The sequence below is a fragment of the Desmodus rotundus genome, chromosome 1 (genome assembly GCF_022682495.2).
Source record: "Desmodus rotundus isolate HL8 chromosome 1, HLdesRot8A.1, whole genome shotgun sequence".
Lineage (NCBI taxonomy): Eukaryota > Metazoa > Chordata > Mammalia > Chiroptera > Phyllostomidae > Desmodus > Desmodus rotundus.
This window is the reverse complement of record NC_071387.1, coordinates 193,416,396-193,704,753: the sequence shown is the minus strand read 5'-3', so window position 1 is coordinate 193,704,753 and position 288,358 is coordinate 193,416,396. Positions and strand designations below refer to the sequence as shown.

The 288,358-nt window shown below is 35.4% G+C and overlaps 1 protein-coding gene across 1 annotated transcript; it reads left to right on the top strand.

The window, feature by feature from the left end:
- The first annotated feature begins 47,527 nt into the window (after positions 1-47,527).
- CDH10 (cadherin 10) lies at positions 47,528-182,151 on the top strand. Its single transcript, XM_024578482.3, has 12 exons — positions 47,528-47,788; positions 107,301-107,656; positions 140,947-141,241; positions 142,515-142,634; positions 143,063-143,230; positions 161,220-161,407; positions 162,713-162,966; positions 167,912-168,048; positions 173,066-173,187; positions 175,904-176,012; positions 179,137-179,388; positions 181,181-182,151. Exons 2-12 carry the CDS (start codon positions 107,426-107,428, stop codon positions 181,666-181,668), a joined length of 2,364 nt encoding a protein of 787 aa, XP_024434250.2. The 5' UTR covers positions 47,528-47,788; positions 107,301-107,425; the 3' UTR covers positions 181,669-182,151.
- The last annotated feature ends 106,207 nt before the right edge of the window (positions 182,152-288,358 follow it).

Sequence of the window (288,358 nt, the reverse complement as noted above, 5' to 3'; positions counted from 1 at the left end):
TTCTTGTATTATTATTTGTTAATGATTGTATTACATTTAGTATTATAACTGTAAACCTTTCAGCCTCCAGTATATTGAAAAAAATAATGATGGAATACTATGAAATCTTAATATTATGAAATCTACTCTGAAATTCTAAGGCAGTAAATTAGAAACTTAGAAGCAATGACTGGATTTCTTTACTACACAAATTATCAAAATTGACTCTAGAAGGGTAAATCAGAATAGTTCTGCCTTTATTAAAAATTAAATTCATAATAAAACATTTTTCTACTTCTGTTGAAAAACAATGTGGCTGTCTAGAGATGGCTATTTCTGGTGAATTCTTTCAAAGATTTAGAGAAGAAATACTAAAAGTCCTACGCAAACATTTTGAGAAACTGGAGAAGGAGAGAAGACTTCCAAGTCAATTTTAGGGGGACAACATTACTGTGATATCAAAACCAAATAAAGATGAAAGGGGAAAAATTCACATGAATTTTAGAAAAAATGTCTTATATGGACAAATGTGGGTGGCTGTGATATGGAAATAATTGGACTGAAAATATGAAATAATGGAGATAAAAACAATTAAATAAAAGTTGAGTGCCTACCTGCCACCCACCCCTCCCCCTCACACACACAGATTTTGAAGATAGTCCTCTTTGGGAGGGAGAATGCATAAACTCTGTTCAAACAAGTTTGGAAAATGGTTAATCAAAGATGTAGTCAATGCAGATTTCCTCATCAAAAGGGGAATAGGAGAGATGAAGTTTAAAGTTGAAACTCTTACAATATGACAATTAAAAAAAATACAACCCTATATTGTGAGGAGATGAACCTCTTTCATCCAATATAAAATCTATCTAATTATGTATTTGATTAAAGAACATTTCAAATAATAATAATGATTAAATTTAATAATTCAGGAGTAATCTATATAACATTTATAAGGAATTATAACACACTGTTTAATTCATTTCCTTCTGGAGAGTATTGTTGTTTGTGGACTAAGAACTTTGAACTATTTTTAAGTCATCCTAAAATAGTTATCTCTTTTGATTTAAAAAGTGCATATATAATTTTTAAATTAAGAAAAATATAGTGAAATCAGATACCAGTAAAACTGAAAAAAAAAGCTAGATACAAATACTGGGAGATATATCAATCAGCCAACCAATCAATCAATCTTAAAGTAACAGCTATCCTTCACTTAGAAGAGAGTACAAAAGTTATGTAGTGTTGAAGAATTATTTATTGAAGGAGCCTTCAACCGAACCCAGGAGGACATATACCTATAGATATACAAATGCATACAAGTATATCCTCAGAAATGGCACACAAGCTAAATGTACTTTCTCACCTGCCTAAGCATATCTTACCTGGAACAGAATCAGAGGTGTTATCACAGCTTATGTCTGTGATCTCCTCTATGCTGAAAGAGAACAAAAAATATTCTCTTCAACAATGGTATATTTTAAATTATACATCTTAATATTCATTTACATTTAAAATATTTAAATACAAACATTTAAGTTACTATAAGTGATAATTTTTAAGATATTCCTGAAAATATTAGCTTTTCAAGTGTCAAAAATCTTCAAATAAAAGGCATTTTGATTATGCCCCTCAACCTAGCCAACTGCGCTAAATGGTATTAATAAAAAGAGAGTTCTGGTTAGACCAGTGTTCTCATGGTTTATTTTATTTTTAAAGAAATCTCAGTGAGGACATGAGCAGATGCCCCGCAAATCCCAGGCAACCTCCCACACCACACGGCTGCTTTTACAGCGATGCTCCCGAAAGTGAAAGAGCAACTGAGCCTTACACAGAAACCAGTAAGTGTTCCGCCAGCCAACACAGGAATCAAAGGGAAAAATACAAGAGAGAATTCACCTTTGTCCCCAAAACATTAGTGGCTCCATTAGAGCCATTAGAGTGGTTTCTGACAGTTTTCCTTATTCCTATTGTTTTGGATTTAATACAAAGCATTTCATAAAAATGAGGACTATACGTTGTCCATGACTGCTTATCTTGGAACTGCGGGATTAGCCCAGCAGCACTTCTGTCTGCTGAGCCTCCTCGAGTCATCTTTCAGGCCAGTTCACATCGTCACACCATTTCCATTCAGTGCCTCCTGGTGGCATTCAAGTTCGTACTTGTCATATGGCTCCAAGTACCTCATGATCTCGTCTCTCTCTTGCTCCTTGCCTTTCACATACATTCTTTCTTCTGTCTAGGAGTTCTCTGACTCCTCACTCCTAAAACTGACAACTTTTCTAGCTCTTCATATGAGCTGGATTAAACCTTCAAAGCTGTTCTGGATTGGAGATTGGTATGAATGCTGGCTCAGACCCAGCAAAATTGTGCTCTGTATGTTTTAGCAAACACCAAACAATGAGGTGCACAAATGATGAAGGAAACAAGGATGCAAAGTAGGAGAAAATCAAAGATCTCCAGACATTTATTTGGTGGTTATGAAAATTCCACTAAAGAAAGGAAAAAGGTTTTGTTTGAAAAGCCCAAACAACTTTTGTAGGATCCATTAAAAAATATTTTATCTACTTCCACAAAGAGAACTTTATTGAATCCTTAAACAATTGAAACTTAGTATTTCTTATATTCCTTATTATAATTGAATGTTTAACTGCCCACTTACTTTACCATATTCTAAACTTAATAAGCAGGGGTGTAAGGATGCCTGTATTTTATCTAGCAGAGTATGTAGCATTAGCAGGCAATCTATATTCATTCATAGATCCTGAATATTTCTCATGTGTCTACTACAATCATAATGTGTTATTGGACATGAACAGAGAGTTAGAGAGGTAATATCTTTGTAAAACTCTGTCTTCACAAATTTAAAAAAATAGTCTTCCACACACTAACAACTGATTACAAATAAGAAAGAATTTTTTAAACTGGACTTCTTACATTCAATAATAGAAGGTGGAAAACAAATACAAAATATAGACTGCTGAGGGGTGCAAACTGTGTTTCAACTAGCATACCCCAAGCCAAAGTACTAAACATGTCAAGCAAAAGGCATTTTTGAATGACCACAAACATTAAAAGAATGTACCTGTAGGTCTCTTTCTTCAGATAATCCTCAAAGAAATGTCGGCAATGGAAATCCAGTTCAGCTGAGAATGTGGAGCTAACCAGGAAAGATAAGGGGAACAGGAGGCGGTGGTGGTGGTCACTGAGTCCTGAGATGCATCTAGGGAACTGGAAATGTATGGGTGTGCAATATGAGTAGAGCTAGAATTCTTGTAATGAAAAAAACAAAACACAGAGAAGAAAAGCTAGTAAATACCCTGAAGCAAAAATAATCTGTCCCAGCGTAAAATAGGAAATTGGAGGAAGGTGGATATAATTGTTAAAGCTAAGTTTCTCTAAAGACATTATCTAGTTTCATAGCATTGCCCCAATAACGTTGCTCCTTATCTGTTACCTATGTTCTTCACTGCTCAGTATGTGAGCAGAGTATTTTTTTTTGTACAGACAATAAAACGAAACAATACCCACAACTTCTGCTGCTGCAAGTTGTCAGATGATAGTGGGAAAAGCACATTTTTAAATAGAGAATATAAAAAATGCTCAGGAAACTGTGACCTTTAGAAGTGACTTTATGCATGCAAATGGGAAGACCAAGAAGACAGATGTTTTCTGGAAAGGGATGAGTATAAAGGGGGGAGGGGTAGTAATTTGTTCATAGGATTGAGTTGATTGTTTTAGGTTAAGTCTTAGTTCCCTGCAGTTTCCTGGAAGCCTGGCCATCATAGAAGCACTACCAGCTGCCACCACAGACTCCTGAAGCAACTGTGGAATAGCAAATAGCTAGACTGTCCCTGAAAAAGTGCCAGTTTGCTTCTCTCTCCCCAATCTCCTACACACACTGCAGATTTACTTTCACTGCATTTTTGGATTAGAAGGATGCAAATGTGTTTTTTCCTACTGTATCAAAATGTAATATGGATCTGCATGAGAAGGAAAGAATCCTCTCTTCAGAGAGGTAAACTGGACCCATCCCTGCATCACAGAGACGATTTAGATCTCAGTGCCCTGCTGCAAACCATCATTAGAATACAAGGATAATTAAGCAGTTTTCAAACCCAATGGGAAAGAATGGGATCAAATGTACCCCCAGCTGGCATGGGGAACTAGGAACTGGCATCTGTGGCTTATAATTCCAACCCTTATGTTGTAAGAAAAAATGGTCATACTCTATTAGGGTCTATTTTCAATTGATCATTGTCTCTTTTCAGCCATTTCATTTACAAGCCTTGTAATTAACCTTCACCTAGAGGTTTCATTTGCAGAAATGGATGGCATATTTTTGGCAGTGTCGTTTGAGGAGTAGAATGAGATCAATATAATCAATAAGATTTAAATAGAATGTATTCAAATTGTTCAAGGCAATTGGACACATTTGACATATCTTGGCATGTTAAAGATGAGATTGAGGAAATCAGTTGATTCCAATTTATAATAATAATGAAAGAGCACACTAAATGAAAAACAAGCTTCCCAAGGGGGGAAAGAAAAAACATCTTGCAGAGCTGCCCTTTGCCTCACTAAATTGAGGTGACAACTGTGCAGGGAATTCCAGTCCTCTTGTTATCACTGCCATCACTATCACCGGGTCACCTTGTCATACAGCACACTCGTCACACACATTTCTGTAGAAACTGCAATCATCAGGTTTCACCGCCACGTTCTCCAAAATGTTCATTGACAAAATGGAAGTAATTCAATGTATCAGCAAGGATTAGAACTTTCAGAGTTCAATCAATAATTTTTAAAAAGACACATGATGCTTCTGAACAAGTATAAGTTTAAGAAATAACAATAGAAGTGACTACTAATAATTAATATGATAGAACTAATAAATGTAAACACATTATGTGTTCAATTGGTCTTCTTAGGTGGTGGATGTGAGGTTGGAAGGAGCGGGCCAATTATTTCACCCGTGAAGAAAAAAGAAGCTTACTGACTGACTATTCACATCTGTGGACACGTCCTACTTTGGATGCATTTGGATGTAAGGACAAAATCACTTATCTGTTGCCCTTGCTTATTCTTTTCTCTCTATCAGTCGATGACTTTCATGAAACAAATCATTAATTTTGCAAAATATTCTTTCATTTGCAATTTGTATGGCAGCATTAAGGATGATGCATGGGAGAGACAAAAAGGAGGTGATATAAATGGGGTAAAACGATGTATGGAGAAAGTAGTTCGAGATGTAATTTGCAATGAGCCAGCTCCAGATAAAGGAAGAATTTTCATACAAATCATCATTTGTTAAAACATACCATTTCTCCTCATTTCTGCAATAGTCCTACAGATGCGTAAAAACGCAAAGTGAAAAAGGAAAGAATAAAACCTGGAATGTGCTCGTATTTGCCTGGTATTAGAGTGAACCCGGTTTGTGTTATTCACAGACCTAGACACCTCTCACTAGTATCACTCCCATGTCACAACGTGTTGACACATTACGTGTTTGCTGACACATTTGGAATGCGAGGTTTCCATAGTGAATCTCAGCATCTCAGAGGATGAAAACAAAATCTAAACACTGTCAGAAACATCCAAATCTCCTCTAATGTAGAGACTCAATGGATTATCCATTGCCTTGAGATATTTGTTATTTGAGAAGTAAACCTTTTTTAAAGTTTTTACTTATTTAATTATTTAACTTTCATTTGTGGCATAGCGGTATTAGGTTACTTAGATCACATTACCAACATAAATATCCGGAAATGGGAAAGTTTAACAAATAGAAAAATTACAAAGAAACAGTTAAATTAGGTTATAAAATATTACATTAACAACTGCTAATAGTTTTTGTGAAATTCCCTCTATTATTATCTCTCTGTACATACATATATAGAGAAAATGAATATACCTATATGTCATTTAACATTTCTTAAGTACCTGATTTTCAATTTAGATTTCATAAATCCTTACAGTTAAATATTTGCATCATTTCTATCATTTATAGCCATGGCTGCCACATTTATGAATCAAAAATACTTCCTCCATTTATTATTATTTCTTAGTAGAGGTTTATGTACCAAAGTTTGCTTTAGATGCAGAGATGGCAAGTGTAAAGGACATGAAACTCCAAGAGTATGGGATTTCACCAGTTACATTGTATAAGAGCCCTGTCAACTTTGGAAATTTACTTAAACTATTTGAACTTTGGTTTCTTTTTCCAGTCTTGCGTACAATGAATTCTCAATAAATATTTGCTACTTCATTATTTTAATACTGCCATGTTCAACTTCCACCCACATAAGACTACATTTTATTTTCTAAATATAAAATAAGTCTTTGGAATGACCTCGTCATGAAAAATGTATTTATTTTTATTTGTCTTTGGTTACTGTTGTGTTGAGTACTTTGATTCTTATTCTTGGACTTGACTAACACTATATATTTTTATCTAGGTGATAATAATTGAAAATGTTTGTATACCCATGATTTTAACCCTTTGCTTTTTATATTTTCTTGCAATTATTTTCTTGTTCCATATATTAACTTTGTTGATTTCATTGTTGTTGATATATATCCTTTTAATAATTAAATCCAATAATTATCCTTTTTATTGCAGGTAAGTGGAAGTTTGTTGATATTCAACTGAGAAAAAATATACTTATTTTTAATAGAGGTCAAAACATTATAATTTGTCATTTCATTGGCTGCATTTAATTTTTTATTCTAGTGATCATTTATGCAAATTATTAATTTGATACTGCGTGCTTTGTACTGAATGTTTGTCTCCCAAATATTCTTATGTTGAATCCATAATCCCCATTTGGAAGTGGGACCTTTGGGAAGTAACTTATTCATGAGGGGGGAGCCATTATGATACAATTAATGTTCTTACAAGAAAAGACCAAGGAATAAGGATCTCTCTCTCCAGCATGTGTGGATACAGCAATAAGGTGTCCACTGCAAACTAGGAAGAAGGTTCTGCTAGAAGTTAAGTTGGCAGGCACTTTGATCATGAACTTACCAGCCTCCAGAACTGTTAGAGATAATATTTACTGTTTGAGCCATTCAGTCTGTGGTGTTTGTTACAGCAACTTGAGCTGACTAAGACACTTGGGAAAGCTTAATGTAAAATTTATATCACAAAGAGTCAATTTAACAAGAGTCATTTTAAGTAGTTATCTTTTCCTCATTTATTTAATGTTTCTAAATTATATCAGCCTATGTATTTCATTCCCCTGACTCCTCATAACTATTTTTAACAATGCAACACTTTTGATTCTGTGGCTTCTGTATTTTTATCCTACAGAGGACAAATCTCGTAATTTGTTTTTCTATTCTGAAACATTTTAGCTATTATACTTATTTTTACAAGACTTTAGAAATACATAGGTATGTGCATATTAAAATACAGTAACTTTTAATTGCATTTTTAATATCTATTTGTGTCTTTTGATGCAATGACATCTGTATTATTTTTAGTCAATTTGAAGAAGAGGGCACCAAAATATTTTTATTGGGAAAATTAAAATATTTATTACGCTTCCACAGAATGAATATATATATTAATATGAGGGGAACCCCAAAATTGAATTTATTTGTTAAAATATGTATTTATCTTACATGTTTAAACTTCAGTCATACCTATTAAGACATTGTTACTGCTGCTCAAAACATTTTTTGAACTCGATGATTTTGATGCCTTTTAGTGCTTTTGCCATTTTTTCATTTCTTCCACACCATCAAAATATTTCCCTTTGAGGGTTTTTTTTTTTTTCAACCAGGGAAATAAAAAACATTTGCTTGGGGCAAGATTAAGTGAATAGAAAAGGTGGGGCATGGGGGTCATGCAGTTTTTGAAAACTCAGCTCAGTGTGGGCATATGTGCTTGTAAATCACACACATCATGAACTGGGCACATGAATTGAGTTTTTTAAAAAATTTCACTGAAGTCAAATGCAGCCTCTCACAACAATACCAGCTGGCACACTGATGCAGATGGGTTCTTAGAACACTCACCTAGAAGGGGAAAGTGTGTACTACAAGGGGCCTGCCCTCCAAAAGATTATTCCAGGGATTTTTTTTTGTCCTCCTGTGTGTGTATATAATGTATACAATTACTGGATTACTGGTTATTTGATTTTTGTGTAACTCTCAATTTTAGGATGTATGAATGTATATATTCAGAGAACAAAGCATAGTAATTTGTACATTTTGAACATTAATGTGAAAGATCCTATTTCAGGAGTCCCCAACCTCCAGGCCAAGGATTGATATGGGTCTGGGCCTGTTAGGAACCAGGCTACACAGCAGGAGGTGAGCTTGAATGTAATGCACTTGAATCTTCCCGAAACTATCACCCCCGCCCTGGTCCATGAAAAAATTATCTTCCACAAAACTGGTCCCTGGTGCCAAAAAGTTTGGGGACTGCTGCCTTATTGGATTCTATTTGATGTATAAAAGTTTTAAAGTCCTATATACCATTTATCCAACTAGGAAGATTAGTAACTCTCTTAATTAGCCTAAGCAGAAATGATCAAAATATAAAGAAAACATCAAATTTAGTTACTCTTGGAATAAAAGGAGTACAGGAGTTTTGGCAAAAGCACATAGTATCTGAGTTCTCCTGATATCATCGATGGCAAGTATTTTAATGATCTCAAAATCTCAGTAATTGTTACTTATCCAAATAGTTTAGCTAGGAAGAAACATATGCCAGAGCAATGTATCGGATATATTTTAAGGCTATTCTTGGATCATCTATTTATAATGTTTTAAAAAACATAATCAACAGATAAGACTTTTACTGCAGTTAGTACTAACTCCTCACTAAGGAGATATATAAAACAATTATCTCTCTAATATCACTACTTTTATCGGCAACCATTCCACGTGTGGGAAATGAAGCCCACCCCCACTTGGAAAAGTCAGTGGGGTGTGAGGTCCAACACACAGGACCCACGCCCATGGATAGGTTCTCCCATGGGGAATCAGGCCTGCTTTGTAACTAGGCTGCTATGAGACTTGCTTTTGCTAAAACTCCCTCACCCTGCATTAAGGCAGCAAATGTTTACCGAGTATCTTTAACTTCCTAAAGTCTGTGCTAAACCTCCCAAGTATGGAGTGTAACCAGTTCAACCACTTTCTGCCTTGATCTGTAACATCCTTCTCTTTGAAGTAATTAGCAACATTCTTTCCTTTGTTGTCTGTAAAAGGTCATCACCTACAGTGAACCTGTGCATAGTAAATGAGGGCCATCCTCGATGTAATGTGCCCAGAAAAAGCAATAAAAGCCTGTCTGGGCAGAGGTTGGGATCTCTGGCCCTCTCTCCCTCTCCAACTCAGAGAGTGGCCATCCCTTTTCTCCACAGGATTTCTGTAGTCCCTGTGGATTTGCCCATTGCAGCCACAACACAGGGATCCCGCGGGCTGGGATCTGCATCAACTTTAATACATGATAATATTTAATGAGAAGAGTATATTCACTTAACACTTATGAAACAGCAATATTCTTTTAATAATAATGAATGCATCTTCAAATACATTAACAGTGGAGATATTCAACTTTCTTATTTGTGTTATTTCAAAATAAGTATATGATATCTATATCTATACCTGTCTTTCTCTTTGTGTGTGTGTATACATAATATATATACATATCTATGCAATAATACATTAAATACATATAATAATATACACATACATATCTATCTAGTACTAACTTAAGAACAAACATCATGCCATTATCTATAAATAAAATAGGTTAATCTAGAAGTGAAGTAAGTTTCCTTTTAGAAGTAAAAAATACATATTTTTATTCACAAAATAAATTTTTTTAATTTTAATTTTATCAAGGTTTAAGAAAAACTGAAGCCTATTTAACTTTGTACATAAAAATTTATTTCAGCTAACTGGTGATCACTCATCTGGAAAAATTAAATTTTAAATGAACATATTCCAAAGTTTTCTGTTTACTTTCTTTTCTTATCAGGCTTATAAGTCTGTTATTTTAGAAATAATTTTTAATTCTATGTTTAATTATCTTTCTTAAAGATCATATTTATTTATTTTTAAAGAGAGAGGACAGGAAGGAGAAAGAGAAGGAGAGAAACATTGATTGGTTGCCTCTCATTCATGCCCTTTCTGGGGACAATACCCACAACCCAGGCATTTGCCCTGACTGAGAATCAAACAGATGACCTTTTGCATTGCCGGATATACCCAAACAACTGAGCCACACCAGCCAGTGATGTTCAGTGTTCTCACATATGAAGCTTACTTCTTATTGATTTCAGAAATAGCTGTATTTACACATCCCTGGGCTCTAAGACCACATGTTGAAGAAAACTCCAAAATCTACACCATGTTAATTTTAATCAATAACCTAAGATTTACAAGAGAAAGAACTTAATGAGTTCAACTATAACAAAGATATTTCCATAATCCATAATCAGAATTTAACCATAAATCAGAACACGGGACTGCTGTTTCATGTCTCCTGACCTTCGAAAGCAGACAATAGAGAGTAAAAGGAAGGTTTGACTGTGTAATAAAAATCAACAATTTCACTTTTTAAAGCACGGTAGCAAAACAAGGCTCCTAACACAGGTATGGGTGAGAAACACTTCCTGAGAAGTGAAGAGGAAAAGCGGCTGCTTATCACTCCCTAGGATGTGAATTATTTGAGGCTCTTAAAAACAGTGAGGATTGAGACAAAGCACCATCACTGCATGGAGACTGACTCTGCAGCGTCCATTTTCACCAGTGCTCCCAAGCTGCTCGTGCACTGGTGGGAACAGCAGCTGGTTGAAGTCAGTGCCAAAACTTCTGGACAGAGAAAGTAAACCACAGGGAGGTAGAGATGCAAAAGGGAAAATTAATTTTATCTAAAATGAGTCACAACCACAAAAACATGAATAAATACAATGCCATGAAAAAAAAAATGAGTTGATATAATTTACTCCATTAAATTAAGTAACCACACAGAACTGGTTTTTATAAAGTATAAGTTCAGTCTTCCAAAGGGAATGGATGAATAATGTTGGGGAGTGAGATTAGGGGGTGGAGGGATCGAGCACAAAGGAAAAAGAACTCATGGACGTGGACAACAGCATGGACAACAATTGTGGAGGAGCAGGGGGTATAAGGAGAGTAAATGGTGATGAAAAAACTTTCAGAAACAAGAAAACAGGATGACAAGAATTCCTACAGAACAATTCAGCAATGGTAAACTGTTGTTTAGTATCAAAGACCTAAACATTTATCACAAAGGCAGTGTCAAATATTTACAAGTATTTAAAGTGATCAATACAGGTCCAAGTTTGCCAGTTATAATGGTCTTGTTTTCTTAAAAATGAGTGACTGAATTTTATATAAAGTGAATACTTATACATAAAGTGACTACTTTTGTATAAAGTTAGTGCTTGGAACTATGTTCTTATGACAAGTAGAAACAATGCCTTCAGTAGCATGTAGCTCATTTCATAATTGTGTTCCAGGAGAAATGGAGAATGTAAAGCAGCACACACACCAAGAAATAGTAAAGCAGAGTCTCAACAAAAATTGGATTATAAAACACAAACAGAAAGAAATTAAAGATATAGGTAGATAGATGATAGTGAATACAGAAAATTGAGGACTCTGAGATAAATGTAACAGGAATTTAAAAGACTGAGACAATGGGATTAGCAATATTTTAGCATAAGTCATTGCAACATTTTAGAATGAAAAAAATATGAGGCCTCAAATTTAAGGCACACTGTAGCTTATTCTAATGCACTCATATGCTATGAGTCCTAGACTGAGTCAATGGGAAAAGTTTAGAAATAGCAAACTAGTGAGACCCAGACAAATGTTCCAAGCTTTAAATTCTCATCTGTACCATAGAAGTGTCACTAGTAGACAGCTTGTACAGACCCTTGGGGAGGCTCACCCATGGGCCAATATGGTGGGAGGGGGAGGCTTCTAACACTAGTCATGCAGAAAGCTAGAAAAATCAACAGTAGGACCCCAGAGTGAAAAGCTATTGAGATAATTGGATAGAAAAAAGGATGTTCTCCCCTTTCCTGGTACCAGGTTGGGGTTGCAACCAGGTGAAGCAGCAGGCACATGCATACTAGAAGCCAAAATGGTGCAGGGGGAGGTGCTGAACCAAGGAGACCTGTCAGGCTAACCTGGGGAAAGAAGGGATTGGTTGGGAGATGGACCCTCCCAAAGCACACCAAAGTTTGGAAAGCTGATTGGTTATTTTAAGAAAGCACCTGGGCCATCCCACACCCAAACTTTGTTCCCATAGGAACAAAGAGCTTCTGCCTCAGGACCTGAACTCACATGGTGCACAGGCTTGTTCTTCCAAGGGGCCACATGGCCTCAGCAGCCATGTGGCCCCTGGCCTCCAGGAGGAAACCTCTTGCTCTCTTGCCCACCTGGTGATGCACTAGCCCATGCGTTCCCATGCTTTCTTGCCTGGGAGCACACAACCATGTAACTCTGGCAGAGGCACAGCCAGCGGCCGTGGAGGCTCCACACACAGGCTCCAGGAGGGAGCTTGAAATGAACAGCAGCCAGGAACAAGGTAAGGTACCTGGATCAGGACTGTGACTGCTTAGAAGCCACCTGAGGGCTCCAAAGGACTGTACTTTAAATCAGATCAGGAACCCTGGACACCAGCTCTTGTCTTGGTCTTGCTGAGGAGATGGGCTTTGAGACAGGGGTGCTCCATTTTCCCAGACCAGATAGCACCTGAATAAAACCTCTTTCCTTTTACACCTGCATCTGCCTCACAATTTTGGCTTTTGCGGCGACAGGCAACCAAACCTCCTGGGTTTTTTGTTGTTGTTTAGTTACATAAGTACATCAAATATCATAAAATATCAAGGCAACCTAGCTCGCTGTCTGCTTGGTTTCCATCTTCCCACATTCAGAACAGAGGTTCTGAATACATTAAACATTAGAATTCCATTTGTCAAAGACCATTGCATCTGACTAAAGTGAGACTATTAGTGGTCCTGCCAGTTGAAATTTATCCTGTTCAAAGAAGAGGAAAATGTAGTTGGAAAAAAAAGGAAAGGAAAAGTTTAATCAGCAAGAAGTGTTCATCATAATTTTTCCAGCCACATACTTCACATTCTAAAGTACTTATTTTTATAATTTAACAATTTAAGCACATTTCATGTTGCAAATATTTGATCACTATTTAGGATCATTGGAGAGATATTTGTAAAGAGAGCAGTAATAAACTAAAAATAAATATTGCCCATGTGGCCTCAAGGAGTCAATGTAACCTCCAAAGGAAATTAACTTCACAGAAGGCAATGCTTAAGTTTCAGAGCTTATGACTTCCCTGTCTATCTTGATAAGGGCCAAAAGACCCCATTAATGTTACTATTTACCTCATAATACAGCTAGTTTAGATCATTTTGTTTTGTACACAGAACATAGAAATTACCAAGTGACTATCTTAAAGCAATTTGTCTCAAACATTTAATAGGCATCTTATCTCTTTCTCTTCTTTGTTTGGATCCATCCCCTTTGAAGATGTATGGCCTCGATACTAAAATTAAATTGAAAAACAAATTAACATAAAGAACCGTAAGATCATACATTAGCCTTCTAACCAATTATGTTCAAGTGTGGGATGGTTAACTCACTGAGTAAGGAAAGGAGAATTTTTTTTGAGAAATCCACCGCTATGTTCTTTCTGATATTTAAAGTGCTGACAGGACCAAAAATATACCTGGGAACATTACAGTACAGCTGGCAAAAGTCCAGGGAACAGATATTTAAGTGGTAAACAGTAGAAGGTCACACACTAGTGATTGCACACACATATGCTGTAAACCAACGGGATCTCAGGGGGAAACATAAAGTTCAGCCAAGCTAATACAACAAAGAATCTATACACAAGCAGATCATTTAGTCTAGGTTATAAGGCAAAATACATCCTGGCCCTAGTCTTTAATAGGTTTGTCCTCATAAGCAGTGAAACAGAATGTAAAAAAAAAAAAATGGAATTTTCCCTGCTATATTATTCGAGTCCTCAAAAGTCACCTTACACTTACGGTGTACACTTTTAATTTATTCTATGTCATAGAAGGGTATTTTTTTCATTTATGTATTCATTTACATAATAATTGTGCTGTTTTATATTGATAAGCTTTCATCCTTTTTGGTTAACATGTAGAAGACACTGATTTTATGGGCTTTCCTATTATCTGATCAAATCTACACATGGAAAGAGATGGAGAATAAGGAGGAGAGCAGGCAGAATCAGAGCTGAGGAAACAGTTAAAAATGTTGCTGTGATGGTTCCCACTGTGGGGACAGAGTATAAGTCCAAAGAAAAGGCGCTCAACGGTCAGTGTTCTGGCAGCAGGGTGTGTTTTGATGCATATGTCAAGAGCATGAGTTCTTTGTTTTTACACAAAGTGTCTTATGTATTCAAATCTCACTTTATATTTTGTGTGTAAGATTCAGTATCTGCTGAGTGTATTACCTATTCTGCTTTGTAAAGTCATGCAACAAATAAGAATTATTCTAAACTAGTGGAATACATACCCGAGTTTATCCTGAAGCAGGACCATTATCGCTTCCTAGATCTGCACTTTACATTTATACTCCATCCTTGAGCAAAACCCTACTCTAGCTCATCTGAAGTAAATGGAAAGATCATTAAGCCACTGGCAATAGCTCCTACTAGGTACCTGGTTCCCTCCGAGCAAGCCACACTGGCCTCCATGACAAAACCGATGCTCCCAGTGAATGTGCTCTGCCATAACATTGCTCCTCCTGGTTGCTAAGGAGTATTTACTGCGTCAGCAGAGGAAGATCTAGGGCAGGTCTCTACTCAACTGTCGTGATTGTTACTGCTCTGCATACAAGCGTATGAGATCAACTGGCAATCTAGGAGTATCCCAGCTGATACAATCAAACTATGCTTTATCAGGGTTAAATGCATTATTAAGTTCAGTGCTTTTGAGTACCTGTTGAGTGACAAATGTTTAGTGAATACATTTGGGCCCCTTAGGTTCAGGATTAGGCTTTTTGCTGTACCTTGTGTTTTCTCATGCTTCTTGAATTTGGATTATGTTTGCTCCCTTTTGGTTTTGTTGTTGTTCTGTGTGTTTCCATATTTTCCTGACCAAACTTCATTTATTTTAAGCTGTAAATGATCTTTTCCAATAAATGAATCTGTAGTAATATATCAGAGATCATTGATGTGTCAGCAGAAACCACTGGTTTTTGTTACTCTCCTTTTCTACACATACATAATAGACATGTACTTCGTGGTAAATTTCTACGGCTTCACCCTTTGCTGTTCTATGCACTGACATACTTTAATGGCAGTGATATTAATTTAACTATTCATGGTGGAAGGTCTTTCTGGATGTGAGTTCTTGTGATACTCTTATCACCTCCTCCCATTCCAGGCCAGACTATACTATATTCATGGATGCATATTCTACTCCCACAAAAGAGTATTGGTTTTCATTGTCTGCCAAGCAACATATTACAAATATGCACAAAATACTTCTAGAACTAAGACTCCAAAAAAAGGAGAATGTTTATTATAAACAAACTTACTGATTCCTTAAAGTCTGAATCAGTTGGTAGCCTTGTTCCTTCCTTCCTTCATTCATTCAAATCATAAATGCATCTATTACCTACAAGGCATTAGTGTGATGCTCAGGATTAGATACCATTTAGTGAACAAATTCTTTATCATCTGTTAAGGGTGGTAGGGATCGAGAAAAAGCAGGGTCAAGCAAATCCAAAGAAAATTTTAATAGTGTGCAATTTCAGTGTCCTTAACTCAGTTAATATCTAATAAACCATATTGCACAGAATTCAAAATTACTTCTTCATGTGACCACATACAGAGATTCTACTTTAACATCTGTCTATACTATAACATGGGTTAGAAAGTTTAGAATAACCCTTTCTTCTGTACTTTCTACATGTGATTAAATCATAAACTATAATCAGGTCAACTTCTCTCTTCAAACTAAGTTTCTTTCAGGTACACTCAGCCAGGTACACTAGCTGAGGCTGTGGGTTCTACTGACTTCTGACTCTCCACTGTGAACAATCCTGTGACTAAGGAAAGAAGTGATACCAGTCATCCGCCCCTGCATTATCCAACCTGGGGAGGGCTTGTTCTTAATGAACAAGGTCATTTACAGTACAGTGGCTCTTGGCTCATCTGAAACTAGGGCCTCAGCATACATTTCCCCATTTACTTTTGTCTAAAGAGAATAAGAGTGATTCATTTAGGTCTTGCAATATTATATAAATTATAGGAGCTCAAACACATAAAAATTGGAGCAGAACAAACATTACTTTGTCTTGAAAAAGTGATTTATATCAGGGGCCAGAGTCCACATGTATTGATTGGTTCATTTTCTTCTAAGTCCCAATTATTGAAATTGGAATTGAATTATATGGGTGAAATTAGCAAATTATAATGTTTTATATGTGATATGTGTGTATGTGTGTATATATATATACATATATATATATGGAAGCATACTGTGTCATTCTTGATTTATTTTACATATTAAATTAAGGTATTCTTAATATTTTAATGTAACTTCACTAAAACAGGGGCTCCAAGAGGGCAGAGGATTAAAAAAAAAACAAGTCTGCTTACTTCTACATTCTTAATTGTCAGGCACATAATAGCTACTTAATAAATATGTGTTGGGTGAACAAATGCATCTAAGTATTTTCTTCTTCTGCCATGACAAACAGCATTCTGAAGCACAGATTTCCACTTTCTTTCATTTCTCCCATTTGCCTCAAAATGAGAAAATTAAGAACACTTTAGGAAACATGGGGTAAAATTACCACCACTATGGGTTTATAAAACCCAGAATGCTTAAGGACTCTTACAGCTGTCAGTAACAAAAATCCAACTCAAAAGACTTAAGCAACTAAATTATTGTTTCACAAAGCTAACAAAAACCCAATGAAATATTCTTCAGACATGACTGAATAGATGCTGGTATTATGTCCCCAGGGATCTGACTCATTTTTTTTCTCTTGGTAATGTGTTTCCTTTCACTGACTTTATTCTCAGGCAGACAGACCTCTGCAATGGATTCAAGATGCCAGTGGCATCTGCAGGCTCACATGGCATTGCTGTTTGAGTTTCCAGAGAAAGAGAAAGCATGTTTACTGATACATCACTCGGGTAAATGTCTGAGGAGAAATAAAGATGATCTCAATGTAGTTTATATATACATGCCTGAGCCAAAACTAGAGTGCTAAGTTTGGCACTCCTGCTGATGTCAGGGCTGAAGGCCCAAGAACTAGGTATACAAAAAAACATTGTCAACCACTCATAGCCCACAGGACACTGCAAAATCTCATCCTTGCTTTCTTCTCTGGTCACATCTCATCTTATTCTCTTTCTACTTCCTTCCTCTGGGTTCCAAATCAATTGACTTTATTTTTTCCCTTTAAATTCATCGAAACATATTCACCTCTGAATGCTTTTACACATGCTGCTTTATCTGGAATATTTTTCCTCCTTCTCTCCTTTTTATTCTGACTAGCTCATACTTATCTCCCCTCCCTCAATTTAATGATTCCTTTCTCATGGAAGCAGTCGATGCTTTTCTAGTTTAAGCAGAGTCTCTTCACATATAATTTCTGTTAGAAATGCATATGCATATTTTCAGAACTTGTCTTTATTGTCATTACTTATTTGCAGAAAAGACTCGTTAACTTTGATCGCTTTACCTGCAGGAGGAAGGCGTTCTACACTGTCATCTTCCTCAGTGTTGCTCCAGCATGTGACACGCTGTCTGTCTAACACATGGCATGCACTAAAAATACTTGTTGAGTCAAAGAAAATGAGTCAAAGGGATGAGTGGATTAATTAAATGTTGAATAGTTGACTAGTGCAGTGGGAGAACAATTTTTTCAGTAAGGATATGGAGAGTAAATATTTTAGGCTTTTCAGCCACATACAGTTTCTTTTGCAAATTCTTCTTTGGATTTTGCTTCTTTGTTTGGTTTTGGTCTCTCTGCTTGCTTTTTTACAATCTTTTAAAAGATACAAAAAAACATTCCATACTAAACAAATCATAAGCCAGTTTGGCCTGTGGGTCATAGTTGCCCACCTTTGCATTAGTACACTGGCAGTTATGGTTCTGCCTGTAATTGCATAATAATAATGAGAGTCTAACTCCAACTCTTTTATCTTTTGCTTTGCTTTTGTTTGGAGAGGTGCACTCACATAAAGACCACTTCTTTTCTCAGCACCTAATCCAGGATCATATTGCTGTGCTCTCTTTTCAAACCTATTTTTTACCAACTTTTTCTCCCTATACCATGTCTGCGCATTTCTTCTAATCTCCTGCTGTCTGTGCCACACTGTGTATTTTTCATTCCGCGGCCAAGTGCACCTGCTGCCCTGGCTTCTTATTGCTGTTTCAAATTTTTATGCTGCATCATCATCCCTTCTGCTTTCTGCAGTAATACTCCAGGAGAAGGAGAAATATTTATTTAAAATAAACTGATAAAGCAGACATTCCTTGATTCTGACACCAGAGAAATAGCATGCCATCTGCCCTCCATAAGGAGCTCTTTGCCTAAGGGACGTAACCGTATCACCCAGGTAAGCCCTTACTAATGTGTAAATCGCACTGCATCCTACAAATTGTGGTTGTCGTTCTCGACCTCCTGCCCTTTCATTGCCCTCAGTTCTACAGTACGTTTTAACGCTTTTTTCCTGTTGCATATACTTTGGCATCTTTTCCCCTGGAATACAACCAACACTAGTCTTGTAAGTGGAAAACTTTCCGCCCATTGATTTCTTATGACTTTAGGTTCTCAATATAAATTGTAGGATTGTTTTAAAGAAAAAAAAAAACAGCAAATTTTAAGGACCACTGTTACATAATTAGAGGGTAATCAGGCAACACGTAAAACATGAATATGTAGGTATTTTTAATGAGTGAAAATAAGTTTGCATTACATAAGTGAAATGATAAAATAAGTGAACATGCCATGTCTTGCAAACATCAAAAAAAGAAATCTGTCATCAGTTTACTGTATTTTTTGGACTGTAAGATTCACCTGACCATAAGATGCATCTCTAGGTTTTAGAGGAGGAAAATAGGGGAAAATACTATCAGCACTGTGTCCTTCATAGTTATGGGGGCGCTGTAGCTGAGAACATCAGTGGATGATGCACTGTTATGGGGGGATCTGCTGCTGACACTGTTATGGGGGGATCCGCTGCTGACACTGTTATGGGGGGATCCGCTGCTGACACTGTTATGGGGAGATCTTCTGCTGACACTGTTATGGGGGGATCCGCTGCTGATATTGTTATGGGGGGATCCGCTGCTGACACTGTTATGGGGGATCCGCTGCTGACACTGTTATGGGGGGATCCGCTGCTGACACTGTTATGGGGGGATCTGCTGCTGACACTGTTATGGGGAGATCTTCTGCTGACACTGTTATGGGGGGATCTACTGCTGACACTGTTATGGGGAGATCTGCTGCTGACGCTGTTATGGGGGGATCTACTGCTGACACTGTTATGGGGAGATCTGCCGCTAGAGGGCCACAGGATGTGCAACACTCTTGTATGAGGACAGCAGTTTTGCACAACCTGTGTGGCTCTACAGCTGTAGCCAAATTACAGCTCCCATCATCCCAACCTGTCCAAGTATGATAGGAGTTGTAGTTTTGCAACAGCTGCAGGGCCACATTGATGGGTGACTCTGAAGTGGAATTTGCCTATGTTAATGTTAATGGGGGGCACACCAGTCACGTGATGGAGGCACATAAGGGGCGCCACAGGCTTTCTTCTCCTAATGTGCTTTCATCGCCTGTACCCTCCTCCCTAGCACTATAGTATGCCGCAGTGGGGCCTACCCTCCAGCTTCCCTTGCTTCACACCGCAGGGTCACCCCCTCCTCCCAGTCCAGGGCCCGCAGCATTGCCCCACTCCTGCTGCTACCAGCTTCCTACAGCAGAGACCCTGCTCCTGCCTCCTGTGACCCTGCTCCACTGCCGCTCCCCGAGCCCCCCCATGCCCGCCCCAGCGAGCCAAGTAAGCTACATTCGGACTATAAGAAGCACCCCCATTTCCTCCCAAATTTTAGGGGGGAAAGTGCATCTTGTAGTCCAAAAAATATGGTACTCAAAAAGAAAAAAATGGCAAAAATAAATTGTTTCTCAATATTTACCATAAATGTCTATAAACACCATATAGCTTAACAGCTCTTCATCCAATATGACAAGAGTTACAATTTGTGCATGCAATAATCTGCAAATAACTTAATTTGATGAGTTACTATAAATGCAAACACTTATGTGAGGATGAATACAATTAAGATAAAACATGTTTTCATCCTTCCAGAAAGTTTTTGTATACCTACTTCTAGTCAATCCCTGTCCACTCATAAAGAAACCCCAATATTATTTCTATCTCCACAGCATTAGTTCTGCTTTTCTCTGAACTTCATATAAATTGAGTCATAGAGTATGTAGTTTTTTTGCTGACTTTTTTATTCACCATAAAATTCTGAGATTTATCCACATATATTCTGTTCTAAAGGTTCATTCCTTTCATTGCAGAAGACTAATGCATTCTGTTAATAATAGGTCATGAATATAATACCCCAACTAGTTCATTCATTACCCTGTTGATGGAATTTTGACAATTAGTGTTTGTTCATTATAAATAAAGTTCCTGTGAACAGTCATGAATAAGGCTTTTGGGGGGACCTAGGTGTTCGCTTCACTTGGTGGAATACTTTGAAGTCTTCTGCATTACAAGGTAAGTGCACCTTCAACTTTGTAAGATGCTGTCAAACACGTTTTCAGAGCTGGTGCAGCATTTTACATTCTCATTATCAATGTTTGTGAGTTTCAGTAGCACCGTCTCTTGTATAAATTTAATGCTTACAGTATTTTTAATTTTACTCTTTTTTTAGGTGTCAATTTCACATGCATTTCTCTGATGACTATGGGTGTTGAGTGCTTATTCAACTGCTTATTGAAACTTCATATCATCTTTTGTCCTTTTATATTAGCTTCTTTGGCTTCTTGATCAATTTTAAGTTTTTATTGTTATTATTTATTTACAAGAAGTCTTGAAGTATCTAGAATATAAATATCCAGCATACATATCCTTGGCTTGCATATTCATTTACTTGAGTTTTGAAAAGCAATAAAACTATTTTAAATACTTTTTTTAAATTTTAGGACAATTTTAGATATACAGAAATATTGGAAAGATGACACAATATGTCCTGTAGACTCAGCACCGATTTTACCCTATTAAGAACATCTTACCTTATTATGAAATATTAGTCATAATTAATGAAGTTATATCAATGCACTATTATTAACTAAAGGATACCCTTTTTCATTTTCCTTTTTATTTTTTCTAAGATCCTTTTTTTTTTCTGTTTCAAGATCCCATCCAGGACACCACATCACATGTAGTAGCTATGTTCCTTAGACTCTTCTTGGTTGTGACAGTTTCTTGAGTATTATTGATGGCTGTGGGTTTTTTGAGAAGTCCCAGTCAAGGACATTGTAGAGTGCCTCTCATGTGGAATTGTCTAATATCTTTCTCACTATTACACTGAACTTACGTATATTTGGGAGAAAGACCATGAAGACAATGTGCCATTTTCATCACACCATAAGTTACATGCTGTCAATCTGACATATTGTTGGTGTTGATTTTGATGTTTTGGCTGCGGTAATATTTATCAGGTTTCTCAGTAAAGTTAATCACATACTTTTCTCTGCTCATTCCTTACAGTATGTTTTGGAAGAGACTCACCAAATCAGCCTAAACTTAAGGGGTAAAAAGTTATATGCCACCCTGAGGCTGTAGCCTTTTGCGTTCTGACCAGCAATGGCCGGGAATTTCTGTTGTTCCATATCCTTGACAGCATTTGGTGGTGTAAGTGTTTTCGATTTTAGTCATTCTAATACCTGTGTAGTGATATTTCATTATTGCTTTAATATGCAGTTGCTGAATGACAAATGATGTTGACCATCTTTTCAGATGTGTATATATGTATATATTTGAGCGCTCCCTTACTCTCTGGTACTATAAGATGTTTCAGGCTTACCTTATGTATACTCTGCCTCTGTCCTAGAATAAGTCATTTATTTTAGGGAACCTAAATCTGGGTTTTTGCATGCTTGTTACTAAAGAGGTGTCATTGTGTTTGATTCATCTCAGCCATCATAATAAGGACACTTATACAGACATAACCTGTGTAGATACACATAACTGTATTTATTGCTATATGCAAGCTTCTTTAGCTACATTAAGCTACGAATGAGTCCATAGTGATGTCTCCAACTCTAGTACCTGCTACATGGATCTCTCTACCCTCCTGCCCTTGCTTAACTCTAAATTCTCACTTCATCAGTATTACACCTGGCTCCTATAATTTCTCGGCAATATACTTTTTTATTCAACTACATTATTCCATATGGGGGTATCAGAATTAACTACTACCCCACGTGAAACAACTTTATCAGCTAGAGTACAAAGTTATACACAGTTGTCTTTGCCTTTATTCTTACACTCTTTCCAAAATGACTTGTCAGCACTTTTTCTCCGGAATCCCTGCAGTGAGGTTGTTTCACGTTAGTCATACAAATAAATTATTGGTCACATTCTAAATGTCACATTCTCAGCAGCCTGGTTCTTCTAAATAATATTTTTAATTTGCCTACATAAACATTTTATACTTTGTGCTGTGGGTTTTGACAAATGCATCATGTCATGTACCTGCCATTATAGTATCAGACAAAAGAGTTTCATTGCTTTAAAAAAATTTCTGTGCTTCACTTACTCAACCTTCCACTTTAAACTCCTAGAAACCTGTACTTTCTTTCTATCTCTATAATTTTGCTTTTTCCAAAATGTCACATATTTGGAATCATATAGGCTATACAATATTCTTTGCAGACTGATTTCTTTCACTTATCAAAAGGCATTTAAGATTCATCCAAGTCTTTCTGTGGTTTGATAGCTAATTTTTATTGCTATTTAATAATCCATTGTATGTATATACTGCAGTTTATTAAAAGAATCTGCATTCTGCTGATATTAGATGGAATATTCTATAAATTCCAATTAAATGCAGTTGGTTGGCTCTGGCTGGTGTGGCTCAGTAGACTGAGTGCCTGCCCATAAACCAAAGGGTCTCTGGTTCTATTCTCAGTCAGGGAATATGCTTGGGTTGCAGGCCAGGTCCCCAGGAGGGGGCATGCAAGAGGCAATCACACTTTAATGTTTCTCTCCCTCTCTTTCTCCTTCCCCTCCCTTCTGTCTAAAGATAAATACATAAAATCCTAAAAAAAATATTCAGTTGATTCGTGGTGCTGTTTGGGTCAAATATATTTTTACTGATACTCTCTCTACTTTATCTATCAACTACTGTCAGAAGGCAGTGGAAGTCTCTGATTATTTTGATGTTTCTTTATTTCTCACTCAGTTCTATCAGTTTTAGCCTTGTGCATTTTGATGTTCTGTTGTTAGTTGCATATGTTTAGGATTATTATGCCATCATGGAAAATGATCCTTTTATCATTGTATATTTTTTCATGTTTTTCTTTCATTCTTTTTTTTCCTTCTTATTGATTCTAAGAAGAGGTGAAAGGAGGAAAAAAGAGAGGGAGAGAAACATCATTGTGAGAGAGAAGCATTTAATGGTTACTTCTTTCACATGCCTCAACTAGGGACTGAACCCACAACCCAAGCATGTGCCCTTACTGGGAATCGAACTGGTGACTTCACGGTTTGCAGGATGATGCCCAACCAAGTGATCCAACTGGCCAGGGCTCATGTTTTCTTGATAATTTTCTTCTGAAGTCTGCTTTGTCTGAAAGCAATATAACCAATCAAGCTTTTTATTTATTAAAGTTAACATGGCATATTTTTCTCTGTCCCATTACTTTATCTTGTTTATGATTTTATATTGAAATTGAATTACATAAGGCAACAAGTGACTTGCTTTTTATTTTTATGTACTATGACAGTAGGCAATTCACATTTAAAATACTCATCGATATAGTTGGACTAATAGCTGTCATAACTATTTTTTCTATTTATTAGTTTTGTCCTATATATGTTGAACACCAGGCATGTTTAATGGGTTCTAGAATCTGAGGCAAATAGGTCTTTAATATTGAGATTCTTTTAAATCCTTACTCGAGGGTATGTTTATTGATTTTAGAGAGACAGGAATGGAGAGAGAGAGAGAGAGAGAGAGAGAGAGAGAGAGAGAAACAATGTTGTGAGAGAGATATCAGTTGGTTCCCTCCCATATGTGCCCTGACCAGGAATCAAACCCACAACCTAGGTTTTTTCCATGACCTGGGATCCAACCTGTAAGCTTTTGTGTACAGGGTGATGCTCCAACCAACTGAGCCACCTGACAAGGGCAATTTAGTACTAGGAATTGTGAGATATTCTGTCTAGGAGTTAAACATTTTAATGTTTGCCAAAAGCTTCAAATTCTAGTGTTTTGTTGTTGTTGTTGTTGTTATTGCATCTTAACACAGGCCTTTCCTTCATAGTCTTCCTCAGAGGAAATCTACTTCTTGGCCCTCTTTCAGTTTCCAGGTGCTGTTATTATGGTAGAACAGCAATTTTCAACCAGTGTGCCACAAGACTTTTTAAAGCAAGCAATACCTGACTATTTAGTCTGGAGCCCTGACCTAGTTTTCCTTGGATTGTCCAGTTAAAACATGACAACAGCCAATACAAAAATAACCATCCAGTGTGAATAAATCAAAATTATACCTATTTTTGTCAGATCAGCAAAATGTATATTTTTGGGTATGCCACGGAATTTTAGTAATTAGCTATTTTGTACCACGAGATAAGGAAGGTTGAAAATCATTGTACTAGCGCACTGGTGGTAGGATGGTCAGGTGTGGGGGAAAGGAAGCATTCTAACATGTTTCACCCCTTTACCTGAGACAGAATGTCTGCAGGAGGCGGAATTGGGGGAAAAGTCTTCTCTCACAAGGATGATGAGACTCTGGCAAAATATTTTTGCTCTGGAGAGTAAGGCTCTACAATGAAGATGCTATGGGCATATTTCACAGCAATCAATCTTTCCCACTGCCAGGGCTGAGGGGGAATCTTTGAGACCTGGTGAGTTTTCTGAAGGTGAAGTTCACAAACACGAAGAGACCGCCAAGGCTGTAGCTCCAGGAATTTCTCACTCTCTAGCTAGCTAGTCCACTTTCGAACTCCAAAAACTCATCAAAATGACCTTTAAATGTCTTTCAAGTTCATGGCTCGTGAGACTGTATTCCAGGTAGGCAGATCTCAGCTATAACTCTCTGAATTTGCCTGTCTTTACAGATATCAACATGAATGGCTTACTCTGCTACCTTGGTTCTCTGATGGGCCTCAGAAAAGAGGGTTTCAGTTTGATAATTTACTTTTGATGTAAATACAGATATCATGAGCTTCAAGCTCTTTACATCTTGAAACTGAAACACAAAGTCTAAATCTTTTAATTAAAAAAATTACAATATTTTTTTTGGTTTTTGGTTTGTTTTGTTCTGTTTTGTTTTTAATTCTAAGAAATCTTTGTGTATGATAAGGTCATAGGATTCTTTTCTACATTTTTTTGCAAGGATTTCATATTTTTAACATTTACATTTAGGTTTGCCATCTTTGTCAAATTAGTTGTGGTATGTGGAATTAGGCAATCAGATGATTAGGAATTAGATGATCCAGGATCATCTTTTTTCAACATTTATCTAATTGATGCAGTACCATTTGTTGAAAAGTCATTCTTTCATTCTGAACTTCTTGCACCTTTGGGGAAAAATCAATTGTCTATATAAATGTGGGCTATTTCTAGTTTCTGTCTTCAGCTTCATTGATCAAGTTTTCAAACTGAAGTCAATACTACAGTGTCTTATTACTGAATCTTTGAAATGTTTTAAAGTTTGCATTAAACAGCCATATATTTTTAAAAGTAACTTAAAAGAAAGAAAAGAGTATCTTTTATATTTCCCCACATATTTACTTTTGGGGGTGCCCTAATTTCATCCAATAATCCAAGTTTCTACCTTTAGAATTTCCCCTTTAATCTTAAGAATATTCTTTAGCATTGTTTATAGTTCAGGAATTCCCTCAAACATTTTTTAATTGTATTTACTTTATATTCATTTTAAAAGATATCTTCATCTTTGGATATTGAATTATGAAATGACAGTTACCTTTGTGTTTTGTTCTACTGTGCCCTGGTTTATTTCTGATTTTTAAAAACCTATTGTTTTTCCTATAATTGATTCCTCAACACAATGTGATTAAAAAAAAAACAAGTTCAAGAATCATCCCAGCTTCGGTGTTCAGTGGTTTGCTTATAAGGACCTTTCTCCATCCTATGTTAGTTTTACTGAGCTTCTTAGATTTCTTATATAATGTTTTCACCAAGTTTGCAAGACTTTCAGTTAATTATTTTTACAAATAAGTTTGCCGTTGTTTCTCATTCTTTTTCTCTTATTTGGTTACTCCAATTAGATATATGTTAATCCACTTTATAGTTCTCACAACTTATGAAGGTTCTGGTCCTTTTTATTTTCTAGTTCGATATTCTCTTTCTATTTTACAGATCTTCAAGTTTAGATTGTCAGTTTTGCCATCTCCAATCTCCTGATGAATTCATATGGTGTGGGTGGTTTTTCTTTAATTCAGATATTATAGATTGTATTTGTATAATTTTAACTTGATTATTTGGCGCTGTGTCTATCTCTTTTCTGAGATGGTCTGTGTGTTTGCGATGACCACATTTTCTCACCGAAGTGCATGGACTGTAATATTCATGATACCTGCTCTGTAGCACCTTCCTATCCCTCCATAACAAATCACCACAAAATTACCTGCTTAAAATAACACCAATGTATATTCTTACAGCTTTTCAGGTTATCAATCTGTATGTATTCCATTAGGGTTTACTAAATGCATAGGGTCTCTCAAGGCTGAAATCCAGGCGTCAGCTGCGCTGAGTTCTTATCTTATGGCTCTAGGAAAGAATCCACTTCCAAGTTTATTCTTGCTTTGAAATGAATAAATTTATTTGTGGATGTAGGACTGTGGTACTCATTGTCTTTCTAGCTCCTAGCCTAGGGCTCCTTCAGCTTTGAGACCCTTCTCACATCCTGAAAGCCACTCTTGTCTTGGCATGTGACCTCTCCATCTTAAAAGCCAGCATTATGTGTCAAATTCTTCCTGTGCTCCAAATCGAGTAGGTGGAAGATGATTTACTTTTAAAGGGTGACTTTGGTCTGAATAGGTTCAATCACTAGGAAATCTATATAGGTAGAGGAAGTGGCACCCACAATTACAGTTCAGTAATGTACTGTGGGCTGGTTATAGAGTGATGCTGTTTCTTTCTGAGAGCTGGTACCCTGGGGGACTCAGGAGAGCCACTGGTACAGATGAAGACTGAAAGCAGCCTGCCAGAGAATTCTTCCTTGGTCTGGAGGCCTGTCTTATCATTTTATTTAGGACTTCAGCGGATCATGGTAGTGGCCCACCCACTTTATGGAGACAGTCTGCTTCACTCAGAGTTCACAGATTTAAATCTCATCCAAACACACCCTCCAAGTGGACACATAAAATTAATCACCACAGGTAAGAACCTTAATTTTTATCTATTTTATTTCTTCTGCTACATTATGTAACATGACCATTGCCATGACATCTCCACATAATACAGGTCCAGGAACTCAGACAGAAAATCTTGGTGGGCCATGTTAGAATTCTTCTAGCACGTGTTTTAAGGTCTCAACTGTTCATGTTAAAACTCATGGCATCTCAAATTCTACTTCTGACTGCTTTTTCTCTTGATATCTAATCACATTTATTTCACATCTATGTTTACTATAAACTAGATAGTATGTATAATGTTGTATAGTAACTCTGAATTCTGTTATTTTCTTTAAAAAGTGTTTATTTTTGTTCTAGTGTAAAATTAAAATACTGTGTCACTTTAAATTTTTGGAATTTTAGTGTCATTAGTGTCATGCGTTATTTTCATTTGTTTTTCTAAGGAAATGCCTTAAATTCTGCAATCTAATTTTAATTTTCTGGTGTGACAACTCTAATTCTTAAGTGATAAATCTATAATGTTTGTCATATACCTTATAATATTTGGGGACTCATACTCCATACTTTGTCTCTGCTACAACTTACCCATTTTAGCTTTCCAATGTTAAGTTTCCGATGGGCTTTTTCATGTCTAGGTGAGGATTTATTCAAGAATCTATAGGGACTTATATACAAATGGTAGAATTGCCCTACTTTGGGTGACTTCCTTCTTTACAGAATCCCCTTTCTCAAATTCCAGCCAAACTGGCAACACAGAATTTTATTTTTCTAACACCCTAAATTAATAAGATTTCATCTTTCTGCTTGTTTTAGTCTCCTTGTATCTCCTGGACTGAGGATTTCACTTAGATTAAAGCATTATAAAAATTTCATAGTATATCTCCCTTTTTTTAAAGAGTTGCATTTATTAAAATTACTATTTGAACTTCTTTTTCCTTCTGGTTTCCTTCTAGTAAATTTTTTTCTATTTTTTTCCTTAAATTTAAGTTTTAATTGGTATAGTAACAAAATGTACCTCTTTCCTTAAAAAGAAAATAAAGACAATGTTTCTGTATTTAGCAACTTCAAATTAAAAGATGTTCTAACTCCTGTCAATTATTTTTTACATGGTTTTCAGAAATGAAAAAATAAATGATCAAAATCTAAATATCTCCTTGAAATTTTCACTTAGTTGTATTCTGAATCTTTGCAAATTATGTGTTTGATTACAGTTTCTCAGAATTAAAAACATGCTAATTTAAAAAATATATCCCATTATATCCCATTACAATAAACACAAGTGTGAATACATAAAATCCATTTTATTGTTTCATAATTGTCAAGATTTGGTCAACAATTTTTTCCAGATTTGGTTGCAGTGAGCAGAGAACTATGGTAAAATATAGGAGGATATTATGACAACACAACTAAATCAATTGATGTTTTAAACTTGTCATCTAAATCATAGGCCAAATGTAATATGGGGCTTGGACAAAGTAATTCATACTTTTCAGATGCTGGATAAGTCAGTGTCTAAGAATAAAGCATATCATATATGTTATAAGTTTATATACATAAACTTATATAAAGTGGTAAGCTAAATAAAGTGTACATATATTTATTTAGCTATGTGTGTGTGTATATGTGTGTGTGTATATATATAGCCTGATTTTATTCTTTCCTCCTGACCCTCAGGAAAATTTCTAAATTTTCAATGCTAAATTGTTTTGCTAAAAGACATGCATTTCATCCAGAGAGTTGAGACAAAGTAAAAAATCGATAAAGCCTGGGATCATTTCAAATCAAATTTAAAGTTTTAGAAATTCTGTTTCTCACCATCTTTCTCATTTCATATTGGAACATTTGGCCATGGTGCCGTATCCTATTTGGTGTTTTGTTCATGTCTTAAGTTAACTATGTAATCCTTATTGTTGATATCAGAGATATACATTTAAGAATATTATTCAAAATGTGTTAAATTTATTTGCTGAAAGTGTTGCAATAAATAGAAACACACAGATCCGATTAGCTTTGGTACTCCCAACACAGAAATAAGATAATAAAATGATCACTCAATCAGCAAAGATTATAGAAAAAAACAGTATATTTCAAACATTAATACATGCTTCTAGAAAAATAGTAATGAAGACTGATATACAATATACAAAACTCTCAAGTATATTTTTCAGAGGGAAAACTGAGGCCAGGAAGTTTGGAAAATGTGTCAAAGTCGCTCAGCCAACTGTGAGGTCAGAATTGCAACTTACATCTATTTGAGTATAGATCATAAGCTTTTTCAATTACACTATGAAACATTTAAAAATGAGCCTTTAACTTTGTACTTATCTTGAAGAATTTTGCTCTCAACTTGAGGTGGCATGAGTAATGTATATAACTAAAGGAGTGAAAAAACCAAGTCAGTATGAAAGGAGTGCTAAGTCATGTTTTAAATATCAGCGAGCGTTAACAGTCTTTGAAGAATTCTTTATTTGGCAGATAGAAATTGAATTAGATCTTAAAGGAATAAACAATTTGAACAGTTTAGGATGCAAGATTAGGCAAAGACCAGCTGTACTTATTCTGAATAGTGCAAATTAAATGGCATGTAATGATTTCAACACTTCCTCCAAGTGCAGTTGTCTGAAATTATAGTTCTACTAAAGATGAGTGTGTTTTTGTATATATTAATACACATGAAAGTATGTGTGTATAGTTTGCATACAAAATTTAATAAATTCACTATGATTTCACTAATATGTGGAATCTAATGAACAAACTGAACTGACAAACCAAACAGACAGATTCATAGATGGAGAACAGTGGGGGGCAGCTAGTGTTGCGGGGGATAAGGGGTGGAGGGACTGAGCAAAACTGAAAGAGGTCTCATGGACCTGGACAACAGTATGGTGATTGCAGGGTGGGGTTATAGCAGGACTAAACAGTAATGTGAAAAATACAATAAAGATTAAATCAAAATGAAAAATAATTAGAACATATGAAAAACTGAATTTCCAAATATAGGGACACACTACAATTAAGGAGTTATTATTACTATTATCATAATTAAATATTTGTTAGTGTTTTAAATATGATGTCAATAAGATGTTCTAATACAGTAATAGCAACAAAACCCAGTGTCAGCTGATGACAAACAAAACCTCTCACAGTGGGGAATTACAACCTGTGGACAAAACAGGAAGTTACACAAATGAGCAAACACTTAGCATGAGATCTATCCTCTTAAATTTTAAGTATGTAACAGATTATTGTTGACAGTATAGACAACATTGTACAACATATCTATAGAGTTTATCCATCTTGCATTGCTGAAACTTTGTGTCTGTTATCTTGAAACTCCCTGTTTTTCCTTTCCGTAGCTCCTGGCAACCACCAGTCCACATGTGAGACTATGCATGTGACTATTCTAGGCACTTCAAAGAAGTACTTGTCTTTATTTGGTTGGCTTATTTCACTTGTCATAGTGACCTCTGTGTTCATCTATGTTGTCACATATTGCAGATTTCCTGCTCTTTAGGGCAAAAATAGTGTTCCACTCTATGTATTGTACATGCATTTTTATACGCCACTCATCTGCAATAGACATTTGGGTTGTTTCCACATTTTGGCTACTTAGAATAGTGATGTAATGAATATGGGAATGTTGATATCTCTTCAATATCCTGATTTTAATTCTTTCAGATGTATACTTCAAAATGGAACTGTCGAATGATATGGTAGTTCTACTTTTAATTTTTTTAAGGAACTTCCATACTGTTTTCCATAGCAACTATGTTATTCTTAGTGTATAGTAATAGTATAAGTAATGTGAAAAGAGGTAGAGCATTTTTTTCCCATGTTATAGATGAGGAAACGAAGGTAGAGAGAGTTTAGGTCAGTTGTATAGTGTCACACGACCACTGAGTGACAGAGCCATAATACTAATCACACGTCTCTAATGTAAAGTAACGTGATGAAATATTTTACCTCTTTTCTCATTGACAAGATAAATTCTAATCACTACCATTATATTTCTACCCTTCACCCCAAGAGAAGAGAAAAAAGAAACATGAAAAAATCATACATAAGGCCCTGAATAATATACTTAGCTCTGCAAATATACTAAGATTAATATCTTACCTCCCAAACAAATATATCACAGTGTAGACATTATCGATTAAGCACCAAAGAAACATATAAATGCTTCATTTATAATAGACTTTTCTAAATGAAACCATGGTTATTCATCTGGATACACCTACTTAATGCATTAAATCAAAATTTGGTTAACTCAGAACTAAAAACCAGTGGGGTTTTTCCAAAAGCTGTCAAAAATATTATTTAACATGTTGAAAACAATTTCACTGCATTTTTAAAATGTTTCAAGTAGATGTATTGTTTTGTTGATACAGCTACAAAGATGAAAGCTGATATATTAAAACATCAAAGCGTGGCTGCATATTACATAACATTTTATATACACTGTGCTATTTTATTTGTTTTCGTTTTCTTCCTGGAAGAGTTGTTGAGTGAGTGAGTGAGTGAGTGAGTGAGTGAGTGAGCGAGTGTTGTTTGGCAGGTTTACATTTATAATTGACCAGTAATGAAAATGTAAATGAGAGCAAAAATATAAGATGTCAGATGGTAATAAATTTATATGACAAGTTTTTCATGTTGTGTTATATAATGGAAACAATATTTGGAAGAAATTATCTTAGAAGAAATTTGTCCTGAAGGCATGCATACGGAGCATTTTCCAAATAGCCGTCATTAAAATTTTATTGGAAACAAATTATTTGTTTTATTAATATTAACCCTTCAGTATAATGAGTAGTACTTTTATTATGATAATATTGAGTGCACAAACATCTAGAAATAACTATGCTTTGAAAATGGTTCTGCTATCAGATTATGATACCGAATAATAGTCGCATGTCAAGTTTCAAATTCTTAACTCTGTGTGGATTTTAAGACCTGAAACATAGGGAAAACAAACAAACAAACAAACATACCCAAACCTCTAAAGCTGGAGCTCTTCATTTCCCACAGGTCTTCATTAAAGTTTGACCTCTTTCAGTATCACACATTAGAAATTTTCAGAACCTAGATTTGGATGAGGTTTTTTAGGAAGGTTGTTAAAACAAAGGAACTGTGATAAAAAAATCTTCTGCTGCTTTTCAGTATACACATAAAAAATATAGATGTCTATCCTCATAATCTCTTCATTTGCTATTGTTATTTGTGTGTTCATATATTTTTAATTACCATAAGCTAGACTTAATAATTATTTTTGTTTCTTCATGGACCTATTTTTCTGTACTGTACTGCTCTTCTTTTTGTGGACAAGGAGGCAAAAATTTCTTTGGGGAATTAAAGCATAACCTGAACCAAAAATAATATTTTGAAACTCTATTTCAGGGAAGAATTATCATGATAAAATCTTCTTTCCAGTCTATATTGACCCATGGCCTTAACCCTGTCAAATAAGTTATAGCCTACAAAGCAGCAATAATTCTGCATAGTACATAAAAACTGGTTTTTCAGTTGGTGAAACAGTAAAAACAAACAGTAAATCAAAAAAAAATGAGGTGATTGGTTTCTTTTCCACTGTGTCATTAGTTCTACCCTTCAGTCATAGGTTGGTACTCTCACCTTGGATAATGAATTTAAAAATGTGAATATTTATTTACTTAACCTTTAGGAATGAGTTTAGACAGTGTAAATGGCAATATGCAAATAAATCACAATTTTTTCATTAAAGGAAAAAAGGTAAAACTGTAAAGTCTACAAATGGGATGATGAAGAGTATCACTCAAAGGACTCTACTTAAGTGAGAATTATTCGTACACACAGGTGTTCTTGCAGATTTAACCCTGAACTTCAAAATCACAACCCCAAGTTAGTAAGTGCCTTAGACCCCAAAGGACATGTGATCCGATGTGCCTCTAATACCGTGACACCGTGCACAAGAATGAGTAAGTGCTTAGGTGTCCTGTTGTCTGCAGGTCCCAAATTTTCTAGAACTCAGCATTTTAATATCAAGCAGGGATTAATATTGCTCTGACTCAGTTTACTCAACTCTTAAACATTGACTTTAGAGGCTTACTTACAAACTTTCAACCAGACCTAAAACTTCACGATTTAGTGAGTTAACTCTCAATGTGTTACAAAGAAGACCACCTATATAGTCACCAACCAAAAGAAGAAAATGTGATCATGCAGGCATCATAAAACACTATTAAATATCACAATTAGACTTTTCTCAAAGGTTTGCTCTAAGACATCAGAAATTTTGTTGAATTAAAGTGACAAATACTAAGATATGAAAAGTGGTGATTTAATTTATAACTAAAGGCTTTGTAACAAATGTACATATAAATTTAAATTAGTAACTTTATAATTTAATTTGGTGAGGAAAAATAAGACCTATTCTGAACTTCATTAATTAAATATTTGGAAATCAAAACAACATTTTTATCTTGGCATCACTAAATCTTATGTGCAGGAAAAAAAATGATGATTAATGATGATCTCAATATGGATAAAACTGTGGTCTCCATTGCATGGAAATGATCACATTTCACATTAATTTTTAAAAATAATGAGGTTAAGAGAAGCTATTCTGCATCAATAAATTTTAGATGACTTTAATAAATTACCAGAATAGTAATTTAGTACTATTATTTTCAAAATTCTGAATTTAGTACAATACCCACTTTATTGTGAAACATAATGAGGTATTACTTTTGGCATAAATGACATTTTATATTTAGACAAAATTAGCATATTTTATTATATTATTAATTCAGGGACTAGGTCATAGCTTAGCTGGTACTACTATTTATTATTAACTGTTTACTATTTCTGAGAACATCTTTTTTGGTATTGTTTTTCCCCCATCCATGCTGTGCTCCTCACACTGTGTATTTGCGAGATGTCACCCAGCTGGCCACGGCCGCACGACAGTATCCGAGGTCAGTGTTAACACAATGAATCTCGCAGGAACACAGAGTAGCCACAGAAAGCTCTCACGTTCAGGCAGGAAAGAATGTTATTTTCTTCTTTAATAATTTCTAAATTCTTAGTATTTCTCTAGATATTTGGTGATAATTCACAAAATATAAAGTAAAATTATATTAATTGTCATTATTAAAAATGATTACATGTGAAGTCCTAATTGACTTTATTAAGCAATTCATGAATTGGGCAGCATTCCCTCTAGCAACTAGAAGGTTAAAGCTTTTATAGGAAGAAAGGTGGGGCACAGGAGCTATTAACAAAGGAATAGAAAGGATTATTCTTGGGCCCAGACACCTTTTTCAGAGGGGAAGCACAAAAGAAGGGTTTTTACCGGGCGGAGTACCTCTGTTTTCTCTGGAGGATGGAGAAGGGCCATTTTCTTACTTGTGCTTGATCAGAAAGTCCCCATACTGATTATGTTTCTGTGAGGTATTGAAATGGCAATTAGATTAGGTATTCCACTAGGTTCGGTATTCTTGCTGGTGGAAGTAGGTTACTTCATGGGATTGCAAGGAAAGCATTCTGAGAGACCCATGCATGAAAGGTTGTAGTGTGATAAGATTTGTTTGGATGGAAATAGAAGGCTGTCCCCATGTTTCCAATGTTTCACCTCCCTCTGTCTTTCCATGGAAAAAGTTCAATCTTGTCTTCATCGGGCCCAGAAATAAGGGCAGTATTCAGACATTTTATGCTATAGGTTCAGTCTATTTCTTTGTCCCAATCTGTCTAGCTTAGTCTGTTCCTGACTGTGCTGTGCCTGGGGGGGCACTGCTGTATCCAATACCCAGGCTTGTCCTGGAGTCTGCTTGAAGTTTGTGTGGCTACTGGCTGAACAGCTGCTGGGGGTCACATGGCTGCTACAGAGGGAATGCACAAATAAATGTGGTGAGCACATGTTACCAAGGTGGGGGGAGGGGAGAGAAAGAGAGAGAGAGAGAGAGAGAGAGAGAGAGAGATTTTTTGTTAAAATGGGATTATATCAATTTGGGCTTGGAAGGGACCAAGCATTTTTTCAAACCAATCAGCTTCCCAAATTTTCATTGGCTGGTTCTGGATCCTCCCCCTAACTAATCCATTTCCTGATCCTCCATGGCTTCACACCCCCTATCCAATCTAATCCTTTTCCCACGTTAGACAGGCCTCTATGATCATCATCTTGCCTCTCATTGCATATACCTCATAGAAGCACCTCCCCCTTTGCATTTTGGCATCTTCTGCACATGTGCTTACCTTCCTTTGTTCCCCACTGCCCATAGGGAGAACAGCCATGTAGGGAGGTGGGCTGTTCCCTACATGGGGGAAGGGAAGCTGTTAATCCTCTTGGTGGGGCAATGATGCCATCCCCTGAGTGTGTGAACCTGCAGCCTCTTGGTTAAGCAGGCTAGTGCTCTCCAGTTGAATATGCTTAATAATGTTTAATTTCCTTGCCTCCCTTCCTTTATTAATACCTAGCAACCTACACTAACAGCATCATGGGCTTTCAGTACAAGTGACATTATTTGGGGCTTTTTTTTTAACACCATTAAATTTATTTTCTCAATAGATGATTTAAAGGGAGTTTATGCTGATTAGCAATTGTTTAAAAATACTACTTTGCTATACTAAGATATATACACATTTGAGTTACATTAAGCTAAATATTATTTTATATACCATTTAAAAATTTATATCTATATGTTTAAATACTTCCTATGGGTTTAGAGAGAGCCGATTATTCAAGATGACAATTCTTTCACATAGAAGTTCTTGCTTTATTAATCCTTTTATGAAAAAAATCACAACTAATAAAATCACTGAAGACTTTTCACTCCTCTTTGCCAGCACCAACACTGGCCATTACAGTGCTCCTAAATTTCTTTATTCAATTACTGTGATTCTTTCTTTCTCGGTTTTCTTGAGATCTTCTACTTCACATACTGGCCATGTCTTGCCAGACTATGCTTGGGTTCAGTTTTCTTTGGTAATCCGTGGAAGCATAAATCATGTCAAAGCCAGTTGTCCGGCCACTGCCAAAATGGATTCTCAATCCACACACAAGGGTGATGGTTGGTGTGGCTTATTACATTTTGGTTAATTTTTCCTGATTTCTGTCTCGGGCACTGTTTCCTTCCTAGGGCAAAGGGCATCAAGGACCATTTGTTTCTGTGAAGGTCATCTCAACTCGAGCGAAAAAGTTATAGTTTATAGGTCTTTAGGAAGATGGGGAAACAGAAAATGCTGAAAAGTTGAACTTCCAGCTAGCAGCACAGAAATGGCACATCAAATATGAAAAAAATGATGGTTCTTCTAAAACACTATTCTGAAAAGTTTAAGTTAACGAAAACAATAATAGTCATGTGTGATGTTGAAGGTAGTATAAAAGAAAGATAAATTCAACTTGCAAGGTGTGAAAAAGTAAAAAATTATTTAAAAAATTTTCAAAAAGGACATTTGCAAATATTTTGGTTGGCTGAAGACCTATTTTCTTTCCATCTCTGTATAGCAACTCTATTTTGCATTTGGAGTTACCCCACCCCTTTTCTTTTTTCAAACTCTAACATGTAATCTGTCAGCAAATACTATTATATTTATATTTAGAATATACCCAAAATATAACTATTCTTCACAACCCATCCATGATTTCATTCTTATATTTGAACAAGTTCCTTGATTGGTCTGCCAGCTTGACCACCCCTACTCTTGCCCATCTTACAGACTGTTCTTCATAAGGTGATCAAAACAACCCATTTAAAATCCAAATCAGATATTATTCTCCTGTGCCCCTAACCTGTAACAGCCCCATATCTCAGTCAGAATAAAATGCCATGATGTAACCAGCTCCAGCAGGTCTGGCTCATTGATGCCAGCACTCAACACATTACATCATCCTATAATCCTTGCTTTTTTTCAGTCCTGATGGTTTCCTTGCTTTTCTGCATCTGAGCACGTCACTGGCTCGGGGCATTTGCACTTGCTGTTTCCTCTGCCTGGAGAGTTCTTCCCACCTGTAGCAGATGGCTAGCTTTGTCACCCATTCAGCTCCGCTCAAGCATCACAACTCCAATGAGCCTTTCTTTAAGTGTTATGCAAAATGGTCCACACTGACCAGTGTCTCTGGATCTCTTGTGTTAGTTTTCTTTCACCACTCTAAAAAATTACCTCAAATGTTGTGGCTTAAACCAACACACAACTGTAATTGAACAACAATAAAATAAAAAAATTAAAAAATTTGTAATTATCTGATCTCTGGGTAAATTGCTGTAGGTATTTTAAAAACATTAATTTTCACTTTGATAGTTGCAAATACAGTCATTTATTACAAATGAATTTATCTTCTGTAAAAATATAGATCAATTTCCCTAAAATTACAAATAAATGCTCTGTAATTAAAAAAAAAAAAACAAAAAATACCTCAACACACATTCACTATCTTACAGTTCTGAGCATTCTGACTCCTCTCAGGTCTTGCTAGAATAAAAATCAAGGTGTCAGCAAGGGCACCAAAGAACCAAATATAATTGGTTCTTTGGTGAATCTGTTGCCTTGTATTTTTTTTCTCCTGCTTTTGGAGACTGACCACATCCATCATCTCATCCATCTTCAAAGTCAGTAAGTGTGAGCTGAATCCTGCCCATGCTGCCATCTCACTGGTTCTGTTCTTCTGTTTTCACACCTGTTTTTGAGCTGAAATTTTCTCTGCTTTTAAAGACTCACATAATTATATTCAGTCTGTGAGAATCGTGCAGGATAAACTCTTCATCTCAACCACATCTGCAAATTCCATGCAAAGTCCCTCTTGCTATGTAAGGTTAAAATATCCACAGGCTTTAACGATTGGGTGTGGAAATCTTTGGTTGCTTTTCTTCTGCCCGCCACACCTTATTATCCTGCTTTTCCCCCCAGTAACACTTATCACCATACGCAGTATCATATGCTTGTTTATTTGCTTTTATATTTTCCTTCTTAGCATAAGGAAAATTTCTTGAGAACAAAGGCTTCTTATATGTTCTTTACTGCTGTATCCCGGAAGCCTAGCATAGTCCCTGGAATATAGTAAGCATTAAAGAAATATTTGTTCAGTGAAAAAATGTTAGGTGTATTGAATAACTAAACTAAAATTGACATTTATGAGTAGGAATAGTAGATTCAATAATGAATTTAAGGACTTTTACTCAAAAAAATTGAATTCATTTGAATATAATAATAGAATTTACAGGTATAGTGATATAATATATGCCATATTTTAATTATAGCAATCTCTGTAAACCACAACATCTATGAGGCCCAGTCAAGGAATGATAGGTTAAATAAAGAAAAATAAGCAAATTCTGTATTACAAGCTTGTACTAGGTGAAACTTTTATTCTCTAAGAAAAACAAACCACACAATAGCATATTGGCTGTTAAACTATAACACCCTCCAAAGATTCTTAATTGTATATGTGTGGGTAGTTGGAGTCATCCTCTCCAAGAAAAAGCAAAGTCCAAATATTTCATACCAAAAGTATTGTACATCAGTGTCTCTTCTAACCGGAAAGTTGAACACTCATTTAAAACTGTATCATCTGAATTTATTCCATTTGCCATTGGTGAGAAATCTACTCTGACTGCATTCATTTAAGTTTTGATTATATTTTATTTTTATGGGATTGCATATAAACAACATTATATTTTTTAATAATTACATATAAATAAGCATACTTTTATTTCTATTGACTTGATAATGGCCATACTTTGCCTGCACTATAGACTGAAAGCTAATAAGAAGAACAGAAAGAATAAAAGATAATAATTTTACAATAAAGACTTTCAAAGCTCTAGTAAGTAATATCTTCAATGTACTTCCCTTTATGATATCCATAGCCATTTATCTGTAACTGTCTACTATGCTAATTTAAATACATTCACATATCACATATGGTTTACATAGTATTGTCAATACTGCTAATACATATTTTTAAACTTCTGATCTGAATGTTGTTACCAATTTCATACATTTTCAATGGCTTCTATTCATGCATGTATAATTTTATTCATTGAGAAAAAATATGAAAATCAATTGGCATTATACCGATCAGAGAGACAAAAAACCAAAAATGAATGTGGGACTTTATGAAAAATGCTGGGATAGTGAATCATAAACTCATATGTAAGCATAGCCCACTTTGTCCTTCCTCGTGTCTTATGGAGAGGAAACTGTCCATTGTCACCGTGACAACCACTTGCCCCAAGCCAGGACCAGAGCAGGGACCAGGCCAGACTTGGAGTCCTCACTATCCTGTGTTAAATCTTTCCCACTGCTTGGAATTTTATGTTTAGCATACTAATTTTGTTAAATGATGTTGTTTTCTTGATTGTATTAAACACTGTTCATTTTTTTTGGTTAGAGAAAGACTATTTCACTGTACTACAACGATGACAAATGACAAAAGTAAAGTTGATAATGAACACACTTAAAAAATCTCCACTCCTCAAGCGGTATTTATAGAAATCAACTCAGGAATTTCACAAATGATCATTTTCTTGACTTGATTTATGTTGTTTCTTAAATGTAAAACTAATATTTTAAACTAGGCAGTAATTGAACTGCTAATTATTTTTAAAAATTACTTAAAATTTGCTTTTGATTGTGTTTTTTTTGCAAATACTTTTAATCCATTTGCATTAGTTGAGTTAGAATAAGGAATGCAAAAATGCTAAGCAACTATATTTAGCTTGAGATCATGGATGTGGTTGAATAGTTACTACATCAATTAAATGATAAACTTCATGCGATATAAATCTTTATCTAAAAATAAAACTCTTCTAATCTGAGTGCATTTATCTTGACTTTTGTTTTAACTGAGGGCTAATTCATATTGAGTTAAAAAACTCTACTAATAAGTCTTGATTTTAAGCCAAACATTTTTTTTGATGATTGTGACTGTGATTAAAAAAGAAAACTTTACATAAAAATTAAACAATAGCATAGTGCACTATATTAATAAATACATTATTGCAATAGTTATTTTTCTCCATGAGTTTTTAAAAAATATGGTCTGATACCAAATAATTAACAAATGGTTCAATAGTTGCTGTTTTGCTTTATTTTTGTTTTGTTTGGTTTTGCTAGTGCTGAACAGTTTTTGAAAAGCTGGTAAAGTTTAACATTCACAGGGACTGGACAGATGTAACCTTTGATACACTGCAGCAGTCAAAGTGTGCTTTGCTTTATTTCAATGACCTACAGCATGAGCAAGATATTCTTAGTGCAACAAAGCACACACATGCATATGTGTCTCATATGTCTGTTACATTAGGAATCTGTTGTAGTTTTGGTTACAGGTACCTGCAATGATGGAACTGCTGGAACTACTGGAACTACCTTATCATTTGGTTGCTATGGGTACATAGTTTAAGTGTTACCATCACACTTAATCATTTTGTGGCAGCACACAAAATAATTTTTTGTGAAAGTCACTGAGTAAAAGAGCATTTCGTCATGTTTCTAATTTCACCTCAAGCATTACCTTATCCAGGAAATTTCCCTAACCCCCTTCCTAAACTCTCTCTTTACTTTCCCTCTTCCAGTCGGGTCAAGGCCCTTATAAGCTGCAATAGACTTGAGGTCCTTCCTTCAGAACACTTACCATGGTGAATGATAATATAACCATTTGTAACATTCAATAATTATTCTTTTCTCCTACTGGAAAGTGAGCTCTGTGTGGTTAAGAACTGAATGAGCTATTGATTACCATCCCATCCCCAGCGCTAAGCAAAATGTATGGCACATTAGCATCTCAATAAGTATCAGGGGAATAAATAACTGAATACCTGAATGAATAAAATTATAACTACTGATTTCATTGAGGCCTTATGCCAGTGTCTTCACACTGGAGATCAAATGTTTCAGAGTCAAGCCCAGCTTAACATAAGTCAAGTACACTTTATTGTCCTTGTTTACTAATGACAAATCAGGTTATTGATGTCTTTGTCTGCTAAATGTCAACATTGATTGTTGTCCAAACATTCACCTATGACAGGACCTTTCTAGTCCATGGATGACATCACACTTCATCACCATTTCCGGCCAGTTATTAAGCAGATCAGCTTACAAAATCATATGTCCCAATGCAAAGTGAAATATGGAGCTCCCTATTCAAAACTTATTTAAAAATTCAGAAGTGCATTAAACCAGGAACGTGCCCTTTCTAAGCATGGGATCCTATGTGACTACTCAGGGTTCACACCCATAAAGCAAGTCCCATCAGTAAGGAAAAAGACATTTTTTGTTTCCTTCAGTTCTGGAATCTGACTTTATAAAACTTCTCCTCTTCCTGCTTCCTCTCATTGTTTCATTTCACTTCCTAGTTCTCTCCCAGAATATCATATGAAGGATTGCAAAAGTGGGGATGTGTAATCATAAGAGGAACTGAGGTAAAGACAAATGTGTGTAGGCAAAGTAAAGTACAATCATCAATGGAGATTGTGAGAAAGGAGTTCAGAACTCCTCCTCCTTCTGGTCTGTTCTCTTGGCAACTCAGATGGGACTTTCTTTAATCAACATGCTGCTAGGTTGGAGCATCATGGCCAGGAATTTTCATTGCCCTCCTCCCCCCAGCACTCTGACTGCTGAAATGAAAAACCAAAGCTGACATTCATCGGAGTTGTAATTCTCTATTTTGAAACCTTGGGAGAAACTACTTCTACATTCATCACACTTGGCAAAATTCCCTTTTTTCTTCCCCTTCATTTACTTTTGTGTATCACTTGTCTTCATTACTGTCTTTCTCATTAGATGGTTAACTCCTTATTTAGCCAGGACTGTAGTTATAGCTCTCTCCCACGAGCGTATAAACAGCATAATGTTTTGCAGTGATTCTGCATATAATCTATATGAGCTAAAAATAATAAGTGATTGCATAAACAAATCTCTCATTTGTAAATCATGAGTTTTCAGTCAGGATTTCTTTCTTTTCTAGATTGCTTTAAATCGACTGTAGGCCAGTAATTCTCAAATCGTAGCTCTGGAAATCACTTTGAGACATAGGAAAACACAGAATGCTAATCACTTCCATAGTTCCTGATACAGTGGGTCTGAGACAGGACCTGAGAATCTGCATTTCTAACAAGGTCCCAGGTGATGCTAATGTTGTTGGTCCATAGACTACATTTCTCCGCCAGAGTAGAAGGATTTGCATACTGTACAAGAAAATAAAGATACTGTCTCCCTTTGGAGTGGAGTTCAGGTGGTTTTGTTCACAGTTCATTTCATGCCAAGCAGGGTTCCCTAAGCTTGGTGTCCCTCAGCTGTGATCCAAACCCTCTGCAGGTGCAGCATTCACCTGAGCCCATCCCAGTCATTGCCCGAATGAGATGAGGTGGGGGCTGTCAAAGAAAATTTACACAAATGATGGTCATGCTATTTCAGGGCCTTTGTCTCTGGCTTAAGAGTCTCATGTTTTCTGCCAGTATCCACAAAGCTAAGAAGCTAATTTGATAGCTTACACGTAGTATAGAATACCATAAAATTAACAGTTATTGACAAATGATAAAGGAAGGGAAGCAGGAGGAGGGATGAAATGATGTTTTAATTAAGAAGAAATAAAATATTAGTTATGATTTATCTAGTTTTTTAAAGATATTTAATCCATTTAAAATATTGCCTTTTCTTAAAAAGATTCTAGGAACTCTCAGAATGGCCTTTGGTGATGGTATTCATTAAAATGCTGCTTTTCTTACTCAGACCTAATCTCTGCATTGACAATAAAACTTAAGCATAAAAATAAAAGATTATATTTTTGTTCCTCTACTGCAATTGCAAGCACATTAGACTTATGGGTTATTGTTTTCCACTATTTTTTTTTTATTTGAAAGATTTTTCTTTCACTTTTTCAGCCCTAAAGTTAAATCACCACCAGACAATGGAAAATTCATTTCTGATTATTTTCACTTCAGCAATGTTTCAATATTTAAAATAGGCCACTAACCTCATTCGGGTATGGATGGAAACAGTCAGATTGAGTAAGAATTTACTTTTCAATCAACATGAGAATTATTCAATCTATTTTTTTCTGCCTCACTAAGAAGATAGAATTCAATTTACTTGGAAATCTTTGCATAGGTAATCAAAAATTTTTTACATTAAAAATTGTAGGGAAAAAAAAATCAAGCAGTTCGATTCAGGTCTGATTTAAGAAAGTTAAAAAAACCTGCCCTGACTTTTTTTTTCTCATTACCCCTCGATTGTTTTTCAAAATAATTACATTTTTGAAACATAACAGGCTATTTGATACTTTAATCTTTCCCTGGCTCAGTCTCCCCTAGCCCTACTGCCAAGTTACATGATCTAAGCAATGTTGAGATATCGCTAAAAAGTAACGATAACAGCGGTTGTCACAGAGGTTTCAGTAACGTTTAGTGGCAGATAACAGAAAACACTCTAGCTGCTTTAGGCAATAATAACAATATTGAATGGTAGATGGCCGCTTCCATGAATAGAAAGAGAGAGATAATGTGAATATCGAGAGCGCATCAGCCTCTAGAATGACACGTACATTGCTGTGGTCTCAACAGCTGTCAACACTGCCCCTGGTAAGGGTGACTGCAAACACAGGCTTCCTCAGCTGTGTGGCCACATCAGTGCCGTCTACCTTGCCTTTCTCCACGTTTAATGCAATTTCTAATTCAAGGACGATGAGGACATCTTAAAAATTGGAATATGAATCCCTTCCTACTCCCACCCTGAACATTCACTGCTAAGAGAATGCAGTTTTTAATTTTCCAGTCTCTACCATCCAATAAGGCAGGCTGGAAGAAGATTAGGGGGAAAAATGTTGCATTAAGCAAACTATGTCAAATTAATTTTCTGTCAATGTATTTGTGGAGAGTGAAGCAGTATATATTTCCTCTACTTTCCTCTTATAGTCATAGAGAGAAAATTATGTTTAACTTCTTATTATAGTAGAAATTGATATTATCTCTACTATCATTACAAAAAAAAAACAAACCTTCAGGAAAGTTTGGCTGGGAAGCTATTGTTTCAAAACAAGTATGCAGCCCTGGCTGGTGTGACTCAATGGTCTGTGCACCAGAGAGTCATTGGTTTGATTCCTAATCAGGGCACAGGCCTGGGTTAAGGGCCAGGTCCCCAGTTGGGGGCACGTGAGGAGCAACCACACATTAATGTTTCTCTTCCACTCTTTCTCCCTCCCTTCCCCTTTCTCTAAAAATAAACAAATAAAAGCTTAAAAACATAAAAATAAAACAAGTATGCAGGTATTTATTAAGTGACACCTTCAGGACTGATGCTTACTGTTTATCAACAGCATGGCATTTTTAGGCATATAATTCCACATGGAATAGGAGGTTGTTTTATTCATTGATTTTAACCGAATTTGCAATAAGGGACATCAGCCTTCAGAGGGCCCTGTATTCGAGTGATAGAACGCTCTTTATTTTCTTTTTTTTTTTTTTATTGTTATTCAATTACAGTTGTATGCCTTTTCTCCCCATCCCTCCACCCCACCCCAGGTGAACCCACCTCCCTCCCCCGCCTCCACCCTCCCCCTTGGTTTTGTCCATGTGTCCTTTATAGTAGTTCCTGTAATCCCCAGAACGCTCTTTATTTTCTTGAACGTTTTTATGAGCACAGTAAGGCATTTTCCGTACAATTTCATATTTAGTTTCAGAAGTGCAGCAATGCATTTTTTAAAGTTTTCGGCAGCTTTATTTGCGTATAACGTACATGCAGTCTCCGCACCCCGGGGCACTCGTGAGGTACTGACCCTACTCATCCAGATCCAACAGTCTGGTTTCCTGACTTTTCGTGGGCTACTATTTTCTCACATGGGTGACGACAGGGAAGTCTCATTTAGTTTGCGGGACTACTTTATGAAAAACTTCCAGAGAAAACCTGAAAGAAATAGAGAGAAATTTGCAGAATCCCGCATTTATCTGTGAAATAAAGAAGGAAATGAAAAAGGTATTTTTTTAAAAATTGAACAATACTCATCATGAGGTTTTACTTTTTAGCCAATGTTCTGTTTGTTCTTTATTTTAATTTTTATTAGTAAAGCTTATAATTAGTACGATAGCATTACGAGTTTCTTTTACAAGGAGGGCATTAGGGAAAATGGGATGTTTTAGCACATTCATTCTACCTTCTCTCTCTTTCTGCCTCCTCATGCCTATATCTTCATCTCCCGAACTTTGGAATACATAAATACCTGGATCTTTGTTTATCACTTAGTAAGGACATTATGTGATCATAAAACAGAAAATGAAATAACTGGAAATACCATTGCTTCATACTTCAATACTTAAAAATATTAAAATTATTTGCATGTATACCATTCTTTAAAATGATGACAAAATTTTACAAAAGAACAAAATTTTGTTTTTTCTCTGAAAAACCGTAAAATTTGCTATTATGTGATATAGGCAGGACAGCACTGTGGCTCTTTGTACCCATTTCTGTCATACCCTTTTCTAACAGTACCAAGGATTTTGGCTGGGCAAATAGCTCTCCAGAGCAAATCATAAATTTCCAAGCCTCCTTTGCAACAATTCCTAGCTGTCTCATTTCCAAACAATGAAATCTAAGCGGATTTAAATGGAAGGGATCATTCTTGCCATCTTCATTTTACTTCTCTTTCTAGAAAATAGATGAAAAGGTGATCGCTCTTGGATCATCTAAATGAGTTCAGTTCCATAAGAATTGAGATTCTTTCCCTTCCCATTATGCCGACTGTATGAGGCTCTACTGACCTTAAAAATAATCAAATACACACCCAGGAGACAGTATGCCTCACAGAAGCAGCACTAAATTGTAGTTATAAATATCTATTATGTATTTATAGAAATGTAAACTGTCATTATAGTTTTAAGTGTCACTAGTTTCCTTGCTTAAGCAAGTCATTTAAGATTTCTGAGCAGTATTATCCATTTTTTAGAGTTATACTTGATCAAGATTATCTTCATAATTCACCACCTAGGTTTAAAATTATTTTCTAGGATGCTATCATTTTATAGTATGTTTATATGATTTATGTACTTTAAAATGTTATCTACATGTAGCCAGAAAAATATAAGGATGCTAGTTATTTCGTGGAGCTATACTGACATCCTTTGGTAAGGTTTTGGTCGATTCCAACCTGATGTAGAGTGAGAGACAGAGAGGGCGGACTGTTAGATGGTCGATAAGTAAGTAGAACCACACACTCATTTGGGCATGAAAGTCAAATTTCTGAGGACAAAAAGTTAAAAGAAAAAAAGAGAAGGCGATTGTGTCAAGTCTAAAGTGTAAATGTTTTAATAGCATTAATTACACAATCAAATTGTGAATAAGATTTTTATCTGTAAAACCTAAAACAGCAAGGCAGATAAAATTAAGCAGACAAGACTGGCTACGAGACACGCCAAAACGACGAGCGAGGTATGCTCTCGTATGATAATAAGCAACAAAACATCAGGTATTTGGAGAACCAGTGAAGGAAAGTTCTATGAAAACAAAAATAAAAATGTTAAACCGGAACAGAAATCACTTTGGTAACGTGTCAGGTCTGCTTGCAATTTCACCTGGCACCCGTTAATACTTGTATTTCGGTAGTCCGGCGTAAGGATGGTGCAGGAATATCTGTCAGAAGAGGAAGTCTGTTTCAAAAGAATTGCAAGCAGCAGCCCGGTTCCGAGGATTGCATTACGGACACAGCCGGATTAGATTGGGCTGATTACCTTCGCCTTGAAACAGAGAGTCTTTCTGCCCTGCGGGGGAGGGGACGCCTTTCATCCAAAGCCCTCCTCTCGGATGCGCCCTCCCCTCGCATTCACTTGCAAATCGCTGTGTGCTAGCAAAAGCCAGCACTTCCCCAGTCTCCAACCTTCCCAGGGCGAGCGCTGCAGCTCTCTCAGCAGAACCTTTCTCTCCGTGTGAGGAAGGGCTTCCCCCCACCCCTTACCAGTTCTTTTTCCTCCCTTAATCAGGAGCACTGAATGAAAGCCAATCAGAGCGAGCTCGCCACCCCCCCAACCCGGTTTTCCTCTGTTCCCTGCCGTCCAGAGTTAAAAGTGATGCTGAGGGAAAGCTCGAGTTAGATTGAAGTAGAATCAGTGATAGGAAATAACAGCCGTAAACAAACAAAAAGGGGACATAGTGACAATTTCTCCAGGGTTATTTTGGCTGGAACCAACTTCCGTTATCCAGAAGCTGATAAAAAAAAAGGTAGGAAGACTTCATCTCTCTCTGTATTTTTAAAACTCCCTTAAGGTCTTTTTATTTCCTTTCCCTGGGGGGGAAATGTTTGTTTTTAAGTTGTATTTAGCAATTATTTCCAAATGATCATCTTTAGTGCATAACTAAATTAATAAGCATAAAACTATATATATATATTTATATATATGGGATTCTAGAAACAACTGCTTTGAATTCTATAGAGGTAATTTAAAACTGGATAAATTATATATCATGATCAACAGTGGGTCATGATATCAGAGTTTGTGAATTTATTCACTGTGAACAAATGCAAAGGATCCGTCATGGAGTGAAATTTGGCACGTTCGTACTTGTTCATATTTTGAAAATCAGTTGCAGAGACGACGACGTTGTGGCTGTGAACTCCAGCACCACCTAACATTACTTTGCATTCCATATGAATGGATTCACTCTTCACTTATTCATAATCATAGTTCATTGTACGTTTAAAATAAAGAGAAATGACAGGCAGAAGACAGATTCCTGGAAACAGTCAATGGTCACTAAGCAGGCACATAAATAAAATAGATTGACATTTATCAGAAGTGGAATAGGCACCATTCCCATATTCTCATTTTTATGTCTGAGTCAGAAGTATGGGGGGGTGAGATGAAAGAGGGGAGATTAAATGCATGCAGTCAGCAGTTGCAGCATTTATTGTCTCTGCTGCAATAAAATCCATATTTTATGTGGTGTTAAATTAATGCAGCACATTGCAAGTCTAAATGCATGTTCCCAACAAGTAACTATTGATAGCACTGGATGGAACTGTAAGTATGGGCAAAAGGAGTAGTCTGAAAGTGTTTTTATGTTCCTGCAATAAAAACCAACCATGTCCTTATCATTAAAAGGTGGGGGGGGGGGAGGTTTCTACAGGTGCAATCAAAGAAAAAACATCATTAAACACTGACATCTCATCTTTTGCTTCCAAAAAACCAGAGCTATTTCCTATAATTGTGGTTCTTCATTCCAGTAAAAGCTTCTGTTATCCAAAACTACACATCCATTACTCTTAGCTCTTAGGAGATGCATTAGTTTCTGTACCTTTCCTGTTTTCTTGAAGGACCTATATTAAAAATAATCTGTCCCTCTGACGCCGACAACTGTTATACTTCGATGCATATGTCAGTAGACTTTATCCCTCCACACCATCCCCCTCTCCCCATGCTTCCTTAAAATGTAGCTACAAGAGCGTCTCTGTGGTGAATAACACTTGGCAAGAGTGTGTTCATTTTTTAGGTCTGGTATGGTGAGGATTTTTAATTAGTAGAACTTTCTTGAAAGCATTATGTCATTGACAAGAGCTCCTGGTTCATTTTTAGTTAGAGTGGTGAAGAAAAAAAGAAGGTTGTGTCATAGAGAAATATGTAAAGGATAAGTTGCATAGATAATCTGCCGTGCTCCCCTTCCCTGCAGTGTAGTAATGAAACATGTCATGTATTCAATGTGTAATGTAGAAGGAAATAGTGGTTTATTGGGATGGGGAGGGTGAAGGGGTTGGAGAGTGCACATATATAGCAGAGTGTCTCTGTGGCTTAGGACATCAAATACAAACCCATTCTGATGATAAAAACATAAAGAAATGCTTCCTTCATTTGCTTTTTACTTTTTGTTTTTTTTCTGGCTGTGTTTTTAAAGTATGAGTCAATGTCTGCTTTCATTAAATCAGATACTTCTTTGGTTTCAATTACTTTCTGCTAACAAATTGACTTCCCTCGTGAATGCATATGCCTTCCCTGACCCCAATGAAAGAATAGAATTCCACATTCTCTAATGTTTTGGAAAAGAAAAAAAAGCAGAAAAATAGGGAAGCAGCCTGTAATCTGTATGATATTCACATGTATATGTATATGTATGAGGTCTGTAGTTAAATTTCCTGGTACCTGATCAATGCTTCGAGTGATATTCCTAGATGTTTATAAAAAATTAGCTGTTTATTGATAAGGACAGTGATATGTAGTTATTCAATTTAACACTATACTGTGAAATCTTTACCTATAGTCATATTATCTTTTTTAACATGAAAGAAGGGATAGAAAATTGATTTTCTATCTACAGAGATATACATTTTGCCACATTATTAAGAAAGTTAATGCCGTCTGAAAGGAGTGTGATCTTTTGTTGTTGTTGGAAAAGATAATATTTGAAACTGAAAAGGTTCATTTCAGATTATGTGAACCCTGTTTAGACTCTAGGGGCATTTCTTCATCTTCACTTAGTTTTCCATATACACATGTAACTGGGGCAGAGTGTATATTGTCTGTGGGATTTCTGAACATAGGACTTATGTCCTCTGTTTCTTAACCTACTTTGCAGCAAGTGATAACACCGCATCCTGGAATATGTCATTTTTATACCACATCATTCCACTAGGCTGCAGCACAGGAGCAGCCATCTCTCCGATGATGCTGATTCAGCAGCAAAGTGAACCGTATTTTTGTTGTGTTGTCACCAGTAATAGTGTTGCATAGTGAGCCTTTTTAGTACAAGTCACGAGGTATACCCTACTATCTCTGGGCTAGCCCTTGGGTTTCCAAAGCATTAGCCATAATAGAATTTTATTTTTACTATGCAAATTGCATTATGATACTGTTGCCACATTAGAAGTGCTTGTAAAACACCGAAACAAAGTAACAAAGTATAGGCAGAGAAATAAAAAAATATATTCATACCAATCATAAGTAATTTTGTGCATTTGACCTCCAAGTTTCAGGTCTATGTTTGAAAATTCTACTTTTGATTAAACTGAAGTATTATTTAGATGGGGTCTCAAAAAAGTCACTCCACTAACCATATTATATAACAGTTTTGTCTGAAATAGACTGGAGGTAAAAACCAAGTAGCAAGAAAGGTGCTGTCATTCTTGTTAGGCATATATGGAGCCTCGGTGACACCAATGAAATGTTCCACTGTGTATAGGGTCCCTATGATGAATGTTTCGAAAAAAGGAATCAGTCCAAGGAATAGCATTATGAACACATATTTGAGAAATGAAAGTTAACATAGGAAAACCTACTTTCCTTTTCTTGACACTTTATTCAGACTAATGAGTTGATATTCATAATTAGGAATAAAAATTCATTTTTATCATAATTATAATAACCTGAAATATGCAGATTAAAAAGTCTTGAATTTAAACATTTTAAAATCTGTCTTCTTTCCCCCAAAGCATTTAGATTAGGTCCAGAGAATACTAATATAACATTTCCTGCTTTTACTCCCAATAACTTTAACCCTCAAAATTACAGATTTCTTTTTCATGCTTAAAGATGAGGAAATTTCAGTCAACAAGGAGTGCCTGTTTTCTGAGATAACAATATCAGCTCAGAGTCACCTCTGTCCTTTTCTTCCTTCTTGCCCTACACACAGCATCCTCACCTTACTTGACATTTTGTATGAGACCTTCAGCCCTTTTAAAATCCATTTTTGTTGTCTTTTGTAAGGAGATCTAAAGCATAGGAGGCCATTTTTGCCTTAGCCACACTTTCTTTGAGTATTTCATACTCAATCCAACTTACTCAAGAGGCAGACAATGTAAAAAGTCACATCTATCATATTAGAGTTGTAGATTTCTGGGAATGCATTATCCTTAATGTAATGTTAGCATTGATCCCATTAAACTAATCAGATAATTAAAAAAAATGTTTCCAGATAACTTTTGCTTAACTCTGTATTATCAATGGAACTTCTCACAAAAAAGTAACCTGATTTTTTGAAAAAGAATAAATGTGCTTCATTTTCACCAATGTCTTTATATTTTTATTTCTCTCTTGAAACGTATATGATGCTCTCTAGAGAAACAGTACCATTTTGATGGTGGATTGAAGAAAGGGAAAGCTGAAAATTGAGTAAGAATGAATGAAATAAAATTACATTATACCTCATTTTGGGAAATAAATGTAGCATTCCTTGAAAATAATGACCGCCTGTGGGAGGTTGGAACGCCTTCATATACACAGCCCTCTGTGCTAGCCAGACACACGTCCTTGGGGAGTTTGCCAGTAACATCATAAAACACTTCACTGAATCATGTGATTTCAATTGTAAATCTCCTCCCCCCCCCTTTTTTTTTAGAAAATGGCCTTCATTATAAATACTCTGCGTGAGGCAGAAATATGATGTTAAATCACATTTCGAGTTTCAGAATAGAATTAAGCTACCCTGGCTGGTGTGGCTCAGTGGATTGAGTGCCAGCCTGCAGACCACAGGGTCACTGGTTCTATTCCCAGTCAGGGCACATGCCTGGGTTGTAGACTAGGTCCCAGTAGGGGATGAGCAAGAGGCAAGCACACATTGATGTTTCTCTCCTTCTCTTTCTCCTTTCCTTCCCCTCTCTCTAAAAATAGGCACTCAAGGATTCTTGAAATTATATCCTGTGAGGAAGGCATGCAATTTAAAAATTAAAATGGGTTCATTGGATGGTTTAGTCTTATTGCTCAGCAATATTAGCTTTTAAAATAAGAAAATGGGTCCCTGACTGGTGTAGCTCAGTGGTTGAGTGTCGGCCTGCCAATCGAAAGGTCACAGGTTCCATGTCTGGGTTGTAGGCCACGTCCCCAGTAGGGGGTGTTTGAGAGGCAACCACACATTGATGTTACTCTCCCTTTCTCCCTCCCTTCTCCTCTCTCTAAAAATAAATAAATAAAATCTTTTTTTGAAAAAGAAGCTATCATCTATAAAGTATATTACAACATTGCTTCACAATAGGAAATTCATCATTAAATAACATGTCTAAACACTTCAGAGTCCCGCTGATTTTTCTCTCTCTCCTCCCCTCCCAGTGCTTCCCTTCCTGACTCTTTCCTCCTTTCTTCACCCTCTATGACAGTTACAAAAGTCCTTGAATGAGTTTTCTATGCATTTTTTATATTGCCCTATATGAAATAACATTTCTGTAAATCTTGTGATTTTTATGGCCTGCATTGTATCCTCTGCTACATTATACATTGGGTTCATTACACTATTTTTTTTGCATTATAGCATAAAGTATATGATCGTTCAGTTGGCTAGAGCATGTCTTTTTAAAATGAAAGCAATTCTTATAGATATTATAACACCTAGGCTTTTAAGGACTTGAAATTGGCACCAGTACAGTTTATTGCACTAGCAAGCAATAATGGGAAATTCAGCATTTGTAATGAAATGACTTCTCCAAAGTATCAGGATGTAGAATGCATAGACATGAGTTATTATACTCAGTACATCAGTTATTGATTGGGAATCTTTGTTGATTTACTATAACAGAGAATATTGGAAGAGTTTGACAGAGCCCTGATTTTAAAAATAAACATAAATTGTATGTTTCCAAAAGCAGCCTTTGCTTGGGCATATTGATTTTTCTTTGTTATATGAATATTACCAGTTTGCAATCTAAACTTCAAACTGATGTATAATGAGCAAATGTCTTTTCTGGATCTTGTAGAGTACAAAAAAACTACCATTTCTCTCTTTCATTTCAAGTTGAACAATTGGGAAACAAACTGTAACTGTAATCAAGTTAAGCAGAATGTATGGGAAACTAAACTAATCAATAAACTGAATAAAGTTAATGTTTTAACTTGGGGGTATTCTGGTAATTCTCTGCAATGTTCACATAGTGCTTATATATACAAAACTTAAAGTTGAAATTTAACAATTACCTAAATAGATCAAAGGCAATCAACATATTTGCCTAGGCTAAGTACATTGTTGTATAATAGCATGCATTCTTAAAATGTGAAGATACTCCTTTTTCATGTAACTCTACTCCCAATAAAGTCAAGTTAAACTGACTTGATTTGAAAACCATGATAACTTCTGGGATTTTAAAAAGTCATGAATGTTTCTATAATTCTTAAATCAGACTTCTAATTTAGGTGAAGTACCATAAAGTTTGTGGATTATTTCACCTCTAAGTATCAGCTTTAAATTAATAGCTTCATATTTGGATAAACTTGAATATATTTGAACTGAAGGACTTTAATAGTTTTGTGTTTACCATATAAGTTTTCCACATGCAATATGTCTTCCATATATATATATATAAAGATTTTATTGATTTTTTAGAGAGGGGAAGGGAGGGAGAAAGTGAGGAAGAGAAACACCAATGCACTTTGCCCCTCGGCCCCCACTGGGGCCTGGGCCCACAACCCAGGCATGTGACCCGACTGGGAATCCAACAAGCGACCCTTTGGTTTGTAGGCTGGCTCTCAATCCACTGAGCCACATCTGCCAGGGAGTATATTAATGAATTATTTCACTTAAAATGTTTGCTTTAAATGAACTAAAAAATAAAATAAAATTTTACTACCTGTAATTCATTGGTTTAAATCTATTGATAATAAAATAAGGAATATAAATTGTGTCTTTAACAACAGTGTGGTATTTCTTTGTTTTTTCAATAACATAGAGGAAAGATACCATTGGAATCAAACAACCTACATGTCAACTTTGTAAATCAAATAAGCAGAAACTGAGTACATAATAACTAACCATTAGCCAAGTAAAACATTTTCTTCTCCTTCTTCTTTTTGTTTTGGGTTTTTTGTGAAGAATTATAAGTTGGGGCTTATCCCTGCTCTGTAGTCTTGAACCGCATTTTGTCAGCGGAGTGACTTTTGTATATGTTGTCTCTGGGAAGCGAAACCCACCAGCATGGACACTCGTGTTGTCTGCATCTAGCTTCCTACCCTTGAATCCAAGCCTTTACCCATGAAGAACCTATGGAAAGTATGTCTGTCTTTCTCCACTTCCTTCACCAAGGCTTCAGTTACTGTTTTGGGGGCAACTCTGGCCCACAGTGAATGCTAAGTACAGAATATGTGCTTGGAAGCCCTTGTCCCTCTTTCTCTTCTCTTTTTCCTCCTCTTCTTTCTTTTTCCTGCCAGAATAGAGAATGGTGGTTTTCTATAGAATTTCTGTACTAAATAAATGTTTCTTTTCCCCTACTGACATAGAGCTTTTTGGATCCATGCAATTTAAAGAGAGAGAGAGAGAGAGAGAGAGAGAGAGAGAGAGAGAGAGAGAGAACTCTACATTTGTCTAAGAATCTCTTTTAGCTACTGAGGCCTTTTTAAAACATATGCCCCAGTTTTTTCAACATTTAATAACTAGGTTGTTCTACATAATTTAAAAAAGTTAATTTGTAAAACTTCACTATCTTGGGAATAGATACAAGTATTTATTCTCAACAGTGAAAAAAAAATACTCAAGAAATTAAATATCCCTAAAATCTATGTTAAGAGAAATCATTTCTTTACTCAACTATTTTCTTGGAGTTGGATCCTCCATCACACCATATGGAATCTGAACGAAACAAGGGGAAACATATTTTATTTTTGGCACAAGGACTTGTCAGTGGTAGGTGTACAATCTCTTCTGAGTGTCCAGCCCTCTGGAGACATGAAGTTAAGAAGTGACAGCCATAATTTTGACTTCAGAGAGAAGACATTGATTCAACTCACTTTATTGGTAGGGGCTGGGTCCATAGGTCCAAGATGAAAATAATGTGGATGAGAAGAGCCTTGTTTTTTTATTTTTTTAAAGATATTATTTATTTATTTTTAGAGAGAGGGGGAGGGAGGGAGAAAGAGAGGGAGAGAAACATCATTTGGTTGCCTCTTGCACACCCCTAACCAGGGACCTGGCCAACATCCCAGGTATGTGCCCTGATGGGGAATCAAACCAGCATCCTCTCTGTTTGCAGGCCGTCACTTTTAATCCACTGAGCCACACCAGCCATGGTGAACCTTATTTTTTCTAAAGGGAAAACTAAGATGCATATAACTGACTGTCCTCAGAGAGCTTTATGGAAAATTACTAATAGTGCTAACAAGTTGTCTTCAATGATAAGGCAACATTTATAGTCATTACCTATATTTTGCTCTTTGGCTGTCATATGTAGCTCTTTATTCTTTTTCATGTGTCATGTATTTCTTTTGCAGAATTTTTCTTTATACATTTAAATAATCTCCTGAAATCTGAATAGTAACTTGCTCAATGTTTTCTCATCCTCTAAGTAATTTCATTTATTTGAGGGGAAGTTTGTATGAGCCATTCCTAGTGCCGCCCCCAAAGATGTGAAGATGTATCGAAAATAGATTTTGTGTTTGAAGAGAGAAGGTTATAATGTGAGATAATCACAAATATTATATGATATGATTTACAAGAAAAGATTAGTAGGTTTAAATGTTTTAATTTTCATAGAATAGTATTACATTAGATAGCAGAATATCAGTTAGCAGTCACCTAATTTCTCTAAATAACTCAGTCTTCATTTTTTATTTTCTATTATATAAACTACTGAAAAAGCCTCTCAGTATATTGTGTTATTCCTTCATTCCTTTGTTCCTTCATTCGTCATGCATTCTGCAAGGTCTATCGTAAGTCAGACATTGTGCAAACCGCCTGGGATGCACACATGGAGAGAGAGGAGAACAAGACCAGACCTCTGTCACGGTGAGGCCTTAAATGAATAACCCATGACTTACTGTACTTCTGTTTTGATAAATGCAAGAAGGATGAGTAGTAGGTACTTTTAGAATGAGTTAATATGCACTAATGTCACCTATATTTTACAGTGCATTATTTATTCAAAGCACATAACCTCTTTCAAAAAATATCAGAATAAGCTAGCAGATTAGTTCAAGATACATTTTCATGTGTCCTCAGATCCATTCATTGGATTCCTGAGAGTGAATTCTGCTTCAGGTCTGAGCAGCCATCGTAGAAGGTGATTTCCATTGTACTCCACATTTGCAATGGCCAGTTGTCATCTTGCAGTAAGGACTCAAATTTGAGACTAGTACTTCCACTCTGGAGAAGAAGCCTAAATAAAAAGTATACATCTGTAGACCAAGAAGACCCCAAAATTCTATTGCTGAAAATTCTTATGAATAGGAGCTTCCACATCCACACAAGCAATTAAAATATTTACTCCATAGAAGAAACCATTGAGTACCAACTTGGTCACTCTGAAAAAGTTTCTTCCATGCAATATTCTATTCTTGTGCGGACAACTGATGAAGGTCACATTAATACAGATACTATGAAGTGAGATTGCCTTTCTTATAATGGCAAGATTGACAAGCTTGCCTTTCTTAGAATTTTTTTGATGGATCAAAATATGGGCCATGGTACTAAGCTGTTTGTGTTTAAATCCTATGTCACTTATCCTATATTTAATATTAAATATGTTTACGATTTAATATTCCTGGCAGCTTTTCACCTGTAGAATGGGTTAATAACTGCACTGATGCGATAGTGTAATTGTCATGATAAGAAACCCTACACTGTACAGGGCTGATGATACCTGTCATAAAGTCGGCGTTGTAGCGCTACATGTTGTTATTGTTACCGATCATTTTATTACTATCATTACATATAAGTTGATGTGACCTGTGCTTTTTCATTAATGTCGAGTGTGTTTTCTATTTAAAAAAAATTTTCGTTGTTGTTCAATTATAGCTGTGCCCATTTTTCCACCATTACTCTCTCCCGCCCACCCACCCTCCACCTCCCACATTCAATCTTCCCCCCACTGTTGTAGAGTGAGCTTTTTAACCATAGTATATAAGATATGACTTTGCTACTACCCTTTAAAGTTTTTGAAAAATTGAACTTGTATTATGTAAAAAAATGTTGTGCTCGAGTTGAAATGAGAAATCCTTCTTGTTTGAAATCTGATCTTGTCACTGATTCTACTAATAACACATTTTTATTCATATATATATATATATATATTTGGTTAGTGAACATTGGAGTTTGAACCATGTGATTTCTAAGGACACAGTTGATTCATTTATTATCATTAGAACAGGCTCATACAACCTGTTGTAACTGCAAAGGGCTCAATATAACTGTTACAAATATATTTATTCCCTAATGATGATGGAAATGTCTGCTGTAAAATAACAGAATGTCACTTGAAAACTTATATTCTCAGACTCATGCATGAGCTAGGGAATAAGAATTTCAAAAATGATGTGAGAACCCAAAAAAGAGACAGCGGAGGGAGAAAGCGTTAGAAAGATGGAGACTAACTGTTGTGAGTTCCGTAAGCTGCATGAACTCACTCAGGTGAAACAGGAGCCATTCTGAGTATACTGCGGTAATGCTTCCGTTCACAGGTTCTCCGTCTTGAGGTCAGAGTAATGAGAATTAGAACAAGAATGATGAACAGAGGCAATGCATTACAGAAATAATCTCATTAAAGTCTGGGTACCAATAAATCTCCGGGATAATTCTGCAGTCTGTATTACAAGCTAAAAGGTCAGTGGGATCTTGCTTTCCTAGACGAGGTCCCAGGAACTGTCTGATGAAGACATATCTGCTGCACAATGGGAAAATTTTAACAGGTTTTATTTAGGTAGTTCATTCTTTTTATTCTTCACATTCAAGGTGATATGAAGATTAATTGAAAGTCACTGTTTCTGTTGTTTTCTTTCTTTCTTTTTTATGTCATAATTTAAAAGTAGCATCAGGAGTAAATTCTGCAGATTACATAAACATATAAACCAAAACATTAAGGCAATAAAATAGACATTTCTGTGAGTCTTTAAATACCTTTCTTTTTAAAACTTTATTTTTTAAATTGAGAATTGTATCATGGCATTCATTTTTTTCGGTCTTATTTATGATTCAGGACTAATTAATATATTTGTTTTAGAAGTTCACATGTTTAAAGAATATACTTAGCACTTTGTCTTTTCCACCCACCTGTGAAGGTGAGGTGAGTCATAATAGAGGCAAAACCTAGACAACAGGTATAATGTGGTAACATAGTAACAATAATTCTGATTTTTCCATCACTGTATATTTGCATTTTATCTATTTATTATTTATTTAATTAAAGTCACAATCTTCATATATCTTTATTAAATGTGATCATTTAAAATTTAATTTGTTTTGATGGCTTCACTGTAATATTTGGTTAAATGATTTAACAATCTATGACTGATTGCTGAGGATAGCTAATTTAAAATATTCTATTAATATTGTATACTTCAGTTTACTTGGTTTTCTAAAAGTAGGCAATTTTAGGATTAGTTCTCCTAAGGGCTAAAATTTAGACATGCTTTCTCTTTAGTTTTAAAATTCTTCAATTTTGTGAGAAAAAAAGTTCATTACTTTGCAGATATTTTCCTTTTGTGTAGCTGGAAATAAAATCGTGCAAAGTTAAAAGAGAAATTAATTTTAAAAACCAACAAAGAAATGTTAAATAAGGAATTATGCAGACTAAGTAAAATCCATCAGATTTCCTCAAGGTTGTCAAACGATATTGTTGTGAATGTTTACATTTTAAAATGATATAAATTATACTTAAAGCTTAATCAGAAGGTTGAAATAAGTTTATATTTTTTGCAGTATTGACCCATTTATAAAGGACATTGCTGTTAATATTTCTGGTAAAATTCTATTCACGTGTCTCGAGGTAAAATAACATTTAGGTGTTTGGAGCCACCTTGTGGCCACAGCAGAGTATATTAGGGAATGCTCTCAGGCTTCAGGAAACATTGAGACCAATGTGAACTGTTAAGGGCTATAAAATGACATTAAAGTGATTATGTTGATACTCAGTTTTTACATGTTTATATTAATTGTACAATATTGTTTTACAAAGATATAAGCAAAATATTTAAACACCTTGGAGGCAAGTTATGGTTTTTAAGCTAAAATATAATGTTACTGTGCAGCTGCAAGTCCACTCTAGTGATCCTTAAATGTTTAACTTTCTCCATACAAAATTCCTTCAGAAGCCTCTGATGTGCAGAAGGAGGAAACCAGCAGATTTGTTATTGTTATTTTTGCACTTTGGAAAATTTAAATGTAAATATGCAGCCTGCATGAAAAGCAAAGAACGGATACCAGCCACCTTGATTATTGAATGTGTTTTTCGGTGGAAGTTCAGAGAAACAAATTATATTGTTTCTGTTTTATTTTTGCTTTTATTTTTCCATGAATACTAGAAAAATTATAATTCGCTTGGTGTAATGCACATATTTACCCAACATCTTACTTGTGTGTGTGTGTGTGTGTGTGTGTGTGTGTTCCAGGAACAAACTTGAATGACAGCAGGGCCCATAGTTACTGCTTCTGTAAATTTTACAAGGAAGTAAACTTAAACAAAACAAAACAAAACAAAACAAAAACAATACAATTATTTCTTAGGAATCAGAAAAAAGCACTTCTTCAATTTAAAATCTGAAATAGCCATTAATTGCTCCTACGGTCTTACTTCTCATTGTTAATAAACAAATTTGATAGGAATGCATTTTCTTTGTAAATTGTCCATAGCAAAAGATGAGCAAAAAATATTTTATCTAATTCATTGCTGTGTCTATACCTATATCTGTAACTATCTCTTATCTATCTATTTAGCTATTCTATCTGGACACATTTCTATTACTATCCTAAAGTATTACTGTTCACCATTCTTATCATTGTCATCATCCTCATCCTCATCCTCCTCGTCCTCATCCTCATCTTCATCACCATCATCATTATCATGGAAACCTGAGTCATACTTCAATTCCAAGACTGGACATGGAATCCCTTAGTCACATGTGTGACCACAATGTGACCAGCTACTGAGCTGCCACTCTTTTGGGCACTGGGGTGATTAACTTTAATTAAAAGCATAGAGCTCACTAGGATCTAAGAACAGATTTATAAAATTACAAAAATCATCTTATGATAATTATCTCTATGTTTGTTACATGTTAAAGCCATAAGTTATCCATCTTTATAAAGCAGATTATTTTCTCTGTCTTTTTTGAACGCACCAGGCTGTCCTTTAATATAAAACAAAGTGTTCAGAGCAGGTCGCTTCTCATGCACAGCCTCGGTCTGACTGAAAACAAAGAATACTTTGCTTTCCATTAAACTATGTTCCCCCTGTCAACAAAAGTGCTTCTATTCTAAGAGATATTACTATTGATTTGTTTGTATTCTCAAAAGACCGCCAGGGTTTTTCTTTTTTCCTACGCAGTGCTGCACACTGTTTATTATTTCAAATAAATATATAAAATATTTATTTCAACTCTAAAAGGGAGATAAATTGAAATGGTGTATTTAGAAATTTTTAAAATATAGATGAAATCTGTGGATGATGTCATATTCACATTTAGTGCTATTGCTTAGGGGAAAGTTATTTTGCACAATGAATAGTGAGTGTATAATCATAGATACAGAAAGAAACATGAAACCACAACCCCTGGAGAGGAAAAAACAAAAACAAAAGCAACCCAAGACACTTTTAGCTAGAAATTTCTAGTTACTTCTCAATTTTAATCTAAAACATAGCATACCTATTTACCCAAGACAATTTAGCCTCAAGTGATAGGGGACATTTCCATCACTAACCAGCATCCTAGAACAATTTTTAAACTTCTTACTACTTTTTAAAGGACCTACAACTAAAAATCCATTGCCTATGAATCTTCATACTTTTCCCCCTGAAATGTGATTTGATAAATCCTTTAAATTAAAACTGTATAAAATCTATAAAATTGGCTCATTCCTTAATTCTAACTAGGTACTAGAGAAGAGGATGGGCTACTAGGGGGTCAGAGACGAGAGCAGGTGCCAGAGTTTGCGTCTGAGACAGGCCTTTTTCAGGGATGAGATTGAAACTAAAGCCTTAAAGCTGTGACTCTTTGTTTCACTCACTAGCTCCAGAAATTCCCTGCACAATTCCACTTTGAGAGATGCTCCTACACAGTGGTAAACTGCTGTCACTCTGGAGTCGGGCAGAGGCACCTAGGCTATTATTACCTCTGCCCCCAAGGAGCTTCTTGTCTGGAAGGTGGGATAATGTGGCTCCTGCTTATGTCTGCTGAAAATGAAGCTGCAATAGTAACACACACACACACACACACACACACACACAATTTGATAAAGTCCTAGTAAATATTACCAGCGTTATTACTGTTTACTGGATAAAACCCAAAACTCTAAGTTTTATCTGATCTAAACCTTCCTTTTTCTTCTAAATCATTGCAGATTCTTCTGCCTCCTCCTCTCAATTTGCTTCACAGAACAAATTGCCCTGCTCACAGTTCTAGGAGACTAATAATAACAATAATAATAATAATTATTATTATTTTAAATATCTCTAGCTTTGCTTGTACTGGTCACTGTACCCCCAGGCCCACCTGCTGAAACTCACAGCATTCAGGTAGGCCTCACATGCTACTTTTTCCTTAAGAACTTCTTTGAGTTCTGCGAGAAGGGCTCCTGACCTTTGGGGCACTGTTAACTTTTTAATTTATAGCTTTTTTTTACTGTGGGTTATAATCACCCTTGCATTATTTTTGGAATATGCCTTTTATGTATATTATTACTTTTCTTAAAACCAGAATCATTTAGATTTTTGTCTACAACCATAATATGACTCAGTAACTCCCACTTATAACAAATGTATAATAAAGAAATGCATGCATCAGATAAGTAGAACATGTTACGGTTTACATTTTACAGATAAATATGCTATGTAGATCAATATGCTACACTGAGAGATTAAATAACTCATTAAAAGGTGAGTTTTATCCCCCCCAATGGAAAATATTCTCTCTCTCTCATTAGTCAAAAGCGTTTTTACATTTTTGGGTATACAAACTCTAAAGCAGGTTATTTTAATCAATGGGAGTGTTTAATTGAAATATCGGAACTGGAGTCCATACCTTCTGGGCAAAAATATTACATTATGTTGAATTAATAAGTAAAATTAGATTTGTGTCCATTTTTTGTAGTTGGTCACAAAACATTGTTTTTGTAACTGTAGTTTATCTTTTATTTATTAACTTTTTAAAATTGAATTTATTGTGGTGACATTGGTTAATAAAATTATAGGTTTCTGGTGTACAAGTCTATAGTGTTTTTTCTACCTGATTTGCCTTACTCACTTAATATGCACAACTGGCCCTACTCAGACCTATGGTATCAGAAGTTTGGAGTTATGGAATGGCTGTATATTTTTAAAATTCTTACCAGGTGACTTGAATGTAAAAATCAGATAAATAATTGTAACTAGAAAATACGATGATGCTCTTATGTCTGAATCCATAAACTGATTCCAAATCAATTTCAAAAGGAAAAGTAACACATTAAAAATAACGAGTATTTATTCTTGAAACATAAGAGCATTGAAGAAGACATAACTCATTTTGAAATATAAAAATACTTACTTGTATTTTTAAATCGACTCTTGCTTTATAGCCATTAACTGTTTTACGCACAAATCACACGCAGAACTTGGTGTTACACACTGAGATGGGCATCCCGAACAAGTAGGAGACGCTGTGATACTGAGACACAAAGTGTCACCGGGCGTGCTTGGCAGGGTAAAATCAAGTGCTGAAATAATTCTACACCAGTCAGTACTAGCAATCGGCCGTGTCAGGTCTAAAGCTCAAGTAATGGGGCAGGTGAAATTGTTCCTTGACCTTGGCCTGGAGGATGTATAGAATGTATGTAAGGGCAGTTATTCCAGGATTTGCACCTCTGAGCAAAGACAGGAATGGACACTCAGTTTTGGTTGCTCTGTAAGAAAATATGCTGAGAAAACTATGTTTATGAAGAAACTTAAATACTGGTGTAAGGGGTTCAGACATGATAAAAACCTTTTTAAAAGAGGCACTATTTTGAAAGCTTATTCAAAAATATATTATTACTTTGCCCTAAACACATTGGGACAAATAAAGTTAAGGAAATAATCAATCATTATTTTGGGCATTTTATATGCCTCCAAGGATGGTGTTACTATAAATCCAAATGCTTCATTCAACTAAAAAAATATTCCGTTGTTTCCCCAAGGTAATTCAACCTGTAAGTGGAGTTATGCTAATACATAAATAATTCTGCACATTTTCTTTTTTTAAGATTTTATTTATTTATTCTCAGAGAGAAGGGAAGAGAGAGAGAAGGAGAGGAGAGAAACATCAATGTGTTGTTATGCTTTGCCGCCGCCCCCCCCCACTCCGGTTGGGGACCTGGCCCACAACCCAGACATGTGCCTTAGACTGGGAATCTAACTGGCGACCCTTTGGTTTGCAGAGTGGCACTCAATCCACACCAGCCAGGGCTAATTCTGCCCATTTTCTATCCCTGGCACTTTCCTCATATGTGCTCTGATATGCAGTTTCCTCAGAGATGCTCTGAGTTTTCATCTGATGTCTGAGATTTTCCTCTATTCTGTAATAGTTCATCACGGTTTGATTGGTGTTTAATGTCTTCTTCCACTGATTGAGGTGTAATTTTGTCTAGTCCATGTTTGTAGGTGGGTTCCAGTGTTTCAAAGCTATTAAAGCTGCTGATAGTAACACTAATGAGTTGTATCTTTGATGTGTCAGACCCTTTTGCTTAAATTTTATTTCAGTTTAGGCTCATTTGTGTAATCAGGGGTTATTTATGTCAAACTCTCGAATTATTTTTTCTTGAGAAAACAACTTGTCCTTAGTCTCATAACCAGTTATTGGCAAAATACAAAGTAACGCTTATGCCATAAAGCTCCCACCCCTGTGTTATTAGTACCATGCTGTACGAGTAGTCAGAGTCTTCCTCAATGTAAAATGAAAGCTCAGTATCGACTTCATGCATTTGTTTGCTTGTTATAAGTAACTGAGGTAACACATATAATATACTAGTGTCATATGGTATATAGTACATACTCTAAATACTATAGTTGAAGCTATCATTGTGCTTTCACTAATAGGGATTATTTATATATGCTTTGTTAATAGAAAGCTTTAAAGCAAATTATCAGTTAATACCCCTAGTAAAGATAAATATCTTTTATTGAGAACTTCCTAAGTGCTAGACACTATAGAGAGTAATGTACTAGTATTTCTTTTCATCATCATATAAAAGGAATTGGGTAATAATACTATATTTTACAAGTGAGAGAACAGGGACAAAGAGAGTTTAAATAGTTATTACAAATCATAAAGCTAGAAAGTGAGAGAGCCAGAATGCAAGCTCTGGTGATGGGTACCTGCCTTCTATTCTTAACCTCTACCCCAGAACAGGTGCTCAATAACTGTTGAATTGAAGAATGGTCTGTTGCCAAAGTAAAATAATGTTATATATATTCCTCATAGAAGAAAATTTATAATTGACTTTTCTACTCCTATTTTTAATAACATTTAACAACAATGTTTCTTTTTCAATGAGTGAAAATTGGCCTAAAATTAAGTAGGGTTTATCATATGAAAGTACAACAGTGCCATATTTTGTGCACTGTTTTAATAGTATGTACCACTGAGTAGTCAAAATTCATGAAAGAGGATGAGAAGATTTGCATTGTAGGTTGGAAAAGTTTCTAAAACAGCTAACTTGCAAAATTGCCATAAATTTCTCAGTGAACATTAAGGTTTTTTTTAGCATTTTATTATCATATTTTAATGCATGAAGTTAGGCAAATACGCCATATAGTGATATTTTTGGAAGTACATGTAATATTTTTAAAGTATGCCTAGGACAATGGTCACAATAGTTGCCTCTGGTTACAGGGTTAGGAAGTTCATGTGCCTATAGTCAGAGAACCATTTTCAATGTATACACAGACTTTTGTTAGAAAGTGCTATGAATATGGATTTTTCAGAAAAACCTAATACAAATGGCTCAATAATTATTATGTCATCTATTGAGCATAAGCAAAACGGAAGATCCCAGACTCGTAAACTCCTCTGTGTAAGGCGCGCCGACCCACTCAGGGGTATGCACACACAAACACACTACTCACCGAGTCTCCGTAAACGAAATAGTACCAGGAAAACATTCAACAATGCTTCTTCCCATGTGGCTCAAATCATAAGAGGATTTTATATATTTTTAAAAACTCATCAGGAGAAAACCTTGTTGAGGTTATGACGTGCACCTGGGTTTCAGAAACCGGATTCAGGTTATATGAATTTTGAAAAATGTGGGCTTTCATATGATGATATGAATATATTTAATGCATTCATGTATTTAATGTTAATAACTTTGTTGTAAAAATTAATCTTACTTCACTTTAGGACCCACTTTCCATTGTGATCCTTGTAGCTTTCGCACTTCCACTAGATTTTGGATAAAGAGCAGAGTTGGGATTATTGTATCTCTTATGGTTGTTTGCTAAGTGAGCTTCAAATGATTTTTCACTGAAGTGTGTGAATTAGTTGAAAGTTTTGACACATAGGGAAAGGTGTTTATATACTTTAATCTCTAACCCATTTCCACTTTAATGCTGGGTGCCATGTTTACGTTCATCAACCACTTAGTTTCTGTGAAACAAAAGAATCTGTATATAAAATTAATACTATTTGAGTTGTATCAGTTTTGTGTTTTGTTTGCAATTACTACTTTTTGTGTTGTATTTTAAGCACAGGTGTTGGTAATTTTACAAAACTGTATACCAGCTCCTATGCTTAGTTTATACATTTGCGAGTAACACTATTCCATGAGTCCTTTAGCTCTGTACAGCACCAGTATCACGGCATGAGAGCACGATGCTGCATAAAGGCCCATGACCAATCTGACACCATCGCTGAGGAACTTTAATAGATGATGATGATAATTGCCAGCTAAGGGTAACATTTTACAATGGGATGGACTTTAGAGGCCCATAACACCAAGAGACTAAGATTTCCATGTCCCAAAATCTAGAGTCGTATCTGGTAGAGAAGTAACAGTAGCCTTTGGTATGTTTTCCATGTTTGTGAATTTGCGATATATGTGAGTATGTGTGTGTATATACACACACATCTGTGTATATATGTATATAATATATATCTTACAAACATATTATATCAGGTATATACTGGTACATATCTGAAAGGTACTGCAGTTAAATGGAAGGATTTACTGAACCCCCGGAGAGAGCTCACTAAATCGAATCACATTTTCATGGTGGTCATTTGGAGAATTTAGCTCGGCTACAGGAAATTCATTCCCTCAGCGGCCACTGAGTACGTGCCGAGATAGAGTAGAGTGCCGCACCGCGTCAGCTCTTGCTACAGAGCCCACGTTACTAAGACACTTGGTTCTTCACTTTCAGTGTGAAGTGTTCAGCCTTGATCACTTTGAATTTAACTAAAGAGCAAGGAGAGCCCTGTACTTTGACGAAGATAAAAGCAGTATTAATGGTATATTGGGCCACTTCCTTTTAATAGTCTAGAATTGATTTATTGTATGTTTTTTATCTAAACCATTTATGAACCTATTATATTTTCTGCTCATGTTACTTCCATGAGCTCTACCTAATAAATCAAGTACTATGGCACTTCCCATTATTTATCCTAAATTCATCTCTTTTAAACTTCAAAGGGGGCCCTTAGACCTTGTGTAATTGAAGTTTGTGGAAAGCTTGGCTTTCCCACTACCCACCTTCTTCATGATTTAATAGATGTCAGAGCTTCCAGATTGAAGATTCTAATCTTTAAGGTCTTCCCATACAAAGGTCTTCTATTTCGTTAATGATAGTTTTGTTGTCTTTCTGTGAGCAGTTTCTAGCTTTATTATATTTCTTTGAGGTAATGCAGTCTGCATTGTGTGAGAACAGCGAGGCTCCTGGTTCATAGGCATTTACGATGGAAACACTGAGCATTTCAGAATATGAGTCCAATCTGGCCCTTTTCACCAAGGATCTTTAACTCAAGCCTAATACCTCTTGAGTTTATTTGGCTTTCATCAAAGATTGGACATTTAGAAGAAGAGATGACTTTTAAGTTCCTTTCCAGATCAGGATCTCAGAAATGAAATCACAAAATTATTTTTTTTAAAAAGAAGACTATTTTTTAATGTGGTTATTGAGAGACGAAATATAATGAAATGATTTAGAAAAACCTTTGTCTGGTCATTAATATGGAAATAGCCATGCCGTTTTACAGACTGACATTGAAACCTTCTCCAGCCTTCTTGACCACCATACCCAGTCTCTGTCACCTCATTACAGCTTTCTTTAACGTCTCAGAGAGAACTCAGTTTTCCTGCTTCTTTGTTTTTGGTGTTTACCCACAATCTGATGAAACAATTTTCTGCAATATTTGGTACTCTTTTTACTGATGCACTTAAATATTGATTGAGGTATTGGGGGAAAAATCCACCTATAAAAGAGATTAAAATCTAATGATATCATGGACTTCATATTCCAGAGTGGGAATTGGAAAATAAAAATCTAAATGACAAAAATATTTAATATAGCTGATTGTAATGATGCTATAAAGAAAACAACACGAAAGACCATTAAAAGATGTATCTCTCTCACAACAAGAGGCTGCTTGTTGATGGCTGGGGTTTTGTCCCTTACTAGACCTTGGAGCATCTAGTGAGTTCTCAAAAAATTGGTTGCTCTGTAAGTATTTTCCTTCAACCTGCTGTTACACTTTGATAGTGGAGAGACGTTACAGAAATGTATTTCTTAGGGGGAAAAAAAGGAGGGAGAGAACTTTCATTTCTCATTAGATAAGGTGCAGTTCAGAAAATGAAAAAAAAACCTAGTTTTGAGTGATACATTTTTCATTTTCATCACTGATATGGTTGACAGTTATGTGAAAAAAAAAGACATATGCCGTGAGACAAATCCCTAAAAACACATATGCGGCTATTTTAAAGTACAGCTCAGCCTGTAATTGTATTTGGATTTCAGCATTGCTTTCTGCTTGCTTTGTTTCTGATAGCTTTCCTTTTCTGCAAGGTAAGAGACACTCGGACCAGAGGACTGCTTCGTTTCATAAATGTTTTTGTTCAGATGATGCCTAGACACTATTGGAAAACTCCCACCCTATCTGAAAATCTGTGTTTGAAGTTTTCCTATTCTCTGTCTTGAACTTCATATCATTTTTCATTCATGGAGCTTTGAGGTGATTGAATAGAGATAATTTTTCTTACTGTTTAAATTATTTTTGATTTGAAAGAAATACGCTACAAGAAGAACTAACATTAAAATGACAGTTCCCTTTTTAAATTTGTTACGGAACTCCCACGCACGTGTGGTGTTGTATACTGTTATTACCTTTTTCCTCATTGGATGTCATATTTTATATGCAATCATCAGACACTTTCATGCTCAAGTGGTCATTAGCTCTGTGCTCTCCAGCTGTTCAGGGCTGTTAAATAAAACTAGCACCCGCCCTGGGAGTGGGCCTGACTGGCTTCCTGCATCTGCACGAACCGCTGCCTTAGAATTGCCAGAAAATGAGCACCGTGAGCCTGCCTGATCTAGTAACTCTGTTTCTGAGTCCTGTATCTTCTTTCTGTGTGACAGAAAGGACAGGTGACATAAAACACATTTCAGGCAGAGTCATACTATTTTTTCCAACTCCCTTCCACGCACTTAGCATGAGAAGCACAGCTCTCTTTGAAGCTCCCTTACAGTTTCATGTATACTAGACAATGCCAGAACTAAGGTCAAATTTGCAAGTCACATAACTTTATTTGGTCTCAGGATCTTATTGAAAATCAAGAATTGAGCTGGAGGATTCCTATCATTTATTTGAGTTTTACAAAATAGAATGATTCTAAGCAAATATTTTTAAAAATATGTGGGTACAATATAAATCTGACATTAGAGGGTTTTTTTTTTGTCCTAACAAACTATATCTTATGTCTTTGTGATTAAAATAGATGGCACAATATTTGGTGTCTCATAAATACTCAGGGCTGCCATACTACAGCCACCAAATGAATGCATCTTTTGTCCTAGAAGTTTTACATGCTGGGGACCTGAAGAGGAGCAAACCAGAGTTTGTGTCCAAAAGTTTACATTAGTGCATTTAAAGTGAATCATGATTATGAATGTCAAAACTAACAAGGATGTAGAATGTAGAACCTAGAGCGCTTTGGCTAAAGCATGTCTCTGATTCTGCATCTTCTCACCATCCCGATGCATTTCAAATTCTGCAGCCTACTACAACATATTCTTTAGTACCAGCAGAACTGCAGAATCTGATGTGGCTGGCTGTGAGAATGTCCCTACTTCCTTCATGCTCCTATCTTCCTCCTTGCAAATTCTTGGGTGTATTCTTTGTTCACAGACCGACAATCCACTGGGCCACACCAGCCAGGGCTTCTCGGGTGTATTCTTGATCAGCCAGGTGTAGCCTTGCCCACAGTATTCAGAAGCTAAGTTTTAGGTACCAGTCATTCACCACATTACGTGAATATACTCCATTGAAGGTCAGTTGTGATTCATAAGATTGGGTTTGTATTGACATTTTCTAGAGTCTTCGTCCTGACTGAAGCTTCATATGGGTCTCCTTGTTTCCCTGCCTGCCCTACCTCAACCTCTTCTTACCAGGTGATACTATGTCACTATTCTGTGCAATCATCTCACATTGTGTAAAAGCCAGAGACTTTCACAAGAGCTGCCAAAACCTCTCTTTGTTCCACATTCCCTCTCTAAACTCGTCTCTGTCCCAAGATTCATGATTTCAGCCGTACTGGTTTCTAGCTGATCATAAAACATTCTGCCATGCCCCTGCTCTGGGTGAGGTCTTTGCACTTTAATATCCCCTCCGAATGGAAAGATTTTCATATACACATAGACACATGTATATTTACATATATATTACATACACACAACTGCAAGGTCAAGCTCACCCTCCTTCCTTCAGGTCTTTAATCAAACATGACCCCTACAGGAAGACTTTTCTTGGCAAAGCCCTCTTTAAAATTGAAATTCTTTCACACTCCCTTTGCCATTTTCCAGTTTTGGTGTTCCCCAAACACCTCTCACACCAAACATGCTATATATTTTATGTATTCCATTAGTTTATTATTAGTATCTTCCTACGGAAATCAAGCTCTAGATGGCAGTGAATTTGCTTGTTTTGTTTGTGCTGTGTTACTTTTTTTTATTGGGTTTATTGTTTGGAGCTTCCGATGTAAGCTGTGTGCTGGCAAGAACACTTGACTTGTTTACCTTCCTGTCCTCTCAACTCACTTGTATTGTTTACATAAATCAATGGATGAATGTCGGGATTCTGTTAGGCTTCTAGATGTTGCCTGTCCTGGAGATTGCAAGGAAACTCCATCACTTCTTTGGTTTCCTTTCTCCCCACTACTACTCTGACACCCCTCAGTGTTGTGGGCCAGAGAGGAGGGACAACGGCACTTACAGACACTCTAAGGAACAGCCGCCCTGAACTGGCAGCTCTGACTGCCCTTCAGTAGACAGATGATGAAGGAGACTCCTTCCTGAATTAAACTGCATCGGAGCCACTGATATTTGCTGCATGCTGGCAGATATATCCCAGTTTCAGCCTCAGAATATAAAGTCAAATGCTGAAAGTTCCAAATGTCTCATATACTTGCTGGCAGCTAGACCTTGATGATAAGATGAAACTAAAAAGAGTTTTCCATAAACCTTCAAAAGTTGAAACAAACTGTCCAGAGCTAGTCAGTTAGCTAAATTGATTGCTGCTTTATAGGATTTGTATATTTTGCCTGGGCCTTTTCTGTCAACATTCTTTATGTCCAGTATGAATACTGACGAGCAGAGGCCCTACTTACAAAACTAGCAATGAAAGGAAGAAAACAAGCTGCTTTTCCACGAGTGGGGTGATTTGTAACTGGCGCACTCAGACCTGATTGCCTGGAGTCACTCTAAACAATACATAAAGGTCAGAAAAGCACAACTTTGACAAGTATATGTCCTCTCCTTACCATGCGCCCAGAGTAAGAGTTGGATTTATATGATGTTAAGTCAAGCGCAGTGTTTAATGTGCTTGTTCAATTTTAGAAAAATTCCCTTTATTCAAAGGTCAGATATTTGAGAAAACAAAGCTCACAATAACAGTTTATATGTCTTAAGCAAGTTTTTTTCTTATTTTAATTGATTCATAAATAAAGCATGTTCATTTCAGACAAAACAAAAGCTTTGCTTTTTAATACTCTGTCCAACTTGCCGTCAGGATACGTGGAAACTGTCCCAAGCTGCAGTGTGCTAAAATGTTTGTTTCTTTCTTTTTCTGAGGAGGTCGTTTCTAATGTTCAGTGAGGAGTCAGTCAATCCCTAATTATTTATTGAGTTTACATTCCATCCTAGATGTAGGGGTGGGATGTGGAAGTGGATAAAAAATAGATAAAAAATTTATATCTATACATTTTTAGATATAAAAATGAATTTATAATCTAGATAAGAATTTTAAAAAGCATGTGCTTATAAAATAATCTCTAAAATTTACATAATTGAGTGATGAATAGATGACTCAGAAGAGGAGGATTTAGAAATTTCTGAGAATATTCATTAGGGCATCGCGTCACTAGACCCAATTAACCACCTCGTCCAAGGTTTCTCCATCATAGAGTCCTACACTGTTGTAATAATAAAGGATCTGCTATAGACTACAAGTTTGTATCCCTCCAAACTCCATATTAAAACATAATCCCCAATATGAACTTATTTGTAGGTAGGACATTTGGGGAGGTGATTGGGTCCGGGGGGTAGAGCCCTTATGAATGGGATGTGTTCCTGAATCAGATGGACCCCAGAGAGCTCCCTTGCCTCTTACCATGTGAACACACAGTGAGAAAATGGGCATCTATGAACTAGGAAGTGGGCTCTCACCCACTGCTGAATCTGCTGGTGCCTCAGTCTTGCACTTACCAGCATCCACAGCTGTGAAAAGTAGATGCTTGTTGTTTAAGCCACCCAGTCTATAGTATTTTTGTTATAGCAGCCCAGAAGTGAGAAGACAGGATCTCAGCAACCAGTCTGTCTCCACCTACCCCCCCATCCCAACACATTTTATAAACCATTGTTAAAATGTTTTGTGATTTCTGTATTTTCTACAACTGCTAAAAGGTGGATTCCATCCCCAGTTGCTCATTATCCAACTTCAGTGTTTGTTTAAAGGAGTTTGGTATTTCCTCCCATTGTACATAGATCATGAAGGTGATTCTTCATCTGTTTGTTCAGGAGTGCATCTCAGAGCAAATGAACTATTACCTGAGCACAGTTTTGGATAACACTGGGTTTCAATAATTTAACATATTTACTTAATAACTTAAATATCACTATTGAAATACATGACTGTAAAATAATATGTTTGTGCACAAGTGATAAGTGAACAGGCATGAAACAATTTTCTTTATTGAACTTAATATTTTTATTTAAATTCTACATTTGTGTTAACTATATCTTTTAAACTCTGACCTCACCGTGGCCAGGTAGCTCGGCTGGTTGGAGCTTTGTTCAGATGGTCCAAGGTTATGGGGTCTGGGTGTGTAAAAGAAGTGTCCAATGGATGGGTGGATGGGTGGGACAGCAAATTGATGTCTCTTTCTCTCTCTCTCCCTTCATAAATCAATAAATTAAAAATAAATTTAAACTCTGCCCTTGTTTTATTCTGATAGTGATTTCAAGGACATACTAGTTCCATCTAACTGATAACCATTTAACTTATTAAACAAGTGGTTCATTAACTAGTGCTTGCCATTTTATAGAATCATGGAGGAGAAAAATGTTACGATGTATAGTTATCTAAGTAATGCTTGAGCATTACAACAGTTTGGTCAAGTTTATTCATAATCACAAGATGAAATATCTACGGAAACACTTCTTTTCTTTAAATGGTTTCCTTTATAGAGGTTATTTTATACTGAAGTTAAATGACATGTCAAGAAGTATATAGAGGCCTTGCATATTATCAGTAATTAATTTCCTATCTTCTTAATTATCCTCAATATGTGTCTGAGAAAATAATTATTTGATTACTTGATTTTGAATTATTTGCAAACTTCAATGTCCCGTCAAATTTTATTTTTTATAATTGTTATTCTTTATTGTTTTAGTCTGTTCTATAAGATTGTTCAATATATTCTTAAAGAGTCAAACAAAAATAACTCAAAATATGCATTTATTTTTGAATTGGTGAGATTATATACAATAATAATATGAATGTTCTAATCCTTAAATATGTATATCTGTTAACTTATGAGCATTAAATGGAAAAAGCAGGAACACAGCAAGGGAAACTCTAAGCACCCTTTACACATTTTAGAAAGGTGTGAATTAGACCCTCTTCCATGAAAGAATATAAATGGTGAGAGCATCTTAGTTTTAGGAAGAAAATGTAAGCCAAAGTATTTTAACTTAAAATACCTGACTTGATATACTAGAAATATGAATTGTATTAATTTTGTTTGTTAATACAATTCAAGCTGACAGTTGTCTTGGAGTTGCCTGGGGGAACAAAAAAGAAAACAAGAGAAAAATCTCACTGATGTCAGCAACAGTGTGGCGATTGCTGGGGGATGGGGAGCTGGGGGGAGGTGGAGGAGGGTGTGGGGGGTATAAATGGTGATGGGCAGAGACTGGACTTGGGTGGTGAACACACAGTGCAGTGTACAGATGATGTGCTGTAGAACTGTGCGCCTGAAACCTGTGTTGTTTTGTTAGCCCGTGTCACCCAAATACATTCAATAAAAAGAAATATGAATTGTATTAATGAAATTCTAGGTTTTAAACTATTCACTGGATTAAATTTGTGGTTTAGACTTAAGAGTCAAATAATGAAAGGTCTAAATCCTTATTTATGACCACTTAGACGTTATTTAAGAAAATTTCAAGTAACAGATAAAAACTATGACGCAATAGTTAAATAATTAAATAAATCTATTGATAAATTTTAAAACCCTCATGAAATGTCTTAGGGGTTCCAATGGGCAAGTTATGACTTGTATGAAAACACACGCTTAGGGATTAAAATGGCAAATTTCTGCAAAGTATAAATCTCATTGCAGTGACTACTAAATGTCTTCATAACAGGAAATTTATTTAGAAAGATCTCACAATTGCGAAGCAAGTAATGCTATCATGATGTTTTTCACACTTAATCCATTATGTTAAGATGTTATGTAAGCATGCTCCTTGCTTAATAAAAAATACTTAATCAAACAAAAGAATTAAACACTTGTGCTAGGAAATTTTTTCATAAGTAAAAATCACTATCTTATGTGTTATCGTATATGGCGCTAAACTAGCAAGTACTACTTTATTTTAAGTTGTACATACACAGCTTGTAGCAGGAAGTTAGGATGATTTTGTTTGCAGATTTTAGTGAACCTCCTGTTAGTGAATTGCATCAAATTTTAAAGAAAACCTATTGATTTAGTTGAGTAGAAGGCCAGAAATTGGTCAACCTTACAGTTGCCTGATATAGGGATTCTGTGCTGTTCGAGAACCCAGGTTTCTTCTGGCTCTTTCCTAGAATTCAATTTTTAATTCCTCCAGTGATGAGGTCTTGTGGGATTGTAAAGGTAGCCAGTAGTAATCTAGGTCACATGCTTTCTTGTTTATTACTAGGACGTGTGAAAGAGGTAGAAAGAGAGAGGGAGACAGAGATATTATTGATAACAACTGAAGAGATTCTCTTGGAAACCTGTCCTTGAATCAACCAGGAATTTGCAAATGTGGATGTGGTTATTAAGTCTACTCTTTGAGCAACGTAAACTGACAAGGTGGGACTAGAGTATAAAAATCTAAATAGGAGATTATTTACAGAAGAGAAAAAAGGAGTAAGTGATGGCTAGCTATTGGGTGTTTTCTTCCAGTTTCTTAGCTTATCTGTTCTAGTAATATGCCTAGAAACTGGATATATTGGTATTGAGTATGTTTGAAGCTTCACTGAGTTGATCTCAAGGTGAAATTAGATCAAGCATTCATTTCAACACTCATTTGTCTCCATCTGGTCAGTGAACCAGAAAATTTTGGGGGTCCTCTTAGGTATTTTCATTAGCTTGAAATTTATCAAAGTTCTTAAAATAGCTAGTTATGTCTGTCCTTCTGGTTCATGCTTAGCCCAGGAAATACCCACAGTCTTGTTTGGAAATATCACAGAGAAGATATTTGTGCTATTATGTTTATTGCTCAGGTGTACCCAAATACTTGATTACTAACTGGACTGTGAGTCTTTGAAGTAACTCAGGTCTGATGTAATTCAAACAACTTTGGCCGAAGAGCCAGATCTCTTTGTAGTTTCAGGGACAGTTTCCTGCCTGGCCAACCAAAAGGTTTTCCATTTACAGAATTAGTGTAGACCTTAGGGTGCTGTACATCTGTTTAAGTCCTAGAGACTCTATGATCAATTAGGGACTGAGAAGTGCTCTCTTGCACCACCACTCTTAATTACAGAAATTATATCCTGCATCTGATGTTTCATTAACATTATTTGGCCTTAACACCCAAGGATCTCATCATGACCATGGAAATAAGGGAGCCTATTTTAACTGCAAAATCTCGTATCAGCAAAATCCCTAGCTTACAGAAAACAATCTCTATAGTACTTCTGAAAGATATTGATATGCCATCATCCATGTATTTCTCAATGCCCAGGTTAGAAAACATTTTCTACCGTTTCTCGAGAGATGTAAGGAATAGGGTGAGTGAATTACACATGATAAAGTCATTCTAATTTCCCTAATTAAGTGAAACTTTTTTATACAGAAAATTTCAAAGAGTTTTAGGCATCTCAGAGTCTTTATTAAGTTCATATTTTAATTAGCTAAGCAAGCAGCAAAGCAAACTCCATTACCGTGTGCAGAGGTTAGTACACTCATTCTAAACTCTATGAGAAGGACGATTATGTTAATGTATGTTGCATTATAAAATTATGTTCTGCAACTCTTCATTTAGTATTTTCAAAATTTATCTTTATGCATATTTTCCAGATTTTGCTAACACAAATTCATAAATTCTTATGGTGTTTTCATGCTTAATCATCTCTTCTAGAATTTGAGTTTGTAATTGTCTCCCAGGGGCATGTTGAGTTCTGCCTCTAATTTAGATCAGGAGATAATTAGAAGTGGTGGAGGATGGGCATAATAAGAATAGTTTTCCCTTATAAGGTAACTCTCAGACGAGTTTGTAATTGGATTTTAAACAAAAGCAAAAAGGCCTTTCTTGGACTAATAGGGGAGGAAGGGCTGCTTCTGCAAACAGCAAAGACTCAGAGATGTTTGGGAGTTTGGGGACACTGAGCCATCTATGTTCTGTCACATTCCCTGCTCCCAAATAAGACACATACACACATATACAAGATCTTCCTTGTTCTCAGTCAAGTTTACCAGCTTTCACACTGTGGTAGTAATGAGACTACATATACAACCAAGTTTTACATTTTATAATTGGAAGGATCAAACTTTTGAGTTTAATGCTCTGCCTTAGGTAGGTCTACAGTTGTAGATGATACAAGATTATTTCATCAGTCATAAAATTCCTGTGGTTTCCTCTCTGGGCCTTGAGCCAAAATTTAGGGTGATGATCTTGTTATTTGTTTTCGTCAGGCTGTCAGTACTGTTTGATATAACCAATTTACCTTCACAGTTCACACATTCCTCATGCCATTTATATTGTTCTCTCAGAACAGCCACCTGGTCCCTCAAAGCTTCGTGTGCAGTGGGCATTTTATTCTAGGTTACCATCAGTCATAATTTAATTAGCTGTTTTGCTGCTGCAAACTGTGAGATGATGAAATTTCATTTTTAATTTCAGCTGGAGTTTTTTGGGGGAGCCATTTGCTCTACCAAGACGGATAATGAAGAGAACATTTCTCCTGTTGCCCTGAGGTTTTCGGTGGTTTCTGACAACCACTTCTACCAATTTATGTCATTTCAGATTTTGATGCATCAAGTTGGTGAGGCCCAATTCACATGTGGGTTTTCTACCTGCAAAGGAGGCTAAGAGATCTGTGCTTTGAAATTATTTCTTGGGATTCAGGAATTATCAAACAGGTCATTCAGTACATTGGAAATATATTTAAAACAAACTTGTCAGAAAAACTAATGACAAATATGTAGTATGGTGATTCTTATTTTTTCTTTGGGCATTACATAATCATTTTTGTCACTTTTTTTTAATGTGGTCTAATTTTTTTCTTAGTTTGTCAAAGCCCTTTGTCCCTTTGAGATTCTAATTATTAATCATATATGTTGCATCTGTTTTCCAAATATGCATGTTGTCCTTTAAAAGACTTCAAAGACTTTTGAAAGCATCATCATCTATTATTGTAGCATGAACTTTTATAAATCACCTTTTGATTAATTTTGTTTTATATTTCATTAGAATACTAAGTTGCTGTATTTTGTTTTCTCCGAGTGTGATTGTAAAAGTGCCCAAATCATCTTTTTCTTATTGATGTGAAATTAATGTATACTAGGAAATACAGGTAAAGTCTATATTTGTCAGGCATTTGGCTTTATGTTTTTGGGTAAACAAAATAAAAATCTTATCAGTCCTTTTGCCACTGAGTCTCCCAGTCAGTTGACCTAAACGAGTTGTGTGGCCAAGGTGAATGGCAGGGGAGTGACCATACAGGCACCGTTTACTCCACGAGGAGGCTTTTCTCCCCGGAGGCTCATGGTAAAGAGCACAGACCTACAGTGCTAACAGAGAGAGTGAGTGAAGACTTACAAGTGGTTGTTTACTTATTTGGTTGACTCTCTTCCATCAATTTATGGTAAAACTAGTTTTTATTTTAAGATCTGAAAATATTAAACAATAATCTCACTTTTATATTTACTCTTGTAGTGATTTATAATTTATGTTGACATACTAGACTATGAGGATCCAGTTCTCCAATAATCAACTAATTTCATAAGCAAATTGGGCTGAATATTTGTATTTTTCCATGTTTTAAATTAGTACCAACTGGTTTTTCTTTTTTTTTTTTTAATTTGGGAAAATACTATGAGTATTGAAAAAATAAAATAAGCCAAGATCACTAAGCCATCAAAAATACCACAAATACTATTTTATTGTCATTATTGCCTTCAAGCAGAAAATGAAGACATCCTTTCAAAAAGGTATATTGAGTTAGTGCATTCCAGTGAAAAAGCCAGACTCATGAGGCAGGTGCTGGTGCAGAAGGAGAGGTTTACTCAGGTGCAACACAACCAGGGAGAATGGTGGACTCCTGTCTCAAAGACCACCTCATCTTCCTGCTCAAGCCCACAGTTCTTACAGGGATAAGGAAGGAAGGACTCTTTTTCCTCTACAATTATCTTGTCAACTTTTGGCAAGTGCAGGCCCTATCCATTCATCTTTCTAGCTTTTGCTGCCTTCAGTGATAGAACCTCGCCCTGCTGCCATTCTGGCCATTGGGAGAGACTTCCCAGTGCTCTGAATGACTGTCTACCGCAATATTTCTTTCAAAAGGTGACTTTCTGAGCTCCTTTGAACCCAAATCTTCTTGCCTCTACCTTCTTCAGCACACTTCGAGTGCCAGTTTTTCCAGCAAATCTCTGGGGCAATTATTGCAGAATAGAACTTACCAAGCTTTATCAATTACACATTGTAGAATAAAGGAGATTTTCAGTATTTTTGAGTTTCAGTTCGGTGTGTTCCAGGATAGAGACTAAATGTATGCTTGAGAGTGTAGGATATTTTAGAGATCAGCTGGGACGTTTTAGAGAGTACATGAATTGTTTTAGGGAATTTGGTGTGTCCCTGAGTCTGGAATGTTTGGCTTTTGGATCAGCTAATGCCAGTATTAACCCTTGGGGAAATAATTTACCCTATGATGACTCATTTTTTGCATTTATACAATTACTGATTTGGATTAGATTAACTCTGAGGTCATTTTGAACTTTAAGCTTTTATGAAAATAGCTTAGAAATGAGAAACAAAATGGTATTCATGAAAACTTGGCTAGGTTGTAAGTTTGCATATGAATTAATTAGCAAACACATGCTTAAAGCCTACCTTTTTTCCAGGACTTTAGCCAGATCCTAATTTCAGTCTTCATTTTTTTCTTTAAACTGACACGTTTTTGTTTACAGTTTACTTTCCATGTTCATTTTTTAAAAATCTAAATATAAATAATTCCAGATTATGTTAGAGTTTTGTGGGTCTTGATTGAAAGCAGGTTTCCTCCTACTCCTCCAGGTAACCTTTGATAACAGGTGGAGACAGTTTTGTCTGTAAAGGTTGAGCACAGGGGAGGTACGGGTGCTGGCTGGAGAGAGGGCAGGGATGCTGTACATTCTCCTTGGAAGAGCCTGCACCCCCCAACAAAGAATTAGCTAGTCTAAAATGTCAATAGCGCTATTTTAAAAATCTCTGTTATAAATGTACTATGAGTATAACTTGATGCATTTGCCAGAGGCTAGATTTGCCATTTCTTTTTAGCAATAACTATGCAAAGAGTTTTGACTAAATGGGTATATGTTTTAAAAGGATGAGGCCTTAAATTTAATCAAATCATAATAAGGAGACATTTGTGTTATTTCTAAAATCACTATTTTGCTTCGATGTTCTTGGAAAAAATACGATACATTCACAAGATATTTGCTTCAGGAATGGTACTGCATGCACTGAGAGGGTCAGTGCTACCGATAGCAATCCGTCGAGTGTACTTAGCTGACTTGGAATTTGAGAAACACAGGATGTTGGCCTGAGTCCCAGGTTCTAATGGAGATATGAATTTGATACTCCTGTATATCTGGAATCAATGGAAACATGGGAATACCTACCAAAACGTTCTGAAGAATGAATATCATTTTGTTTCACATCTAATTTCTCACAGAAGAGGAAGGATTGCTTGTAAAATACTTAAAAAAATGGGAAATTAGTTATGTCCACATTTTCCTAAGTAATTGCAACCTAGTGATAGGTCCTACTTTGTACATTTATCAGTGTTACCATTTTTAAATACTTATTTTATCCTTTTTTTTTTGTCTTTCAACTTTAAGAAACCCCCAAGTATAGGACCCATATTCAGAGTTCTTCTTTAGAAACACACAAAAAATCTTGAAAATCATATACTAGCCATAATCCAAATTTATTGCTTAAAAAACAGTTTCCTGATTCTCATTAGCCTTGGGAAACAGAAAAAAAAACTTTTTAATGACTTAGCTAGTCAACATTTAAATGTTACTTGGTCTTTGTAGTATAAAAATGCAATAACTGAAGTCTAGTTTTTACTAAACCTGGATACCTATTAAAAATTATTGCACATGGACACCCTCTTCTTTTTCACTTGTTAAAAAGAACTAAATTCATTCAGTATGATGTAATACCTCCTTTTTTTTTTGACAGAGTATAACAGATAAAATAATTATAGGCAATGTTGCACAAAAATAGTATGATTCTCACTGATGTAAGTTGCAGTAATTAAAATGGAAGGCACACTAGCACCTTGGTAATGTGAAAGGATAAATGAAAAATGCTGTAGTCAAAGTCATTACCTCTAATTTCCCAGATATTCAGGTACTGAACCTCTGCTATGGCTGATCACAGTAGGAACCGCTTCATGCTGCAAGGCAGAATTTCCAAATGATATGGTGTGCTCAACCTGATCCCCTCACTGAGTCACATATGTGAATTAAATTCCATCAGTATAAAGAGTGTCATTCTAATGGGCAGGCTTGAAAGTGGGAATCCAAACTGTTCTTGGAAATAAAGTCAAACCAAGAGAAGCAGAGAAGTCTTTTACATTGTTTTGAGCATTCTAGTTACCAGAAGAAGCACCACCCATAATAAACACAAAAGGTTTTAAGGAAGCTCAGGAATCTCCCCAGTCTTAGAAGGGAGTGTAGTTACTCGTTCTTTGTCTCATTTGATTCATTGCTGACAGAACATTGACCCACAATGGGCTAAACATTGCTCCATTATTGTGGCTGCAACAAAGAACAACGAATATTAGTTTCTTCTATTGGCGTAGAATGTATTTCAGGGATAGATGATGAACAGTTAAACAATAGATAAAAATACCAATAAGACAACTGTGTGATAAAATCTGCGTGAAAGAAATGGGTGAGGTGAAGTGAGTGAGAATGTCTTTGAGGGCTAGCTTTAAGTGGGACAGTCAGACATTTCTGAGGAGACGATATTTGAGTTCAGACTTGAGAAAGTGAAATGTGAAACACATGAAATGTGATCAAAACTCTCCACACAGGAAATATGTTCTCACCCTCCTTCCCCCACGACCACCACCAACTCGCACACAAAACCCGGAAATGTTTGGGACTCAATGTGTACGTTACCGCCTTTTGTTGTGGTGATCATATCATGAGTATATGCATATGTCCACACTTGTATGTATACATTAAATATGTGCAGTTTATGTGTGTGTGTTTGTAACATGTCAATAAAGTTAATTTAAAATGAAGGAAAGCATATGCTAATAGTTTGGGAAGGTGGCCACACTCATCAGAACACCAGAATGCCTCCAGGTGCTTGACTTCTGGGGTTGAAAATGGCAGGATTGTTGAAGCCAGTGCCTGCACATCTTCCTCAGCCACCATTCTGGACAATAGGAAAGCATAGGGGTTCTATGGTAAAATAATAATAATAATAATAATCCCTATTCTCTTGGATTTCCTTAGAACAAGCGAGTGGCAAAATGAAGAATGAAAGCCAAGGTAAACATGGTATGCCCTAGATTAAACATGAACCCAGAATTTATACCCAAATATTACATGTTAGTCTAGTTGGCAGAGAGAATTACTGCCAACACCACTCACCTAATAGTTGTGCCTGATTCTCTCTTTACCTTGTCTGGAAAACAAAACTAAATGCTCCATCAGATGGTGGAACCGACAGTGAGAAGGTTATGGAAGGCAATGGCAAAGAAAATATGGTGAGATTGGTTTGATCCATTTTCTAGTCTTCTGACATGTCACGTTGGCTGCCTTGTCAAATACTTATCAATCTTCCATTATTTAGAATTAAAAACTTTGAAATGTGTATCCTTAACTATAGTCATACCAGCAAATACAGCTTCATGATTCTTACTTTTTTGTTTCAAATTAATATTGTCTAAATTCTGTACCATCTGACCAGGGGAAGTATTGCTACCATTTAAAGGGTTCAAGTTCTAGATTTAATTTCATGGCAATAGAGGTATTTTTCTATTTCTCTGTTGTTTTAGAAAGGGAATATATTGCATGGTATGTTAGCAAAGTTCAGTTATTCAAACATGCCTTTTGTCTGTGTTTGTTAGCATTTTCCTGTTATGTTTTGCATTTTCATTGCAGCGATGTGGTCTATGCTTAGATCTCAGATTTCGTCCTATCAATAGCAAGTAATTATTTTTAACACTTTCAGACCCACCATGTTTGTATTGTAACTATAGAGTAACATTGACTATACAATAGAACCAGAAAACAATCTTTTCTAAAGTATTATAAGACTAAGTTTCTGCCCTGGATGGTGTGGCTCAGTGTATTGAGTGCTGACTTGCAAACCTAAGAGTCATTGGTTCAATTTCCAGTCAGGGCACATGCCTGGGTTGTGGGCCAGGTATCCAGTGGGAGGCGCACAGAAGCAACCACACATTGATGTTTCTCTCCCTCCCTTCCACTTCTTAGCTGTCTGATCTGACTCTAGTCATACTCTTTTAGACTCCATATTTTTACCCACAAAACAATTTTATTTTTGCTCTTTAGATATCTGTCCAAATAGATAATTTCTTAGATTCAAAGTTGTTATTTGCCACTTTTCTATTAAACAAATGTTTTAATCAGCAAACCTCTATTGACTGAATAATTAAGTCAAGGTGTTTTCAGGAGAGGTGGGAGAAGAATAGAAACCCAATCCAAAAAGTTTCTGCTAGAAGTCTTTCTACTCAACACGTAGTGAAAATATTCATCTGTGCTATGGACTGTATCTTCCTAAGAGACTAATTCTTTAACCATCAATAAATTATTTGCCCCAAAACAGTTTATTTAAAACCTGAGACAATACCTGGGATGTTCTACGTAGCAACACTATCCCAGTCATACTGAGAATGCCTTCACCAGCCGCCCAAACACGTCCAAGGACATTCTTCCATTTTTATTGTAAGTGAAATCTGTCGTTTTCTCTTTTTTCCCCCCCTTTCAATAAAGGGGATGCTTGCAAGCCAAACAATGGAGCAAATAATACAATGAAAACAATGAACAAAATTTGGGAAGCTACTATACGGGAAAGAAAGAGAGCACATAGAAAAGAAAGATGATTTAATCTCTTTGCCAGGAAGGCAGTAAAAGTGAATCATACTGCTGTGAAAATGAGTCTTATCTAACCACCCAGTTATTTATACTTTCTTATAGATACATTAACAGCAAAAGGTACAAAGGTATTGATTTTTCCTTGAGTTTGTTTTTTTGAGGTAGTTTACTAGCCCCATCTATTGTCAAACTAAACTTGCAATAATAGCAGCTCAATGCTGATACTACTCTCCACTCTGCACACATTCTCTACTGCTGATTTGCACTTTAATTAGTATTCATTTTTAAGAACCAGATACCTCCAAAAAGGATAGAATAAAAACCATGACATTGCACCCTGGTTGGTGTGGCTGAGTGGATTGAGTGCAGACCCGCAGACCACAAGGCTGCCAGTTCCCTTCCCAACCAGGGCACATGCCTGGATGGTGGGCCAGGTCCCCAGTTGGGTGTGTGCAAGAGGAAACCCACTTGATGTGCTCATCATCTCTCTCCCTTTCTCCCCCCCCACAAAAAATGTTTTAGTAAACCTGTTATATTGCACTGTTTAACATTATTTTTCTCTATGGAAGTGCTCTAGGATAGTCCTAGATGATTACGGTGCTACTGACAGTCAGTTACTCGCAGTTTGTCTCAGAAACAGAAGACATGAGTCACCTCTCTTGGAGGAGTGTGTCCTCATGTTTTACAATAGGGTACTGCACACAATCATCCTTTGTGCAGGATGTATTGAATGTATTGATAAAGCAATACAATCATCCTTTAAAAAAGTCTCAAAAACTTAATAGTAATATTTCATCAGAGGCTGTCATTACCACATACATTTCTTGACGGATTAAAAAAAAACTACCCTACATTCCCAAACTTTAATATGTGTCATATCAGTTTCACTGTATTGATGAAATGGGACCACATCAATAAACTTGGACAAGTGAAAAAAATAACTTCTTAAGTTGCTGTATGAAATATGTGTATAGTTTTGTGGGTTCTATATTTTCTAGTTGATTTCAGAATTCCTAAGGACGACTGTGTTCAGAAACCTGTTTTTATTCAAATATCACAGAACAAAAAAACATAATAATGTATATCACTAACACACTTATAAATTATTGTGCTTCATCAGTTGTATGAGCACTATATTGTTATCAGCAAGAGAATAAACTTTGATTCACTCAACTATGTCATTGATGGAAAGATATTTTCTACATTCAGAGATGGTACAATGTGGAAAATTGAATTTTTGAATTGATGAGATAAGGTCTTAAGAAAAGGGGCTTATACCAAAAAGTGTTTTCCGTTATCGAAGGATATTATTATTATTTTTTAGGGAGAGGGGAAGAGAGGGAGAGGAAGAGGGGGAAAGAAACATCAACGTGAGAGAGAAACTTGCATGCACCCTGACTGTGAACCAAACCCTCAACCCAGGTGTGTGCCCTGACTGAGAATCGAACCCATGACCTTTTGGTTTATAGGACAATGCTCCAACCAACTGAGCTACATTGGCCAGGGCACAGAAAAAAAAAAAAAAATTAAGCTTTTTAAATATGTCCTTTTTGAAAAAAGTTTATTGCATTGAAAGCACATTAGTTATGGCATTTATAGTCATTAAAGAACTAGTCTCTTCCAGTGGGCCTCTTAGACACTCTGTTCTTTTTCTACCAGTATTTGCACGATACTAAGAAACTGATAGTTTTATCCTAGACTATTCTTTTATAAAATTAATGTTTGCATATTACATTAATTATATATTAATATGTAAGAAGTTTGAAAAGTTTAGCTTCCTAAAGCAACATGTATTTATTACCATAGAGGGGCTGTGGGTTATGAATCCAGACCTGCCTTAGCTGGGTCCACCGCTTTAGAACCTTTCACAGGTTACAGTCAAGGTGTCATAAGAGGGACTCAGTAGATGATTGTTGGCAGAATTCAGTTCCTTGTGGACTGTTGGACCAACAACCTGAATTTCTTGACGGTTCTGGGCCATGGGCCGGGGCAGTCCCTTTCCAAATGATCCCCTTCAACAGGACAGCGTGTTCCTGTGAACGTACACACAGAGTAGGCAATAGAGAGAGTCTGGAGTAAGATGTAATTCACAATCTTTGAAATTAATTAGTTTCCCTTAACCCTTTCTGTATTCTGTTGGTTAGAAACAAATCAATAGGCCAGACCAAATTCAAGAGGAATGGGTTACACGTGCATGTAAATGCCAGGAAAAAGTGATTACAGGGATCATTTTTATGTATACCTATCACAGCCATTAAGAAAAATCTACTCTGAAAAATAGGAGACAGGACTTTTGAAAAAGATTTCTAGTGCTCCTGTTTTATTTTCTGCCCTATAACTATGTTTTTTTGCTGTTTTAAAAGTTACGAAGAGTCTATTGTTAGAAGAGAATATAAATAAAGAGGACAGAGAAAGACTTAAAATCCTAGGCTAGTCACTTACTAGCTATATTGCCTCAGACATATTACTTCATACCTCAGCTTTGAAGGATTTATCAATTAAGTGGGATTAATGTGTAATGTGCTCTAGTTGTGGGTATCCCATGAGGGAGAAAGTCTTACTTTCCCAGAATTTATTGAATCACTAAATATACAAGGATGCATGCTAGATCTTAGGGATAAAAAAACTAAGTAATAAATAATCCTTTCCCAGAGCAGTAAATAATCTAAGATGAGAAACAACATTTGAACTCTATGGAAATACATCTGGCCTACATAATAGGTACTCAGCTAATGTTGGCTCTGAAGAGGTCTTTTTGTTTCTATTTTCTTTTACTATACATTGATTGCCCATCCCTTAACAACAAAAGAACAATTGTTGTACTAGTAGGACATCAATTAAAGGGCATCATCCCTTTTTTTCTTTAGAACTCTCTGCTGGTGGCTTGCATTTCTTTACCTCCTTATCATTTCCCATTGTTTTCTCCTGCCCTCTAAGAGCACAGAAACTAGAAACACTTAAAATCTTAAGTATTTCAACTAGGAAAATAAAAGACTAAGAATGAGAACATTGCCAGGAAATATTTATTAATGTTAGTATAAAAATTTCATCATAAATAAATTAAACAATATAATTTTTGTTCAAGGATCATAGTTCCTTTTGGTAGAAGTACTTATCATTGTCATTCAGAGAAAATGTAATGTTTTATTCATAGGTATTTTTTAAATATAGGCCATACATATATTTATAATATGAAAAACACATTAATATTTAAATATCTGTCTCTAAATTTAATCAAATACAATTAGCATAATGGAAGTAAAAATACAGATGACCCAAGTCAATACAAATTTTAAATAGATTATAAAACTACTGTTTATTGAAATTAAGATTAAAGAATCCAATTTACATTTAAGAAGCTATTTAATATGAAGCTATGTTCTGTAGCTTAACACATGCATCAGAAGGATTCTCTGTCTTATTTTTCCCATTTATTATATATGAGTAATGTAATTCATATTATTTTAAGAATTAATTTAACATTTGTGAAAGTACCTTGATCAGTGTTTGGCATATAATAATTGGTTATGTATGAAAGTTAATTTTCCAGAACTGTCTTAAGATAAAATTAGACTCTGCAATCCAGGTCAACTAGCTAAAACTGTTGAGCATGTGTGTATTGATGTGGAACATTTCTGGGTCCAGGACCTCCATAAAATATGCTGATAACTTTTACTGCCTTCCCCTCCATGCTCCTCTGCCTTGCACTCCTGACTTGCATTATAATGTTTCCTAGATATTATTGCTTGAATTGTGGGGCTGGTATGGAAAGTGAACAGACACCTGAAAGACAGGGAGCAGTATGAGCAGTAATTCTGATGGGTTCCTAACCATGGAGGCAGAGCAGGCTGACCGGAGAAATTAGGAGACAGTCTCCGGTTGTGAGGATGACTCAAGCCAGTTTTGGGATTGTGTTTGCAGGGCAGATCTAGCAGGGAGTCTTTGGGACCAAAAAACACTGTGGAGAAGCTCACATGGCCTAGTGGTAGAGGCCCCTGGTCTTTTCCATTCTTGCTGGTTTCTGTTGCAAAGTCGCTAACACTTAAAATCCTACATCACAGGCTTTTGAGGGATGATTGTTTTGGTGCATACCCTCAGGGTGGTGTTGGCCTCTGATGGAGTGTGGGTGGTTTAACGCTTTTGTTACTGGACTAAAGAGGTCTTTTTGCCTGCAGACATCAAAGCCTAATCAAATGGAAATAGGAGTTTGAGCCAAGATGGTTTATTATTTGAGGAAATGGCACCAAGCCCAGAGTAACAGGTGAGCTAGTGTCAAAGATATGGCCTTCTGATGGCTTCCATCGGAGGGGTTACATTGGGAAAACTTATTAAACATTGTGGACGTCTCTCCTCATTGGTTGGGGTCTAGGTAGGAAGTAGTTACCATATTTTGCCTTGTATAATGTGCACTTTTTTGCCCAAATTTTTGAAGGAATAATAAGGATGTGTGTTATACAGGGGTCATACCTGAAATACCTTCTATCTGTTCTTGTGTTTTGTAATTATTCATTACATAAAATTTCTTTTACCATAATATGTTAAAAAATAAATGCTAAAATTCCTTTATAATACAAAAACCCCCAAATAACTAAATATAAAAAAGTAAATAAAATTAAAAATTAAAATGAAATACTTTTTTCCTGAAAGTTTGGGCCAAAAACGTGGTTGTACATTATACATGGCAAAATATGGTTAACCATTGTATCGGGCCCTGATGTCAGCCCAGGCTCTGTTCTGATGGGTTTCATGAAGGTGCGGTCTGTATGTAGTGTGTTAGGGATTTCATGGGCCTGAGGCTGAAACACAACTGAGGTCAAGATGTTATCTTTCATATGACCAAAACTCCGTTTCTGTGTCCCACAGACCTGAGGCTTTGTTCTTAAGTCAGTGTGGTACTGAGAAGAATGTGCTGTCCTAACCCCTTCATGATAGAGAGAGTGGAAAGATAGAAAGGAGAAGGGGCCATTTAAAGAAACGGGGTTTCTGCGAGGGGGGTTACACTTTCTAGCAGTGTCCGTGGTATCTGCTGCTGAAATCTGTGGTCCCTTTTTCTGTTTTTTCCCCTCCCTCCCTTATGTTTGTTCTGGCTCACGGGTGGCTTCCTCAGGCATGCTCACTTGTATGGGGCCCTGTGAGGCTATCCTCCAACTCACTCACCCACACACATTCATCAGCCATTTCTGTCTACCACTCAGGTCTGTGCTTCTAACTGTCCCTCCCCACCCCTCAGCCAAGCCTCATGTATGTTGACTAGAGACATAGAGGAAAAAGAAAGTGCTAGAGGCCCAGAGATGTGGGCTCTTTGACCACTTGTCATTCTACCTCTCTTCCTGAGAGCCCTTGCTCAGAACTCACAGTGCCTTCCCCCTTTCCACAGGATGGGAATTCCACATTTTGCCCTTAGTTCTCTCCATACTGAGGTGCTTAGTAAAGCTTTACAAATTCAACAATTACTGGCTTATTTAGGCATTTATTCCACAAATATACTAGAGAAAATTTGAAACTCAGTGCTATATAATCACAGCTTTTTTGTATTTACACCTTTGGAGCCTAACACCCCAGACCTCCAGCCCAAACAATAATGTTAAATCAAACGGGGTGTAACAATGAGCACGTGGGCCAATGGAAATTTTTTAAATATATACAAATCTTAATATCTTTAAAACTGCTACTTATTCAGTTTATAATGTTAGTATTTCTCTCTGTTGAATTTTAAGCTTATGTAAAAGAGTGTTGTTGTACCTTTAAATCTTAAATTCTGTATCACAGTATCTGCTTTATAGGAAGCGTTAAATAGTTTTTCATTGAGTGGATTAAGTGATGGGATAATAGCAATTTTAATGCCTTATTATCACTGAAATATTGGGACAATATAATTTGCATCATTATATTCTATTATGAAATCTTTTGCTATAATATTCAAAACTTAAGTACAGTCATGCTTCCCTTAATCACTGGGGTGCATTATGATACAATGCATCCTTAGGTGATTCCCTCATTGTGTGGACATCAGAGAGTGCACTTTCACAAACCTAAATGGTATAGCCTGCTACACACCTAGGCTGTGTGGGATAACCTATTTATTGCTCCTAAACTACGAGCCTCTACAGTATGTTAGCACAGGAAAACATGAGATTAAATCAGACATAAGAGAAAATGATGCATTCAAGAGATGAAGTATATTGCCCTGGCTGGTGTGGCTCAGTAGAATGAGTGCCAGCCTGTGAACCAAAGGGTCCCCATTTCAATTCCCAGCCTAAGGCACATGCCTGGGTTGTGGGCCAGGTCCCCAGAAGGAGTCATGCAAGAGGCAACCACACATTGATGTTTCTCTCCCTCTCTTTCTCCCTCCCTTCTCCTCTCTAAAAATAAATAAAATATTTTTAAAAAGGGAGATGTCGTGTATAAGAGATGCATGAACTTGCTGCCAGTGTAACAAGGCATACTGTTGTACAGTAAACATTGTTTAATAGTGAGAAAGAGTACATTCTAAAATAACAATAAAGAGCATAGTATAGTACATGCATACACCAGTAACATAGTTGTTTTTTAACATTATCAAGTATTTTGTACTAACATAATGGTATGGGCTATACTTTAATATGACTGGCAGCAAGTGGTGTGTGTACACCAGCATCACCACAAACCTAATTCCTTGCTCTATGACACTATAAGGGCTATGACATCACCAAGAAATAGGAATACTTCAGCTTCACTATAATCTTCTGGGACACGGTCATACATAGGCTTTGTCATTGATCAAAATTCGCTGTGGAGCACCTGATTGTAAATTAAGCAACTGAAGACTCACATACATTGTGTTGACACAGAGAGCAAGAAAAGTCAACAGCGATGGCTCAGTTCCTCCCAGAATCCATTGCTGCTGCATGACTTTCCTCATTACCACTGATTTAAAATGTGATAATTCTCTTCGCTCTCTGTTAAATTTTGTAAGAGTATATCTATTCTATTTTTTTTAAATACAAAACATCGTCTCATATGCACTGTTTAGTGTCCTTTCTCTTAATACCAACATTTCTTGACAAGTTTATTTCAGTAGCAAACTGAGGTTTCAAAACCTTGTCAGACAGCTAAAACATCCAGGTTGATTTCTATCAAATAATAAAAACAGAGGGCTTGCTTTAAAATATAAAATTCCTTTAGGACAATACTGAGTTAACATTTTTTTTATCAACATATAATCTTTAATATTTAGGTCAAGCTGGAAGATAAAATATTTAAAGTTTAATAAAAATACTATGAAAATCACAGAATATTTGCTTTTGCTTAAACATGAACAAAACTTTAATTTGTAGGATCTCATGAAAAATTCTTCATTGCTCTGTGAATGGTACATAATTCAAGTCCTTTTTTGAGAAATTATTAATTTGACTTTTTTTACATATAATATTAAAAGGTATAAGGAATGCCTTAACTAGCATGGCTCAGTTGGTTGGGCATCGCCCTGTAAAGTGAAAGGTTGCTGGTTTGATTCCCCATCAAGGTTCATGCCTGGGTTGCAGGTTCGGTTCCTGGTCAGGGTGGGTGAAAGATGCCACCAAACTATGTTTCTCTCTTACATCCATGTTTCTCTCCCTCTCTTTTTCCCTCCCTTCCTTTCTCTCTGAATAAATAAATAAATAAATAAATAAATAAAATCTTTTCAAAAAATGATATAACTAATGGACATCACCAGACACAATATTCAGAATTGACTCATAGCTTTTTAATTTCTCTGTGATTTTTAAAAGGGATAATTAGAAAGCTTAGCATATACGAGTATGTCATAAAACATTATTTCTTTTTTGTAATTTTTGTTCGAAATCTTTGTGTGAATAAAGTGGGGACAAGAGAAGCCTGTTGGTGTCTTTCATAGCATATTCTTGTAAACAGTACAATTCTGTTGAGTTTGTTTCCCTAGTTGGCTTGCGAACCCTAAAGTGTACTCTTCCCTATTTGGTGCTGTTCCATCAAACACTTGTATGTCTAAATCCTTTGGAGAATAACTTTCCCACCTTTGTGTCTGTCTCCAAGGGATAATGTGATCTTTCTTCAGTCATCTAATTAGCAGCCGTCTGTGTGCTGCAGGCTTCCACATCAGCACAAGTGTGAAGAGCCAGCCCGCTGCCATCAATGAGCGCTATTAAATCACACACTCCCCTAAGCAGGCAGGGGCTTTCTGAGCCCTAATATTTTATGCACCATTGCACTGACTCCCTGTTTTCTAAACTGCAAGTGTCCAGGCCACACTGAGGATATAAAGTCCTTATGAGATTATGTAGATTTTTTTCAAAAAGATATCTGGCACATCATTAGGTGTTAGGTTCGGTCTGTTGTTTTGACAACTTAGAAGTAGCTAGAATTACAGAATAACTGGAGACAATACTGGGCTTATAACATAACACATGCTTTTCTTTGGAACACCAATGGCTCAGAGTAGAATAAAGAATCCATTGGTTTGAAAACAATTTCAAGATGATGAACCTTTTCTGCATTCTGCATATTTAGATTTATAAATAGTATGTGGTAGTTTTTGTTTCCTTAATAATTTATAGAAGTACACATTTTTATTTTTTATTTACTCAATAAATTATAAAAGCACACTTTTTTTTCTGCTTGGTAACACACCTATTTATTGCAATTTGATTTATAACAGCCAAGATTTATAGTCAGACTGAGGGCCCATCAGTACATGGGGGGGGGGGGAAAGCCTGAGGAATTCTTTTCAAGTTGTGCATCTTCACTTATTTTGTGTACAATTTTGGGTTTCCTCAACAAACATTTTTTTAAAAAACACACATTTAAAAAATGCTTTTAATAGTTCAAATATTTAATATTTGATAAAGTACAAGGATGGTCAATATTCTTTTTTTTTAAATGACATTTATCCTTCTATATAATTCAATCCTGACAGGTGTGAGGTGAGATCTCATTGTGATTTAGATTTGCATTTTCATTATGATTAGTGACCTTGAGAATCTTTTTATGTACCTGTAGGCCATGTGCATGAAGGTATAATCTACCTCCATGCATAGAGTAAATGCATCTTTTCTAGTGTAAAATTCTATGAATTTTGACAAATGTTTTGTCTTATAACCACAATAACACATAAAATAAAAAAACATATCCATCTCTCCCCAAACCTTGCTCATGTCACTTTGCAGTGGTTAGGCTCTGATCTGTTGTGTTTTGTAGCCGTAGACTTTTGCTTTTCTAAAGAATCTCATATAAATGGATACATACACTGTATATGATTTTTTGAGTATGGTTTTTTCTGCTTAGTGTAATGCATTTGAGATTCATCCATGGTACTGCGTATATCAATAGTTCTTAGGTTTGTATGAATAAAGAGCATGCCATTGTATGATTGTACCAAAGCTTGTTTGTACATTTACCCATTTGAGGACATTTGGGTTGTTTCCAGTTTGTGATTATAATGAATAATGTGGGTATAACCATTCACACAAGGTTTTATATGTACACATGTTTTTATTTCTCTTGGATAAATATCTAGGATTGGAATGTCATATCAAATAAGAGCATGCTTAACATTTCTACTAACTGCAATTTGTTTTCTAAAAGGCTGTACTATTTTGCATCCCCACATTCAAGGTATATAGCAGCTTCATTTGCTCTGCATTCTTGCTAACACTCCGTAATGTCTTTTTAAAATTAAATTTAAATGGCCTGCATGCCTCCTCTGCTACCTGCAAGCTCCTGCAGGCTCTTCACCTGCCCTCTTGGACCCACGCCCCTTACTTGATAAAGTAAGTCTCACTTTCCAGCTCAGTGAAATGGGGACATGGTAACTGCCATTCAGGCTTGCAGGGAGAATGGAATGACATGACCGATGTTAAAGGAGGTGCGAGTTGAGAAATGTGTAATGGGCTTTGGAGTCAAGACAGGCGGGATTTCAGTCCTGCCTGCCTCCCTTACTAACTGGGCCATCTTGGACAAGTCACTTGGGATGACTAAGTTTCAGCTTCATTTTAAAAAAATTAAATCAATTAATTTTTTTGGCAATTGCAGGAGACATACATTATTATATTAGTTTCAGCTCTACACCCCATTGATTAGACATTACATAATTTATCAATCATCCTGCAAAATCTCATACCTGACCCCAAATATAGCTATTAATTATTGACTGTATTCCCTGTGATGTACTGTACATCCCCATGACGATTCTGTAACTGCCCATCTGTGCTTCTCAATCCCTTCACCTTTTTCACCCATCTCTCCAAGTCCCCTCCCATCTGGTAATGTCTTTTTAAAATTTTATTTTAGCTGTTTTAATGGTACAGTGGTATATATTGCAGTTTTTTTAAAGATCTTATTTATTTACTTTTAGAGAGAAGGAAGGGAGGGAGAAAGAGAGGGAGAGAAACATCAATGTGTGGTGGCCTCTCACATGCCCCTGACTGGGGACCCGGCCCACAACCCAGGCCTGTGCCTTGGGATCGAACCTGTGAGCCTTCTCAGGCAGGAGCTCAGCCCACTGATCCAGAGCATATATTGCGGTGTTAATTTTCAGATTTTCATTTCATAATTGTGAGTGATGTTGAGCATCTTTTTATGTGCTTATTTGATGCTGTATGTTTTGGTAGTTGTTAAAATGTCTGGTAAAGTATTTTTTCCATGTTTATTTGGATTGTTTGTTTTTAATTATTGAGTTCTATGTTTCTTAATGTAATGTGAATACTTTCTTTACCAGATACGTATTTACAATTACTTTCTCCGAGTTTTGACTTCTTATTTTATTAATTATGTCTCTTATAAAAGACATGATATAATATAAAAGTATATCTACAAATACATACTGTTTATTTTAGGTCCTTGATTTGGGATTAACTTCTTTTAAAGAAAAGCTTAGACAATTGATTTGACATATTTCTCTTTACTGAAATTTGTCTTTAATGATGTACATTATTCTCTAGACACTTCTTTAGCTATATCTCATTAATTTTAAAATACATTTTTTTCTATTTGTATTCAATTCAGAATTTTTTGTGACTTATTGTCTTATGGACTACTTAAAAGTTTTCAAAATTTTCAAATATTTATGGATTTTCAGATCACTCTCTTATTAGTTATTAATATAAATCTGTTAGAGTTAGAAATGTATGATTTTAATGTTAAATGTACTACGACTTGTATCATAATGCAGAATATGTTCTCATATGTGTACTTGAAAACAATGTGCATTCTGACACATTGGGGAAGAATGCCGAAGATTCATACGGCAATTGTGTAATTTTTCAAAATTTCTCCTTTTAGTTCCATTAATTTTGATTAAGGCATTTTGAAGATCTTATATGCACTTATAACTGATACATTTTCTATGTAATTTGTCCCTTATTTATTATACAGGCTGGGACAAAAGACGTTTTACAGTTGTGTATACAAAGCAGCTTATTCTTGTATTATTCTTTCTTAATTATTGTATTATTTTCCATATGCACAACCTTAAACCTACTTTTCCCCCCACTCTGTACTATTCTTTTACTTTCAACTTATCTCTCTTTCTGCTCAGAATTAATTTCTTTTAAAAAGCATGTAGTCAGTTTGTACTTTGTTACCAATTCTTGTAGCCTGCAAACTAGGATACAGACCTTCCTAGTATTTGTAAGAATTTAACTATCCTAGTAATTAACTATAAAAATATAATATGATTTATTATAAGCTTATTATCATTTATCCCATTTTTATTATCTATTTTTTCTGAGGATAAATGTACCTAATCAAAATTAAATTCTTATTTTTATATTTATAGACCTTCTGCACAGACCTTGGCAACTGTAGGACCATGAAAAGTGTAATTATACTGCCTTTCTTTTGGTTAGTTAATTATTTTCAAATTGAACAATTTCTTTGCACTTGTGATTTTTTGCTCATTTTTTCTAATTACAAACTTAATATGCACAATTGCACTATGTACTAGACATACCCAATATTTGGGGGGGGGAAACTGGGAGGACCACTGTAAGCGTTTTGATCTTAAATGGCATTTTGTTTTTGTGTCTTATCATACAGTTTTATCATTCTTTTCCCACTGCTGTGCATTCTTGTTCTTCACAGCGTTAAGACAAATTCAGTATTAAAAGCATGAACACACTGCATTTGTGTGTGTAGATGTATAGATATACACATATTTCCTGCTTGATTTGCATTAGAATCCACAGACAAAAAGTACAAGCTGAACTGAAAAGTTTGTACAACTAAAGCTGAAGAGGGCAAAGCCCCATCCTTCCTTATGATGTTGTGTTCTCTGTTCCTACACCACAGATGTCTTATTTCTTCCCCAGTCGTCTTACTGCTCCTGTTTTTAAAAAATTGGTTAGGTTTTTGTGTTTCATTATCAGTTGAAACTGGCTGCAATACAAGATAAATTCTGGAAGTGATCAGTGGACTATGCTTAAAAGGGTGAATATATGTGTTTATAAAAGAAATCAAGAGAAATCTTGAATGCGTACAGGAGGCTTTCATTCTAGAAAATTATTAGCACTTGAGGCATATTGTTCATTGTGACTGTTTATTGTCATTCTGTAGCTGACCTACAGAAGAAGGAAAGTGAGAAAACTCAGTGTAAATATATTCTTAACTTTTTTTTTATATACCCCTCATCCCCTCCCCCACATGTATCAAGGATTCCATCTTGCTAGGTGGTAGCAGGAGGCACGAAAAAAGTTAAAATGCTCTCAAATGGAAATTCAAGTTATGTAATACTTTCTTTGATACACACACACACACACACACACACACACAGAGTAGTAAAAGGATGCCTTTCCCCAAGATTCAGGATGCACGTTTGAAAGAATGGTTAAGAGGTCAGGATATAACATCATGTTGTAAATGTCACCACGCAGGAATTTGGCATCATGTTTACATGGAGAGATTGTACCAGTCCAAGGGAGCTACCGAATACTGAGCAGGACTCTGCTTGAAATAGTAGTTTGCAGTTAATGGGGTGAATGGCATTTTATTGATTGTGTCTTAATCCAGATTTGTACCTTCCACTGATCCTAAACCATGACATTGTTATAAAATGATGCATTTTTCCACTTCCAATAGTGTTCATGACTGAATGCCAGTATGTAATTGTTTAGACACCACTGCATACTCTTCTTTAACGTCTGAACACTTACAAACCCCAATACCTCCAGAACTGTGGGTTTTTGTTTGTCTGTATGTATGATTGTACTACACCGGATTTGAGCACTAAGTGATTTAGGAAATCAGACTTATAATAAACTCTAGTACCTTCTTAAGTTTCAAAATAATTACAGGTCGTGATTTTCCCATTTGTGTCTGAACTACAAAAAATTGTCAGATACGCATACATGAAAACCAAAATTTTTTAAACCAGGTGGTTATAAAGTCTGCTGCACGAAAGAGTGAAGTTGCATGTCAGCGGGGCCCACCAGGTGTAGCAGGGGCCTGGCAGTGTTAGGGAGAGGACAGGGTGTGAAGTTAGTGTGAGGGCAGGGGGAAGAAACCACTTATTGCAAACATACCTTTGCAGGACATTTTAAAAATCCGTTTATATTAACTAATTCACAACCTTAACCACACCCAACTTTCTCTCCAAAGACACAGTTCTTTAAAAAAAAATTAGCTACCGAATCTTTGTTCTCAAGGGGACTTGCATAACAAATTCATACTTAAATTTCAACGTGTCAATGACATGTTTCAAGTCGGAAACTGGCTATAGCATTTACATGCCTAAACACATTTTCATTAATGTTTTTCATACTTTCTTTTTTCGTTCAAAACCTTACCATAGGTGTCCATATATGTCCGTAGTCTGAATTCAGATAATTCCCAGCTATCAGAAATATCCCACTTCCAATAGGTCCATCTTCCTTGTACTCAGCAAACTGGAAGCTAGCCAGGATCTTAGGTGAGAGCATTGAAGTGTAAGTTGGAGCAATACTAACTTTGATTCAGTATGAAATTATGCAGGGCATTTCAGAACAGTGCACGGGGAATCTGGTGACCTGGGCTATATTTCTGGTTATAACACTGAGACTGAGCACATCACCTAACATTACTTTTGAAACTGTTTTCTTCACTCTTAGGTTAAGTTATATGATACAAAGTTTGTTTCAGAAGCTCATTTTAAAAATACGTCATCATATGTTTGCTGCTAAGGTCAGGATCAATTTTTCCATTATGCAGAGTAGGCCCCGAGCTTAGTGCCCTCCATACTTTAAGGCAGGGGCCCATGAAAATATTTTAATATCCTTAAAAATCAGAAGAAATAAATGAGCTTTGAGGTCAAAGGTGATGCTTTAATATATAACGCTCACGTATTTGTATTTGTATGAATGCAGTTGCAAAATACATTTTCTGCTGTTTTATCAAGGAAAAAGCCCAAGAAGGCAAACTGTCTAGGGCCCGTGAAAGTCCTAACGCAGCTCTGGCTAAGACAGAACATTCTGGCTGAGGGATTGGATGCTTTGGACTCCACACGGCAGTGAGACTGGGCCTAAATTTAGGTTTGAGCTTAGTCTTCTTAGACTGTGTCATACAATCAAAGTAAATTTATTTTCCATTTGTGAGTGCATATGCTCTTTGTATCCCCCCTGAGCTTTGCACCTTCTTTTCCTAGTTGATGACACGTTACATGCTCATGGTCTATTACTCCAATTCATGGGCCGCAGTTCCATCCTAGTGTGTTGCCAGACCTCAGATTAACTCCTTTACTTCTTCACTTACTTGCATACAACACACACACGCAGACACAAAGTAGTAGTCTGCCTCCTCTTACCTGAAAGTTAACTAGCACGTGATTTCCCCCAAAACGATTTTCCAGACCACTCATGTTTGCATGAGGTGATCTGTTTACTGTTCACACTGTTAATGCTTAGAGGCTGAGAGTTCTTTGTTTTGTTCACATTTGAAAGCTTCCCTAGCTAAATGTATGGCACACAGACAGGGCCCGGTTCACTTTGCTGAGAGAACAGTGCTGAGCCTCAGTGACTGCATCCATAGTGAAAAGTCTAAAGGAACTCCACTGAAAAACTCACACACACTCAATCAACCGTGTACAAGGAGTTCGTATTGTGCTATAGCTTACTTCTCTTAGTATTTACAAAATTAATAGTATGTTGTAGAGCCAGGAGTCTAAACCTAGGTATTGATACCTTTAAAAATTAAAAAAAATATACATTAGACAGTAGTAAAAGAAAACCCTTGTATTGTCTTTTTATTTTAGGTGAAAACTGATGAAAAATTACTTAATATTGAGCCAAGGATTATGAAACGTAGAAAATAAATTACAATCTAGTCCCTTTCTGCCCTCAAGGACATGAAATTTAACTAACACAATACTATTCCAATTTTATTTTCAGCTGCAGACATATTTTAGGAATTAATCCTTTTTTAGGTAATGGGCCTTACATAGAGATAAGACGGCCATCTACAAATGGGCTTTTTAGTATTGTGTGAATATTGGAGCATAATTAGAATTAAAAATTAGTGCTGATAAAACTTTCTGCTTCTTGTACTTAAGCCTGACCATCGCGTCAATGCATGCCACAAAGGTGTGTGCTTATCCTTGTGTAATAACTATATTTATACTTCTAAATAGAGTTACAGTGACCGGTAATATATCCATATCTGTGCTTTTTCCCTTCTTCACATCCGAGTGTCATGCATATTTTAACCCTTTCAGGTATAACAGCAACAGCAAATTTTGCAATCCAGTTAATCCCAATTTAGTGCATACTCTACACATTAGATCACTCAAGAGTGTATAGTGATTGTTTACACGCTACTTAATAGTATATGCACAGAAGTTCTCCCTGCAAATAATTTGAATGGAAATAGTCTCTAACAAGTTCTTTTGACTATGGATATTTTTTCTTGACATTCTACTAATAATACATTAAGTGAGAAATGACACCCCATCCTGAGTAGGAGAACCTAATAAAACTGCCAAGCTCTGTCTTCCCAGTTCTTCATTCATTGGTTTCCAGAAGCAGTTCAAGTCCTGGATCATAGGAAATAGGTACCAGATGGCTTTCATTCTAACATCTTTAAGTTAGGAGACCATTCTTGCTGAGAGTATCCTCGCCACCAATTTCCACATAATGAAATAAATCCTGGCTACAGTAGCAGGAGACTTCCAGGAACAGCAGGTGTAATGTCACAGCTGTATTAGCACTGCTAACTTGATTGTGGATCAGGTTACATTTGGGACTGTGACACTCACTGCTGACATTTAAAAAGGCTGCTGAGAGAGGAGCAAGAACACTTGGGTGCCATTCTTTACCTTATTAGCAGAATCTTAGAGGAAATGGCCACACCGAGCTGTGTGTCTCACTCACTAATGCTTTTCTTTACCCTGCCATATGCTTTATCCACCCACCACCCCAAACTTATATGGGTTATATTTGGTTTTGCAAATTATCATGTTAAGATGTTAGCACAGAGAATAACTGCAGAAATATATTACTGCTTTGTGTGCAGGTCACATTTGTGGAGAATAAAATTAATTTCAAATGGTTTTGCTTGAAGGGGAATTTTAATCTGAAAAGAATAGCAAGGATCAGAGCTTTTGAGAATTCTCTCCATTGGTAATGACATTAGCAATATGTGATAACATCTGAAACTAGCAAACCTTAGTTTTGTGTGTTTTATTCAACAATGATGTATTGATACGAATTTGACTAATGCTTTGTGTGAGTTCTGTCATGTTACATATAAATAGGATTTAAGCATATAATAGGGTAAATGGTCCTTGACACATTGTGTGTTTTCTTAGGGAAATGAACCAAATTTCCTTCTAGTTGAAATATTTGAGAAAAATAACAATAGTTAACCAATTCAAAAAAATATTCATTGAATGCTAGGAGCAAATCCCAATATTAGCAATTTTGGATGGAAGACACAAGATCCAGCTTTAAACTCACAGGCTAAGCAGAGGTTCATATGCAAATGCATACTTAAAACAGTGATAAATATTAAACATAGAATTATATATTTGCTGTGAGATTAGAGCACAGTAGGTAATATGTAATGAACTCTTGGAAAATATAATCAGGCATATGGACTCACATTATTTGAGTCCTTAGTGGAATGCTTTGATTCAATTATGTCACATGGTGCTTTATACTGGATGCATAAAATGGTATCAGCGCATAAAAGAAAGTATTTAGTATGCATGGGCTCATTTTAATTGTATAAACACACCTGAAAAATGTACCTTTATTTCTCACAGTTGAAATTCATTAGGCTGTATTGGTGCTGTGAAACTCTAAAAGGATTAAAATTGTTCATCCACAGAAGCTTGGGTTTGGGCTCAGTAATCATTAGCATTTTCTGTTATTATTATAAATAGTAAAATTAAAGAAAAAAGCTGGCACATTAAGATCTTAATCAACATAATCAACTGACTGAAGAATGACTAATTCCTTTTATTAGCCAAGGGTGTATTGTAGCTTAATTGATCATCGGTGATGTGTGGAGACTTTATTAGTGAGTGAGATGTGTCAAAATGCCTATTATATTGTATCTGTGATCTACTGTCCTTGGCTTTTTATGTAATAAAATTAGTACATTACAGAAAAAATGGTAATGATAAGTATTTCAGAATATGAAATAAGTATTTCAGATAATGCAATCTCTGAGACTATAAAAATAAAAAAAAATTCAGTGAGACAAATGATTTATAATGTACACAGAAAGGAAATTACAGTCTGTAGTATAAGCAGTAGAATAACTGAGGTAGTGTGGGTTGACTTGAATCAGAAAGATTCTTCTGGTTAAAAAATTCTGGAAAAAACAGACTATTGACAAATAATGTTCTCATCTCCCACATCAGTCACCTAATATTTTATTTTCCTGTCGGTGCAATAAGCCACACACCTGACCTGTGAGGCACAAAACAGGAAAATGTTGTAAACAGACTCCAGCGATGTTTTAGTTTGGAGAGATCTACTCCCTGCCATTCAAAGTGTGTGGTCCAGACTCACGGGCATTACAGGGAAGCTCTCCGGAAATGCACAATTTTGGACCCCACCCCAGGCTTACTGAATGAGAACAGGGATGTTTAGCAACAGCCCCAGGAGATGGGAATATATATTAATGTTTGAAAAGCACTGGTCTTAAAGGAATTAAGGGAATGTAGAGTGCTAAGGGATGGTTTAATAATTGTTTGACTTCGTGTAATATTTGTATTGAATTATTTTTTAGACTAAAATAAGAACATGCGGTTTTGAAAGGATTTCTTGAAAAATAAATTTCCTTACCATGACATTATAGAATTGTATTAATTTTCTGCAGTTTTATCCTAGGAGATATTTTAACTATAGTCTCAACCCATTTGATTCTTTCTAATTACTACTCTGTTTTGCAATGTCAAACAAGTAATCTCCCTTATATAATATTTTCATACTCTAAAATTTAGCTTCTATTTCTTACCACAAGTAGTCAAACATATTTAGAACAATTCTTTTCTAAACATAATAATTATCTAATTCAAAGAAAGGTTTACTGACACCTGCATATGCGTAATAATGTGCTGTTCTCTAGTGAGGGAAGTTCCATGAACTATAATCACCTAGACGCGATTTGGAATTATATATTAATTTGAAGCAAGTTTGTACACATAACAAGTTACATGTCAGGCATGAAATGTAAAAAGGAAGTATGTAGAATATATTTTTTAAAAAATCATCTTGTTTCAGATGCAATGAACTGAAAATTCAGATGTAACTTCCCAGTAGTAGACATGTTCAAAATTTTTAATTGATTTGGTTTTGTTGAAGTGGGTTTTGAAAATTAATTTAGCTAACACCCTGTAGGATATATTTTAAATAAGAAAGATTGAGGTTAAGAACACCTGTTGGTAGATACCGTACACTCTTTTGCATGAAATGGTGATGATTTAAAGTAGTGTGGTAGGACATATCATAAAAAAAAAAAGAGCTGACAACCAAGAAGAAGAAGAAAAAAATACATGCAAGGGAATGGATTGACTAACAGTGTAATAGGTCTCCTTGGTTAAATGGAAGTATCAAAGACATTTTGTATTTTGAGTCGGGTAACTGGAAGAATTATTACTTGTGGTATTTATAATAAAGGCACATTGTTTTGAAAAGCTAACTAACAGGCTTCTAGCTACAGACCATACCAAGGAAGAATTAACATAGGGCAAATTAACTGTTGGTTTGTTGTACTGTTATCGTATTTTTCTTTCTTTTGTGTGTGTATGTGTGTGTTGATTAGTTTTTCGGGGTTTTTTATAGCAATTTTAGATTTTCAGGAAAACTGAGAAGGTGCAGAGATTTCCCGTATACCACTGTCCCAGCACATGCATAGTCTCTCTCTTTATCAACATTATTCATCAGAATGGTACTTTTTTTTTCATCAGTGAACATACATTGCTATATTATAATCACCCAAAGTCCCGAGTTTACCTTAGTGTCCAGTCTTGGTGTTGTACACTCTGTGGCTTTGGACTGATGTGTGAGGATGAATGTGTAGGATTTTGAGGATTCTACTGATATATTGTCTCACTCAGAGAGTCTCAGCCATGTCCAGTCTACTAATGAGTCTGTCATAGGCATTCTTCACATTGTTTTTTAACGCTGGCATTTGCTTTTAAGTCTTTCTTAGGATTTTCAACTCTCTGCTTACATTGTACATCTGTTCTTGCATGCTGTCTCTTCATCAGCATCCTCAGCGTGTTTCTCATAGTTGCTCTAAATTCCCAGTCTTGTAATTCCAGCATTCCTACTGTCTGATCTGATGCTTCCTCTTCCTTCTCAATTTGTGCATTTTGCCTTTTGGTTTACCTTGTAAATTTTTTTCCTGATAGCCAACATGATGGACTGGTAAATGGGACTGCTGTAATAGTTCTAAGTAATGTGAGAATTAGATGTGAGGAGAGAGGAAGCATTTTATAGCCTATGGCTAACACAACTGTCTTTTAGGGAGCCGATGTCTCTGGGCATGGAACTCACAAGTGTTGCTCAGTTTTTTTCCCTCCTTTCTTGGGATGGAATGGCTCTGGGAGCTGGCTGAAATAGATATTCCCCTTTCTCCAAGTCATTTAGGCTCTGATGATACTCCAGCAGATTAGGCCCAGGTACTGGTTTCTTCTAAGGGCAGTCCTCATTAAGAACAGAGTGATTTGCGGTATTTCAAAATGTTTTGTTTTCCCCTCTCCTTGTCAGGAGAAGCACAAGGGGATTTTCTTAGATGTTTACTGTGGAGACCAGGTCAAACTCCTGCCAGTAAATCTCGGTATTGAGCACCTCCTGCCCCCAACGGGGCCCTGTTGGAGTTACTACTTTTCAGAATTGCGTGTGCTGAGGCTTCAGCAATTTGTTATTTCAGTTCAGGTTTCCTACCCCCTTACTGGTTCCGGAGTGGTTTCTGCTCATGGGTCTCTGTGGTAAGCCATGTTTCTCCCCACTCGCCCGTCTGCCTCTCCAATCTTGGGAGCAGTAGTTTGTCCTGAGTCCTCCCATCTCCTGTGGCTCTAAAAATATCCCAGCAAGACCTGTCCACTGAAATCTATAAAACATTACTGAGAACTCAGTAATGCATGCAATCTCAATAAAAATCCTTACAGGTTTTATATATAAATTGCAAGGCAATTATAAAAATTAAATTGAAAATACAAAATACTTTCAAAAAGCATTAAAAAAAAATTATAGAAGTCCAAAGTTGGAGGAGTAACATTCGATTTCAAGATTTCTAAATTACAGTAATAAAGATTATGTGTTATTGGTATAAGTACAGGCGAATAGATGAATGAAAGGGACTAGAGAGTCCAAAAATAAGCCCATACCTATGTAGACAGCTGATTTTTGACAAAGGTGCAAAGGCAATTCAGTGGAGAAAGGATGGGCTTTTCAACAAATGGTGCTGGAGCAACTGGATATTCACAAGCAAGATAGGGACTTTCTGTTCCTGTCTGGTAACACATACCAACTCGGTTCAGAATGGGACATAAACCTAAGTATAAGAAATGGGACTGGAAACATTCTTAAAGAAAACAGAAGAAAAAATCTCTTTGAACCTAAATGAGGCCCAATCTATTAAAGAAAATAATCATAAGCCAAATTAATCAAAATTGAAACACTTTTTTGCTTTTCTTACCTTTATTTAATCTTGTCAGTGTTTGAAATGATTTTGTCAAATAATATTTATGTAAAATATACATTTATTTTAATGGTCCTGCAACAGTATTAATATATTTCAGTATAGACCCTTCAGGAAATTGATCATTAAATAATAGAAAAAGGAACAATAATAAAGAAAAGATTCCATGCATATATGGAGTACCTGCCAATTATTTACTAACAACTTTTACAAATAAAATTTCTACCAACTAATTTCTAAAGTATTGGTGCTTAAACTCCTAAAATAATAGGTAATGCTATAATTGTATTGAAAATTATCACAGATATGTAGTTCCTGGCAAATATTTTAAATGAAAAAAGAGCTGAAATAAGAACTGTTGCTTCAATAATTTTTAAAGGTTTTATAGAAGAGAGAAGATACCCTGAATTACACAAACTCTCCACTAACTCTTAGGAACAGTGTAAGTTTATAGTAAATAACATCTAAAGTGTCCTGAAAAGGCATGATAAAAGACAAACATCATTTTGGTAAATGTTCCTATTAAATAATAATAATTCAATTAGTCTGAGTTTCTATAAAGTCAGTGTGTCATGATGTAAAACTGTTTTATGCATCAGATTATTTCCATACCCAAGAATGGCACCACACGGTACAGTTTCATACTGTTGTCATCTGTCGTGGGCTTTGCTTCACACACTATGGAGACCTCCACTACCATTCAATACTTTCAAGAGAAATGCTGCTTCACCATTAATCTTATTTCTAGACCATGTTTACATTAATCTTTAAATCTTCTTAATAAAACAAAAAAAACTGACAGGCTGTTTACAAATCATTGCGGGTGAAAGCATAAACGTCAGTGCTGGAATAAGAATGCATTGTCATGTTAGAGAAGTAGAACTCAATTTTGTTGGCCCCCAACCACTTAATAGAACATATATTTTATCATATCCTGAAATAAAGTTCGTGCCTGACAGAAAACAAAACCAAATTGAACCCAAATTGAAAAATTTAAAATAAAAAATAACATTTGAATAATAATATAAATGAGCAATAAAATGAAGTAATTATAATTTTAAAATATGTATTTTTATACATAAATGTTGGGACATAACTACAAAAGGACGTGGGGCATTCAGATATTTGAATCAACTTATAATCAATTAATTAATTCATTCAATCAATCAAAGTGTTTATTGAGTACCTACTAGGTACAATATTCTGTTCTAGGCACTGTGAAAACTGTAGCAAAGTATAGAGCAAAACTCCCTTCCTTTATGGAATTATGCAGGTAGACAGAATATATAAACAATCATAAATAAAGCACAAACAGTATATGGGTATATATAACACATTTGTTATGGTTTCAAGAAATACCTGAAGGAACAAGGGGTCTACTGAAGTTGATATCTCTGGGGAAAAGGGACCAAGTAGAAGGGTCCTGGTTGAGGAGAGAAGCAGATGACATGTGTTTCAGGGTGAAGTGAAAAGAACACTTAGGCTGGAAAGGCCAAATTTTGGGGAGTAATGTGGAGGATTAAAATAAAACATGAGGTCAGAGAAGTGACCGGCACTAATGAAACCGAGGACAGAATTGTAGATCTTTGTCAGACCCTGGGTTTTAATCAAAATGAGATGAATAGTCATTGGAGTATTTTGTGCACAGAAGTGACACAGTCTGACTGACATTGTAACAAGCGTACCTGGGATATTTCATTGAGAAAATAAGCGCAAGAAGGAAGGCGGAGAGCAGTTAGGAGCATGGCAGAGTTCTAGACCTACCTGCACAGCAGCAGTGGGTGTGGTTAGAAGGGGACAAATTTCCCAAACATCTCGATGTGATTAAATTGTTCTAGACAGTAGTATTATTTATATTACAAATTGATTTGCTGTATAACGATTTAATTATCTGTTATAGGAAATGCTAGTAGTTTTACAGACCAAAATATGGGGAAGAGAGGAGAGGTCTTTAGCCAAAGGCACTCTAGCTTTGGTTTTGCTTTTTACTTGTTCTAGCAAAATTAAATTCCAAGAAATGGTGCCACTGTTTAAAAAACATTTCCGTGTAACATGGCATTGCACAACAGAGGCATCTTTCCCGTAGTTAATTTACATCACCATTTAGTTTTAATGTTTTAATTTGTTACATTACTCTGGAAAAATTGATATGCAAAATTGACTACATTTTTCCTCTATGTAGAGATCATAATTCTTGAAAAGTTAAAGTGCCAAAACATAAAAAAGAAATGAAAGCTTAATGTGTCCCTTTTTAAAAATGTGTTTGAAAGAAATTATTTACCATTATCTTTTCTTAAATTGAAGACATGTTACTAGACAAGTAATGGATCTCAAAATTAATCATTATTTTATATAAAAGAGGGAAAATAAATATTTTAGTTGCTATTACTCATTAATCTTTGTCACATTAAGTTTAAAGTGAAAGGTAACATTCATAATGTTGTCAACTGACATTTTTTATTTGTTTGTTTGTTTGAAGCTTTTGGAAACATGTCAAAAACATTGATGAAATGTTGGAAACCAGTTGAAACACAGTAAAATTCAACCCAATAAAATAGGACTACTTTCTCTTCATCTACGTTGGGAATTTTTGAGAAGTGAACTATGACAATATATCAATTTTTACTACCGTTTCTACTCTGGGTATGCCTGCCACATTTCTGTTCTCCAGAGATAATGTTCAGAAGGACTCCTGCGCCTCAGCAGAGAATTTTAGGTCCACGAGTACCTAGAAGTGATGGCAAAATTCTGCATCGTCAAAAACGTGGTTGGATGTGGAATCAATTTTTCTTACTGGAGGAATATACGGGATCTGATTATCAATATGTAGGCAAGGTAAGTCTATGTTGAAATGGCAAATATTTACATTCTTTCCTTGTGTGTTTTATTAAGGATAATTTGGAGGAAATCAGAACCATCACTCTTATAAATTTGATTCCTTCAATATTTTTACAATATTTTATTTACTTATTTTTAGAGGGGGAAGGGAGAGAGAAGAATGGGAGAGAAACATCAATGTGTTGTTATCTCTTGAGTCCCCTCCATCGTTGACCTGGCCTGCAACCCAGGCATGTGCCCTAGCTTGGGAATCGACTGGCAACTCTTTGGTTCGGAGGCCAGCACTCAGTCCAGAGCGCCAAACTAGCCAGGGCATGATTCTCTCAATATTTTAAAGGCAATTTTTGTTTACGGAATACATATTATAATTTGGAAAACTGTAGAATTAATGAATATAGAATGATAAATATAGGAATTCATTTACTAGAATTCTGTCCACTAATCAGGGATTAAAGAAGTATTAAAAATTGCAAATTTAGATTTTGTAGCTAGAAATCAATGATAGTGAGAAAACTATGACAGTGCATATATATACTATATATATACACACACATTATATATATATATATATATATATATATATATATATATATATAGTTTGCATTACTGTTGACTTTAGTAAAGAAGAAAAGATAGGTTTAAAAGTTGTTTAATGTGCTACAGAATGAGAAAGCAAATGTAAATATATGACCTAAGGCCCCAAAATTTCTTATTTATAGGAAAACATTTCCTGATGTGCGTGTTATTTATTTTGCTGAAGTCCCACAGTGGATACATTTATAAAAAGGGAAAATAAATAGGAGGACAACCAGGCAAAAATAGTTTATTATAATATGATGTATATAAAGATGAATTGTCATTCTATTTAATCATAAAAGTTAGAAAGGAAAATTGTTTATGGTTGGGAGTGATATGAGAAGTGTGGCATACAAGTGCTGTAACAATAAATGCTTCTATAAATGAGATTATATTAATTTCCAATTTTCTTTGTTGGCACTATCAGAATCTACTTGATGTTATATGATGTCTTAAGAAAGAAGTCACTTTAATAGTTAGGCTTATTATTTTTATGGACAGTCTATGAAAATATATCAAAGAAAGGAGAGAAGTTAAACACATCAACAAAAGGAAAACAGATTTAATCACACTAGCACTATAAAATGATGATAGATACATTATATCTTGGTGACTTCTGATTTAACCTAAACTTTAATAGCTTCATTCAAATAATTAAAACTGTGCTAAAAGTTTTTGTTGTAAGAAAAACTATTTTTGGAGGATAGAAGTTTATTGATTTTAAAATGCTTTGGTATATTTTTTCATGTTTCAATTATTTTAGTCTGTTTTAAGAGTCTAGGAATATGGGAAAAATGTCATTAAAGGTTAAATGTCATATTGACTACTAAGAGAAAAAAATAGACAGCAATATTATCAGAAATTACACAGGAGCAGGCATCACTGGTTTCATTTGATTGAATGACTAAGATCACAGGGTTAAAGTAAATTTTAGAGTTGCTGAAATAGGCAAGTTTTAATTTATGAAACCAACCACATGAAAATATAATAATAGAAACCTGAACCATAGAAACTAAAGAGTTTCCTTTGCTTCTTCTTGGACATAGCAATTATTTGCTTATTTGCATGTGCACCCAATTCTTAATGAGGGTTTAGTAAATGTTTGTAAATTGAATTATCATTACATTATATACAGTCTCACTATATTCAAGCTACTTCTTATGTACTTTCGTTTGTTGTCTCTCCAAGAATATGATCACCTTGAAATCAAGAACTTTGTTGCTCTTTGTCTCTAGCTGTCAGAGTAGAGCTCATTATTTAGCTGATTAAATTGACCTGATTTGTATTGAATTGAATTCCCAGGGTCATCTGAACCCACTTGGGTTTTGGTAGGGAAAACTAGTCTAGAATTCTAAATCACTATGGGCAACTAAAGCTGGTAAATACTTCATATTTATGCATCTGGATAATACAGCTCAATGTGTGTACTTTCTTACTCTGCTTTAGAAAGCAAATCAGAAAACTCCTTAATGATGGCAGGCATAAGGAATTTATGAAATGTGTTCACCAGTGTTTTTTCTATACAGTATATGCTAAACTATTAGGTTAACAGAAATATATTAGATGCTATAGCTTTAATATATACAGTATATATATCTAGCTTATATTTCAAGTTCATTTTTATTTCTATCACTTATTTGTCATGACCTTTGAAATAGTTATTTTAAAATTTCTCATCTATAGTATAGTATATACTTATATTACTTATTATTAAGTATTTACATTGCATTAATAATATACAATCCAAAGCCTTATTTTAGATATAAACATAAATTTGTATAAGCCAAAAAGGCAACATGAAATATATATTTTAATAAATATACATTGTAATGAATATAAGTTGAGGCTGACTATTTCTGCATGAAGTATAAAACATTTAAAATCCCCCAGATATTCTTTTCAACATTGCTTCTAATGAACTTATTACATTCATCCTCTTTTCAGGAATTTTCCTTCCAATTTTTACCTCTTTTAGTGTAGGCACGTACTGATGTAAGTGATTTAAAGTCTCGAGGTTAGGTTGGATGCAGGAGTGATGCACGCCCCGGTCGGTCGCTACATAGGAAGATGGCGACAGACACCCAACGAACTGAGAAGTGCCTGCTGGGCTCTGAGCAGGGCCAGTGGAGAGAATTACACTGGTGGACTGAGGGCAAGCCTGAGCGGCATATGCATGAGGGGGAAAATTTAAAAATACCAAACAATTAGCCAACAAGATCCTATACAGAATGAATGATATATAATTTCTCAGATAAAAACCCTTTTCTTCTTAAAGTGTTAAAGCAATAGACAAAACCCTTACTTCTCATTGGGTTAAAACAGAAAGAAAGTTACAAAAGGGATATAATGGCCAATCAGAAGACCTAAGATGTAACCTTGTTTCGCCACTAATTGTCCATCAGTAGTTATATCAACTATCTTCTTTTGTCCTTCATTTTCTCATCTATGAAATCAAAGTTCATTATTATATCAGTGGTTTAATATATATATATATTTATGTATATTCATTTATACATATTTAACCTACATTATGCATTTAATATATATTCTTAATGTATTCTTAATATATATTTTTAATATACATCATATGTACAGAGCATATGAATATTCAAAACCTATTTAGGAAAATAAAAGAAGTAAAGAGAGAGAGACACGCAAAGAGAAAGGAAGCCCAGGAGCTGGATTGTCACTCTGCCACAACTGTTACTAAGACACCACGCCAACCAGTAATGAGCTCAAAGCATTTCTTTGTTCAGCGTTCAGTGACCAAAAAGCAACTTATCTAAATTCCATGAAGTACATTTTAAGGCAATGTTCTAAATTATTATGGTTTTGGCAAGATAATCACGATATTGCTCTTTGAGAAATTTCTTACTGGGTATTACCTGCTCCCTGTTTTTCACCTTCCAAAGCAATGGGTTTAAAAGTTGAACTTCAAGTATCCTACTTTGCACTGTTGTTTTCAAATAGCAAACCTTATATAAACATATTCAAAATTCCCAATTTAAGATTTGAGGAACATTTTTATAAACTATTTTTAATTAGATTAATGTCTTTCTATATGTAGCTTGTAATCGCAGGTTCCCATCGCCTGATTCAGCTGTGCTGGACAGATAATTTAAAACTTTAGCCTTCCAAATAGATACATAAATATTCAAATAGATACATATGACATTCAGCTAGATGCTCTTGAGTTTACTGTTATCTGTAACAAATTTAAAGCTCTAAGTGAGTTACCAGTTGTATTTACTACACAAAATTTGTCTGCATTTTATATAATTATTTTCAAGGGGAGAAAAGCATGTTAAAAATAGATTTTAAATCAAAACCAGAGATTGAGAAAAAAACCCAAACACCCAAAAATTAATAATATAATTGGGCCACAATAAACCTGATTTGAGGTGGCACAGTACATTAATTTTCTCAAGAAAATAAACACATAATACATATTTTTAAATAACCAGGGTGACTGTCTATATTTGTTGATATAATGAAAACAGGCACCACCCAGAGACATGAAACATATTCATGGGGCCTCCGAGCCATTCACACCTAGTATTATCTCACTGATCTCACCCGAATACAGAATACACACGGCATATACATTCTTAACCCGTTGCTTGTAAGGCTTGCAGAGCTCTCAGTTGTTTAGCATTATTGGAAAGTCAAAACCATGTTTAACTATTTATTTAATTTCATATCCCTTTCATTGAAGAACTGATGGCTTCCAACAGCTGGATCGATCAAGATTGCTTTTTCTTTTAGCAGGTTAAGAACAGTGTAGGCATTTATAGCTCTCCTTTCCTCACATGATTACCTGAACTGCCCTTCTATCCAGGGGTACCTGGTCCCCCATGGTTTACAATGGCTTTGTCCCTCCATAATTTACATGTATAACCCAGGTGAAACTTCATGCTCTTTCTTGAGTAGCCAGTGGAAACTTTCTCACTGTTCCTGAAAACCTTCTTCTCTTCACAGATAACTACTTTTGTATGAATAGGCATCTTGCTGGTCAGTTGACTTTTAAATATTTCATTTTGTACTTTCTGACTCTAAACTGTCCCATTATTGAAAATGATAGAACGAGTCATTCATTTTCTGGTTTATCTCAAGACTATACCTTTAGTATCGTCATATTTGCCCACAAATCCCCGAAATGAGCAGGATGACCTCAGTCAAAATGCTGTAGATCAGTGGTTTTGCCCGAGGGTGATTTTGCCCCCCAGGGGACATCCATCTATGCCTGGAGACAGTTTTGGTTGTCCCAACCCGGAAAGCACCATGCTGCTGGCATCTTTGACAGAGGCCAGGGATGCTGTTAAAACCCCTACGATTCACAAAACAGATATTTCTATATAAAATCATCTGGTTCTAGATGTCAATAGTGCGAAGATTGACAAATCCTGCCCTAGACCTCCTGAGTTTGCTAGTGCCTTCTTCATTTTCCTCAAGAGCTTGCTTTTTCTTTTTCTTCTTTCAGCATTCTTCTAGATCTGCTCTCAATCATAATCATATTTCTTCCCGTCTGAGTTGCCGTTAGTGTTGGCTGTAGCTGGCACGGATTTCTGTCCAGCGCAGCTCTTCATGTTCTCTGTAATCCTTAGGACATGTATTTGGCCGCTTGAATCATCCTTTTGTGCACAATTTTGGGTCTCATATACCCACTGTTAATGAAGTATTTATTCATTCGCTCAATTAATATTTAAAGGACTTTCTAGGTACTGCTCTGGTATTATGTATGTAGTAGTGAAAATATAATTTCTCTGCCCACAAAGTGCCCGCCTTTAAGAGGAGAAAGAAAGAAATAAGGATAACAGGAAGTTATGGGGCTGTTTTTGTCCCAGCTGTAGCAGGCTCCAAAAACCAAGAGCAAAACAGTCAGTGCCGAATCTTCCATATTCTATCTCCGAGGCACTTGTGAGTAAGGTGTAAATGAAGTAGTTCTGGGATTTGCATTACATGAGTGAATGTTATTAAATGTTGAGATTGGAAGTTCAAGGTATAGGCTTTGATTTTTTTTTAATTTACTGTTCATTTCTTTGCAAGTGTTTGTAATTTAAATTTATTTTTCAATTACAGTTGGCATTCAATATCATTCTGTATGAGTTTCAGGTGTACAGTTTAATGGCTAGACAATCTTATACTTTAAAAAGTGATCCCCCAATATGTCAACCACCCACCAGCCGCCATACGTAGTTATTAGAATATTATTGGCTGTGTTCCCTGTGCTGCACTTTACACTCTCATGACTATTTGTAACTACCAATTTGTACTTCTTAATTCTTTCACCTCTTTCATCCAGTCTCTCGCCTGCCTCCTGTCTGGCAACTGTCACTCTATTCTTTGTATCCATGAGTCTATCTCAACTTTGTTTATTTATCTTGTTCTTCAGCTTTTACATATAAGTGAAGTTATATGGTGCTTGTCTTTCCCTGACTGACTTATTTCACTCAGCATAATATTATCAAGGCCCATCTGTGCTGTCACAATGGAAGATTTCATTCTTTTTTATGTCTGAGTAACATTCCATTCTATATACGTGCCAGTATTTTTTTTATCCATTTGTCAATTGATGGGCACTTGGGCTGCTTTCATGTCTCGGCTATTGTAAATTATGCTGCAATGAATATAGAGGTGCATGTATTCTTCTGGAATAGTGTTTTATGTTTTTTAAGATACATACCCAGAAGTGGAATGAGTGGGTCATAAAGCAGTTCCATTTTTAAGTTTTTGAATGACCTCCATACTGTTTTTCTTATGGGCTGCACCAATCTGCTTGTCCACCAACAAGTACACGAGGCTTCCCTTTTCCCCCATCATGGCCAATGTGTGTTTATTGATTTATTGATTTTAGCCATTCTGACAGATATGAAGTGATATCTCATTGTGGCTTTAATATACGCTTTTCTGATGATTAGTGATATTGCAAATCTTTTCATATGTCTATAGCAAAAGAGAACCACCCACAAAACAAAAAGGCAACCTACTGAATGAGAGAAGATATTTGCCAATAATACATCTGATAAGAGGTTAACATGCAAAATATATAGTGAACTCATACAACTCAATGCCAAAATTTAAAAAAAAACAATTAAAAATTGGCAGAGGAGCTGGAAGGGTTTTTTTTTTTTTTTTTTATGTGCAGTGCTTCATATAAAAGGGATCTTTGGAAATTTCTAGAAACACAATCTCCCAGAAAATGTGAAAACCTGATCTATGAGAGAATAACCCAACTTTAAACATTCACAAATCCCAGAAATACCAACTGTGCCAAATATATTAGAGTGTATCACTTCTGCTCTTAATAGACTCCCAGTCTAACCTGGCTACAGTGGGGTAAGGAGGAGCAATTGGAATGAGGATGGAGAGGAGAAGCTGTCCTGACCTCCCCACTGCAGTCTTCTTAGGGTGAACTAAGTCTCAAGTGGGCGTTGGAGAAACTTCATGTTATGAGACTTCAGAGAGAGGGAAGCATTCACTTGGATATTTTAAAAACTGTAACGTTGTTGAAACAAAAATTCTCAGGCAACTTACTTTAAACTCCCAACATGACCAAAAAACAAAATAAAATAACAAATCAATTTAGCTGCTCACACACAGACCTGAGTTTAATGGTGAAATTGGGGTAGGAGGCATGTTAGTATACCATTATTTTCTATTTCAAGCCTTAATTACAGTTATAAAAAGAATGGAGCATGGAGTAAAAACATAGTAGGTAATTTTAGTTAGAAAAAGTCCTGGAAGAAAATAATTAGGATGATTATAAAGACCTTCCTGATGAGAAGATGTTTAAACGTGGATGAATATGGACATTATTCACTGACAGGTAACGACCACAAAATACTGTGAACCTGCATGAGCATTTGCAGGGACTTTATACTAATCCACAAACAAGGGGTAATAACAGCATTTTAAAATAGAAGCATGCTTTGCAGAGCCCTGATGTTTTCTAGGCAGATCACCTCTTGGTTTTTGACTCTCAAAATGCACAACAATATTTATCTCTTTCCATACAATTTATTTCAGCCAGCAGGTATATAGAGAAAATATGCTTACATCCTTAATGCTTACTGTAGTATTCAGGGAGATTTTGAGTTGCATTCTAGATGCACTTGGTAGAACTTCAGAATCACCTACGGATGGTTTGAAGATAGCAAAGGCTGTCAGAGAGAACAGCCATTAAGTATTATAATCACTTCAAGAACCTATGCAAATTCCCATTAAGCTTTAAGCAATCAGTTAACACTGGTTTAAGTATTTTATATACCAACATATAGCAGGTTAATCATATGTAGAGCTTTTACTGTAGAGCTTTTTTAGGCAATTGGATATGAGTTTGGGTATAATGTACAAAAATTACATTTTTCCCATATAAAATTATGGGCAATAGGCTCCCTGTTAGTATTTTAAGCAAAATGTCAAATATTGACAATTAAGAAAATAATATAAAGGAAATGAAGTATGGATGCTCATAGAGAAATGATAACCACAATCATTCTTTTACTTCTAAGTTCTTATGTGTAGTAGTGATAACAAATATTCACTAAAGTCTGTGATGAAGTTATTTATGTACTATGTTATGCAATATCAAGATTATTCATGTGCACATGTGACAAGGTCACTTCAGTAATAATAACCAACAGTGATACATGCGCAGCACGCAAACCTGTAACCGTACTGCACTGGCCATACTGCACTGAGAGATTTGTGGGATGTCTGTTGAGCCTCCCGCTCTTCTGGCTCCTCCCTTGAAATACTAGCCCAAACATCTTGTGTTTTCATCTTTTCTTTCCCATCACAGCCTTATTTTGTAGATTTCTCTCTTCAAGTCACCCTTTTACTAATTCCTCCACCCAGAAGCCTCTTCATCTCTTGTTTCTGTTTCTTCAGTTTGTTATATAACTTCTTTTAAAATTCACCCTCTTATGGTATGCACCTTGAATTTTATTGGAGTATGTTTTTATAAGAAGTAATTATACATTTATTTTTAAGTAGCTATCATTTCTATAGTTATAGGCCAATGAATTCACAAAGACTAGTAATAATTGGAAGTAGATAGAAGGACTAAAAGCTGGAAGTAGATAGAAGGACTTGAAAATAATAGATAAATAATAATAAAAAAAAGACTCAAAGTTTTTTCTTTGCCAGCCCTGGCTGCTGTAGGTCAGTGGATTGAGTGGAAACTGCAAAGCAAAGGGTCGCCAGTTTGATTCCCAGTCAGAGCACATGCCTGGGTTGTGGACCAGGTCCCCAGTAGGGGGTGTGCAAGAGGCAACCACACATTGGTATTTCTCTCCCTCTCTTTCTCTTTCCCTTCCCCTCTCTCTAAAAATAAGTAAATAAATAAAAGTCTCTTCTTTGCCAAATACATATAGAAAAGTTTACCTATTATTTTTAAATAGTCGATTTCAAATAAAATTTTAATCTACAATTTTTAACCTATTGTTTTTCAAATACAGAACTTTTAGTAACTATAATTACTTTATAATGCATATTATGTGAAAATTGAGTAGATGTTTAGCAAAAACTCAAGCTAAGTCTCTATAGAATAAAATGTGTTAAATCACACATACATTTTCTCTGCAGAAAGTATCTCAATATAATTTCTCAGTAACAAATATGTGTTTAATGTCCATTAAGCATGGGAAATTATTATTATGGTATTATGAATTTCTACGAAAGCCCTCTTATTTTCTTTCTTAGAGACAATATATAATTACATATTGAATTAAATTTTGTCCTCATTGTACTGAAGAATAATGTTCTTTTCAGTAAAGAAAATGAAAAGATGAAATGTATGTTACTGTGTTTGCTCATTAATGTCTCACTTGGTATATGTTCATATTCCTAGTTGCTTCTTACGAAGGCATGGGTAGAAGAGGCGGGAGTGCTTTAATAAGTTTTCTGAAGTCAATTTTACACTACTCACAGTTAAATAACAGTTAAATTTGAACAACCATTTCATTAAGTAATATTATTTAATATTAATATTTTATTGTATTCTAATTATGTTGCCAGTTGGATAACTGCATTCTATTGTTCCTGGCTATTGTAACTAAAAGTTAAAAAGAAAATCAGGAAAGTTTCCAGGTTGATGAGCAAAATTTAGAAACAGAAGTGCTAATTTTGTTGGAATATAAAATACAAACCTTTGATTCTCTTCTTAGATCCCTAATTGGCAAAGGGCATTTTATATATATTTCAAATTCCCTCTACAGTACAATCATTTTACTAACTTCACATTTAAAACTATACTTTATGTATTTATATATTATATAAAACTATTAACTTTAAAATTGTAAATTAAGATGTTAAATCTCAGCCCAGAATCAACTTTATTTTACCACGTAAGAAATTGAGCAGTAAGAATGTGCGCCATGATAGAAATTTTGCTAGAGGAACACTTTCTGTTTTCGCTGTTGCTTAGCTTACATTGCATCGTTGGATATCTCTGTTCAGTGGTGTCTTTTCCAAATACCACCCCCCAAAAAAAATCTCCAAGACCTCTGAGTTTTTCAGCTTTTCTTGACACCTGTTTTATCACTATTTACAAGCCAGCATTCAAATCTAGTGCCGAATTTTGTCGTATGTGTTTGTTTATCCTGAGTCCAGCAGAGCAGAGGGGTGGAGTTGGGAGCCATGAATGAGCTTCTACCTCTGGGAAGGCTGAGCATTCTCTTCACTCTTCATTTCTGCTTGCATCTCAGAAATTTAATCAGGAATCACTTGCTTCTGTTATAAAATCAGTATCTATATTAGTATATGATGGCAATTTCATCTTCAGCTTTGTTTATCTGAAGGTATTTTTGGCACTATGTTAAAAATTTAATTTTTGTGGGTATTGAATTTAAGAACGGGAGGTAACCTCTCTCTCTCGTGGGCTTTTTAAAAACTGTTACTTCTGAGAAGTCAGCCTGTTTTTGTCTGACTTCTTTCAAGTTTTCTCTTTGGGTTCTCAGGTTTACTTATTTTAAATCTGGCTCAAAATATTCATGAGCTCCAGACTGTGTAGTCAGCTTCTTGTGGTCAGTTGTTTTTTTCTTTTTACCTTTAGTTTACTTAGGTGTTTTCTTTTATTTCTCTAGCTTTGCTCATAGTGAGGTAATTTTCTCTGTAGCTTGAGCAGCTGATTTTATCTTTGGTTGTGAATTGTGTACCTGTCACCCCAAGAGGACAGCAATGCTGAAAAGCAACTTTTTCACTATAAAGGTATTCTCCTAGAAGAAGCAGCTTTGCGATCTGTTGTTCCACTTAGTGATCTGGGTTTCTGCTTCTCACTAGGTTTTTTTCTGGCATCTTGCCTTTATTACTTTTATGGAATTTTTATTCACAGTCCTCCTTTTCATGGCTTCACAGATCATTCCCTTTTAGTGCTGAATGATATTCCATTGTCAGGATTCACCAGATTTAATATGTCCAGTCACTGAATACGGTTTTTGTCCCAGTCCAGTTTTGTCCTGTGCATACAGTGTGTTAAGTGGAGACAAAAGTGCAGGACAAGAATTCTCTAAATGTGTGAATATGACATGAATACGGTGTGAATAGAGGCAAGATTTCTGTTTGATTTTAATTCTTTGCAGCCTGCTCAAATTAGAGGGTCTAGGACAAATGAAAATGTAGATTTCTAATTTCTCTTCATCTCAGACTAGCATAGCGTGCTGCAAACAATGACTTTTCTGTGTGACTCACTCTACCCTGCCATGTGTGTGCCCAAACTGGTGCTCTCTTCTCCGGCTATCAGCCCACATAGCCGTTCCGTTTCCCTAAATAAGATGGTGTTGATTTTTTCTTGCCCTGTAACACTAAGTATTTTGCCAAATTGAACCCAGACAACTTTTTTTTTAGATCCTCATCTCCAGGTGTCCTCTCTTAGTGTCTTTTCCTCCTGCTCTTTTGAAAGTCAGGGCATGTGAGTAGCCTCAGGGTATCACTTGTTTTTTTCAAAGACTGGTGTTTCTTTCTCTTGATCTAAAATCCTTTGAGTCTTTTCAAGAAGAGGAAGAGGAAAACCTTCTCTATAGGTATAGTTATTTGTTAACCGAGAGTTGTAAGGCAAATTTCAGCATTGCAAGGCTCCTTTCTGGATGTCCACAGGATGGTGACTTCGTTCCTCTAACCTGCCACTTGGGTTTCTTAGATCCTTTTAGCTCAACATTAATTTTGATTCCTGGCCAAGCCAGCGCTCTAGGATAAAATCCTCAGTAGCCATGCAGACAATGTTTTGTTTTCTGAATACTAGTTTAGTAAAAATGTGAATTTTTGGACCAGAAAACATTGTATACATTTCAGTGAACCCTTTCCTGAATTTATGACTTTTTTGAGTGTCTTTATTTTTAAACTAGATGTAGCACTATGACACTGATGTAGCTTGGCGATGCCAGCTTGGAAACGCCTGGTGTTAATTTTTCAGGACGTTGGCATGCCAGCTGATGCCATGGTGACAGTTTTAAATTGAGTATGGTGTGATAGTTACACCACAGGAATTGGCAGGGACTGCGAATCAGGACTCTGCCTCTGAGAGCTAGTTGTTAATAATTTGCCAACTTACCACTGGATATTAAAAATTTTCCATGAAGATATTGCTAAAATCGAATATAATAATTTATGGACTAAATATGTTTTCTGGCATATTGTAAATACTCAATAAAAATTAGTAATCTCTTCCCCTTCTTGCCTTTCTGCTAATCTACTCTAACCAGTGTCTTAACTTCAGTTCTCATGGAATTCCTTACTTGTTTCTTTATTCTTACACTGACCTTGACTTAAAACAATAATAATGCTTTCTTGACTTAATTTATTTTCCTGTCCCACTTTTCTCGGTTTTATTTTTCTCTGAGGCATTTTCTTACGGCTGACCTCTGTGACTTGTAACATTAATCAGTCTCTTAGTTTACTGGAAGCAGTTCTTATTATTTTTACTTCCTGGGTTTTTTTTAACCTTCAACTTCTTAAAAATTTCCCCATTGCCTGTATAGTCTTCAAAGTCATCATGAATCTTACTATTAAACGCACAGAAGCATATCAGTTATTTAATAATATACCCCATATATACAATCCATAACTATTGAGATGCTGATTTTGGAGGGAGATGTCACAATACAGTGAGGGAGGATTGGTTCTCCCTCAGAACTTTTAAATTGGGTATTTACTGATGCAAATTTCCATTTTCAATAACATGAAACTTATAAAAGAAGAGATGAGTTAATGGACACTACTGCTTTTCTCTCTTCAGATCACATTAGGAAAAAGCTATTAGGTAACAAAACTTTAGTAGAATAAGTAATAAACCAGTAGAACTTCAAAAGCAGTAAATGCTGATGCATTGCTCATCTCACACTGCAGAGAGTCTAGTCAGGTCAAAACTGCATTTGGAAGCCAGAATAATTTCAAAGCATTCACAAATGTACCTTGTGCCTAACTGGTGACATTTAAATGGTGCTTATTTTTCTTTAAATTAGTACAGCTGTGATTGTATTTTTATTTACCAATTGCAACAGTTAAGATCTTCGGTATTATTTTTAAATGAAAATGATGTGAATGGAAAATCTTGTCTTGTTCTGACCTTACAGAGCAGTCATTATGCTTTCCTACAGATTTTAACCACAGAAATTATGTAGAGTAAGTAGAAAATGATGTTTTGAATTTGTTTATAATGAAAAAACACAGCTAATGCTAACCTTGGAACAGTATATTTTAAGATGTGCTGCATCCCATGCTCTGTCACAATGATCAGTATGATGATGGAAAAATCATTGAATCCCTTCAGTTTCTGGTTTCAATACAACTAAAAACATAGTAGTTGAGTAGATTGAATTTGAGACACCATCATATTCTTTACAGTTTGTATTTCTATATTGACATGGCTAATAAAAAGACAAGAAAAAAAATCTACACTCAGAAAAAAAGGGAAGATAACTCTTGGCTTTAACCTTTCTCTATAAATTTCTTCAAGAAAAGTTTTTTATTTATTTTTATTGTTTAGGTATAATTTACATAAAACGTTTCCTTCTAAAAATTGTGAATATAGTTATGTAAGTGTATATTTTTAAATTTACATGAAAGGTATTTTGCTAAAGTAATTTTATTTTTTATCTTTTTCTAATTGACACCATAGGTATTTTAAAGATTATTTCCACTCAGAAAGATTTTTGATTCAGTTGGTCAACAGTAAGAGGCAGACTTTTGTTTATTTTGGTACACATTGTGAATATATATGTGTGTGTGTATATATATATATATAGGCCTTTCCTAAAGTTCTGAATTTTTGTATTTAATTAATTACTATGGTCAGTGCCCATGACTTCTGTATAATATAAATTACACAGAGTCATTTAAAGGAAAAGAGGAATGCAGTAGGATTCTTTGAAGCTAATCACCAATTAACCTTACATTAAGAGTACACTTCCTGTAACACTGCTAGAAATGTATATAGTATTGTCTTTTTCTTCTTACCTCCAAAGTTTATTTTCATAAATTTCTTATAGAAATATTTGTTAATTGTTTATTTACTTATTTAATTCGAGACTTCATTTTTTTACAGCATTTTTAGGTTCACAGTAAAACTCAGGGGAAGGTACAGATATTTTCCATATCACCCGTACTCTGACAATGCATATTATCAACATTACTCAATACAGTGGTGCAGCTGGTAGAATAGATGAACCTACAATGAGGCATCATAATCACCCAGAGTCCAAGGTCACATTAGGGTTGACATTGGTTCACCAAAGGTATAAAACAGAGGTATAATGATATGCCCATCATTATGTTATCTGATAGAGTATTTTCACTGTCGTAAAAATCCTCTGCAGTTGATTATTAATCTCTTCCTCCTCCCCCTGTCCCTGACAATCATGACCTTTTTACATTTCCCAATAGTTTGTCTTTTCCAGAGTGTTACATAGTTAGAATTTAATACTATGTAGCTCTTTTCAGATTGGCTTCCTTTACTTAGTAATATGCATTTAAGGTTACTTCATGATTTTTTATGGCTTCCTATTTCATTTCTTTCTTAGTATTAAATAATATTTTATTGTCTGGATGCACCATTAACCATTCACTCATGGAAAGGTATCTTAGTTGCTTCCAGGCTTTGGCAGTTAGTTATAAATAAAGCTGCTATAAACATCCATGTGCAGCTTATTGTGTGGACTTTAGTTCTTTCAGCTCCTTTGGGTAAATACCTAGGAGCACCATTGCTGGATCATATGGTAAAAGTATGTTTAACTTTGTAAGAAACCTTCAAACTGTCCTCCAAGTGGCTATGCCAGTTTGCATCCCCGCTGGCCATGAATGAGGATTCTTATTGCTGCACAACTTTGCCAGCAAGGGTGCAGTTAGTGTTCCAGGCCTGGGGCATTTGAATAGGTGTGTAATGGTAACACACTGTTATTTGAATTTGCATTTTCCTGGTAACATTGATGGTAGAGGTTTTTTTTTTATGTGCTTATTTTCCATCTTCATATTTTAAGAGTCCTTGGTACATTTTGGATAACAGTCCTGAATCAGTGTCTTTACAAATATTTTCTATTTTGCAGCCTATATTCTCATTCTTTTTCTGTTGTCTTTGGCAAAGCAGGAGATTTTGACTTTAATGACGTCTAGTTTACCAATTCTTTCTTTTATGGATAATGCTTTTGATTTGTGTATGTCATTTGCATAACCAAGGTTTGCTCTAGGTTTTCTCCTGTGCTATCTCTCAGGAGTTTTTAGTTTTGCATTTGCTGTTTAAGTCTGTGATCCATTTGAGAAAATGCAAATCTGCACCTAATTAGTTAAGTAACTAATACATAACATGAAATTTTGTTAATCCCTGAAATTTCTATTTTCAAATCGATGTCTCCTGTTCCAGTTATGTTTTTGCCCATATATAAAGTAACATTTGCACTGTGTAAAAATGAAATATGTGTAACACTTTTAAACATTAAGTAATAAACGTAATATTAATGACCATTTATTGAGGGCATAGTGTGTGCCCGTTATTGCTAGACACTGGAGATGCTGTAATTTACACAACAATATTGCAATACAAAGATTGCCATTCCTACTTTACCAAGAGGAAGAAACTAAAACTTAGAGAAGGTAGTTGTTATATCTAGTTACTTAGCTCTTAAATTATTAAACAGCTAGGATTCAAATGTAGTACCAGGAAACTTTAATTATTTCACTATGGTATCCTAGCATATTAGTAAATAGATGTAAAACATCCCAGAGAAAGCATAACTTTTCTTTATTTTATTTTTGTGGGGAGTATTCTTATTGGGTACATAATCTATCAGCAATACATTTTGACCTGAAATTCCTTTACTCTTAAAATACTGACAACCATTTGTAAAGAACCTTAAATTTTAAACTTCTGTACATGTTAGCAGCCAAATTCTTTGAAACCATGATTTAATTGCTCAGTCTTAGTTTCCATATTTTTAAAGAAAATAATAACATCTATTCATGCAAGTTGTAATTTTGGAAATCAAAATTAGATGATGAATATGCAAACTGTTTAAAACCTATCAGGCCCCACCTAAATACACAGCAATATTACAGTTTGGGGCACACTTCAATGAAAAAATACAGTAGCTTCTAACAAAAGCATATTTAGTTCAATGCAGTTTTAACTATGTAAATGAAAAGAGGAATCTAAAGGAAACACTCAGAAATGGAAGTGGCTGCACAGGTAATAATTAAGTGTTGGCCATGTACTATGTTGATGGTTGGACTTCTTTATAAGCCTATCTTCCTGCTGACCTGTTTAATATGCCAGAATCTTGCAAGCAAAAGGAAATGCATAGAACATTCAAGCACACACATTCAAACACACGCATTTACTCATATAACACACACGGCATTGGAAATATTTCCAAATGAAACATCCTTACCTTATTGTAATTTAGTCAAGAGAAAGTAAAATCTTGCTTTTAGTTGGGCTTGGGAAGCTGGGATCATGGATTTACCTACTTAAAATCATCCAAAAAGTGTGAAGTTCAAGGCAAAACACAAATAATCAGATGTTCACAAATTTGGAGATAAAGTAATGAAAACTAATAAGTCATTTAAGAGCAATGACATGAAAATAGCAAAGTATAAAAAAAAATCACACTTTAAAATATGGCAAGTATGCTATACATTTAATTTGTCTCTGGCCAAAGAAGTGTACCGAGTGAAATCTGGCCTAAAATAAACTGATTTTTTTTTCATTTTAATCAGTTAAAGAGGTCTAAGTAAAAATTTTTATTCTCTATATTTTTGAATAGCAATTTCAAGTAGATTGTAATGTTTATTTTTCATGAAATTTGGACTTCGCTCTCAAATATTTATTTGAAACCTGTTTTTTTTTCCTTTAAACCTCATCAACTACTGTTTTAACCTGTTTTATTGTTAGGTGCCGCCACTTGTTATAATATTTAACTACAAATTTGCTTTTATTAAGAATATTGTTTTGTCTTTCCTAACCAGTATATGGTTTCAGTTAGACAGAAACCTTTTAAGTTTTCTCTGTCGATAAACACATTTTTTAAGTTAAAGAAAATACTGTAGTGTGAATTCATCCAATGGCGAGATGTCTAAAGGAAGCATTGTTCTGAAATTGATCGAGGATGAACATACGTATACTGCAGCTATGCATTAGGTTGTTTTGAAAAAAGTAATTTATTAAAAAAAAATATTTATGTCCCCAGACATACATTTGTATACAAAAATTGGGAGCCAAAAATGTCACAAACTAACAAATTTCAACTGATGTCTGTGCATTGCTCCTGTTGTCTGTGATACACAACCTGGCTGAAGAAGGTTGGTAGGACGATCTGCGTGATAAGTAAGGTGGTCACCGCCCATTTTCTTTACCTGTTTATTTCTACCAAACATGGGGGAATTAATTCTTTCGAAACCTGTTTCTTAATGGCATATTTATTTGTGTGAACTAATTAATAAAACAAACTAGAGAAACAGTGTTTGTATGTTTTATGGGAAGAATTGCCCTTGTAAAAAGGCTGGTTAAAACAAATAATTTATATGTGGCAGACCCTCTCTTCCAGACACCACGCCACCCAGGGTAAAAATGTTTGCTTTTAAAGAATATGATTTGTTTCAAAATCAATAAAACATTAAAATAAAATTGTTGAATGAGATAAGACTAAACTCATGAGAATATATGCTAGACTTTAAACCACACAGTCATAATATATTTCAGTAACTAATATGAAATATTACATTTCATATTGGCAGGTCACAGCAGGGTAAAAACAAAGACTTCTCCATCACTGAACACTTGATTTTGACACAGCATATGTGCTAAGTGCTTGTCGGACCAAACTGACATAAACTATAATAATCTGGATATCTTCTCTTACAATATTCTTTGATTTTTTTATTCTTTGTTCCTTTTCTCTTTCAGTTTTTATACTGTCATCTCATGTCTTGACTCTGACCTTTTTTTTCTTTTCATTTCAAAAGTATACCCTGAAAAAGGCCATGAATTTTAATATCTCTTAAAATATATACTTACTCCCTTTAGAATTGAATACAGTTTTCTATATGTCTGGTCATCTAAAATAATAATATAGTTTTCTAAATTAATCTCCTATACTAGTTATGGTTTTTCAAACTTCCATTCCAGTAAATTATTACTTCACTAATTTCTTATAATTATTTTGTCATAATGTCCTTGCTTCCTAAATATAAATAATAGTTTATAAGAATATTTGAAATTCTGAATGTTCTGTAAAATTCAGAATCCCAACCACAGCTTATAATAATGTACAGCTAAATAAATTTAATAATGTAAATTCTGTATGTAATTTCTGTAAAGCCAAATATTCTGAAATTATAAAATATAATAGCTTTGTATTAAACAACCTCAATTTTAAAAATTTTCCCTATAACTTAGGTAATCATCAACATTTACTTTCTGAAAATCTTACAGATTCTCAACACTTAAATGATCGTAGGTTTATAATATACTTACTTTATTACTCCCTGTTTAAAAACATTGTCTTTTCCTTTTTCTTATGGTTATTTTGCTTGGTATCACATAAAATTATAGTAGGCCCAGAGTATTTTTATACATTTGTCTTGTTTCTAAAAACTTGAATTTTAGGGGTGGGTACAGTTTCAAGCAAATATATAAAATTTCTGTAGTGATTTCTCAAAGGAGTTAGAAACAAATTCAATTAATGCCTGAGAAAACTGATATGCATCATTTGTTGCATCTTCAAACCATTCTATTCAACTTATTTTGTTTAGTGACTACGCCAAATTTTAAGTAACTGTTAAGTTTAGTGGGGATGTTTAGTTGAATTATCATCAGTGGCTGCAGAAACTAAGTATTTGTTCTCATAGACAGAAACAGTTAGCGACAACCTGTTTTTCTTTTTCCTAACTGAATGAAAATTCATCTCATTTTCTTCTCTCTTAACTTATGATTAAGGAATGCAATCAAACAACTTAGCTGAAAATCAAATTAAGCTATTGAATTTTAGTGGCGTATTGCCTTTGTATTTATGTAAAGAGAATCACTAATAAAATTAAGCATAAAATTATGTGGAAATACATTGAACTCTTATTTTCAACAGCAGGTGTTCTATTTTACTAAAAACAGAATGGATAAACATTTAAAAGGACCAAAAGGAAAATAAGTATAACTTTAAGGGTGTTAGAACAGGAGAAAAATATCAAGACTTTCATTGTTAACAATAAAGTCAAATCACAGGTAATGCAGAAAAAGCCAAAAACTTTCAACTTAAAAGATTGTTAAGGTAGTATCAGTAGTAAATAGGAAGCATCAGAATTGAAGTGTAAAAAGTAAATACAGAAAAAAAGGAATGGATTTTAATAACCCTACTTTTATCTGTTTTCAGATTGTAGAGTATAGTACTAACAGCAGTGAAAGCCATAGGCTCCCCCTCAGCATGTTACCACCCCATGTGCACATCAACAATTTTCACAGAATTCAGGCAATGGAAATGAGGTGGCTTGGGCAAATTTGAAGAGAGTACTTTTAAATATAATTTATAGTTATGATATTTTAAAATACTGAAAAGTCATGGGAATAATATTGATCAACTTTGTTTCAAAATCATTTTGAATATCTGAGTATGTATAAAATATTTTTGTGAATAACTCTAGAAAACAAGTAAATGTATAATAATTATCAATATGTAATAATAAAGAAAATGTTATGTTCAATTAATTTCCTTATACGCTGTCATATACACTGTCACACATTGGTCTGTATTATAAATATATTACCAGTAAATATTTATTTTAAATTACCTTTTCCAATTGTATAGCCATTACACTTAAAGAATCACCCAGGCAATTACCATTTAATGGTTAGTTAAAAATTCTTGTTTTCCCTGGCTGGTGTGGCTGAGTGGATTGAGTGCCAGACTGCAATTCAAAGGGTCACTGGTTCAATTCCCACTCAGGACACATGCCTGTGTTGCTACCCAGGTTCCCAGTATGGGGCACGTGAGAAGCAACCACATACTCAAGTTTCTCTACCTCTCTTTCTCCCTCCTTTCCCCTCTGTAAAAATAAATAAATAAAATCTGTAAAACAAAAACAAAAACAAATTGTTTAATCAGTAGTAGTAAAGGGAACTTTGATATATTTTTCAGTAAGGATGAAGTTTATAAAGTGAGTTTAATTAAACCTTATAAAATAAGTCCTTTTTTGGTGTGTCTTTAGTTTTATTTTTTTTTTTATTTTTAAAAATATATTTAAATTACAGTTTATGTTCATTGTTATTTTGTATTAGTTTCAGGTATACAAAATACTGAGTAGACAATCATACCTTACAAAGTGTTACCCCCAGTATTTCCAGTACCCACCTGGCACCGTACATGGTTATTACAACATTGTTGACTCTATTTCCTGTGCTGTACTAAAAAGAAGTTCTTTTGAATTAATTGTGCAAAGCAATTACATTCTATAGATTTTAAATATCCTTGAAATTTAGAGATTTTACAGCAAAAAATATAAATTAACACAGTCTTCACACTTATATTTTATAATTTAAATTAAGCCACAATTATTTGGAGAGCAATTAGAGCTACAATTTCAACTTAACTTAGTACAATTGCATCATTTTTTAAAGAATATCTGTTTCCTTCAATTTGGTAACCCAATAACTTTTGTTTATTTCCTTTCCCACCTGAAAAAGAAGAAAAAATATATATGTATGTATGTATGTGTATATACATATATACATATAATCATATATATATGATTAGTAGCACAGGGAACAAACCGATGAGACTTCAGATGAACAAAAATCAAAAATTATGGAGACTTTATGGTCACTTAACTTAAAATGGAATGGGTCCCTGGGATAGCTACACCAACCCCAGAGCAAAAGTAGACGTTAAGAGTAGTATAGAAATAAGCTGAGATGGAAGTATTATTTTCAACTTTAATTTGGACTCATTGGTTTAGTTTACTTTCTCCTCAACAATCATCTGTATTGATTGGCTTCTCCTTCCTACCTCCCTATCTGCTAACAGCATGAGGAAAATATTCAATCAAATATTTTTCTGAAAGAGATTATGGCTCTCAAGTTGGGTATTGCTAATACCAGCACATGTGCATTACAGTGGAGGTGGGACCGCATTACCTTCACATTTCCCCCTTGCACAATTTATTCTGAAGTTTCAACTCCGATATATAGATTCTATTCTTGTTGGGAGACAATTTTTAATTTCTCACATGTTTTCACTTATAGATATTAACAACCAACTTGCTTAGATTAAATTACATTCCAGAATAGTAAAATAGAAACTAGCTGACTACCCAGTGATATTCCAGCGTAGTGGAGCCCTCATGAAGATTTGCTTCTATTCCAGAGAAATAAAGGTTATGACAGAAATTCCCTCGGGGGTTTCCCAGACCCAGCGTCTCCCAGCTGTGACACAGCCACATGTACACAGTGAGTCTGGGATGCTGCATCACCCCCTTGATCCTTGGGGAACACGGGAAACTGATACAGACATGAAGCTCAGGCCATCTGCTCTGATTAGCCTAGTAAACTGCCTGCATCTGTTTGGGTTCAGTGTGTCTTTAGTGGCCAAACCTAGGGAAGTGTGGCAAGCCAGCCTGGCAGCTGCCATCACATCACGCACTATTTAGAGCCTGCTTGGTGATCCTGTTTGAACGGTGCGCAGTCCTCGTGGCCACTTAATGGACAAGCTTGTAGGGAAGGAGAAAAATCACTTAAGCCTCTAATGGACCTTTTCCACAAATGTGAAGGGCTAACAAAATGTCACTAACACTTTAGAAAATCTCACAGCACAAAAAAAGAAACACCTCATTTAATAAATAGAGCATTACTCTCTGAAGTACAAGAAATAAGTCACACTGAGTAAAGAACTTTATAGTAACTAAATTGCAATTTCTAAGAGAATAAAAATGTAGGACATTTTTATAAAAAGAATCATTTGAAACATGTATTTTATTTTAGATGATATATAGTCAAAGCAAATTTTAAAAGGGGTGAAATAGACAAAAGAGTCAAAAATAAATCCAGATATCTAATAAACTTCTAACAGAAAACCTAGAAAAAGGGAAAGGAAGAGTGAGAGGGAAGGAGAGAGAGAGAGAGACGTTAAGATCAAACCAGAAAGTGCTCAGTAGTCAAATATAAAACCTCTCAATATTTTTTCTGCAGATGAGGAGACATCAAATGATCAAATGGGAAGGACTCCATAAAACATAAAAATGAAGGAGCTTAATTTGTACAATTATTTTTATGAGATTTTTAAAACCACAAGTATAAGATCTCCAGTATAAATATACACAGAAAATCATTTTTAACATAATCAAATGAAAATCAGATTCTGACTAGAAATCTTTGACAAATTGGGTGTTAGAAGAAAATAGAACAATTTCTAAAATTTTCTGAGGAAAAATTATTTGAAACAAAACATCATATATCCAATTAAATTACCAATCAAAACATTTGAATAAATCTGTTGTATAAGTCATAGAGAAAAACACAAAGGAAAAAGCAATTTGAAAGAATTAGAGAATATGAATAGAAAAAAAAACTCAGAACACCTTCCACAGGCATACAAGATAAGTGTATGTTAGTATAGAATTCAATATTAATTTATATGTGTTACACTAGAAAAAAATGGATTGCTTTTCTGGTTAACAGAAGTTTGTCATTGTTGCCAAACACCACAAATATAATGACTTACCACGAAACAATAATTTCATTATTTGCCACGGTCTCTTTCTCTCGGTCACCTCTCTCTCTCTCCCCCTTTCCCCTCCAGCTGCCTGCTGGGACTGCTGGGAAGCTGAGAGCCTCAGACCAGCTGGGCAGTTTACGCAGTGGCCAAGGGCTGTAGTCCCAGTGCTTTAGCTCACTAAGGCAGAAGTCTCCTAACTTTTTTTGACCCAGCCTCAAAAAATTTCACAGCATCATTTTAGCTACATTTTTCCATTACAAAAGATTCCAGGGAAAAGGAATTGAATTCCACCTCTCAGTGGGGATTCCAGGGAAGTAGAGCTCTTCCTCTTGATTAGATGATCACAAGTTAGAGGCAGAAACTATAGAGTGGAAATATTGTTGAAACAACCTGTGGAAATACTATCTGCTAGTTTAAAAAGATAAATTTACAACCTGGCTGGTGTGGCTCAGTGGATTGAGCGCCGGCCTGCGAACCAAAAAGATAAATTTACAGAGAAAAAATGTTTTTGGTATTTAAAGAGATGATGCTAAATATAAAAATCCCAGTAGGTGTCATGGAAAATAGCATTGGAATCATTACCTAGAAATTAAAGCAAGAAAACAAAGGTGGACAATTTGCAGTAAGGAACAATGATATTACAAGGAAAAACAATAAGGAACAATGTCTGAATAATAAGAGTTTCAGAACAAGAAAAAAAATGCAGGAGACAAATTATCAATGAAAAATGCATTAGAATGTCCCAGAAGAAAAGATATGAGATTGCAGAATGAAGGGCCTGGTGAGTATCCTGCAATTTTGATAGAAATATAAACACCAAGGAACAACACCATAAATTTTAAGGAATCTGAATAAAGAAAATATTCTACAAGCTCACAGAGAAAAACAAATCCATGGGTACTATACAAAGATCAGACATCAGAAAGACTATAGATTTCTTAATAACAATATTAATAAGAAGGTGATAGAGTAGCATATCCCATATTCTCAAAAAATAATATCCAGTTGTGACTTCCTTGCCCAATAAAAGAATATATGTATATCCAGTATTTGGATATCAGATAAAAATCAAAGAATAACAAATAAAAAAGAGAAAAAAACATGCTGGAGTTTGGAGAGGCATGGATTGTTGTGAAGAAGAACAGAAGCTAAGAGCTATAAATACAGTTTGAATCTCAGAAAGTCCCTTTGGAAGATGTCAGAGGCTCTGGAAGATTGTCTTCACAAAGGATGAAACCATTTAACTTCAGCAGCGTGGAAGAAGTTCAGGCCGTTGTGGAAGAGTTTGTGGTTTAATGTAAACTAAGGAATGAAAGCTCAGAAGGCTAAGAATTTGGCCATCCGTAGACTAATAATTCAACACATGTCTTATGAGAAACATGGCATCTGAGGACCTCCATTTCTTCAATATTTTCATTCCAACTCAACGTGAACTCTAATTTTTTTCCTCATTTCTTTTTCTTGCTCTCTTTTGGACAGTCACATATCCTTACCTCCAAGACCAGGCCCAAATGGCAAATTCCCCTACAGAAAGAGCAAGTGTCAATCCACTTTACATTTGTATAATTCTGTCCTCCCAGGTCTTAGTTCTTTTAGTTCCTGGTTTACACAGCAATTTATACTTGAGAGTATGATTTTTTTTGTTTTGTAATCCTTCTGGCTGTTCTATAGGTTGTCAGTGACAATATTGTTCTGCTATTATTTCCTATCTTATCATAATCTTAAGATAAATTGCAGATGTCTACAATGACATCACATAGTTTCAGAGACAAATTTATATTTATATTTCTATCTCTTGCTACTAATGAAAAAATTAAATTTGTATGATATTCATGTGGATACATTCCACTGAATCAATTTCATAGTTAACTGGAATTTCTATCTAACTTGCAGCCCCAATCTTCTTTAATATGAAAATGTTTTTTAAAAGTACATTTATATTTATAATCTAGCATGACCAATGCCTACTTTTTATATAGACTTCTAGTTCCGTTTCTTAATCCAAAATTCTTAGTTTTTCCAAAGAAATAGTACAAAATGAGCTCTTTATTTCTCATGTCTGTTGCATTTGACTTTGCTATCTATTTGTCCACAAATAAATGTGTACTGTGAAAAGTTAGGAGTCCAAAAGAATAGAACATTTGATTCTTAACATCAACAGAAATATATTTGTAGCTCCACAATAACATAAAAATAATAGTTCAAAATCTGTGTAGGTGTTATACAATTATATGTGTATATACATATTCATACAAAACACACAAATTAGAATTGGGGCACAAAGCTAAGAGGGGTCAATGTAGCCTTGCAAAGGTATTTGAAAAAGGACTTCATGTAGGATGTTTATAGATGAGTAAGCATTTGCAAGGTAGATAAATCAAGACCATGGGAAGGACATAAGTTGTACAGGCATGATATTGTCTGATAAGTTTGGGGAATAGGTCTCATAATTTAATGACGGTATGAATGTCTCTCAGGCAAATGAGCAATCTTGTTTTTGACGAGGACATTTTCTTGATTTTTCCCCTTTTTTTTCTGTATGGAAAAACATAGAAAGTCAACCTAAACTAGGGACTTTTTAGAAATCTAGTGGTCTATGGCTATATTTCAGAGGGTATTTGAACTTCCTGATATCACATGAAACATTATATTTTACACACAGACAACACACACATGCACACATTTTTTCTAGATAGTGTTCATACCCCTTGTTTGGATTCTCATTTTAGCCAGCTCTTCAAAATTACAGTTAATGTAAAGATTGAAACTTCTTTTAATTTTTCTCTTCCTTTGCCATACCCTTAGAGAGAGCAGGCAACTGCGTGGTCCTTCTCCTTTGGGCATCCAATTGTGTACTTTTCACTCAATGGCTTTCAAGATAGGAGTCCAACAGCTTCAAATACTGTCTGTGTAGCAATAATCTCTAAAACTTGTAAGTCCTAAAATACCATCACTCTCTTCAATTTAGTTTAGTTTAGTTCAATCCAGTTCAAGAAATGTTTATTCAAATAAACTCTTTCAATAAATACTTATCCCTAACCATCTTTCTTTCATATCTTCTATCACCGTACCTTTCATGGCAAAAAGGAAGAAGGAAAGATTCTCAGCTGCCTCCGTAGCCCACAGAAAAGAGGTGATCAGTCATGCTTTCATCTCTAATTTTGTTCACCTTATTGTTCAAAATAAATCTCTTGGTTTTAAATATTTTGCATTTACTCAACAACTTTTTAGACATGAATTTACATATATTCTTATATTTTAAATTCAAGCTACTTAAGAAGACGTCTTGAAGTTTGGGGGAAAACAGATGTAATAAAATATTCAATGTCATTTTCAATCCCCATGGGGATACTTGATATAATTTAGTGATTTTCAAAACTGTAAGAAAGAAGATGTTGGACTTCTAGAAGAATATAAACTTTCTCTAAAATATTTCCCCAAAAACTCTCTTTTGAAAGGATAAATTAATCATTAGAAAGAATGTTTCTATTGTGTTTTATGCATACCACTTAAGGTCTTGAAGCATACAATGCATTTAAAAAAAAAGTCTATGAAAAACTTAAATAATTTCCTTCAGTGTAATCTTGGTATCTTTACAGTACAAGTAAAGAATTGTGCCCTCTTGAGACACTTTTAAGATGTGAGTCAGCAGCATTTCTAGCAGGTGATGTTTTCTTGAATTTTTATAGCACTCTGTAAAGAAATCTGACCTGTTATAAGGTCTTGCACAATCCCTGATGTCTTCAAAGGGTTCCCTGGATACTCTAGGAGAATCTCAGTCTGAACTCACCAGTCAGGGAGGCAAACTTTCAGTTGTCTGCACTCTTTGGAAGACCAAATGGGAAGAGGAATTCCTAATTATTAAATCTAGATCCCGCTAAGGTTTATCCTCTTGGAAGAGATGTCTAGAGAACTCTTTCAAATGTGGAAAATAAATCACTTATTTTTTTTAAAGATTTTATTTATTTATTTTTATAGAGGGGTAGGGAGGGAAAAAGGGAGAGAAACATCAATGTGTAGTTGCCTCTTGCACGCCTCCCACCAGGGACCTGGCCAACAACCCCAGGCATGTGCCCTGACTGGGAATAGAACCAGCGACCCTTTGGTTCGCAGGCTGGCACTCAGTCCACTGAGCCACACTAGTCAGGGCTAAATCACTTAATTTTGGGGCCAGACCTTAAGCTATGTAGACTTCATTGTCTATCCATTGTTTAATCTTCTATGTTTTCTTCTGGAGCCAGAAAGAAAGTGTTTGGGAAAGGATTTATCAATTTAAATCATATATAGAGGGTATTCTTAGATTATCATAATTGTTTTTACAATCCATTCCATTGTTAAACTTTATTTTCCCCATTTCTACTTTCGAAGGAAAATAATGATGTTATTTGGATTCATACAATTTAGTCTATTATTTTCTATGTTATTAAAATAATGCTCATTCTTCTCTGTAAGCTTCATACACTTCATCTTAAGGTGTGTTATCGCGTTTTCCTTATTTCCTCAGTCTCAACAAAATGAGTAACTACTATTGACTTTGGCCAGATTGTGTTTACATGCTTTAACATGCCTTCAGCTGCCTCCTGATGCTGGGCCATCTTCACTGATATTTCTTATTGTTTGTAAATTTAAAGTTATTTAATTTAATGTCTTATTTTCCACTTGATGTTATCTTACCAGAGCAATAAGAGCAAAATGCTAATGATGATGCTACTGGAATAGCATAGCATATTTGCTGCAATCTGGACTTTTTAAACAAATATAAAATTTATTGGCTGTTTGGAAGAACAGCAGGCATAAAATTATAACTGTTCATTAGTAAATCTATTTAACAATTTCTTAATCTTTTAAGTCAATGAACACACTCAAAAATGCAAAATTGTTAAATCAGAAAATGAATGTTATAGTCCTTGTGATTTATTCATCATCAAAGATCTAGTTCAACAGTTAAAAACATAATTATCATATAATTCTACTAATATAATTCTAATTTTCTCTAGAAACTTTTTCCAGTTTCTGAAGTATAACCAAATATGAACAATTACCACTATCCATTAGGCATCAATATTCTGAATGAGGAAGAACCTCACACAAAAATATGTTCTTCTGAACTAGTAATTGGACTTCTATAGGCAGAAGTGACAAATAGAGTTTTTCACTTTTTAAACTTGCTTTTCATTTTTCTTCTGGACAGGATGAAAATATAATGTAACATTTTTATGTTATCCTTTTATCCTTTATTTTATGTTATCCTTTTATCCTTTATTACTAAAAGGTTATCCTTTTAGTAATAAATTGCATAAATTCCCTGTACTTCACAAACAGATTAAAAGAAGTCCTCACTGAATGTGAGAAACTGAAAATAAAAATGAATGAACTGATATTAAGAGCTCAAGTTTTCACCAACATAGTACTTATCCTGAAATGTTTTCTTACTTTAACTTCTGTGAGTTAAAGGATACGTTGGATCTCAGTTTCTTCCTCTATTCTAAAAATTAAAAAAAAAAATTAAGAGGACCTTAAACCAGGTAAGCCACAAGATCACTTTTAGATTATAAAAGTTAGTTTTAGACAAATCTTAAGATGCGTGCTTGACATGAAATGTTGTAAAAATAGCAGAAACCTGCTGCATGTCAAATTACCAGACTTTCATTAAATTATCTGCATTTTAAAAATATCTTTAAATTAAGTGGATTGTTTAGTTTTAATTATTAAGCTCCTCAACAGAAGCAGTGAGTTATAATTAACCACATCTAAAGAAAAAGTGAAATAGTAGGAAATGCCTTTTAAATGTGCAGTGCAGAGCCCGCTGTTCTGTTTTCATTAATGTCTTGTATCTTACCATGTCCTTTATCTGCTTGTGAATTTACAAGGAACATAGCAGGTTGTGAATTTTTAATAGGTTTTCCTCAAGGAAAGAAAAGGTCAGTATTAACATAAAATTCTTCTTAAAGATTTGTGACACAAATGTTTCACACCAAAGAACAGGTGTTACTGAGGAACTAAAGCCTCAATAATCTGACATTTTTCTCCATTTAAAGAAAACTTAATGCCTCACATAATAAAATAGCACAAGGTCAAATCAATAGAAAAGTTATTTCAAAGTAGATGCTGTAAGTTATTTGACACATAATCCATAATCCTACTTCTCAGTCATAGGTAACACTGATTTTACTCAATTAAATGTTTAATAAATCCACGTATTGGTAACTAACATCCAAATAAAGAAGTGAAGATTAGCAAAAAAGAGACAATTGTTAGTACTAAACACTCATCTGATAATTACTTAGTATATGAGTTAAAATAAATAAAATTCTATCAACACACAAGAAAAGAAGAATAGAAAAAAAAATACCAGGGTAAGGGTGAAAAAAGTATACAAAGGAAGAAATAATTAAAGTAATAAAAATAAACTTAAAAAGAAGTGGGGGAGCTTAGGTAAGAGACTTTAATTAAAGGACTTTGTCCATTGTTCTTTTTCTTTGACTGTGAAGAAATCATCAATATCAGCATAGGTTACCTGTTATTAGTTCTTGTCTCCGAACTATTTCATTTTGAGGAAGGAGCAACTCCCCTAATCTCATGAGGTCTAGAAGTCCATCTCTCTGTCTTAGAGTTGCTATTTGTTTTACTTGTTCATTTCTCAAATATCTATACTTAATAAGAGGTTTGGTAAACATAAGCTAATGGCAAAGTGCCCAAACATGGTTTTTGGCTTTTTATTCTAGCGTTCATGGTCTTATTTCCCTCTGTAAGGGAAAAAAAAACCAAAAACCACTTTTATGTAACCTCTAGTTCAAGAAAACCTTATTGTAAGTTTGGGTTTTTTGGACCAAAACTTACAAATTCATAGGTCTAACTATTGTTCTTAGTTATGAGAAGGTAGGAACCTTTTTATTTCGTATTCTCAAAACCACAGTTCAACTTCCAGTCCTCATCTTTTTGCTTCCCTAATACCATGTTCAATTTTCTAATTCAACAGAAACTCCCAAGATGTGAGATTTAATTTTCACTCTATAGTATAAGTGAAGATAAAAATCCTGCTGTGATTCGTATTCCGAAACTGAGCAGTGTTAAAATTAAAACCTCAATACTAACAACAATTTTTAGTATGATTAACTGATTAAAGTAACGAAGCTGGTGTTGATTCCCATCTTGCCTTATTTTCTTTCTACTTCAAGTCTGTGTTCTATATTAATCCAATATTTCCCAATGAGGTGTACAATTTGGAAATGCAAGAAAATTCCCAAGTTTAAACCTCTTATTATTTATCAAGTAATTTAGGTGTTACATACTTAAGAAACCCTCACTGGCTTCTGTGGGCTAGTTTATGGGTTGTCTTGTGAATTACCATTATATAGTGTTTGAATCTTTCATAGCACTAGAATGGAATTGTTGATTGTTTTAGATGTACCTGATACTTATAAGAGTAAGCAAATATTTCTCAATTAAAATTGTTGAAAGAATAGACATTAAGCATCAGAACTGGCTGCTACAAACCACAAATTTATATGATTGAATGATTAATACTGGGTTGGCCAAAAAGTTTGTGTGGTTTTATTTCCACAAAATAAAACACATATCTTTCACTTTCACCAATAACTGTATTGACTTGGAAATTTTGAGTATTTCAGCTATGTTCCACATGTTATAATGTTGGTTGTTCTCAGTTAATATCTTGATGTCATAGCAATCAGCTTTGACTGGTCTATTGATGGTGGAGCATAGTCCAGCGAGAAATCTCTAACACAAAACTTCACAAAACACCTTCACAAACCACTTTTGACTTGTTCGATCAGTCACAGCACCTTCTCCTACACTACACCAATCTTTTTTATTTTTATGTTTCAGTTGTATATTTGCTTTTTAAATTTATTTATTTATTCCTTTAAAGATTTTACTTGTTTATTTGTTAGCAAGGGGAAGGGAGAGAGAAGAGGGAGGGAAACATCAGTGTGGTTGTCTATCATGCTCCCCCTACTGGGGACCTGGTCTGCAACCCAGGCATGTGTCCTGATTGGGAATCAAACCAGCCTCCCTTTGGTTCACAGGCTGGCACTCAATCCACTGAGCCATACCAGCCAGGGTCCATTTTTACTTTTCTTGAAATAAGAAAGCATAATATGTCCCAAATGTTGCTTGTTTTCTTTCATCTTCAATATTAAAATGACTAAACAAAAATTCACCAATTTTGATTTTTTTTTTTGAATGCATGCTGGTAGTTAAGCACAACTAAGTGCTATCAGAGCCATCTAAGGAAAAAAACAAATAAACTTTTGGGCCAACCCAACAATATCAGTAATCATTCTTGAACTATTTTGATTCCCAGACAGAGTAAGAAGTATGCAACACTTACGCCTGCCATTTGGAAAATTGCCACTATGATTCATATTCTTATAATTGGAAAGTTTCCCGGCAACTACATACAATTTTAGTTACTAAAAAGAATCAATCTTTTGACTTTTTGAGAACCTTTCCTTGTACAACACAGTTATAAGTTATTTCTCAGAGGTTTTAGTTAAAAGCAGCTGTTTCTGGAATTTCTCAACATTGCTTTGTTGTTTATGAATGGCAAAAAAAATGCTAAAAATTGTCGCCTGACTTTTTTTTCTTTGAAGTATGTATCCCTTTGGGGTTTTCTTTATCCATGATCTCTGTAGTAATGAGCTATTTGTCCAGAAATCATAAAAATGGAGTCTGATTGAAATTTGATCGCTAAATGCGAATTACTGCAAACCATTAACAAAAAAGTAGACTGCTTTTGAAGAACTAACAATACCAGTAATACAATATATTAGTCATATATATGTTTAAAATATGTATTTAATTTTAATAAATTTTAGTGTTTGTATAAAAATATTTTCATAGTTACAATCATTGACTAAGCTCCCATAAAGGAAACTTTCAAATGAAGAAACAAAATTCTATTTAAATTGGAAATAATCAATGTAATATTTTTACATATAATTAGATGAAAATGTTTGTTGATGTAGGTCATCTAGAGAACAAAAATCAAACCTATTTAGATAATATATCTCTATAACCTCTACAATTTTTTGTACAATTGAAAAATACATTCTCCAATGTTTAATTTTCTAAGCTACAGGTTAGTGTGCCTATTCTGATTTATTACTACATTTTATGTGAATATTAACAAAACATATTCACGATTATGTCTAAGTTATTATAAGTACTGTATAGAAATTGAGAAAATCTATACATTGTTTTTATATTTCTTATCTGAATAAAAAACAAAATAAAAACTTTTAATGTATAATTATTGCAAATAATCAAACTATGATCCTAGCATAGAAAATGTTTACGGTTGGATGATGCAACTAAACAGAAAGTTATAATTCTTGTGTTCTACAAAGCCGTGATGTGTCCCTCCCGTGACTGAGCCCGTCCCTTCAGGGTAAGAATTCCGTGGTAGGCAATGGAAAGACTGCACTTGAGATTCTTGGAACCCATTATCCCCTATCAAACATCCCTGAGTTTGCTTCTGCATCCATAGAGAGTCTATTTTCCAGGTCTGCTACCTGAAAGCCAGACTAGCCAACTGTTATATGCACCTCTAACCCTGAGGGTTGGCCTATTGGGCACCTGTTAAAAGAACAACATAGAGGGACTTGCCCATGACACATGGGCTCTTGGGCTAGCAGTGGCATTAGAATAAATTTTGTACTGGGTTGAGATGTCCACATGGATGCGATCAAAGCTCTCTGATATGATGACTTGATTCTGGAAGGTGGGTGTGGTGAGCATAGCCAGGGGGTAAGAAAAAGGCTTGTCCTGTGTTGCCTTATTCTTGCACAGAATTGTGGTTTGAGGTTGTTAAGAACACAGATTTGACTGATTTGTAGGAGGCTAGATACAACATATTTTACTTTATAGTTTATTAACTCAATTTATAATTTAAAAATATATAGAAAATTGTTTTGTGGACATCTACTTGTATTCTTGCTCTGAGCTCCACAAATAGATGTTGGACAGTCACTTTTATATGAACCCCAAATGATGCATGGTGTTTCTAACATATGAACTATGTTTCATACAACTTTGCCTCTCTTACCATTCTTAAGATATCACCACTACTCCTAATGGAAATACACTTAATGGAAATAAGTTTAGAGGAGATGAATTTCCTGCATAATATGAGAGCAAAATGATTTTCTACTCACAAAGAAAAGAGAGAAGCAATTTTTACACTGCACATTAAGACTGATGACTTATGTCTTTGACAAGACTTTTGCTTATGAAAAGTTATTTACTAAGTAAAGCAAAGGGGGGAACAGTGTTTGGTTTATTTTTATTACAATTTAGAATAAAAATCACCCTAATATGTGGAAGGCTAGACCTATTGTTTATGGTATATGGATGAGTGTGATCATACTTATTCAGCTCTCATTTCAAAAACTAAGATAACTGACCCCATTATTCAGCGATGGGACATGAGAGGCCTTTGTGAATTCTTTCAGCATTATGTACCTTTAGACATTATCATGGATAGACTCTTTTTTATTCCTCCAGCTTCATTCAGACCAAGATAAAGGAGATGGATCACTCAAATATATTTTATCTGGAGATGGAGCTGGTACTCTTTTTATTATTGATGAAAAAACAGGTGACATTCATGCGACACGAAGAATTGATAGGGAAGAAAAGGCCTTTTATACTCTACGTGCACAAGCTATTAACAGAAGAACTTTGAGGCCAGTGGAACCAGAGTCTGAGTTTGTGATAAAAATCCATGACATCAATGACAATGAGCCAACATTCCCAGAGGAAATTTATACAGCTAGCGTTCCTGAAATGTCCGTTGTAGGTAAGTTTATTTACAACAGTTATCATGGTATTCAAAAAGTATTAAAACATCAGGAAATTCTTAAAATATTATGATCAATTCATTAAAATCACCTCTGATTCCCTACTAAGAATACATACATAATTTTCTCATTTAGGATGTAAGAAAAAATGAGTGCATTTTCTAGTTCCTATGTATTTGTAAATCTTACAATACAAATGAAGTAGACACTTTCCTTAAAAATCCAAGAAAATACCATTTATCTCATTAGAAAACTATGGAAATATATTTTTGTAACATGCATTTAGATAATAGTGGGGTAATAGCTGCATATTTGTGACACCAAATACATTGTAAGTACATTTAGGACATAGGTATAATATAGAGTCTTTGCATAGATAGTCTAGTCATTTGCCTAGAGTTTGTTTGCGTTATCTCGACAAAATGCATGATGGAATTGATGAGATTACCCAATTATTTTTACATAGGCTGTATGATTTTTTATGAAATAAAGGATTATAAAAAACATCAGAAAGTAATGATAACAGTTTTAGAAATATATTTGGATTTAGTAAAGTAGATTCATTTCTCAAATGTGGGAGAAATTATATTAACCAATAAAACAACTGCAATTTTTTTTTTCTTATAACAGTTGTGATAGTAAATTTTCACCTCTGCATTTCTCAAATGCATTGTTCTGGGATTATTACTTAATATTTACTTCATTAAATCCCAAGGACTTTTGCCAGTTGCCTTATTATAAAGCCCTTTTAAATATCTTGAACTTTATTAAATAGCTTTTAATAGTTCATGGAACATGGGATCTTCTTGGATCATTTCTAAATTTAAACTTTAATCTATTCATAAAATCGTATTCTGGAGCAGATGTTAATTATTTTTATAGTTAATTAGTGGAGAGAGGGAAAGAGGGGCATACTTACTCCTTTGTGATTAGATAGATATGCCCTTTCTGTGAAACAAATCTATTATGTGAAAATGAATTTAAGTATCAAATCCGAGCATTTGTAAAAGTGACTGCATTTTTCATAATCTAGTAACTCAAGCATTATGTATTGCATGCTTAAAAATACACTTGTTAGGTAAGTAAATATGTAGTTGAATTCAGAGTTTACCTATAATAACTTTACATAAGATTTTCATCTACATTATCAATAAATGTTTCTTTAAGAGGTCATTATTAACGCCAAAAATCATTCAAGTCTTCCATGAAAACCAGTGCTTTTGCTCCTCCTTCTGGTACTGTGCAGAACTAAGCTGAATTTGGATACTTCAGGTACTTCTGTGGTGCAAGTCACAGCTACCGATGCCGATGACCCTTCCTATGGGAACAGCGCCAGAGTCATTTACAGCATTCTCCAAGGGCAGCCATATTTCTCCGTGGAGCCAGAAACAGGTCAGGAATCATGAATTGGTTTGTTAATTTAATAGTCTTTACGATCCTTATAAGTAGAAAAAACGGTGGGAAAATAAGCTCAAAACATTAACATTAACAGCCCCAGCAGAGTGATGATGCCACACGTGAGAGATTTACAGACTCAGTGCTGAATGATTGAGTGAGTTAATGTAAATATAGCTGTTTTTATGTTTTCCCATTGGCTTTAGGTCACTATACATCACATACAGTATTTTTTAGGAAATATAAAAACAACACAAATTGTAAAATGTATGCGTTGAATCACTTTTATAATTTCTAGACAATAACAATTCATAAAGAAAACATACATTTTTCAAAAGTCACTAGTTTTGACATGCAATTTGTGAGCTTAATCAATAATTGATATTTTAATGATGGCCACAAGTGTTTTTTATATTTTCTGCAAGGTATCATCCGGACTGCTTTACCGAACATGAACAGAGAAAACAGGGAGCAGTACCAAGTGGTGATCCAGGCCAAGGACATGGGCGGCCAGATGGGAGGCTTGTCAGGGACCACCACGGTGAACATCACGCTGACGGACGTCAACGACAACCCTCCGCGCTTCCCCCAGAGTAAGCTGCCTTTCAAGGTCTTTCTGCAGGGCAAGAGCTTTAGAGTGAAAAAAAAAGAACAGAAAAAAATATATCACTGTCAATTATTTAATTTAAAACAAGTTGAAAGTGTGCTACAAAAATGAAAAAAAATAGGTGTATATGCTGATGAATTCATTATTATTTGAAGATTAAAAACAATATTTCAGAAATTTTGTTCAGAAACAAGGAAATTACAAAACCTCTTCATATGTATACTTTTCATCTATAATTATAATCTAAAACTATTTCACTTAGCAAAAGAAAATAATGTATTATTGGAAACAAAGTAAGTCATAATTTGACAACGAATGTGTTTATTTCCACTTATAATTTAATAAGGAAGATTCTAACTTGAGGGTAATTTTTTTCAATAAACAATATAATTTGACATAGTAGAAAGGGCTACATAGAGAGAACTTTAAAAACTAATCAGACTTGCATTTAATATGTCTGTGTTTGGAGTAGCAATCATAAATAAAACATTTCATATCCCTATCTGTTTATAGATATATTTTGTGTTATAGAATTAACTTTCAAATTCTCAAAATAGATCATAAATAGGTTAAAAACCATTAATTTCTGACCTTATAACACATGTACTTTTTTTTTTTCTCACAATTTTGGTAGATGTGCAACTAGAGAGGATTCTGTTAGGTCTCAATGGACACTCCCAAGACTTAGCCAATTTCCTGGTAATCTAAAAGATCCTCTGCTCAAGTTGAAATTTCACATTGTTAGGAATGTGGCATAAAAATGTAGGCGTTCGTATGATCCATGTACTTAGTTTTTAGCATTTCCTGTGCGTTGATTTCTGAATCAATCCTCTAACTTTAGGTGGGCCTTTGTGACAAAGTATTAAATTTACACTTATTGTCATATTTACATTTTTACACAAAAGATCATTGCAGAGAAAATTATGGTCTAAGAATTCACTGTATTATTTAGACTCTTTATAAAGCATTTTACCTCTTTTTGTGCTATTGTTTTTCTAACTTCAAAGTTATTATTCCTAGTGCATTATTTGAAGTGAATTGGTTACAGTCATGTGTGTGGAAACATTGTAAAATCCAAGTAGAATTTTTTGGAGCGGACTAATCATATGCTTATGTGTTGCGATGATTATTTTGTTGGATGATTTAGGTTCCTGACCGTCAGGTCTGCTAGTGTGGTGCCTGGCCCAAAATACAGGGAGAAAGGTGTTTGCTTATGCTCCTCTCAAATAATGAGGTTTCAGCTCCAGTGACAATTACTATTGGCAGGGAAAAGGCAACCAATTGTTATCCTTTATAGTTGTTTCAGAACAGTTCTAAAGATGTGTCTGGTTACATCGAACTTAAATTTCACATTTTATATACCATATATTATATATATTTATGATTTATATGTCATACACATCTCATATATAAAATGTTCCTGACTGTATTTTAGTGTGTTATCAGTAGAATGAATATGAACGTCCAGGACAAGAAAACATAACTGACCAATTGCATATTCTACAATGACGCAAAATATTTTATCAATAATAAATGACCATTAAGAGGAGTACTGTATTTTAAGGGCTCAGGAACGTATACACACATGTGTCTTAAAGTCAGTCCATTTGAAAATGGTACACTTATTAGGCAAATTAGATTATAATTAAATTAAAAAATGGACATTTGAAAGTTAATATTACCTAATGAAAATATATTGTATTATTTTTATCTGGTACAACACCTTTATTAATTCATTCAATAATTATTATTTTTCCATTTGGTATCTGGTAGGAACATTATGCAAGCCCTGAAATAGAAATAATAATGATAATGATAATAAAGCATAATTTATATTTTCTGCATAGCATATTTATTGAGCCCCGTATCAAGTTATTTACTGACCTCCTTAATGTAATGAGACCAACCAATTCAGTTGAGTTTCGTGGTCTCAATTCTACAATGAGTGAAGAAGGGCCACGTTGCGAGTGGGTTCTTGTCAGTCCAACTCCAGATGTCCGGACCAGCACATTTACAGAAATTTCAGAGTATACTGTAACTTGTCTCGTTATTTTTTAGTTATAGATGGAAACTAATGTATGGATTTTTGTCTTCCCAATTACCTTTTCTTCTATGATATTTGCAACCATATCTTACTCTTGGGAACACTCAATCACAGCAATTAGAGTTACTTGATAATTTGTCATTTAACATCTGCAACACTAGTTTTAAACTTTAAACATAATTGCATTAACTAGCCAAGTTTTGGAGAGGGTCCTAGAGTTTATGAAGGCTTTCTCATGGGACATCGTTGAAATCTCACATTGTTATTTTTATTATACCCGGTGCATGGAAGAAGTAAAGGAGGTTCAGAGAGGAAATGATAACGAAAACAAATCAGTGCTGCTTTATAGAAATATACTACACACCAAAAGCATGTGCCACAGATGCAGTTTTAAAATTTCTATCAGGTGTGCATTAAAAAAAAATTAAAGCAGAGGATATTTATTTAAATATTATATTTTATTAACCCAGTGTTATCCTTTAAATGCATCATCAATGTAAACCTTATTCAGATATTTTACATTCTTTTCTCCCATCACTCTTTGAGATACCCACTCACGTCAAGCATTTCCTGGTTAGATCAAGTCTCAATTCGGATGTACCACGTTTCCAGTGAATAGGTCTGTGAGAGCTGGTGGCCTGGCTAGAGGCTGTCAAGTGGGACAGCTTTGGAGCAGACTGTGGAGTCACCCTGCATGAGCCCCATTGCTGACTTGTTCACTGAGCACCTTGCCACCTTGGTCAACTAAGTAACATTGAATAGCAATACGTATTCCATGGAGTGATATAAAGCTAAATAATTTAATGCCTATGAAACACTTAGAGACTGCCCCTAGTGTATTGACGCGCTCAGTGTGATGTTGATCTGTGCAATTGCTGCCCTATCATCGTCATCACCATTATGTGATATTATAAAAGTGGAGTTAGAACTTGAACTTCCATGCATATGGGTTGAGCAAAATTCAACATTCACCAATATGCTACTTCTGCGGAGGATAAAAATCTCAGTCATTTGGAAGGGAAAGGGGCACAAGAAAACTCAGATGTCCTCCTTCACTGTTTAGCTTATTTTATCGTGTGGATCTGTAACAATTATTCTCAGGAAGGGACAGTTTTGCCCCCAGAACAAACGGCTGGAGACATTTTTGCTTGTCTGAGTTGGTGGGCACTCTGGCATCTAATGATGTAAGGCAGGAAAGCTGCAAAACATCCTTAGAATTCGCAGGATGAAGAGTTACTGGGCCCAAAATGCCAACCGTGCTGAGAGTGAGAAACTTTGATAGGACATATAAGGAGCTCTTCCTTATGAACTCATGTAAAAATATTTATTGAGAATTCTCGTAAACCAAACACTACTTTAGAAGCTATACATGTTAATTTTGCCAAAAAGCACACTGTTTCTTGTCCTTATGTCTTTTCATTAAAGCAAGGGAGGCGGACCATACATAAACAGAAGCACTGTGTACGTACAGGGGATTGGCTCAGTCCTGGATAAGGAAGAACATGTATGATGGTGATGTTTGGGGTAGAATAAGGAAATGACTCATTGAAGAGGTATAATTTCTTCTAAGGTAAAATAGACCCAGCCAGGCAGAGGGATGGAAAGGTCCTGTAAGCAGAGGAAACAGCATGTGAGAAACCCTGAGGTTGGAAACAGAATGATATATGTCAACACCGAAAGACAAGTGGGGCTGCATCCTACCAAACAACAAGGGGGATGATGGGAAATCAGACCACAGGACACTTCACTGGCAGGAAACACTGACAATAGTAAAATTTTATCAGTGTTAACAAACACATAACTGTGTACCCGATCTAGGTTATCACAATGATCTTGTGATTTTAGAGGTGGACATCGGTACAACAAGTGCGCCATAGTAATCTTCTAAAACAAAGACAATGAACCCAAAGTTTGGGGTACACCTGAAAACTGAGCTCCAAAAGCATTTTCTGTTCTTTTCCTCTAGGTATAAGTTTTTACTCTCAAAAAGATACCTCTGCTGAAATTCTTTCAGAATCTTGAGTTATTTCAAGTGCTTTCATTTAATTTTAAAAACAGTGAGTGAAGGGGAAAATCTATTTGTTTCCTTCCAGGAGAAAGCACTTTATTTCCAATTAAGCAAATGAAGATTCATGGGTCTTGTTTCTTGATTATGGGTGACTTGTTGTCTGGCAGAACACTTCAGTGTGAAGTGATAAGTGTGATCAGGGGTCTGTGTACAGTGCGATGGGGGTAGAGGGGCCCCCCGATCCAAATACTGGGGTGGAGTACTGACTGCATCCTTTATAGTGGACGCTAGTTTGGGAGAGCCCATCACTTGACCTAAATCCTTTCTTAACACTAATACTTAAAACTACTATAAGCCATAAGGATAGGAAAAGAGAGGTCAAGGAATTAGAAATTGGCAAAGTCACCTATTTATGAATGGGCATCTTCTGCATAGGCAAAGCACATGCTTCAAAGTGCTCGTGAGGATTATCTTTGGTGATGAAATAGCAGATGATTTTAATGTTTGTTTTGCTCTGTCTCCTACTTTTATATATTTTTATAATTTGGTAATTCTAATAAAAAGGAATAATGGGATGGAAAGGACGAAACTGGCAAAAAGATGAGCAGTGGGAAGCAGCTATTGGAATTGACATAATGTGGGAAATTGTGGGTGGTCTATCCCAGTTAGTTTTGGCAGAAAACATTTTGGAAGAAGCTGGAGGATAACAAGTTAAGGAATAAAAGAAAGACAGAAAGAGGATTGAACAAATAATGCCTGCATGTTAAGAAGCTGAAACATACAAGAAAATATAATAGAAAAACAATATATTGTATTAGAAGAAATTCTGGGATAAGCATGGGCCCCTAGATAACTTTTGAGAGCCTCCTACATCCCAGGTTCCAAGCAAGAATTAGACTGCAGTGGTCAGCAAGGGACCTGGGCTACACGTTGAAGGCATAGACAAAAAAAAATGACAACCACATGAATGTAAATTTGATGTCTGGCAGTGTATTAAGTGCTGTGAAGAATGTAAAGCTGGGAAATGACTAGAGAATTGACAAGGGTGTTACTTTTCTAAGAATGAATAGAGAAGACTTCTTTAAGGAAGCCTGAAAATTTCAAAAACTGGGCAATGTAACTTATCTACACCTCAGTTGCTACATACACAATACTTATCTCATGGTGTCAAAATGAAGAAACATGTTTGCATATATAAAATATATCCAGCAGTGATTGTAACATATAATAAGTTCTCCATAGGTGGATTTCCTCCCGTCCCCTTTCCTTTAGAAGAAGTGTGTCTGATATTTCTAAACTTACCTTTTTCCTTGTGCTGATGCTATGCTACTATTTTTTTATGGCCAACTAAAGATTAAATAAAAATAGCTTAAGTCTGGAGAGATTTATTATCTCAGTGGCCAAAAAAATGAATGCACTTACCATGTGTGAAAAAATGAATGCTTCTGTGTATGAAGAGTTCAGAGCAAATTTTCCTGCTCTCCAACCAGTGAAACATTCAATGGTCCTTAAATGTTGATATATTTCATTGTGCTAAGATAGAAAAACTTTATAGTCCCTTACTGTAAATCTAGCTACCATATGCCTGCAGGAATATTTCAGTCTCATTCACCTCATTTTCATTGCTTTCCTTCTTTCCCTAAAATCAGATAAACAAAACAGGCTCCTTGGAAAAGTCTACAAAATGTTAAATTACTGGAACCTGATCATTGTAGGGTATGGCAAAACCAATTGGATAACAAGATTTGTGCCAAAATGGCCTTTATTATTATTATTATTGTTATTATTATTATTATTATTATACTTTATTTTTTCAAACATCTCTGGGAAAATGGTAAGATACTGATTTTCTTCCAGATAACGGTCAGTACGTAAGGTTATCTGATCTGCAGAAGCCAGGTTAGTATAGGAATCTTTGCCGTAATAGAGCAGAGAATGCTATGGGATAAGACTCTCAAATCCATTTATTAAAAAATACAAACAAAAAATGCAGAAAAACAACATACATTAGGAAGAAAGTCCAGGGTTAGAGAAACAGAGTTCCCAAAAGCAGTCGAGCATAGATGACAGATGGTCAAGCTCCCCGCCGACCAGCTGGGGCCTCTCACTTGGCTCTGGTCCTTGCATGGGGCAATATTTTACTACAACTCCAGCAGAAGGAAGAAAAGTAAGCAGCTGCCTCACTAGCAAAAAGTTCCAACCCACAAATGGGACAATTCTACAACCTACAACCCAGTTCAAAGGGACCACGGCTATTCATTCACATTTAGCTACTTTCCAGCACATCGCATCACAGAGGAAAAAGTCAAAAAGAGTAGGTTGACTTTCGCATTTTTTCTAACAGTTGGTATGGGCTTCAGAGGAACTGAACTCTCAGACTCCCATGTCTCTGGGGTATTAGCATCGTCACAGACATGTTTACACACAGCTCAGGTGGACAAGTGAATGTCAGGGACCAGCAACAAGTACATTTACATACTATCAGCTGAACTGAGACTTTACGGGATGGGGGGGGGGTATATATAAATGGAGACAAAATATCATGTGCTTGAGTAATGATCAATTTGCATTTATTTATCTTTGGCTGTCTTAAGACATGTTTCAGGATATGTTGAATATAGGTAATATCAAATTTGTGAGAATTGATATATTTACTATGTAAGCTTCCAGATCTACCTGAACAGCACTTAAAGGAGTGAATTTATTGTTGTCTACTATATATTTTCTTCTTTAAAAAAGGATTTTATTTACTTATTTTTAGAGAGGGAGAGAAACATTGATGTATGGTTGCTTGTTGTGCACCCCCTACCGGGGACCTGGTCCACAACCCAGGCATGTGCCTTGACTGGGAATCACACTGGTGTCCCTTTGGTTCACAGGCCAAGGCTCAATCCACCGAGCCACACCAGCCAGTGCTATTTTTTCAATTATTGATAATAGAGACAAAAATCAGTTCTTCACCATTTGTGAAAATTAACACAGCACTGCTTTGTAGGCAAGTTTTTATTAAGTTAAATAATAGGTGGTGGTACATTTTGGCTGTGCAAATACATTTACTGAGATCCTATTTTCCTGAGTATTTTGATATCATGTCCTTATAGTTTGTACCAAATTATCTCTAAAGATTATACATAACTACAATCAGTTCACAAGCAAGAGTAAGCAATTCTGGAGTTACTCTGAGCCTAAAAGATATTTCACATCTACCTTTTTTGTCTGAATTACCTTGACTGACTTTATTTAGTACATTAAATTACATAAATATGGATTTTCTAATTCGCCAAACTTAAATAAAGTAAAATGTTAGAGTATGTATTAAGCACAATAAAATATCATACAAATATTAACTCATTTAATTTCTACAACATCTGTATAAGGTAGTATTTTTTGTTAGTTAAAATTGAAGAACTGAAACAAATAAACTTAAGTCTATGGTCAGGAGATAAATGGGAGGTTTGGGACCCAGGTTCTTTGGCTCAAAAATCTGTACTTCTAAACATTACATCCAGGCAGAAATAGAAATTGGTACATCAAAGACCCTATCTTCCCCAGTATATCCCACATTTGCTTTATTTTGTGATTCACTACCTGTATATACATTATAGAAACAATTTTAGCTTGGGCATTGAATTCTACAATGTCCATACATTTCGGTGCAAACACAGGAAAATCAGACCTCGTCTGGTTGGTGTTTTCACAATACTGTAAGACCAAACACATGCGGCTCCTTTGCCTGGATCAGCTATGTAAACAAGTTTGGGCCAAAAAATAAGCAAGTTTGCATGAGGAAATATATATCAAGGAAATGTCTATATGATATACATAGGGATTTAAGACATGTACATTCAGTGAGCTGTGAGACGACCTTAATCCCTGCCTCGTACAAGAGAGATTTGATTTAATAAGTGCTGATTTTCACTCTGTAAATAGAGTCAACCTCTCCTCTTCTGGGGATTCCAAGGTAATGTAGGCCCCGGGCTGATCTGCATATTTCAAAACTATCAAGCACATTTCACCTCGAGCAATAGTCAGGTATTTCCCAAGGAAGATACTTTGGCATGAGAAGGAAGGGAATAATATTAAAAATGTCACTTTTTTCCCTTTATCCAGGAAAAATAATGCTTACATTCAAAGCTGTCCTACAATTTATACTGGTTAGATATAGCTGTGATTTTTACTGTTACCATCAAAATAACCTCAAATATTTGGATTTTTTTTTTTGCCATGGCTTCAGTGCCTATAATTTGTAAGAATTACAAAGAAATAATATTATTAAAGCATTCCTTGATTTATTAAAAACTGACTGAAGCCCTACTGCATTCCAGGAGACATGCTAAGAAATAATACTAAATTAATAATCTTAAGGTGAGAAGTAAGATACAGGATACACCGTAAATGATTTGCATTTTGAAAGGTTATTGTAGTCACAATCTCTCTGTCTCTGTCTCCTTCTCTCTCTCTTACTCACACTTAAATTAAATGTAACATTTAATTTGTTACATTGTAGTTTTTAGTTTCACATAGATGGTCTCTCACTCTTTTTCTTGTTTTTGCATGTGAATATAGGGTGTGCATATATTATGAAAAATATAAGTACATATGCACATATATGTAGGCACATGTATATAAACGGATTTACACATATATAGATGGAGAATGATGCAATAACATATATGTTGTAATTGTCATTTAAAACCCAAATCACGAAATGATAAACTTTTCAGATGTAGGAAGATCAGGATAGAAATAGAAATTATTTGAGAGTTTTCTAGCAGGACAACACGGGGCATGGAAGGAGATGTTTTTTAGGGGCCCAGGAGGCACAGAGGCGGCAGTCAGGGAAGTGGGCATGATTTGGTATGGCTGGATCCCGGGCTGGAGCAGGGACTCTGAGTGATGAGAATGGAAATATAGGCTCTGTTAACATCAGGAAATGATACAAAACTAAAATGCTACATATTATCTAAGGAACCATTTTTATCTTTACAGAAATATTTTATTACTTGGATTTCTCCCCTCATCCCAAATGCCCAAGAGTTTGAATCTCATGTGAAACATGAATGGATTTCTGTATTTCACTTAAAAATGTTCTCTGAGAACTATTATAACATCAAAGTGACTGTAGCTACTAACAGGCATTTTCTTTAGCTTCCCAACATGAAAGGAAATAATTTTTTCAGAATGAAAGTTAAAAAGCAAGATGGTCAAGTATATTTGATATCCTTTGATTTACGAAAAGATGCAAAGAAGTTCAGATTTTCTTCTCCTGGGATGATGGTAGAGCTCTTCACACAGTTCATTCCTATGAGGTTTTTATTTCTTATTTAATCTTTATTGCATTTTTTGCACTACCATTTAGTTCCCTTATATCCCCTCCCCCCAGCAATCACCACACTGTTGTCCATGAGCTCTTTTTGCTTTTTGCTCAATCCCTCCACCCCCTACCTGCCCCCTCCACTAGCTGTCATCTGCTCTCTCTGAGTCTGTCTCCGTTTTGCTTGTTAGTTCAGTTTAAAGAAACCATTTTTTTTAAGAGAACACAGGTAAGTTTGTTCATTTTGACTAATTATTCTGGCAGCAACCAATTATTCTGATCTAGCTAGCTGCTCGGATCCAAAGAGTTGCTGGGTGTCTGAAGTAGCGCTAAGGAGAGCAGGGATTTAGGAATATTTGAGCGAGTGATGCACAAGACTTTGTAAGTAGGTCGACAAAAGGTTTGAGGAAGAGAGTAGAACAAAAGGTACTTTCTAGCTTTCTACCAGAGAAACTCGTATGAGGAGTCAGGGATTTTAGTTTGATTGAATATTTTGAATTGAGATGCATGTAGAATCTCAGTTGTGTGGAGTGAGTGAGGTGTGTGGAGTATAACTATCTAATAGACCGTGAAATGAGGTGCACACATGACATATAAGTGGAAACAGACATGCATGATATCAGGCTCAGTGTTTAGAATGATGTGCCTGGGGAAATATACAATCTCACCAGTGTAATAAAGTATACAGGGTGGGGCAAAGTAGGTTTACAGTTGCTTATATGAAATATAATGCAATGATTAATAATAGAAGAATAAACTATTTCTCATGCTCTCAACTGTAAACCTACTTTTGCATGGAAATTATACAAAAATCCACTCGAGACTCTCCAGTTATTCTGGTGGAAAGCTCCCTTAGACTAGACTACTTGGCATTTTGTGTAAAGGGATTTAAAGTGCTTATTATGACTTCCTCTGGAACAAACTTGGGAAGAAAAACTGGGTAGATATAGATATATAGATACAAAACTAACTGTGCAAATATGTTTAGACTAATTAGACTGCTTTTACAGTCTTTACTATGCCTGCTTGGAGACACATTGCGAAGAGATTGAGTACCTGATACACCCTAAAATGTTTATGAATGACTAATTTAAGGTTATATTAACCTTCCCCAAGTCTATACACTTATGTTTTCACACATTGCAATTGTTTGTATCTATTCATGCCAATCAACTTGGAGACAATTTCACAGAACTATACCAGGACGGATTCCCTAGTCTCTGGTGATCAATGGCAGCCCCTCTAAAACCTTCGGCCCATTACTTTCCTCAGTGGCATGAACAGGAAACTAAGACGTGGTGCGGCAGCTCCTTTTGCCCTAATTTAAATTAAACACCCAAAGCTAAGTTGGTGATCATGTTTCCAATGCTCACGAATTGAGGTCTCTGTCTTTTCTCTGGTGAGAGTCTTCAGTTGCAAAGCCTGCATCCTTTGTCAGTCTCCAGTGTGACTTTGAGCTCTCCTCTCCTGTCTCCTAAATGCCCATTTAGCATCGCATAATTTCCTTAACTACTCTGCAGTTTCCTCCAAGGAGCTCTATCTTGTTTTTAATTTCTTCCTGTTAAGCTCATTAAAAAACATCTTTTAAGCATTATACAATGGAATGGTTTATAAATGTGCATAATTGTGTCATTTTTCTTAAAGCAAGTATTGTTTGAGATTATTATGTAGTGTAGAGATGTTACAATAAGATTACATATAAAGCAAATTTTAAAAATTAAGCTAATGTTAAATTATTGTGTTGATGCATGTATGTGTGTGTGTGTGTGTGTTCTCAACTCTGGAAAAGCAAATTTCTTAGGCAAATGTGAATAGAAACAAGGGCAGGAACAAAGGAAAAAAGACAAATTATCTCCCTTTGAACCTCATTGCTTGATTGCTTTTTGTCAATAAAGCCAAGCAGCAGCTATTGTAGCAAAGCTCCAAACCTGCTTTGCCCTTGCCCTCTCCGCTGCTTTCCAGCCTCACTAGTTCTGTTCCTGAGAAACTCCGCCTGGCACAGCACTTCCTGTAACTGTCTTGTTTTCCTCCAAATCCTCTTATGTTGAGCTGTCAATTTCTTCTAATTCCCATACATAAATCTGTAGTGTTTTTAATATTCAAATGCGAAGGTACAATTGATAAAATTTTGGATAGAACAAGTGATCTGGAATATTTAATCTTTATTCCTAAGAAGCCAAAAAGACATCAAAATCGCTCGAGATCTTTAATAGTGACCATTCCAATGTGTGACTTTGTAACAATCTCCAAGTACACTTATTTAAAGAGCCATATATTTTGACCAGTCCCTAAGAAGCTGTCACGATACTACTCTTTTAGATTTTTACTTCTAAATATAACTTTCCACATGTTTTACAGAAATGGCAGTTACCTCTCTCCTCTTCCTATTTATGCCTTTGTACTCACATGGAAAACCAAACTAAGAAGACAGTCACCAGGAAGAAATATTTATCTGCCCTAAACACGAAAAGAGAAGCAGATGATTCATCCTGACACCTGGGAATAAATTTAATCTAACTGTAAATTAGAACTGATAGGAAAATGGAAGGCACACCACATAATTAAAGCTGCATCAACTGTAAGATAAAAAAAAAATAAGATGGGTGACAGGCACCTCTTTGCCTTTGTCAGTGTGTGTGACAATCTGCCTGCTTCCTGGTCCCTTCCTGCTGCTCGCCCTGCATGGGAGCCACCCTTTCGGGCTCTTAATTAATTTCAGTTTGTTTGACAAACTAGGATAGTTGTGTTCAACAGACTAGTCTTGGAAATAAATAAAAAGTATGAATACTTAGCTCTTTTAGGGGTGGGGAGAAAATGCAGACAACTGTAATTGAACTGCAATAAAAAAATAAAGTATAGAAATGTACCTTTTTTAAAACTTGGAAATAGAACAAAAATCTTGTCCCTGAAATTAGCTTATGAACATAATTCCAGAGAGTGATTTATTGAATTATTTATCTTGGGCACTGAATAAATATTTGCCAAGTAAATTAATTACTAAAAGTTGCAGTACAAATAAAGTGATCATGAGTGTGTGTATTGTATATGTGTATACAACATATATCTATAGTATAGCTTTTTAAATTAAAAAAACAGAAAAACTAAGTCTATACTATTTTGATGAATGGATCAATCATGGCTTCTCTGCATAGCATGGATACCTCGAAAACACTTCTATTAATGTTTCAGGGGAAAATAGATACATGTATGTGCCTGTATACACATGTATAACTCACCCACTGTGTGTGGCCCTTCCAACAAATTCCTGGGAGGGACAACTGACGTATAATTTAGGCTTATTAAATATGGACCGATGCAGCCTGATTACTTCCCTGGTTAATCTTGGAAGGTACTGAAAATTAACATGGATAAAACTTAAAGCAAAATGAAATAAACTTTGGAATACAAGTAGTCTCTTCTGTATCAACCAAGAAATAAAATGAAGTGATAAATAAGTTTGGATCCTTGAGCAGAACTATAATAAGCAGACAGAGTTTCAGAATCTAAGCATGTGCCTAAAAATATAAGCAATCTCAAAAAACAAAAAAAGCCCAAGCTAAAAATAAAAAGTGGGAGAATAAATTCCCAGAGACAATACACTGACGTCGAAGTGACAGTAAAATTAAACAATAAAATGTTTCTTTTGTTCTCTTGCTCTCTCTCTCTGGCTCTCGTTCTCTTTCACTTCTCATTTCTTTTTTTTTTTTTTTCTTTTTGGTCTCATTTCTTTTTAATTCAGAGTTTGTACTGATTTTTAAAACTTTGTACCTTTATCTCTATGATCCACAAATATTGTTCATAAGCTAAAAAGTTGTACTGAATTATCTAGCTTGCATTGACAGAAATAAAGTCTGATTTAATATATGTTAATCAACTAAATTTTCTTATAAATTGAGCAAGTGTTCAAAATGCTGGCCAGGAGAAACAATGCAGATTGGTTTCTTTGTACTTTTCTGTGACCCCATTGATCTTTGATAGAGCAACTAATTTCTCTGTCAAAAAACCCTAATCTCAATTTTCTCTTCACTCCTCGGACTTAGAAACAACAGACCTCCAAGAAGACTTAGAGAAACGCTTGTACTGCTGACCAGTGTTTGGGCATTAGGGTTTTGTTGCATGCTCAAGAAGTGGAATTACAGGTCTTTTTGAGTGAAAACAAATTGTGCAGGTGATTTACAAGTTCTAGTAAAGGTGTTCCTATTTAAGTACTTTTATTCTGTTACTGTACAAGATTTGCTCGTGCTGAACAGTTTTAAGTATTAATATTGTAAACCGTAGCAGTCTAAATTCCTTTTGAAAGACACAGATATTTTATTTCCAAAACAAAGATCAATTAATATATTAACAGAAAATAACTTAGTGTTATTTAAACTTTTAGATCAAAGACATAATTAGATTTCTTAATTTTAATACATATAGTTACCATCCTTCTTAGCTTTTTGATATATTTGCATATTATGAAGCAAGAGTTACTCTCTTTATTAAAATTTCTGAATATATTTACTATTCAAACATTCATAATTCCAAAAGATGATCCTTTCTCCAGTAAAACAAGGAGTTAGTTGGAGCCATGGCTGATTTCAGGTCTTAGGCAGAGAAAATACAAAGTGAACCCATAATGTGTTGTGATGCCAGGAATCAAAGAAGTACTCAAAGTGATGAAGGTTGTTGAATAGGCACCAGAGCCGCCTCAAAGATCACCCAGTCATTAAGCCTGTAAGAATTTGCACAAAGCATAAGTGACCATGTTATTGGATCACAACACATAAATGTCCTTGACTTCTGATATAAATATGGAATATAAACAAAAAATAAATACATAAATATAAGTAGTAGAAGTGGTAGCTTTCCTTGTAGAAGAATTCCCAATAATAAATGTAGAAATAATGTAGGAAATCACCATTGAAAAACCACAGTGTTAATTATTATAGGCAAGACCACTGAGTGACTCTGACATTAATGGGCACATTTTTGAAGTGAGACAGGCTATTTACATAGTCCTAAAGTATGTTTCCCAACATATATTAATTATAAAGAAAAATACTTACCTAACAAAGGAGAACACTGGCAGAGACACCTTCTTAACCAAGTGATCAAGGTTAACATCATCATTCATAAGGTATATTGACATCCCTTGTTACCTGATAGGGTACATTGAGAACAGTTCCCTTTTGTGAAATCCTTGGCAAAAATGCATGATGTCAATTATCCCTAAGAAAATATGAGACGCACCCAAACTGAAAGCCTTTTTTTCTAAGTTAATAGACCAGTATTGTCCCCAAAAAGTCAAGTTGATAGAAGATAAGGAAAGACTGTGGACTCTCACCGATTAGAGGAAAAGAAGGGGACATGACAAGCAAATGTGAAGTGGGGTCTCTAGAAGGACGTTAGTGGGAAAGCTGGCGAAGTTCAAACCAAGTCTGAAATTTGGTTGATAGTGAGATGGTTAAAGTAGCATCTCATAAATTAAACTTATATTAGTGATTGTGAATTGAAAATTAAAATGAACTTGCTAAAGTTTATACAACTAGTCGTGGTCGAGCTTGAGTTTTAACCCGCACTACACAGCCAGCCTCGAGGCACTCCGCGCCAGGTTTTGGAGTCAGGGCCATACTGATCTTGAACGTTGAGTTGGGAAACACTTTTCTCCAGAAGACATTGCACCTGAAGTTATAAATTACTTTTACTAAGTAGAATCATTTTCTCTGCATCATTTGCTTTAATTTCTCTTCATTGCCTTTTCAATTTTTAAATCTCCAAGTTTACATCTTATTTGAAGCGTCAGTTACATAGAAGTTATTTTTAATTTTCTTCTAAATTTTCAAGAATATGAGTATTTGGGGGGTATCCTTTTTTGTATTAACCTCTACTTTAATTGGAGCATGTGCAAAAACATAGAAGATTCTGATTTATACAACCTTGTCTAGTAACTTAGTACTCTATGAAATTGGTTCAATGCTTCATGCATGCTTGAAGAGAAACTTTATTCTCTAGATTGCACATGTAGGTTTTTTATACATATCATTCACATTCGTATTACTTTTATTTATTTTGCTAAATATTACATGCATTTATAATATTTTCAGCCCGGTTGATTACTGATTGGGAAAGGAAATCATTAATGTGGCTGTATTTCACATATAATGTAGATTTGAGACTAGATAATCATGGCACTGAAGATTTTTCATAGAAACCAGATTCTATGAGACCAAATGGAAAAATTAAAAATTTATCCTAACAATGAGTGCTTACAATACAGCAGTGACACCTTTCACGTGTTATGGAAAGACTACTTCTGTTACAGTGTAATACATCAATGGGCTGAGGTTCTGCTTCTATATGGCTTAATTTTTTAAAGGTCATTCTTGTAGTAAGTAGGCTAGATTTGATGATGTTCTGGGGTAGAAGTGTAGTTAAATAGAAATATATCAAAAGGAGGGGTCACAGGTTGCCAGGCAGAGTTGTATGGAAAATCTTTCATAAGCAGGAAAATGTATTAAGTTGTAGTAAGAAAAGAACATTGGAAAAAACCTAAAAGAGATGAGTTTTATGGAGAAAAATAGAGGAAAGAGTGACAAGAAAGAGGAATCAACTTGTGGTGGGACCACCTGTATATGTGTTTTGTTTGTTTTTGTCTTCAGTCACGACAAGTACCGGTCAGTGAAGGCATATAGTTCATGAGTGAGGACTTAGAGCAAAGTAGACAGATGCCTGGGGAGAAGCCCACCCCGTCCTTTATAAATAAGTAGTATAAAGCCTAGCAGTGGCAAGTGATATGAAGAGCGATAGGCTGTTATTCTTGGTAAGGTTATTCTCGTTAAGATGACTGGACGAAGCAATTGAAGAGGTCACAGTTAAGCAGTCCTCTGATCCTCTGAAGGAAGGAAGGGAGAGAGCATCAGACTATCTGGAGACTGGTGTTTCTAGGAGAACCAGTAAAATTAAAGAGAGCCAATAAGACTATAACTAAGGAATGAGTTGAGAATTTCTATCAACAATGTTACCAAAGATAGAAAAGTACAGATGAAGGAATAAAAAATACAGACTAACGAACTAACTGCAGTGCTGTGGAAACTGAATCTTCATGATGTCTCCTGGGAAATGACTTTCTTTCATAACTGAGCAGATGCAGGTACGAGGCACCTATATTTGTTAGGGCTGCCATATTATAGCAAGACTCTACAGACTGGTAGCTTAAACAACGATATCTTAGTTTCTTACACTTCCGGAAGCTAGAAGTCCCAAGATCAAGGTATCAGCAGGATTGATGTCTTCTGAGGTCTCTCTTTGGTTGTAGATGTCCTTTCCTTACGTCTTCAAATGATCTTTGTTCATGTTTACATCCAAGTCTCTGAATGAGGACACTAGCATATAAGATTGAGACCCACCCTAAATGTTCTCGTATAACTTTAACTACATCTTTAAATGTCTGTCTTCTAGTGCAGTCACATTCTGAGGTACTAATGTAAGTTAGGGATTCAGTATATAGTTTTGAGGGGCACAGCCATCTAAACAATGAGGCCATCGCATTGCCATTTTTAGATTTGTTTAATTGCATTATGGTTATATGACTATTGTGAGAACATAGTTTTACATGTGGGGAAAGAGCATGCAAAAAATATAAAGAGATATGTACAAAATTAAGTTTTGATCAGAAAACAGAAAAGTTCAGTTTGGTGCAAATCTTTCACGGAAGTGACCAAAGGAAAATACTTTAGAGAAGATATACTCACGCACGAGCATGCTTACTTAAGAGTTTTGGAGTTTATTATGTATTTTAAGGAGAATTACGTAAGGCTTAAGAGCAAGCAGTTGCTATGATCAGAAGGGTGCTCGGTCTATTAATCTGTCAGAAACACACAGTTTACAATCAAGTGCTAACACATAAATCTCATTAGCAGTAGAGGGCGCTCATGCTGGAACACATCTGTGCGCACCAGGCGCTTGGTGAATTCTCCTTTTGCTCTGGAATGAAGGGGAGTTCTGTCACAATTTAGTGTTTTTACATTGACACTGTGAAGGGCATCTTTGTATTTCTCCCACAGATTATCCTTTGTTTCTCGTGTTACAAATAGAAATAGGATTCTTGCTGATTTTGGTTGATGTCTTGGGATTTTGTAATGCTCTTCCTGGCAGCAGAAATAAGCTGAGAAGAATATAAATACAACAAAGGACAAACAATTAAATATAAATGGTTATTGTTTATTCTATAATTCGTTACGACTTTGTAAATACACATACATATCTGCACTCAAAGCTGATCTCTAGTTATTTGTGCAAATACAAAAAAGACAACATGCTCATTTTTAAAACCAGAATTCTTAATATAATTACAGGTTGGTACTTCCTATTCATAACATGCATGAACAAAACCCCCAAAGTTCAACTTTCTCTGCCCCAGGCTGAATTTAATGTTATCTTTATTATGTGTATTCAGCTTACTAATTAGTCAACAATTAGTCGACATCTAATTGAGTTTACACCTTAAACTCTGCATCAGAGTTTATATCTTAACATGATAGAGAACATACAGTGTTCTCTGATAACACATTTAACCTGTCATATTCTACCTCTCTCTCTCTCTCTCCCATTGCCTTTATACTTTGCAGACACCATCCATCTTCGAGTACTTGAATCCTCCCCGGTTGGCACAGCCATTGGAAGTGTGAAAGCCACAGATGCCGACACTGGAAAAAATGCCGAAGTCGAGTACCGAATTATTGATGGCGATGGGACTGACATGTTTGACATCCTCACTGAGAAAGACACCCAGGAAGGCATCATAACTGTGAAAAAGGTGCACAGCATCGGTATAAATAAGCATCCAACCGTTAGACAGCAAAGATTTCAATGTGTGCTTTCCACTCACACATGATCCACTGTCCTGTTCGAGTGTAATTTATATCGCGGGATGTCTGAGAAACAGAAAGCCTGAGATCTTGGACATTTTGACCAATGTTCTGTTGATTGAAGCTGGAAACCTGGGATGTACAGGATGTTCAGGCAAAACCAGGTGTACAGTTGTTCATACGGAAAATAATACAATAGTTAACAAATGACAACACAAGAATAAACTCTGTGGTTTATGTACTCAGAACTGTAAACTTACTTTTGCCTCACCTTTCATGTGAGATTATACCTCTGAGCCGCATTAAGAAAAGTCTTCCCTAATAAAATTGTTTTCTTAAAGAAAACACTTAATAGCTAGTAATGGCAATATGTCATCACAGTTGGAGGCACAACAAGTAGCATACCATCTATCCAGATGTATGAAGTAATAATTAGAGCTGCTAATAAAAAGAGGCAGCATGGATTAGAGAATAATTTAGTTGTTCACATTTTCCCTTCTGCTACATAACTTAAGCTTTTCCGCTAACATATGCTTATTGATATGGTTTAAAGGTAACTAATTTTTTTATTATAGAGTCAATATCATCCTTACAAAAAAATAAGGCTCTGTAAAATTTAAGTCCTCACGAAATATCCTGAACGCTCTGTATGCATAAAGTAACCACTAAGCACTGTGCCTGGGACTCCATTGCACAGTCCCAGGCACACAACCATTTTTAAGTGGACAGAGACCGGCAAAGGGGAAAGCAGCTTTCTTGTTCTTCTTCATAATCAGAAATAATAGTCGCACAAGTGGAATCTCATATAGCAGGTGCAAGTTTAATTCATAAAGTACCAGGAACCCATTATGTTGAGTGGAAATATCACAACATAGATTTTAAAAGATAAATGATGTTTTTCTTAGAAAAATTAGCAGTGACCAACAGCTGAGCACACACACACACACACACCGTCCATCAACCCAGTTTTTTGTAATGAGTCCGCACCTTAGGTTTTAATCCTTTCTAATTTCCCAAGATTTGAAATCTCACTTTCCTATATTCTGAAGTAACATACATTGACTATATGAAAGAGATAAAGTGATTCCTATTGACATACAAATATTATGTTATTACTTTTATTTATTTATGGTTAATGGACAACTTATAACTCAGTGGGGCTTTACAAATTGTACTATAACTTGGAAGGAACCTATAACCTAATTGTTCTCACTTGAATTTCATGTCTTATTATAATTACATTTGTTATACAGCCATTTGACTATGAGAGCCGAAGACTTTACACTCTGAAGGTCGAAGCAGAAAATACCCACGTGGATCCACGTTTTTACTACCTAGGGCCCTTTAAAGATACAACGATTGTGAAAATCTCTATAGAAGACGTGGACGAACCTCCTGTTTTTAGCAGGTCCTCCTATCTGTTTGAGGTGCACGAAGATATCGAAGTGGGCACAATTATTGGAACTGTAATGGCAAGGGACCCAGATTCTACTTCTAGCCCCATTAGGTAATTATGCCTATATTTAAGATGAAAAGAAAAATAATTGAAGTAAATATAGATGTCATGAAGTTCCACAGATATATTTAATACTCTGAAGGATGAGAGGGTCTCAATAAGTTGCACATAAAGCTGTGTCTGTTGGAGGGCGGGGTGTCAGGAGTGCATGTTTGTGACGTAGTCTTCTCTGTAAGTCAGCTGGGCAACTGCTCAGCCAGCTTCTCACATGTGCAGATATCTTAAGAGTGTCTCCTCGCCAGATGTGACTGCTCTGACTACGTGGGCAGATGTGTTTACTCTGACTTAGGTAATGTTCCTCTTGAACCAAGGTGTCATGGCTGACTCACAGCCATTTTAGTTGATAGGCACTTGGTTTTATATGCCATATTTTGCCATGTATAATGTGCACCCACATTTGTGGCCCAAACTTGCAGGAAAAAAATTCATTTTAATATTTAATTTATTTATATTCAGATGCCTGTTTTTTTGGATTATAAAGGAATTTTAGAATTTATTTTTGAACATATGGTACAAGAAATTTTATGTAATAAATAATTACAAAACACAAGAAAAAATACAAGGTATTTCAGGTACTACCTATGTATAATGTGCACCTTTATTTTTCCCTCAAAAATTTGGGCACAAAAGTGCATATTGTATAGATAGCAAAATATAGTACTTTGAATCTTGATAGGACCAATGTCATTTTAGGACCAATGGTCTTGCTCTCCACCAAAGGCACACACATTTCATAGTTTGCTTCCGTTCTAATCATGCCCTTTAGCCTGAAACGTGTCCCGAATCATCTCCCTGTCTCTTTAAGATATTTGTTGTTCTGATTCCTGATATAGATAAAGGACACTATTTTACTGTTTCATCTGTACATTTAAAATGTAACTAAATTACTTTATTTGTGCTTTCAGGTTCTTAAATAATATGTGAGATTGAGAGGAGTATTAATGATTAAAATATAATTGTAATGTTTCAGGGCAGTTACATTATGGTATTAGAAACTCCCCCATAATACTGCCATCAAAGAAGTGTTTTCTGTTGTTGTTTTGGTTTTATCAAAGTATATTAGAACAATTATCGAGAAAGATAAGATTGAATGGCACCTTGAAAACATATGAGATGTGATAAACACACACAAAAAGTAACAGACTCCAAGTTTTCATTTACTTGTACATTTTAAAGAAATACAGATACCTCTCTACGTAGTACTCGGCATCAAAATGACTGCTCACTTCAAACTGTCTGTCTATCTTGTGTTTTGGATTTCATTTGCTTCCTTAATTCTCAGGAGACTGATTTCACTTGCCCCTTGTTTCATGTGGACCAGTCAAGTTGGAGTTCAAGTGGCTGGGCAGTTTCCAAGTGCGCTCTTCCCTGCCGTCTAGGGAACCTCTAATTTTATGTGCCGTGTGACTCTAGTTAGACTTAAATATTCTGTATCTACTGCAATATTTTCAGTCAAGACATAGTTTATATACATGTGTGTGAGTGTGGGTGTGTGTGTGTGTATATATACATTAAAATTCCTATTTGATGTATGTAATTTTACCTAAATGTTGTCCTCTGTTCACACATGGCATCACAGGTTACGTACTGGCAGACGAAACGTGCACCTGGTAGTCACGAGAGCTCTAGTCTGCCAGCATCACTTTTCCATGAATGCCTCTTCTCGATCCATCTGTCTTCATTGAAATTGCTGTATTCTTTGGATTTTTTCCCCTTTGAGGCTTTACAGCAACCAATATATACATTTGATTTACTCCAATAAATACTTACCCAACATTTTCCTGGCATAGCTCAAAATGGACTTTAACAGGCTGTGGTTTTAAAGTGACCTTTTAAAAAAATGAAGTAATATTTTTAAACGTTTATTCTAAATCTAATAGCATTGTTAGCTATTGCTATCTTCAGTAATATGAAGATATTTCTCCACACAATGACATACATGTTCATCCCCTTGTAAATTGATGATGACCTTGTCAAAAGATGGCTGTGGATTTTTTTAAAGTGTATTTTATTGATTATGCTGTTACAGTTTTCCCAATTTTTCCACCTTATCCCCCCTCCACCCTGCACCCCTCAACCCTCCAGCATTCTCCCCCTTCAGTTCATGTCCATGGGTTGTACATATAAGTTCTTTGAATTCTCTGTTTCTTATACCACTTTTGATCTCTCCTCATTTATTTTATGCCTACCAATTATGCTTCTTTTTCCCTGTACCTTTTTCTCCCTATTCCTCCCCTCCCTCACCCCACCGAAAACCCTCCACAGTAAAATGACAACAAACTCACAACTATCAACAAATGAACCTAAAAAAAGGAAAAGTAATGAAAAAAAAAAAAAAACTAAGCAAACAACTAGAACAGGAACAGAATCAGAGAAATGGCTATGGATTTTTGAAACAAAAATATAATATTTAGCTCTGGCCAGTGTAGCTCACTTGGTTGAAGCATTGTCCCATAAACCTAAAGGTTACCGGTTCAGTTTGGTTGGGGCACACTCCTAGGTCATGGGTTTGGTCCCAGATGGGGTGCAGATGAGAGGCAACTAATCCATGTTTCTTTCACACATCGATGTTTCTCTCCCCCTCTCTTTCCCTCCTTTCCTCTCTCTCTAAAATCTATAAGCCTGTTCTTGGGTGAGGAATGAATATATATATAAAATGTTAATTAGGTTGAAAGTCTAAGGGCCAGCAGAAAAGAATCCATTTATCTATACCATATGCAATAAAATTAATAACTTCACTGATTGTTAGTGACAGTGTCCATACCGTGAAGGTTGATGTTTACTTGAATTTATGCTGAGGTGATTTAGAAAATTCAAATAAACATTTCATAATGTTACTCTTGATAGACCATGGAGTTTAAAAATATTTTTAAAGAAATAAAGTATCTTTATTAATGCAATGTAATCATGGAATGATAGTATTGGCATGCTTTAAATTGTTATATACTATAAATCTTGATGCAGTAATCAAAGAGATGTACTTAAAATGTATTTTGGAAATTATTTTGAAAAGGAGGAAGAAAGTTAACCCACAATTTGCTAATAGGAATTTTAAAAATATAATTTGTCAAATTTGAACAGGAACCAGGGTCTTTGTATCTTTAAGATAATTTCACATAATTCTCTCAATTTTGTCATTATTCCTTTAAAAAAAACTATAAGAAATAATTAGCTCCATATATGCATAAGTTGATTTAGTGAACATAATGATGCATTATATTGATTTATGTATTGAAATTTCATGTCATATTTCTGTAGAAATAAGGAAGCCTATCATTTGCCAAAAGGCCAAATAATTCAGTCATTTCTCTTTCATTTAAATAATATTTGTGGATCACCACATCAGATACTAGAATGCTTCTCAAGGAGTTCTCAGTCTTTTAAGGAAGATGATTCAGTATGAGAAATAATATTCATTGAGTGCCTACTAGACTCCACATAAGATGCTTGGGGTTCCCATGTTTCATTTCATGTAAGAGATGTGAGATGAAATGCACTCCTATTGCAGTGTGGTAAATGATGGATGGTAAAGGTACTGATGAATGGTAAAAGGTGCTTTATGATAGAAGGGGCAAATAGATTATACTTCAGGTAATTATGGAACACTCCAAGGAGGAAATAAAATTTATGTTGAGTCTTTCAGAAGTAAACGCATTTTGTTAACTTGGCATTGAAGTTGTGAATTATTCCAAATGTAGAGATACAATGTTTCACTTCATTTCTGAATGTTAACATGTGTAGTTTGAATACAAAACTGATTTCATATTATGTTAATAGAAAGAACTAGAATTATTAAGAAGATTTATGAGTTACTGGTATATTCTATTTATAACTGATTTAAATAAATTTCTATTGATTTCTGTAAATATACAATTTTGGAATACTACAGGAGATTTTTATGGCACCTTTCAATTATTTTGTATTACTCACAAAACCCAATTTAAAAATAATATTTAATATGATTTTTCTTAAAATAAATGATAGCTGTGGCTTAGGGAAAGATATATTATAACTCAGTATTACTCCTGGTCTTGCCAACTTTGTCTTCTTTGTTTTTTAATATTGAAAATTAAATATAACGAGGATTATGCTTGCTAACTGAAGAACAATGAAACATTTGTAATCCACTATGTTTGTGAACTGGCAGTGACCAGTGATGGGTATAGCTATTTTCAGCCTTGGCTGACACACCCACAAGTAACGGCGTTTATCTGAAGTACATCAACCTAGCTGATAAAGCCGGTGTTTCACTCTAGAATGATATCTGACACAGTGCCTTTCATCAATTTGCAGAATATGTTTTTTAATACATATACTAGGACTTTATTTGATACGAATGTATAAAAACCTTCTATCCCAAGCTTTTCTATTTTTAAAATTTCTCTGGTTAAAATGTGTGCATTTTACAGTGACACATTTGGTTAAGAAACTGAAGCTGCATAGCTCTCATACCATGAAGCTGGCAAATACCATCATGAATTGCTGACCTTCTCCTCCAAGGAAACTAATGTTGTCTATGATTTTCTAACTAAGAAAAAGATTTTGCTTCTGGGAATGATCTGTTGCATTAGATCTTATAGTTCCTCAAGAGAATTTACAGTTACTAGGTGGTCAGTTGATAATGTAATCACATGTAATACCAACTGTTTTGTTGAAAAAATACATCAAAATCAGTTGAATATGGAAATAGATAATGATGATAACAAGATTTAGAAGACTAGAATTTGAGTGCAGAACAAATTGCCACCTCAAGCCTCGGGAAGAACTCTGTGTGTGCGTGTGATAAACTGATAACATTGTCCGCATTCTAGATACTACAATGTACATTCCTGAAATTGTTATACATCTGTAGACATGTATCTTTGCACTTTATGACTTTTATCATACACACCATCAGTAACCCTGCCATGCACTTTTCTTGACTTTCTCTGCTCAGGTTTTCCTTGGATCGCCATACTGACCTTGACAGGATCTTTAATATACACTCTGGAAATGGATCCCTTTATATATCAAAGCCACTTGACCGTGAACTCTCTCAATGGCACAATCTGACTGTCATAGCTGCTGAAATTAGTAAGATGAATTTTATGTGTATATTTAACATATTTTTATTTTTATTTTATATTAAAATAATTTCTTTTTATTGAACACATGATTTATATTTTAATCTGAGTTTTAAAACAGCTTTTCAATACCTAAATTTTTCAATAGTTTTTATATACACTGAGTGATATCTGTAAGTCTAGATAAATCTACATTTTATAACAACTAATTAAAATCTGTAATTGGGAGCTAAAAATAGGCTCTATTAAGAAAAGAATATGTATTAGATTTGTTTCTTGGACACTAAGAATTAGAATCTGTGCTGGATGCTGGGTGTATATCATTTAGTTTTAACAAAACACATGCAGGCAGACACCTTTACTTTCATTTTACAAATAAGGAAACCACAGTAATTGTAATGATTGTAACAACCACTCTGTGCCAGGTATTAGGCTAAGAATTTAAATTTAATTTTCTCTTAGTAATATTTTTATTGACCTTATTGGACAGAAAAGCAAATAAGGTTCTAAAGGTTTTAGTAACTCACCCAAAATCACAATGCCAGAAGTAGTAAAACGGGGATTTGAAATTAGTCATTTTGTTTCCAGATCAAATACTTAATTCTCTACCTCATTTACAGAATTTCATCCAACCAATAGTGGGCAAAACCAAGATTTGAAGCCACATCTGTCTCTAAGAGAAAAAGTTCTTTTCTGTACACAGGACTGGTTACATATTTGGGGAGCCCAAGATAAATTGAAAGTATCAGGCTTCTTATTAAAAATGGTTAAGATATTTAACATGCAATAGCAGAGAAATTGAACAGTAGTGCAAGGTCCTGTACAATTAATTGTGCATTGACCCTGTCTATACATGCAAACCTGTTCATGGCTTCTGATGCCTGTACTATGATGGACATGGAGTAGAGCAACTCTCTAACTTCTTAAAAAACCATTAATTGGGGGCTGAACCATTGTGGAAAACTAAGCCTACAGCTACCAGATCTGACTACTGAGCTGAATCCACAAACATGTATTAAAGCCGTGTTTGAAGCATCCATTCCAGGATTTGGAAGGCCACCAAGAGTCTCGGAAGTATGGAAGTAGGCTGAACAGACCATCAACAATAAAATCAAAGCTTCAAGATAAAGTAAAAGATTCAGCTTCCTCCTTCAAACTGGCTTAGAAATAAGGATTAATGTGACAATCCAAGTGATCCAGTGTTTCTATAGTGAGATGTAAACGGGAGTGACTTTTAAAAGTCAACAGATGATTTTTTGAGTTTTTCTTTTAAAGAAAGCTTTTATTTCTGTATAGGCCTCCATATCACCACAGGTAGAAAGTGCCTGACAGGATCCAACCTGATTATTCCAGAACCATGATTGCTGGTTTGTGCTTCTGTTGATTCAAGATCCTTATTCAAGCCAGTGAGCTACAAATTGCATTTTCCATTTCAGATACTTTGAGAAATTTAACTTCTAAAGCTAGTTGAAGTAATTATGGTTCTGTAAAAAGCGAAGCCAATTATGTTCTTCTTTTTTAAAAACTAAACCTATTTCTTGCCCTTAAATGAATCAGCCTATGGGGTGCCGCTGGGAATGTCTACCTGTCAAATGACAGCCATCGGGGCCCACTATGCTGCACCAGGCGTTCAAGGGAATGAGGGAGAGAGGGGAACAGCATACAGGAAATTGTCCTCACTAGATTTTAAACACTGGGTCGACGGGAAACATGTCTACAGCAAGCCCTAAGCAGGGCAGATTGACAGCGTGTTTCCAGGCCCTGCCTCTAACAGTTTAATTCATATTCCACTGCAGTACGTCACAGCATCAGGCAAGTCCTACTGCAGTAATTATTCAGTGCAGTGTACTCTGAATAACTGCTCTCTTTCTTCTCTAAAAAGGCATTCTAAATGCCATGTGAAGAATAAAAGAAATCTAACTTTAAGGTCACAGTCAGGGACTGTTGGACACATCATTGTGGAGATCTCCGAGTTCCTCCCCCACATCTGAAAACTTAAGGATAATCATTGCAGTACCTTCTGAGGACAGTCGAGCAGTGTATGCTTAAAGACTGATTCTGTATCTATACCTAGTTCCTTATTAGTGGAAATTCGTGACCTAAGCAAGTAGAAAAGATAGCATCTTTCTAAAGCCTGAAATTCCTAGATAATGGTTTAATGTCTTCTTCTGGGAGGTATGGTAAAGCCTGTGGAGGCATAGGCACAAATTCACCTTTGGACATAATGTTAAGATTCTTTACTGCTGATACTTTCTTGCTACAACAGACTTTGCCTTGATGACTCTGAGAGAGACTCAGGTAGGTGGTAAATGCGTGCCAGCTACTCTTCAGTGTGATGCTTTCTTGAAATGCTTTATAGTTTTATTTATACATTGGCTGCAGTGCCTGCTAGTAAAAAGATCAGTGCAGGCACTATTTTTTGAATAGGTGACTCCAGGGTTGATGCCGTACAAAAGTATATTTATCCCTGTGGGCTTAGCTTTTTCATTTGAAGAACCTTGGGTTATTTGTAAGGAGGCTGGAGAATCCCTATATACTATTGTTAGAGAAGGGACTGACATTGCAGTTTTTTAGATATGAGACTTTTCTCTCTCTCTTGATTCTGTGGCATAGTTAGAAAGTGAATTGCTACCCACAGAAGAGTTATTTTATTGTCAAGAATTTGTATTGAAAGAAAACATGTTGCTTAAACGTAAGTAGGTTAAAGAGCCCATTCTAGAAAATAAAGGAGAATCATACCACCCTACTCTTCTCCAAGTAACTGTAGATAGTTGAGTGTTCGGGTGCAGTTGAACACTGTGCCTCTGGGGTGAACAGTGGGTCTAGAAGTAGGAGAGGCCTGAGCACTGCGAAGAGCATTTTCTCCTCTCTGCGCTTTTCCCCGTGTGCCCCTCTTCAGACCGACAAGGACAGGAGGAAAGTCAGTGGACAGGTGTTGATCGTGCGGATGCTTTGGGTGAGGAAAGAACATAAGCTCTTAAGTAATGTAAGGAAATGAAAAGGCTATGAGCGTGATAATGAAGATAACCTTAATAAGAAAAGTTAACACCTATTGGGTACTTCCCAAAAAGTTGATACTTTGATCAGAAGTTTTCATCCATTAACTCATCCACTCTTTCAAATAACTCCGAGAAATTTTATTTTGATTCCTGTTGTGTAAACTGAAGCATTGGGGAGGTGGAGTAAATTGAGCAAAGACTTATAGTGAATGAGCGGTGTGCCTGGATATATAAGTAGCTCTCTGTTTGACTCCGGGGTCTCAGCTCTTTAACCACCTGACACGTTAAGAAGTGAACTATATGCAGCAATAGATTAGCAAGTAGGAAATCAGAACCTGAGAACTGAATACATGTGGGTTAAGAAGACTGAGGAAGAACTGAAGAGGACAGACTTTAGAAAGTTTCTCTTGAAAAGAGGAAGGAAAAGTAAATAGACTTCCAAATGGATTTAGAATTCTGCCTGCTTGCCTTCATACTACTTCAACCTTAAAAATTTCTCTGCTGCATAATTGGTTCCTAGACAATATTTTTAAAAAGTCCTGATGTCTTTATTTTTGTAACATAATTACATGGAGAGAAAGTAGAAGAAATAAATTCTTTTTGAACTGTGACATACTCTCTTTTTGCACATGAGGTTTTTACCCTGGTATCTAAAAATTATTTGGATAAAATTAGATAATTTTTTAAAGATTGTATTCATTTATTTTCTAGAGAGGTAGGGGTGAGGGAGAAAGACAGGGAGAGAAACATCAATGTGCTGTTGCTTCTCGTGCACCCCCAACTGGGGACCTGGTCCACAACCCAGAAATGTGCCCTGACTGGGAATGGAACCTGTGGTCCTTTGGTTTGCAGGCTGGCACTCAGTCCACTGAGCCACACCAGCCAGGGCAGAAAGTTAGACAACTTTAACAAGGGTAAATGCTATTACTCCTCACTTGTGTTCATGGAGACCATTAAATAAGATTGCTTCTGTCCCTCAGGTCACGTGCTCTTTGCATTCTGTTTTGCTTTAGCGAATTATCTCCCTTCTCCTTTTATATTGATCTTCAGTCTGAGGTCACCAAAGTTCGCACAGAAGTTGAATCTATCCAAAGACTGAGATTTTGATATCACAAAGGATGATGAATATAACTTGAATTTAAAATGTGGAAGTACTCTCAGATATCTGTACAAGCGCCCAGAAAAATCCATAGTGGAGATGATGTAATTATGATTGATACTAGGTTGTTAGCCAAGGCTAAGCTACATAGACATTTTTTTTTTTAAATTCCATGTACCAGTGGAAACAATTTTCAAATGCATCTTTTTATGTGAAAAGTTTGATGCTCTTGTTTTTAGCATTTGTAGCAAAATATCATAGTTATTATATTTAGGTTACTGGAGAGCTAATTTTGTTATACAGAATTTTGCCTGGATTATTGAAATAGTACTAGCAACAATTATATTAATGAAATATATTTCATTGTAAATTGCTATCTAATTTATAAAATTAGTAGCCATATATTAAAATTTCCAAGAGGAGAGTTGAGAGTAGCCGCTGGAATGCATTTCAGTGATAAAAGTAGTCAGAGGGTAGGTGGTAATATAAATATAAGAACTACTACTTGGGAGCTAATGACCTTGGGCAAGTTACTAATTTACTAAAAACTGCTTCTTCATCCAATAAAATCAGGAAAGACTACGTAATGCAATGATGTATAAGAAAGCTTTATTAAATATTTGTTTTTGTGATACACACACACACACATATTTGAACAGTAAGGGCACAAATATAATATGAACTCAATTACACTGGATTGTGCTTTTAAAAGTATTATCCAAAATAATAACAGTACCCTTGAGCCCAATGACTGAATTCGTGACTACTTCATTGGGCTCCTAGTAATTGTCTTTATTGCATCTGCTCATTATGTGAGTGGGATTGCCGTGATGCTCATTTGTGTGCGAGCACTTGATATCCGCAGTCGCTTATATAAAGTAAATCTGGTGCAAACTGTGTCTCCCTAAATTTTCCTTTCCCTTTTCTAGACAATCCCAAAGAGATGACTCGTGTGGCTGTTTTTGTGAGAATTTTGGATGTGAATGACAATGCCCCACAATTTGCTGTGTTCTATGACACTTTTGTATGTGAAAATGCCAGACCAGGACAGGTGAGTACTCCTAAGATTTCAAAGCACAGGGAGATTTTGACAGCATGGTTAAATATTTTCTTTTCCTAATCTTGAGAGGAATGAGAAAATAAAGATAAAAACACTCATATGAAGTCCCAGTAATATAACTAAAAGCAAACAAGCACATGCTGATGTTTTTAAGGTTGAAGATGTTATACATAATGGTACAACAAATTTCACATGTTTTGTAAATTTCCAATGTATATAAGAGTTTATGTTGCCACAAATATTAAAGTGTAAGAATAACTGTAATTTTTAAATTTCAAAAAGAAAAACAAATAAACAAACAACAAAAAAAGGAAAACCGTCAGCTGTGCCATTAGGTAGAGATTGATAACTGATGGATGGAAAATAAAAGTTAGGAAAGACACAGACAAATATGTGGGATCAACAGAGCAGTCTGTTAGTGTTTCACTGTATGCGCACACGGTTCGGAAGTGGGGCTGCAGAATTTGCTCCTCACGTCTATACTTGCATTTCATCATTACAGCAACACATAAAATGCATAATGACTTAGTTTTCATCCTTTAAAACATTCTTCCTCTATCAGCTTTGTTTATAACTCTTTAAGCCTTTTCCTCAGTGGACTCATTTTGTTGTTTGAAAAGCTCCAGCGTATATAAGAAATGCTCTTAATTAGTTTGAGTGCTATCTTCACAGAAGGAAGCTGCATCTTATAAATAATAATTGGAAATCAAATTTGATTTACTAAAGAAAGAGAAGCCATCATAAAACTGTATGGTGTTTTGACATCATGTGATGCTCTTTATAAACATCAATGTCATTGTTACATTTTTATGTAAATTGCATTGTGGAATAACTTCAGATTCTTCTGCAGATTGTAACAGGAATTCAATAGCCTGTCTATTATTTGAAATGGTAAAATTGTTGCAGTAGGATTCTTTTTTATTTGAAAATATTACAGAAATGTTTAATTTGGAATATTTAAGTGACTTAGCTACTTACAACCTACTTTTTAATAAAACAGTGTGGGCACTGAAAATGCCATTCCAAATAGTCCTCTGCTTGCCAGGCTCAGCATGATACAAGTTGAAGCTTCTTCTTAAAAAAAGATAAAATACCCACTTGGCAACTGCCACATTCACTGCTTTTTCTATGGTTATTTTATCTGATTTTCAAGAGATATCTTTTTCAGAGCATTGGGGTCATTATAAATACTGATTTCCAAATGTATTCAAAATATACAAAATAAGGGATTGTGCTTATTTTCCCTTATGCTTTTTCTTTTTTTAAATTCACTTTTTAAACTTTACCTGGCTCAGTAAGTTTATATTTTTGGAACTTTAAACACAAGTTGACATATTGAAGGAAAATATCATCAAATAAAAGATGATTTAATAAAAAGGTAGTTAGCCTATTTTGACAAACATGATAGGAAAAACACGATTAATAAATGTTGTCTAATTTGGCTGCATATGCGATAGTCTCTCATGGCAGTTGTTTTTAATAAGAGCAGTTTGTTCAATGTCGTGTTGGCCTCGTAGGCGGAAACAGGATTGCTTGAACAAACTGGTATGTACCCGGTGATGGAATTCTAGGTTCTGACTTCCTAGCAGAAAAACTCAACTCGAAATTCATTTGTTAACTCCATCTTCCCTCCTCCAAGGGAGTAAGAGCTTTTTTAGGGCTTCTGTGTGTGCTTTAGTTGTTTGTAGAGTAGTTCCATCCACCCAATGCTCCTCTGAACCAAGTACTCTTTAAGAGTAGCATTTAGAACAACAGCAGGGGAAAGAATTCCATTCAGATGGTGTGGGGACAAAATGAAAAGACAGAAGTAAAGCTAATTGCCACCCTCAACTCCTTTCTTGCCAAAGGGTAGAACGCTTCCCCCTGGGAAAAGATACAACTTACAATTGATGTAGCATTAACCTTCCTCTCTGGTTTCAAAACTAAGGCACTTGACTCTCCATTTTTTCCTTCTCAGGGAGAAGGTAGGGGAGCTTGGAAAAGGGGAGAAGGGAGGACCTGAGCTTTTTCTGTTCATTTTTTTCCATTTTCCCTCACACATGCTCCACTCTTTCAATCAATAAAATATATTTCAACAATATTTAATCTCTGTGGGAAGGAAATAGTATTTCCTTCTCGCCGATTTCCCCGGGTCTTGCCCAGGAAAGAGTGCTGCTTCCATGTACATACACAGTACCATCCACAGTATCCACACTCCAGTCCCGCTTCCAACACAATACATCTTGTACATGTTTTCTTTAAAACGGTGTTTAATTTCTTCCCTAACAACCGGAAAGTGTCTCTTTACCAGGATAAAAGGAATGTTTTCATCAACAGAAACTATCAGTCTTCTTATATTGAAACTTAGTGACCAGTTTTCTAACTTCAAGCATCTTAAAATCCACTCATCATCCTATATGACATTGTACAGTAGCTGGACCACTAAAACACCCTTCAAGTTGATTTAAGGTTACTCTTGAATAGCCCAGCAAAAATATGAACAAATTATATAACTGCTAGGGAGATAAAATCTAAGGATAGAGACTTCGTTAAAATCAAAGTAACAATAAAAAGGGTTGAATAATTCTAATAAAGATAAATGCATGAGGAAGAAAGTCAATTGCCTTTAAACATTTTTAGACAAAATTGGATGTCAAAAAATTACATATTATAAAGCAGATTATATCCATGGAAGCTTGATGAATATGTATTTTTCTCTTTTTTGCAGCTAATACAGACTATAAGTGCAGTAGACAAAGATGACCCCTTAGGTGGACAGAAATTTTTCTTCAGTTTAGCTGCTGTCAATCCAAACTTCACAGTACAGGACAACGAAGGTAAACTGTAGAACATGTTCATTATGCTTTATGGTGATATACAAGGCATTTCCCCCGAAGTAACAATTGCCATATACACAATGTATTAATTTATGATCTGTATTACAAGATTTTGCTTTTATCACATATTTAATGAGACACTATGGCAATTTCTTGATTGATAGTGTGGACTTTCTTAAATTTTAAAATAATAAAATATGTGAAGGAGTCTCTGTGTGGGTCCTAACTAAAAGATTGAATCTTGAAAACATTAGAAAGGCTGGAAATAATCAATTCCCTCAACAAGAAGCACAGGACACAAGAAGAGGAGTGAGAAGGAGAAGCTTGTGATGAGATTAAGCACTAAAGATTGCAGGGGGTGGGTGGAGGTGGAAGGGGGTGGGTGGAGGTTGAAGAGGGCCTGAGGGGGATAAATGGTAATGGAAAAATACAATAAAAAATAAACCATTTTAAAGAAAATGTAGTTGTAAAGACAAGACACACTATTCTCCTGCATAATGCATGGATTTTCTGTCTCTGTAATCAAAAATACTAAAATTATATATTTTTTTGTATTTCTAAAAAAGGTCAAAATACATTTTAGAAGAAAAGGATATGCAAATAGTTACTATTTTTAAAAAGTTTAACAGCTTTTTCTTTGGCGAATATATGTGATAATTAGTCTAGTCTAAACAGAAGTATATAATTAGGGCTTTTCTTTCCTTCATAAATTTATGTTAAACTAATCACATCAGCTAATTTTTATTAAAGGGCATACTTGTTTTAGAGCATCTGTAGATGCAGTTATTCTTCAAATAAATCTAACTACACTGGCACATTTACAAGACCATCATAATAGTGCATTTATGCCGGCAGAGCCGGGTTTTTCCAGCATCTCTGGGTGGCTTTCAGAGTATCAGAATCTGGTTAAGGTAATGCACAGTTTTACATTGAGCTGACTAGTATTTGTGATACTTGATGCAGGGGAAGTGTTGTGCACATGTGTGCTAACTCTGACTTTTTTGCAATGTCTATGTTTTCCATCTCTCCAGACACCTAAAGTGCCTGCGATTGGAAAAATTAACATACAATTGGCATTTAGAATACAAAAGACCCAGTGACATCTGAATATCATAAAACACAACACCCATCATTTAAATGTGCTGACTCTGGCAACATAAAGATAGAACTCAGACTAGACATATTATAACTTTTTCTAATTGAATTTTAATTTCTTTTTTTGTTCCTGTAAAACTGAGCCCTGGGTCCTAACAAGTGCTTCTCAATTTTAGAAAGTAATAGAGACTTTAAATAGTATGATTTAAACACAGAGCATTTCACAGTTATTGGGAAAACAACTCAAGGTTAATCTTAATCTTTGACAAGTAGTGCCATTTTCCTATATTAAGAAAAGTTCATAACCCTCTGTTACTGAGATCCAGGGTTGAAGCCACATGAATATAAGCCTGAACATGTCACTACACAGAATACCACTAAAGTCTGATGGACTATTTGACTTAATCCTGCATAAATTACTACTTTTCTGTTATTGGGTGGATTTGCAAGAAATTCCAGTAACATGGACATTACCTTAATATTTCTCTTCTTGAGAAAATATCCTAGTATTTATTTATAGGTTGATCCTAAAAATCTTTAATTGTATGGTATCATTCTTTTAAAAAACAATAATTTCTTGCTTTTGTGATACCACATTTGGAGATTTTCATTCTTATGATTCCCTTAATTTCCATTACCTTTATGTCAAAGGCATTATTATATGATGATTTTCTGAATATTTACCAAATTATTTAAATAGAATAGTTAGTTGAGAGTAAAACCTTGTTTGGTTCTTCCATATATTAAAGCTTTTATATGCAAAATTAAGATTTAGAAACTTTTAAAAACTTAATGTATGAGATAGAAAATTCTAAAAATACCTACATGTATGTAAATTTTATTTTAGTATAGGTTTAAGAATAGAGCAATTGGAATCCTAATACTTCTTGAAAGATTAAGTCCGAATTGTAAAATTATCAGTATTTCATTTTATTTTAAAAATCTGCTTTTATATATCTGTTTTGCTAATGTACTTTCATAGTTTTTTTAGCTAACTGATGTAGTAGAATTTAACTTCTCACTAACAATTTAGAAAATGATTGTTTTATGTTGAACCACTGTACCTGCAAAAAAAAAATTTGTCTTTTTTTCCTGTCCTATTTGATTTAACCATTGGCTAACCTGCTCCCTTACCTATATGGGCATTTTAAACAGCCCTATGGAATTGACTAAGCTGGACTAAAAGCACTGGGCAAACGTAGTAGGAAATGATTCTCCAAGTATATATTGACCTTATTTTTTAATATGTATTGGTTATATAGGGCTAGAAGCTATCTTTTTTATTAAGCCCCTTGCCCCCACTCATGGATCCTGGGTGAGGTGTCAGGTAAAGAAATACAGTCAGCGTAGACTTGGTAGTGGGGTGCTGCACTTTATTAGGTCCCTGCTTTTTCCTGCACGTCTGTCAGACACTCCACATCGGTTGTCTTTGACTTTTACCCGTACTTTAAGTTATACATTATATTCAGTTTAATGGGTGGAAATCCAAGTTCAAACTATTAAGTAACTTGTTCACTGCTGTCCCTATATTGGAACTTGCGAAGTTTCTTGATTACATTATTGATTCTAAACTGCAACTTTACTGGAAATTTCCCCAATCATAACTTTCTGCATGAATATTGAATTAATGTGCTGTGTGTCGGTGCCTGCAGACACACACAGCACATTTGCAAATGAAACTGCTTACTGTAATTTTTTACTGGGTATGCATAATATTTGTTTCTGGAAACAATGTCCTATCATCTGTGTAGTCTTGACAAATGACTCACATACCAAAATCTACCGTTTTGAAAACATCTGTGAATTAGTTGAAAATCTAATGTATAAGCAATCATAGTATTAGATTCCTCAAGCTATCTGATTTCTCTTATTTATGTTTTAACTGCATTGTGTGCATTTCATACGAAAATCGATGTTAGTTCTATACTTTGCATAAACATCGCTTTATTTATATGTCAAAACCGTGGTGATCAGGATGAGACAAATTTGCTGGCCTAAGCCATGTGCCATGTTTAAATATTTATTTTAGATAACACTGCCAGAATTTTAACCAGAAAGAACGGATTCAACAGACATGAAATAAGTAGCTACCTGCTGCCCGTGGTGATATCCGACAACGATTACCCCATCCAGAGCAGCACGGGCACGCTGACCATCCGCGTGTGCGCCTGCGACGGCGAGGGCAACATGCAGTCCTGCAGCGCCGAGGCCCTGCTCCTCCCCGCCGGCCTCAGCACCGGGGCCCTGATCGCCATTCTCCTCTGCATCATTATTCTGCTGGGTAGGGGACTTCAGAGAAAGTGTGATTGTCTCTTAGGTTGCTTACGTTAGTGTCCGTATCAATAAGAAATGTTGCTGTTAAAATACTTTCCCCTAAATAAACACCAACATTTGAGATAGATGTAAGTTAACAATGGAATGTTGTTCATATTAAAATATTTTATCTGATCAGACGTATTACCTTCCTTTTTTAAGGTAATAAATGAAACTGACAATAAAATAATGAAACTGCAATAATGTAGAGATATTCAAAAAACATGATCTAACATTACGCCGTTTCTGGGTGTATGAACCAGGGTAAGGCACTGTATGTATATATATTTTTGTCAGTAAATCTAAAGTTTATTTACACATTTTTTCATGGCTGGATGGAGGCTTCACTATCTTACCTTTTCACTGAAATAACATTTAAATAGCCCTTTTTAGCTGGTACACTTGTCCCTAAAACAGTGATACTGGATTTTAGAATCTAGAGCAAATTGCCTTTTAACTGCCTTTGAATTAAGAATCAGGGTGAATTTACTCTGTAGTTGTATTATCATACAACTATGTGAGTATTCCTGTGACCCTAGTACAAAAAAAAAAAACAAACAAAAAACCCCCCACATCTGATGTTAAAGCATCCGATGTTTTAAGAAACAGTGAAATGAACTTGGATTTTGGAGCCAAAGACCCCCACGTGCAAATCTCGTCACACTGAGGACTTAGGCTCTACCCTGGGACTTTGGAAGGGACACATTCAGTTTATAACAATAATAAATCCCATAGTCTTTAAATGTTTGTTTGAAAGAGGCTAAATAAAGCACATGTTTCTTCATATATATATATATATATTTAGTAATTGAATTCACCTCTGTTTTTCCAAATCAACATTTTAAAACATCATGACTAAAATGAGGAAGGGAAACTAATGCAACCAGGTGGAATTTAATATTACTTTTCTCCTATCTTTTATTCAATTACCATTATTATAATTTAAATTATTAGTAGTACTGATACCTGGTCGTGGAATTGGGGAAATGCCTTGCAGTGACACACATTTCTGCTTGTGGAGCTGCACTTAAATGCATCCAGCCGAGGTTCATTCATGGTTTTTGTAGTTAATTCAGTGTATTTATTTGAATTCTCTCTTTGCCATCACGTGATCCAACAATTATGTTTTTATATCATGCATGATATATATTTCCATGGAAAACCTCATACATTTCTAAACCAGTAAATTCTAAGTGATTAGCCTTTTCTTCCTAGTACTTAAGGCTTTCTTTAAACAATGTGAGGAAAAAATCTATGCAAACGCTTCAGTAAAGCTATTTAACAGAAACCAATACTCCATATCTTGGAAAGAAAGCTACTTTTTAAATGTTGTATAAGGATGTAAAAAATGTGGACATATTTATGTCCTTCTTAACTGTTCTATTTGAAGCAGAATTCAGTTTGTGTCATTTTTTAATAATATTTATGTCACTATTTAATGCAAAGTATAAATAATGCCTGTACAATCAGAAACTATCTTTAAACAGTTATTAGAAAAATAGAGAAGCAAGCCACTGAATTGAGAAATACCCCACTTCGCTTTAAAAGAAGTTAAACACCCTGCTCTTAAACCCTGCCCATCCTAGCTAAGTCCTCTAAGACCACCCCCCCATCCCCCGCCAAACTGATGGAAGTACCAAATTAATCTTAACTTCTAACCTGCCCTGGAACACCCGCCGCTCAAACTCCTCTGGAGCGCTTCCACTCGTTATCCCTGCGGTGTTGCAGCATCATCTCTAACGCATCTTTCTGTCTCCAAGTTATAGTGGTCCTGTTCGCAGCGCTGAAAAGACAGCGCAAAAAGGAGCCGCTGATCCTGTCCAAAGAGGACATCCGAGACAACATCGTGAGCTACAACGACGAGGGCGGCGGCGAGGAGGACACCCAGGCCTTCGACATCGGCACCCTGCGGAACCCCGCCGCCGTCGAGGAGAAGAAGCTGCGGCGAGACATTGTTCCGGAGACACTCTTTATCCCCCGCAGGACTCCCACGGCCGCGGATAACACAGACGTCCGCGATTTCATCCACGAGCGGCTGAAGGAGCACGACCTGGACCCCACGGCCCCGCCCTACGACTCGCTGGCCACCTACGCCTACGAGGGCACCGACTCGGTGGCTGAGTCGCTCAGCTCGCTGGACTCTGGCACGAGCGATGGCGACCAAAACTACGAGTACCTCCGGGAGTGGGGCCCTCGGTTCAACAAGCTGGCCGAGATGTACGGCGGCGACAGTGACAAAGACTCCTAACCTAGGACACCTGTTCTGGTTAAGTCAGAGCGAGCGACTGCGCCCACCCATCTCCTCTTCACAACACTCCACGTCCAGGAGAATGGCCCTGCCACTCAGCACAACTGCTTCCCCGTTTACTTTTAAATTTGCTCCTTAATGGCATTAATTCTTTCCTGTAGGAGGATGTCTCATGGGATATATACGACATTTTATTTAATCACTTCCAAGAGCCAAAGCTATGGAAATGCCGTGTTGTCCATTTTAGAAATAAAAGATAACTCCAGAAACACGAACAGGATAGTGCTCCCTTAAGCAACCTGGCAGACAAGCCGCTTCTGTTAGACACACGCCCTGCCCTTGCAAATGAAGCTTTTAAAAAAGGTAAAGACAAATTTTAAGGTATATCCTGTTCTGTACATTCAATTAAAAAAAAAATGTACATGTGGTGTTAGTAGGTGTGATATGCAACCTGGTATACAAAACGTTCGTGCAATTTCATTTCATCAAATTCTATCTGCTAATGTTTTATATTTATATTTTTGTATTTATTTTTAAAAAATAAACCAGTTTTTACAACTACCTTGCCTCTAGCTTTTTTTTCTCCCCCAAAGGAAGAAAAGTTTTGCCACAGACTACAGATCTTGGTACAGAATTACATGGAGTGCACAAAAGAACACAATGTCACTAAATTACTGTTGAGAACTCAAACCAAATTAATATGATTTAGGTAAAGATTATTTTTCCATTTAGTTTTGTTGTGCTGTGGTATGTGAACAATTCATCACCGTGAAGTGATAGTCATGTATGGACCACTTAAAACATTTCCATTTGGGCAAATTTAGAACATGGCCATCCTTATGCTAAATACCCCCAAACACCAGCAATGTTTGTTCAGTTTACTAAATTAATTTCTGAAAAAGTAAAACACGTTCTTATTTTTGTATGACACTTTTGCTATTGCAGTTTAGAGGCAATAGAGTTCAGACAGATCTCAGACTGAAATAATTTTTTAATGGACAATATACTTACCTCCCACCGTGACTGAAAATGCCTAGTAATGTGAGTAATAAGGCTGAATATTCCATTAGGATAGAGCATTGTAATCAGTTTTAAAAAATGCATTACATATTTATTTATTTTCAATAAAGTCTATTTTTCCTGTCAATGATTGTTTCAAACAATAAAAACAAAAACAAAACAACAACAACAACCCAAACTGGCATTTAATTATTCAGAGACCCTGAGGCCAGCAGCCACTCAATGATCTCTCCTTTCGCAAGCTCCAAACAGGATTTATTTATAAATGGGCCACTTTGTTGGGCCTACACTAGGATTTGTATTCCCTGCTGAATATATGGTGAACAATACCAAGGATTTATGTTCCTTCTAATCAGTGAGAACGCCATTGTTTCTGGAGTGAGTCAGAGAGCTGTATTGACATATCCTTAATGTGGAATTAATTATTTCAATCTTCTTGAATGATTTTCTTTCCCCCAACTTCCAGGGTGATAAGGTACACAACCTTCTGACCACAGACCTATGAGTTTGCATAGTAAGTAATTATGAAAGGAAAAACCCCCCTGTGGTCTAGTTAAAAGTACAGTCACATTATAAGTTAAAGTGACATCAGACCATAGTAAAACCTAACTTGGTCTACTCCTTGTATTCCAAGAACCCATTTATGTTCGCAGACTGCTGACTGTCAAAAGCTCAAAGTTGAAGGGGAAAGAAAGGTTTGATCATGTGTACTGAACTGAAAGAAGAGAAAACCTTCAATATCCTCGTAGGGTTATTCATTCAAATAAAGTCAGAAAAAAATGAAAAAGGTAAAAGAAAGTATACATTATGAGCTTTTCATACTAATTATAATTCAAAATATAATATCCATTTGATTGAAAGTTAGTTTTCCAAATTCCCATCATTAGATATTAACATTAGATGTCAGTAACTAAAATTCTTATTTGAAAATTTTGTCATAATTTCAAACTGACATTAACGTGCACTATTATTTATTTTATTTGTCATCCATTTCTATAAACTTAAAGAATTTTAGTAGTTATCTCTAGTATCATCCAAACCATGTTTCCAAAATTTCTCTTTAAGGAGATTAATTAGCAGATTTACTTCATAGTGTATAAACTATATTCTATAGAAAACATTTTTCAGTGTACTGAAATAATAGATACCTAATATTTTTAACAAAGGTGATATGTGATTAATTTCTTGAAATTAAAAAGTATGCCTATAATGATCTGTTCAAACTTTCTTATAATCTTTCTTGCATGATACTCTCCTAAAGAAATGCCCAATATACAGATTATTCTATGTCCAGTTTTTTTTTTTTATATAGGGAGTGGGAAAGTGTTTCTTAGTATCATATTATTGATTTCATCAGACCACTATAGACTTAATATTTATCCATTTATTCCTTTTCATCAGATATTGTGAGCATCTATCATATAAAACAAAGAGTGTTCTAGGCCCTAGAGATGTAATACTAAATCATATATAACTTTATATATGTATGTAGTTCTTCTATTAGTGAAAATGAAAAAAAGGCAAAATCACTATCAAAACAATTTATAACAAAGCATCTAACTTTTATTATTATTACTTTTTAAAAGATTTTTTAAATTTATTTTTTAGAGAGAAAAGAAGGGAAGGAGAAAGAGAGGGAGAGAAACATCATTGTGTGGTTGCCTCTCCCATGGCCCCCAATTGGGGACCTGGCCTGACCCAGACACGTGCCGTGACTGGGAATGAGACCAGGTGCCTTTCAGTCTGTGGGACGACGCCCGACCCACTGAGCCGCACCGGTCAGGACTGTTACTTCTTTTTTAAACAACAACAAAAAGCCATCCGTTTTAACTTTTAAATATTCAGATAAATGAAATAAAACTATTCCTAAACATTTGATCATTAAAAATGGCAATTAAGTTGATCAATTTTATTGGCTCTACTTTAAACAAAATATCAAAGAAAGTTTATGTAATGATAAATTTTTGCTTTTATTCTGAGGTTTCTCTATACATGTCAACTGGATACAGTCACACAAGTGAAAGATTCCAGATATTTTTCTTTTAGACTTAAACATAGTACATTATGGGTAACTGGAAGTCTAGGGTAGTCTAAAATAAACCTACGATTTAGGATTAGGTATATCTACATGTCTGGGTTCATTTATTAATACATTCAATTAAGCATCTGTGTGTAATGTTTTCACCAGTTACAACGCACCCTGCTGGCCATCGGTTGCATGGCACAGACTTATCACTTGGGGCAGCTTCCTTTCCTGCGCACTTGCGTTTGCGCCGACACCATTGGGCGGCGCTGCAAGACTGCCAAGGCCAGAGGCGCTACTGGCGGCCACAAACGGAACCTCCCTGACTCACCTCTCCAGATCTGCTAAGAGTGCAACCCGTCCCCAAGCTTGAAAATAAAATCGACCCGTCTTCTATCCCCCTGGCCAGTCTGCTGGACCGTTCGTGGCTTTCAAAGGGTGCAGAGAAGGTTTATTGACCCACAGAGAGGGGTCAGGGTTCGCGCTTTAGTCACCTAGTCAGCCTCCAGGGTGCATGCTGTAGGGGCAGTAACACCTAGTCGTTTACTTATTTTGATCAGAGCGCCCAGCGTTTCCCTTTTTTTTCCAACGTTTTATGCTCAAGCCCAAGAGTTTGTGGTCGTTCTTGGATCCCACATCCAAGAACTTGGAATTGTTTCAGTTTTTTAAAAATATATATACATGGAATCCACCACTTCTCTCCATGTCCATCCCTTGGCCCAATAATTAGGAGCACTCCTCTTGTCCAGAATTAGGAGCAATGAACTTCCGAACTGGTCTTTCTCCTGTCACCTGGCCCCACTTACACTCCACTATCAGCATTGAGGTCAAATACATGTTTTCCAAATGTCTTTCCCATTTGGTTGTCCCCTGGTTTTAAACGCTATTCCTATGTCCTCACTGTACTCAGGACAGAGATTTATTTTATTGGCTCCAGTTTCTGGTCCTTTGCTGCTCCTTTCTGGTGTTTTCACTGACCACCCCTCTCCCTCTAGCGTGTGTCTTTACCTCCTTCAGTTCTTTACCGAACGCTATTTTTAATTGAGGTGTGCCCTTTCCACCCTACTTAAGAGTTTTACTATTTCCCTAGACTGCCCATTGCTCCTATATGGCGTTTTTCTCCCTAACAGTACCACCTTTTTTAACATGGTCTGTGACTTACTTGCTTATAAGTGTTATTTTCTGTCTCTCTCAAATAGACTGTGAATTCCATGAGAGCATGGGTTTTTGTCAGTTTTGTTCATTGTGATGCCCAATAAATGGAGTTATGTCTACCTGTTTAGGTAACCAACAGACATTTGTTGGGAAAAGTTCTATATATCGTATCATTATGCTTAATTTAAAATATATATGTATATACATATTATATGCATATGATATTTGTGCTGCTTCTTTTAGATGGTAAAATACTCAAAGTTATAGGATGTGTCTTAGTGATTTGTTTTTGTTCAATTTCTAGGAAATCTTTTTCTTCCACACTGGTACAGTATAAATGAAATTTCAGTAATAATCATTTTGGCTAATTGTTTTAGAAAAGTAGAGATAAATCTTAAAGAACACACAAATCTGAGAAAACCAAAACATTATTTTAAAGGAGTTATAATGAAATGTGTTTGGAATATTTGCAATGTGCCGGAGATTATGGCAGTGGAAACTGACATAAAATAAAATAAATGCTGCAGGAAGAGAAGGGCTGCCTCTTCAGGTTCCGTTGTGGGGTGCATCATGATTTTGGGCACCTCAATAATGCTTTGGAAGGGCCAGATAAAGGGAATGTAGATTGGGAAAGGTTTTGAGAAAGATTTGGATGAAAAGGAATATTGAAGTAGAACAGAAGACCAGAGAGCCCCAAGGAAAATGCTCCTGCTTCTTTGCTAAGAGGCACTGGACTTCAATTTTCAATGTATTTGTTTCATGTATTAATTTTTGTTTGTTTTCTACAGACTGTAATTACTGTGTATAACGAGTTAGATTTGTATTTTACTGATTAACTTAAAAGAATATTATCTGTTAAGATTATTATTAATATACAAAGAGGACAGCCTTCAAATTTACCTAAGGGTGGACTCTAGAGAAATCACTGAACCAAGAACCCAAATCAAAACCAAGAAAAGGAGCTGAGAGAATTGATGTGGATGAGCCAAGGTATTTGGAGCCAAAGGTAAATTATGATGATGGCAAAAAATTGTTTAAGCCTACAAATACAGTACTCTTCTCCCTCCATCCTCCCAAAAGCCAGCAAAACCACATATATTATTAAGTCCACTCGAACATTTATTATACATATTACAATTTGCATCCAATTTCCCTGATAATCTCATTATTTCCTTAAGGCCTCAAATGTAGTACTTACCTCCATGCTGAGCTCACTATTTCATTTTTAAACGCGGAAGGCAAGTAAAGACAAGAAGAAAGGGAAACCGAATTTCACAATTCTAATTAGTAAGAGCAAAACACACAAAAAAGGCAAATAAAGATACTTTATACAACCTTTTTACCTACTAGCACTGTAATGGAATTATTTTAGCGTATGCATACACTAGCACAATGGGTATTGCATATTAAAGGATGTATATAGGGGAGGATTGATGATTAATAAGAGCATAATAGAAAATAAGTATTCAGCATGGGGAAGCTTTTTCCCAGCTGTGAAATTTTTCTGAATTTGGAACATGACATTTACAACGACACAGGAAGGCTAGCACAACAACTTCGTTCCCAAATTTCTCTGAACAAACCTCCTACACGACGGGAAATATTCCCATGGCTCTTGCCATGATCTTTCCCTCTCTGCTTTTACACTCAAGAGGGTTTTAATTGATTTTTAATCAATGTGTAAAATCCATGCCATTGTGTTAGAGTTTGCATTTATTTTCCTTATCCCCACTAATAGTACAGCTTAAAATAAATCTCTCCTAAATGGTTTTGCTAATGCCAATGTATCTGAGAAAAAACAGCCAAACTTAGTGATGGATTCTACTATTCTGCTTTTTCATTTTAGAAGAGCAAGATGTTAACTTTAGAAAGATATTTGTCTTAAAATATATTTATCTTTTTTCCAGCTTTATTGAGATATAATTGACATGTAACATCAAGCAGGCTTACAGCATACAACGATGATTTGATACATATACACATCTAACTAACTTGTAAATTACTGTTTCTTCAAAGAGTTACATTTTCTGGTAGGCAGAATATGAGTTTACATTTGTAATAACCGAGCACAGAAGATATTCATTCAAAAGGGCATAGGTACTTAAGTAGTTCCAACAGATGGAACATTCTCTTGGCAGATCTATGTAATTTAGATTAAATAAACTCTTTGATTTTAGGTTACACTTGGCTAAACACTTAAGCCTGATAAAATTCTAGTTCTAAGCAACACATTGGACACCTAAGTTGGTAGTACATAAATACTTGTTGAGTGATTGATTAATCTTGGCATTCTAATACTTTGTTTTCTAATTTTGGCACTGTGGAAAATGTCAGAATCCATGCCTTTCCTATCCTCAACCAAAAAGGCAACATGTTTCATTCATATTTGAAAAAGCATATTCTAGAAATGTCACAGTAACCTTTTAAGATGACGGTTTCTGCCTAGGAACTCTTGACAGCAGCTATGCACCGCTATGCCAGCCATATACTGAAACCTTCTCAAATCATCTTCCCACAAGTGATAGCCTGAGCAGACAGCATTTAGGCGACTGGAAGGAAATGCAAACTCAATGCAGTCTTTTATACACTTTGTTTTTGAGCCAGAAATAGAAAAGGTGAAATTCAATTTCTGGTTTATTTATTGCTAAAGTGAATAAGTTAAGTTATTTAAAGATAACCATATTATGTCTCAGTTTTCTTCCCTGTGAAGCTAAAATTGCAGTGTATTACTAATAGAATATTGAACACAATTAATTTTGTATTTGACACATTCATTGGTATAGATTTTTCCATTTTGTTAAAAAGTAAGAAAAAGACAGACACAAAGATTATTCTCCCAATCACTCAAAATACACATTTAAGGACAGAAAATGTCAGTGACGAACCCTACCTTTAACGTGTGTTCTCGGGAAACGTATGCATGGGATTGTAAGGTTGTGGCCAATTTACGACAATAGTAATGATTAATGCCCATGATGGAGATGATGAGGAGGAAGATGATGATAGGAACTAAAATGTGTGTGCCCATTGCATGCCAGGCATTGTTCAAAGTGTCCTACAGATACCAGCACATTTAATCGTCCAATGACTCCGTGAGGGAAGTACTTTTATTATCTCTCTTTTACATATGAGGAAAATGCAACTGGGATTAAATAAAGTAGCGCAAGTCTCTACTCACTTGACACAATGGAGACAATTCTAAGGTTAGTGTTCTTAAAGCCAAGCCTACGCTTAGTGAGCATGAAATAATAAGTCCCGGGATCTCTGGCAGTAATGCAGTGAGAAAATTTCTATCCACAGTGTTGTTATGGAGAATCAAGTTTTTAATTTAAAAAACATAGCATGGAAGATGGTGAGATGATAAAAAAAATCAAAATGGTAAATGGTCAGAGGATGTGAATTGTGTCCTCTCTACTGTCCAAGGACAGTGGGCTTCCTGGAGCCCTGGCTGGGGTGCCTTTGGAGGAGACTGGTAGGGGATGTGGGAGATTTGGGGGACCCAAAGACCGGCAATTAAGCAGGATGAGAGCTTGGGGTAAAATATCTGCCCATTTGTGGGGACGACTGATTTGTAAAAGTTTGAGGACAACACTTCCAGTACACGGGTGAGTCTGGCTTCTTGGGGCTGGTAAGCAAGGAGGACATTCCACCAGATCCCATGGTCTAGAGCCCAAGAATGAACAGTTTATGAGGTGAAATGGGTACCTTGATTTATATCTATAATGTCTGGTGGGCCAACGGGGATGAGTACACACCTGGTTTAGAAGGTTACAAGGTAGGATGCAGCATTTCTGGTGGAGCAGCTACCAGGAGTTCAGTGAGTTATCAGTAACAGTGGTTGTATACCTACTAGCTCCAGCAGAGGGCAGCAGCTGTCCGACAAAAATCAGCCTTCGTGAACACACCAGGAGCCCATTTTCCTACCTGGGAGCCTTCCAGGGTTCTTGTTTCAGAGCAAAGAGGGCAATTATTTACCACTCCTTTGGCTAGTGCTGTGGCGTCTCCATGCTTGCGGTCCCAGTCAGCGAGTGTTGTCACTTTCCTAGGGCCTGACCTAACATGGGATTGCTCTGCCAGCAGGTCCGGCATCTCTGGAGGAGTAGTTGTGTCTGGTGGCTCAACTACGGGGTGGCTCAGGCGGAGCCTTGGAGGAGACACGCGAGTAGCACAAGGAGGCTGCAATGTTATTATAATATGCTTCTGGCGTCTGTGGCCTGCAGTCAGCACATGTGATGAGTTTGCTTTCTCTTTCAAAATGGAGGCTCCCCAGGCAGACTTGCCTTAAATCGTGAAACTGTCCTTTTGCCTTTGTTCATCCTGTACTGCAAAGCCATTGGCTGTTACCCAGGAGACAGTAAAGATGTGTGCCCTTGGGAGTACACATCCATGGCCTGCTGTAGAGCCAGGTGCACTGCTACCAGTTCTGCCGATTGGGCCAAGCCAGGAGAGCCCTTTGCCCTTGAGGTCTCAGCTGACCACTCCTTGATGTCAGCTGACCTCCGTGGCCGGGCCTTGGATCTTACCGGGGGCAATGGTCCATCCTCTGTGCTGCTGTACTTGGTGTAACACAATATTCCTGGAGGGCATCTGCAGAAAGCTGCCATAGTAGAATATCATCTATGCAATGTCAAAGGCAGCAGTAGGTTAGCGTGAGTGAATTTGGATCAAGTGCTTTTAGATAATCCACGGGCAGCCGGCCGAATGTGTCCTGGGTGCCCCTGCAACTAAAACAAACTGAGGTAGTGAGTCTTCAGTAGTTATTGGGACTGCGTGAATTATGTTGGCTCTATTTAAGACAGCAAAGTAGGGGCCCTGAGCTTCTTGGATGCCAGCTCTCATCTCTACAGTATCAGGAATGGGAATCTTAATAACGGGAACCTATGAATTTAAGTGTTGATAGTCAATAGTGAATCTTCATTCACTGGTGTCAGTTTCAACACTGGCCACATAGGCTATGAAAGGTTCAGTGGTGAGCTGAAGGGCTCCAGGGTCAAGCATTATCCCTAGCGATGGTCTGAAGACCTTCTGTACCTTGTTTGATGTAATGCTATCCAGTATTTACTGTGTTCACTGGGGTAAACAGTTGGACAATTTCCCATTTCACAGCTCCCACAAAAAAAGGGCCAAGAATTTGGGTTTGTTCCACCAGGTATAAAGCTGGGCAAGGGCATCCATAGCTACAATAGGAAAAAAGAAGCTGGGGACCACCGCCACGGGCACCTGTTTCAGAAATATGGAGCCGAGAGGCACATCCAGCAAAGTGCACAACCACAGAAGGACCTGCGTCCCAGTCACACTTGCCTTAGCCAAGGCTGTGGCTTCCTGGGTGAGGGTGCCCCGTCGGACTGGGGAGAGCCAGCCAGAGTCCTGGTACTGCCAGACATGCAGCTGTCAGGGTGGGAGAGTACCTCTCCATCCTCTCAGGGCGTGGCCAGAAACCTTCACGCAGTAGCCCACAGTTGGCAGAGGTGGCCACTCATGTGTCCAGGCTACTGAACAACCCGTCAGGACCCTGTGAAAATCTTAGCCAATTTTTCTAACAGTCAGCAGATGGGTCTTTGCTTATGGTAGGGAAACACACTTAAAGCCCATTACCCTCTCGGGGACTTTACCCCTGTAGGGTGCTAACTGGTGGAGAACACATCTGTGCTTCTGAAACCAGCTCCATTAAGCAATGTCTGAGGTTCAGGAGGACTTCAGTTATTTTTTCAAAGCTTGCACAACTGAACACCAGCAAGTGGTGGAACCCTCCCTTGTACACTTCCTACCGGGAGAGAGTCAGCGAGCCGCCTCCAGCTTAAGGTCACTCCCCTTTGGTCCATTGTGACAAGACTCCACCCATCCTGGGTCATGGTGGGCAACTTCGATAGATTTATTTAAGGTTTTTAAAAATAATTTCTAAAATATTTTTTGCATTATAGTTTTATATATTCATTCTGTTTGGTTTGATTTCTTCAAGAACTCCAACTCTATTTCTGCTTACAGGAAGTGACATTTCTGTAGTGTTCTCTGTTTCTTGGTACTGCTGAAGGAATGGAATGCATGCATGCTTCACGACTCACGGCTCTTGTGCTTTTGCGGGGAGAATATGGGGAGAGCATAGATTCGAGCACACACTGTTTCCTTCAGAGCTAAAGTTTTCTTCTGTATCATCCTTTATAGCTAAAGAGCTAAATCGTCCCCACTGCTCAGTACAGCAGAGTGCTAGTAGAGATGGATTGTAACAGGGTTTTTAATGTTTTCTGGGAGATAAACCCTACTGTACAGTCATCTTTTATTTCTTTAACTTCTAAGTACTTGTCAGAACTGGTTAAAATAAAACTAAAATTATTTAGAAAAGCAAAACTGTTTCTTTAAAAATAAATAGAAGTGCTATCATTAGGATATATCAGAAGTAGCAAAAAACAAAAGAAAATATCATATGCAAATTCGTATTTTCATATATTAATCAAAGACCATGCAGACATGACACAATCATTTCCTATCTCAGTTTCCAGTCGCAGTTTCCAGTTTGAATTAGAGGGCTTTGAACTAGATGATTGCTCTTTCAACAACTTTGGTTATATGCCTAATATCTTTAATTGCTTCTTATTTCTAAAATTGCTTTTTGTTCCTGTTTCATGTCTGGAATATTCTCTTTTGATTTTATTCCAATACTGTACACACAGGTGCATGCACACACTTGCTCACACATGCACACACATTGCTTCTGATTTTTTTTTTTTTATTGGTGGTCTACATTCCTCATCATCTTTTACTGTGGTTGTTTTCCTTATACTTATTTGCTCATTTCCTTAACATGATATTTTATTTTATTTTTTTAAGATTTCATTTATTTATTTTTAGACAGAGGGGAAGGGAGGAAGAAAGAGAGGGAGAGAAATATCAATGTGTGGTTACCTCTCATGGACCCTCTATTGGGGACCAGGCCGGCAACCCAGTCCTGTGCCCTGACTGGGAATGAAACTAGCGACCCTCTGGTTCACAGGCCGGGTCTTAATCTGCTAAGCCACACCAGCCTGGGCTCATGTGCTCATTTTTAATGCTTTTGGGTTTTTATTTTAGTCTAGCTGTTAATATTTAACTGGGGTTAGAAGAGGAGTGAAAATGTAAGCCTTATCTTGTGTTCTTTCTTTGAAACTTTTTTAATTGAAATTTACCATGGAAAACGTATTTTTACAAGTTATTTTATTAAAGTAGCAATACTTGTATTTACTAAATTGAGTGCCTATAAAATATCAGGTGTTGATGCAATCTGGCTCTCTGGGTATTAGGATTGAGCTAAACAGACCAACATCTATGTTCTCATGGGATTAACATTTTACACAAGTCAAGTGATACGTCACGTGATACACTGATGTTTCCATTCACTGCAACTAAGTTATGTCTAGCAGTCTGAAAACCGCTCTTTCAGTGAGGAAGGAAGGGCTTGATCTGTTTGATTTCTCTTCCAAAGGTGTCCCTATAAGCCCAAATAATTTCCCATCCCCTCTGTTCCAGGCTCTACATAACTCATACCCTGCAACTGCCTGTTGTAATTGACAAGCACCCTGCGTATGGTGCATGTTGGAGGGTAGATTGGGGTTAATGAGATGGAACATACAGACATAATTCGCTTCACACATTGCTAGTACCTACTTATCCATAAGCACTGCACCACTCTCCTATTCTTTGTTATATGGCATTGACTATTCTTCTTGTCCTCATGGAGCCAACAAGCAGGCTAAAATTATTCTTGGCCCATTTTCAAAGGAGCAAAGGCACAAATAATATAATTACCCCAGCCTGTCCCCTACCATTAGTGGCTTCTTGTCTCCTCCTATTTTATGGGTTTTGCCAAAAAAATGGAAAGTATAATTCCCACCCTAATTAACTTGTAGAACATTTTCATCATTGCTGTATGTTTCTCTGTTCTTGTTTCATCCACTAAATATCGTGTTACCTATGTTTTCCATGCATATCGTTTATCACATTAAAGACGTTACCTTCTAGACCTAGGTCACTGAAGATGTTTACCTTGACTAGGTTTTGAACTTGGCAAATGTGTTTCCTACATTCATTAAAATGATCATATTGATTTTATTCTTTACTCTTTTGATGCAGTAAATCACACTAATTGATTTTGAAAGTTGAACACATTATATATATAAATCTTTCATATATGTCAACTCATTTAATTTCAAAAACATCTCAGTGAGTGAGTATCCAAGGTCACACAGATAATTATAAAATAACATTTGATCCTGTAAGTTTAATACCCAAATATATGCTCTTAACCTCTCCTATATTTAGTAATAATTTTTCCAATCAGTCACAAGCACCCAATCATTTATCACTTTCATAGAAAATATATACAACAAAAATATATGTTACATATGAAGTTACATAAACACTCTAAAATTTTCAAATGATACAATATACCAAAGGCCAAACTCGTTCCGAAATCATCTCTAAGTCTGAGCACTTGGGGAATTGAGGCAGCCAATTTCAATGACCTTCTTAAGCAAGAAATAACAAATGTCTTCTCTTGGCAGAGGTCCTCATGCCTGTCAATTCACTCGGTTTAATGACGAGGAAAACAATAATATTTAAAGACTGTCAGTTTGGCAAGCATCTAAACAGTGAATACATTTAAGAAATCTGATGATGATCAATTGATGATCATTTTTTAATGTGGAAAGTTAAAAATTGTAACAGGTCGGAGCTCCTGAGGACTTTCATTGAACAATTAGTTCTTCGGGCCAGTTATCTACTGTGGGATGTGAACACATTTTACCTTCTTTGATAATGGCAATGACAAAATACCAGAATATTACAGATGAATAAAATTCAAATGAACAAATACTTTTGTATTTTCATATGAAATAAATCAGTTTTGAGGCTCTTTGCCCTCCCAAAATGAACTGAATTAAAATGTAGTTACTTTACTTATTTTCAAAATATAGTTTAAAGACACTTATTTTTATAATAAACAGTATTTTAACTTTTATAGCATGTTATTTCAAAATATAATAACATGCATTATTTCATTTGATCTCTAATAACTCCTATAACTCCTATAACTAGTATATTGTTTCATATTTATCTTATTAGCCACGTTTCAATGGTACTTGCCTTCTACTAATTTTAAGGTGTTTATTCCCCTAATAATTTCTGTTTTGAGTAATTTTTCTTAATCATTATCCCTTAAACATGATTTACAAGTCTATTGATTTCTGGACATTACTAAGTGATGGTCTCAATTTTGTTAAAAATTTTGTTTAAAGGTCCTGGTTTTAAAGGCAAGATAAAACTAAGACCAGGCGACCCCTTCCTCTAGTCAAAATCCCAACCCTGTCCCGTATCTGCCATTTCTGAGGCCCTGTGCCCCGAAGGGAGCACCATGTGCGGTCACTCAGCCTTCCCCAACCTGCCAGCCACCACTGCAGTGTGGAGGGGGAGAAACCTTAGCATAATATGAGACTTAGGGTAGAACGGAGAACACAATGCCTAGTTTTACCTGGAGATGGTGAGGGTTTCCTAAAGAAAATAATTGGACTCCATCTTAATAGTGTACAAGAGGCCTCCCAGCAATGAAACTTTGTAAAGCCTGCTGGGAATGCAAAAAGGAACCATTGTTTTGGAAGAGAGTTTGCCATTTTCTTTTCTGAGGATATTTATTTATTTACTTAGAGAGGGAAGAAGGTAGGGAGAAGGAGAGAGAGAGAAACATGGATGTGAGAGGGACACATCAGTTAGTTGTCTCTTGCCTGTGCCCCAACCAGGAACCAGGCCGGCAAACCTCGGCATGTGCGCGGACCAGGAATCATATAGGTGACCTTCCTCTCGGTGGTACAACACGCAACCAAGTGAGCCACACCAGACAGGGTTCAGTTTGGCATTTCCTTGCAAAACTAAATATACTCTTATCACATGATCTTGTAATCATGCCTTTGGTATTTATTCAAGAGAGCTGAAAACTTATTTCCACAAGAAAACCTACATATGTATATTTATAGCAACTTTGCTGATAATTGCCAAAACTTGGAAGGAACCAAGATGTTTTCCAGTAAGTGAATGGATAAATAGACTGTGGTACATCCGGACAATAAACTAATACTCAGAAAAAAGAAAAAAAAAAGACCTACCAAGTCATGAAAAGACACAAAACAGCCTCCAATGCACACCACTAGGTGAAAGAAGCCAACTGGGAAAGGCTACATACTGTACGATATTAACTCTAAGACATTCTGGAAAAGACAAAACCATAGAGACAGTAAAAAGATCCGTGGTTGCTAGGGATTGGGGTGACAGAGGGAGGGGTGAGTAGGTGGAACACAGGGCAGTAAAACTATTCTGTATGATACTACAGTGGTGGATACGTGTCATTATTCACTTGTCAACACCAACAGAACAGACAACACCACGAGTGAACCCTAAGGTGTACGACGACTTTGAGTGATTATGTCAATGGTCAGGGGATGTGGATAGAGGCAGGACCTATCCTGTGTGAATATATAGTAACTGTAATTTTTTCTCAATTTCATTGTGAACTCAAAATTGCTTAAAATAAAGCCTATTTTTTAAAGTGTCACAACTATTTCTGCTTGAGAATATATCTTATCTGGATCACATACACATTAAGGAGTGGAGCAGCATATGAGATATCTGATAAAACAAACTGAACAGTATCATTTTCCCTGGAAATGTAACAAGGTAGAGAAAATTATGTTAGTAATACTTTTTTACAATGGTATACTGTGCATGTTAGATTAAATCACATAAATTGTCAAAATCTGACTTTTTTGACAAAAATGTTAATTCTCTATGGCTCAATCTAATATTGGAAGTTTAATGTTAATTTGTAGTTTCTTTAAGAGGTTGGGGACCACTGTAATTTCTTGATGTTGTTTGTCAGTAAAATGGCTCAAAAAAATGTTCGTCCAGTGGAGTATTTGTGCTTTTCTGAGAGAGGTTCTGTTTGTTCGTTTATTCTATTTTACTTTTTTTGGAGGGTTACTGAGAAGTGTCTGGAGCCAGAGGTGAAACAGGTGGAAAAGAAAAGAGAGGGTGAGAGTATCTGCAATGGGATCAAGAACCCACCCGTCCACAGTTTGGTTTCTGTAGTCAATATGCATTCAAGAAATACTTACAGAATACTTTTTCTGAAGAGGCATTCATTTTTGCACAAGGGTGATTTGATGTCTCAGTTGAGAACTATGCATTGTCAGTGATACTAGAAAGACAGGTGAAACCAAAAAAAAGAAGAACCCCAAATTTAATGGTTCCAGGAATCAGAGAGATATGAATGGAAAATCGTGGGGAATCTTGTGCTCCATCTAATAGGGGTGTCCAAACTTTTGGTGTCTCTGTGTCACTCTGGAAGAAGAAGAGCTTGTCTTGGGCCACACAGTAGATACATTGTGACACATTATCACAAATATATCTCATAATGTTTAAAGTGAATTTATGATTTCGTATTGGGCCACATTCATAGCCATAGTGGACTGTGCATGGCCCACGGGCTGCAGGTTGGACACCCCTGAGAGGACAGATCACTCTCTAGACTCACTGTCAATTTATGGAAAAATTTAAAATTTTTAAATAATTTTCTCTGCTTTGAAACGAGTCAGTTATTTGGGCATGTTACAGAGAGCCAGTGACATGAATGCAATAGGACAGTCAAAAAATGACAGCTATGGCCCCAGCCTGTATAGCTCAGTTGATTGGAGCATCATGCCATAGGCCAAAATGTCAACAGTTTTGATTCCAAGTCAGGTTCAGGTTCAGTCTCTAGTCGGGGGGTGTATAAGAAGGCAACCAATTGATATCTAATCTCTCTCATTGATCTCTCTCTCTCTCCCCATTTGCCCTCCTTCTCCCTTCCTCTCTAAAAGCAATGAAAAAAATGCTCTCTGGTGAAGATACAATTAAAAAAAAAAGTAATAGGTATGGATCCTAAGAGTGGTAGTAGAAATAGACAGAGGAAAAATTGGAAAATATTTAATGTAAAGTATCAGCCAAATTTCATTTTTGCACATAATTGTCTAATTTTCCAAACACTATTCGTGAATAAGCCATCTTTAGTCCATTGTATGTTTCCTCCTCTGTCAGATATTAATTGACTATACAGGTGTGGGTCCATCTCTGGGCTCTCTGTTCTGTTCCATTGATCTACATGTCTTTTTTATGCCAGTACCATGCTGTTTTGATTACTATGACCTGGTGGTACAGTTTGATATTAGGTAGTGTGATTCATCCAACTTTGCTCTTCTTTCTCAAGATTGCTGTTGCTATTTAGAGTCTTTTGTGGTTCCATATAATTTTTAAAAGATTTTATTTATTAATTTTTAGAGAACAGGGTAGGGAGGGAGAGAGAGAGAAACATTGATGAGTGAGAGTAATATTGATCAGTTGCCTCTCGCATAACCCCCATCTGGGGACCTGGCCCACAACCTAGGCAAGTGTCCTGACCGGGAATTGAAGGGGATTGAACCAGGGACCTTTCGTCCTGCAGGACAACTCCTAACCCACTAAGTCATAACAGTCAAGACAAAATTTTTGAATATGTGTTCTAGTTCTGTGAAATAAGCCATTGGTACCTTGACAGTAATTCTGCTGAATCACTAGATAGCTTTGGGGAGCATGGACATCATAATGATGTTAATTCTTTCTGTCCATGAACATGGTATATGCTTCCACTTATTTACATTTTCTTCAATTTCTCTATTCAGTGTCTTTTAATTTTTCAAGTGCAGGTCCTTTACTTCCTTGGTTAAATTTGTTCCTAGGTATTTTATTCTTTTTGAAGCAACTGTGAATGATTTCCTTTTTACGATAGTTCATTATTGGTGTTTAAAAAGGTAACTGATTTATGGATATTAATTTTGTATCCTGGTATTTCATTGGATTTTTTGATAGATTTTTAAGGGTTCTTTATATACAATACTGGAATAAATTTAAGATTTAAATGTTAGATTCAGAACCATAAACATCCTAATAGACATTTCTTACAGCAACATTTATTTTTTCTGATACATCTCCTTGAGCAAGAAAAGAAAATATAAATAAATGGGCCTACATCAGACTAAAAAGTGTTTGCACAGCAAAGCAAACCATCAACAAAATGAAAAGACAACCCACTGAATTGGAGAACATATTCACCGATACATCTAATAAAATGTCAATATCTAAAGTCTATACAGAACTTTTAAAACTTAACACCAAGGAAACAAACAATACAGTTAAAATATTGCACTGTTGGTAGGCATGCAGATTGGTGCACCACTGAGGAAAACAGTATGGAATTTCCTTAAAAATCTAAAAATGGAACTGCTTTTTGACCCAGCAATTCTACTGCTGGGAATATGCCCTAAGAATCCTGAATCAACAATTCAAAATAGCTCATACACCTCTGTGTTCATAGTAGCATTATTTACAGTAGTCAACTGCTGGAAACAGCCTTGGTGCTCATCAATAAATGAGTGGGTCAAAAAATGTGGTACATTTACACAATGGAACACTATGCAGCAGATTTTCTGACAGCATGGAGGGAACTAGAGAATATTATGCCAAGTGAAATAAACTAGTTGATGAAAGACAAATACCATATGATCTCACCTATAACATGAATCTAGTGAACAATAAAAACTAATGAACAAAATAGAACCACAGGCATGGAAACATGGAACAGACTGGAAGTGACTGGGGTGGGGGCCAAGGAGAGGGATAATAGTGGGAAGAAGGGGAAGGGACTGGTCAGAGAACATGTATGAATAGCCCACGGACATGGATAACAGTGCAGGAACTGGCTGTGGGAGTGGGGGTGGGATGGGTGGAGGAGGGCAAAGGGGGAAAATAAGTCCAATTGTAATAGAATAACAATAAAAAGGATTTAATGAAAATAACAATAAAAATTAAAAAAAAAGAAAATGCCAAAAAAATGGGCAAAAGACCTGAATAGACACTTCTCCAAATAGCGCATACAGAGGGCCTAGAGACATATGAAAGGATGCTCAGCATCACTAATAATCAGAGAGATGCAAATTAAAACCACAATGGGATATCACCTCACACCTGTCAGAGTTGCTACCATCAATAAATCAACAACAAGTGTTGGAAAGGATGTCGAGCCCTAGTGTACTGTTTGGTGGGAATGCAGATTGGTGCAGCCACTATATAAAGCAGTATGGAGTTACCTTACAAAATTAAAAATGGAGCTGCCTTATGACCCTGCAATTGCACTCTTGAATTTAGCCAGAGAAACTCTAAACACTGATTTGAAAGAATATATGTACTCCTATGCTTATTGCAGTGCAATTTACAATAGCCAAGATTTTGAAGCATCCCAAATGCCCATCAGTAGGTGAGTGGATAAAACATCTATGCTACCTTTACACAATGAAATACTACTCGCCATAAAAAAAGAAGAAAATTTTACCATCCACAGCATGGATGGACCTGGAGAACATTATGCTAAGTGAAATAAGCCAGCCAGAGAAAGACAAATGCCATATGATTTTACTCATATGTAGAATCTAATGAGCAAAGTGAACTAACAAGCAAGATAGAGACAGGCTTATAGATAGCAGGCAGACAGCTCTTGGGAGGTGTTGCATGGTGATGGGAGGGGGAGGGCAAAGAAAAAAAGAGAGAGAGAAAACTGATGAACATGGGCAACAGTGTGGTGATTGCAAGGGGCAGTGGGTGGAAGTGGAAGAGAGTATAGGGGAAATCAGTGTTAAATAAAAGAAAAGTATATAAGTAAATTAAAAAAGTAAAAATAAAGACCATTTGGGAAATTAAAAAACAAGTATAGAAAAAAATAGGTAAAACAAACAGATTAAGGAATCCTGTAGGAGTTCAAATGGAGGGAAAGAGAATAAAGGAGACAACGAAGACAACTTTGAGGGTTTGTGTGAGGATATTGGGGAAACATTGTTGCCATTTCCTGGGGAAAAGAAACTTAAAATAAAGGAAACAAGCACATTTTCAAGTGAAAAATCTCTTTATTAAAGCCACAAATTGTGTGAAAAAGAGTATAATGTTCAGAATCTTGAAAGATACGTATGAGGTTACAACATGGACAATAATAAGTTGAAGATGATTAAAATATTGCAACAAAAGAATACAGTCAGAAATAGACATGCTCCATCTCTCATTTAACATCCCAAGAATAGACCAAAAGGCATTTCACAGATAAGGATTATAGCTGTCTAACAAAGTAAGGGAAACTAATGTCACTTGACAAAAATACTGAGATCTCTAAAATTTATAAAGTAGACATACTCAGGTCTCAAGCATGAAGAAACCACTTCCAGAACATAGATAGCAGAACATATGTAATATCCCATTAAAGGATATAATGTTAAATGCAAAAGTAGAAAGAATATTAGAGTGTGCCAGGCTGAGTTAAAGCATGCAAGATACAGTATTGAACTTGCAAACATGTGTTGTCAGGGAGATTAATGGGGAACATAGATTTGAAACATACTCTTTGAATTACTAGAATTTCTTCTTAGAGTTAGCCATAGAGGTGCTTAATCTTGAGCTGGAGCAGTGAGTGTCACCCCTGAAAAGGAAGAAACAGAGAAATGTTTTCGGGAGCTCATTACAACCAGGAGGGAGGGAACAGCTCATGTCCAGAAGGGACCCTGGTACATACAGTAGTTGTGGTATAGTCTGTCCATTTTATACAAGTCACCAAAATACTGGGAAACACTTTTATAATGAGACTAAAGCAATGAATTAAACCAGTAGAATTAAACATGAAGATATAAAATAGAAGATGTTAGAATTAATGTAATTAAAAAATCTTCATGTCCATGGACAACAGTGTAGTGATTGCTTTGGGGGATGGGGTACAAGGGTACTTAATGTAATGGAAAAATACTATAAAGGTTAAATAAGAAAATCTTCAAAGGGATGTCTCTGGGTATTACATATATAAGTGAATCAACCAATGAACTTGGGGATTAAATTTATTTTCAAAATAATGTAAATATCTATTTTGTGTATCATATTAAATCAGTTAAAATAACTGCCTTTAAAGGTGAAAATTTGTACATTCTTTTATAAAGTAGTTGCCTTTACCTTATAGTTTCTTGAAGGTCCTTTTCAGTTAAGAGTATGCCTAAGAATTTTCAAAATATTGTTGACTGAATTTGAGAAATACATGAATTTTCCTGGCAATATAATATTAAGACACTCAACAAAATTTTCTTGAATTTGAAATTATATTCTGTTTTAAGACTATATAGCCTTAATTAAAATTAACAAAGTCTAATTTGTGCCATTAATGTTTTTGATGTGAAAATTGCCCAAAGGTGTAAGAATGGAATATTATGTTTTATATTGTCATATAAATTCTCTTTGCTCATTGAGTATGTAGCATTCACATTCCAACCTGCATTTCTGAATCATTTTGATATTAATTTCTCTTGCTAAGTGTAAATCCCTCGAAGATGAACACCATTTGTATTTGTTTTCTTCACAAAAATTGTGTATAAGATCTACCATGTACTGGACATTCCAAAAGTGTATTTTAAATGAATGAATAAAACTATTATTTATAAACTTTAAAATAGTTTCTTCAGTGGGAACAATGCAACATTGACAAATGAGTCTTTAAGAGAACAATTACCTTACTGCGCTCATTTGTTTCTCGAAATCATTTTAAAGGATATAATGTTAAATTGAAATCGATAGTAAAATCAGCTTCAATTTAGAAGTGCTCAGGAAGTTGGGTACTTCAATATGATTTTCAAGGAGAAAATAGAAAATTACTTCTCTTTTGCACTGTGCTTTTTCTTGTCCCTGTCCTTCCATATTTGTGAAAATTATCAGGGAAGATTTTTTTTTTAATTACTAAGAGATTGTCTGACACCTAGTGGGCACTCACTAAATGCTTATTGAATTACGCTATAAATATAGAAGATAGAAAGAAATGAGGACAATGTCAGCAAAGTATGTAAAGTATCTTAAAATGCCTAAGACTATAGCTGAGATAGGGAGAAGAGGCTGGATCTGGGAAACTAATACAAATTGCCTGAATTTTTAAGACTAACAAGAGATTCAGAATACAGCACGCTAACCCAAACATGCAGATACCTTTTAAGAAAAGATAAATTAATACAAGAAACATGTTTAAGATTAAGTGGGTAAAATAACCTAATTATAAATGGTAACTTATTCACATAATTTGATATCACATAGAAAAAATGTGAGGTGTTGATCTGAATAGATTATATTTTATTTTTTTATATTTCACAGACTGTTATTGAGTAGGTAGTTCTATGTGGACTTAAGGCTTAAAATCAAGAATACTCATACTGAACAATGAAACAGTAAAAGAATAGGAAGATAAAGAAATAAACATTTTACCTAGAACCAATTAGGTAAAATTTAACTAGTTCAGTAAATGCATATCTGTGTATTTTTATTATTTACAATAGAATTTTTAAATGAAAGTTAGTGGGCATTCTAATTTCTCTTTCTTGAATTTTATATGCCTACGTCATTTAAATTTAAAGCATTTTTAAGAGATAATCCTATGTGTGTGCCCAATGCTTCTTCATTACTCAGAATCACCACACAACCATTCATTTTTGGCCTGAGACCATGTACAGAGGCAAACACGAATAAGAAAGTAGCTCTAACTGAGAGGAGAGATCTTGTGTTTGCTCGTAGGTGCATTCACTGAGTGTGCTGGCTGCCAAGCACAATTTTGCTGACATAACCCTGAAAGCTTCTGACCTGCTCATGGTGTGGCCCAATGCCACAGAGGCGGATGGAATTCCAGGGCTTCAGAAGTGAATACAGGGAAGTTCACATACCTTGCAGTTCAAGCAGGGTATGGACTTCTAAACTTTCCATCATCAACTAAATTTTGGTTGTTAATGGGAATTAGTGATAAAATTTGGAGTTATATCACAATATTATATGACTATATGAAATAATAGAAAGTCACCTGATTTTCCTGAATTAAAGAATCAAAGGGACACGTGGGATAGATGCCAATAAATAAAAAAGAGACACAAAAGGCTAATTTGTCTATTTCAATATGAGATAACATGAAGCCTTTTTTAAAGCATGCCAGGGATTAATGACATTTTTAATATAGCCTACATAATCCTATGAATGTATAGGCATAAGAAAGACACATAATTTGGAGTCAACAAGTGTCGGGGGGCTTTAACGCAGCCCCCCAGGTTCCGCCACGGCTGAAGGAAAAGACTACCAAGACATGATCTGCTTGGGGAGGAGAGGTGGCCGTTTCTCTCAGGGGGAAAAGGGCCCCGAGCCTCTCTCTCCAGGGGCTTTTAATAGGTTCATTCGCATAGGAATACGGATAAAGCTCATCAATCATTGTCAGTCAGTAAGGGTTAAACAATACAAGATTTACAGAGAACTCTGAGGGCTTATTCTGAGTTACAGCCAATTAGTTAGAGGGCCATAAAACTTTAGGTGCCAGACTCATCTCAGGTCTGGACCCTTATCTCTTAAACTGAGGGTACAAATTAAGTAGGTTTCACAGGAATGTATGTATTTTTCTTAGGCCTGATTCCCCAGGGAATCTGCCCCTCCCAGCACAGGACTGCACTGCCCTCTGTTATTGCTCCAGGCTTAAGTCAGGCAAGGGAAGTAAGGCAGCCAAGAGATTAGGAGACTTCTTGCAGACAGAATGAGGACTCAGGCTATTTCACAGCCGAGGGGCGAGGGTCCATCACCCCCTTTTTCCACAGCCCCCCGAGTCCTTCCCTGCAGGCATCTTTCGTGACCAGAGCCTGTCTTAGGTTGATCCTCCCTTGAGGATTCTTACCCGTCATTGGCTAACTGGCCAAGCTCAGGGCCAAGCAGGGTGAAGTGGGCAGAAGTGGCACTTCTGCCAGGGAGACAAGCTTTGTCTCCTTAGTGGTTTATAGTCCCAACTCTGATTCAGCCTTAACCATGAGGGGTTACAGCCTCTGAAACCAGACAGGGTGGTTCCCAACAAACAAGAAAAGATATAAGTGAGTCCATGGGAAACATTTTGCAAAGTCAGTTGTACTTCACAGGGTATAGTCCACCTATCATTTAATACTTAAGCTAACTGTTTAAAAGGATCCATAAATTTGTCATAATATTTTACACTGCTGACCAACAACATGCATATTTATATAAATAAAGTAGGGAGACTGGTCTTTACTCATTTTGCAATAATATATTGCCCAGTGCTGGGAACTAGGCACTTTGTTAGATGCTAAGTAGACAAAGCTGGGCCAGACGAGTACTCTTGGCTGAAGGGGGTCCCGATGGAGTGTGTGACTGCAGTTACCGAGCTGTGTGCCCCCAGAGAGCGTGTGACAGCTCTAAAGTTCAGGGAAAGATGAGTCAGTGTGTCTGGAAATTCGTAGAAAGCTTCAAAAGAAAGACACTAGACCATCTAAAAGTTGAAGGTGAGGTTGGGTATTGTGAGAAGATAAATGCAGGAAGACTTTTCACACAGCAAGGATAACATTTCAGAAGGAAGGAAGCAAGAAAGGATGAATTTTTCACATCAGATTTTCACTCAGAGTGGTAGGTAACATGTTGATATTTGCTTAATGTCTTGCAGGATTAAATTTACCTGATCCAAAGTGAGCCGTTTCTTCCTGCTCCACAGTTACTCCTTTTCAGAATCTCTCTACCTGCCACTGATCCATTCAAAATACTATAGGAAACAATTTTACTTACCCTCTTCTTTCTCATTTCCCACCAACAGACATAGCTCTCTCCTTCTCCCTATCTGCTTCTGTTAGGAGATGGCAGCACCTGTGGATGACACATTCTGAGTGTGGCCCCAGATACCCGCAGCTAGAATGCTGACTTCCCCTTCTACTGTCTCTCGGACTTTCCTCCCTTATCCTTGACACCTAGTAAATCCAGGTTACATCGCCCCAGTGCGCTGGCCACTCCACCCATCCACTTGTCTAGGCTGCAGCGCCCAGTTGTTTGCTCAAATACCAGTCTTTTTATTTTTTCAAAGCTTTAAAAAATGTAATGGAAAGCCTTTAACAACACATTAAAGAAAAATTACAAGCCTGTACAAGATAAATATAAAAAAATCATACCTAGACACAGGATAGTCAGTTGTTAAAAAAGGCAAAAAGAAAATCTTAAAAACAGCTGGAGAGAAAAGACCTATTACTTTCAAGATGGTAAGAGCATTACAAATGACTGATTTTTTTTTAACAGAAATTGAAACCAATAAATGTTCACCTTTAATATATTGATAAGGGAAAAATACACTGTATTTTGCTGTGTATATGCATACCCACAATTATGTGCATTACCCATGGGATTCTCATACCCAATATTATACCCATGGTATGTAATCATTATATCCATGTATAACGTGCATCTTTATTTTTTTCCTCAAAAATTTGGGCCAAAAAGTGCACATTTATTTATTTATTTATTTATTTAGAAGTTAAAACATGGACTTCATTTGAACTTATGGAAAAAAGAAACAAGCAAAAGATTTAATCTAATATGATGTAGATTATTTTCATATCAATAAGACATTCATTGAATAGAAAGAAAATTTTCTGCACTTATTCTTCTTTAATTCCTACAGCTGAAACTAGATCAAAGAAAAATTCTTATCGCTAATAAGCCAATGGCCAAACATGCTACTTCTGCTTATTAAGTAGTAAGTGTCCTAAAGGCCTGGATTTTTATTTTATTTATATATTTATTTTTCAAATACCAGTGTTGATGGTGTTACAACGCTCTTTTTTAAGACCTGATTAACATTTACTATCAGTACATTTTGAGTAAAACAGACTATCTTTTATCATGTGAAGGTCAACCAGTTAAAGGCCTTACATACAAGCAAAACTGAGTTTTCTTGGAGAAGGGATTTTGTCAGAAGACTGAGGCAGAAATTCTACCTGCATTTCTCACCTGCCAACTACCTCAGGGATTTCAGACTTTCTACTCCCTGTAATCACGCGAACCAGTTTCTTAAAATAAATCTCTCTCTCTTTATCTATATAGATATATAGATATAGATGCACATATATACAGTATATAGATACTGTATAAATCATACATAGATATATAGATATGCACTGTATATGTATAAACTGTATATATATATAGTTTATTGTTTCTAGGTATGAGGCACTAAATAAATTCAGATGCTTTGATTTTTATCCTCAGCGTTGTTGCCTGCTGCCTTTGCTCTGCGGACTTGATGGATGTAATGCTCTATGGAGAGGTCCGCAGCCGGCAGCGTGGAGTCCTCCACACGGCTTCTGGAATGAACTTCCAATGGAATAAAACCCTGGCGACAAGAATAATAACAATAACAACAATGGTAACTGAAATTTGACTAAAATTAGGTACTACTTTCATTACTTAAATTGTGTTATTTTATTTAAACATGACAATCCCATAAAAAGTATATTTACTTATTCCCTTAATTGAAGTATGAAAAGCAAGTCTTACAGATGTCAAGAAATTGTCCAGGGTGAAACAGTCATTGCTGTCGAAGCAGAATTTAAATCCAACCCCACTTCAAAGCCCCCTTCAATTATACATTTAAAAGTCTTTCTCTAGCTAAGCCACCTGGCTCATACCTTCCACCTTCCTTTTCCTCAAAAACACGTGGCTCATTCTGCTTGGAAAATCCATGCACTTTAAGGTTGTTTTGTGTCTTTCCCCTATTTCCTACCTGGTGCATCTGGCAAACTGTTTGAGCCACTATAGGATTCTGAGCAAAAGCAGCTTTCTTAGGGAAGCTCCCCTGACCACTAACCCACCTGAAGACCACGTGCATCCTCCTCCTCTCTGATACCGAAGTAACACACACACACACACACCCCTCTATTACACCAGCTGTTATATTTGGCTTTGGCTATTTCTCCTGTTTCTTAGAAATCTGTAACATATAAAGTCAAAACAAAGACATGACCTATTTTTCTTTTTATTTAGTTTCCTAGCTAAATATCTGACACATAGAATGAATATTTGATAAATTAATACATGAATGAAGTTTTAAGAAAAACAGTGCAAATTTTGTAAAATGTCTTGCTTTTTAAAATGCCAGCAATGTAGTGATTAATAAAAATATTAATTAATTTTTAGTATATTGGTTAAGATCGTTGATAATAAGAATTAGGTTAGGCAAAGTGAGATAAAATATGGTTTGTTAATTGAATTACATCTGAAGGGCTTTATATTATTCTGAATTTACATATTTTGGACAGAAGAGAAAGAAGTTAATTCATGACTTAAATTGATTAGACAATCTAGAACTTTTGAAATCCATAAGATAATTATACAAATTTCTGCATAGCTTTATATCTTTGACCTAAGAGTCAAAAAGAAAGAAAAAGGAAACTTTATAACTTCAGGCAAAACTAAGCCTCTCACTAATTGCTATGAGTCATTTATATTATAGAAGCATAAAATTCTTCTACTAATAAACTACTTTATGTATGCTTAATTATTCCAAAAAATGGAAATGGATTTGTGCAAATGTAAGGACTCCAGAGAAGTTATAAAAGAAATTCTGAAATACAGGTTGTTATCATACAGAACATCAGCATATAAAGTTTGACAATTTTGCTTATTCGTTTATGTGATACAAATTAAAACATTCTTCCATGGGAAGAACACAGGATTTTTCATTATGAATGTGCATAGTGATTTGAGATTCTGCAGACAAATAAACTGGTAAATTTCATTTTAACTCCAACTGATTAGTCAAAGCATAAGTCCATGGAACAACTAATAAAAGAAATCTCTATGGGTAGTATTAAGAACATGTTTTGTTTTGTTTTTTAAGTTATAATGAAAAGTCTCAGGTTTAGTTCCTGACCCTTTCTTTTAGTATTTCTGGGCTTAAGTACATAGTAAGTTCTTAATATACCTCTGTTTTCTAATAGGTGATAGAGGGTAAGAATATATTTTTACAAACCTCACAGAGCTGGCATGAATGTCAAATATATTAATCCCTACAAAATTGCTTTGGAAATAGTAAAATAAAACATTTATATTGCTAATGTTATTAACAATGTTATTTTTATGATTTTTGACAAAAATAGGAAATTATCTCAGAGTACAAAGTGAAGAATAAGGATGGAAAAAAATGAGAAAGGAACATTTAATGAATACTCCTGAGAAATGCATTTTTTTAAAACTTGGGTTTAGAAGTATATTTTATGCTTGATTTTTAGAACAGTAGTGTGAATGTATGCTTGGAGGAATTACTTGTTTTGGAAGGAGAACAAGCCATAAATTCCTCAAATTGGCTGATTTAATCCAAATATGACTAAATGACTTTGCAGAAGGCTGAGGCTGAAGGAGTACATTTCAAAGGAGTCCTGATGAAGTAACAAGACTCAAAGTGCACAAACCTTTTGTATTGGAGAAAGACAAGGTGTAACTGAGTCTTCCTGTCAACTTTAAGAACAAGAGGTGGGGTTGAGTTTGAAGGTGCAGATGATTCTTGAGTAAAGCTGAACAAGAAACACAGAGAAACTGCTTTTCCTAATCTTTTCAGTCAGGCTCTTAAAGCACAGATGTGTTTATTGAAGATGAGGAAATAATGAAAGAAATAATGCCTTCAAGCAACCTTCTATCCATCTTTCGAGTTGTGTACTTGAAACTTGTAGGATCTTGTTAACCAGTGACTCCCCCAACAAATTTAATAAGGAAAAAATAAAATACATGGAATGATATAGTATGTAACCATTCAGGATGGCTTCAAAAATGTTTACATATATACATCTATAAATGCACACACACACACATATATATATAGTGTGTATATATACATGCATTATAAACTAAGTGCACATTGTCTATAGTTATCACACATCATCTATAGTTATTTTTAGGAAGATTAATTTTGTGTGATTTTTTAAAATGCCCTCTCATTTCAGTATCTTTGCAATAAGCCCTAGCACTTGCATAACAGAAATGTGATTCTTATAAGTAAAGTTATGTGGAGACAAGCACTATGTGACAATGAAGTATCATCAAAAGGAAAGCTGGTTTCACCTGATGTTTATGGTAAAGAATTCTTGCATTGTGTAAATGTTGAAACACTATGCATTGCTTGTAGTAGTTACGTCAAATTTGGATACATGAAATTATGTTTGTAGTATCCTTGTAAATGCTTCTATAGTAAAAATTAGGTTATTTGTATTACTAATTTTAAAGCAAGTCACAATTTAAGAATTTCATAATTTTTACTTTGCTGAAAGCCTCAGGAATTTAGTGATTATACAATGATACATGACTAGATATAGTACTTAAGTAAAATTAAAAATAAGGCTAAGCTCTTACTTATATTGTAGAGGCCCAGATATACACATTATGATAACAGGAATAAATATTGAGACAAGAAGATTATGTGATGATGAAGAAAAAGAGGATGAGGCAGGAAGTTAGCTTGTCAGTCTTCAGGACTCAGCCCACACTCCTCTTTCCTGATCTTCTAAAAATTGGTGCATGCTACTATATACCCCTCAGCACATATTTCACTGCATTGTATGTATTTATTTTACTATTATCTGTTTTCTCCACTGGAGTGTTAGCTGGAAGAAGGGCAGGCGGTCCTCTCCATGGCCCAGATTGCACGCTCACTGTGCACCACATTGTCTGACTCTCTGGAAGTAATCAATGGAGATTTTAAAATCAATTATTAAGGAAGAATAAGCAATCAAGCCAAAATGAAATGGGGTGAAAGAGGAATAAGAGAAGAAGAAAAGAGATCAAGATAATTGACATTATTTTTAAATAAAACCACCAACTAATGATGTGGACTTTTAGTTTTCTGTTTTATATTTAATCTAAAATAGTGTTTTTGTTTTGTGTAGATATAGATACTTGAGAGATCTTTAAAAAATATTCAGGGTTTTTAATAAAATGATTTCTCAAAATCAAATTGAGACAGCAGACATTAAAAGAGATCTAGTATCTTGTAATTTTTACCATGTAGATAATATAATTAGTTATTTCAGCAATATAGATATCCCTCCATCTACAATTGTATCAATGTTTATTTTTAGAAGTTTAAACACAAAATTATTTTGTATTCAGCTCTCCAGATGAGAATCAAGAGAGCAAAAAGCAAGACAACATGAGGATAAATGAAATACTAACAGGAAGAAAAACCAAACTGAACGAGCACACTTAGAGTAATGAATGCTAAGTGGAAGTCACTGAATGTGATAGATTGCATGTAAGGGTAAAAAACACTTGTGTCAAATGTTAAAATAAATGAAGTACCATAAATTATCCATCAGAATCTATTAAGAAAATACAAAGCAAATATATATTTTTTCTAATTCTACATTCAGTTAAAAAAAGTTTGTTGATTATGTTGTGGGGAAACACTGAAGCAAGAACTTTCCATTAGTCATGAGCTGCCTGAGAGGTTTTGCTTGATTGGGACAAAGGATTTGTTACACTTTAGGTCTGTACTGTTATTAGGTAATGGGGAATTATTGTTTGAGATATTGTACTCTGTGTCTATTCCAATACCCCAAGAACAGAGTGGCTGTAAATTTCAGAAAATCTATTCCGGGGCACTATGGGAAAAAGTTACAATAAGGTTGACGAAGGTTAAACAGACCATATATTTTAGTTGAGGCTACAAATCTATAACAAGTTCAAGCCAATTAAAACAAGTAATGTGTCTGATTGAAAAATTAAAAAAGAGCCAGTTTAGGATTATTGTAAAAGATAAAATCTTTTACAAAGTGTTGAAATCTCTGATTTAATGAGAATTTGTTTTCTGTGGCATTTATGGTAGCTGTATCAGATTCATTCTGTGAGTATTCTTTTGAATTTGTTTAACTACCTGTAAATGTGGTTTATTTTTTTAAGAAAAATAAAGTTCTGAAAAATGATTGAGCTTAGTATTTTCTTGGTTTATTACATCCATATTACTTTTGAATTTGTTTAACTACCTGTAAATGTGGTTTATTTTTTTAAGAAAAATAAAGTTCTGAAAAATGATTGAGCTTAGTATTTTCTTGGTTTATTACATCTATATTACATCTTTATTACATCTTTATTACACTTCCACTTTGCATGTAGTAGTCACAAAATTATGTTTAAACAATGTTTAAATTGTGTTTAAATTATGTTTATAACAATGTTTAAATTGTTATAAATGGTATCTGTTAAAATATTATTAATCAAATAAGTAGAAGGTCAACAAGGCAGAAGAAATGTCCCTTCAATATTCTAGTAATAGAAAGAAGGAAGATTGCTATAAAAAAAAGGCATGTGACAGGAAAAACCAGGCCTCAAAGAAGATTTGATTATTGTCATGTGTTAGTTGGCACACATAATATTAAGAGGGATTAGCTTTCTTATTTTATTTGATTCCATATTTTTATTTGGGATGTACTTAACTCTGCTTTTTCTCTCTTACCCAATTCTCAAATATTTTGTTTTAAGTTTTTAAGGTAACTCACAGAGTATTTCTACATGGCTTGTGAAAACTTTTGTTCCCAAGTCCATTTTCAAGGATGTTTGTGTAACCAAAAGCCTTGGAGGATAGAAATGGTGTTCCCCTTTGGGGCAAAGGGCAGATGAGTCTCAGGAAGATGATGTCTCCACCTGAAGCAAAGGTTGGGCAGGTTTGCAAGTAACCACCTGTTAAGATGGGGGATTTTGTAGGTTTGGAGCTCACCTGTAGCACAAGTTCCCTGTTGGTGCAGGGAGGTTACTTATAGATTGGGTTTGCTTCCAGGTTGCTCCCCAGTAGAGGTAGGGGGTGTCAAATGGAAGCCAATGCAAACGTAAAAATCATGCTGCCTACTGTTCAGTCAATAATAGACTCCTTTATTTGTGGCCCAGGAACCTTAGGTCCTCTGCCAGAATCTGTGAAACTATGGCAGGTCAACTTCACAGTTCTTTACGTTTGTAATGACACATTCCTCTATTTGGAGGAAAGGCAGAAAGAGAACACATACAGAGTATATTGGTGACATGCAAACCCAATGAAGTCATAGCCTTTTGAATGTGATTAGAAGCATAAGCTTATTTTAAATAATTCAAGAATTTCCTCCTTGAGTTAGAAAAGTATTTATTTTTCAATAAGAAGTTATTTTGGAGAAAGAAGTTAAAAAGTATCTCCTTTTTGCTGGGGCAGTGTTTGACAATGGACAAAGATAAAAGGACCCCTGTTTTTGTAGGAATGTGAGGGGTGTTCCTGGGAAACCTATGCTAAGACTAAACTGTGACTGTCCTGAGAACTTGTTGTCTTAGATAACAACTTAAAATAAACTTTTCGCCTTTATCTGTGCATTTTGAACAAGAAACCTGGAAGAGTTTCCATTGTTGCTTAAAACAATCTAAGTTAAGTATTGGTCATTACCATCTCTTCTGTTCCCAAACACATTCACCCTGAAAGTGAATGTGGAGACCGAGAGGGCTTCCAGCCCCACAAATGTGGTTACCATGCAGTTGGGTATCACCTGTAATTCCTTCCTTAATCACTGCACATATTATTAACATGCACAAAAACAACCTATTTAGGGATTGAGGAAAATGCTCAGTAATTTTTAACAGCCAATTAAAATATTGCATCAATATTTCTATTTCATCTGTCTCTTGACCTGTTTTTTTTCCGGGTTAACCTATTAAAAGATACTGGGAACATTTTATACTGAAAGGGCTGCACTATAATTAAAAATATAAATTCAAAAAATATATACATTCATTTGCAAAGCCTAAAGTCACAGTGATTTATGATGAGGAACAGCTTATGCTCTGCGGTGCATTATAGTCGGTCTTTGGCCTCCGTGATTAGTTTATGCATCTCAGCGTTCTGTCTACTCTGTGTGAAGTGATTCATATTGTGTGAACTGAGAATATTATGTATGCTTTTTATGATCATGGTCTTTTCTCTTGATTTTTTCTCATAATTAAACCATCAAATGATTGCCCTCTAATTTGTCTCCACACATTAATCTTATTTCAATACATGGTCAAAGAAGTCTTCTATTTATGTAAATACAAATATATGAGGTTGTCATCAACTCATTTTTCTGCAGTGAATCTAAGTAAAGATTCTATTACAGAATTTCCAACTCTCTTTAACTCATCTTGGGTATTTAAATACATTTCTCAACTTTAAATATATCCTGTTCCTCTCCAACCAAAATGAGGTAAATGTCAGACTTTGGATTTGATTTAAATTTACACCCAGCTCTTTCATCTCAAATGCACACGTCTCATCTGTGACTGCTTATCATTGAGGTGACTGAAAGCAATTGCTTTAAGTGCTTAACTCAATATATCTACATCCGTCTGTAGAACTTCGGTGCCACACGCTTATACATCACCGTGCTCCATGCCTCTGTGATTCTTTCAATGGAGAATATAAGTCTCATAGACATGCACTTGGCATCTGCCTTGAGTTACTGTATTAACCTAACCCTGCTGCCTTCCCCTCACAAGATTGGATGAAGAAATTATAGTCAAGGGTCAAAAATTGAAGACTTGGGAAAAGAACAATGAAATGTGGAGTATCTGTTACACAGATGAAGCTAATACACACTTCTAAAGAAAAGACGTTTGAGCAGACTGCATTTCCTTAAGGGTCAAAATGATTTTTTTCTTTCTACTTATCAACTTTCCTGTTCTTCAATTGCAACTGACCCAATTTATATTACATATAAATATATGTAATTTATATATTTAATTTTTATCTATGAAAATACAAGGCAGAGCATGAACAAAATAAATAATGATCAGAATTCTCTTTGAATAACAAATTAATTTCCGTGTGAAATGTAAATGTGAATGTCAAAAAGAGCTTTCACCTCAACAATTTATGGATTAATATTGTCACAGCAGCTTGGCAGCATTTCTGACAAAGCAACCATATCCAACTTAAATTTGTCAAATTCCTTATACATAGACACTTCCACCACATAATACTCTCAGTGGTCTGTGAAATAATTATAGATTCTGACTCAAACTATATAGAAACAAGATAAGTTATTTTTTAAATTGTCTTTTTAAAAATAAATTCCAGTACTCTGCTATGAAAGGATTTAAAAAGGAATACAAAATATTTTTATGCATCTAAAATATCATTATGTGTTGTTTTAATAAAAATTAGATTAGCTTAATATCCATTACAGCCAACCAAATACTAATTAATCTGAAATTTGGAGAGTTCTCTCATAAGTCTCATCTTTGGCAATTATTTTTATATGAGTGATTTATATGTAAACATATGTCACTAAATCTCCTTGTAAATCAGTTCCAAGTAAGGTGGCATTTACTGTTATTTTCCATGTTGAACTATTTCCAAACCTCATCTATTACCACACTCTGATTAAGCCACATCCTGGCACTAGTGTCTGAGGTAAAATAACAATATTTCTTACCCTCAAGGCAATGGGACCAGGACCCACTGGTGGAGGGACTAGGGAAAGCCTGTGAGGGCTTAGGAGCCATTCTGCCTCGTGCTCTCAGAAAAGATCGAGAGACTTCTCTTTCTTAGGGAGCACCTTATCTGCATCCCCACATCCAGCTCCCTGAGTTTGGAAGAGGTCTATGAACAAGTCTCTAGTTTTATTTGGGGGTTGGGGTGGAGCCACGGGTGCCTTCCAGAGTTGGGCGGGGCAGCTCCAGTTCCTGGCAGTGAACTTGGTTCTCTGCTTCTTTATTCCAGCCAGCCATACAGTGTTTTCAGCAGTCAAATGCGGAGACATTATTCTCAGGCAGCTGTCCTGTTAAGGCTCTGCTTCTTAACCTTTGATTAGTGTATCTGCTACCACCCTAAAAAAAAAAATGGAGATTCCTGAGAAATGTGTTTGGAAGCCAGCAGATCCACTTGGTGCTTCCTGATAGCTCTTTGTTCTGTCGTAATGGTGAATGGTGTGGGCAGCCACCCTGGCCTGCCTTCGAAGGCCTGACTTTTGGGCCTGACAATCATACCCTTCAAAGTCTGACATTTTGAAGGGTGTGACTGCTGTGGGTGCAGGTCGTTCAGGAGTGGAAACTCTGGTTACATATGAGTTAGGCCCTTAAGACCAGAGAAGGTGATAGCTGCATGTGAGGAAGGATTTGAATGAATAGAGGAGGAGAGTAAGGATAAGTATCAGTTACAGTACTGAGGACAACTAAAGGAAGTCCCCACACTGTTCTGTGTTTCCTCCCTGGAAGAAATGCCCACATGAACCATGAGGGAGCTGCTCCCTGACCCCATAAGGATGAGAACATGATATGGACAATAGGCAGCATGGAAATGCACTGCTCAACCCTCTTGGTGTGGAACCTAAATGACTGCTGACCCTCTGTCTCTCAAACTACATTTTGGTCATGGCCACCCTGCCTGCATACTGCCATGACCATGGTCAACAAGGGTACTAAGGTCATCCTATTATAATGAGAAGCAGGGCACCTCTTAGGGCCACCTTGTTGGGGGAATGGCAGTCCATCTGTGTTTGCCAATTGGTGTTATTCAAAGGAAAGTAAACTTTCTCCAATATTCACAACAGGAGGTAGTTTCACAGCTTGGGGTGGTGGGCCAGTGGAAGTTAGGTCCTGTCTGCCCTCGGAGCCTAAGAGGGCACTACTGTCCTTCAGGTTACATTTCTAAGGGGTGCCTGTTAGGTCCTTGAGGCAGTCCTGGGTTATAAAATTGGCAAGAAACTATTGAAAAGATTTACATCTCAAAAGACCAAAGAGATTACAATTCACTTTTCTAAAGTGAATGCTCTGAGAAAAGGGAAGGGAGGGGCCTCAGTGGTTAGGTCATCTGGAGTCTGAGTCTCTAAGGGCTAGGGTGAGAGAAACATCAGAGACCTAGGGGCAGGAAGTAAGCTGTCTAACGTTTGGTCCAGCCGAGGGGAACGTCAAAGCCACCTTGGTGATCTCCCAGGACCCTTTCAACTTTACTTGCTCCTCACCCCCTCTCCCTCATCAGCAAATCTCTTGTGCATACCTCCCTCCCCGGAGTCTCCTCTTGTCAGTGGACCCAAACTAACACAACACAGTACTACATGTAGCTGCGTCAGGCATACACTATGTAGCTCACTTGAATTGCGGTCTGCCACGCAGTGCTAAAGAGTATCGGCAAACCTGTGGGCACATAAATGTCTCTTTTGAATGAAAACTCGGTCCAGATTGATGCAGTCACTGTTCCCTGCAAGGCACGAGTTTAGTGAACACAGGGTACTGGATTCCAGTTCCCACCAGTGACCTGTGCTGGAGGCCTGGTTGAAACAAAAGTCAGTAGTTTGGCTATTGTTATTATTCCTATTGCCGCTATTCCACACTATTATCTTGCTGTGTCAGTTGCAGTGGTCTCCTTGGCTTCTTCTGCTTATCTTCTGAATGGAAATACGCACACACACACAAGCCTCACAAACACAGACAAATGGACACAAACACCCTCTTGTAAGAGCCACAGTGTACAGTCATTTAAGTTTCTGTGGGGTTTAAATAAAGGTGATTCTAAAGATAAATATTATATATATCATAAAAGCAGATGTTACATAAAACTAGATACACACGTTATTGATTATATGCTACCATGTGAGCAATAGAGGCATGAAACATAGTAACTTCTTTCAATATTTGCATCATTTTGCACATTTTAGTTTTAGGAACTTCATTTAACCCACCATGATATTAATGATGACCTATAATAACTGCTAAAACTTTTAGTCAACCATTGGCATGCTTTCAATTATTTGAATGTATGAGGCATGAATAATTAATTTTCAGTTCTCATTTTGATATTTTTCATTACTCAGCCTGCAGACATTAACCACCTCCACCCACGGCACACACACTCACATGCAGGAGCAGAGCCACTCTACGATACTTTCTTCTTCCTCTTACTGTGTTAAGTAGAGTTAAGGGGAATTTAAAAGAAACTCATTTTATTTAGGGCTGTAATATGATGGTAACTGGGCTAGGACTCTCACATATGTCACTTAATATTCTCAACGACTGTGTGGTTGGCATTACCATCCATGTTTATAAAGAGATTAAAAACTAAATCTAAGGGGAAAGAAAAACTCTTTTAGGTTCTCAGAGAATTGTTGAGCCAGGAATGAAGTTCAGGCCTGTCTGACTCCAAAGGGCCTGTCTTTCTGTTCTAAGACTGATTTCCTTTTCCATGATCCTATTAAAGTCATCAACCAATGAGAGCATATGAACTTAGTCGTATGTATTACAATGACATGCTTATATATTTTATTAGCATTTAAATAAGCTAAGGGTAATTGCTATATTACTGAGATACATGTTGCATGCTCTCAATGGCTATTGCAATACGAATAAGACATGAAGAGAATTTTTGCAGTGGTGATTGCCACTTCAAGAAGATGTATGAAGAAGTTTACAGGCTACAAAGACTAAACATGCTGAAGGAAAACACTATCACGATGCATATCTAAGAGTAGCACTGCTTGGATGGCTATGGATGACAAAAGTAATCAGACTGGTCAGTTTTAATGTCTGTTAAATGTAAAGTTAAAATTATATACTTAAGAAGATGATATACTTAAATGGTCTCCCTGTCTTCAGATCCTACATGCTTTAAACCTCTTCTTCCTAAAATATAGCTTTGATTGTATTAAATCAGTTTTCCAAGTTTCATTAGTTCCATTTCCTTCAGCATTGACAAGAGAATAAAGATTATTTCTATTATCTGATGTAATAAGCCATTCACCAACTGACTCATCTAAATTTCTACTTTCTAACTCTGTGTTGTTTTCTTTTTTTTTGAATAAATTTGATTTCCTTGCTCTACATAAACCCTAGTTACATATTAGCTCATTCTGAATTGCCTGTGTCTACCTATACATTAAAAAGTCCTATGTGCTTCCATCTGTTCAAATTATACAACCTGTTAACATCTGGTTCCTAGCTGTGTTTGTGTTAGAAATGTTTCTGTACATTATATGAAGTAGTAATTTTTCAGCACATGTTTTAATGGTGTATTGCTTAGACACAAGAATACAATCAACTTTCCCATCATCAATGTACATCGGGGCTCTTCAGTCAGGGAACTGACTGTCCAGCAGGCCCTTGGGATGGAGAAGTTATGAAGCATGAGAGCAGGGCTTCAGACACAGAAGCTGGCTGTTCCATGAGGAGGGCTCCACTGTCTGTTTTCCTGATCATTCTTACGGGTTTTACAGACATCGAGTTAAATCTCATAAAAATGTATTTCTGCATCGTTCTATTTGTATAACATCTCCATTCTTGGGGCTAATTGTACTGAAAAATCATCATCATCATTATCACAATTATATACTTGGGGTTTTTAATAAAAAATATTCTATTCTAATGTTTAATAAGACAGGAATATTCCAATCACATTTTATTGTTTTTAAATAGTATTTTAATAAAGAGAAACATTGATACCGACTTACTTATAAAGAATTATGTCATAATATTATTATATCTGAGAAATAAATATTCAGTAAAGATTTTATAATAGAATAGTTTGAGGACTTGGTTTAAAGAATGAGAATAGTTTTTACATATTCTCACCATATAAAATTATTTATGTAATTTACATATGCATACATTATGTGTGTGACCTATGCATTATGTCCTTCTCTTTCGTTTCAATGTTATCTCATTTTAAGTGTGGAAATTACATGAATATACATATTGACATGTACATACATAAACACGAGGATATCAATATGCAAATGGGCATATGTGTAAGATAAATATATATGATATATTATATATCATTAATATAAAACCTCCATTTCTTAATGTTTTGGCAACTGATGTTAAATCTTCAAGTAAAATGGGAGGTCAACTGTGAAAGAGCCTAAGATAACATAATTCACCAAAATCATTGCTGGTCAATTAAAAAGCCACACTTTGAGAAGTTTATTTCACTAACTTGCCCAACTTGTTTATTTCAATGTGTTCATTTGAACACTGTTAGATGGATGTTTTCTAAAATTCAGAAAAATTGGAAACCATGGTCAAATTACAATTATGACAAATAAAAGGCATTAGTTTTATAACTGGCCAAATATCTTTGCACTATCATAAAATAAGTCTCCATGTTATAGAGCCATTTTATGCCATTTTAAAACTAATGAAAAATAACACATCAATTAGAGAATTACAAGAATGACAAGTCATATTAACAAGCAAATACTGTATACATATCAGGGAAATGTTTTGGAATGATGTCAATATACTTAATTTCAAATATTTCTTGATCATGCATAAAATATTAAAAGTAAAATAGATATAACATCTAAATAGAGAGCAATCTTTGATAATACATAGGAAATGCTTTTCTACATTTTTCTTTTAAAATAATTAAGAGTAAAGATAAAGCATCCTTCAGAATTAAGTGTTGATAAACATTTTTCTTCTCCCTTACACTGCATCTGATTATCCTACACTGCTCTCAAATAGAAGATCCAGGAATCCAAGCACTGACTTTGGCTCAGAAACGTCAGGATGACATCAGGATGAAAGAGGATTCGGGTTTTAACAAAACTGGCGCTGCATTCGAAGATTAGCCGTCAGCTTCAACTACATGCCAACTGCAGCAGCTGGTCTTTAAAATTCTCACATGATCATTTCAATTCTGCTCATTGATTTATGTAAAATAAGTGAAGAAAGATAAACAATAATGAAAGGAGGATACAAGTGTCTTCATGTTGTTTTCACGGTATTGGAATCAACAAATTTAGTTGTTTTTGTCATTGAAGGATCAGTAAATTTAAACATGATAGAGAATATTTTGGACCATATCTCAGAAACTTCCTCAAACAATAGACTACATATATCATGCACTACATGGATGCATATAGGCATGTACATATGTACATGTGTGCATGCACACATATATGTCATAAAGTTACAATTAATTTGAAAAGTAGATGTGTAATATTATAGTCCCTCTTAATTTATAGTCCCTCTTGAGTATATAGCTTAAATATATGCACAAATGCTGATACATAACTATGACGGCTGGCTGTCAATGTGCTTTTAATACCCTATATATTTTTTAATGGTACTGAGGAATTAAATGCTTCAACTCAGGCTATTTTTCCATATCCTGTATACCTTATTCATTATAAGATTCTTCATCATCACTCAGATGTTCAAAAGAAATGACTTATAGTGGGTGAAGATTGATTTATTTCATACAGTATGGGAATTATTCAACATATTAAAATAAAAATTACGTCTTAGAGTGCCACCAAAATGTTAAAGGGATTAAAACTTTATTGTCATATCAGGAGTTGTGAAGAGGGTTAGGAATGTCTTGTGTTCATAGGGTTGATGTACAGTGAGGTCAAGGAGGGCTTGCTTTGAGATGTATCTACCAAGAGTTTAACAATTAGACATAAAAAATGGGGGTTGGGAAAGAGCTTTTGATATACTGTTAAGTAAGACCATTCTATCAATGATAGCTACTCAGAAATAGATTAGAGGTCTTGGGACATAGATTCTAGAGGGACCGAAGGACAAAGCTGGCGATTGGATTGTGCTGGGTCTTCAAGCAGCAGCACCCAGGTAAGAAGCTGAATGTGTTTGGATAACAATCTATTAAAGACAGGTAGCCTGTTGTTCCTAAAGAGAAGACTTTATAAGGCTGAGAGTTCACTCTCAGTTTTCTTTTATTCACCTAAACATTTTATTTCTAGGTCCCTTTTACTTAGTGATGTTTGACATTAAACTTCCAAATGATAGTTTAATTTGCCCTAAAAGTTACTCCAAATGGCAATGTGTTGTATTAAGGATTAGAAAATATGGAAATCAAGAAGATATCTGCAGTGTTTTTAACAAATCTGTGAGTTGAATAAATTTTGAAATCATTAAAAATAAAGTGAGAAATGTTCCTCCTCTCACAAAATTCATCATTATGGAACCATCTGGCATTTGGAATACAGATATTAAAATAAAATTCATGAAATCTTACATTACTATTCATAATATATGATTGATCTTTTTAGCAGATTTTTCTCAAATAAACCACTCTTGTTTTCCCTTCAAAACACATTTTATATGACCAAAACATTTTATATTCCATTAAAATATACTAATAAGACAATTACTATGTTATGTGCTTTTAAAAAAATGAAAAGTAACTTCATGGTACAGTATATGGAAATTATGTGGGGAAAATTAAAAAACAATGTATTATATGCCCAGAAGGAAAACATAATTAAATATAATTTAAAAACCATTTTTCTTTAAAAAAAAATAACCGTGTGGTTGTCATGTAACTGTGCCTTTTGAAAACCAAATGCATAATTAAAGGTTGTTAGGACAGTAAGGTTATTCCACGCACATTCCAGTCTTCCCCATGCCCCTATGCAAGGGAACAGCACTCTATTTTAAGAGTCATAAAAAACTGTGTCCAATCATAATTTAGAGTGAATTTTCTTCAAAGTTCTTAATTATAGGTCACTTCAGCGGTGTGACAGATGGTAGAATGGGAAAGTGGATAACAAGACACAAACACAGGTGGCAGAGATGTAGAGCGGATTTTTTCTAAAGTAATGTCAGTCTTAGCACTCAGATGGCATTAGGACTCCCAGGCAAGATCATGGAGGAGGTCACTGCTAATCTTCTTAGGTCATTTAAGAATGAATAATTGCCTTAAGTGAAACAATCAGTTCTGTTAATTATCACCTTGAAAGAACACACTAGAAGTGCATTGAGTTGTTTTTTGTCAACAAAATAATATTCCTTATGACTTTTAAAACATCTTTTAAAGAATGAACAACTTAAGTTGTCTTCTGAATCAAAAATAAACAAAAAATATTTGCAGAAATCAAATTATATTAGACAGCAAGTTTGTAAAGATATCAACCTATACAACCAGATTTTTAACAAATCTTACAGAAAAATACCTCATAGTCTCATTTAAATATACCTTTGTTGGCATGACTATTCTCAGAGACAAAAGGAGGAGGAGAGGAGCTAGGATGTCCTGCTCACCTTGACCAGAAAGACCCAGGTCGCCCCTGTGAACTGACTACAGCTTATTTTAAAGGGTAGAATTGGAAGTAAAAGCAGCACCTGCAGCAACCAGAGCAGAAACACAACAAAACCTCCAGCAGGAATTATTCAATTAATATTTATTCTATAAATATTTACATAAATCTCTCATTTTCTTATGTGCTACAGTGGATTAAATAAAGTTTTATGTACTGACCGCGTCTAAAACTTTGAGAACAAACAATCATCTGGCTTGGTTTAGGAACTTTGCAATGCCTCCCATTCCACTAGAATAGCACTAAACACTCCAGAACCACTGTGATGTGTAAATACTAACCTAGAGAATAAAGAGAAGCCACTGTTTATCTCATGCATACCAGAAAGAATGGGAAAAAACATTGCATTTTGAAGTTTAGAATGAGAAAGCAGTGTTTTCTTCCAGTTGAAAACAGTGTTGTCTCACCCACCCAGAGGGGAGCTCCAGCACTAATAGAGATATAGTAATTGTAAATCACTGTCTATAGCAATCATTTTAATTTAGAAATTTTCAGAGCACTCATCTCTTTACCCTTTTCACAATTGACTGAAAACCCTGGGTGGCAGAGATGCTCGGCCAATTCCCCAACACAAAAGGATGCAGGCAAATGTAGCCTACTTTCCTTGATAAATTGAACTTGTTTATGTTGACTTTTTATATAATAATATCCAGTGTTATGTATAGGGTGGACTGTATTGTCTCAAAAAAAAAAAAAAAGATATGTTGAAGTCCTCATCCCAAATACCTCTCAGATCATGGTCTTGTTTTGAAATACGGTTGTTGCTGATGTAATCGGTTAATACAAGGCCATACTAGAAGTAGAGTAGTCCTTTAATCCAATATGACTGATGTTTTTTAAAGAAGGTGGCCTTGTGAAGACAGATAAACACTGGGAGAAGGTAAAGGCAGGAATTATGCACCCTCAAGCCAAGGGACACCAGAGATTGCTAAAAAAAATCCACAAGACACTAGAAGAGGCAATGAAGCAGTCGTTGAAGATTTCAGAGGGAAGGAACATGGCCCTGCCAACTCTTTTTTTTTTTGATATATTTATTGATTATGCTATTACAGTTGTCCCTTTTCTGCCCCTTCACTCAACTTCATCCTGCCTACCCCCTCCCTCCCACATTCCCCAGCTATAGTTCATGTCCATGGGTCATACTTAGAAGTTCTTTGGCTTCTACATTTCCTACACTATTCTTACCCTTCCCCTGTCTAATTTCCACCTATCGTTTATGCTATTTATTCTCTGTACCTTTCCCCCCTCTCTCCCCCTCCCAATCCCCTATTGATAACCCTCCATGTAATCTCCATTTCTGTGGTTCTGTTTCTGTTCTAGTTGTTTCCTTAGTTTTCTTTTGTTTTGGTTTTAGATGTGGTTGTTAATAACTGTGAGTTCGCTGTCATTTTTACTGTTCATATTTTTTATCTTCTTTTTCTTAGATAAGTCCCTTTAACATTTCATAGAATAAGGGCTTGGTGATGATGAACTCCTTTAACTTGACCTTATCTGAGAAGCACTTTATCTGCCCTTTCATTCTAAATGATAGCTTTGCTGGATACAGTAATCTTGGATGTAGGCCCTTGCCTTTCATGACTTGGAATGCTTTTTGCCAGTCCCTTCTTGCCTGTAAGGTCTCTTTGGAGAAATCAGCTGACAGTCTTATGGGAACTCCTTTGTAGGTAACTGTGTCCTTTTCTCTTGCTGCTTCTAAGATTCTCTCCTTCTGCTTAATCTTGGGTAATGTAATGATGATGTGCCTTGGTGTGTTCCTCCTTGGGTCCAGCTTCTTTGGGACTCTCTGAGCTTCCTGGACTTCCTGGAAGTCTATTTCCTTTGCCAGACTGGGGAAGTTCTCCTTCATTATTTGTTCAAATAAGTTTTCAATTTTTTGTTCTTCCTCTTCTCCTTCTGGCACCCCTATAATTTGGATGTTGGAATGTTTCAAGATGTCCTGGAGGTTCCTAAGCCTCTCCTCATTTTTTTGAATTCTTGTTTCTTCATTCTTTTCTGGTTGGATGTTTATTTCTTCCTTCTGGTCCACACCATTGATTTGAGTCCCAGTTTCCTTCGCATCACTATTGGTTCCCTGTACATTTTCCTTTGTTTCTCTTAGCATAGCCTTCATTTTTTCATCTAGTTTGTGACGAAATTCAACCAATTCTGTGAGCATCCTAATTACCAGTGTTTTGAACTGTGCATCTGATAGGTTGGCTATCTGTTTGCTGCTTAGTTGAATTATTTCTGGAGCTTTGAAGTGTTCTGTCATTTGGGCCACTTTTTTGTTTTTTTGTTTGTCTTGGCACGTCTGTTATGTAAAGGGGAGGAGCTTTAGGTGTTCCCCCGGGGTGGGGTAATGTTGGTTGCTGTGCTGTGATGCTGTCCGCGGGGGAGGGGCCGAGAGGGAGCAATGGCGCCCTCTCCACTCTCCACCAGATTTCAGTCACTCCCTCTGCTACCCACAATCAAACTGGGCCCCTCTGGTGCTGGTTCCCGAGTGGGTGGGCTTGTGCATGCTCTAGGCCCCTGTGGGTCTCTCCATCCACCTCTCCTGTGAGGCTAGGAGTCTCTCCTGCTTCCGTCCCAACCCCCACAGGCACTTTCAATCAGAGGTCTGAGGCTTTATTTCCCCGCGCTGGAGCCCTGAGTTAAGCGGTCTGCTTCGCTCCCCTCCATTGGTCCTGGTTTATCTGTGCGCAAGTGTGGGGCCGTGGGGTACCACCCACCGCTCTGCCTGCCCCTTTCTCCACCACTGTGAGTCCGGCCCTCTCGGTTTATCTGTGCACGAATGTGGGGCTGCAGGGTCTGCTAGTGGTCAGACTGCCTGCCTCTGCCAACTCTTAATTTCAAGCTTCCAACCTCCAAAACTGTGAGTACACACATTTATGTTGTTTTAAGCCACTTAGTATCTGGTGCTTTGCTATGGCATCCCTAAGAAACTAATCAACCTGGCCAAGAAAATATTCACTTAATTAAAATCAATGCTAAGCTATTATACTTGATGAGTTCATTCCTAGAACACTTGTTTTTTATTGGTTCCTGTTTCATATTAAATGCACATATGCAGAATATAGAATATACGTCTCCCTCTTTTGATGATGTTTGTATGTCGATACAGTATTTAAAATACCTAAAATAATGTTCTTACATGAAATTGCAAAAACAAAACACAAACTTCTTTATAATATTTCTGATTGTTACATGCATTGTCAAGAAAATATTTTTCTTATACTTATTCTTAAACTGCTATAAAGAGTAGATAAATTTGTCATATCTGAAATGGTCTGTCTACCTATAAGTTACTTCTGTTCAGCCAGTGACTAATATTAGTTCATTGAAGTTCATTTCTTGATTTTTAAAAAAATTGTATGCTAATTATTAGGCCCTTATTAAATTTTTGGTTAATATAAGATTGAATTAAAATGTGAATATAGGCAGAGCAAATAATAATGATAAATAGTAATGAAATTGTGCTCAACGTGTCTGCTTTTATAAAGTACAAAGTAAAAGATTCAGATGAAGGCATTATTTGCTTTTTGGGTAGTAGAATATCATTTGGGATGTATAGATAATTTTGTTCTGCTTCTGATTTGGCCATGTAGTTATACAAACACATGTGCTTGAAGAGAGAAATAGTGCTTATAATTGAATCATTCTACTATAGTTAATGTCAAGAATGCTTAAAGGTTAGGATATATCAAGTGTTAAGTCAATAGCATCATACTTAGCTTGGAAATGTAAGGAAATTTACCTCCAACCTTGACTCATGAGTCTGATTAGATGGTGTGAAAGCAGAGCCCTGTAGAGGAATGATCCTGTTAATGAGGGTCTTATATGGATGGAACTCTGGAAAAGCCATATACATTCAGGTTTTTGTTGCTTATTTGTTAGTTGTTGGGTGAATTGGCTAAACAGATCTTGAATGATTTCCAATGTAAAGTTAAACAACTTCAACAATTTCAGACAAGTTTTCTTTCTTTTGTTAGTATATTTTATTGATTATGCTATTATAGTTGTTCCATTTTTTTCTACACTTTAGCTCCCTCCACCCTGCAACTCCCTCTCTCCAGCATTCCTCTGTCTTAGTTCATGTCCTTGGGTTATACATATAAATTCTTTGGCTTCTCCATTTCCCATACTATTCTTAACCTTCCCCTGTCTATTTTATACCTACCATGTATGCTTCTTATTCCCTGTACCTTTTCCCCCATTCTTCCCCCTGCCCCTCCCTGCTGATAACCCTCTATGTGATCTTCATTTCTGTGATTCTGTTCCTATTCTAGCTCTTTGCTTAGTTTGTTTTTGTTTTTTTAGGTTCAGTTGTTGATAGTTGTGAGTTTGTTGTCATTTTACTGTTCATAGTTTCGGTCTTCTTATTTTTCTTAAATAAGTCCCTTTAAGATTTCATATACAGCAATAAGGGCTTGGTGATGATGAACAAGTTTTGAAGGAACTTTGAGTATTAGAACACTTTGGTCTCTCTTTCATTAGGAAATTTATCCAAAATTTTGAGAAATAAGCTTGCATTATTTATGAACAATCTCAGATACTGTCTGTCTGGTATTCAAGGATGTTGTTCTGATTTACCATATTTACTTCAGACAAAAATATATTTAGTCCTGATGCAAGGGGAGAAAAACATAAAAGGTTAGAAAGGAATAATACGTACATATGTATTTCAGCTTTTTCATTAGTAAATACATCATTGATCATATAAAAGATAGATTAACAAATAAGAGTCTTAACAATTGAAACTCTTTACTACAATTTACCAAGAAAGAGTCAATTTTCATAATACCTTCAGGTCTAAGGGACCCAATAAAATGAAAAGATACAGGTCTTTATTTTTTTTTAAGTTTCAATCAGATTAACCTGTCACCATTGGTGGAAAGCTATCCCTAAGGCAGATGGAAGCTCTCACATGGCCTGGAGTGGGGTGCCGTTTTGTGTAGTACTTTATGACACACTCTGGCATATAACTCAAATTATAATTTTGATCTTTATTCCATTGCCCTTTATATTTAATTTTGAGACACTTTTCACAGTTTCTAATCATCCAAATTTCTTTTTCTTGCTTTTGAGGGTAGATATGCATTTTATACTTTATTATTTATTAATATCACTTCATAAATGTATTGGGTTTGATGTACAAAGAAGAGATGATATATACTCAGCTCACCATCTTGAAATGTTAATCCCTACAAGGGTTTAATTCAAATATTTGATCAATGTCATAAACTATGACTGCCTGGATTGGGGTTAAAACCACTTTTAACCTACTCCCTGACCCTAGCAATTCAGAGGCTTCTTGTCTCTAGCTCCATCTCCTGGTATTTCAAAACATACTCTAAATTGAGTTAGTGGAGGTGTGCTTTGAAGTACAAAGTGATGTACTTGAATTTCATATAACACTTAAGGGCCAAGATTGAATGCTTGCCAGGAAAAGAAAAATCACTAATTAAGAAGAGTTTATTATTTTTATAGCATATTGACTTCCTTTTTGACATGGATGCTTTTCAAGGAATCTTGAACTTTCATGCACAATAAAACAAATATATTTTCTATTTTTGAACCAATAAGACAAAATTTCTGTAAGTAATGAAATATTATCAGTTGCCCTAATATATACCTAAGACAGAAGATGTACCACTGGCCAAATTTTAAGAAGATGATTTTCTATTCATGTCAGAATACATTTGTAGGTCAACTCTGAACAATAACTTGCCCCCTTGGGTCACTGGAATATTACATTTTTACTAGTAAAGGTTCCTGACAAAACAGGATATAGAGTAGCACTTTATACTTAAACAATTTTCACATCTATTATTTTTCTCTGGTGTTTGAGTCCAGTCAAGTTGATGAAAACAGACTTCCTTTTACAAAGTGATTTCTTTTGTTTTCATTTTTATTGAATTTATTGGGGTGACATTGGTTAATAAAATTATACAGGTTTTAGGTATACAGTTCCACAATACATCATCTGTATATTAAATTGTGTGTTCATCACCCAAAGTCAAGTCTCCTTCCATCACCATTTATCCCCCCTTTATTTTCTCTTTTTTTTAATGTTTTAAAATTATTGTTCAAGTAGCGTTGTCTCCATTTTTCTCCCACCACAGCCCCCCGCCCCACTCATTCCCACCTCTCACCCTTTAACCTACTCCCTTTGGCCTTGTCCATGTGTCCTTTATACATGTCTTCAATGGACCTTCCTTTATTTTCCCCCATTAACCCTCTCCCCCCTCCCTTCTGGTTACTGTCGGTTTGTTCTCTATTTCAATGTTTCTGGTTATATTTTGCTTGCTTGTTTGTTTTGTTGATTAGGTTCCATTTACAGGTGCAAAGGCCTGCAACCAAGACTATTATACCCAGTGAGGCTCTCAATTAAAATGGAAGGTGAAATAAGGAGTTTCACAGATATAAAGTGATTTCCATGGCCCTAAAAACAGTAAGCCTCCCTGCTCACCAGTACATGAGGAGGCAGCTACGGTTTTAGAATCACCATGTGAAAGTTGATATTAACTGGAGTTAACTGGAGTTTCTTTTAAAGATACCTAAAAAGGAACCACAGAAATCTTTGTGGAAATTGACCTATACACTCTAGAGGTATATAATTCATAAGTCAGAAACCAAGTTTCTGCAAAAAATTCCCAGATATAAACTTATACTAAGAGTTGTTCCGGCATGATGAACTTGAGTGGTTAGTAAATGGTGTGGCCATATAATTATCATCCTGCACAGTTTATAGTAAATGGGAGCATTATTAATTGTGCAGGAAGAAACCATAATGGAAATGTCTTGGGCAAGCTAAATGTGTGGTTGTCCAATTTGCAACTTCATGAATTCTGCCAATAGCAAGAAGACTCTGGTGTGTTTTCCATTTCAACAGACAGAGGCATAAAGTCTTGAAGAAACATATATATATATCAGATCAAGAGTTTCAGGTTAAACTTACTTTTTTTCACAATATGATCTTTTACAGGTACACTGTAAGACCTATTCAATACATATTGACTTGGAGAAACTTTACTGCTCAGAGTACAGGTGAACAATGCTAGCACCCTTAGATTATTCTTGGATTTAATTGGTTTCATACAATACTTTGAAAAGTGTGTGCATGAATTAATGGATATATATACAAAATTGTACAGAGATTTTTGGTTTGATGTTACCTGCCTAATAAGAAAATAAAATCCTAGAACATGGCTCTTTTTAATTCTATGATTTAATTAATTTCACTAATTGGCTCATATGGTACACATACATAAAAATCACTTAATAAATACTTTGTTATGGTGCCATTATATTTGGGAAGTGTTTTGGGAACATTTATACAGATACAAATACAATCTTAAAAATATGAAAATAAATACTGATATTTTAAATTTAATTTTATTATATACTTTATATTTTAGCAAGTGACAAATATTGCATGATGAATATTCTTTCCAGATGTTATGTATATGTACAAATTTTAGTACATATTAAACATAAATTATAGATAAATCTATTTTTTACTTCTACTACTCATTGACAAAAACTTATTGAAAAAAGCCCCACACAAGAAATTGGTTAAAATTCTATGATATTTTGCATAGATTAGCTATCCTTGAGTTATGGGGCCAGGAGCCTCAATTTTAAGTACAATTAACATTTAACATAGCTTTACATGGAGTTGCCTTTTGATCCAATGATCCCACTGCTGGGATTACCCCCTAAGAATCCTGAATCACGGATTCAAAAGAATCTATTCACTCCAATGTTCTTGGTAGTGTTATTCATAATAGCCAAGTGCTTCAAACAGTCTAAGTGCCCATCAGTAAATGAGTGGATCAAAGAACTGGTACATTTACACAATGGAATACTATGCAGCAGAAAGGAAGAAGGGATTTCTACACTTCAGAAAGCATGGATGGAACTGGAGAGCATTATGCTAAGTGAAGTAAGCCAGGTGGTGAAAAACAAATACCATATGATCTCCCCTATAAGTGGAACCTAAATCAACAAAAGAAACAAATGAGCAAAATAAAACCAAAGACATGGACATAAAGGACAAACTGGAAATGACCAGAGGGGAGGTGGGATTATGGGGGAAAGAAGGCAAAGAGGCAATTCAAGGCATGAATAGAAGACTCATGGGCACAGATATTGAGGGGTATGGATTGACTGTGGGAGTGGGGGGGACAGGGCAGGGGAGAGCAATGGGGAAAAAGGAGAGACCACTGTAACTGAATATAAAAAGAACCAGTATAGTGAGTTATCATAGCAGAGGAAGGAGAGAATGTTGTAAAGAAAGAAGAGATTAACATTATTAAACCAAATAAAACAAAGGTCAAAAAAGGAGATTGAATTTCCTGAACAACATATTACAATTAAAAATCTTGGAAAAAGTTTATTTCAGGACAAAGCAGAAAGAACAATAAATAAAAAATATTTCAATTTAAAAAATGGTTGCATAATGAGTTGGAAACTCAGTGTTTTAGGCAGGTGATTGTGCTCTTGGTGTTTTACAGGAAATTATCACTGTTCTTAGGTGTACAGTTTGGTGAGTTACTGTCTTGTAACCAACACCATCAAGACAAAACATTTAATCCAGCCTAACAAATTCCATCATGCCCTCACGCCAGCTCCATACTGTCCCCCAGCCTCTGACAACCACTGAGGTAACATGGGTGTCATTCATGTCACACCTTTTCCTTTCCTGAATGTGATTGTCACCTGTGGAATCACACAGTGTGTAACCCAGTGAGTCCGGCTTCTGACCCTCACTACAGTGTTTTGAGATCCAACCATGTGGTTACTTTGATCAGTTTTTCCTTTTATTATTAAGTATTAGCCCATTCTATAGATGCATCAGCAGTTGATGGCAATTCAGTGTGCTTCCAATTTAAGGCAATGATGCATGTGTATATTACATTGCCATAATTGCAAAAGGAAGCTAAAAGTCATCAAATAAGCAAAATCTGCTGAACAAGGTGCTAAGTATTTACATGTTATCTCAATCTTCACAAGAATCTGATGAGGTGGACAGTGATTATTCACAATTTACAAATTAGTAATAAATTTACAAATAAGTAGCTCAATGTCTCATAGTTATAAAATGCAAAATTAATATTCAAACCCAGGTTGTCTGAGTCACAAGCTCTTTCTTTTTATCTTGTTTTTCAATACATAGTTGTTTCAGTCACTCAGATAACTGAGAAACAAAGAAAAATTAGGGTGCCTGGGAATCTGCTTAATAGTGTTGAGCTTCTACTGTAGGATTTTCTTATATAACTAAATACTTTAAAGTATTTTTAAGTATCTGATAGACATTAAGGTAAATAATTTTTAGCTGGTATAATTTAAGGATGTATTCTTATTTCCTTAATCAAAAATCTCCTGGTGAAGGAGACATATGTTATATTGTAACTGGCCACATTATAGTCAATATGTTACTTCATCTTTCTCATTTAAAATAAAGCATTGCAGCCACATCCCTGGAACAAAAGTAATTGTTCATGCAAAGTCCTCCTGGGGTCAGGGATTGCCTTGAGGTAATGTTCCACTTGTCAGAGGCTACACGATAAATACCCATCCCTTGTAAGATCTATTTGTAAAACATGGGGAGAAAATGTTGTGAGTGTCTTCTACAAAATAAATTCTATAATTCAAAATTCTAAAAATTAAAGATTTAACGTTGTTTTTAGTCTAAAGCAATTATAACCTAAGAGGCTGGTTGACTGAAAAAGAACCCACATGAAACTATCGTTACCGACTTTTATAGTGCAAGAATTACTGTTTATGTTCAAGTCCATTTTAATAACAACAATCTAACAGTTATTGTTTTTATTTTGTAATTTTGTATATGTATGTATACATGTATTATATAATACAATATATATTTTATTTTAAAAGGTAAATATATAATATGTTTACAATATATTATAGTCTAGCATCTTTTACTAGTTGCCTCAGTTAACTTATAATTAACTAACACAAATGATTGAGATCATAGCAATTACTATTAACCCCAGATTAATAAACCTTGCAATGTAACATTTACTTTAAAAATTAAATGGTTATTCTGGTGTACAAATTTGTATTAAAATTAGTTGACCAAATTTTTAATTTTTATCTTCATTATCTTAACAAGAAGAGTTTTGTATAATACCTTCACAAGCTTAGGTACTTTAAAATTTAATTATCCATTTTCCCTCTTTACTCCCTCTCTTATGGTCTAATTAAGTTTATTTATAAAATCTATAATCATTTAATAAATGTCAGTGGTTTTAGCTTATCCTTTGTACAGGTAGGTTAATTAAATAAATGATTTTTTTGTTTTCTTTTTTTAACAATGTGAAAAATGCATTTTGATACAGGGCACATATTAGAATAAGATAGATTTCAGGCTGAAATGGATTGTAAATCAACTTCGGTACTGTGAATATTTTATAGCAGGCATTTATAAACTAAAAAATCTGACATTTATATAGAAATTATGCATGCATAATTTCCCTCTTAGGTCATTTCTCTGAGATGAAAGTAATCTTAAAATGCAAGGTCAAAGAAATGATAACCCCTAACAAATAATAATAGAAGTTAAGGACAGGTATCGGAAAGCAATTTGGCATTTTCCTATCTATAGGGTGTTTAATATCTAATGCATGCCTTCAGATAAGACTACAAAAGGTGAGGTAGGAAATCCTTGCTGTAATATGAAGATAACTGCAAGGTAGATAAATCGTTCCATTGATTTAATGGCTGTTAGAGCTTCCCGGCCAAAACACATGGTTGGAGCTATTCTTGTGGGATTGCAGTATCTCCTACATCTGATAAATGGTATGACCAGGACAACCTCAGTCTCAGCAGGAAAGACAGTGAACAAATTGTCAGCATGATTTACATACAAGTTGTCAACAGCATCTGGGTTGCTCTGTGAAAGAATGATGGGTAACAGATGTTCTGGGAAATGCTACCATCTGCCCTTTCTCAAAATACATCCCCTGTGAAACAATGCATCAGAATGGATGCCACAGAGATGCCTTTCTTTTGAAGAACTTAACCATCCTCAATATTTCAATGTTACTTGTGGCCATCACAAAAGTAAACTGTCTTAAGTATAAATACAGTCAGGGTAAGCAAGCAGACAGTTCCTTGAAAAAGCCTTAAGTTTATTCACATCGTTTGGAAGGAGAATGGTTGATGACTCTCCAGTGGCTATGCTGTGAAAAAATCCATCAGGTCAGGAACTCCACTTGTGCAGTCTATGGGGTAATATAATGCTAGTCTATTATCTGGTTAGTGATTTCTTTAAACTCTACAGTGCTTTCTTAAACAGGTAAAACTTTTCGTCCTGCAACTATTGCTCTGGAAAAATATAAATTAACCAGAAGAATACATAATTCAATATACTGACACCTGTATTCACATGTTGTATAGGTATTGACACTCATGGCAATGATGTATCAAGTGTTAAAGGTCAAGTGTGCAATAGTGACCAGTATTAGTAATAGTAACAGGTCAAGGCTCTCAACAGTGGAGAGCATTTAACCACTTCTTACTCCTTTTCTCCCAAGTATAAGTTACTTATTTAAGTAAAGGGTTTCTTTCCTTTACAGAAATGGTGATAAGATTTGAACTTGGTGGATATGGAACCCTATCTAAATATACTCCTCAATATTTAACCATATTTAAATTTTAAACCTTTCAAATATTTGTATGTACTGAATTATTAGTAAGAGTATTATTCTTAAACATACAATTAGTGCAAAAAGTCATTTTTAAATTTCCCTCCATTTGTGGACTTGTCATATTTCAGATGTTAATATATAAACACCTTATACTTGTGGTGATAATACTTTTATTAAAAATAGGATAATAGAGATTTATCTTGACAGGCATTTAACAATTCATGTGACAGTAGTAATACAAAATTTGCTTAGCTTATTATGCTTTATCTATACAGAATTTTAGTAATGATTAACTTAAAGAATGTTAAGAACTAATACATTTCAAATAATAATACCTTATTTGTGTTGCACATCTTATCACATTATCTTAAATTTCTCCTACATGTTTATTAGTGATGATAATATTATGGTAACCAGAATATTAAATTCATGAAAGTAATTTAATCTTAATAGTCATTCCGAAAGAGAAAATATATCTTTTGGGTTGAATATAGTTTGAGAGGCTTGACTAGCCTGAGAGTAGAATTAGTTACACTCAGATTTATGTAGAACTCTCAAATGGTAGTCATAATACTGATTAAAAAGAAATTAAACACACCACACATACAAGCATAGCCAACCTTTATGGAGGACATACATTTGAACTTCTGAACCCTAGTCCTAGCCAATTCTCTTTCACTTTGGAGTGCCAAAAAAAGAACTTATAATCTTAGCTTTTATCTTTTAATCTTATTTTATCTTCGCCATCATTTTTGATGAAGTCTGGGAAGAAGTTGTCAACCCAAATCAAGACATATTAAAAGGAAGGGATTAGGCTGCTGTCCTCTTCCTTCAGCTAATGCTTTAGAAAAATATAAAGCACCAGAGAATTACTGATAGACTTCAATTGTCATATTTTCATCCAATTCAGTCAGCAAACACTTATTGAAAAATGATTGACAACTGCTCTGCGTTAAGGAGAAGTATAAAAATGCAATTCTTGTTCACAGAACATACAGTAGTGAGACAGTCTTACATAGAAACCCTTTGTGGGTGACCTAAAAATTAGTGTTAGATGAGCTTACATGTCAAACTAACTTCATGGCTTTTGATTGTTTGTTGGTTTACTTTCATCAGCAATAGTGCTGGAAACTCATAATCTTTCCTCTACAAAAAATAAATAAATATGGCTAATTTTCCTATTTTCTCCAAGCCCTAATATGAAAACAGACTTTATTTTTAAGGATAAAATGTATCATGAGAACTCTATGTACCAATTCCAAAGATAAACAAATAGGGACATGAGTCATTATAAATAGAATATGGTTCATAAATAAAAGGAACAGATTCATTATAAATCATATTACTGCAGTCTTTATAATTTGATCAACAACAGCTTATGTAGTATTAATAGCCTTTCTAGTGGCCTTGGCTACACAGCACTGATGGCAGATAGAAATGACTGCTTCATGTATACAAGTATACTCTAAAAGATGGCTGCTGCTTTATTAGACAGCATGCAAAGGGAAGGAGGTTGATTGGAATCATGGCCAACATTCTCTACCCTTCACTCTCGTGTCCATGTTTTCTGCCCCATGACTTTGCAGTTTATCTCAGTAAAGACACTCTGTTTCTCCAGTCCTAACTTCTGAGTTCAGACATGGAACTCACTCAGGTCGATGGGATAGATATATGATGCATGCAGAGAGTTGAAAAAAATACTGCGCGTTTCCATCTTCTTTCTTGTTTCTCTTGGAATGACATAAAATATGGCTGCGATGGCCTGCTGGAGCAAGGCTATTTTAGGTCATTTGAAAGCCACGTAATCCATAGGAACATGAGTTAGCTCTACCCAAGTCAGCAGACCAAAGATACATGCACTAGCCCAACATGAAATCGCCCAGATGTGTGAGTTAAATAAATGGTTAAACATAAATGTCACTGAGGGGGTTGAGATTGTTTTCTACATAGCACGACTGCAATAGTAGATAACTGACCCAGAGTACAGGAGATTATTTTTGTTTCTTTGTTTATTGTTTTTTGAGCAGCATAATTAAAAAATGTCATTTGAATGAACGTCCTTAGAAACGCATGAATCTTTCAATTAACTGAAGAGTCAATCATATATTATTGTTGTGCACCTGATCCAAAGTACACATTTTTCTTACTTGCTTTTATTTTATAAACTTTTGCTTTTATAACCTTGATCTTTAAGGGTATTTATAAAATGTTTATTCTTTAGAAATAAAACATTTGACACAACTTTGATTCTATGAATCTAGTTGTCCATAAACTAAAAAGTCTCTGAGTTACCTGCCAAATAAAATATTTCAACAATAGTTACTCAAGTACAATTCATGATGTTAACGTTTATTATCAGATTTGCTAATTGTCAAGAATAATGTCACAGAGAAAGCCCAGAGAATGCATAATGTAACATTTTGAATAGTGCAAATTGGTCTGTGGAACATCTCTGTCAGGGCTCTCAATCACGAGGATGTGTTTACGGTATTCATAGTATCCCAGCACTCTCAACAAGCAATCCTCCTTAAAAATGTACATTGATAGAAGAACGCACAGAATAATAATGTGTAATCATTTATTTGGAAACAACATAGTCTTGGATCTAATTTTGCTTCATATCTTATAAACCAGTGTTATGTTGCTACAATGTGTTTCTCTGTCCAAAATAAATACAATATTCTTTTAACTCTCTAATATTTTTCATCATTTAAATCCTTTTTTTCTGTGTTAGGACTAATGGGAAGGATAATATTATTTTTGGTGACATGAATAGCATCTCACATCAGTGTTTCCTATCTGTGGTACACAGAGAACAAAAGCTAATGAGTTTTGTTTAGCATGTAAGTAATCAAAGAGACACAGAATTGATATCTGGCTTTGTGTGTATGCATATAAACTATGCCAAATAGAACTGCTCTTTTAAAACTTTCTGAGGAATTTGTAGATGAAGGAAGCAATTCTGGATAGTCTTAAAGTAAACTCCAATCATGAAGAAATAAAGTTGCTTGTATGAGGGTGGGGGAGTAAGTCAACTCTGAGTAGTCTTTAGACACATGCTCTGGGGTATCACAATAGCTTGCCTTATTTATAAAAATAGTTGACAAATTCACGGCGATGTCCCTGATCTTCTGTTGCATTCCACTTTCTACATTGTACGTGGACCTGCGATTAAAAAAAAACACACAAAGGAAATGAAAAGAATTAGATGTAGTCATGAAACAATTATGTCTGTGATGAGTTAAGTAAGTGCTGTCAGTTCACACTTGGGCTGTAACAGACGCTCACTTTCCTTCCTGTGGAGCCTGAATGTGACATCAAAACTCTCCATGTGGTGGAGAACTCCACACAACCCTCTTAATTAGATGAGATCCATTCTACTTAGCCCTGAGTTTCAGGGTTTCCACCCCCTCTTCTTTAAAAAATAAAGGTCTTGTTAAGTGACTTGCTTTCTGTGTCAAAACAAAACCATTTGGTAGATTTGGAAGAGACGTTATTCTGATGATATGTTTGCTTTGCTTTTTTACATAGATATAATATTATGATATTCCAGGAATCTTTAGAGATGTATTTTCCAAATCATTTCCAGTGTGGTTAGCTTCCAGATGAAGAGGGTTTAGCAATTTTTGAAGAGTTTACAGGGCAGCCCAACATGGTCAACAGGATGACAGTCTCCGGCAAGACCCTTTTCCTCCCGGTGTCTCCTCATGGAAAGGTAACCTTATAAAATTAATTTTATGTAGATCAAAGACATCCCCAGACATCATTATTTTTGATTGTTTGTTTTTGTTTATTTAGTGTCTTTTATAAATTACATCTCTAATTCATTAAAAAAATTTCTTAACAGTCCCTTCTATAAACTCTTGAGGTCACAGATATTTCATAATACAGATTGGTTTTTAGATGTTAACATATTAATACATCGAATATACATCACAAACACATTAAGATCCAGGTCTGCACTCTGAAATGAAATTTGTTCTTTTGCTGATAACATGTGAATAGCTGTACTATGTGGGCTGAATAATTACTAGAAGGAGCCTCAGGTCCACACAGGAATAGTTTTACTGCCAAACGAACTTGTACAAAACTTTCAACAGTAACAGGAACACCACCAGCAAAAACTTCTTGGTTTTAAAGCTTTTAGGGTTTTGGAATTGCATCTAGCATATAGGGAAATGTATTATTAAAAAATGAAATTTAAACCTTATTAAATTTCATTTTTTCTTCTTATTAAATGTGGCATTTATCATTCAAATTTAAATATTCTTTGTAATCCAAATATATAGGCAATTTAAATGTCTTTATTCTTTTGCTTTATACATTAAAAAAATAGAATCTAGACAAAGGTGTCAGGTTATTTTCCTCACTGCCACAGAATGGTATAGGTCAAAGTTTACTGTTGTTTATTTCTCTGTTACAGGATGTGTATCTGAAATAGACTTGTAACTTAAATTCCACACAAAGTAATGAAATTCAACAGGATCTTCTGAGTATTATTCTTATGCTGAATTATATCTTGTTTTTTTAAATGTAGATAGAAAAATACATGTATTGCCAAGAATAAAGGTGATATTGAACTGAAGAACCAATATTTTGGCAAAGCCTCATTACCCATAGGAGTCTCATTAATGCTTTGGCACAAAAATTAGGTAAACAACATGTGGTTTAGCAAAACTATTTAGCCCCCAGGGGAAGTCTTCAGCTTAGGGAGAACAATATGGAACATCAGCTTTTACTGTTTCCCAAATGGTCATTGCTCTTTTATGGAAATGAGGACACAGGTATCATTAAAAATTCTGTCTTGTTAATGCAGCTCTGGTAGAAAATCACAACAAGAATAGATACAGAAATCCTTGAAGATTACTCACATGAACTAATTTTAGCTGAAGCATTATTGGTGTATAAATATTTAGTGCTTTGCTCCCAATGTAATGCCATTTATATTGTGTTTATTTGTAATTTGTCTTAGATGTTACTTGAGTGACCACATATACTGAAGAGATGAGAAACGAAGCTTAATGAAATCCAGCTCTAGGCCATACCTCTTTTATTTACTATTATGTCCTTAACACATAGAATATTTTACATCATAAATGCTCAATAAATATACATGGTGGGGGAATATTTGAAAACTCCTGTTTCATTGACATTCAAGGATTCTTAACCACTCCCCACCCTCATGCCCCCACACACAGAGATTCACATTTCTGCATAAATTATTCATGGCTACCTTAATCAATTGATATAACTTGATGTGTTAAGTGAAAGGACATATGTCTTCATTAAGAAATTTAATTTTTATTTAAAATTTAATAATCTGGGCTTAATGTTCATCCTTTCTGTATTTTATTTCATTTTTGATTCGCAGGCCAACACTCAATCCACTGAGCCACACCAGCCAGGGCTTGTATTTTATTTTATTTTTGATTATCCATTTTCTCTACTTAACCTAAACATATTGAATCTCTTATTTCTGTATCAGTCATTTTTTGCATTATTTCTTTCACTCAACATTTTGACAACTTTTTGATGATATAAGTAAAAATAATGACTTCAACCTTTAACCCCATTGAGGTTCACCATTTCTGTACTGCAATTTCCTTTTGAAATATAATTTAAAAAACAAACAAAAAACTTTCCATATACCCACAGAATTTCATGTTTACTCATAACATCATTGGAGTAATTTCTATTCTAATCATAGCACTCAACTTAATGGTTGTTTTATTTACTAATGTTATTTTCGTCTACTTATTAACACCGTAAACTTGAAGTAACAGAAGTTAGCTGAACAATTACAATCATCACTTGCCTTTAGAAAACTTGGGTTACAAGGGTTTCAGTCACACAAATATGTTATGTGATGAAGAGTACAATGTACCAATAAAAATCCCATAAAATATTTCACCAAAAATGTTTCTTAATTACTGTGGTGATTTTAACATATCACAAGTTCTTTGCTACTCTTCACTTTAGAAGGTTGACTTAATTGTTCTCCCTTTGAGTGTTGATTGAATTGAGTAAATCCCTTCTAATGAACAAAGTAGGCTAATTTTTAAATGTACTTTTATAGTAGACACACCTGGTAGACACCCCTGTAGCCAAGTGATGGAGTTCTTCATATTATGCATATGTGGGTATCATCCGCCTTCGGACAGGATGCAATGAGAAGGGCACTTCACCTAAATGGCATTGTCTCTCACATTCATAGCATCCAAGTAATCATAAGAAAAAAACAGGTCAACTCGAACTGAAAGACATTCTAGGAAATATCTGACCAGTATCTCCAAAAGGTTCAAGAGCGTGAGGGGGAAAAAGAAAGAAAAGACAGAGAAAAGCTACAGATTAAAGGTTTCTAAGGAGATGTGACATCTAAATGCACCATAATATCCTGCAGTATGTGCTGTAACCGAAGAAAGGATGTTATTGTAAAACTGGTGAAATATGATGTAGGGTAAACAGAGGCAGTCTGGCTTCCTCACCCAGATGTCTGGGCAGCTAAAGGAAGCAGTTTCTTATAACCTTGAGAATAGGCCTGATAAGTAAGCAGTTTCTCATAGCCTTGAGACTGGGTCCAAGACAGGGTTCCCATAGTATTGACTAGGCTCTTAAGAGCAGAATCTCTCTGTGTTGTACCACATATTCTGGCACCCTGCTGGCTTTGTTTGCATTCAGTACATAAAAGGGCAGGGCTTCCCTGTTGGGGGACAAGCAGCTTGCAGCGTGCATGGCTCACCTACCCTTGAATAAATGCATGTCAAGCATCCCCAGGGCTCTGTGCATTTTTTTCCCTCTGCCCTAATCTAGAGTGGACCTGCCAGGTCTGGACAGGCTGCAAGACATGTGAATAAAGTTTCTAGTTTAGTTAATACTTGGTATGAAAGTTAACTTCTTAGTTTTGACAAGTGTGCCACAGGGAGATAAAAGGGCCTCCCACCTTGTTTTATCCTGCCTGGCACCTTGTTTCTCCCCAGCAGCACCAAGCTCTCGCTTAACTGTTAACTTGTAGTTACATTTACACAGTCCTAAAATGACATTTGGCCCTTTGAAGGCAGCTGTGAGGCTGATGTGGCCCCCAGTGAAAATGAGTTGAACACCCCTGGAGTAAAGGATGACTCCAAGGGTTTTCAAATAGTTATTGAAACTTTTTAGAATTCAAATTCCTTATGTGAATATGCAGTTATGTTTACTTAAATTTAAGAGATAGCAATTCTGCCAAAGATAATTTTACAAGTTAGTTATGTTACTAAAATATAATTAATACATTTTTCAAAATTACTATATATGAATGGATATTGAAAAGAAATTACTTTTACATGCAGCATAAATGTATTAGAAAATATCATTTTAAATAATAACAACAAGAGAGATTGAGTACCTAGAAAAAAATCAAAATACCCAGGAGCTGGGTAATAAATTTCATGTGATACCTAAACAAACAAACAAACAGACACGTTTTTCATGGAACTTGTAAATCTGATTCTAAAAGTTACATAAAGAGCATGAGCAAAGACTTGCTTTGAACAATAAGAACTAGAGGAGTGAACTTGCCGTGTTAGGAAGTTCAGAATACCATATAGCTAGAGCAATTAGGAAGTTTGGGGAACAAAAAAGGTAAAATAAGTATACTAACAAAGGCCTGAGAAAGAGGCCTGTGTTGATGAAAATGTTGGTCTATGACAGATATGACATGTGGATGAAGTGCAAATTGGTGAAGTCTGCAGTAATAGGAAATACAAAAATTGATTATCCATGTAACTGATTGTTATTACACATCATGGCAAAAACTTAATACCAGAAAAAGTAAAAACAGTATGAAAACAAAACACAAAAATGTAGAATAAAGTGTGAAACAATATTTTATGACCTTGAACTCAAGCAAGTATTTTTAATAATTAGGATATTAAAGCACTAAATATGCAGAAAAATGTCAATACAGTCAACCATTCTAAAGTTAAGATTTGTTTTGGATCAAACAATACAACAAATGCAATAAAAACACACATCACAAAATAGAAGTCACCTGCTGAACATATAATCAGGAAAGGATTGGCTTTCAGAATATATGAAGAATCTCACAAATTAATAAAAATATAACCCAGTAAAAAGGGCAAATAATTTTAAAAGTAAGTGTTCCATATAAGTGTCATATTAGTTGAATTAAACTTTTGTCTAATTGCACATATGAAAACATGCTCAACTTCACTGTAATGAAGAAAATGAAAACTAAAAATATAATGAGACACTATTTTACATCCAATGCATTAAAACATCTAGCAAGCCCATTACTGGTGAGGATTTGTGACAAGGGGGACACTTATGCACCAGTGGTGTGGAGTTGAATTGCTATAATCCTTTCAGGTACTATGTTGTAGTGGTGAACATTTTCATGCCCTGCATCCCAATGTACCGTTTGCAGGTAGGTGTACATGAGCACCAGTAGACATTATAAGGCTGTTCACAGAAGCATTGTTCAAAATAACAGCAGGATAGTATCCAGCAGGGGGAAGGAATGGATTTTAACTACAGTATCACTGTAGATGAATACTAAAAACTAATGTTGAGAAAAAAGGTGTAGATCACAGAAAAACACATCTAGCAAAACTGAGGAAATGCCATGACAATAAATAACAACCACTTAACAAAACAAAGCTTTGTTTGGTTTTGAACAGAGTCCTACATGAGCTGAGCAATGCATTAGAGCATCTCTTCTCCATGTAGTGACTCAGAAAATCCCAGCTTTCTCCAAATTATGAATTTACTACTGAAAAATGTGGCCTTTATGTTTCCACAAAAAGGGAAAACACACAGATAGCTGAAAACCTGCTCTTCTGTGCTGTGGTCAGGAAAGGACCTGTCCTCCAGCCCTTGGTCAGAAATAGTTAACCGAGGTGGGTAAACATGAGTGAACACCTGGCTATTTGGGAAGCAATAAATGGATCTTTCTCAACAGCATTTTAACAAGATCATCAGCAAGAATGGTAACCTATTGTTTAGGGATAAGGGAATTTGTGATAAAGTTACACAAATCAAGGAAGGGATAAAAAAATAAGAATAGTGACCATATTAGGTGAGAAAGAGAGCAATGGGATCAAGAGGAGAAGAAAGAGCTTTAGAAACATTTGATATTTGAATTCATGTTATTGGGTCAGGATATTTATTTTGTTATGAATCATTTTAATATAACTTACATTTAGATTTTACACTTTCACTTTTATGGATAAAAAGTTTTATAATGAAATAAAGAATAGGCATAATATGAATAATTTTAATTTCTTGAAAAATGGACTTCCCTTCATTAGGAGAAATATACAAGGAAGGCACTTAGGCCACATTAAAGCATGAAATGACTGTTCAGTGGAAACTTATAAATTTCTTCTGTGTTATAAATTTTTAATATCTTTTTCTTGACTGAGTCTCTCCCTTCTTCTTCTGAGTTATTAAACATATTAAATAGCACAAAATTAAACTTTATGTTACCCCTAAGTAATGGCAAATAAGTTCTAAGATTGATTTTGATAATCCACAAAAGTTGAAATTTGAAATATTTTATTCATGCTCTAAAAATTAGTTGGACTGCGGCTACATGCATAAAAGTGTCCAGAAATTTAAAGCTGTAGCCAAATCTTGCCTCTGGGAGAGTCCCAAGAAAATTGCATTTGCAGAGGTCTCCCCATCTAAACCTTATTTCAAAGCCCCAAAGCACAAAACAGAGCCTCATGACTTATCGATAAGTTCCTTCTAGGCAATTCACGTCTTCTTATCCTATAAGCCACTTACACATAGTACTTTGGTGATGTCAATCGCTGGTGACCTGCTTCTCAGGGAAGACAAGTGTTAGTCCGCTCCGGTACACTAAAGTCACATTCTGACCAGCCAATATAATATTTTAGAGTTTTCCTGAGGTTTTGAAACTTACTGGAACCTGACTTGCATCATAATTTGGCCTGAAAAATGGAGGGGGTGACAAGAATGTGCTTAATATTAGAACTCTTGTCAAAATATAAAGCATAAAACATGAATGGAGAGAAGGATTCTAGGCTTTTACCTGCCAGCAGCATTTTCTCAGTCTCTGACACTCAGCTGGTGGTCCCAAGTGAGGCCATTGTGTGAGGAGTGAAGGCACCTGGTTCAGGGAAAGCAGAGATGCACCTGTGAAAAGATTTTATTCACTGCCTTGCAGAATCCAGGGATCCACAGTTGTTTGCAAGAGTCAGTGGAGATTCCCTTGTGATACCAATAAACCACTGAAACACTTTCATCACAGCAAAAAAAGAAAGAAAGAAAATTAATTTTGGATAGTCTTTCAATAAGGTGAAAAGTAAAACATTACTGGATAATTAATTTTAGGAAAGGCATAATGATCAAAGAATTGCTTCTATCACTGAGCCTCTCATTAAATAACCTTTCATCATCTTTTTCTGTACAAACAGCCATGTCTTGTGGATATAGTCCTTTCTGGCACTTCAAACAGCACCCATTGAAGATATTGCTAAACATGGAATGATTTTAAAATCATAGAAATATATCAATTAAAACAGTAAATATTCTCTTTTTTGATAATTAGGGAAGATGTAAGATTGTTACACTAAGAAAAAATCACTTCATCAAAATTATTTTTAAAACTGGTTTTGAGAACATCATGTTTTTTTGGAGTATTGTGCAAAATTTATTTATTGTTGGTTTACCTGACATATTTTAAAAGCCTGATGCCTACTGGGCTATTAATCTCTATTTCTTTAATGGAAAATGTACTTTCAAAAATCATCAATCAGTTTGTACATAAAAGAAGAATCAATGTCAGAAGAGAAGAAGCAACTCAGGATAAGAAATTAAATGCCCCCATTATGTTTTATAGTTGTTATGTTAGTATATTTGTGTTCAATAAATAGGAATGAAGTTTCATTTAGTTTTAATATTAAAACATGGAAAGTAAAAATTTAAATTTTGAGGTTACATAATTGTAGGTTTTCTTATATATCAATAAGATGTGTAAAATAATTTCATTAATTATGCACATTGCTTATATATTGACAAATTAAGCATATATTAACAATTCCTAATAAACAATCAGTTTAACTATTCACAGAGTACCTTGAATATTAACAATGACTACTGTTCATTTGAGATATATATTTATATGTGTTCAAGGAAAAATGTAATGAGAAGCTGGAAGTAATATCTAACTTTTGTATCAAGAAATACTTATTTCTGACTTGAAATTTCAAGCAATAAAACCAATCTTAAGTGCTTTCATGCCAAGTTGCTGGTCAGTCTACCACAGTTAAGTAAACTAGTACATTTTGAAAAAAAATTAAAGATTTCTAACATCGTCTCGGCTTTGTTCTAACACCGTGCTTTGTGCTTGGCTCTGTTCTCCACATCACACTCTTACGAAGAGCAGCCCCACAAACCCTCACACAATTCTAGATTGTACTTTCCGCAGCAGGTACTGAATAGGAGCCTTGGTGTCTCCTGAACATATGACGAGGGCGTATGGGAAAACACTGATTTTTAATAATTACACATTTAATTATTGATTTGGGGCTCTTAGCTGGACTGTTTCTGAAAGACACTAGATTTTATAAATCTTATTTATAGTTTTGTCCTTGAATACCATTGTTGGAGTCCACAGTCACTATCAATTTTAAAATGTATTTTTGCTTTAAATCACAGATAATATAATTAACTTCTCTTAATGTAAATTATATTAATTTATACTAAAATTAATATAATTTTAGTAATGCCAAACTACATATCACTTTAGTCTTTGGGTTTTGGTAAATATTTGACATTAAACTAAAAGTATAGCAGGCTACATTCAATAATATTTCATTAGAATGGAGGGTCTGGAAATTTTTCTGTAAGTCTTCAGCTGTTATTTTATTCTTTGAGGTCCACATGTGGTCTTTGTAGCAACTACTTAACTCTGGCTTTGTGGACAAATGCAACTACAGAGGATATGTAGATGACAGTAGCTGTATTTCAACAGACATTTATTTACAAAGAAGAGACAGCTTGCTGCATTCGGCCCAGAGCTCACAATTTTCCAACCTCTGCACTAAAACATAAGTTTCACAGAGATAAAAGCCTTGGTGTTTTATTGAGCTTTTAAATAAGCCTTTGAAGCACATACATGCATGTGGTTACTTATATGCCTGCCTCTTACACATTTAATACAAATGCATTTCCCTAATTTTATCCTCCAATGATTACTTTCCTATTGTTGTGAATAATCAAAAAGATAGCGAGTCTCACTTTGTTCTGTGGTATCATGAGCAAGTTTTGTTTTATGTATTTATAACCTGGCCATTATGTTTTATTAGTATTGTTATTTTTTGTATTATATCCTAAATTAACATAGTGATAAGGAAACATGTAATACCATAAGGAGTATACTAGAGTTACTCTAATTATTTAAAACAACTAGTGCATTGAAGAGGCAACTGTCTATTGCACACTTTTAGAAAAAAGTTCGGCCCACTGTCTGCTGGGGAAGAGAACCATGGGATAGACACCGATACAGAGGGATGGAGTGTACATATGCAAACAAGATGCTGATTCTACGTGTTCTTCCACCCAGATGTCTTTTGAGATTCTGCTTTAAGAACTTGAAGCAAGAAGAGAAAAAACACAGAGTCGTGACTTTAAGCGTGTTCTGATAAATGAACTTGGGCAGATTCTCTTACAATGAAACTCAGGCAACATGCCATGTGGGTGGACCAAAAATTTCCGAATAAAATAAAGTAAAACTGAGGATAAGAGGAAATTTAGGAGAGAATGTAACCCATAAGTTAGACATGAAGACAAACAGATAAAAATAATCTGGATGTAAAAAAAATCAATACAAAAAAGAAAATTGAATATTATATAATTGATATAAAAGATCTTGTACTAATAAAGCAAATTTAAGATGTTATTATAACATTTGATAATCTGGAGAACACAAAAGTTTCTCAAAAGAAAAGGTTACCAGAATAAACATTCAACTTCTGTACTAAATAGTAGTATAGGAAAATAAAATAAAATTGGGGAATGAAAAACAAAAAGAAAAGAAAATAAAGAATAGGAAATAACATTGAAGAAATTTAGAAGACCTATCCAAAATTTTAATACTCAGGAAATTCATGTTGCAGAAAGAAAACAAAAAATTATAGAGAAGAAATATTTCATGAAAATTTTCAAGAAATAAAATCCCAGAAATGACTTTCTAGGGTAAAAATCTAAATAAAGGACAAATAAATAAAATTAGATACCAGGGGTTTCCTGGGAAATTTTACAATGCAAAGGCCGGCAATGTCGTGTGCACAGTTCTCATTCTCCTGTCCACTGCAGGGGCCTTCCTGGATGTGCCAGGGGCACACAGTGGCTTGTTTTCCAGATAGGGGCACTACCTTCCTGTTATTTACATTTTTTTATGAATGGTACATTATTTTCAAATTTTAGAACAATTCGAACATGAAGAAAATCCTGCAAGTTTCCAGAGGAAATACACCATTTTTTGAAAGGATCGAGAATTAGGATTTCCCCAGAATTTTCAAAAATAATATTGAAATTTAAAAGTCAGTTCAATGGTGCCTTTAGTATCATTATAATCATCTTTAGTATCTTCCTTTATGCCCAAGCAAACCACCGAACACACGTGAGGATAGAATACCGCCCCCCCCACGCACACTGATGCATACGGTGAGAAAACTTTCAGTCCCAAGAAAATGACGGAGTTAAAAATGTGCGGCAGGCCATTCATTGCAGAATATGAGAAAAGTCATCTCCAGGATTGTGGAGAAGGAAGATCTGATTCTTAGAGATGTACCAACGCACGCTGAAGTAGACCATGAGCTCGGAAAGAGCTACCTCCAGAAAGGAAAACGACTGGAATTTCTGAAATTTTCGGTTATCTCGAGAGGATAAACAGACGTGTGTGGCATCTGTGAGGGTGGATTAGTGACAAGTACGGAGCAAGCAAAGTGAAAAATTATAGAACAGATATTATACAGGGACAATAAAACTGCACAGAAAAAAGTAACTGTGATAAGAAATACAGCTTAATGACATTTAGTCGTAAAATGTTACAAATAAATTCTTAGCTAAAATTATGATGTAAATATTGAGTGTACACATGTGGTGTATGTGGAGACAAGAGAGTCAAATCCTCATTTCCTATTGTCAGGTCAATACACAATGCCTAAATGTAAAAAACTCAACAGCTGTTTTCTGAACGTGATACTTAGAGATACGGTTATAAGTATGCAAAGACTTAGAGAAATAATTTGGAAATAATTGTCAGTCTATCAAAGAATGGGATTAGCAAAGAAAATCCATGGTTCCTCTAAAATGGTTTTGATCAAAATAATATAAGAGCAATTTAAAAGTTAAGGGAAAGATACAGTAATGGACAGTTAAATAGGGATTTAAAAAAAAAGACTTTTGTGGTACAATTTCAATTCTTGTTCTGATGGAGTGTAGAACAAATTCAAAAGTTCCAAGTAGGAGAGTGTGAGATTTTTCTCAAATTGTCACTAAAAACCAAATAAAAAAATTTCAGTCCTTTTCTGACTTCTACATTATGTCACTTTTCTGTTTTCATCACATTAAGAAGTTTGATTTTCACGCATCCTTTTGTTAAATATAGTGCACATTTTTTTATGCTCATGTTTCAGAAAAAGAGAATAGAAAATCTGGTTATATAAAATTAGTGTAAATACGAATGTATCGATGAGTGATTCTTACAGTCTTGGCTTTCGGACTCCTTTACATTCTTAAAGGCTCTTGAGTGACCTATGAAGCTTAAGAAGCTTCTTTTATGTGGCAATGTCCATCAATGTTTATCATTTTAGAAATCGTGTCTGACCAATGGTTATAATATTTATATAATAATTCATTTAAGAAAAGAACAATAACATTACATGTTAGCTATTTGTAACTAAATGTAAAGCAATTAATGGAAGGAGGGCTTTTATTTAATCTTTGCCCAATAATAATTTTTAAAACTGATTTTAGAGAGAGAAGAAGCGGGAGAGAGAGTGTCCGACTGTATGTCCATGATATAGTCTTTCCTATGTCAGCCGGGCAACTGCTTGGCTAGCTACCTATTGAGCAGCCCGGCACCAAGGAATAGACAAGAGTCACACACAGTAACTATGCTATTCAGTCAGCTTTTATTGAATGCAGGTTCACTCAAAGTAGAACTTGAACTTACATTAACATCCTCCTCACACTCTAACAATCTAAGAGAAATATAACACACACATACAGCAATCAATGGGGGATAACGAACTCGAATTCCAGAGTTTCAGTCTGCAGATCCAGAAGACAGCACAGTGGGCGAGGGAGTCTTCAATATCTTGCAAGGAAGGATCCCCAGAGCCAGGTGGGCATCAGGGCAGACAAAGTCCTCAGTCCAGCAGGACAGAGCTTCTGATGGACAATGCCAAGGGAGATCAGCGTGGCATGGTGCAGCTCTCTGGTGTGTGGAGCTCAGCTGTCTCAACAGTGATGTGGAGCCTGCCTCAGTTATACCTTGAAAGTTGTATACTTGACCTTTCTGGCTCTTTTGATAATTGTCTTGGCATCCCTGATGGCAAGTGGGGAATTTCACCAGGAGCCTACCTATTGGTGGTTCTACTCTGCAGACAGGGCTGTTCTGGTCACATGTGCAGATATCTTAGGTGTGTTTTCTTGCCAGATGTGTCTGCTCTGACTTAGGTAATTTCCCTCTTGAAACAGTGTCATGGCTGACTGGCAGCCCTCTTGGTTGACATGAGTGACTCCATTTTGTTTCATAAATTTTATGCTATTTTGATCAGACCAATGTTATTGGACTGGCCCTGTTCTTCACAGAGAGAGAGAGAGAGAAAGAGAAAAAGGGAGAGAGAAACATCGACTGGTTGCCTCCCCATAGGAGCCTCAACCAGGGATCAAACCAGCAATCTAGGTATGTGTCATGATCTGGAATTGAACTGGCAGTTTCAGTGTGTGAGATGACATTCCAGCCAACTGAGCTACCCAGTCAGGGCAGGAGTGGTTTTATTTTACAAACCTCATACATATGACTTAATGGAAGATGACTAATTTCCTATATTTGTTCCTGCATTCAAGCAGTTAAATTATGCGGTTTGAATTGGCATATATGAAGAGAAATGGGGACTTATACAGATGTATTTGTGTGAAGGAATAGGATTTTGAAAGGAATGTATTTAAATAGTCTTTTCAGATAACTATAGCTATTTTTTTGATATTGCGGATATTGGCAAGGCAGTTTCTTAAAAGTTAGCTGTAATGTAGAATCTAAAAGCACATAAAACAATTTTTTTCTTTGTTACATTAAAATACAATGGACTTTGAAAGGATATTTTTCATGCAGGATTTTGTAATAGAATGAATTGTTCATTTGCAAACTGTTTGTTTACTGCCTTGTGTAGATTTCCCAAGATTTGACACATTTTATTATGTGTGTCTAAAATCACTTTTTAAATTTCTCTGCTGATTTCATTAGAAAACTTGTAAGTGTCAAGAAGCTGTCAAGTTCACAGCAGCAGATACATTTTTTCTGAATTTACAATTTTCTCTTGAGAGCTTGAATTTCATAATTGGCAACAAATAGAGTAATCTGATTTCTTTGAAGTGACAGCCTCGTCTCATACATTTTTGAGAAAACCTGCAAAGTAACCAAAACTGAATAATTATAAATTTTTTATTAGACATCTTTTCAAATAATAATTGTCTTTTTGAAAAACATTGCTAGTTGAGCTTGCAACTCACACAATTGATTTGCCTTGAGGTGCTTCCTGTACCTCACTGGACAGCAGAAGTGATTTTTGCAAACTTCCTCATTTTTTCACTCAAAATATTGAAAGATATATGTGCTCAAATGTCAAGATTAAATACAATTAGTAATTTTGGGTGCTATGTCAGGAACATTTTAAGTGAAATGGATTTCTGTAAAACTGTGGTATGTGTAGTGGTGAAGAATGTAACGACTACAAGAATAGTCTGGTGTCATATGGAGAACTCCTGCTATAAATTAGAGAGCTACTGAAGGGTTTTTCTACTTATGTTTGAAGTTAACCATGGGCAATGTCTGCCATGGTGACTTTTAAACAATCAGATATTCTAGAATAAATATGTCACAGTACATATTTTTGGAAATGTGTGTATTTCTTTCTACCAACAGAATATATTTTATTCTAAAAAACCCAAAGTGCAAAATAACATATTGTTGGTTTAAGGAAAAAATATTTTATGACCTTCTTTAATAATCAGTACACATATGAAGAAAAGAAGTGAGCTTTTTAAGTAACATATATCAGAACATATACATAGATTTATAGCAAATTTTGAACTAGATATTTTCATAAAATGTTTCTGTGAAGAATTTTCTGAAAAGGTTATTTATGAAGAGGAAAGTTGCTTTTAGCTTTTAGCTTATGCTAGTTACAGGAATTATAAAAATCTCAAAGACTTTAGTTGCTATGTAATTTGAAAACTCAATTTTTTGTGTGAATTAATTCTTAGTGAAGAGTAATTGAGGGGTAAGTTGAAGAGAACATATATTTTTATTTTTTTTGAAAATCTAAGACTACTTTAAAAAACCCTTATGTTTTTGTGTGCTTTTTAAAAACTTTTTACAGGTATGCATTTAAAAGTAGAAGGTAAAATTGTCACAGAATTCTGGGTTTACATATTGTTTTTGTTTCTTGGGGGAGGAGGAAGAAAAAGTTACACACAGAAAGTGAGTTTGTATTTGCTGACAATTTATTTAGCAGAGGATCCTGTGGGAATTATAATAATTTCACAAGCCAATAGCTTTCAGTACAACAATCTCTTAATAAACTAAATAAAGAAATAACACTCTAGACAAGTGACGGAGCAATCACACTGTTGTTCCAGGGAAGGGGAGATGGAAGACGAGAGTCCAAATCTGAAAACTGATTTCCAGCTGCCAGCAAAACCCTACCCTGTTGCTAGAACACTGTTGCTAGGGAATGAAGCTGCGGATACTGGTGGGCAGAGCGATCGCTTTCACAGGGGGCTCTGTGGCCTTTTGCCAATGCCAGCCACAGTCATGTTGACAGTGTGGGAGCTAAATGCCCTGAAGGCCTTCCAAGAGCTCTTAAGTTCGTGAGGAGTTGTTTTCCCAAACTGAAACTCTCAGATTGTCCACAAACTCTTGGCATTTATAGTCTAAATGTCCTCCTTGCCGTAGTTACTTCACATGTTCTTCTGGATAAGCCCCTAGTAGGCCTCTCAGCAGCAGGGTTGCTGACTTTCTGTCAAAGACAGCGGATGGGGAAGACTTTGTCTGGGCACACTTCACTTCATTCTCACACCAAAGCAACATTTTCCTTTGCCTTTGTTGTAAACAACTGGATTAAAACAACTTAATGAAGTCATGAACAAGTGGATTTAAACCATATCAAATCAATACACGACACATATATTGCGTATATTAATGAGATTTATAAATAACCTCTGGAAGACAAAGAAATGTAGTCTATCTCAAAGACAAAGCATAGTTAAAACTGGGTATCTAAACTCTGGGTAAAAATTGAAAATGCTTTATTTTTCACATCTGAAAATGTAACTCAGTATTGTTGCTGTTTTCTAAATTCAGTTTCAGTCTTTGATAGAAAATCAAATGTCATATAGTTGAAACAATTTGTTTTGAAATTAATACCAAAAGTATTTCCTTGAAATTTTCACACATTAGTTTGCATCTACTGCAAATGGAAATATACTAACTACATTTTCTTAAATTTAGGGTTAATTGTATACAATCCTGTTAACATTTAAAAATGTAGACTAAGATTCCTTATCTTTAATCTTGGGTAGTGTTATTATGATGTGCCTTGGTGTGTGCTTCCTCGGGTCCAACTTTTTTGGGACTCTCTGAGCTTCCTGGATTTCCTGGAAGTCTATTTCCTTTGACAGATTAGGGAAGTTCTCCTTCATTTTGTTTTCAAATAAGCTTTCAATTTTTGCTCTTCCTCTTCTCCTTCTGGCACCCTATGATTTGTATGTTGGAGCATTTAAAGTTGTTCCAAAGGTACCTAAGTCTCTCCTCATTTTTTGAATTCTTGTTTCTTCATTCTGTTCTGGTTGAATGTTTAATTCTTCATTCTGTTCCAAACCTTTGATTTGAGTCCCGGTTTCCTTCCCTTCACTGTTGGTTCCCTGTACATTTTCCTTTACTTCAGTTTTTATAGCCTTCACTTTTTGCTCTATTTTATGACCATACTCAAGTATTTCTGTGAGCATCCTGATTACCAGTGTTTTGAAATATGCACCTGATAGGTTGGCTATCAGGAGACAATTATCTACCAAGGAGTTCCCATTAGATATAAGCTGATTTCTCAAAAGAAAACTTGCAGAAAAGAAGGGGTTGGAAAAAAAACTATTCAAAGTCATGAAAGGCAAGGACCTACATCCAATATTACTCTATCCAGAAAAGCTATCATTTAGAATGGAAGGGCAGATAAATTGCTTCCCAGATAAGGTCAAGTTAAAGGAGTTCATCATCACCAAGTCCCTATTATATGAAATGTTAAAGGGACTTATCTAAGAAAAAGAAGGTCAAAAATACAAACAGTAAAATGACAACAAACTTACAACTATCAACAACTGAACCTAAAAACACAAAAACAAAAATGAATTAAGCAAAAAATTAGAATAGGAATAGATTCACAGAAATAGAGATCACATGGAGGGTTATCTGTAGGAAGGGGGAGGGGAGAGAATAGGGGAAAAAGTGCAGGGAATGAGAACCATAAATGCTAGGTATAAAATAGATGGGGGAAGGTTAAGAATAGCATAGGAAACGTAGAAGCCAAAGAACTTATATGTATGACCCATACACATGAACTAAGGTAGGGGAATGCTGGTGGGAGGGTACAGGGTTGAGGGAAATAAAAGGGAGACAAAAATGGGACAACTGTATTAACATAATCAGTAAAATATATTAAAAATGTAGACTTGCAGAAAATATTTGCATTTCCTTACATTTAAAACTGACTACTGTAATACCTTCCAGATTACTAACTAACTCTTGTGACGGGAACAACTTCATGGAGAGTATTCAAGCAGTAACATTTTCCATTTTCCCCCAACTGGGCAACACCTGGCCGAAACAGCTGCTGCATCTTTGCTGAGGGGCCAAGCAAGACCTGGATTTCAAAAGAGAAAAACTGGACAAGGGAAATGAATTTGTAGTTATTTTACTTTGGGCAGTTATTTACTTATAGAAACAAACAAGTTTTGATTCATGTGTTATCATGGAAAGTTTAGTTTTTCTTTTTTTTACTTTAAAAGCATTAATCTCATAAAAGTGTAATATTGTGATTTGATATAGAATAGTAAGTTATATACTATAAATTTTTACATGTGAATTTTGAGGCAGTTTGGCTTTTTAGAGGATCAAAAATGACACATGTGCCAGGGATATTTTTAAGTTGCTTCACCCTCTCTCTGGCATGGGTCCTTCCCAATGTCACAATATTAATTTTTTAATTATTATTATTTTTATTTATTTATTTATAATTGTTCAAGTACAGTTTTCTGCCTTTAGCATCAAACTCTCAGAGCTTTAACCTGGATCAATTGATGGCTAGGGCCAATGAGATGTGGGAAATTAGAGTGAAATTAGGGATCCAGCTGGCGTGATTGATAAAGGGTCTCTCCGAAATCTGAAAGTAAAACAAGGACCTTTGTATTTCAGTATAACATCCTCACACTGAGCTCTTTCACAATTATCTAATATAATGAAAATACACATATCCTGCTTCCCCCTACTCATTTCCCCTGATGATGTCATAGGCCTAAGACAGTAACTATTCCTTTCCTTCTGCTATGCTCTAAAAATAGATGAGACTCTACCCAAACACAGAGATATAGTCAGAAAAACAGAATTACAGTTCCTGCACTTATAAAATGAGAATGTCCCAAATGAGTCTATGGCTAGAAGTCAGAAAATTAAGTACTCTTATAAGAGGGATGATCAGATTATAGTTCTTAATCTGGGTCTGATTACAAGTTTGCAACATTTTTGGAATCATAAGTCAGTATCAATAAAGAACAAACATATATTGAGTCTGTATTATGAATCAACTTATTTTAAATAAGAGAAATGGTTCTCCTCACTCAGAAGAGGTAAGAGAAGGGAGTCAGAAAATTAAGATTTTTAAACAAGATTTTATATATTTATTTTTAGAGAGAGGGGGGAGTAAGGGAGAAAGAGAGGGAGAGAAACATCAATGTGTGGTTGCCTTTCATGTGTCCCCCAACTAGAGATCTGGCCCAAAACCCAGGCATATGCCCTGACTGGGAATCAAACCAGTGACCCTTTGGTTGGCAGGCCCTTACTCAATCCACTGAGCCACACCAGCCAGGCCAAAAAATTAAGATTTTTAATTGAAATTATGTTAAAAGTGAAAAATTTAAAAAACCTGAGAAGTTCATTGTGACACTATGGACCAGACACTACCTGATACTTTAGTGTGACCTCCTTGTTAGCAGCACGCAGGCACAAGAACATTGAGCTAGAAGAGGAGAGGAGCTAAAATAAGGGAGACAAGAGGGACATGAGTTACGATTGAGAGGAACACTTTGGCTGGAGTAGGTGCTTTTGTGACTTCTGAGTGCGAGTCAAATGTTGATGACTTCAGTGGTGCCTCAGAACATCTGAGAACCGGTACTTGTCCAGAGGAGTTTGTAGTTGTGACAGCTTCGTCAGCGAAATCACTCATCAGCATAGAAAAGGCCAAATATAGATTATCAAGCCATGGACCGAGGGGGTTTCTCTTTGGTAGAGCCCGTGAAGGGTGTACAAATGAGAGTGAATGAAAATCACATAGAATGAACTTGCTTTTGCCCTGGCGCCATACAAAAGTGGCGACTATTATTTCAGCATCTGAGGCTGGTCCTAAGTGCTGATGTGCACAGTGCTGAGCTCATAAATACTTCCTTCCTAAATGCTGGTATCTGAGTCCTCGCTCATGTTCTTCATGATATGCAGAAACAAAGATTAACTGTCATGGAAACCACAAGAAAACCACACATTTAGACAGATAAATACATAATTTGATAGATAAACAGACTGGTAATGGATATTTACTTCTAGATATTTGGGCATGGATCCAAAGGGATTGTGAACAATGGCTCTGGTCCTGTGTTCCCTGACCCTTTAACTTCAAAGGAGCTTTAGATTTTCCCTAGCTTATTTGTTATTTTATTTATTTATTATTTTTAGTTTTGGGGAGCAAAGAGGGGCAATACATTTAATAATCTTCTGATAAGTCAAAGAAGAGATTTTTAATGAGTCTGGTTTGTTTACAGAATACTAAAATACTCATTACTTTAGGGAAAACTAGATGGAATAAAACAAAAATAAAATAAAATAAAATAAAATAAAACAAAATAAAATAAAATAAAATAAAATAAAGCAGATGCCGGTGGAATCACTTACACTTAAAGCCATACAACTGTGATGAGAACCCGAGTTGTTTTAGCAGAGAAGTTACAGTTGTAGTTGAGAAGCATGTGTGATGTGTGAGACATAGAGCATGGAACTCTCGCATAGGAAGTGAGTTTAGAAGGCGGCATGACTCAGAAAGATCAAGAGTCATCACTCCTGATCACACAGATCAAGGAGTCCGTGAGGCCAGGCATAACGATTATGATTGCGCAGAGGTTTCCACTGCGTGTGTCCCCAGGATGCCGGGAGTTTCAGCTCAGAGGTATCATTTCACACCCTGTAACGTAGCATTAAAAATTGCTTTCAAAGGTAAGATTCATATAAAGGCTGAAATTGCAAAGTTGGGTCTTGATCTTCTGTAAAGGAAGGCTTTCTTCAATGCGTAAAGAATGAATTCCTGAAGGGAAGATCAGTCCTTCAATGTCAGTTGGCACCTGAAATTGAGCTAGGTATAGTGGTGATAGGAGGTGGAGAGGGAAGTAGAATGTGCGCATTCCAAGCAGTGGCGGGAAAGGAGGGAGCAAGGTGAATTCAACCTACTTTTGCTGCTGCACCTCTTGCATTTAAGAGAGTATTAAATAAGAGGACCCACTTGTTTAAACCAGCTATTTGAGGACTGAAAAGAGATACTATTAATAACTGGACAGTGGGTGTAACTAGGATGGGCAGACACACTCTCATTATATAGCATTTGAGTTTTAATGTTTTTAATTTTAGGTTCAATGACAATTTGAGAATATTTTTAGTTTTAAATAATTAGCATTATAATTTTAGGTGTTATAATTTATTTAGGTAAGAAATAATCACTGTCACTGTAACAACTCAGCAGACCCCATATCCCAACTTCCATAATCACCATGATTAATAATTTTTTCACATATATTATATTTATTGGCTCATCTGTGCCTAAAGTTTTGGCACAAGTTCCTTAAATAAATCTTTACTGCCTTTGCTGCAAACTCCTGTTCATCTTATTGGGTTTTGATGCACACCAGCAAACCAAACACTTTAGTCCAGTAACAAAATTATTTTCCTTTGAGTTTGGATCATGCATAGAGAATCTTATTGGGTAAACGGACACTTCAAATACCAACCTTGGCAATTTGATTTAGATTCTAGGCAGTTTTCAAACCTGCTGTAAAACTGTATTTTCTTTTCTTTTTTTTTTTAAGATTTTATTTATTTTTAGACAAGGAGAAGGAAGGTGGAAAGAAAGGGAGAGAGATATCAATGTGTGATTGCTTCTCACAAGTCTGGCACCAGGGAACCTGGCCTGCAATCCAGGAATGTGCCCTGTCTGGAAATTGAACATGAGACACTTCAGTTTGCAGGGCGGCACTCAATCTGCTGATCCACACCAACCAGGGCAATTTATTTATTTTTAGACAGAAGGGAAGGGAAGGAGAAAGAGAGGGAGAGAAACATCAGTGTGTGGCTGCCTCTTTCACTCCCCCTTTTGGGGATCTGGTCTGCAACCCAGGCATGTGCCCTGACTGGGAATTGAACTGGTGACCCTTTGGTTCACAGGCCCACACTCAATCCACTGAGCTACACCAGCCAGGGCTGAATTTTCTACTAAGTTTATAATATTGCCTAAATCCACCCAGATGAATTAAAGTAAAATCTGAGAGTGTGGCTCAATATTTGTCTTCAATTTTTTTGTCACTCAAGTGTTTCTAATGTTCAAATATCAGAAAAACATGTTATAAAAGCAGCACTTAGAAAGTAAATCCAGTTCCACTGAGTTCCATGAAACATGGGAAATCTAAAGAATGAAATAGAATATTTAGAGCTTGAATATTTGTATTATGAAACATGTCTTGATGGTAAAAACACTAGAGTGTAGAACTTTTAATATTCTTGATAAAGAAATACAATGTTAAAAGTCTGCTTCCCTAAACTAGGATTGTTTTAAAATAATTATACTAATTCCAGATTACTACTTGTGGCAATACTGTCACAAGAAAAACTTTTTAGGCATTGTATGGTCATAATAATATTTGGCAAAATAACTTTAAAAATGTATGGATTAAAAGTGAAAATCCTTCTTAATATAATTCAGCTTTTCTCCTTAAACAAAGAGAAGTCTCTCCTCTCTCTGCCTTTCTAGCCAGGGTAGGGATGATAACCTGAGGTTGGAGGACAGCAAAAATCACTTCATATATATTATTAGGTTTTTTTGAATTAATTAAAAAGAGTTTGAAGTAAAATTTATTTATTTATTCTTAAATATTTTATTTATTTATTTTTAGGTAGGGGTAGGGAGTGAGAGAAGTAGAGAAATATCAATGTGTGGTTGCCTCTCGAGCTCTTCCTACTGGGGACCTGGTCCGCGACCCAGGTGTGTGCCCCGACTGGGAATCAAACCAGCAACCCTTTGGTTTGCAGGCCGGCACTCAATCTACTGAGCCACATTAGCCTGAGCTGGTTCTAAAGTAAAATTGAAAGGCTATTCAGTAAACTAAAATATTCAATAAACTGAGAAGTTTATCTTTCTTTAAGAAATAAAGTGCTTACTGTTATACTTCTCTTTATATATTATTTTGGAATCTGCAATAAAGTTTATTATTGTTGAAGAATATGTACAGGTCACTTAGAGGAGGGGAGTTGGGTTGTGACAGATTTGGGCTTTTGCCATTTAGTCCATTCAATTCTCCTATTCATAAATGTTTTATTGTTGTTTTCCTTTTAGAAAACAAGGAGAATCAGTTGTTTTATTTTTTTTAAGTTGTTCAATTATTGAGCTATCATTGTTAATAAAATTATATGGGTTTCAGGTATACAATTCTATAATATATCAGTTGTGTATTATATTGAAATAAATTAAAGACAAGTATTAGATTCCAAACCATAAAAATCCTAGAAAAAATATAGGCAGTAAAATCTTGGACATTTGTCCTAGCAGTGTTTAATCTTATATGTCTCTCCTTGGGCAAGGGCAGCAAAGGGAAAGTAAGCAAATGGGACTTCACCATACTAAAGGGTTTTTGCACAACAAAGGAAACCATCAACAAAATGAAAAGAGAACCCACTGATGGGAGAATATATTTGCCAGTGATACATCTGATAATGGGTTAATATCTAAAATTTGTAAAGAAATGATAAAACTCAGTTTTATTTTTTAAAATTTCCTTCTAAAAGAGTATTTCACTATAAGAATGTGATGTGTGATGGATATGTCTCTATACATAGCAATTTTTAAATGAAGAGCATGATTTTCGTTCTTTCACCTGAATCTTTGTGTTTGGATCATATTATTGTATTTAAAAGTTACTTTTTGACCCTGGCCAGTGTGGTTCAGTTGGTTGGGCATTGTCCCACAAAGAGAAGGGGCCCCACTTTGCTCCCCAGACAGAGCACACGCCTGGATTGCAAACCTGGTCCCTGGCCAGGGCACATGTGAGAGGCAACTGATCGAAGTTTCTCCCACACATGGATCTTCCTCTCCTTCTCTTTCTCTCTTCCTTCCTCTCTCTCTAAAAACAAATAAATAAAATCTTTAAAAAAGGTACTTCTTGTAGTGTATTTATATGATGTACTTAACTTTAATATTAATTGTAATATCTTGTAATATATTCTTTTTTATGTTAATGCTGTATAATGATTTATCCAGAAAAAAATCCTGGCAAGTGTTGCCCTTTCCAACAATTTTATTTATTTATTTATTTATTTATTTATTAATTATTGCACTTACAGTGTAGTCTATCATCCACAGCAGAATTTTAAATAATACGAACAGTGCACAATGAGAACTTGCTCATTGTTTTGACATGAAAGTTTTATCTTTATATTTTTTTGTAGATGTATTCTATGCCTAGAAATGCAAATCTATGAAATGTGTGTTCTATTTTTAGTTTTCCAAGTCCTTATTCAGGAATAGATTTTGAAATTTAATAAAGCTTTTTTGTCATCTACTAAGAATAATAGATCGAGTTGAAATAGTGAATATCCTTAAAAAAACAAGTACTTAGCTGGTATTATTTTCTGACACTTTACATAGATTTTTCCACCTGTATTCATAAGGGAGCAAAAAGATTCCTTTCTCTTTCTTTCTTTCTTTTTCTTCTTTTACTTAATAGTTATACTAATTTTTGTAAGGGTTTGAAGTTATCAACATGATAAGTCTAGAGCCCATCTGATCACATAATTATTACAATATTATTGACTATGTTTCCTATGCTGTGCTTTATATCCCTGTGGCTATTATTTTAACTGGCAATTCTAGTGTTGATATTTTCAAAGAAATAGTTCTTGGTTTTAGTAATAGAGCTTCACATTTTTTATTTCTTTTCTATTTTATTATTTTACATATATTTAATAATTTTATTTGCAAGGTAGCTTATTTCTCCTATGTGTTTTTCTACCATTTTTTATAATTTATAAATAAGTAGAAAATTGCCACAAATTTAAAAAATAACCTGCAGGAAACACATCTGTTTTGTAAATATATTAAAATACAGAAACTGAAAATATTGATATTAATTTACAAGGAAAAAATTAAATTCTGTTTAACCACTTTAATAATTAAGAGCATAATTCTACTTCTAGTGATACCTACTTACATATAAAACATATAAGACATATGAATGGTGTCCAGTTCAGTATATGTATCACCACTTATCTATCTCATTCTCTGTGTGTTTTATATATATTATGTAGCCTGGAAAAACTGTTTCAACTATTTTATGTACTAATCAAGTAGGAAACAAGTAGGAAACTAAACAAGTAGGAAAATCTTTCAATGAAGAAATAAAAGAATACATTACATTTTTGCAGCATTTGTTTCAAATAGAAATGGCCAATTATTCAAGGGTAGCTGTTAAATATTTTTAATGGTAGAAAGAATTGCACCCTAATAATGTGTGTTAGCTAAATACAGTCTCCAGGCATTATCACAAAAATGTGTTTTTATGTCATTTTGAAATCATAAGAGTGGGGAAAAAACAGAGGTTATTTACAGATAAAGAGATTAGAGAAGATGGAATAATAATGAAGTGGAGGATTCAGGTAGAAATGATAAATTATAAAAACTAAGTTCTTTATACAATAGGCAAAAAAAAGTTCAAAGCATATAAAGACCATTTACTAAATAAAAGAGTGGGGAATCAAAGCTTGAAATAAAGGAATAATAATGTCAGCTGGTGTGGAAGAGAATTCATGTTGAGATATGATAAAAATAATGTCATTCAAAATTCACTTCTAAAAGAGAGAAAGTTTAATACATTATGTAATTTAAAAGTAGAAAAAAATACAGATACATCAGGAGAATCTATTTGAAATTCAATTTCTCATCTAATCATAAAGTGGAAAATGTCCTTTTGTTTGAAATGTTCTTCACTTGGTATACCAAGATATTATGAGAAGCTAAAGCAAAAAATATTTAAGGGATTATGGTAATGGCATTTGAAATAGCGTGAAGAAATGATAGGATTATCATGAATAAAAAATGTCATGAACTGTACTTGGAATTCTATTTCTTATTTTATGAGTGTTTTATAATACCAAAGTATATTTTAAATGGAATATGTAAGGGACTACACTTGATTGGAATCCTTGCAGAGAATTGTTTGACAGATCCTGTTTTTGAATACTGATTCTTTACATTTTCAGTTATAATTATGCATATATTTTTGCCTCAGACTCATTCTTTAGCTGTCAGCAAAGCAATTCCTACTGGATATTATAGCAATCTCAAATAATTAGAAGAAAATCAAATGTGCTCTATAAAAACCCAAAGAAAGTAAATCAGTTAGGTCTTATTCATGTTTATGATGAAGTTAAAGAAAAAAAAGAATTTAAAATGAGATGAAAAGGCTTATTTCACTTTTTTATGTAAGGCATTATATATATACACAAATATATGATTTGCAATATATTTTCCACTGGTGTGTATTTACATTTTATATCATATTTTCTAAAGTCCTTAAGAAATTAACCATTTAGAAAAGTACTTAGTGTGAATTTACTTTTGGTTTGGAGAGAGGTATGCATTTTCAGATGACATTTTTATATTAATATTATGCTATTGTTATTACTTTTTACTAGCTTGTAAATGGTAAAAAGTTCCCTTCATATTTTCAAGAGAGCATCCCTCTATAATGGAATTTAATATTAATGAGGCAAAGTAAGGATGAATAATATTACCATAACTACTAAGTGTGCCAATTCCAAACATAAACATGTGTGCCAAGATCAATTCTAAACATCAAATGTGACTTCAAAATATGTGATATTACCTTATTTGTAGAAAATCATTGTTTTTAGGTTTATAAAGCTTTAACATTTCTATTTAAAGTTAAATCTCTACTAAATAGAGAACTAAATAAGATTGGGCTGTAGGGAAACTGGCTAAAACATGTAAAAATGAATACTACATCTATCACTCAATTTCTCTCTTTCTCTCCTTCCCTCTCACCCTCTCTCCCTACATTTTAATGCTTGAAAAGATTTTGTAATGTTTTAGTAAAAGCTATAAGAATCCCTGCTAAAGGATTTGTACTTATGTCGAGAATATGTTTTACTAAGTCTTCTTGTAGTAGAACATGATACCTAAAAACTGGGTGTTGCTCCAACTCAAGGCTTAGTTAAGAAGAAAGATCATTTGAAAATAAAGATATGACAATTTTGAAGTATTGAGGATGGGGGAAGAAATCCCTCTAGGATGAATTCAAAGATAGAATCACCTCTCCATCTCCTCTCTCCTGATTTGATGACTAGTATTTGATCCAGGTCTGGTAGAGTAAACATATAATTTCATGGCCAAACAAGGACATTTCAAGATTTAAAAAAAGGGTGCTGTTAATAATTATTATTACTTTTGTTGTTGTTGTTTTGTTTTTTTTGATGTTTTATTTTTATTTTTATTGTTATTCAGTTACAGTTGTATGTCTTTTCTCCCCATCCCTCCACCCCACCCCAGCTGAACCCACCTTCCTCCCTCATCTCCACCCTCCCTCTTGATTTTGTCCATGTGTCCTTTATAGTAGTTCCTGTAATCCCCTCTCCTCACTGTCCCCTCCCCACTCCCCCCTGCCCATTGTTAGATTGTTATTAACTTCAGTGTCTCTGGTTATATTTTCTTTGCTTTTTTCTTCTGTTGATTATGTTCCAGTTAAAGGTGAGATCATATGGTATTTTCAAAATCTAGAGCAAATTAAGAATGTTCTGGCAAATTAAGACACAATTCAATCCTAATGAGGGAACATTGGAAGAAGACAAAAAGCCTAACAGTGGATATTAAATCATTTATTATGTATGCATCATTTAAATCTCATAAATATATAAATACATATTTACATCTATGTATGTATATATATATATAAATATGTGTTAATATATTTACATATATAAACCATTTGTGAAATTTGAAATGGTTATTAATGCATTAATGCGTTTGTGGAAGTGTAGACTAAAAGAGATCACGTGTGTTTTCATTTTGGAGATGAGGAAGAGAAACTGTTCATAGACATGAAGGCTAAGGGAAAAGATTAAACCCAGGTTCTCATCCATGTCCAAGGCTATCCCACTAACAATGAGTCCATAGCCACTACTGGTGGTTCGTGCCTCTGTGTGTTCACATGAGCAGATACTGGCACAGACAACTCCCTTTATGCCATTTCTGCTTCATTTGCCATGATGCTGCCTTCCTCTCCTTTACAGCCAAGATTTTTGAAGATTCTGTTTGCCTTTATTGTTTCATTTGTTCCTACAGTGGGACTTGTGTTATAAACTCTTTTCACTATGTTAACAAACCAACAGACATCCTCCCACCTACTTCCCTATTAATAGAAAACTGAAATGTTTACATGTGCTGGGTAAAGATACCTTGATTTCAAGAAAGAATGTGCCAGCTCCATTTGCAGTTGTGGGCATAACTCATGAAATAACAGGACCTTTCTTCTGGAAGTTTACATGGTTTTCCCTTAGAAGGCGGCACGCCTGAGAGAAAGGTTGGCATCTGCCATTGTATTTCTTTCCTCCTGTCACAAATGCAACAATAGTTGTGGTGCCATAGCAACCATGTTGGGACACAAAAACTGAACTGGTGGGTTAACTGCAAAAACAGGAGAGAGCGAGTGGAGAGATATCGAGCTGTTGAAGACAGTAGGTCACCAACCCTGAGACCACGGATTTCCAGATGACAGGCTGACTGACTCTGAACCTTTCACTAAAAAAGGATTGCTAACTCACTTAAAAATCCATTCAAATGCATATGTTTTAGCGTTGGGTCCTAATGAGTTGGATTTAGGTAAACAAATCTCCATAAATAGTTATAAACAAAATTAGAAAGACTAAAATTCAAAACAAAATTAAAGATATGTTTATCAACACACAGGGCAAAACTGTGACTGAATATCAGACTAACTTAGGAGCTAAGGGGAAGCTAGGTTGAAATGTAACACAAGCAGAATAGACTTTTAATATTTTTTTAGAGGAATTATTTAACTTGTTTTTTCATTGCACCAACCTAATCCTCTACCATATCATTACTCCTTCAATGGATTTATATTTATACTTTTGGCAAACAAGTTTTTAATTACTGATTTTTTGTTTCTTACTTCCTTATTTTAACATGGTAGACTATTAATTTTTCATGAGAGTGACATTGTTCCAAAATATGTTTATGGAAAAGCATTAGATTTTTATCTCTCTGTGTATATCTTCCCTCTCATTTTACACAGAAATTCTTTAAAAATCGATACCCTTACTGATTTGTTTGCCTGTTTGTTTGTTTTGAGGATTTTGTTCCAGTTTGATGCCTATCTAACATGGTAATTTTTCTTAAATGTTTGATGAATTTAGACTGCTGGTTTGTATTTATAAATTATCTTCAAGGCTGTTCAATATTCATTGCTTAAACTGGTTTCTCCACTCATGTAATCTCACTGTTCCTCCTGAATGGGCACAGGATGATTACGGAAGACCTGATCACCGTGAGTGGGGATTCACAGACAAGCTGTCTATTTTCTGTGTTTGTAGAGGGGTTCCCTTCCAGGTTTAGAAGATCTCTGTCCATCACACTATTGCATAATATTATGTGGCATTGCTCCAGGTTTTTTCTCACATTTCAAATTTCCAGAGAAGAGTTTTCCTAAAGCAAAATGTCCCCATAGCTTTTATTGATAAAGTGTTTCTTTCTTCTTAGGAGGCTTTATTGTAAGAAAAAATGCTGTAACCATTCAACTACATATAGGTTATTATTCTATATCCATACTGCTAATTACGTACTCTAAAATTATGCATTTTGAAATTCATATATTTTAACAAGCAAGGAAGAAATAAATTGTGAGTTTAGAAACAGCAATATCCATTGCAGGTTCTGAAGGTAACACTAGGAAAGTAGGATGAATTGTTAGGGGTCTGTTGCAGCACTCTAGCTGCATTATATGTTTAAGTTTTGCTGAGATTTTAGCCAAGGAAAGAGAGAAGAAGACATATTTGTGATATATTTTGAATGCAAGATCAACAGGACTTGTTGATTTACTAGACGTGGTGGGGAAAGACAGAGAGTAATCATGGAGATGGTACCTTCTACATGGCTGGAGACACTTTGGAAGAACAGGTTTGGGAGAAACACAATAGTTTATTTTTGTTATGTTAGACAAAAAAAAGCTTATAATATAGTTACATGAAGGTAGTAGAGAGGAAAGACATTATAAATTTGGAAACTTTCTGTCACTATCTGGCAGAGAATGGAGATTATCTGGCAAAGAATTAAGGGCACTATCAATGTGGAAAAGAGAAAGGCCAAAACTGAGTCACAGGAACTAAGAGATAAAGGTCATAAAAAGGGGGGATTATCTATAATATCAAAATCTGCAGAGAGGTCTTGTAAGATTAAAAAAAATGATGTCCTTAGGGGCCTTGGGATATAAAGTTTCAACTTACATAGTTTGAGCTGATAAGAAAAATAAATAAGCAATTAAAGTAAATATTGTTTACGAAACAACTTCTGAGATTTTTGTCCATGACACAGAATAATGGGCAATTGGCACAAGTTGGCAGGATACGGAGGACAAGGAGAGGACTGAAGTGTGTGAGCATTGTACAGTAGAAGATTGTAAGAAACAGGATAATTCATCACAGAGTGAGCAATGTAGACGTACTTTCTACTTTAAAGACAGTTATCTTTTTATTCTTTAAGTGTGTAGTATCTAAGAGAGTTGAATGTCATTGAATAATAAGACCAAGACATGAAATGTCCTGTGCAGAAATTGCTAAGAAGCAAATGAATTACATAGCAATGTCAGCTTCTTGGCACAAAATCTACAGAAAGACCCTGTTGAAATGCAAATGTATTTATTGTGTTGAATCACATTATATCTCATAAATAGTGTAATGCACATAAATCTCATGAAAACTGTGTTGAGAAAATACAATATATTAATATGAGAGCATGCATATATTAGATAATGCCTATGAAGACAGCTTTATAAAGATACTGCATTTCATTTTCCATTTAATGTTTGCATTTTGCTAGTTTCTTATAAATTAATCTATTCTAGAGATAGGAACTATCAGATTTTCAAAGGTTAATATTTGCATGATTAGAAACTTGATCATGATCAGAACAAGATTTATTAAACAAACAAAACCTGATGAAATGTTGATTCCTTTATACAGTATGCTGATATTTTCATTAACATAAGTGTTCAGAATATTTTTATTATATATATATTTGTTTAAATATTTGGAAACAATAATAATTTTGATGTAAATATTACTTCAAAATATATAAAATATAAACAGTCCAAATTGTTGAATTAATCTGAAAAATTACAAGTTCTCAATTATAAAATCAATTACTTTCTCTGTAAACTTTTTAACTCACAACTGTGAAAAAATCCAATATGGTTATTTTTAATAATTTTATATAGGTTAACATGAATGCCCTCTGGTCAAACACAACCAGGAATACAACTATAGTTAAACAAGTTGTGTTATTTTCTTGTAGCATCAAGAGAGAACACTGGATTGAATGGTGTCAGAAAGTGGGGGTGATTCTCTGATTGAGTATTCTACTAAATTCTATTTAGGACAGAAGATAAGACCCAGGTACAACTTTGGCTGGCCAAGAAATAACCATCACTTATATTAGAGGGGAGAGGGTACTCTGGTGTTTTCAGCTTGAACAGTGTTTGGTCTGTATTCAGACGTGATTGTGTAGTACTGATGTTTCTGCCTCCATCCATCATGGTCAGGGTGGCTTTGCCTGATGTTGATGTTCTGTGAAATTGCTTATGCTCAACAGGACAAAAAAAGCTGCTGTGAGTCCCGGACAAGCTTGCAGCAATGCCAATTCCCAGCTCAAACTACTAGGCAAGCTACTGGATGTTATATGGGCCCCTTTTCTCTTTATTAATACCAATAAGAAATATACTGCTTATATCTAGCTCCTCTCCTCTATAAATCTGATGAATAGTTGACTATAAGTATCTATACGCACATATGCACATATATATGAAAATTTATAGTCCATATTCCTGAACTTCAGTGGTCAAGTCCATTGTAACCATGATCAACAGTGAAAGTTGCCTTCACAATGAGAAAATGTGAAAAATCACCTGTGATCAACATCAATGAGAAATAGAAACCCTGAAGGCCACTAGAATGAAAACCTAGGGCACAGAAAATGACAATAAAGGGTGATATCAGAGACACTGAGATAATTATCAAGAAAACTAATTACAGAATGACATTTGAGCTATATTGACAAGCTACATTTAATATATTTTGAAATACAAAGAAATAAGACTAACCAAAGCAATCTAGAAAAAGAAAAAATCCAGAGAACATATATTTCTAGATATTATAATTACTATAAAACTGTATTAATTTTAAAAATCTAATACCAGAACAAAGACAGAAAAAATAGCCAACTAGAAGAAAAATTGGAGCAATATAATCAGATACAAAATGATGCATAATATGTGACTCCATGTATAAACAGTTCAAAACTGTTCAATAATCCCTATAATGTCCAATAATGTATCTCCTTGGGACTATAGAGTGAGTGGTTGGAAGGTTTCACAAGGGAAATTATGGGTCTGTTTCTTCTTTTTTGGAAGTATGAGGTCTGTCTGGAAAAAGTCCAGCCATTGTTACTAACAAGAACTGTTTTTGCAACATCTATGTAACCTGGCAGCCAGGGAGAGTGGATTGGAATACAAATTCCTGAGCAATGTTGACTTCACTGTACCAGTCAGTGGGGACAGTAGATGCCATTGAGTGAGCATGTGTACTGTGTGGACATGGCATTCGAAATCACTGAGCAAGTAGAGCAATGAATCTGCATCAAATTTTGCATTAAGCTTGAACGTACCTCCGTGGAAACTATTCGGATGATTCAGAAGGCTTTCAGGGATGATGAAATGAGTGCAGTGCAAATAAAAATGTGGCACAAATGACTCAAAGATGGTCAAGAAGGTGTTGGAAGTGATCCATGTTTTGGAAGACCTGCATCAAGCAGAGCACCTGAGAATGCTGAACGTGTGTGGGCTGCAACCAACAAAGATCAGTGACTGACAGTGCGAGAACTAGAAGCTGATCTGGGGATTCCAAAAACTTCTGTGTCCAAGATTTTGATGCAGGATCTTGGCGTGATTCTGCACAGGATCTTGGAAATGTGTCTTGCCAAAATTTGTTCTGCAGCTCCTGCCACCAAAGCAGAAGAAACATTGTGCTGCAGTTGCTAACGACTTGATTCAAAACACTACCAATAACCAGATTTCCTCAAGAAGCTCTAAACTGGAGATGAATTGTGGGTCTACAGATATGATCCAGAAACGAAGGCCTAATGGAAGTTGCCTGGCGCTCCATGCCCGAAAGAGGCACAGCAAAGTCACAGCTAGATCAAAACCATGCTGTGTTTTTTTGATTGGGAAGGCATTGCCCATCACGAGTATGCTACTATAGGCCAAACAATTAATAAGATGTATGAGTACTACCTTGATGTTTTCCACTGGTTGAGAGATGCAATATGACAAAAACAGTCGCAGCTGTAGACAACTGGTGATTGGCAGATTCAACAAACAACACGCCTACTCATGCCTCATGTCCTGTGCAGAGATTTACAGTATATGACTCAGGTGACTAAGCCCCTCTACAGTCCATATTTAGTACCCTGTGACTTCTGGCTTTTTCCAAAAGTAAAATCAGCTTAAATGGGAAGAGATTTCAGGACATTGATAAAATTCAGGAAAATACAATGAAGCAGCTGATGGTGTTTCCAATAAAGGATTTTTTGGAGTGTTTTGAACCGTGGAAGAGATGCTGGGAGAACTGTGAGGTCTCAAGGTGCCTACTGTGAAGGGTACTGAGGCATCATTGTCCTATGTACAATGTTTCTTGTATCTTGTATCTTCCTCAATAAGTGTCTATTTTTCATAGTACGTGGCTGGGTACTTTCAGGGCAGACCTCCTATATCAAGCTATATACTTTTGATTTGTATTTTTTCTGTACAGATGTTATACTTCAGCAATTTTCACATTAAACATAATGTTCTCAGTTTGGTCTTTTCTTAATGTGACCCACTTTTCTGCTCTTTAAAATAATCCTATTGTTAATTTCTCCATGCATTTTATTTTTAATCTGTATATATAAATAACACAATAATGAATTAATTTTAAGTAGAATCATAGTCATTCCACCTATAGCCAATTATTACATAATTTGCATTTATGAACTTATGCTGATACAGAATTTATGTTGGTGATCGTACTAACCCAAAGCTTATTAAAATACTTAAATTTATCTTTCATATCCTGGTCCAGAGCTTTGTAAGTAAGCAGGATTAATCAGTGGGGACTTCTGATGACAATATATTGGTGAAAATAATAGGCTATAACTGAATTCACATTTTTTATACAAAAGTTAATAAGTTATGTCAAAAGCACAGCAGTCAGAAAAATCCATGGTTAGTGGATTTCTTGCCCTTTTATAAATGTAAAAGTGAGAAAGTGAAGTGGACCAAGAATTCAGCATTTTAACAAGTAGACTTGAAGTTCTACATAAGGCTCCACTGTGCAGATATCACTTCCATTTGCCCTGCTAATGGGTTTGCACCCCATGCACTGACGATATAAAGAGAAAAGCTATTTGCAAATGAACTAAATAGCACTTAGAAATGTAGCCGCATGTGGTAGAGCTAAAATCTATTCGGAAAATGTCTGTAGATGATTTGAAGACTAAAATGAGGAGTAAAATTGACCATAAAATATATTTATGTGTTCAAGTTCTAATAATATTTTTAAAAATATTTTCATAATTATTTATAGAACTAAACAAATGGAAATTAAAACAGAGCCAAGTTCATGAGGGCAATGGAAACAATAAACAAGCAGATGGGTCAGTTTTGCATTAACTGGTGTACATAAGATATAATAAAAGTAATTGCCTGATTCCTTGCAAAATTTGCATCAGAGAAATTTAAGATGGTTGTACCACATAGAGAAGAAAATCAGGAAGCTTTATAACTTATCATCCAGGAAAGACTTCCCTTTGCCAAGTTATGCCCATAGATTTTCTATATTATAGTGGAAATGTAATGAAGAGAGATGAATTTAAGGGCCTTATTAAAGCACAGAAATGAACTGTTTTGTAGAATTGTTCTGGGTAGCAAATTGTCTCTAGGGAATTATTGTAATTCAGCAGAGGAAACAAAGGATAGAAACAATTGTGTTTTGCAAAAATGCATGCTTGAAAATATTGAATATTACTTCAGACCTTGTTCTCTTTTGGGTCTATATTAATACATCTGTGTTAAAATATTTCAGCTCCTTTGCCAGTTCTTCTATCAGCAAACTGTGTGCATTCTCCTTCTTCTGGGGAATGGAAAGTTCTTTCCATCTCAGATTTTATAAATTAAATTAACATTAATTAGGATTGAAGATTTTAAATAGTTTACTATAACTAAATTGTCCTATCTTTTAAAAATATATTTTATTGTTATGCTATTACAGTTGTCCCAATTTTCCCCTTTTGCCCTCCACTACCTGGTACCTCGCTTCCCTCCAGCAACTCCCTCCTTAGTTCATGTCCATGGATCATGTATATAAGTTTCTTTGGCTTCTCCATTTCCTATACTATTCTTGACATCCCCCTGTCTATTTTGTACTTACCAATTATACTTCTTAATCCCTGCACCTTTCCCCTATTATACTCCTTCCCCCTCCCATCTGATAAACCTGCAAATGATCTCCATATCTGTGATTCTGTTCCTGTTCTGGTTGTTTGCTTAGTCTTTTCTTTAGATTCAGTTGTTGATAGTTGTGATTTTTTTGCCCTTTTGATTTTCATAGTTTTGAAAACTTATTTGAAAAAATGATGAAAGAAAACTTTCCTACTTCAGTGAAGGAAATAGACATACAAGTCCAGGAAGCATAGAGTCCCAAACAAGTTGGACCCAAAGAGGAACACAAAAAGACACACCATAATTAAAATGCCAAAGGTTAGAGATAAAGAGAGAATATTAAAAGCAGCAAGAGAAAAGTAGAGATTTACCTATAAAGGAGTCCCCATAAGACTATCAGCTGATTTCTCTAAAGAAACTTTGCAGCTAGAAGGGATTGGCAAAAAGTATTCAAAGTGATGAAAAGCAAGTACCTGCAACCTAGATCATTCTATCCAGCAAAGCTATCAATTAGAATGGAAGGGCAGATAAAGTGCTTCCCAGATAAGGTCAAGTTAAAGGAGTTCATCATCACCAAGCCATTATTACATGAAGTGTTTAAGATACTTATTTAAGACGAATAAGAAGATCAAAACTGTTTTCTCTATCTTTTAAGGTCCAAAAAAGGCAGGTAGCCACCACCTGGGAAGAGGATTCATGATGTTTAGTTAAAAGCGGAAAAAGTTTATTGAGGTCAGAGGCTTAAGCTACAGTGGAATACATATATGTATATATCAAGTTAAATTGTTAAATATATACAAATGCGTTTGTGTGGGTTTTTATGTATATATATGTATGTTAATATGTATGTTTGTATGTACACCTGAGCCTTGAACTACCTTGTACCTGATGCTGATGTTTCTCTCACTTAATGAGTAACATCACTCTACTGCATTATAATACTGTGTATCCAGTATTTTTTTTTTTTTTTGAGTTTTTAGCAAACAGTGCCTGAGAGAGAAAACATACCTGTGTGGGGAAAACTGCAGCTGATCCTCTTTGACCAGAAACAGTTTAGCAGTCTAATTCTCCCCAGAGTAGCTTATGAAATGGAACAGGGGTCCACTGTATTTATCCATATTGCCCTTCAAACGCAACCTTGGCATGCTGTTGCTTTCCCGGTCTCTACAATCTACCTTGCTTATCATGTAATGTTTTAGCACCCGTTTTTATGGTCCTTTTTTTTATGTCAGTAGGGTTAACTTTCCAGCAAGAAGTTGGCATTGTGGGTTAATTCACTATCTTGGCCAAAACAAGTAACCTGTTTGTAAACTTCAGTAACTGCAAATTGATTATAAACAATCAAAACAGTTAAATAAAGAGACTCATTCTTTGGTACCACATAGACTTCTTAAGTTTATATATGTGGCTAGAGTGAATAACTTTTAACAAGTTAAACAGTTTAAATTCTTTATAAAATGGTCATAGCCATTTTTGTGAGATGATGATGATGTTGATAGCAGGTAAATACACCCACACACAAAACGCTGCCGTGTGCCAGACACCGACTATACATATTGGTTCACTTAAACGTTGCAACAAAACTTAGAAGTAGGTGTTAGTCTATATGATATTTGGGAGGTGAAGTACTGGAAACATAAAGAAAGCTAAAGTCACATGGCTAGTAAGTGACAGAACCTGGACTCCAACTGAAGCATTCTTACACCAGTCACCATGACCTTAAACCCTATTTGTTCTGCCCTTCATTATGTATCGATGTTACTACATGACAGTAATCCTTACACTACACACTTTCTCCTTACGAACTGCCGTGCAGGAAGAAAAATGTTAAAGCATCCAGCAATGTCTTAATTATAAATTAACACACTTTATGTATCAAAATTTTAGATATTTTAAGTTTGAATTTTTATCAGTAAAACTTAGTAGGGCATAAATATACAAGTATGTGTCTGTGCATTGTGTCTGTAAAACAAAGATGAGAAAACCTATAAATAAGTATAAATAAGTTCACTTTAATATTTCACATCCTAGTGGATGAGAAAGATAAATATATAAATATTTTCTATATTTAATTTTCCTCATCCATATTGAGGAAATATAAGTATTGTAATCATACTTGTATAATTATATCATATTATCAATTAAAATCTACATGACACAAATACCATTTTAACTTTCACATTCAACTTGTAATTATTTTCCATAAGGAAGGGTATCTTTGATCACTAAAGTCTTATACACTTCATGTTTATGTTGAATTATTTTAGTACAATTAATTTAATTCATGTTTATAATGATCAAAATAACAGTAATTTTTAAGTGGAGATATTTTTTCTCTGGGATGAGCTTGGGTTGGACTTTTGGTATATGAGTAGTAACCCATGTATCCATTCCAGGAATTGGTTACTCATCAGCATAAATCCATGATTTTTAAAATGTACTTTGGCTACATTTCTATCTATCAATCATCTATCTATCTACCATCTATAGACTTTAAACACATGTTAATTCTTAAACTCCCCATATCAATTCAAGTAGAAGTATCAATAATTGGGAAATATATCTGCATAATTCAGTCTCTAATCATCATTTTGGCTACTTCATTTTCACCATCTGAAGGACAAATAGAAAAGGAATCACATGGCAGAAAGAAAATGTGATAAATTTGTTCCTTAATTACAAGTTCATGTAACCTTATCGTTCTCATGAATATAAACATTTGGTATTTTGATTAGCGTATTAAAATATAAATTTGAAGAAAGTAATTGTTTAAATGGTATATAATGAAACAAAATGTTTTTTTTAAAGCTTTTGTACAAAATGCTTTCAAAGAGATGTTTTTGTTTTTTTTCTGATGGCAGGGGGCTGACCTAATTAAGATGCTTAACTAGACTAAATGCCTATATATTTTCAGTCTAAATTCTCTAAATGATTTTCTGTGATGGCAGCTAGGAAAATATAAAAACCCCAGGGGAATCAATCTGGCGACCTCTGCCTCATTAGCTGAATACATTTAATGAATGGAGTTAGCAGGGTCCTAGGAAAGGATGGAACACTTGTCATCATTACTCATCAGGCTACGTATAGACATTGCACCGTAATGAAAATAAAAGCCACTTCAGTGATTATGTCCTTGGGTATAAAAAGGTAGCTCATCTCTGCCTCTTTTACTTTATTTTTCGATATATATGAAAACATCCCCAATACCCTCTGGTCTTTTTCAGCTGATTCTTATCTTTTTATTTCATAAATCACAGATGTGTAGCCTTTGATGACTCATATAATAAAGTACAGACATTAGAATGTTTGATTGGCTCTTTTGGAACTCCTGCTCTGTGTGATGCATGATGTGAGCTGTGCAGTTCTCCGTTTGGCGTCTGGGCATGGAGAATTTTGGTGTCACCTCATCATCAGAACGTTATCAGTGATGAATTTAAGTTATTATGTAGAATGTTTTTATCAGATAGGGTCTTGAGTACACTATTAAAATCCCAAAAGCCTTGAGACATATATTAAGTAACAAATTAGAATAATAATTCCCTAATTATAAATATAATGTGGACATTTTTGAATTTATTTTTTACTGTAGAAATGCAAATCTGCTATATAATAATAACCAAGTATTAGAAAAATATTGGCCTATAATATTACCAAGTTCAAAGGTTATATTCAATTTTTTAATAAACTTTAGGGGATAGTTTTAGAATATAATCAATGTCCTAGGGGATTTCCTACTCTTCACGTAAAGTATTCTTTGCTTCCATTGTATAAGAACAAACCAATTTCTCCTTAATAGGATCAATCTCCCCAGCAAGTACTGTGCCCTTTCTTTGCTTGTTGATTCAATGGCTTAAAAACCATGAAGAGGCCAGATGGCAATTTTAACTCCTAGTTTGAGGGAACCATTTTTCTGTTCCCTGGAACAAAGACTTCCAGTCAATCCTAAAACAAGAGGACATAAAAAGTACTAAGTGGATCGCTGGGAAGAATAGTGAGATGAGCCAGTGTGGTAGCCTAGGTTAACTAGAGAGGGTTTTCTTACTCCTGTAAATGGGTTTTCCATTATATTCCATGGGCATACATTTTCACATCATTATTTCCTGTTCCCCCAGTTCCTATCAGTTGAGATATATGGGTACTGCCAGAGGAGAAACAGACAGTCTCTCTAAAAGACAAAAGAACACATTTTGCCATTGGAATGATTACAGTTGCTGAGCTATCCCTCTATTTCCTGTTACTCACCAAGGACCATGTCTATTCTTCAACCTGCATTGTTTTGATAAATATAGGGGTGAAAATATCTTCTTAGGTTAAAAGCAGTCCTTACAGGCTGTGGCAGGAACTCATATCCAATAATCGATTTGAGAATTAGCTAACCTCTAACTTGTCAGTTTTAGGCATTGTCTTTGATGGGGCCAGTGATTTCTCGGAGGGCATGCCACACCACATCAACTTCTTTGGCAGAGCTATAACCTGGACTGTTACTCCACAGCCCAAGACTTGAGCAATGCGTAAACTCTGTATGTGTGGGATTGAACAGAGTTCTTCAGTTACCTGGTGTAGAAGTATGGGACCCAGTTATTTACTATAGAATGTACATGGAAGATTTCAGGCCATTGGAGTTACTGGAATCAGCTACATATGATTCATGGTGGTATTGGCTTTTGCAAGAGGTTTGTGTTGTTCTCATTTAACAAATGTTTGGAAACAGCACCTCTCAAAGATAATATGAAACCATACCAATGTTCTGCACAATGGAACACAGCTGACCCCGAAAAAAAATGGAAGAGGAAATTTAAAGGCTTTCTTGAGGAAGATGCGGTTGGGGGATTATTGGGCTGTGCATTCACTGGGGTCTGTTCTGTGAGCCTGAAGTAGCTGAGTTATGTGGACGCAGAAATGGTGGGCCAATCCTCATTGCCCTTCCCAGTTTTGTTAAGCACTCGATGATGCTGACACTTCTCTTCAGTGGTAACCTCGATGGCTTTTCTTCCTCCTAGAAAGGTAGGTTGTCTTTTATGTATGCTTTCAATTCCTCTTTTTCTAGCCAAAGTATTGAGCGGAGCATCTTCCATGTGCTCCTTATCTGTGCTCACATGAATGGGAATCCAAGTGGCGCAGCAGGTGGGACAGCCTGTCAGGCTTTCCTGCCACAGTCCACAGGGTTGCTCCCCTGGATTCAGTCCTTCGGCTCGTACAAGTCCGTGGTGTGCCACAAAGCCCTGCAACACCTGAACATCCTCGCAGGACCGCTTTGTGCAGGGCGGTGTGTTAGGCAGCTGGACCTGCAAGGGCTCCTAATATTTGAGCGTCCAGGAATCCAGAAAGCCCAGAATCATCTTGACTGGCTTTTGGAATTGGAAATAATCCATCAGAAACTTCTTGCTGTTTCAGGAAGATCGTCTCGCTGGCACTATGGGGCACTGTGCTGCTGTTTCTACAGTAGCCTTACCGTGTGTGGGTCAAGGGACCGGGATCCTCGCAACTAATTCTGGTGCCTGAAACCTGTCTTTCTGCCCAGGGATAATTAGACTAATTAGTGGCTTTTCCTTTTTATGCCTTTTCCTGTCCTGCCTCCCTCCCTTCTGTTCACAACTCCATTTCCACCTGAAGTTCCTTTTTACTTATTCGTGGGAGTAAAACTATGTATTTAGGTACTTAATATTTTATATCTAAATTCCTTATAGTATGTGACTAAACAGCACTGCAAATAGTTTACAAGAAATTGGTTAGCTACTAATGTTACCTATGAAAAATTTTATGAGGTGTTTAACATTTTTGTAAGAAATATCATGATTGATATCTTCTGTTTGGGCTAGGTTATATCTTTACTGTTTTAAAAAAGAATTGCATTTTTTAAAGAAAGATGCTTTTGTGAAACTCAATGATACTGATAAAAATTTTAGAAAGTGGAGTTTGATATTCTTATAAATGATGTATATGATTTTTACCATAAACTATCATCTCTAGTGATGTATTATTTTGAGTGCATATATCAATAAGTTTTCTTAACATTCTGGTTTCTTTTCTATAATGTTGCATAATATGTATTATTCTATGAGTGTCTCCTTGCAGAGAATTTTATCTCTTGTTAGTTTTCAAGGATGTCCAGGCTCACAGCAGCTGATTTTTTCCCTACAAATTTTATGACTCTAAAGCCATTAGAAGAACATCAATGATTCCCTAAATTGGTTTTTTGGAGAAAATGTAATAAGTGTGATGAATTAAAATAAAAACGATAGAAACATAACAACATATTGGATTACTTGTTAATTTTTCTTTCTCAACTATTTTATATTGAAGGGGATTGATTTGTGGAGTACATTTTCAAACCAATTTCACCTTTGTTTCTAGAAAAAATACATTTTGTCCTAGAAAGCTATTGACATTTCATCAGAGGAAATAGATTCAGAATTGCTGCCCAGTAAAATCTTTCTTAGCAATAGTTCTTTTTCACCAAAGACAATGCAATTGACCTTGGGTCGGAGGATAAAAAGCTGCCATTATGAAGTGACAGAATAACTGGTTGTCTTTCTCTGCTAAGTTTTTTGCCATCATAGTTCTTTCAGTCACTCTTTCACACAGAGAAAGAACTAATCCAATCACCACAGCAGCCTAGATTATAAAATTAGTTTGTCTTTGTCAATAAAAGCAGAACTTCAAACAGATTCACAGATCATAAACACAAATAGAATGGGACTCAAAAGCATCTTGCCATTTAAAATGTCACAAGTCAATTTTGTATGCTTCAAATTGTTTGTCTTTGGGCTCTGCCTCATTTAAAAATAGGAGGCCAGAATCCATTCAAATTATAACAGTTTCACAACAGCAATAGGAAAAAAAAAAAAAAAAACACCTTCAGTTATCTCTTTCCAGATAATTAATTAAAATAAGTTTCTTTGAAAAGACGACATAAGTGGAGCCATTTAAAAATAGACCTAGGGCTGCAATTTCCAAGGAACAGTCTTGAATGTCTTGTTTCTGAAACCTCTGGAATATTTGAGCTGCACAAAATTACCATTGCACTGAACCAAGCAAACATTTTCTTACAACTGTTTGTAAAGCTAACAGGAAAGCAGACATCCTGATCTCAAGGACTGATGATTATGGACGTTCTTTTGAGTCAGTGACCAGCTGTGCATACCTAAAGAGTTACCTAGATTATTAACATCAGTAGAAATTCCTTTCTGTTCTTCATGCCATTAGTGCCCTTCCTTTTCCCATAAACCCTTTGCCTTTAGCCCACAACCAGGACTTAATTTGGGTTTCTTCCTGAATCTATTCTTGAAGATTGCAATTCTTTTTATCTCAAATAAATGCTTATTGCCTTTGGAAATTAAAGTCTGGAGATACCATTTTTAAAGAAATTTACAAGAGAGTTTATTAAGATAATGATTTGCAAACTCGGAAACTTAACCTTCAGGATGAACAGAGAATGGGTTTGAAGATATAGGGGATAGGGCAGGGTTTATAAAGGCAAACATGGCAAGGAGCTGATGATTAAAAAGGTGAGTTGCTAGGGGAAATGAAACCATAAACTTACATCATTTTTTCCTGATTAATTGTGGCAACTGGGCTTTCAATTTTTGCCTAATTCAGTGGTAGAGCAAGTGGGGTTGTAAGGGGAGAGGAATGGGTAGTATAAGATTAAGCATTTATCAAATACTAATTTTATCCCAGGCCTATAGAACTAAAAGGCTGTCTTTGATCACACAAGTATAGCACAGTGAGTGTTACTGAACAACAATGTGAGGAGTAAAATTTTTCAAACAGTACAGTCAGCATGGGCTGCTTGCTCTGCAGGCGGTTCCAAAGCCCAAAAGGACAGTTATGCTCTGCAAGTAGCTTCAGAGCTCAAGCTGCAAAAAGTCAAATGTTGGGACACAGTTATAATATTAAAGTTCCTATCAGTCCTCACCTCTTACTTTGGCTTTTTCCTTTTATGTTGATGCTACATAAGTGGAAAACATCTGATATCAAGTAACCATTTAATTCCTTTAGAGAGGGGAAAATGATTGTTCTATGTGCAATAACTATTTATATTACATATATCAAGTAAAGATCACACAAGTATTTGAAAGTTTTTACCTCCTTTATAAGAAAATGTGGCTATAAGATAGTATTACAGGAAAATCTACAATAATATAAAGATAAATGAAAGAAAACTGTTATGAGCAGAGGGTGTGGGTATATTTTCCATCTGTTCTTTGGAGGCTACTGAGTGTGGCTAGATTTAAGGACACTGTTTCAGAAATTACAGCCCTTGTTTTTGTCTCAGTTGTGTCATTGATCAGTTATGTGACCATGGACAGACAACTTATTCTTCTGAATCTTTGCTTTTCATGCATCACAATGGAAAATATAAGCCATATTTTTTCCCAAAAGAGGTTTCTAGTTGTATTTGTGTCATTACTTATTTTATTCTTGTTATAGGAAGTCATTGAAATGCCTAGTTTTATTTTATTGGAAACATTTACATCACTGAATCACGATGTAAAAGAGTTCTCTGAAATGAATATTAATATTTGATTCAGCACCTTCACCATGCATCAGGGACTCCATCGGTGCTTGCAGCCAACAGTTAAAGGCAGCATTATTTTGAACACCCACCTAGTGTCTTCTATACAATGAGATGCCTCACTATGTTGTAGCAGGCATAAATGTGGTAGAGCCCCAAGGATGCCTGTGTCTTAAACCCACGAATTTGTGAATATGTTACTTTCTATGTCAATAGAGGCTTTGCAGATGTGATTAACTTGGGAATCTTGACATGGGATATAGACTGAATTATCCGGGTGAGACTAATGCAATCAAAAGTTTCCTTATAACTGAAAGGGACAAGTCAGGGAAAGGTATGGGGGAGAGGTCAGAATGATGTGATTGTTGCCTTTCAGTATGGAATGGGGCCAAAGGTCAGACATTATGAGCAACGTCTCAAACAGCAATTTTCAACCGGTGTGCCATAAGCCATTTTAAAACATGCAACGCCTAACTATTTAGTCAGGGACATTAACCTCTTTCACCTTAGATTTTCAAACTCCAAAAAACGGGCAACAGCCAACATGCCAATAGCTCTCCAATGTGAATGAATCAAAATTATATGCATTTTTGTCAGATTGACAAAAAGTGCATTTTTGATGTGTTGTAGAACTTTCATAATTAGTTTATGTGTGCCATGAGAGGAAAAAGGTTGAAAATCACTACTCAAGGAACTTGAAATTCCAAGAGAATGAATTCTCCTTTTAAGCTTCCAGAAGGAACCTGGAGGGTCAGTACCCAGTAGACACATTCACGTTAGCCACGTGAGAGCCATTTTGGGCTTCTTGCCCTCCAGAACTGTAAGACAGTTAATGTGAACTGTTGTAAACCACTATGGTTGTGGTAATTTTTTACAGTCGTAAGAATTGAAGATTAACAGACATATTTCCATCCCTACAACTTTGTTTTTCTCACTAGGAAGCAATAACATGAAAGATATTCTAAAACTTGTATCAAGTTCCACTATGTGATTGCCTAGTTTTCTGAACATAGTGTTTAATGATGTCAAAGTTTGCAACACTTGTACATGGACGGACCCTGGGTGTGTTTTCAAGGTCAAGCCAATGAGATTTTATGATGGTTTAAATTGTGAGAAATCAAACATCAATCTGAGGTTTTGTTTTTGGTTTTGGCCTTATCAATTGTAAGGATGGAATTACTGGGTTTAATGGGGCTGAAGGAGGAGCAGGGGTGTCAAACCTTAGCCCGTGGGCCTCATGCAGCCCTGGATGGATATGAATGCAGCCCAACACAAAATTGTAAATTAACTTAAAACATTATGAGATTTTTTTTTGTATTTATGTGTCCCAGTGTATTTAATGTTTGGCCCAAGACAACTCTTTTTCTTCTAGGGTGGTGCAGAGACACCAAAAGGAAGGACACCCCTTCCAAAGGGAAATGTCCCAAGTTTAGATACACATATTGTAAGTTTAAAGTGCCTGGTAGACACCTACACTAAAAGGTGTCTAAGTATTTGCATTTGTCTAGATTTTAGAGGATGAACACGTGAACCAGGGTATCATGAGGATACAGGAAACAGTTAAAGTGATGGAGCATGATGAGATCACCCTGGTGGTAACTGCAGAATAAACTAGAAGAGGTTCCTTGAGCATGCCAAGGTTGTTAGCTTGGGAATAGGAAGAGGAAGTGGAAAATGAGTTTAAGAATGAATAGATGGTGACACTTTGAAACACTTTCAAAGATAACGTAGTAATTAACTATGCCAAATGTTGTTGAGAGGTTAGATGAGAACTAAGGGTTGACCTTTTAATTTAAATATGCAAACATTATTCGTTACCTTCACAAAAATGGCATTGGGAACAAAACAAAAAAACACAAACATCAACTTTGTAATACTCTCAAGACAAAATGCAGGTAAAAGAAATGTAGACAACAGCAAAATTAGAAAAAAATGTAGGTCAAAGAGGTTTTGTTTTTGTTTTTAATATAGATAAAACACAGATGTGTGCTTTGGGAATAGTCCAAGAAAAGAAGGGAATAATTGCTAGAGTGATGTCACTGAATATGTAAGAAAAAGGATCTGCAAAACAACTGAAATTAGTTTAAAGCATAAGTAACCTAATAATTACAGAAATTAAGTAAGATTCATTAATTCAGTTGGCTGTTATGTCCCTCTTTGGTCTGGAGTGTTTTCTGGCCCAGCTCAGTCCCCTGGCATATTTCTGTTACCCTGCTGTCCCATCAGGGCCCGCATTCTGGGCAATAGCACATGGCGTGGACTCTCCTTCTAGAAACACCCCCTTGTGAAATAGCCAGTTCTTTCTGCATTTCTCTTTTCCCAAACTGTCATGTGAGAAGACTATATCACACTGTGGTTGGAGGCAGAGGCTCAAAGGTTGATTTTGTTTAATTTCCTCATGTATCCATTTTGTAATGCTTACAAGTGTAATTTGAACCTAATAAGATATATATAAACATTACTTTTTCTTAGCTACTATAACCTAACTACAATAAATAACTCAAGTGGACTTTGGAAGAATTAAATTAGATAATATTTATCAACCATTTATTTCATATCAAGTGTCTGATCATTATTTTTCTTCTGTTTATGTCTTTGATGTTAGTCGAGCAAACACAAAATGTGATTCAAATGGTTAGTCTTCCTCCTCTGTCCATCCTACAAATATTCTTCATTCCACAGTTAATTTTTTGGTTCTCTTTCTAGAATTTTTCTTAAGTGATGCTATCGATTCCTATGGATTTAAATAAGGTCTTAGAACACTGATTTTAAAAAGTATAGATCTAGAACAGAATGCTCTTTTAAACCCAAGCTCACATATTCAGCTTTGCAGTGACATTTCCGTATAGATGCTTCATAGATTTTTCAAAGTTAACTTGTCCAAAAAGTATCGCATTTCCCCACTTCAGTTTTTCCTTCACCCAAACCCATTCTCAGTCCTTCTATTTCACCTTTCTATCTCAGTGAAGAAAACACAGTCCACTTAGTCAAGCTTGAAACCTAGAAATCATTAGTAATTTTCCAGTCCCATTATAAACATTTTATATTATTTTTATTTATTTATTTGTTATTGTTGTTCAATTACAGTTGTCCCAATTTTGCCCCCATCTGCTCTAATCCCCCCACCCTGTTGTCCACTACCGTGGGTCCTTTATACATGTTCCTTGCCTACACCCTTCCCCTTCTTTCCTCTGCTTCCCTCCCCCCACCTTTAGTCACTGTCATTTTGTTCCTTATTCCCATGTTCTATCTAGTTATATTTTGCTCATTTGTTTGTTTTGTTCATTAGATTCCACTTATAGGTGAGATCAAATGGTATTTTTCTTTCACTGCCTGGCTTATTTCACTTAGAACCATTTTAACATTTCATCATTCAACAGCCCTTATCAATTATACCTCTTAATGCAGCAATGCAACCTTCTCTTCTTTTATTCATCTCCACTGCCAGCACCTTAGTCTTGACTACAATCACCTCTCACCTCTATTATGTAACTCTCTCTAAACTGGATTAACTGGTTCACTCAGGCCTAGTCCTTTTTTCTCCCCCGGAATAGTAATTTCTTAAAAATGCATATTTAATCATATACTCTGCTTCTAAAAGCATTTTAATGGTCTCTCACTTCTCCTAAAATAACTAAACTCTTTGTCATGGCCCTTTAACTATCTCTTCAACCTTCTTATTTTTCTCTTCTGGGCCCATAAGATAATTCTCAGTTCTTCATACACTGGAAGCTCTTTTGTTCCCCGGGCGTTTGCACGTGTGTTCCCTCAGTCTGTAATGCTCCTCTTCCCAAATCTCATAAGACCAAGCATCTCATGCCCTGAGTCTTTAGATAAAAGGCTTCTCTTTAGTAAGAGGCTTTATTTCGTAGCTTATTTAAATAAAGTGGCTCTTGTTTCTTCCACCTCCATTATTCCTCATCTTAGCCCTCTATGTGTTTCTTTTAAAGCATTGATACAACAAACAGAATTCATTACTATATATTTAGTCAAGAAAAGGGAACCTATGAGAACCCATTTCTAATGGGATGTGATCTCCATGAATGAGAGAAATAAGAGAAATGTTCTTTTGGCCTGGCACAGTGCCCAGCAAAATCCATGCTGCATAGTAGACATGCAGTGTATGTTAATTAAAAAGAATAATAAATTTGATGTCAAAAGTTTATTAATGTCTTTGTTTTATTTTTATAAAACATTGTTTAAAAAGTTTGATTTAAGAAATGAATTAATAAACTTTATTTAGATGAGAATATCTACATTTATGAGGTCTGTCCAGAAGAAGTCCAGCTGTTGTTAATATAATGAGAACTGTCTACACAACATGGATGTAACCTGACAGTCAAGGAGAGTGGACAGGAATGCACATGCGTGAACAATGATGACTTCACTGTACTAGTCAGTGGGGGCAGTAGAGACCGTGGAGTGAGCATGTGTACTGTATGGCTGTCACATTCAAAGCTTGAGCAAGGAGAGCATAATATCTGCATCATAATGGAATTCTACGCAGCAGAGAGAAAGAAGGAGCTTATACCCTTTGAAACAGCATGGATGGAACTGGAGAGCATTATGCTAAGTGAAATAAGCCAGGCGGTGAGGGACAAATACCATATGATCTCACCTTTAACTGGAACATAAGCAATAGAAGAAAAAAGCAAACAAAATATAACCAGAGACATTGAAATTAAGAACAATGTAACAATAGCCAGAGGGGAGTGGGGAGGGGAGAGTGGGGAGAGGGGTCTATAGGAGCTACTATAAAGGACACAAGGACAAAATCAAGGGAGAGGGTAGAGGTGGGGGAGGGAGGTGGGACTAGCTGGGGTGGGGTGGAGGGATGGGGAGAAAATGCAGACAATTGTAACTGAATAAAAATAAAAAATTTTTTTTTAAATATCTGCATCAAATTTTGCATTAAGCTTGAACATTCCTCCATGTAAACTATTCAGATGATTCAGAAGGCTGCAGCTATAAGCTACTGGTGATTGGCAGCTTCATCAGGACAACATGCCCACTCATGCGTCACTTCTCGTGCAGAGGTTTTTGGCGAAACATCAAGTCATACAGGTGACTCATCCCCTGCTATAGCCCAGATCTGGCATCCTGCAACTTCTGGCTGTTCCCAAAACAAAAATCACTTTTGGAAGGGAAGAGATTTCAGACCCTCAAGGAGATTCAGAAAAACACTAGGGAGGAAGCTCAAGGAGACTGGGAGAACTGTGTGAGGTCCTAAAGTGCCTATTTCAAGTGGACTGAGGTGTCATTCTCTTATGTACAATGTTTCTTGTATAACGTATTTTCTCCAATAAATGTCTCTATTTTTTAGAGATTTTATTTATTTATTTTTGACAGAGAGGAAAGGAGGGAGAAAGAGAGGGAGAGAAACATCCATGTGTGGTTGCCTCTCACCCGCCCCCTACTAGGGACCTGGCCCAAAGCCCAGACACGTGTCCTGAATGGGAATCAAACTGGTGACTCTTTGTTTTGCAGCCTGGCATTCCATCCACTGAGCCACACCAGCGAGGGCTCTATTTTTCATGTTACATGGCTGGATACCTTCTAGACAGGCCTCATACATGTTACTTAGCCTATGAAATATTTTATTCCATCAACATGACTAAAATGTGGTATAAATAGAATTATTAAAATGATCCTCTCTACTATAAGTTGAAACTCTCCATTTAATCACAATTACAAAATTATAATATAAATAGAATTATCTGATGTAATACACTTCAGTGGCTTTACTGGAATGAAAATAGTGCTTGAAGCAACATAACAGACTGTCTTACATCTGTGAATTTTCAAGTTTTGACCAATATCTGTGGCTTAAGGCTGTTGGGCATCTGGTAAGTTTTACTCTTGTATTTTGGCATATATTTCTTTGCTATGTTTGAGAAAAAAATAAAAGCTTGCAAAGTGTGATTGAAATGTTTGTGAGAAATTCATCTTTGCATATTTTATTTTAACTCTTTTATAATTTACTAATTCTTATTTTCATTTTAAGTAGATAAAAATACAAGTAAAACTAAATTATTTAATTATTGCAATCAATGTCCAAATACTGAGGAAGAAATTTTGTAAACAGGCAGTTTGAGTGTCTTTTTTTAATATAAACAATTAGCAAATTATATGATTTAAGCTGGTATATTTTTCTGTAGTTTTGACATTTTATTCTTATACCATACCTCTTTTTTTATTACAACAAGATGGAAGGAGTAAAAGAAGGATTACTCAATTTCAAAACTGAACAATCTTTATTTCCCCTCTTTCTACTTTTTCTTCTGATTTTAGCTCCAACACATAGATTTATCTCAAGAACTCACAGTCTTGTTAAAGAGGAGACCTCTGGAGATGTAACTAGGAACACAATTCAGTAAGTGGTAAATGGACACTGGGGGAGCTGTTGTACCCCAGCTCTGACAGTGCTCACAAGTCCTGGTAACTCAGAACTCTGGTCCTAACTGCAGAGATGAACTGTGCTCTCCCATGTCGTGACCCTTCCGGCTAATACATGCAAAAATTGCCTTAACGATATGCAAGCATACAGCTAATTTAAGTTGTTAATCAAAATACTGGGGAAATAATTCTTAAAATAAACAACAATATAAATTTTCCTATTAAATATGATCTACAATGGTAACTATGATTACATGAGAAGAAGTAAACCACGGCCATATTAATCTAATGGACTTGATTCAGCAGATATATTATAGGGCAAAAGTATTTGAATCAATTAGCTAAACTTTTTCAAACAAGTTTTCTATTTGTTAGAATTTAAGGAACTGTGAAAATAAAGTAGCTAATGATAAAAGTATTTATCAGAACACACAGTAAACAAATATAAAATGTGGATTTCAATAGTTTTTCAGTCATCTATTCTTGGACAACTACTTGTTTGAGCATTTGAACTTTAACAGTATTTTTTTTCTACAATCCACATAGTGAGAACAAAGTTTAGACTATATTTAAATTTATAATTATGCAAAAATCTATATTACTGTGAATATAGTAAGTATGCATGACCAAACAATTATATTTTTCTTGCAAAGACATGGCATATAAATAACAAAATGTAATATATGTATGGTGGCTACTGTTCATCGCTGCACAGAATGAGGTAGAAGTAGTATTATGCTATGAATTTTAGAATATGGCTAAATCTAAAGCTATCTGTCATGAACTACTGAATAAGAAAAGCTCCAATCTGGATGATGTTTCCTAATTTCTACATATATCTCATAAATAACTTTTAGCCACTTAAGGATTTCTAGAACTCAGTAGTTATGATAGTCTTCAAAATTCATTTATTACATATTAATTCTTTAGACATTATTTTGTAGATTATTTCTTAACAAAGTTGTTTTCTATACAAGTTAGGTATTTTACATAGATTTATTCAGGAATATTACATTTTTCATAATATATTTTGGATGATTCTCTTCTTTTAAAATTTTTATTCAGTTACAATTGTCTGCATTTTCTCCCCATCCCTCCACCCCACCCCAGCCAGTCCCACTTTCCTCCCCCACCTCTACCCTCCCCCTTGATTTTGTCCTTGTGTCCTTTATAGTAGCTCCTATAGACCCCTCTCCCCACTATCCCCTCCCCACTCCCCTCTGGCTATTGTTACATTGTTCTTAATTTCAGTGTCTCTGGTTATATTTTGTTCACGTTTTTTTTTTTGTTGACTATGTTCCAGTTAATTCTTTTATGCTATAGGGAGATTGATAAC

Bases quoted from the DNA above. Each gene is read 5' to 3' on its own strand.
- CDH10 (XM_024578482.3), top strand. From the start codon at position 107,426: ATGACAATATATCAATTTTTACTACCGTTTCTACTCTGGGTATGCCTG. The intron at 107,657-140,946 runs GTAAGTCTATGT...TTATTCCTCCAG, and splicing joins ATTATCAATATGTAGGCAAG to CTTCATTCAGACCAAGATAA. The intron at 161,408-162,712 runs GTGCACAGCATC...TTTGTTATACAG, and splicing joins GCATCATAACTGTGAAAAAG to CCATTTGACTATGAGAGCCG.